Source organism: Orcinus orca, chromosome 10 (genome assembly GCF_937001465.1).
Source record: "Orcinus orca chromosome 10, mOrcOrc1.1, whole genome shotgun sequence".
In the NCBI taxonomy this organism is placed as follows: Eukaryota; Metazoa; Chordata; class Mammalia; order Artiodactyla; family Delphinidae; genus Orcinus; species Orcinus orca.
This window is the reverse complement of record NC_064568.1, coordinates 19,856,560-20,144,917: the sequence shown is the minus strand read 5'-3', so window position 1 is coordinate 20,144,917 and position 288,358 is coordinate 19,856,560.

Here is a 288,358-nt window from a genome sequence, read left to right as displayed (position 1 = left end):
AAAACAAATAAAATAAAATAATGTAAAATACCTGAATCATGAGAAACTATATAAAAAAAGACCTGTAAGTAGAAACCTAATTTTAAAAAGACTTATAAGTAGAAACTTCCATTGTTTTTCTCACTGGAAGTTGTCATATCTATTGGGTTGGCCAAAATGTTCCTTCAGTTTTTAAGTAAAAATAAAAGACGTATTTTTCATTTTCACCAAGAACTTTGGTGAAATTTGGAAATTTCACTTTGGAAAGCAGTTTAGAAGTTCCTCAAAATGCTAACATCGAGTTACCCGATAATCCAGCAATTCCACTCCTGGGTGTCTACCCAAGAGAAATGACAACAGCATATATGCCCACACAAAAACTTATGTTGATGTCCACCCGGAACTGCCACAGTCATCCTGATACTAGGCAAGAAATACTATACAGGATGACCGGGGGATAGATGGATGCCATCTGGGTCTTGACTTTTTTTTTTTTTTTTTTTTGGCAATACGCAGGCCTCTCACTGTTGTGGCCTCTCCCGTTGCGGAGCACAGGCTCCGGACGCGCAGGCTCAACAGCCATGGCTCACGGGTCCAGCCGCTCCACGGCATGTGGGATCTTTCCGGACCTGGGTACGAACCCGTGTCGCCTACATCGGCAGGCGGACTCTCAACCACTGTGCCACCAGGGAAGCCCTTGACTTTTTTTTTTTGACATCTTTGTTAGAGTATAATTGCTTTACACTGGTGTGTTAGTTTCTGCTTTAGAACAAAGTGAATCAGCTATACATATACATATATCCCCATATCCCCTTCCTCTTGCTTCTCCCTCCCACCCTCGCTATCCCACCCCTCTAGGTGGTCAAAAAGCACCGAGCTGATCTCCCTGTGCTATGCGGCTGCTTCCCACTAGCTATCTGTTTTACATATGGTAGTGTATATATGTCATGCCACTTTCTCACTTTGTCCTGGCTTACCCTTCCCCCTCCCTGTGTCCTCAAGTCCATTCTCTACGTCTGCATCTTTGTTCCTGTCCTGCCCCTAGGTTCTTCAGAACCATTTTTTTTGTTTAGATTCCACGTACATGTGTTAGCATACAGTATTTATTTTTCTCTTTCTGACTTACTTCACTCTGTATGACAGTCTCTAGGTCCATCCACCTCACTGCAAATAACTCAATTTCGTTCCTTTTTATGGCTGAGTAATATTCCATTGTATATGTGCCACATCTTCTTTATCCATTCATCTCTTGTTGGACACTTAAGTTGACTTTCTTTTATTTGTCAAACTTTTATATAGAGCCTGGAGTCTAAATTGGTTTTCTCACTGGTCTGCTTGTTTCTTCTTTCATCCTTCCAAACTACCCTGCACATTGCTGCTAAATAGTGCGCTTCACCCCCCGCCCCCCTGCTTTTTTATGTCTCAGTCCTTTTAAACATCTTTAACAGTTTTCAGTTTCCATAGTAGTGATATCCAAGTGGAAGGATGTGGGCAGGACAGCCCAGTGGAGCACATGAATAAACTATTAGAAATTGTATATCAATGAGAAATTAAACATAACTAATATTTTATATATCAACTGTCAATGGCTTTCTCACTGGATCATTTATCTGATGGTCACCTATCACTCAAGGTGGGAATTGTACACGGGGGGGTCTATAGACGAGGCACCCTCACTGGTTCACTTGCTTTCAGAATATTTTGAGCTACTGAAGGATATTGGAGTTTTGTTAAGTAGATTTATAGATTATATAATTTAGTTTTTTCTAAACTATAAAAAGCGACATCGAGAGATCTCTAAGCCACAGTACTTGACGGTAGTATCGTTATGTAAGCATCCTTCTGCTCTTTGGGGTACAAGCTCTTTGTCAGCCTCACTGTAAGACATGAATAATAATAAACAATAATACACATATTCAATATGAATTAGTCCAAAAAATTCAGAATTATCAAGTAGACAATTTAAAATGTGGATTTACATTCAGTATTATTAATGATGACATGACCTCTTGGGAAGAGAATGCCTTGAGATATTCGCCCATGACAGAAGCATATGTATGCAATATATAAATAACTTCATGTGCATTGGGGGTATAAGCTCGAATCTGTATTTCACTAATGCTGATTTCAATGAAAATAAATTGAATACCTGTGACCTATAGGATAATATATTCCTTTTGCTACTTAGCTAAATCCTGCTCCTACTTCAAAAATGATTATAAATAAGTGCTCCTATCTACTGCATCCTTAATTGTATGCCTGGCAGTGGGGTAAGCTCTATGCATGATACCGTTTATTTTGTTCAATATCCCTTGTAAACAACCTTGTAAATTATTTTTCTCTCATTTTTATAGATGAAGAAACAGATTTGAAAAGTCTCAGAGTTCTCCTGCTAATGAATTAAAGAACTGAGATTGAGGTTACATTTTAGCCTTAAATACTACTTTAAACTATCTCTTTTATCTTATCACGACTCTTGGGTCCCCCTGGGAGTGGCAACAAATGAACCAACAAACGTAAATAGATAAGGGAATTCCCTGGTGGTCCAGTGGTTGAGACTCCACCCTTCCAATGCAAGGGGCGTGGGTTCGATCCCTGGTTGGGGAACTCAGTTCCCACATGCTGCACAGTGTGGCCAAAAAAAAAAAAAAGTAAATAAAACTAAGTATCTAGTGTGTATTAGAGAGCATGCTAGGTATTTTTAACATTTTCTAATTTAACATTTTCAGTAACCCTGTCAGCCAGCTGGCACTCTTCCCTGTGTATTTCTGATGAAGAGACTGCAGTGCCTTCTATCCCACTGTAATCTTTCTTCCTTCTGAAATTTTTGCACGAACAGTATGTACCATTTCTTTGGAACTTAATAGTATCCTTCCTTGTGACATATTTTTAGTACCTGATTTTACTCATCAGAACCAGTGTGATATAATGGAGATAATTGGATTTGGTTCCAGGCTGACTTAGAATCTAATCTTGGTGCCTTACCCATAAATGAATCACTTTAGGTGAAAAAAACCACAGTTCCTTCATGTTTAGAATGGGCATAAAAGACATTCTTCAGATAAGTAAACATCTAACCCAGTGAACACACATGAACATTCCATTACAGTTATTTTCTTACCTGGTGGGTATATCTCACTTCCAGCTAGAGTGCAAATTCCTTGAGGGTGAAGTGTGGATGTTTCACTGTTTTGTTTCTTTCAGAATATTATGTATATGGTAAATACAGTACATGTTTTTTTTCTTTTTTTTGAGATATTTATTTATCGGAGTATAATTGCTTTACAGTGTTGTGTTAGTTTCTGCTGTACAATGAAATGAATCAGCTGTATGTATACCTATCTCCCCTCCCTCTTGGAACTCCCTCCAACCCCTGCCTCATCCCACCCATCCAGGTCTTCACAGACCATCAAGCTGAACTTCCTGTGCTATACAGCAGGTTCCTGCTAGCTATCTATTTTACACATGGTGGTGTATACATGTCAATCCTGATTTCTGAATTCATCCCACCCTCCCCTTTCCCTCCTGTGTACACATGTCCGTTGTCTACATCTACGTCTCTATTCCTGCCCTGCAGTAGGTTCATCTGTACCATTTTTCTAGATTCCACATATATGCATTAATGTATGATATTTGCTTTTCTTTTTCTGGCTTACTTCACTCTGTATGACAGACTCTAGGTCTATCCACATCTCTACAAATGACCCAGTTTAGTTTCTTTTTATGGCTGAGTAATATTCCATTGTATATATGTACCACATCTTTATCCATTCCTCTCTTGATGGACATTTAGGTTGCTTCCATGACCTGGCTATTGTAAATAGTGTTGCAGTGAACATTGTGGTACATGTCTCTTTTTGAAGTTTGGTTTTCTCAGGGTATATGCCCAGTAGTGGAATTGCTGGGTCATATGGTAGTTCTATTTTTAGTTTTTCAAGGAACCTCCATACTGTTCTCCATAGTGACTGTATCAATTTACACGTCCACCAACAGTGCAAAGAGGGTTCCCTTTTCTCCACACCCACTTCAGCATTTAATTGTAGGTCTTTTTTTTTTTTTTTTTTTTTGCGGTACGTGGGCCTCTCACTGCCACGACCTCTCCCAATGCGGAGCACAGGCTCCAGACGCGCAGGCTCAGTGGTCATGGCTCACGGGCCCAGCCGCTCCGCGGCATGTGGAATCCTCCCAGACCGGGGCACGAACTCGTGTCCCCTGCATCGGCAGGCGGACTCTCAACCACTGCACCACCAGGGAAGCCCCCTTTTTGTAGGTCTTTTGATGACGGCCAGGTGTGAGGTGATACCTCATTGCAGTTTTGATTTGCATTTCTCTAATAATTAGTGATGTTGAGCATCTTTTCACGTGCCTCTTGGTTACTGTTGCTAGCTCCTGGATTCCTCAAATCTCCAAACATTGTTTTGTTTTGTTTTGTTGTGTTGTGCTTGAGGATGGTTGTGGTAAGCAGAACAAAATATGTATGCTCAGCTTCTGTCCCTTTGACCAGTACGTGATCATATTTCTCAAGGTTTTCATCAAAATTTTATCTATGTATTTTTTTCTTAATACCACACAAAATATTTCTATGAGAGAAAGAGCTCAGTTAGAATTGACCATTCTGAGATTTAATAACTAAAGTAGCTGCTTTGAAATAAAGACTGTGGGACTGTCCAGTGTTATAATCCTGAGTGGCATTGACATACTGAAGGTATCTTGAACTTGTGCCCACTCCAGTCTGGGTAATTTTTCATCAATACCCTAGGCTTATACCATGCTTGTGAAGTACAGAAGTTAAATTCACTTTACCAATGAGAAAATAGCTTTACTATCACATCAGCCAAGAGTAAAGGGGCTTATTCTGATGTTTTAAAAATTAAGAGTATTAGTCTTCAAACCCCTCAAATAATAAATTTGAAATGTGCCGGTAGTCTCAAATTTATCTTCCCCGCTATGTTCTTATACCTATATCAAAACAGGGATTTCCACCTTGGAAAACCAAAGAGAATTACATGGCTAGAGGGTATCATAATCTAGGCACTCTTCTCATATAATTACAGTTTCAGGCTGTAGTGAGGAATTGGCATCACCAGCAAGACCAAAAGTTCTTCCTAAGAAGGGAGGCTTAAATTTTAAATAATTAGATCCCCAATCACTGTCTTTAATATTTAAACGAAGCACTGTGCAAAATAGCACTCAGCACTGAGAAAACATGTGAGCTTAGACATCTTCCAGGCTTACAATTTGATTCAGTTACATATTTTAACTTGAGAATTGTGATAATTTTTTTTAATATCTAAGAACTGCGTGGTAAGTTAGGTAAAAGAAGAAAAATAAGTAGAGCCTGAGTTTTTGAAGGCAAGGCCAATTTGATGCCTTTCTGAATATTATCCGAGTTTCTTGGGAAGCTGAGTGTTTCAAGTACACTTCCGACTAGCAATTGCAAGACAGGAGTTATCAGTGTAATGATGTGCTTTGTATTTCTAAAGTTATGCAGTAGTTTAGTTCCTTTCTGGAGTTTTCCATGTAATACAGAGTAACTCTGTATTACATCCTGCTCAAAGATGGATCTGTCAATCAGGGAGATTTGTGGGAAACTTTTGGGAGTCAAAGCTTCAGGAAACTAACATTTTCTGGCTCTCTTGATTGGTATGGACATCTCCTGCTTATGAACCACTTTTGTTCTTTATCAGTTTTGTAAAGTATAAAAAACCCACAGCAGTATAATGTCTGAGATAGAACTTGGAAGAAGAATTCAGTAGTTGAGTTTACTAGCAACGTTTTTTTTTTTTTCTGTGTTGTCCGTACCTAATGAATCCTTTCTTCAGAAAGAATCATCATCTTTCCTTTGGAATGTTTTGTTGCAGGAGTTGAACATGATGGACAGTTTTGTTGTTCTTGTTGTGTGTGTGTGTGTGTGTGTGTGTGTGTGTGTGTGTATTAGGGAGAGGGAGAGAGAGAGAAGTTCATTTCATTGAAGAGTAGATTCCTTACCAAAAGATAAAAGTTCATCTCTTTCTAGCTATTCCCAGACCACCATCAGTGAATCAAATATTCTTCCTTACGTTGCAGAAAATTAGAATGACTTAATAATATCTAAATTTAACAGGGAGTTTTATATCTCATGCTCTTAGGTATTTAATTTAAAAATAATTGCTCTGGTATTCCAGGATTTAGAACCATAAAGAGAGTAGCAGCTCCTCTTTGAGTCGTGGCTTCCTGCTCTAACTGTGGGCCAGCAGTGTTGGAATGCAGTTACCCTGTTAAGTGCTTGTTTTCCCTATTGTAGATTCTGCACCGTGGCTACATTTCAGCTGCTGGTTTTCCCCAAGGAAAATGCAGCAAGCTAAGAATATGAATAAATAAATGCTCACCATCTTGCATGTCCAAAGTTTATTATAATTTCTTGCAATGATGATAGACATCTTGTAAGCTTTATTTAGCGAGATTTTTTTCATCACTTGGCATAACCATATGCTATAACTGATATTTGAAGGTGCCTCTATTCCTGCTAGGATATGGACTGGCGTGCTAACTTAAATAATGATTGTGCATTTCATAAACTGATCTTAAAACTGTGATTCCCTGAATGGAATTCCGCTGGTCACACACTCAATGAAAACTTGAATAAATAAAATTCAAAACTGTAACATTTATCATGTTATCTTCTATTTAATAATTACTTCTGTTTTTATATTTTTTTTCTCCATAGGTTAATTTGTACATTGAATCTCTGCTTTTTCTTTAAAATTCAATTTCATTGCATTTCTCTAGTTCCTTTGAAATATATTAATTTGTAGATATCACAAAATTATAGTTAAAATATTAAACCCTTTTGATTGTGTATGTTCCAGTATGCCAAGATTAGAGTCATGTATTTTTATTATTCAGTGATCAACATTTATAATGTATTTGTTATATGATCAATTTTATAAAGCAGTGTGTTTTTTTAAATTTAATTTTTACTTTGTATTGGACTGTAGTTGATTTACAATGTTGTGTTCGTTTCAGGTGTACAGCAAAGTAGTTCAGTTATACATAGACATATATCCATTCTTTTTCAGATTCTTTGCCCATATAGGTTATTACAGAACATTGAGTAGAGTTCTCTGTTAAACCAGTGTGTTTTAATGGGGGGAAATTTGACTTTAACATTTGGACAAGCCTATGTTAGAATCCCAGTTCTGTAGCTCCCTCACAGTCATTACATTTTTATCTTGGCCAAGATATATGAACTCTCTGAGCCCCTCCTTTTTCAGTCATAACTGGATATAATATCCCAATATCTACTCCTTTTCTTTTTAATGTTAGAAATTCCCTTTTTTATATTCAAAAAGAAAAAAGGGGAATGATGGGATATAGAAACAGAAGACCCATGTTCTAGTCCGGGTTTTTGTCTAGTATTCTAGATCTGTGATTGTGCAGAAAAGAGTTAATAGCAAACCTGAGACTGCTACCCTTAAAAAGCTCTGCGTGAGATGTTGGCCTTTGGCTGTTGTGTGGGAACTTGGATTTGGGGAGGGTTCCCACCACCCTAACTGATAAAAGAGTGGCTGGCTTTGCCTAGATTGTTTGTATAAACACAATGTGGTTTATGCTGAGCGGCTGCTTTCCTTCAAGGACTCTGGAGTTTTGGTATGTGCTCAGCAGAGGATGCCTAGGTAACAAGCCCCCCGACAAAAACCCTGTGTACTGCGTCTCTAATGAACTTCCCCAGACGACCACATTTCACAGGTGTCGTCACAGTTGGGGGAATGAAACATACATTGTGCGATTTCACAGGAGAGAGCTCTTGGAAGCTTGGCTTCGTTTCCTCCGCATTTTACCCATGTGCCTTTTCCTTTGCCGATTTTGCTTTGGTTCTCCTCCCTGTATAAAACGTAGTCGTGCATATGACTGTATGCTCATGTATAGTCCTGTAAGTCCTCCTAGCAAATCACTGAACTTAGGGTGGTTTGTGGACCCCTGACACAGTGATCTGGAATGAGTGAATACACCTCACTGAGTCTGTTCCCTCTTCTGTAAAATTTTTATGATCCTGACATCTCCCTTGCAGGGTGGCTGCCAAGTTAACATGTGATTGTATGTGTTGATTGTATGTGTCTGCAAAGTGTCATACGTATGTGAGTTGTTGCCATTCCTGTTATTATTATTATTATTTTATTTGAATCATTGTCTTTTAAGTTAGACCTCTTTCAGGTGCTTTGGGATATGCTTCCTTGATGCAGTTGGGGCTGGGGGAGGCAAGGCATCCAAGTCACTTCCTTTTCTCAGCTTGGCCCTGCTATGATTCTGTAATTAGCCCATAAGAGACCAAGTAGAGCTGAAAGGACTTGCATATACTGAGACTGCTTTTACCCAGCTAGAATCTAGAACTGTGTAGCAACCCCTATTTTTTTTTTTTTTTTGGCCTGCTGAGCATGCAGCTAATACCATCTTCATTTCCATATATCACTATCCTGATACTTTTTATAAGGAGGGTAAGACTGCTTAATCTCAGAGAAGGTAGGTTCCTATCCCAGCCCAGAGGATAAATCCTGGTTAGTCAAAACAAATCATGATAAAACAATCTCATTCCCCTTGATCACTGATTGGTTTATGACTATGTTCTGATTTATGCGATGGAAGAATAAGACTACTAGGGAGTATTTCCCTTCTTCCATAAGAAGACAAAGCCTCATGAGGCAACAGCCCTTTCCCTCTTGCCTCTTTCTTGCCAAGAACATGAATGTGATGACTGGAAGCACAGTGGCCATTTTGAGTCCATGAGGACACAAGCTATTCAAGTAAGGATGTCAGAGCAGCAGATGGACAGAAAGACCTTTGCCTTTAATGGTGGCATGAAACATCGCAATGTTTCCTTATTGAGACACAGTGTCCAACATGAGATAAGGACTCCAATAAGAGAAAACTTTAAAAATATTGCTTTATTAGTATTGGATACATACAATATTTATAATATATCAGTAGTATATAAGGTCTGTTAATAGATACCCCTGTAAATCAATGAATGTGGCATATTCGAAGCAAACATTTGCATAAATGGTTATTAGAAACTTGCTGTAAAACTGCCCTTGTTCAAAATCCTCAAAACAGGATTCTTATTGGATTATTACAAAGAAACTAACGTTTTTATTTTTGTTTTGTTTTGTTTTTTTTTGCGGTACGTGGGCCTCTCACTGTTATGGCCTCTCCCGTTGCGGAGCACAGGCTCCAGACGCGCAGGCTCAGCGGCCATGGCTCACGGGCCCAGCCGCTCCGCGGCATGTGGGATCTTCCCGGACCGGGGCACGAACCCGTGTCCCCTGCATTGGCAGGCGGACTCTCAACCACTGCGCCACCAGGGAAGCCCAAAACTAACATTTTTAAAGCAATAGTAGCAAAGCATATTCTGAAATATAGCCTTTAATAGAAATGCTTTATTCTGTAAATACCATTTCGAGTTGTAAAATACTATTACTGTTACTATTACCATTGAGTGTTTGGGGATCAGTTGTTTGAGGCAGAAAGAGTGATGACAGAAAGCACTTTTTTTCTTTTACAAAAACTGGGAAGAAGATCACATGGTATCTATAACAGGAAACTTTAGGTGACTCACTTCAAACTCATCTCTTCAGTAGCTTCGGTAAACACCTGCTGTCATATTTGACACTGCTTGTTAATAAGTGGAAAATTTTTAAAGAATCTATATCTTAGCATAAACGCTTAGCTGGCTGAGAATTCGTGAATAATTGATGATAATTTTGAGTGAGGTGCATTGATGGTGTGCACTGGTGTAGTTGGCTTTACACCATCCATCCTCTCGCCAGAGGATTTATGTGAGTGTCCTGTTAACTTCCGAGGAACCAAATGGCACTTTTCTTTCACTAAATTGATTGATTAATGGATGAATGTAAGCTGCATTTTCTGAAGAAAGCCCAAATGTCCTGCGGGTGTTTAATAAACTCTGCCTTAGAATGTAAGAGGGAGTTTATGAGATACACACCCTTTCTTTCCAGAAACATCCTCTTTAGGCAGAGGTAAACGACCAGTGGCTGAGGTCAGCACTGCAGGAGGTCCCTGCTGGTGACCTCGGCGCTTCCAACATAAACGTGCTTGTGTTTCTTTTCTTCTCTGTCTGTTTCATTTTCAATTTTTCTCCCTTTCTCTTTATCTTTGGCCAGTGTTTTTGTACTGTGGCAGTTAGGAGTAAAGAGGTGGCTGATTTCCATTACGTGGTAGTTCAAGTCATTCAGCACGTGGCAAACAGGAGTAGTAGGTACTGAAAGTTAGCAGTGGGTGTAAAATGCTCTGAAGAGTTACAAGTGCCAGACAAGAGGGAACTGGAGATGTTACCTTTGTTTTTTATATGTATTTATTTATTTTATTTATTTTGGCTGCATTGGGTCTTCGTTGCTGCATGCAAGCTTTCTCTAGTTGCGGCAAGCGGGGGCTAATCTTCGTTGCGGTGCGCGGGCTTCTCATTGCAGTGGCTTCTTTGGTTGCTGAGCACAGGCTCTAGGTGTGCGGGCTCCAGTAGTTGTGGCACACAGGCTCAGTAGATGTGGCTCACAGGCTCTAGAGCGCAGAGTTTAGTATTTGAAGATAATTCCCCATTGCTTTTTTAAAATAAGCCTTTTATTCTAGGATAATGTTAGTTTTACAGAAAAATTGGTAAGATAGTAGGGAGTTCCCGAATATCCCACACTTAGTTTCCCTTTCTCTTAACATCTTATATTGTATGGTATATTTGCCACAATTAATGACCAGTATTGGTGCCTTATTATAACTGAAGTTCATACTTTATGTAGATTTCTTAGTTTTTACCCAGTGTCCTTTTCATGGTCTAGAATCCCATCCAGGACCCCACGTAACATTTGGTTGTCATGTCTCCTTAGGCTCCTCCTGTCTGAGACGCTTTCTCAAACTTTCTTTGGTTTGGATGACCTTGAGAACTTTATGGAGCCCCGGTTAGGTATTTTCTTAGAATGCCCCTCAACCGGAATTTCTCTTTTGTTTTTCTTTTCTATTTTTTTTTCTTTTTTTTTTTTTTTGTGGCACGCTGGCCCCTCACTGCCATGGCCTCTCCCGTTGCAGAGCACAGGCTCCGGACGCGCAGGCTCAGCGGCCATGGCTCACGGGCCCAGCCGCTCTGCGGCATGTGAGATCTTCCCAGACCGGGGCATGAACCCATGTCCCCTGCATCGGCAGGCAGACTCTCAACCACTGCGCCACCAGGGAAGCCCTCTCTTATGTTTTTGTTATGAATAGACTGACCTTATAGGTTTTGGGGAGGAAGGCCACAGAGGTAAAGTCTGGTGCTCATTGTATCATATCAAGGATATGCACTCTCAATATGGCTTACCACTGTTGAGGCTAAGTTTGCTTACCTGGGTGAGGTAATGTTTGTTAAGTTTCCACTATAAAGTTATTCTTTTTCTTTCCCCTTTCTTCACTGTACTCTTCGGAAGGAAGTCACAATGCCCAATCCACACTTAAAGGGTGGGGAATTATACTCCACCTCCTGGAAGGTAGAGTATCTGTATAAATTATTCAAAATTCTTATGCATATGGGATCTGTGTCTTCTCCCTCATGTATCTATTCATTCATTTATTTATATGGATGCATGGATATTTATTTTATACTTAACACAGAAGCCAATAATGGTTTACTTTGATGCTCATATTGCCCCACATTTGGCCTTTGGGAGCTTTTTCAGCTGGCTTCTGTGTGCCTTGGACATACCTCCATGATTGTGGGTGTTTTTGAGCACTTCCTTACTTTCTGTCACTATAAGGTGCTCCTGGCTCATCTGGTATATTTGCTGCCTCAGCCGTAGCATTAGCCATTTCTCCAAGGATTTCTGGTTCCTTTTACTAGAGAATGATACCAGAAACCAAGGTCTGGGTATGAGGTCCTCTTGTTGTTACTGGTGTATCTTTGCTTCTAGACCATCTCAGCTTAGAGAACAAGGAAATACGTGTGTACACTTACTCCTGTGTATACTGATAAGTATCTCTACATGTAATAATCTATATCTATATTAAATTAAACATGAGTTCACATGGATGTCTCCAACTCTAATCCATTATTACATGGATCATACTAACTTTCTTCCCTTGTTTATCTATAACTTCCCACTCCAACAGTGAGAAATCTTGTTCCCAAAGTTTGTCATCCATTTTCTTAATTGTTCAGTTCCAGCATACATGAAGAGTGGTTTCAGAAGTGATAACCTGTATTCCCATAGGAAACAACTTTATCAAGTATAGGTCAGTGCTTATGTACAGTTCCTTTTGCCTTTGGTCTTATAGAATTCAGTGATTTCAAATGTTACTTAGAGCATTACCTCTCTACCTGCCCCCTTTTGGTGAAGTTGTTTCATTTAATTGTAATGCAGTCAGATCGTTTTGTCACATTATGCATTTCATCCTTTGATTTTCCACCCTCCTAAATTAGTAGTTTTTTAAAATTCACACATTAAAGTTCATTCTTTGTTTTTGCTGTAAATTTCTATGGATTTTGACAAATGCATCATGTCATGTATCTACCATTACAGTATCATACAGAGTAGTTTCATGGCACTAAAAAAAAATTCCCTTTGCTTTATCTGCCCCCCTATCCCCATCTTCTCCAGAACCTCTGGCAACCACTGATCTGTTTTTACGATCTCTATTGTTTTTTTTCTATTTCAGAATGTGATATAATTGGAATCATACTGTGTGGCCCTTTCAGACTGGCTTTTTTAATAGCAATAGCATTTAATATTAATCTGCATATTTGCATGGTTTGATAGATCATTCTTTTTTTTTTTTTTTTTTTTGTGGTACGCGGGCCTCTTACTGTTGTGGCCTCTCCCGTTGCGGAGCACAGGCTCCAGACGCACAGGCTCAGCGGCCATGGCTCACGGGCCCAGCCGCTCCGCGGCATGTGGGATCTTCCTGGACCGGGGCACGAACCCGTGTCCCCTGCATCGGCAGGCAGACTCTCAACCACTGCACCACCAGGGAAGCCCGATCATTCTTTTTTATTGTAGAATAGTATTCTATTATATGGACGTAAGCACATTGATTATCCATTCACGTACTGAATCTTGGTTTTGGTGATTTTGAAGAAAGCTTCCATAAATATTGCAATTTTTTCTTGTGCAAGTTTTTATGTGGATATAAGTTTTCAAATCAGTTGGATAAATACCAAGGAACACAATTACTGCATCCTATGGTAAGACTGTTTAGCTTTGCTATAAAGTGCCAAACTGTCACTGAGAGTGGCTGTATCATTTTGCATCTCATCAGCAATGGAGTTCCTGTTGCTCTGCATCCTTACCAACAATTGTATTGTAAGTTTTTTTTTTTTAATTTAAGCCATTCTAATAGCTGTGTAGTTTCTTATTATTGTTTTAATTTGCATCTCCATAATGAAAAATGATGTCCATATTTTCATATGCTTATTTTCCATGTGTATATCTTCTGTGGTAAGGTAACTTTTCAGGTCTTTTGCTCATTTTTAAATAGGGCTTTTTGCTTTTGGTGTTGTATATTAAAAAAAAAAACCATCATCAAACCTAAAGTTACTTTGATTTTCTCTTATGTTCTCTTACAAAAGTTTAATAGTTTTCCATTTCGCATTGAGGCGTATGATACAATTTGAGAATTTTAATTAAGGTCTGTGTCTAGGTTTATTCATTTGTATATGGATGTACAATTTTTCAACACTATTTGCTGATAAGTCTACATTTCTCCATTGATTGCCTTTGCTGCTTTGTGAGATATCAATTGCTTATATTTGTGTGAGTCTATCTCTGGGCTCTAGATTCTATTCTGTTGACCTATGTGTCTGTTCTTTCACCAAACCCATCATATCTCGATTATTGTAGTTTTATAGTAAGTCTTGAAATCAAATAGTTTGAGTCTTCCAACTTTGTTCTTCTTCAATACTGTATTGACTACTCTAAAACTTTTGCTTTTCCATATACATTTTAGAATTAGTACAGATATCTACAAAGTATCTTGCTGTTGTTTTGAATGGAATTATGTTGAACCTGTAGATCAAGCTGGGAAGAATTGACATTGAGTCTTCTAATTCACGAACATCGAGCTTCTTCCCATTTATTTTCATCTTTGATTATTTCGTTGTAATTTTCCACATACAGAAGACTTGTACATATTTCAGATTGATACTTCATTATTTTATTTTTTAGTGCTATTATAAATGTAAATTATATTGTTATAATTCCTTATTCTCATTGTTTGGTAGACATTGCTTTTATCTAAGAAAGCAATTAAGTTTTGTATATTAATCTTATATTCTACAACCTTGCTCTACTTATATCATTCATTCCAGGAGTTTTTGGTAGAATCTTCGGGGATTTTCTAGATAAATAGTCATGTCATCTGTGAATAAAATCAGTTTTATTTCTTCTCTTCATGACTTTTTAACAAAACAGTATCAAGAAGTCCTAGAATATAATGGAAGGAAACAAAAGATTCTTTTTCAATTCTCTCTTAGGTTTCCTATGGAGTCTTTTTTTTTTAAAACTATCAGCACAACTACATTTAAACTTTCCTCTCTGTACTAGGTGCATTGAAAGAAGAGGAAAAAAATGTCTTATATATTTATTTAAGGGAAAAAATTTCTCAAACAGAAATTTCTAGGGAGGAAATGAAAACTTAGGGAAGATGTAACTCTCCCCGAGTTGATTGAATTTTCCAAGTCCTCCCTTTGATAGACTAATACCTATCTTTTTTATGATATGATATTTAATTCTAAAATTCTTGCAAAACATGTATTCCAGTCTTTCTTTGCAGGAACACAATTGGACATCATAAATGTACCATTAGTATGTTGTGTACTTGTAATCCAGTCATAGAATATCCCTTTTTCAAGGGCAAAGTAATAATGGTGTGTTACACTTAAGCTTTGAGCTGTTGATTTCTTTCAGGAATACACAAATAGATCTTGCAATGAAATTAATGCATAACCATTAGGCAAAGACATGTGCTGATTACACACTGATGATACATTGATTACGGACCTTAGCAGAAGAGAAATGGAGATCACCACCCAACACATGAATTGAGCCATTAGGTGGATTGCCCTATGTTAAAATAAGATGCACGAACACTGACCTGCCACGTAAGGAAATTAATTTACTAGCGAACCAGACTAAGGTAACTCAGGCAAGTAAATACATCATCAGTCTGAACTTCTGACTGTAAGCAGTGGCAATACAAGAATTCCTTACTGTGGTGCAAATACCTTAGCAAGTTAGATTTCATATAAGCAAGGTTGCATTTATTTGTTTAACATAAATATGTGCACTGTATGCAAGGCATTGTGACAGATCAAGGGAGGGCGGTCAAAAGATAGAAATAAATCAACTTGGCTTTGGCCTTCTTAATTGTATTAATTAGATTCTGAGTTCAAGCCATAGTGATTTTTTGGAACTGACTTATATAGAAGAGGATGGTTCTTTTGTAGGAGTGTCCTGCATAGTAAGAGGAAGGGTGGAGAATGACTTCAGGATGGCTGTGGAGCCTTGGGCTCTGAAGGACGCAGCAAGCTCTCTTCCTCTGCCTCTCATCTCTGTCTCTCTTTTTTAAAAATATGTTTCCTATTGAAGTATAGTTGCTTTACAATATTATATAGGTTACAGGTATATAATATAGTGATTCAGAATTTTTAAAGGTTATACTCCATTTATAGTTATTATAAAATACTAGCTGTATTCCCTATGTTGTACAGTATATCCTTGTAGCTTATTTTATACTTAATAGTTTATACCTCTTACTCCCTACCCCTACATTGCCCCTGCCCCTTTCTCTCTCCCCACTGGTGACCAGTAGTTTGTTCTCTAGGTCTGTAAGTCTGCTTCTTTTTGTTATATTCACTAGTTTGTTGTATTTTTCAGATTCCACATGTAAGTGATATCATACAGTATTTGTCTTATTCTGTCTGGTTTATTTCACTTAGTGTAAGGCCCTCCAAATCCATTCATGTTGCTGCAGGTGTCAGAATTTCATTCTTTTTATGGCTGAGTAATATTCCTATATATATTAGGTGTGTATATATGTGTATATATATATATACACACACACACACACCACATCTTCTTTAACCATCCATCTGTTAATGGACACTTAGGTTGCTTCCATATCTTGGCAATTATAAATAGTGCTGCTATGAACATTGAGGTGCATGTATCTTTTTGAATTAGTGTTTTCATTTTATTTGGATATATATCTCGGAGTAGAATTGCTGGGTCATTTGGTAACTCTATTTTTAGTTTTATGAGGAACCTCCGTACTGTTTTCCAAAGTGGCTGCACCAGTTTACACTCCCACCAACATCATACGAGGGTTCCCTTTTCTCCACACCCTCACCAACATTTGTCTGACTCTCTTCTTTACGTTTAGTTTATGCTTCTCTTTAGGATCTGACCTTTTCTACTCCCTGGGCACATATTAGAAAACAGTTTTCCATTTATTCCTCCAACAAATATTTACTGAGTGCTCGTCATTCCAAGCATTGTTCTAAGAACCTAAACACAGGTAGTAATGAAGAGATTAGAAACACCTGTCCTCCTAGAGTTTATACCCTAGTGTGTGGAGATAGACACTCAGCAATAAACATCAAAAATAAGAAAAATGTTAGGGAGAGATAAGTTCTAAAGGTAAAAATAATGAGAATAGCCTGAGGAGGACTCCCTGTACTGGGAATAAGGAAGAGAGGTTGCAGTTTTAGACAGAATGTCAGACGAGCCCTCCTTAATAGGATAGCATTGCGCAGAAAGACTGAAGGAAGTGCAACATTTGGCCATGCATGTATATAGGGGAAGAGTCATGGGCAGAGGGAATCGTTAGGGTAAAGGTCTCTAGGTGGAATGTGTCAAGGGTATTGCAGAACAGCACGGAAGCCAGCATGCCTGGAACAGAGACTGTGAGGATAAAGAGGTTAGAGGAAAGATGTAACAGGGCCACAGGTCATGTAGAACTTTGCAGACTATTATAAGAACTGGGGTTTTTCCCCCCCAGAAACATAAGGGTTTTGAGGAGATGAATAATCTGATTCATTTTCAAGGTTAGTTCTTACTTTCTGAGCTACGTGGAGACAGATGAGTGAAGCAATCAATCTTTCCCCTACTCCTTCTTTTTAGTCTCTGTTACGGAGGAGAGAGCTCACTTGCCTATCCCAGGCCAGTCATTGCTTTCTGAGGAGCTGTGGTTTTGGTCCATGAGCTTGGTTCCTGGAGTGTACTTCCTTTTTTTCTTCTTTCTTTTTTATAGGTTGTATGATGCAGTACCTTACATGAAGAACAGTGTGTTTGCAAATTTAAATGCTATCTGTATGTATAGTGGCATATACTCTTATCAAAGATAAATTAAAGTTTCTGTTTATCAGTTTCAAAATGCATCTATATAGATTGCTAAAACTGACAGAATGAGGCATAAAATAGTCAAATGTTCTACATTATCAGGGAGCCTCCTTTTAACAGTCTTTTCCCCCTTTGTAAAAAGTTTTGAAAACTGTCTGTTAAAAGGCAACATTTCAGGTTAACCACCAATTCTTTTTTTTTTAATTTTTTTTGCGATACGCGGGCCTCTCACTATTGTGGCCTCTCCCGTTGTGGAGCACAGGCTCCAGACGCGCAGGCTCAGTGGCCATGGCTCATGGGCCCAGCTGCTCCGCGGCGTGTGGGATCCTCCCGGACCGGGGCACAAACCCGTGTCCCCTGCCTGCATCGGCAGGCGGACTCTCAACCACTGTGCCACCAGGGAAGCCCATTTCTTATAGTCTATATTAATAAAAGTGAATATGTGTAGATTATGTAATGTGCACACTGAGTGTTTCAAACAAGCATACACAGGTTGCATTCCTGTGTATGCAGCATGGGTGGGATGGCATGGGAAAGGTGAGGGGCTGGCGTAGGAGAACGGTTTTCAGAAAGTGGGGAGCAGTTGGAGGGGAGAATGTAAGGAAGCTGGCAACCCGCTAGTTGTTCACGAAGTGTCAGTTACGATCTAACGGATTAAAATGTGTTCATAAATATTTTGTCACCCAGGTTATAGCTAAATGTAGTAAGAGGGGTATCGCTAAATTCTAAAGGGAGGTTGAGAGGAGGGGAAATCACTTTTTAAGTGGGTCATTAAGGCACTTGAGCTGAAAAGGCAGTTGGGATTTGGCCATGTGGAGATGGGAGTGAAGGTAGGGGTGGGAGAAGAGGTCACATAATGTGGAAGAATGTGCCCTCCCTCGGGCGGGCGGGGGTAGGGAAAGCATTGCAGACAGTATCTTCTGCACAAATTATGCATGAGTTTACTCAAGAGGCTGCCGAGCGGCTCAACAATAATGGGTAATTGCCTCTGCAAATGCATCCTCCTTTCACTTATGCACCCCAGCAAACACTTGCAGGGAAAGGGATTAGGAACAAATAATGCGAAACATTATTTTTATGAACATGATGGTTGCATGGAGCTGTTGCATAGCAATCTTCTATGAGAAAGTCTATAGACACGTGATCAAAGAAGTAGGAAAATTTCCACTTAACCTTCTTCTCTTTGGATACTTAATCCTGAGCACCAATACTGGGCATGCACTATGGTCCAAATTCCAAAAATGGTGGAGGCACTGGTGTCTTATAAGCCAGAGAGAAATCCACTGGATAATTAAAATTTCCAGAATGTTAAACTTGTTCCCCAGAGTTATTACTTTAAAATATAGTTCAGTTTATTTGTTCTCACTTTTTTTGACCTCCCAAAGATTCTGTTCTAAAGCTGCTCTTTTCTTTTTTTTTTTTTTGCCATACATACATACATATATAAATAAATAAATAACATTTTCTTCCATCGAATTGCATTGAAATTCTAAAGAACAACTACCTTTTTGGTCCTTCTCTTTTGAACAAAATATGCAAGAAGTTTGACCTCAGGATTTGCTACAAACATTATATAGCGAGTCCAGTGTTTCTCTTTTTTAAAACAGTAGTAACGGTTTATATGGTCTGAGTTTTTTCTTAATGTGTATTTAAATAAATTATGATATTGGAAATATCATGAGTCCATTATTAAATGATGAACTAAGGATTATATACGAAAGACAATCCCACATATAGTATTTTTTCATCCAAATTCAAAATTTCAAACCAATTATAAGACTGTTTTATCATGTGGCATACTAGGTATTCGTTCATTCATTAAAATGAAAAGTTTCTTCCTTATTAAATATATGCTCTAGAGAGAGAAGATAGAAAACAAATGTGAAATATGTAAATTAATTAACAAGGTAATTTTAAATATTGAGACATGCTGGAAAGAAAATAATGTGGGTTAATGAAATCAGGAATACTCTGCAATGGATAGACTAATTTAGGTTGGGAAGTTAGGAGCAGCATTTCTAAGGGGGTGACATTGGTTGGGTTGAACAGTGGTGAGGAGCCAGTTTTCCAAAAATATAGTTGAAGCACATTTCAGACAAAAGGAATAGTCAGGACAGCTCGTAAAGTTGGAATGAGTTTGGTGTGTTGAAGGGTCAGAAAGAAGACTTGAGTAGAATAGTCATAGAACTCATAGTGTATATCTAAAATATATCCTACTTCAGGTATTGTGATTACTTTGTGAGTGTAAAATCATACCCTGAGGGCAGATTTGAATTTCATGGCTAAAAAAAATATTACCTATATAAAAGGGGAAAATATGGGGAGATTGGCCAGGTGTAGTTCATATTATCTGTTCCCCTAACACAAAAACAAAGAGAAGGATTCTAAGAATAAGTAAGTTGACACTCGGGGGATAAAAGAGAACATAAAAAATTTCTGAACCTGGATAGAGCATGTCTTCTTATTTTTTTTTTTTTTTTTTTTTTTTTTGCAGTACGCAGGCCTCTCACTGTTGTGGCCTCTCCCGTTGCGGAGCACAGACTCCGGACGCGCAGGCCCAGCGGCCATGGCTCACGGGCCCAGCCGCTCCGCGGCACGTGGGATCTTCCCGGACCGGGGCACGAACCCGTGTCCCCTGCATCGGCAGGCAGACTCTCAACCACGGCACCACCAGGGAAGCCCAGAGCTTGTCTTCTTAAATGGTAAGTAATCGGGGGAAAAAAGTATAGCCTTGTTACAAGGTTCTATAGTAGAAAAGATGGAGACTGTGGTATTTGAGGCAGGGAATGGAAATATACTTCAAAAATGTTTTAAAAGTGAAAGAAATATTTCTTCCATTTCCAGGGAAATAGAGTAGGTATACTTTCTCTATTCCTTCTGCTAAGTTCAGCGAACACCCCTGGACATTATACATTTTTAAAACCCTAAGAAGAAAGGTGGGAAAAAGAGGAAAGACTGGCTAGAGATAGGGGGGTTGTGGAACAGCATGGTTGTGAGTTTCCAGGTTTTGTTTTTCCCTCATATATCCTACACTTGGAACTGAGGACCTGGCCTCTGGCAATGCTTCGTAGGCACAGATACACACATCCCAACAAAAGCCTGCTCTCTCTAGCCAAATGACCAGGGAAGGGGAAACACAGGAAGACAAAAACTGTTAGACAATAACCACTGTACTATAGATGACCATAGAAAATCTGTGGGTCCATCTCCCTGCCATGCCAGCAAAGGATCAGTAGGAAATTCTAGACTTTCTCACTCACCAGGCTGTGATAAGGCTCCCAAACTGCATTATAGGAGATTAGAAATTATTCCATCTGAACAACAGACAGGAAATAGACAAAAAAAAAAAAAAAAAAGAACAGAACCTCAAGGACCCTTGAGGCTATGACGAAAGATCTAGTATTCATGTCTTTGGAGTCCTGGAAGGAGAGTTGAAAGATGGCAGGAATGAAAAAGTAGTCAAAGAAATAGTGATGCCAATTTCAAAGATATGAATCTACAGATTCAGGAAGCGGAGAAAACCTCAGAAAAGAAACCCTAATAATAAATGCAGACAAAGAAATATCATAGCCAAGCTTCTAAAAACTAAAGGAAAAAAAATCTGAAAACAATGAGAGAAATGACATAATTCAAATGTAAGCAGATTTCTCTGGAGAAACCATAGAGGCCAAAAGGGAGCAGCACAACATTTTTCAAGTGCTGAAAGGAAAGAACTGTAAACCTACAATCCTAAATACAGTAAAAGTATTCTATAGGAATGAAGAAGTCAAAACATCCTCAGATAAAGGAAAATTGTCTTTATGTATTTTTTAAGTATTTATTTATTTTATTTTATTTATTTATTCTATTTTATTTTTGGCTGCTTTGGGTTTTAGTCATGGCACGTGGGATCTTTCATTGTGGCACATGGGCTTCTCTCTAGTTGTGGCGTGAGGGCTCCACAGCGCTCAGGCTCTGTAGTTTGCAGCATGCAGGCTCTCTAGTTGAGGCATGAGAGCATAGTTGCCCCATGGCATGTGGGTTCTTAGTTCCCCGACCAGGGATTGAACCCATGTCCCCTGAAAGAAGGCAGATTCTTTACCACTTGACCACCAGGGAAGTCCCAAGGAAAAGGGTCTTTAAAAAGAAATAAAACAATAGACAAAGCAACCTTGGAGTATTGAGAGGAACAGAAGAACAAGGTAAACAAAATTATGGATAAATAGAATAGATTTTCCACCTCCTTTTGAGTTTTTAAAATTGTGCTTGACAGTTGGGCAAAACTATTAACACTATCTGATGTGATTATAAATGTACATAAAGGAAATATTTACAAAAATTATGTTACTAACCATTTTTTAGATATAGATAAGAGTATTTTAAAATTTTTTTCAAAATTGAAAGAAAGGAGAATAGCTACAACAATTTTGAAGAAGAATGAGCCTACCCCATTTAAAGACATATTATATAAGCATAGAAATCAAAACTGTGTGGTATTGGTGGAAGAACAGATACACAAATCAATGGAACAGAATAGATTACACAGAAATAAACCCACACAAAGATACTCAATTGCTTTTTGACAAAGAGGCAAAAGCAATTCAATGGAAGACAGTCTTTTCAACAAATGGTACTAGAACCACTGGATATCCATAGGTTAAAAAACACCTACTACTTGAGTTTCACACATTATACTAAAATTATCTAAAAATGGATCATGAACTTAAATGTAAACATATATTTAAAGTTAGACAAAGAGTTCTTAGATTTAACACCAAAAATACGATCCGTAAATTGATAAATTGGACTTCATCAAAACAAAAACTTTTCTCTTTAAAGGCCCTGTTAAAAAATAAATATTAAGCTACCTACTGAGAGAACATATCTGACAAAGCACTAGTTTCTAAACTGTATAAAGATCTCACAAAACTCAGCATTAAATAAATAGTCCACTCAAAAATGTGCAAAAGGCATGAACAGACATTTCAATGAAGAGGATGTAAAGATGGCAAGTCATCACATGTAAAGGTGTTCATTAGTCACTCGGGAAATACTAGTCCACAATGAGATATCACCATACTATAGACCTGTCAGAAGGACTAAAATAAAACACAGTGACAGCACTAAATGTTGTGGCTGACCTGGGAAGTCAGGTCAGCCTCACATTGCTGAGGGGATGTAAAATTGTACAGCCACTTGCAGCTAACTCTGAAAGACAGTTTGGAACTTTCTTAACTAAGCATACAACTACAGTATTACTCAGCAGTCACATTCTTGGGCATTTATCACAGAGAAGTGAAGACTTATGTTCACCCAAATACATATACGTCAATATTTATAGCAGCTTTATTCATTATAACGAAAAACTGAATACAAGCCAGACGTTTTCAGTGGGTGAGTGGTTAAAGAAACCATGGTACATTTATACCATGGAATACAACTCAGCAATAAAAAAGACCAACCTGAGTGAATCTCCAGGGATTATGTTAAGTGGTAAAAGCCAATAGAAAAAGGTTACGTAAAAATTATAGAAATGGGGAACAGACTAGTAGTGGTTGCCAGTGGTTAGGGTGAGAGAGTGGGAGTAGGAGGTATGTGTGGCTGCAGAAGGGCAAAATGAAGGATCCTTTTGATGATGGAAGTGTTCTGTATCTTGACTATATCAATATACATATGCTGATTGTGACTATAGTTTTGCAAGATTCTAACAGTAGAGGAACCCAAGTTAAAGGTATACCTCTCTGTATTACATCTGATAATTGCAGGTGAATCTACAATTGTCTCAAAATAAAAAGTTTGATTAAAAAGTTAACAGAAGGGCTTCCCTGGTGGCGCAGTGGTTGAGAGTCCGCCTGCCAATGCAGGGGACGCGGGTTCGTGCCCCGGTCCGGGAGGGTCCCACGTGCCGCGGAGCGGCTGGGCCCGTGAGCCATGGCCGCTGAGCCTGCGCGTCCAGAGCCTGTGCTCTGCAGCAGGAGAGGCCACAGCGGTGAGAGGCCCGCGTACCGCAAAAAAAAAAAAAAAAAAAAAAAAAAAAAGTTAACAGAAGAAAAATTTATGGAGTATTGGCTTTATACTAAAAATTCAGGGGGGGAAAAAGACGTATTTAAAAAAAAAGGTTAAAGATGAGCTCAAATGAAGATAAAATTGGAAACCGTATGAAGAATGTCAGAAAGATAAGAAATAGCATAAAGACTAGAAAATGTAGCCATAGAATTAAAATCATCAACAGAAGCAGTAAGTAGCAGAATCAACACTTCATTTAGTAAAACCAGGAATGTGGAGAATCATGATGAAAATTGTGGGACTTCCCTGATGGCTCAGTGGTTAAGAATCCACCTGCCAGTGAGGGGAAACGGGTTCAATCCCTGGTCCGGGAAGATCCCATATGCCACGGAGCAGCTAAGCCTGTGCGCCACAACTATTGAGCCTGCCCTCTAGAGCCCGAGAGCCACAACTACTGAGCCCATGTGCCACAACTACTGAAGCCCATGCACCTAGAGCCCGTGCTCCGCAACAAAAGAAGCCACCGCAATGAGAAGCCCGCACACCACAACGAAGATTAGCTCCCGCTCACCACAGCTAGAGAAAGCCTGTGTGCAGCAACGAAGACACAACACAGCAAAAAAATAAAAATAAAATAAAATAAAAAATAAAAATTCTTCAAAAAAAAAGAAAATGGTGGTGGCCATGAGAATGTGCCTTTTGGATATCCAACTACAGCGGGGAGCATAACTGACGAAGAGCCCCAGCAGCTGGGTGGGCCTCCAGCCTTCTTTCCTTCTCCTTACTGGGGGGTCAACCTTGCTTTGTGGTCTGACTGCTTTCCCAGTCTTACCTAGCTCCCTCTCCATTTTCTTTTAACACAGGTGTTTTCCTTCATACAATCCTTGGATTTGTAACCAATCTTGGCTTCTGCTTTTTGGAGGACCTGAACTAACACAAAACTCTACCAAGAATTTGAGGCCTTAGATTCAGTATAGGGCTGAGGTACAATAAAGGGCTCAGTAAAGACAGAGACTAAACACAAGAGATGAATTGAAAATTTACAATTGGAAATAAGTCATCCATCCCTGGCTAATGCAAAGAATACCAGCAACCGGCTATCAGTCCCTCAAGCAGGAGACCTTTGGTTCTTTTCTGGATCTACTGAGCCACCAGGGAAGTCCCTAAACGTATCTTTAAAAGAGAGGAGAGAGAGAAATAGAGGGCAAGAAGTGATTAAATAAATAATTTTCCAGAACTGACAAATTAAAAGTGCCCACTGAGGGCTTCCCTGGTGGCGCAGTGGTTGAGAGTCCGCCTGCCGATATAGGGGACACGGGTTCCTGCCCCGGTCCGGGAAGATCCCACATGCCGCGGAGCGGCTGGGCCCGTGAGCCATGGCCGCTGAGCCTGTGCGTCCGGAGCCTGTGCTCCGCAACGGGAGAGGCCACGACAGTGAGAGGCCCGCGTACCGCCAAAAAAAAAAAAAAAAAAAGTGCCCACTGAGCGCTCAGTGTATGGAATGGCGGTGCGCTGGGGGGAGGGGAGTGGTAAACACCGCACATGTTGTGAAATTCCAGCAAACAAGTATTAGAATATCTTTAAATCTTTCCTATGAAACAGTAGAATCAGTATCAATTTATTAATGCTTAACATATCCAAACAGGAGATTATGTATAAAAAATGGAAAACTGCATGAAAACAGCAGAGATTGTTCAGATACATGGATGGTTTGTGAATCATTTGCCTTGTTTCATACAGTTTTGTATAAATGTGCATTGTTTTGGTGAGAGGCAGAGCTTTGCGAAATTTCCCTGATAAGTTCATGATATAAAGGAAGAGATGCATGAGTGAATAGATGATAGATAAGCAAATAGACATGGATGGGTGGGTGGATGGCTGGATGGATGGCTGGATGTCTGGACCGATGGATAGATAGATAGGCAGGCAGATAGAGTGAAGAAACCACAGTTAGAGAGGAAACTTGAGTATTCCTTACATCATGTCTATCTAAGACTTGCATTATTTGCTTTTTACTTTTTAACTCAATTATATGATTTGGGCTTTCCTGGACATTACTAAAGTGAGAAAAAATACTTTTAAGACCTCAATTATCTAAAGAGCCTTATCTGACAACATCTTCTATTCAGAACACATTCACAAATTCTAAAGCTAAAATTAGAGAGTTTTAGAGCTGAATGAAATATATGATAATACTAATATAAACTGGCATTGTTTTTATGATAGTGTTTTTGAATCACGTTCACAGCCACAATTTCATTTGTTCCTTCAACAGTCTTTTGAGTTCTGGAATCCATGTTTTCTTATTACATTTGATTTACAATTCTTCACATGTTCTAAGAAAAACTCAACAGAAAAGTACTCAGCAAACAATGACAAAAAAAAGATATAAATTTGTCATACTCATTACAAAGAAGTTTAAGTCAGCGTTAATCAATGGGAATAGACCTGAAATGATGTGTTCTTTATGTTTATGTGAATCTGAATTACTAACACTTGATTGAAGATCTAACAGTAATGATTCAGTCAACAACATTGATAGAAGCAGATTTAATTTTAACCAGTTTCTCAAGAAGTGAGATTGTTCCCTTAATTTTATTTTTTGTAATACACATTGTTTTTTTATGGATTAATAAGTAGCACATGTTCTTTTTGGAAACTTGGAAATTATCACACAAAAGGACATTAAAACCACCCATAATCCTAAATTCAGAAATAACAAATATTAAGATTTTAGCATATATTTTTCCAATCTTTTTCTATGCCTAGAAAACAAAATCATCAAATTGTGGATACATTAACCGACTTTAATAAATTTAAACAGGTTGATAAGAATTCCGAAATATGCTATACACTTACCCATTAAATAAACAGATAATCGAACATATTTTAAACTTTCCTTGATAACGCTGAGTCCTCGTCCCAATTGTTCTTTAATGACACTCTCCAGATCTATTGGGAGGTGTCAGCCCCTGGCTCTGGTGCTCCACAGTCCCTCACTACTCTTACTTTTAAAAAACCTGTCCATAATTCTGGTTTTGATGGGTTGTTTTCTCATGAATGGTCAGGAATTAACTGATATTTCTTTCTGCTTTAAGAATAGTAATCCTGGGTAGTGTGTGTCTGTTTCTAATTTAATGTGTCTAATTTGCTGTAGAGTGAGAAACCAAATAGCTAAGTTTATTAATAATCCTGACTCCACCCAGAGCAGTAAGTATAGCTAGTGTTTTTGTTTTTATTTTTTTTTACGAAGTACATTTTGGTTTGTTGAAGGTAATACACAGTCAGGCATAAAATTTGCCTGTGCTTAAATTTATACTCATAGCTAGCATTTTTTTGAGCACTTAGTTCATTCCAGGAAATTTCTGTGATAAATGCTTTTAATCTTCAAAATAACTGACTGGGAAACTCAGGATTAGCAGAGATTAATTCATTTGTACAAATTTATACAGACATTGACTTTTTAAAAAACTTTATTGAAGTATAGTTGATTTACAATGTTGTGTTAATTTCTATTGTACGATGAAGTGATTCAGTTATACATACATATATATATATTCTTTTTCATATTCTGTTCCATTATGGTTTATCACAGGGTATTGAATATAGTTCCCTGTGCTATACAGTAGGACTTTGTTCTTCATCCATTGTATATATAATAGTTTGCATCTGCTAATCTGAAACTCCCAATCCATTCTCCCCCCACCCTTGTCAACCACTAGTCTGTTTTCTATACCTGTGAGTCTGTTTCTGTTTCGTAGATAAGTTCATTTATGCAAAGACAGTGGCTTTTTAAATTTTTTTTAATTAAAATTTTTTTTTTTATTTTGGGTCTTCGTTGCTGCATGCGGGCTTTCTCTAGTTGCGGTGAGCGGGAGCTACTGGCGGTGTGCAGGCTTCTCATTGCGGTGGCTTCTCTTGTTGCAGAGCACGGGCTCCAGGCGCGTGGGCTTCAGTAGTTGTGGCACGCAGGCTCAGTAGGTGTGGCTCATGGGCTTAGTTGCTTCACGGCATGTGGGATCTTCCCGGACCAGGGCTCGAACCCGTGTCCCCTACATTGGCAGGTGGATTCTTAACCACTGCGCCACCAGGGAAGCCCAAGACAGTGGCTGTTGAAGCAGGATTAATAGCGCCTGAAATCTGGAGAAGGAAATTTTTATTCTGGGGATTTTAAGCCTACATGATTGGTAGGATGTTTGTGCTATAAAGAACTAGGAGTATGCACCTCTAGTGGAAGGCAGGGTGATTTTAGAGTGTGCACTAAGGCATTTTATGTACAAGGATATGGACGTAAAAATAAACAATGTTGAATTACATAGTGAGCCTAAATCAGCTGCAGTTTTTCTGATTCTGTCAAGGAGAAAGTCTCGATCAGTGGTAATATGTTTTTAACTCCTTATTAAAACTTGCTGTGATATATTTTTGACAAAAAGAGAGCAAGCCTCAGATATAAAGCTTTCAGTCAGTAGTAGTATCTAGCTAGAATTTACTGACAATTTGCTTTCATTATTTATTTGTTAGGTTTATGCCTATTTATAAAAAATGATAATGATTTTCCCTTTATGGGTGTGATGTTTTTCTCAGAAGTTGAGGGTTTTTGTTTTTGTTTTGAGTCAAGTAACAAAAGATGTTTACAGATATGGCAGAAAAAACTATGAAGGTGGCGTATAAATTATTAAATACAAAAATATGTCTCTAGGAGAAAAATTAATTTTAAAAATTAGAGTATAATCCATGAAGGCGATAGGGTTTTACATGCCTGGAGAACTTGGTTGTAAGAGATGATGAAATGCCCTAAATGGAAAGGACACTGATTCTCCTTCTTGACTGCCTTCTGTTTCCTTGCCTTGCTTCTCTTAGGTCTAAGAACTGGAAGGTCTGGCACATTCATGGTGTGCTAGAGTTAGTTCATACCAGCTCCCGAGAGCTGACTGTTAAATTTTCAATGATTTTGTGAGCCATTGTTAAACATAGCCATTATTAAAAATTAAATTATACCAACTTAACATTAAATAAATTATAAACAAAGGTAATAAATACTCAAAAGTCATCACTTCCTAATTATTTCACTACTTTCTTTGCTCTTGAGTTTTTTTTACATCTGCTGTATCTATACGTTGGAAATACGATCTCATGGTGTGCTACCCTACATCTCTTCCCAGTTCTGTGTTCAGTAACTTCACGTTGGCAATTCACAGTTAACCAGGTGGGAATATTTACACTGTGGAAATGGGCAAAATCAACAAGTTGGGGCCTTTTCCTTCTCTAGAGGTGGTTATTAAACAATTACCAGCACACCACTGGGTGTAAGAGTAAAAGGAACTGAACTTCCATATCCCTAGCCAAGTGACTCCTGGTGCAATGTTTCTAATTGGTAGTGAAGACCTCCTTGAAAAGGAATAGATGGTAAGGAATTGAGAACACAGCTACAAGGGATGGCAGGTAAGAGTTGTTAATCATATTATAACTGAGCATTTTGTGGGTGAGAAATCCCACCTCCTGCTAGAGAATATATCTTCTAATTTGTTTTTCTTGTGAAACTGAATCCAGCTTCCTTTTGTTTCGATTATTAGTTTTTAATTGAAATGTATTTATTTCAGTCATATCTTGGCAAGGAATCATATGCTTCAAAAGTTTGATTACTTTCTTCAGTGATGCGAACTTATTCTTAAAATCCTTAAAATGTAAAATACGCCAAAGTAGAGTGATGAAAATGTCAGTTGTCGTAACAGAATTTATGGCTTTGGTTTTAATACTAAGAGTGTTTTGAAAATATCTTGTCTCTTATCTTGTGCACATAGTGGCTCTTATTCAGCTGAGAAAGAGGTTAAGTGAGAAATGAGTTGGCTCGCAAAGGATACATTTTTTCCACCCACTCCCAACCCGAACACACATATACACTCATACTCTGATGTTAATTTGATTTGAAAAAATATCAGGAAACATCATCATCAATTTCTCCTCTTGCGAAAGTGATTATTCTTGCTTGACTGCCCTCTGCTGGAAATCCTGAAATATACACTTTGCCTCTACTTCCAGGGACTAGTTGCAGGCGGTATGCAACTTTAACATAATATGTGCAGTGTTTTCAAGGCATGTTAGGTGCAGGAGCCCAGGTACACAAGATTAGAAATTAAACTGAGTTAAGCATTAAATGCAGTGGTCCAGTGTTGATTTAATTAGCCATGAAAAATAGCCAGGTTTTGAATGGATCAAAGAAAACAATTATACATAATGGGTGAACTGAAAACAATTGACTACTACGGAGGGAGAGGAATGCTTTAATTAAACTAAAAGATATACCTAATGTTAAATGAGGTGGTTACAAAAGCTCCACAAATAAATCTGCTTAACTGCTGAGTATAATATGAAAGATCAGAAGGAGTGTTTAAATGTACTTAATAAAAAAAAATGCAACCTTATTAAAATTGTATTGCTATTATTTAAAACGATAGTGAGCCTTTTCTGTGTTCTGTAAGCTAAGCTACCACATTTAAGAATATTCCTTTACTTGTTTAAAATATTTAGGTTCCTCATTTATTATTAATTATGGTACAAAGATAGTGCTTGTGTGTACTTAAGAAGAGTATATTTCTTGTGATATTTAAAGAAAATTCTTTTAGAGAGAATAATGACTGTGGCATATCAGACCTTATAATGTACTAGTTTAGCATATACTTATCTCTATATGTGTCAGGCTTTCCGGAGTTAGAAGAGTAGAAATCCACTGTCAAATAGGTTGAGTTGGTGGTGAATTGGCACTTTGGGACTCACGCTTGAATGGTATTACTCTGGAATATTTTTACTATAAAGATCAAATCCTTCATCTGTGGAATTTGAGCTAGTAAATGAAACAGACTTCTATCAGTGTATTTGCTGTTCAGTGTCTGAGCCTTTATTTCCTGCCCCATATTCTTTTTATGTCATTAAGAAATGAACAAGGAGGTTAGAGAGGAAGGGACAGAGGAGAGGATGACCAAAAGTCAAAGAATTAATAGAAAGGAGAAGAGCAAAAATCCCTTCTCTCCCCACACTATTTTGTTTCCTTCTTGTCCCTCATGCGGATTAGACTGTAAAGTTATGCTTGTAAAGAGCCGAGTTTCCCAATTCAAGGTGGGCATTCTGCATCATTGAGCATTATCACTCACGTATACAATAAGGACAAGACCTTTTTGGTAACAATGCTAATCAAGTGGTTATAGATGTTAATTCTTTTGCAGTAAAAGCTGATACTGTACAAGTCAGTCATTTTTCCTATTGTGAAAATGACAGTTATGTACTTTACATTGAGGCTGCCGAGGGAAAGAAGGAGATTATAGAAACTCCTTCACTTCCCCAGACTAAATGCGCTCTATTCCGCCACCCCCATCAGCGGTGGCACACCCAGCACGTTTCCCATACTAATTTGAAAGGAATATCAGAAGGCAGAATAAGATGGTTGACCTGGAATTTGATTTAACTGTTTGAATGTCATAAGATGAACTCTTTAATCATGGATGTTCTGAATTGACTAAAACAGTCCCAGACTTTTCAGAGTAAGATGTGATAAAACAATAATATAAATGGAAAAAAATCCAGATTTGGGGAAAGCATGTACATTCTAAACTTTGTTGAAATTATACATTCACATTTCAGGGTGAGAATATTAAAATATTATTTAGTCTAATGTCATTCTAAATGAAGAAGTAAACCCTATTGTATGCAAAGGAGAAAGATTAGTAAAAGATAAATGTAATGAATAGCTACAATGTTTTGCATTTTAAAATGTTCTGTCACTGTGCTAATCATTTTACCACCATTATATCATTTAAATTTTAAAAACTCTGCTCTGAGTTTTTACTCTGAGGTGGGTACTTAATCATGTCCATATTACAGATAAGAAGAGTCAGGCTGGGAGGCCCAAGGTCACAGAGAGGCTTAGTGCTAAAACTGGGAGTCTAGTTCTGGTTTTTCTGACTCTAAGGGCAAAGTCCTTAAACACATAACGCATCAGCGATATGATTCTTTTTTTGAAAACCTTTGTCTCCTTACAAGTCCCTATCCTGGTTATAAGACAAGGAATAGGCAGAGCTCTCGTGTTTTCGTACTTGGGAAATGAGGATGCTTGGGTTCTCTTAACTAAAGGCAACTGCACATGACATTTCTAGATTGCCAGTTTTCAAAGAATTATAAGAAATTATACACAATGCTGAAACCCTGTGGAAGACAATTTTCATCCTCCTTGGATAAATTTCCATTGTCTACAGGCCATCATCTTTGTTCATGTTTCCAGAAACCTATTCTGGGGAAATGATCTGATAGACAGGCTGCTCCCAGAGCAGCACGCCCCTTTCCCCATTCCCGTCTCTCTGCAGCATCTGCATTGGGCATGAGCCCGGATCCATATTTACGAGACATATGTAGACACTTTTCCCTTTCTTGGCAAACGCATAAATAGAATCCTAATGTCTACATGTAGGTACTATATAAATACAAAGTTGTGCATACTCTGTGGATGTCATGCATCATTTATCCATGTATTTTTAGCATCACCAACACATTTACATATGCTGTCATGTTTCAAACTGCACCTCAATATAATGCCTTTTTCAACTTGAACTCGGCAGCAGGCAACATCATTCTTGTAACATTTTCACCACAAATGAAGATCAAAAAGCAAGAAAGTAAATCCAAAGATAGAAGACACATTTTAAATGGGTAACACTTTCCTAATATGTTCTGAAGGTACTACAGAATTATCTAGAGGAGAGGACTGAATCTTTTGCTCTGTAATTACATTCATGCAATCATCTTAATGTATCTATTATGCCAGGATTTCCTGAGATGAATGTTTACACCTTGGCCATTGTCTAAGGGGATATAGATAGGTAAACCATCATTTCCAGTTCTGTGTTAAAGGCCTGTGAAGTACAGCAGCAAAAAGGGAAGGATTCTTTAAATATGACTGAAGACGTTAAAGAATCTTCACTTGGGGATATAATATTTGAATTGACTCTTGGAGGATGAGTAGACCTTTGGATTTTCTTTTGTGTCAATCATTAGAGGAGGTAAAAATCAGTTGACCTAACAGATCAAGTCTAAGATCAAATGTAAGAAATTAATTGATCTGAGAAATAAAGTCCATGATGTTTGGATTTCTCAACAGGGTTCAATCTTACCTTTCAGAAAACTAGAAGGGAGCAGATGATTTACTTTTCTTTCTTTTATTAAAGCCCTGGACATGTCTATCTTTGACCTTATATTTCTGTGTACTGTGGATATGGCAAATCAGTTTAAGAGGTTTTTGGTAGAACCATACCAATAATTTTTCAAGCCTTTTACTTGACAAGCAGAACATTTTATTAAGTGAAAAATTTCATGGAATACTAAGTGTGAAACAGATAAAGGCAGACAGCTAGTCTGGTTGAAGTAAGGGACAGGAAGAAAAGACCACCTACATGGTGCTGTTTGAAATTTCCTGAATTGGTTAAAAAAAAAAAAAAAAAGTGTGTGTGTGTGTGTGTGTGTGTGTGTGTGTGTGTGTGTGTGTGTGTGTGTGATTTCCCTAAGTTCCTAAATTGCTCATAACTTGTATCTAAAGAACTCTGACTCTAACCCAGTGTGTTTATCGGTTCTGTGTAATTTTGGTGACCCAGGAAAGATCTGTGTTTGTCTGTCCTTCATCCTTTCCGTCCAATGGCTACATAAGGAGCAAGTGTTATGTGTTCGATTCAAGAGTGGTTTTCAAAGTGTCCTGTGAGCAGTAATCCCACAGGAAACATGTTAGATGCAGATTTCTGGACCATCTCCAATGATATTGATACCTATAGGCCTAGGGTAGAGCCCAGGTATCTCTGTAGATGTCAGTTGCTCTCCAGGCAATTCTGATGAAGTGACCTATCAGATGTATGGGCTACAGTGTAGACCACAGTGGAGAAAAAAGAGGAGTGAAAGAATAATAAATTGAAAGGAAAAGCAGAGCAGGAAAGAGAGAAAAGTAGAGCATATGTTAATTGCAGAATGCCAATAAAAATTGCCTAGTGGGCCACATGGTGAAACCGAAGACAGTTTGCTACCTCTGCTTTAGGACAATAATTAAAAGAAACCTGTAAGGGCTGTAAGGTATGTTTTTCCAAATTGCAAGCGTTTAGTCAAGCTGCATACATCTCTTTCTCTCTCCCTCTCTTTTAATCTTCCCCTCCTCCCACTTATTTCTCTAGCTGTCTTTTAAAAGAAATTACTGAGTTTTATAAAGAAAACTCTGCGAAGTTTTTGGTAAACATATTCCAGAGCTTTAGTACTACATGGGCCTTGCTAAATGTTTTCATGTGGCAGCAATCATAGAATATATCTGTATATGTTTGATAAATTCCTGTTTTGTCTCTTAATGTTATTTTGTAAGCATTTCTGTCTTGTTATCTATCTTTTTCTAGTATCTACCGTAGTACTATAAAGCTATGAGGATTAAAATATTTAGTGCATGTAAAATTCATTAAAAGGAATGGGACATACTTACTCTTCCATAAATTACAGCCTTGTTATATGCCCTTTTCTAAGCTCAGAATTATCTTTTTATAGAGACCCAGAAGAAATTACTGGGTATGAACATTTTTTTTGTATAAACATTTGAAGGTCTTAGTACAAGGTTTTTTTTTTTTTTTGATATTTGATACATTGCTTTTCAAAGAGTCATTTTCATTTTCAATGCCACTAGCATTGTTTGAGAGTGTCCTTTTCACTGACCCTCATTAGCATGTGTAATTTAGCAGTTTTTTAAAAGCTGGTATTTTTTAATTGCATTATATGTATGTGTATGTGTGAAAGAGAGGGGAGGGTTTACCTGTAACCTAATTTCCATATAGTTTTTGAGACTTTAATATTTTCTTATTGTTTTACCTGGGCCATTTCATGTAGTATGAGCTGCAAATATATGTCTAGCATTTCTTCTCTTTAGTTTGGCTCTGGGTTTTAAAAAACTTAGAAATGTTTTTCATTTTCTTGAGGTCTTATCTATTGCTATCTCAATCCTTCCTCCCCCTTTCCTTCCTAACACCTGTCATTTCTATCATTCCTATATTGCAAAGTATACAATGTTTATGACTAATTCCTGTGTTCATTTCTGTTTTATTTCTACAGTTAAACCTATTCAGTGCCCACTAGTGTCTCTGCCATAGTTCCTCAGTTATCTCTTTGTTAGAGGAAGTTTGTCCTCTGGTAGTTTCATCAAGAAAGGCTCATGGGAAACATCATCTCTGAGTTCTTCAATGGTCAAAACTGTGTGTATACATGTGTGTTTTAAGAGCCTTATTCCTGGAGGGATATAAAATCTTTGCATCACCCTTTACTTCCGTGAGTGTTTTGTAGATGTTGTTTGACCCTCTTCTGGTATCAACCAGAAAGTTGAAAGTTAAAAGTTCCAACGTGAAGAAGCCAACTGCATTTAATTTCCCATTATTCTGATCTTCTTTTTGGGACTCTAATAATACTCTAAGATGAAAGATGTTTCATCTTCTTTCCCTACATCCTATAGCTACTTTTTTTTAAACTAAGCTTCGTTTTGTCTTAGTTTTGTTTGTTTTCTCTTTCTGAATCTCCTACCGTGTTTTCCACAGTAGCTGTTTCTATTTGTTTTCCTTCCAATTTTATGCTCATTTCTCTGGTAATTTGCAGGGGGGTTGGTATTAAATTGAACTTTTCATTTTGAGATAATTGTGGATTCATAGGCAGCTGTAAGAAATAATGAAGAGAGAACCCATGGAACCTTTACCCAGAAATCCCCCTATGATAACATCTTGTAAATCTATGACACAATACAGTACCACACTATAATATGATACTATGCCCAGGACAATGACATGGATACAGTTAAGATACAGGAAGTTTCCATCAACACAAAGTTCCTTCATGTTGCCCTTTTATTGCCATAGCCACTTCATTCTTTATTCCATGCTCCCTAACAATCATGACGCTAGCATCCACTGATATCTATTTGCTCTCTATACTATTGTCATTTCTAGAATGTTATATAAATGAAAGCATACAGTATGTAACCTGTTAAGGTTGACTTTTTGGACTCAGCTTTATTCTCTGGCGATTCATCCAGGTTGCTGCTTTGTCAATCGTTTGTCCCTTTTTATTGCTGGGTAGTATTTCCTGGGATGTGGGTATCAGGATATTTCACCGTCCATCTGCTGAAGAACATCTGAGTTGTTTCCAGTTTTTGGCTGTTACAAATAAAGCTGCTAAAAGCTGTTTTTGTGTGAACATAAAATTTCATTTCTGTGGAATAAATGCCCAGGAGTACAATTGCTGGGTCTTATGGTAATTACATGTTTCATTTCTTAGGAAGCTGCCAAACCATTTTCCAGAGTGGCTGTACCAGTTTACATTCCAACTAACAATGTATGAGGGACCCGGTTTCTCTATATCTTCACGAGCATTGGGTGTTGTCAGTATTTTTTATTGTAACCTGTCTGATAGGTATATAGTTATACCTCATTGTGGTTTTATTTTGCATTTTCCCAATAGATGAGATTAAACATCCTTTCATGTGCTTATTTTCCATTTGTACATCCTTTTCACTGTTATTTCTGTTTATGTCCTTTATCCATTTAAAAAATTGTATCATCTGATAATTTTCCCTATCTGTATCTGTTTAGACTAAACATGAATTCATATTAATGAATATTTTTATGTGTAACTATTTGTATCTATATTAGACTAAACATGGGTTCATAGAAATGTGCCCACCTCTAATTCATTTCCACATATGTCAGTAGAGCCTCCTCCCTTTCCTTATCTCTAAAATCCCCTTCAAACAGTAAGAAACCTGACTCCTACCGTTTGTCATCCATTTACTTTATTATTAATTCCAGTAAACATTTATAAGGTATCAGAATTATTAACCAGTGCCCCTGTAGGAAATAACTTTATCAACTAAACTATAGTGCTTATTTATAGTTTCTCTTGTCTTTCATCTTAAAGAATCCACTCAGTTACAGTTACCTAGATCAGCACATTCTGCTCAACCCTTAAAGTTACCTAGATCAGCAGTACCTTCTGCTCAACCCCTTCAGTGAGTTGTTTTGTACATTTGTAATGCATTTGTTTTGTTACAGCCTTCATTGATTTGTAGATGTGCTTTATCAAGCTGAGGAAGTTCCCCTACATTGCTAGTTTGCTGAGTTTTTATCATGAATGGATGTTGGATTTTGTCATGTGGGTGTGGTTTTATTCTCCAAGTGTTTTGAGATTTTCCTCTTTCTATTATTTATTTCTATATGTTTTGATTCCATTTTAGTCAGAAAACATGCTATCTATGGTTTAAATTTTTAAAAATTTGTTGACATCTGTTTCATGAGAAAGAATGTGGCCTATTTTGGTAAATGTATATATTTCACAAGCTCTTGAAAAGACAGTGTATTCTGATATTAGTGGATTGAGTGTTCAACAAATGTGAACTAGATCTTGTTGATTGTTGGTGTTGTTGATTTCTCCTATATCCTTGCTGATTTTCTGTCTTGTTCTATCAATTGTTGAGAGAAAGAGAGAGATGTTGTAATTTCAGACTATAATTTTGGATATGTCTATTTTTCCTTTCAGTTTTATCAATTTTTGCCTTGTTGTTTGGTGCATATAACTTTTGTGTTTCCCCTTCATTCCTAAGGATATTTTCACTGGATATTTTTATACAATTCTCGGTTAACAGTTCTCGTCTTTCAGTTCTTAAAAATGTGGTACCACATCTTTATGGCCTTAGTTTCTGGTGATAAAGCCACTGTACATTCGAACTGTTTTTCTCCTATAGGTAAGGTATTGTTTTCTTTTTGCTGCTTTCAGTTCTTTTCTTTGTTTTTCATTTTTAGTTTGACTCTGGTATACCTTGGTGGGTACTTTTTGGGGGTTTGTCCTTTGGGCCTTTATTAAGCGTCTTTTTTTTTAAAGAGGTTTTTTTTTTTTTCCCCAAATTTTTATTTTTTGGCCACAGCATGTGGGACCTTAGTTCCCTGACCAGGGATCGAACCCATGCCCCCTGCAGTAGAAGTGTGGAGTTGTAACCACTGGACCGCCAGGGAAGTCCCCCAGCTGATCTTCTTTAAGGTTCATGTCTTTTGCCAGATTGGGAACTTGGTTCATTATTTCTTTGAATACCTCTTCAGCCCCACTCTCTTTCTCTTATGCTAATGAGATTCTGACGTCAAATATGTTAGGTCTTTTGTTATAGTCCCACAGGTCCTTTAGGCTCTGTTCTTTTTTTTTTCCCCAGTCAATTTTCAGATTGGTTAGCTTCTGTTGTTCTATTTTCAGGTTCACTAATTCTTTCCTCTTTTCCTTTCATTCTTCTGTTGAGCCTATCCACTGAGTTCTTTAATTTTAAATTATTTATTTCAGTTATTATACTTCTCAAGTTCAAAATTTTTCATTTGGTTCTTCTCTGTATATTTTATTTCTTTGCTGAGAGTTTTCTACTTTTTAAAATTGTTTCGTCTGTGTTAATAATTGCTTATTGAAACATTTTTATGATGATTGTTTAAGATCTTTGCCAGATAATTCTAACACTGCTGTCATCTCAGTGTTTGTGTTTATTGATTACCCTTCTTTAAAGAAGAGCTTTTTCTTGTTCTTGGTATCATGAGTGATTATTTTTTCATTGAAACCTGAACATTTGAATTATTAGGCGACTCTGGGTCTTTTTTAAACCTTTTATTTTAGGTAGTCTCTTCTGACACCATTCCAACAGGGGAAGGAGGGGTGCCTCCTTAGTGCTAGGGGGGTGGAAGTCCAAGTTCCTCTCATTGTGTCTGTTGACATTCAAGATGGGAAGAGCTTCTCATTGCTGCTAGGTGGTAGTAGGATTTCTAGTTTCTCACTAGACCTCTGATGGTAAAACCCTGGTTGGGAGGGTGCCTTGTTATTGATCTCTATATGTGGCCTCCACTGATACCACAAGGTAGGAGAAGCATTATTGATGCCCAAGAGGCATGAAACTCCTGACTCTGTTCTGTGATACTACCCCAGCAGGGACACTGAGTTGCTTCTAACTTGGCCTTTGCTGTCATGGCTGGGGCAAGGGCCACAGTTTTTTCGTATGTTATTTGGCTGGAGTATAGTGGCCGTTATTTAAATGTTTCTTGTCCCCTTTCCTGATCCTTTGGCTAGAGAGAGCAGGCTTTGGTTGGGTCCTAGTTTCGTCTGCACGCTTTCGCATTTCTGGATTGCTGGCTTTTCCAATATTCAGTCTGATATATATGAGGCAAAATTAAACGAACAAAAAATCAACCAGGGAACACAGCACTGTGTTATTCCTTGAGTCCCAAGATCCTTAATGAGCCTGCCATCTTAGCTTCAACTTTCAGAATCTTCCTATGATTGTTTTATAGATAGATAGATAGATAGATCTCCAGAGTTTTTAGCTGTACTTAGTGAGAGGAATATTGAAAAGTACATCTACTTCATCTTTCCATAAGTGAGGTCCCTCCTAAACTTTTGTTTTTGTATTCTACTTCTATTCTATGCTCTATTCATACACATCCCATTTTATATCCTCTTTTTTTATCCCTCATTGTTTTCCCTAAATTCTTGCATTTATTCAGTGTTCTTGCATTCTTCTTTGTGGTGTTCCTAGTGGTGGTTGCTACCTCACGTTTTCAGAATACTCCATGATATTTTTAGCTGTCATTTTTTTTCTGCTTTGTGACAATATTTTATGGTAAATGTGTTTTTTAAATCTATTAACAGTTTGCTGTTCTTTGCTGCAGGTTTCACGTTATATCTTTGTGCTGATGCATGTCTAGAACTTTCTTATTACTCATCTGAGTGAGTTGGCTATTTGCAGATTTGTGGTGGTGGAAGTGTTCAGAATGGGGAAGAGCAGGGGAAGTCCTCCAGGTTCACAGACTGAAAGCTGTCTCCTTCTTTACTACCACAGGGACAAATATGCAGATATGGCACTCCTAAAAATATGGTATTGATGTGATTATTTGTATAGGCCCACCTCGTCTGCTCCTGTAAATTGAACCAAGTCAAAGAGTTTTCTCAGTTGCCAACCCTGTCTACTACATTTTCTGACCTCTTATTGCCAATGCCGGATATAATTCTTTCACCACAGGGAGACGCTCTCACCTTCAGGAAGTGTATCATTCCTGACTCTTTCTGATACCCACTGTTGCTGGGCCCTCTCAATCATCTCATTTTTAAAAATTTTCCTCTCTTTTTCCCTATCTAAGCTGTTTCAGCAGATCATATACATGTCTCTGTGTTACATCTATACCTTAGCTTCATTGTAAATGGAGTTTGCACACTTTTTCCCACGACTTCTTGTTGCTGTTATATGATTTCCAAGGGGAGAACGTGAAAAAAATGCTGACTTCGGGAGGTTTTTTTTTTTTTGCGGTACGCAGGCCTCTCACTGCTGTGGCTTCTCCCGTTGCGGAGCACAGGCTCCGGACGCGCAGGCTCAGTGGCCATGGCTCACGGGCCCAGCCGCTCCGCGGCATGTGGGATCTTCCCGGACTGGGGCACGAACCCGTGTCCCCTGCGTCGGCAGGCGGACTCCCAACCACTGCGCCACCAGGGAAGCCCCGGGAGGTTTTCATAGTGGAAAATTTTAACCTGCGTTTATTGAGTACCTAATGTTTCAGCCTTTCATTTTCATACTTCAGAAGAATCAAAAGAAGACATGTTGGAAGGTGAGACAGCAAAGAACATGTTGATAGGGTTTGTTCGGGGGTAACAATTTTCAGTTGGCAATTTAGCCTTCATGAAAATACTTTCTAGAAAATCCACAGAAATGTCTTTTGAGTTACCTAAGCATTATCTCCGATTCATCCTTTGACTAGTTGGTGATTTCAGGTAAAGTGCTTTCAGAATTTCTGTGTGAAGCATTTATTATATGTCAGAATGAAGTTATAAATGCCCAATACACTAATTGCTATTACTTCTCATGAACTCCAACATAACGCTTATGTTGGAAGCTTGAACTGGTATGCTTATTTTAGAGTTTCTGTTTGATAAGGAAAGAAACGTTCTCCATATATAATGGTGCTATGTAGTTTGACTGAATCCATCAGACACCTTGTCACAGAAGGTTTTTTATAGGTTCTTCTCTGACAAAATGGGACTTTGGCACACAGCAGGAGGTGCTGCTTATTTTTCATTATTGATTCTAGGATTCCTAATTCACTACCTCTTTGGGTGGGCAAAATAGGAGAGTTTATATGCGTTTTATTCATCCAGAGCCATGCTCTGGATCCAGCCCACAATAAAAATTTGAAAGCTATAGAAAATTATACAGGGTAAATAAAGGTCATCTACAGATTTTCTACTCAGACATGTCACACTGTTAATGTTCTAGAATATTTCCTTTCAGTCTTTTTCCATGCATTTTTACTTAATTGGCATCATGCTGTCCATGTAATTTTACTTCTTTGCTTTTATTTGGTTTAATATTAAATGTTATTCTATGTCATTAAAAATCTTCACAAATGTCATTCTAGTCATTGAATATTCTTATTCACTCTTGCTTAAGTAAATAAAAGTAGACCACAAGAAAGCAAAGGCATACCATTCTTGGACAGCAAGATGTATCAAAAAATGTCAATCATCGAAAAATTAGTATATTAATATATAAGTAAAACATCATCTGAATTAGAAGTTCAAAACTTCTTTCAAACTGTTTTTGGAAAGAGTGGAAGGAAAAAGGTCAAACTATCTTAATATCCATGTGGAAGAGTACAAGTTCAGAATATCTAAAAATTGTGTTTAAAAAATTACATGAGGTGATTAACTTCTAGAAATTAAAATCTGTATTTTAGTATGATAATCAGAATCTTAAAATATTAGCAGAGGAAGATACAACTATGTGGAAAAATATATCTGAGTATACTTAGAAAACTAAAATATGAAGAATATGACATTTTGATTCAGTAGAGAAAGAGTGGTTTATTTATTTATTAAATGTGCTTTCAAAACTGGCTCTCCACTTGGATAAACAGCGGTCTTGGACCCCACCCCCAGCCCAAGCTCACACAATATACAGAAATAAATTCCAGGTAGATAAAAAGGTTAAATGCTTTTTAATAAAACTAAGAACCTGGTAAGAGAATTTAAGTGAATGTTTTTATAACTTTAGGGTGAAGGAAAGCAATTTGAGCAAGACAGATAACTCAGAGCCATAAAAGAAAAGAGACATTTAAATCCATAAAGTATTTTTGTATGTTAAACTATACTAAAACCAAATCAAAAGACAAATGAGAAGCTGGAAGAAAATGTTGCAACACATATGACAGGAAAAAAATTTTAGCTATAGTATTATAAAATACATACAATTACATAAGCAAAAGCATTGTGGCCCAATAGAAAAATGTGCATAATAAGCAATTGACAGAAGAGGAAATTCAAAAGGCCAGTAAACATGAAAGAATGAATTATTTCATTAATAACAATGTGATACTACTTATCACCCATCAGATTGGCAAAAATTTAATAAGGTGCTGGTGAGTACAAGGAGGCAAGTCACTCTCACACACTACTGGTGGGAACGTTTATAGGTATAGACCTTAAAAAAGTAATACGGAAATATGCATTTCAAATTAAAAAGTACATCCCCTTTGACCTAGCTACTCCACTCCTAAGAAACTTTTACATTAAAATAAAAATCGCTCATGTGTAGTTATATGTGTAAGGATGTTTATTTCAGCATGGAGTGGCAAAATAAAAACAAAAACCTGTTTACACTGAATGCCAATAAATAGGAGAATGGTTAAAATAAAGTATGTTTCACTCATATTAGGAATATCATTCAGCTAATAGAAAAGAATGATTTAGAATTGTAGCTGGTGACCCATGTCCATGATGTATGATGTTGACTGAGAAAAGCCAGTTATTGGGAAATGTCTATAGAATGCTCACATTTATATAAAAATAAGCAAAGACAAAAATGTTGCCTGCATGTGAATTGAATTTGTGCATTAACTTCTATGAGCCTGGAGAAAAGTGTAGAAAGGTACAAACACATTGGTAAATTGGCTAATCTTAATGGGGTCAGAATGAGGTAAGAAATACCAAGACAGTAGCAAAATAGAAACAGACTGATGGTATGTTTTCTAAAATTTAAAATATCAAGTTCTAACTTATTGTAACTTTGCCCAAGTTGCATATACACGCAGAAGTACTGAAGGGTTCTCTATAAAAATGGAAACATGGATTGGGTGATGAAATTCTGGAAAATTTTCCTTTGGGTTGTCATTGTTATTCTCATAGCAGGTTTGAATTAAAGTCTTTAAAAATACCATTCATTTTTATGACCACACTCTATTTTACTTGTATCCAAAATGTGGGCTGTGAACAACTTTGTATGTAAATCTTCCATATTTCATAGTATTTTCTTAGAAAACATTTCAAAAGCATAAATATAAGACTAAGATATACAACTACTTTGAAAGTTCTCAATATCTGTTGCCAAATGCTTTTAGAAATTATTCCTACCATATACTATTCAGGTTTTAAGAGAATAATACTTCCGAATTCTGCCTGCTTTTATTCCTCTATTAGTTTCTCAATTAATCATGCTATTTCTTACATTTTTTGTCTTACAATTTTTGGAGAGTGTTTTGTTTTTAAAATTCAAACTCTAGTGTGTACACACTTAAAAACAATTGTAGTAATTTTAAATATGCAATGCATTGAAAAAAAGGGGCAAGCTCTATTAAGACTAATCAATAACCCACTGTTACGGAGAAACGTATTGCTAGCATTTTTTTCTCTATCATTCCCATCATATCATGCTGTTAATCCTTGTCAAGGGGAATTGGCAATATCTAAAAAATTACATATGCATTTACTTTGTAAATATGGCAATCCCATTTCTAAGAATGTTCCTTAAAGTACACTGGTAAAAGTGTGAAATAGAGGACCTGTGCGGAAGGGGAGAGGGCCTCCGGAGTGTGGAGTTCTGGAGTTTGGAGCCGGGTGGCTGACAGGGTCTTGGTGCTCTGGCTGGGTGTTAGGCCTGAGCCTCTGAGGTGGGAGAGCTGATATCAGGACATTGGACCACCAGAGACCTCCCGGCCCCATGTAATATCAATCAGCGAGAGCTCTCCCAGAGATCTCCATCTCACTGCTAAGACCTAGCTCCACTCAAAGACCAGCAAGCTCCAGTGCTGGGCGCCCCATGCCAAACAACTAGTAAGTCAGGAGCACAACCCCACTCCTTAGCATAGAGGCTGCCTAAAATCATAATACATTCACAGACACCCCAAAACACACCACCAGACGTGGACCTGCCCACCAGAAAGACAAGATCCAGCCACATCCACCAGAACACAGACACCAGTCCCCTCCACCAGGAGGCCTACACAAGTGATTAAACCATCCTTGCCCACTGGGGGCAGACACCAAAAACAACGGGAACTATGAACCTGCAGCCTGTGAAAAGGAGACCCCCCAAACACAGTAAGTTAAGCGAAATGAGAAGTTAGAGAAATACACAGCAGATGAAGGAGCAAGGGAAGAACCCACCAGACCAAACAAGTGAAGAGGAAATAGGCAGTCTACCTGAAAAAGAATTCAGAGTAATGATAGTAAAGATGATCCAAAATCTTGGAAATAGAATGGAGAAAATACAAGAAATGTTTAACAAGGACCTAGAAGAACTAAAGAGCAAACAAACAGTGATGAACAAAACAATAAATGAAATTTAAAATTCTCTAGAAGGAATCAATAGCAGAATAACTGAAGCAGAAGAACGAATAAGTGACCTGGAAGATAAAATAGTGGAAATAATTACCACAGAGCGGAATAAAGAAAAAAGAATGAAAGGAATTGAGGATAGTCTCAGAGACCTCTGGGACAACATTAAATGCACCAACATTCAAATTATAGGGGTCACAGAAGAAGAAAAAAAAAGGGACTAGGAAAATATTTGAAGAGATTATAGTTGAAAACTTCCCTAATATGGGAAAGGAAATAGTCAATCAAGTCCAGGAAGCACAGAGAGATCCATATAGGATAAATCCAAGGAGAAACACACCAAGACACATATTAATCAAACTATCAAGAATTAAGTACAAAGAAAAAATATTAAAAGCAGCAAGGGAAAAGCAACAGATAACATACAAGGGAATCCCCATAAGGTTAAGAGCTGCTCTTGCAGCAGAAACTCTGCAAGCCAGAAGGGAGTGGTAGGACATATTTAAAGTGATGAAAGAGAAAAACCTACAACCAAGATTACTCTACCCAGCAAGGATCTCATTCAGGTTCGACGGAGAAATTAAAACCTTTACAGACAAGCAAAAGCTAAGAGAATTCAGCACCACCAAACCATCTTTACAACAAATGCTAAAGGAACTTCTCTAGGCAGGAAACACAAGAGAAAGAAAAGATGTACAATAACAAACCCAAAACAATTAAGAAAATGGTAATAGGAATATATATATTGATAATTACCTTAAATGTAAATGGATTAAATGCTCCAACCAACAGACATAGACTGGCTGAATGGGTACAAAAGCAAGACCCATATATATGCTGTCTACAAGAGACTCACTTCAGACCTAGGGACACATACAGACTGAAAGTGAGGGGATGGAAAAAGATATTCCATGCAAATGGAAATCATAAGAAAGCTGGAGTAGCAATTCTCATATCAGACAAAATAGAATTTAAATAAAGACTATTACAAGAGACAAAGAAGGACACTACATTATGATCAAGGGATCAATCCAAGAAGAAGATATAACAATTGTAAATATTTATGCACCCAACATAGGAGCACCTCAATACATAAGGCAAGTGCTAACAGCCATAAAAGCAGAAATTGACAGTAACACAATCATAGTAGGGGACTTTAAAACCCCACTTTCACCAATGGACAGATCATCCAAAATGAAAATAAATAAGGAAACACAAGCTTTAAATGATACATTAAACAAGATGGACTTAATTGATATTTACAGGACATTCCATCCAAAAACAACAGAATACACTTTCTTCTCAAGTGCTCATGGAACATTCTCCAGGATAGATCATATTTGGGTCACAAATCAAGCCTTGGTAAATTTAAGAAAATTGAAATTGTATCGAGTATCTTTTCCGACCACAACGCTATGAGAGTAGAAATCAATTACAGGAAAAAAATCTGTAAAAAATTCAAACACAGGGAGGCTAAAAAAGACACTATTAAATAACCAAGAGATCACTGAAGAAATCAAAGAGGAAGTCAAATAATACCTAGAAACAAATGACAATAAAAACATGACAAAAAAAAAAAAGACAAAAAAAAACCCACCTGACAACCTAAAACCTATGGGATGCAGCAAAAGCAGTTCTAAGAGGGAAGTTTATAGCAATACAATCCTACCTCAAGAAACAAGAAACATCTCAAATAAACAAGCTAACCCTACACCTAAAGCAGTTAGAGAAAGAAGAACAAAAACCCCTCAAAGTTAGCAGAACAAAAGAAATCAAGAAGGAAAGAAATCGTAAAGGTCAGATCAGAAATAAATAAAAAACAAATGAAGGAAACGATAGCAAAGATCAATAAAACTAAAAGCTGCTTCTTTGAGAAGACAAACAAAACATAAACCATTAGCCAGACTCATCAAGAAAAAAGGGAGAAGACTCAAATCAGTAGAATTAGAAATGAAAAAGGAGAAGTAACAACTGACACTGCAGAAATACAAAGGATCATGAGAGATTACTGCAAGCAACTATATGCCAATAAAATGGACAACCTGGAAGAAATGGACAAATTCTTAGAAAAGCACAACCTTCTGAGACTGAATCAGGAAGAAATAAAAAATATAAACAGACCAATCACAAGCACTGAAATTGAAACTGTGATTAAAAATCTTCCAACAAACAAAGGGCCAAGACCAGATGGCTTCACAGGTGAATTCTATCAAACATTTAGAGAAGAGCTAACACCTGTCCTTCTCAAACTCTTCCAAAATATAGCAGAGGGAGGAACACTACCAAACTCATTCTACGAGGCCACCATCACCCTGATACCAAAACCAGACAAAGATGTCACAAAAAGAGAAAACTACAGGCCAATATCACTGATGAACATAGATGCAAAAATCCTCAACAAAATACTAGCAAACAGAACGCAACAGCACATTAAGCAGATCACACGCCATGATCAAGTGGGGTTTATCCCAGGAATGCAAGGATTCTTCAATATACACAAATCAATCAATGTGATACAGCATATTAACAAGTTGAAGGATAAAAACCATATGATAATCTCAGTAGATGCAGAAAAAGCTTTTGACAAATTTCAGCCCCCATTTATGATAAAAACTCTCCAGAAAGTAGGCATAGAGGGAACTTACCTCAACATAATAAAGGCCGTATATGACAAACCCACAGCCAACATCGTTCTCAGTGGTGGAAAAACTGAAACCCTTTCCACTAAGATCAGGAACAAGGCAAGGTTGCCCAACATCACCACTAGTATTCAACATAGTTTTGGAAGTTTTAACCACAGCAATCAGAGAAGAAAAAGAAATAACAGGAATCCAAACTGGAAAAGAAGAAGTAAAACTGTCACTGTTTGCAGATGACATGATATTATACATAGAGAATCCTAAAGATGCTACCAGAAAACTACCAGAGCTAATCAATGAATTTGGTAAAGTAGCAGGATTCAAAATTAATGCACAGAAATCTCTTGCATTCCTATACACTGATGATGAAAAATGTGAAAGAGATATTAAGGAAACACTCCCATTTACCATTACAACAAAAAAGAATAAAATACCTAGGAATAAACCTACCTAAGGAGACAAAAGACCTGTATGCAGAAAATTATAAGACACTGATGAAAGAAATTAAAGATGATACAAACAGATGAGAGATATACCACGTTCTTGGATTGGAAGAATCAACATTGTGAAAATGACTCTACTACCCAAAGCAATCTACAGATTCAGTGCAATCCCTATCAAACTATCAATGGCATTTTTCACAGAACTAGAACAAAAAATTATACAGTTTGTATGGAAACACAAAAGACCCTGAATAGCCAAAGCAATGCTGAGAAAGAGAAACAGAGGTGGAAGAATCAGGCTCTGTGACTTTAAACTATCCTAGAAAGCTACAGTAATCAAGACAGTATGGTACTGGCACAGAAACAGAAATATAGATCACTGGAACAGGACAGAAAGCCCAGGGATAAACCCACGCACCTATGGTCACCTTATTTTTGATGAAGGAGGCAAGAATATACAATGGAGAAAAGACAGCCTCTTCAATAAGTGATGCTGGGAAAACTGGACAGCTACATGTAAAAGAATGAAATTAGAACACTCCCTAATACCATACACAAAAATAAACCCAAAATGGATTAAAGACCTAAATGTAAGGCCAGACACTATCAAACTCCTAGAGGAAAACATAGGCAGAACACTCTATGACATAAATCACAGCAAGATCCTTTTTGACCCACCTCCTAGAGACATGGAAATAAAAACAAAAATAAACAAATGGAACCTAATGAAACTTAAAATCTTTTTCACAGCAAAGGAAACTTTAAACAAAACCAGAAGACAACCGTCAGTATGGGAGAAAATATTTGCAAACGAAGCAACTGACAAAGGATTAATCTCCAAAACATACAAGCAGCCCATGCAGCTCAATATCAAAAAAAAAAAACAAAAAAAAACAGCCCAATCCAAAAATGGGCAGAAGACCTAAATAGACATTTCTCCAAAGAAGATATACAGATTGCCAACAAACACGTGAAAGGATGCTCAACATCACTAATCATTAGAGAAATGCAAATCTAAACTACAATGAAGTATCACCTCACACCAGTCAGAATGGCCATCATCAAAAAACCTACAAACAATAATTGCTGGAGAGGGTGTGGAGAAAAGGGAACCTTCTTGCACTCTTGGTGGGAATGTAAATTGATGCAGTCACTATGGAGAACAGTATGGAGATTCCTTAAAAAAACTACAAATAGAACTACCATATGACCCAGCAATCCCACTACTGGGCATATAGCCTGAGAAAACCATAATTTAAAAAGAGTCACGTACCACAGTGTTCATTGCAGCTCCATTTACAATAGCCAGGACATGGAAGCAACCTAAGTGTACATCAACAGATAAATGGATAAAGAACATGTGGCACATATACACAGTGGAATATTACTCAGCCATAAAAAGAAACGAAATTGAGTTATTTGTAGTGAGGTGGTTGGACCTAGAGTCTGTCGTACAGACTGAAGTAAGTCAGAAAGAGAAAAACAAATACCGTATGCTAACACATATATATGGAATCTAAGAAAAAAAAAGAAAGAAAAGGTCATGAAGAGCCTAGGGGTGAGACGGGAATAAATACACAGACCTACTAGAGAATGGACTTGAGGACACGGGGAGGGGGAAGGGTAAGCTGTGACAAAGTGAGAGAGTGGCATGGACATATATGCACTACCAAACGTAAAATAGATAGCTAGTGGGAAGCAGATGCATAGCACAGGGAGATCAGCTCGGTGCTTTGTGACCGCCTGGAGGGGTGGGATAGGGAGGGTGGGAGGGAGGGAGACGCAAGAGGGAAGAGATATGGGAACATATGTTTATGTATAACTGATTCACTTTGTTATAAAGCAGAAACTAACACACCATTGTAAAGCAATTATACTCCAATAAAGATGTTAAAAAAAAAGTATATAAAGGTTCACTTTCTTTTTTTATTTTTTATTGAAGTGCAGTTGATTTACACTGTTATGTTAACTATTGCTGTACAGCAAAATGATTCAGTTATACATATATATATAATATATATATACATACATTCTTTTTAAAAAATTCTTTTCCATTATGGTTTATCATAGGATATTAGTTCTCTGTGCTATATAATAGGACCTTGTTGTTTATCCATTCTATATATAGAAAATTTATATTTGCTAAGCCCAGCCTCCCACTCCAACTCCCCAACCCCCTTCCCCTGGGCAACCACCTCTGTCCTCTATGTGCATGATTCTGTTTCTGTTTCATAGACAAGTTCATTTGTGTCATATTTTAGATTCTACATATAAGTGATATCGTATGGCATTTTTCTTTCTCTTTCTGACTTACTTCACTTAGTATGATAATCTCTAGGTCCATCATGTTGCTGCAAATGGCATTATTTCATTCTTTTTTATGGTTGAGTAGTATTCCATTGTATATATGTACAACATCTTTATCCATTCATCTGTTGATGGACATTTAGGTTGTTTTCATGTCTTGGCTATTGTGAATAGTGCTGCTATGAGCATAGGGGTGCATGTATCTCTTTGCTGTGTAGTTTTGTCTGGGTATACTCCCAGGAGTGAGATTGCTGGATCTTACGGTAATTCTATTTTTAGTTTTCTGAGAAACCTCCATACTGTTTTCCATAGTGGCTACACCAACTTACATTCCCACTAACAGTGTAGGAGGGTTCCTAAAGGTTCACTTTTTTATTTTCTCTACTTTTGTATGTGTCTGAAAACTTAAATAATAAAAAGTAAAAAGGAAACCTTATCTGAGATTTCATTTTAATACAGATATTTCTTTTCACTTTCTTTTAAGTTTGATATATGACCTCTTCTTAGTTTTCTCTTTGCAGTGCTCTTTCATAATTCTACTCAAGCATATATTCCCTTAATAACTCAAAGAAATTAACTTCTTAAATACTCATAGGTTATATCAGTGGTTCTCAATTGGGAGCATTTTGGCAATAGCTGGAGATATTTGTAGATGATACAAGTGTGGGGTACTATGGGCATTTAGCGAATAATCATTTAATTAATTAATTGATGAATAAATGAAAACCAAAATAATCTGGCATGGTAAACCAGGAAACCTTTGACAGATCGTTGCTCTCCTCTGATAACCCTAAAACATTTTATCAGAATTTTTTCTCAAGGGGATGCAGTTTTGTTTGTTAGTCAGTAAATATTTGTACAGTAATTTGGAGTTTGAGAGGGTAAGGGTTTTGTGTTGTAATGACTATATCACAGATCAAAAATGGATTGAAATTCTGGGATTCTTCGCTCTGAAGTTTTATTCTTAATTCCTACTTGAGCCGATTTTTAAAATTTCCATCACAGGTACTCAAATATGGCTCAAATACACAGCTCTTGGTTTAAATTATATAAATCTCTGAGCCCTTTCCTTTGCAGGCCTTGAGAAGGATTAATTTGAGAGAAAAGTAATTTGAGAGAATATTAGAGAGAAAAGAGTATTTTAGTCATTCTCTGGTTTGGAAGGTGAAAGTTGTTGTTGTGTTTCATGTTGGTTTATTTTTTACTTCTGAATACGTGAAAATTGCTCCTTCCTCCCTTTTCCCACTCTTTTCAATCCCTGCCCCTCTTTTCCTTGCTTATTGTCTAATAGGTAACTTCCCTTGATAAATACTTTCTATAGGACATTAGATGTAGGAAAAATCACAAAGTGTAAATTTCTACATTTTCCAATAGTTTTCATTTGCATTGTTTACCTTTAAGTTTTATACTTCTCTGAAAATCATAAACCTACAAAATAATTAATTACATATGAAAAGATATACCGCTCTGCCAGTACCTACCAGGGCTTAAATACACGTTACCCTTGTTGACCATTCTGCATGATTAAAAGTGTAGGTGTGTTCTTATAATTGTTTTCCCTTACAAAAAGGAAAAAAAGAAAACCCACCTGTGGTCTTCTCAAGCTTAACAGGTAAAAGCAAGAAGTCATATTGGGAAATAGCTTTCATTTTCATAAATGGTATAATTAACCATTTGAGGAATAAAACTATTGGCGGTGACCGCTTGTGTTCTTTGAAGTTTCCACGCCCACTTTCTGTATGAATTGGGGTGTTAAGTCCTAGTGTAAGTGCCAATTCTAACTTAGAAATTACATTCTTCCCACTCAGAAATTCCTTCTGCAGTTTCAACAGGAGAAATTATTCTTCATTTTCCCTCCTGAAAACTGTTGTGTAATATTGCTGGCAGAGAGAAGATGTTTGATTCCACGGCAAAGGTAGCTGGATTTCAGTGGAAGTTCAAGTGGTATCTATATATAGAATGTAGAAAGCCTTAGGCTAATTGTAGATGAAAACGCTGTAAATAGGAAAGGCATTATTACTACAGAAGCATTATTTTAACTTTGCTACAAGTTACAACGAACCTTTAAATCTGCCCAACAGTATTGCAGCGAGGCATGCTTTCTGCCTTCCATTCTTCACCTCCAACAATTTCTTTCTCTTGTATCAACACTACCTGTCAATTTTTATTAAGCCAAGTAATTTGAGGCATTTTGAATTTTTTTACACTACATGTCCTTGTTGGGGAGTGAGATGACAAAAAAAACCCTTGGTTAGAGCTGCAACATTTGAGTACCAGTAAATAAAGGAGCAGAAAGCAAGCCTTGCCCAGGGATATTAAAAAAAAAAAAGGAAAAAATAATCTACTTCAGTCACACTGAATGTTAAACACGATTCAGTTGCTACCTGGTGACTTAACCAATCCTTTTCAGTTAAAAAATAGAAATTGGAGTGTAATATGCATGATGAAAAATTTTAATAAAACACATTGGGATTTCTTTTTCTTAATGGAAAGTGAAAGTGATCTGAAGGTGGCCTTTTAAAACCTCCTGAAAAAGGAAAACCAAGTAGTATGAATGCATCAAAGTCTATTTGCAGTTCTATATAGTCATTATAATATAGAACTCTTTGGTGTTTACATCCTTAGAATCAGAGAGATAAATATGGGTCACTGTGATGACCTGGGGCCAGCCCTTTGGTTGAGGTATTTGGACTTTGATCTCTGAGTAGATGAAATAGTTTTGTTCTCCTCTGGACACCTCACTCTCAAACTGGAAATAAGGGTCAAAGAGAAGAGCTTGAACACGTATTACTGTAAATCCCTTTCCATTGTCACCAGCAAGGAGGAGCACTTGTACCTCTGACATAGTAAGGGGACAATAACAGCTATAAACAAAAATACAACATTTTGATCAATAGGTTAAATGAGAAGCATCTTACTCCCTGTCAGAATAAAGAACAAGCTTACTCTAAATTAACTTTCCTCTCTCATCTAAAGGTGGTAGAATTCAGATTTGCTAGTTAAGAGTCCTAGAAAATCAAGAGCTTTTTTTCTAAGTAAGTGTTATCTGATAGAAGTCCCTGTGATGATGGAAATGGTCTATATCTGTGCTGTCCCAGGAAGGCGGGCACTAGCCACTGGTGGTTCCTGAGCACTTCTGAAATTATGTTTATGTAATTTCCATTCATTTTAATGGCCCCGTGTGCTAAGTGGTCAGCATAAGGGATTACACAATCTAGGCATCAGGGGAATGAGTTTGTCAAAATAATAGGCATCTCCAACCCAGAGTGTATCCATCCTTTCTAAGGAAAGACTGGACACATGCGCTATGATAGGCAAGATGATGTAGGAGAAGGAACAGGGATGATGGAGTCCAGTCACCACAGTTCCAGTCCTGGCATTCTGCCCTTTGGGCAAGTTTTCTTTAAGGCTGAAGTTCTATAAAATAAAAGTAATAATACTTTATTTGTTGTGAAGATTAACAGAGAAAATGTTCTTAGGACAACTAGCAAAAGTCCTGTCATATAAGAGGTGCTCATCAACTATTAATCCTCCCTCTTAATCATTAAAAATACATAGGTGATTAAAGACCTAGGCCTAAATTGGGCATAGCCATTAGCCAAAGAGTTTTAATTATTGTAGGTGTGGGTGGATTCCTGGGAAACCAGCCAGAATTTGTGTCTGTGAACTCATTCAGAGGTTAGATGTATTCCACTCACTCATTCAATATATATCTTCCTGCCACGTTGTACACAGCACTCTGCCAGGCACCGTGAGGCTGACGAGGAGACAGCAAGAGTACCGTCAGCTCTTGAGTTCTTAGGGCGTGTAGTTCAGGACAGCCTGTGCTTACGTGAGTTGGGAGGTTGCAGCCATGGTTTATAGTGAAAATTTTGACTAATGACCTATGCGGTGAAGGATGTCAAAACCAGAGCTACCTGATTAGTGGCGCTAATTCAGTATATCCCCTATTTCTTCACTCTTGTCCATTATTGATTTTATGCTCCTAAAGGACAGCTATGTTGCCCTCACTTGATTTACATAGTGGCAGAGTTCACATTCTGTTTCTCAAAAAATTCCTAAGGATGATGGTAAAGATGAACCAGTGTCAAACGATGCTTGAAGAGCACTATTAATAGTCTCTTTTCAGCTGTGCTTTTCCACCATGAGTTTTGAACTAGCGGTGTCATGCCCAGGACAAATGAGGTAAGCTTTTGAACAAACATCCAAACTCAGGGTCACAAATCTGCGAGAGTTAGAATATTACAAATCTGCAAGAGTTAGAATATTTATTCGCTGTGGGGAATCACACTGGCTGCTTGCCTCCGTGCTCAGAGAGTAGGACCGTACACTACCATTGGCAAGAGAGTTTTGGAGCAGCCTGGAAAATGTGAGTGAAAATCTCAGCCTTATGCTATCAGGTCAACAATTTCAATTCACAGCAGACATACAGTGACAGCAGCTCCACTGATGGTCAGGTTCCCTACTAGCACGGCCTCATCTCCCATCTCAGAGTCAACAGCTCTGCCTGACTCTGATTTCAAGAGGGGAGTTGGGTTATTGGCCACTATTCCTCCCAGCTGGTTTTCTTGAGGCCACTAGAGTCAGAAAACATGTGCTGTGGAGATTATATGCCATTCATGAAGGGATTTGACTTAGTTTTTAAGTATATAAAATGAAAAAACTAAATCCACTTGAACTTCAATGCTTGAAAGATTTGATAAGTAATGAACGAACCGATGAAATCAGGATTGTGTATTGCCCTCCAATATCAACTGCTTGAACTAGAGGTACTGTGGGAATTGGACTGTGATTCATCTCATGTTAAGTTTTTGGCAGATGGAGAATGAGGACGTATCCGTTCAGCCCAGTGTAATTAAAAAATGATTTCTGAAATTTGGCCTAGCAATGGCTATTAATTTATTCAAATGCTGAATTCTCAAAGACCTGGTGTAGATGCACGAGGGAAGTTTCAGATACTGGATCTTCTTCTCTACCATGTGACAGATACAAGAGGGTAAATGGCAGTAGCTCGGAAGAAGATGTCCAAAAGCATTTTATAGTTAATGAAAAAAATGACACACACAAAAATCCAGGCATGAGACAGTTGATTTCTCATTTGGGATGTATTTCAGGAAAAGATGGCATTGTGCCTTCCCCATCAGGACTTGGTAATCATTCCACTATTCATGAACAGATGCCTTGGTCAGATCCCCAAGTGTAAGTGAATTCATCAGAAGACCTAGGGAATTGGGGTATTAATTCTAAATCATTACGTATTATAGATTTTCTGGAAACAAGTAGGGGGACATGCTAAGGAAAGGAAATAGTAGAGACTGTATCTAACTCTTGGCCAGACGTTGGTCTCCTGAGATCACCACAAGAGCTCTTTTTAGCATAAGAATTAAACTCTTAAAAAAAAAATTCAAGCAGTTATTGTCACAGTGTAGAAGGTCGATGTAAGAGACAAAGTAGAATCATGAATGCCACATGCCATATATGGAAACCCCTGGAAATAATCTTCTGGACAGAGGAGAATGCACAAATCATTTTGTTCTTTGCATACTTTTGAAAAAAACTTTTCTGATCTAGTTTTTGTGAAGGAAGCTCTGTCCTGTAAAATGCTTTAAATAATGGTGTTTGTAGTAGTAAGGAGTGCTAAATATATTGTGGCATATTTTTGAATTGGGGCTTAGTTGCTCCCTTTCCAGATTTTCATTTTTTCACTCAGACAATTTGGCACTGGTTGATGTGTGGGTGAATGTATTTTCTCACCTGCACAATTAACTTGAAGTTATTTTTGGAATCATTTTCATTTTCAGCTATTATGCTGATACCATACTTGGGAAAAATGCTGTTGATTTTAAGTTAAGAGATACTGAATAGCTAAGGGTAAAGTGTAACCACTGGGGCACGTGAAGAATTTCGAAATAGCGATTGAAATTGTTTTATTGAGGATAAAGGTTTTGGGTACACAGGTCATATAGATACACTTCTTCTTCTCTTATGGCTGTATTTATATAAATCCCATCCTAGCAGTCATACAGGGGCTGTATTCAGTGCTTCTGGCTACCTCTCCAATGACTGAATATCATCAAGATAGAGGAGTTACTTGAAGTGCCTATATGAAATTTTATTGTAGAACAGGACTAAAATGTATTATAAAATATATCTTCTTTCTATAATGACATCCCAACTTAACATTTGCTACATTTGAGCCTGTTTCTGTTTGTTTGTTTTGTTACTGCTTTTTTGTTAGTTCCCACCCCCCAAGAACAATGAAGTGATGAATGCTTTTTTGGTCCAAACAGGAAGTGTAGCTCTTAGCAACCATGCAAATTAGTTGAGTAGAGGTATAGGACTCTGAGGATATACGTGGGTTAGACAAATGTTTGTTCAAATTATCATTCTAAAGCAGGGGTGAGCAGACTGTGACCCGCAGGGCTAACTCTGGCCCACCACTTGTTTTTTTAGATAAAGTTTTATTGGAACATAGTCAGGGCTCATTAGTTTATGTATTGTCTATGCCTGCTTTTGCACTATAATGGCCGAGTTGAGTAATTTTGACAGAGATATATGACTTTCAAAGCCTAAAATATTTACTGTATGGGCCCTTACAGAAGAAGTTATCCAACTCATGCTGTAAAAGATAGTTTTTGATGTGTTTCTTTTTATTTTGTCTTGGGTTTTTTTTCTTTTAAATGTAGTAATCACTAGAGGTTCATGAATACAAATGCTAGTCCAACCCACTTCTCTGCCACTATCTCTAAAATATAGACTGGGAAAATCTACACACTCAGTTTCCAATTTGCTTTATACTTAAAGGCAGCCATATGACTCAGTTCTAGTCCTTGATATAGGATTGAAAGGTGGCTGTGGGATTCTGAGAACAACCATGGCCAGCACCACGTTCTTGCTTTGAGTCTGAACATGAAACCTTGAGTTGGGGCAGCTATGTTGATCTGTGTGGGAAAGGTCAAGGAAAAAGCAAAAGTATTAGTCCTGATTCTCTTTGATTTTTGTTAATCACAATCATAAATTAGCCTATCTAATATGAAATGGTAATTTGAAATCTTACAAATCTCAAATTTTGGGGGGGCAGGAGAGTAAATGGGGAAGGAGAGTCACCACAAATTCAGTCTAAAGTAAAAATAGGTGGTCTGATGAAGTCTAAACGTACTGTACTAAATTATGACTGTACTCTCTAAATGGGACATAGTTCTCTTTCTCTCTTCCTAGCCCTTTTTTCCCCCCTTTCCTTCATCCACCTGTTTAACTTCAATTTACTTTTGAGGTCTATGCTATAGTCTCCAAAGAAGGCTACCAACAACTCCTTCCCTCGCTGGCCATCATACATGGGAGTCTGTGTTCAATCTAGAGTGGTCTTGTGACTTGCTTTGACCAATTAAATGCAGTGTAAGTAACATTCTGGGACTTCTGGGCTTTAAGAGGACTGGCAGAGTTTTCTGGAGGCCAAGAGAAGAGAGTGATTCAAAGAGGAAGGGGTAATCAACTGTGTCAAATGCGACTGACAGTTCAAGTAGGAAGAGGATCAGGAACTGGTGGTTGGATGTAATAGGTGGATGTCATTCATGACCCAGATTGTAGCAATCTCTGTGGAGTGCTTGGAGCAATGGCCTAACTGCATTGTTTTCAAGAATAATTTGGAAGAAAGAAATGAGTACTAGTAACTCTTTCATTTCTTCCTGAAAATCCAAGAGCAACTGAAGGAGGGATGATGATATAGGGCAAGAACACGTTTTGAAGGTGGCAGAAGTGGTGTCAACTTATCTAAATCCTGTAATAAGAATTCTTGGGTTTAACCTATAGTTTAAAGACGGTATGGACTCACTGTAAAAACAGGATTCCTAAAAGCAATGTTAATGCTTGGCACGTAACGTCTTGGCAAATTATCTTCCTTGTATTTCAGTTTCTGCATTTGTAACATGAATAAAAATGAGCATTTTATAGAGTAATTGCCCTTATAAAATTTCTTCACTTGTGGTTTTAAATTTGATAGTTCTCATTGTTCCAGATTATTCTGTTTGAACTTGGTATAAGATACAAAAACTGATGTCGAGAAACATTAATAAATAAGATATTTTTCTCTATTTAACAAAGCAAGGTACCAAATAAAAAATAATTCTTAATTCTTATGATTTCCCCCAAATTTTAGAGGAACATGGCAGTTAAAAAATGGGAGGAGTATATGTGGGAGATGAAAATACTATAAACTAAATTAGTAATTATTTTTTACTATATTCAGCAAGATAGTCCATTAATAAATTTATATTATGTTGACCCTACTGTGCCATTACAATCTTTAAAAAATATGTTACCATATTTTCTCATACTCAGGCCATGTCTCAGGTAGAGTGGTGATAATTTAGAAAGGCTAAGAGCCATTGCAAAAAAAGAATCCCCTCACCTTTGCAATTGAAACTATATATTTTAAATTCCTTGTATAGAGAGTGGCATGGACATACATACACTACCAAATGTAAGATAGCTAGTGGCAAGCAGCCACATAGCACAGGGAGATCAGCTCGTGGTTTGTGACCACCTAGAGAGGTGGGATAGGGAGGGTGGGAGGGAGACGCAAGAGGGAGGGGATATGGGGATATATGTACACATATAGCTGATTCACTTTGTTATACAGCGGAAAGTAACACACCAGTGTAAAGCAATTATACTCAAATAAAGATGTTTAAAAAAGATCAAGAAAAGAATAAGAAAAATAAATAAATAAATAAATAGGGAGAATGTGGGTAAATACTGCCAGTATATGGTAACTTTGCTGAGAATTCTTGTAGTGAAAAAAAAATGTTTAATAATAAACCTTCTTACATTTGTAAAAAAAAAAAAAAAAAGGTCTTCCCTGGTGGCGCAGTGGTTGAGAGTCCGCCTGCCGATGCAGGGAACGCGGGTTCGTGCCCCAGTCCGGGAAGATCCCACATGCCGCGTAGCGGCTGGGCCCGTGAGCCACGGCCGCTGAGCCTGCGCGTCCGGAGCCTGTGCTCCGCAACGGGAGAGGCCACAACAGTGAGAGGCCCGCGTACCGCAAAAAAAAAAAAAAAAGAATGGGACTTTTAATTATACCAATTAAAATTGCTCTTTACTTTTCTTACACAAAGGCAACCTTACTGACCTATCATGGCACATATCTATGGCAAGAATTTGATACATTTTGTATAAAATAATGAAGTATTTTCACCTTTGAAGAGGTCCCTAAAACAGTATTTACAAGGTTTATTGGTTAGTTCTTATTAGATGCCACATAGTCTCCTGTTGCATCAGGAGAGCCCTGCTATTTATCTCTGTGAATGATAAGCCCATCTGCCCACAAATACCAAGCTTCCTGGGTCCAGCAATAGAAAGAAGTGGGTGCATCACCACCTAGGCTGGCCTGAGACAGATTGGAAATTGATATAATTTTTTGTCTTTGGAACTTTTTTCTTCTGTTTGAAAATATAAATAGAGGACTGAAAAATATTGAAGATCTTTTTTTTTTAAGATTTTTTTCATGTGGACCATTTTTAAAGTCTTTTGAATTTGTTACAGTGTTGCTTCTGTTTTATGTTTTGGTTTTTTGGCCACGAGCCATGTGGATCTTAGCTCCCCAACCAGGGATTGAACCCGCACCCCCTGCATTGGAACGGGAAGTCTTAACCACTGGACCGCCAGGGAAGTCCCTGAAGATCTTAATCACAATAATCCTCTGATTTTTGTATACTTACTCTGTGACAAATAACATACAAAGTGTTTTTCATCCTTTATCCCATTCAAAGTCTCACCATCCCATAGAGGGTAGGTGCTATTTTATCGCCATGAATTTGCGGCTCAGAGCGGTTAGGTAACTTAGCCAGGGTCACGCAGGGAGTTGCAGCATATAGCTAGGGTTACCAGACTTCAAATCCCTTGTAAGTAAATAACGTGCATATGGCCTCCCCGGGGATAAAGGATTCACTAATTGCAGACATCTGGGGCTTTGCATCCTTATAAGACTCACTCTAGCCGGTGCTAGCTAGTAGACCATGGTTCTGCCCCCAGAGCAGTCCCACAGAGCTGCTCTGAAGAACGTTTGAAGGGAGACCAACAAGTTAAAATTGGAGGCTCTATCACAGTCACACCCGTGTTTGAATTCTGCCTCTTCCACCAGCTTCGTGATTCTGACTAAAAAATTTGATTCCTAGTATTTGATTCCTAGAGTGGAAATAATGACAGGATTTGCCTCATAGGGTTGGTAAGGGATGAAGTGAGATGAAAGCTGTGATCATTTTGACTCAGGCCAGGTGATGATGGACCATACCAGGTGAATACAATTTAACTCATTGAGGATTCAACTAGCAGAAGCCCCAGGGGAGCATGGGATAGTCGACAAACTCAGGCTTTGGAGCCGGGCGCACTTTGATTTGCTTCCCAGAGCGAATTTTGCGAGTTTGGGGACCTCCACTGAAGATTTTTGCTCAGAAAAGGTAATTCCTGTCTCTTCCAAAGAAATGTGATTCAAGCAGGAACAGAGTAGGGACTGACGGGAATGTTTCTGATAAAAAAAAAAAGGCTTGAATATCTGAATATGCTTTTGATGGATTCTCCCATACTATGTCCTTTTATGACTTGTACTGTCAAGCTTTGTGGTCAATTTTTATGTTCACTCTGCGCTGACGTTTTCTGGGTTCTCAGAGACTGGTATACCAGTTTTTAATTCACAGAGCTCAACTTGCCATATTTGGCTTCAGGCAAGTCCGTAGGACTCTCTGAGCCTCCATTTTCTCCCATTAAATTGGGACGTCAATATGAGATAGTATACGGAGAGTGCCTTGTGCGATGTTTAGCACTCACTTGATTGCAACCAATGGTGGCTGTTTTACTCTTTTTCATCAAAGCCCTATCACTTGTTTAGTCATTCAGCACGTTGTTTGAGCACCTACTGCATGCCATAAGCAAGGAGAGCGTGGTCCCTTAATTAGTAGCACTTGCTTTCTAGGGGTGGAGAAAAATAAATATATAAGCCCATAAATAGAATGATATAATTACACAAGGTTTATGATAAGAGCTTCTAAAAAAATAAGGTGTGAAAGAATAATTTAGTGCCCTTCTCTAAAGAGACGAGACAGGTGGAAGTTTGAGGAATGGGAAGGGGTCAGCCAGGCAAAGAGCAGAGGGACCACCAAGTGCAAAGGTCTGGAGGTGGGAGTGAGCTCCACTGTTCTGACTCTGAGCAAAGCAAAAAACGTGAGACAGGTAGGGGCTGAACTCAGAGAAGTGGCTGCAGTGTGAGGTTTGCTGAGGAGTTGGATTTATTCTACTCACATAGAATAAATAACTCAAAATTTAGGAGTTTTAAGCTGGGAAATGGTTCGATGCGATATTGTTTAAAGATGCCTTTGGTAGCTATGTGGAGGATGGATTAGCGGGAGACGTGTGCAAAAGTGCTGAGAGATGAGGAACTTGCAGGTGAGTGCAGATGAAGGATGTTGATGGTTTGGGTTCAAGCAGTAGCAACAGTCCTGGTCAGAAACCTTTGAGAGTCTTTGCAAGTTGAACCCACAGGACTCCCTGAGGGATTGGGCATGTGAATGTCAAGGAGCGGCAGCCACTTATATTCTGTTTATCATTGGTTTTCTGTATTAATTTTCTTTTTTAAAATTTTTATTAGAGTATACTTGAATTACAATGTTGCATTAGTTTCTGCCGTATTATTTTCTTTTTTAAATCATGCATTAAAATATTTATTTCGGCTGTTGGGGTTCTTTTTTTTTTTTGATCCTCCCTTAAGTATTACAGGGCAAGGCCAGGATCTCACTCACCTCTTTGTTTATGGTTTGAGAACCATCACCTAACTGCTTAGCAGTCTTGCAGAGGACCAAGAGTCTCTCAGAAACAGAGCTGTTCTCAGTGTCACCCTGGGAGAATGAGTTATATCATTCTCTGTTGCTGTTAAGCCTCCTTAATCCTGCCAAGGGTTATCTGTCTCTTCTCTCCATGCTACTCTTCTCCTCTCCCCAGGACGCAGCCAAGGTGGGAGAGGAGTAGGGAACCCATCGCCTGCACCAGTTCTCCTCTCCCCAGCTGTCTCTCTTTTTGTCACTGTCCCCTCCTGTACTTCCCACTTGCCCATAAAAGACTTTGATCTCGTCCCTGTGTGGCAAGAAAGTGACTTCGTGTCTTTAGCCCACAGTCTCTGGTTTGAATTCTCCCTCTAAAGTTGTGATACTGATATTGAAACCAAGCTTAAGAAATGCCAGCAAAACTCCTTTATTTTCTCCCTAAACTGCCTAGTTTTTGCATGTTAAAAGCACTTTGGTATTCAGGTTATTACCTCTGCTATAGTTATATAAAATCCACTCAGAAATGTATTTGATGTAGGCTTTATGTGACTCTCCCTGAAGCAGCTGAATGGTTAGGAAGTGTAATGGGTTCAAGGAGCCTGGAGTGGCAGAGACAGCCACGTCATAGCCCCAATATCATCATCCCACTAAGTATGATTAAATAAGCTTAAGATGAAGTATTAAGTGCCCCAGGCCAGGACTCAGCAGTCTGGTTTCTAGCATTGACCAGCCCAGAAGGAGCCAGGTTCTTCACTAAGAGTTTGCATTGCATTGTATTTAAAGGTGTGAGTTTGGGAATCACATGACCTGGGTCTAACCCTCACTTGGTTCATCCCACCCGTCCTATCGGACACTTGGTGTTACTTCATCTCTCTAAGCCTGTTTTCTCTTCTTTACACTTCCTAATAATTACAATCCCCAGTTTACAAGGCACCTACCTAGCTTACAAGGGTACTAGGCTCATCCAAGCCCATTTCCTTATCTTTAAAATGTGATATTTAACACTGAGGGTTAAACATGATCATGCTTGCAAAGCACTGGGCATTGGTATTTCCTACATAGTAAGTGTTCAGTAAATGATATTGTCTACATTTATAACAGGAAAAAAGAATATCATCCATGGCTGATACATAGTTTATTGAAAGACTGAAGTGGTATCATAAATAAAAAATGGCATTATGTATTATAAAGGGTTAGGCCAGTATAAGGGATTCCTTTACAATGATTTCCAAGTATCATTCAGTGACTAATAACTGTAATTGTAGAGTACTCAAGAAATCAGAGCCTTTAATTATCCTCAGCCGTGTTGAGTTCTGTGACTGTTGCAGGAGCCCACAGGCCCTATGGGCAATAATTCATGTATTTATCCATTCAGCAGATATTTAATGAGCAGCTACTATATACAAGACATGATTCTAGCATTGTTCTAGGGATATGGGGCAGTGAGTAAACCAAAGCCAGAATATCTTAGGCCTTGGATATTGTAACTGTGAAAAGCCTATAGATAGCCAAATTAAGATTTCAAGTGGACAGCTAAATGTAGGATTCTGGGGTTGCAGAAAGAGGGAGCCTGGCTTAGAAATATAAATTCAGGAATAATCAGAGTAGATAATATTTTGCAAAGTCAAACTGGGCATCATCTTAAAATTTAATTCTAATTTCCAAATCAAGAAAAAAAACAAAAAACGATTTTTTTTTTCTTAAAAGGAAAAAAAAAAGCAAGGGATCATCTGTTTTATCCTTAAATGTTGGGGGAGGGAGAGTTTGGGAAAGGAAGAAAAAGTCACTCAGGAGAACAAGTTAAAAGAAAATGATACTTGCTTATCTTGCTAATTTTTAATTTGGCTTGGAGTGGAAAAGAAAATTCCATAAACTTAGCTAATGCTTAATGAGTCCTTTATTTGGACTACGGTCTACTACATAAAATCATAGAACACTGAAAAAGTATTCCAAATTGTTTTATACACACACACACACACACACACACACACACACACACACTCTTTAGTACATAATGTGATAAAGAAAATAGCAATCACCCTAGATCTCACCACTAAAAAATTGTCACCATTACAACATAGATAGATTTTCTCACAGTTCCTTTTTCATAAGCAATATATATAATTTTAACCAAGATTTGAGTATTGCTGTATTTTGAGTTTAGTATTCAATTTTTAGCTTACTCTTATGTCAGAAGATTCTCTAACCTTTCAGTGTTTGTTCTCTAATAATCTTTAGAAAAATTATTCTTAATGTTGGGGAAATGTTTGATGGAGGGGATATGCAGTGATCCATTAGCAATTCCTCAGCTGTTGAAAACTAAATTTGTCTCCACTTTTCAATTAATAGTGTGCATGTATATGTGAATATGTATATATATATGTATGTGTTTATATACACATACATATATATATGACTTCATCTAATTTTCTTAGAAAAAATCCTAAAGTGAAGTTACTGTATCAAAAGGTATAAATATCTTAATATGCATGATCTAACTACCTTTGAGAAAGATGATATCAATTACACTTTCAACGTCGGAAAAAAGAGAGTTCATTTCCCAGTGCCCACATGAGAGTATTTGGTTATTACTTGATGATGTATTAGACAAAATATAATATCACAATCTTTTCTTTGCATTTTATATTATGAATAATGTTGAATGTGCTTTTGAATTCTGATTTTCTGAGCTTTTCTAGTATCTTAGCAAATATTCATAATTTTATATCCTGGTTTCTAATAGTTTCATATTTTTTCTTACTGAATTATTTATAATTTCCAAAACAACGTTAAGTGACAATGGTCATAGTGGCCAATGTCTAGGAGCACAATGTCTGGAAGCAAAGCCATGGTACACAACAATTACAACAGAGCAACTTGGGAACAAATTACATAAGTTACAGAGCAGTTGTTAAAAGAAAAATATAAAACTACACATGTCTGTGGGTGGTTTAAATTTGTTTGTTCCTTGAAAAGAGAGATGCTTACTCATGTTGGTTTTAACCTGCAATCATTTTTACTGATCTCAGTAGAGAATGAATGAGGTTTCTTGTATATTTTGGACTAAATAAAATCAAAGGCTTTTCATCCAAAATGAATTCAAAATCATCTTGCAGATGATATCTTACGATGTATTTCTCGCTCTTGCTGTAATTTATAAAACCTGGTTTCTTCCACAAATCAACAGAGAAATTTCTCAAGTAACATATTCTTTTTTAACAATCCAAATTAAACATAGCACAATCTTATTACTAGTTTTCTTCTCAGCAGCACATGTCCTTGTGATCCTTAACCAAACTATTCGTTTGACCAGTTTAAGTGGATAGAAGATGTTTCTGAAGCTTTTTTTTTTCACATTAAAAGAATGTATTATACAAGAGCATTTATATGACCTGAAGTTATTCTTCCTAATTTTGGGAATCCTAAAAATGTCCTGTAAATTTGATACCCATCCCTTCAAATTTGACTTTTCACTTCATCAACAACACAGGGAGTGTGTGTGGTAGAAAATGTAAATGCTCAGTGCTCTGCTGAAACGCACATAAATATAGATTTGTTGGAATTACTACAGCTGTCTGTCAGCCTCGTGGCTTTTGGAGCCAGAATTCCCTAATTCCAAAAGTATGAGCATGTGACAATATGATTTATATTGCTTTGTGAAACTAGGGCCTCCATATACACAAGGTAATAGGCTGAAAAAAAATGGACTTGAGCAAATGAGAAGTGTATTTTAATTCGTCTTTTAGAGATCATTTGAAAATGTGAGTCTTAGACTCATTCTGTTTTAGAGCTAGAAACATCTGAAGGACAATACATGAATCTTGCGGTTTTAGTCTCTGAGATATTTACAATGGAAATAGAGGCAGAAATATTTTTCCTTGGAGTCAGCAGCCAGCCCACTTTCACTCCCTCTCTGTCTTCTCCTTTTGCTGGTTGGCAAGCCACCCCCTCATATTCCACAACATTCCTGTTTTAGTTCTTAGAGGGAGACTTTGTAACAGGACACCCTAGCCGGCAAATTCCAGTTATATACTCCTAAGCGAATTGTTCAAATTCTCTGAACATAAGTTTTCCCATCTGTAATGCTGGTGGGGGGTGACAAAGGTACCAAGTTCATTGAGTTATCATGTGAATGAATTGTATGTAAGTCAAGAGCCTGATATAATGCCAGGAGATATGATAGCAGTTCATAAAAGAACTTGATTATTACTTACTCTTGGATTTCTCCCAGGCTATAGACAAATAGAGGTTCATGCAATTAAAAGAAAACCACAACAAATATACCTATTGATAGCATTTTACCAAAATGTTCACAATTATAAAAACACTTTAATGGATATCAGTTTTTTCTCATTAATGTGAAGTATACATTTCTAATATAGGGTAGTTTTTTTTTAGGGTAAGCAGAGTATATGATAATTTTATGTGATAATAGTTACAACATTTTTTTAATAATATGGTTTTTATTTTAATATGTATTCAAAATACAGCTGGAACATCAAACCCTTGATTTCATGGTGGTAGTAAGTTTTCTTTGTAAATGCATTTAATTAAGAAAAGATCAGGTCAATTAAAAACAGCAGAAACCAATACAACATTGTAAAGCAATTTTGCTCCAATAAAGATGTTAAAAACAAAAAGCAATTAGACGTTGCATACAAACAAGGCAAGAATTTCGAATTTGGTACTTGAGTCACTGTGATTTGGAAACCATTAAACTAGGGGAAAGTTAAAGGGAGTTAGAGATGATTGTCACTGAGAATTTCAAGAGAATATATAATCATTTATAATCAGAGAATTTATAATATATAATCATTTTTATTGCAGTTAAGGATTAATGTCAAAATATGGTCCACCAGGGTTTTAAACTATTAGTCTTATTCTTTTTCTTTAACTCTGTTGTTGCCTTCATTTCTATGGCCAGATTCTTTTCCACTTCATACTGACAACTTATAGAATAGATGTTTTCTTTCTCCCCACAGTGAAAAAATGTATCTCCCATTACACGTTAGTAGAGTCCAAAAGAGCACAGATTTTTCTGGATAGTCTTCATATTATTATATAATCCAAGGTAGGAAAGTAAAAATGAAGAGCTACAACTTATTTGCTAGATTAGGCAGTAACTTGGGTAAATAATGAAGTTGGCAATGCTGAAGAAATTCTAGGCGATGGCAGAATGCAGGTTTCAATGTAGGCTCTTGCCTTACTCTCACCTAAGGCAGTCTCCAGTACTTTGGGTTAAAGAATTCTCATTAATATTCTTTGGATGAAATATAATCCCTAGTAATTTGGATAAACTAATTCAGTCACATGGTTTACTGTTTTCTCAAAATAATATGAAAATGAAATGTAAGTACAAATCAGATTATGTTTTGAGAAAAAAAATTCTTCTTGCTAATGTCCAATTCTAATTTTTCAAAATTTCGTTCTAATTTGTTCTGGAATTTTTTTTCCAAGTGAAAATAATCACTTTTTACAATTCAAAAACATTATTGAAAATGTGTTTAAGATTTAGTGTGAGGATCTGTTTCTCGCTGAAATACAGCTTTTAGCTTAGGTTTCCTTTTTGAAAAAGCTCAAAAGCAAATTTATTGGCAAAAATCTCCCTTTTGCCTAAGGCAAAAACAAGTGAAATTATGCCATATGAAAGAGAGTATTAAATATTTTATTTTGCTTTTTTTGAAAAAAAGTCATGAGCAAACATTTACAAGGTTCTTCTTTATACTGAAGTTTATTTTTATAAACCTTGGCTAAAGTATTTCTTGTTCTTCTCTTCCTAATCATATTTCTTGAGCATGTCTTTAGTACTCACTAAAATTCAACAGATAATTAGCCAGCCCCGTTTCTCCAGGTTACATAAAAGTGTGACCCTGTACACTCTGCTAAAATCTCCTAGGTCCTTGTCTTCACGTATTATCCATTACCTCAAATCTGTTCTGCAGAGGTAATATGTATACTTACATAGAGTACCTTCTGGGGGAGTATGTGGCTATTGGCAAAATCTTGGTTCCTTTGTCATTTCACTTGTTATTCATTCTGGGGTAATAGAACTCAGCTTAAGGAATTTCCTACCGAAACACCATCTGAAAATATACATTGACTTTCATAAATTGAATTGGCCCTGTTGGTATTTTCTCCTACATTTCATATGTTAGGATAAAGGAATTCATGTTGGAGTGCCTACCACTTGCCATGTACTATCATGGGCACTTCTGTATGTTCTCTTAATTAAAATCTCACCAACAACTCACTGTTGTTTCAGGAGGCTCATCACACATGGGTTTAAGTTGGCATATTTTTCGGAAAACTTAAAAAAAATACTTTAACAAGACTGGTGGAGTATAGCATATAGTCTCTTAGGATACTTTATTTCAAAATTAGAAACTGTATGCCTGCTGGACATTTTTCCTTCATCATCTTGATATTGGGCAGGACTACTCATTTATAGTCACAGACATCCAGTTCATAAATCATTTCCATTTTGCTAGTAAACCTAGTTTAGGAAGGTGCAGAAAAAAGAGAGACGGTTTGGGTAACGTTATTCTGCAGAGAAAAAAGCTGGTTTGGGTAACGTTATTCTGCATAGTGATCTGTGAAATTCAAATGATGGTCTTAAGAGGTCAGATGCCCACCCCTCACCTTGCTCTGGGTAGACCCATCCAAGGTTTGGGACATAGAGAAAAAACCATGTTTGATGGTTTTGCCTGAAGCAACCAAAGCAGAAAAAGCTGGAGATGAGAGGCCTGGTCAAATTTTTTTTCTAGAGAGTTGCTGAAGAGACCAAATACCCAAAGCCAGGAGTGGAGCCAAAAATGAAGATGAAAACAAGCACAAAAATGGACTGGAACGGGAACAGATGGAAAAGTGTCTGAGTTGATTTCTAGCGCTTGAGTGTTACTGATACCCTCTTGTTGGCACTTAAACAAGACCTGGGCACCCACGTTTGACTGTCTGAATACTTGAAAGCTGACCCTAGTTAATGTCTGGAAAAGTATCAGTTTTAAAGTGGCTCTAGGACTAGTGCTAAACATCACGGATTGGCAAACTATGACTCCCAGGCCGAATCTGGCTCACCACCTTTTGTGTATGTAAGCTTTATTGGAACGCAATCCCATGCATTCGTTTAGTGATCTTTCATGGCTGCATTCACCCCGTGAAGGCACAATCAAGCACTTGTGACAGGCTCTGTGGCCACAAAGTCTGAAATATTCACAATAGAGTTCTTTACGTAAAATGTTTGCTGATTCCTGCTGTAAAGAAATCTCATAATAGAATACCAAATGTCTTCATTTTGGTCATCTGATCATAGATAAGATGTACACATGTATGTGTGTATGTATATAATATTGATGTGTGTGTATATATATGTATGTGTATATATATATGTATATGTGTGTGTGTGTGTGTGTGTGTATATATATATATTAGTAGAAACTTCCTTACATTTGCTAACCTTCTTGACATAGAACAGGTATGTTTTCTATCAAATTTCACTTTTAGGATCTACATAAAATTTCTAGATTCTGACGAATAGCTTATAGTTTTCAAAATACAAGGTCTATGTCTGGAAGCAGTCTCAAATGTTTTTTTCATCAACTTTCAAAATAATTATATTGAAACATTCAAATGAGCTGTGAATGAATTTTTGATTCTGTGTTAAGTATCTGAGTGATTAAAACTTTTACCGCTATTACGTTTAAGCTAATTTAGCATGCTAAATTATGTATTATATAATCATGGATGTTATATAGTTTCTTATCTTCCTCATATCATTACCATCACTACCACAATGTTTGCTTATATTCTTTTTGGAGGATTTGTTGATATTTAGGGTCATGCGATTGAGAAATAACTCATTATCTGTGAATTTGAGACCAAGGAATGCTGTACATCAAATTTAACCCATATAAGACATTCATGAACCTTGTATTGACCTGGACCCATGTAGATATCCTTCCATATGGCAGTTTTGATCTTGTCAAGATTCAGAGATACCTGGTAGACATAGAAGACCAGATGGGAAGGAGCTATGCTGACTTGATAAAATTAATCTTCTTGGGATTCAGGCATAAGAATAAAACCATAATAAGTATTGTACGTAGTTTGAATTAGCTTAGATGTTATCTTATTAAGTGAGTATGATTCTGTTTTGCTTTTGAATATGATGGAGGAATGGTACCAGATTTGCACTCCTATCATCAACAACCAGAATCTGAACAAAATTTAAGAAATGAAATCAGATAAGATGCAGTACAAGACTGCAATTTGTAAGAGAAGGGAAACAGAAAGCAAACCCTATGATTGCCCTTGATTTCTATATGAGGCCATTTCTAGACAACAGTGTAAGGTGGGAAACATAAGCAAAGCACAACAGTTTTCCTTAGCTGAGGATACAGAGTTCGGAGTTTGGTGAACCTGAAGCATCTGTAGTTTGATGGGCAGAGCATAGGCGAGAAGGAAACCATACTGAGAAAGAGACCCAGAAATCTGTAAAGGATTATTTTGAGTCTTTGCCATAATATGTAGCCGTTCACGTGTAGGGTGAGAATCCATGAGGCCAGCAAACGAAAAACACTGGTAAAAGAAGAACTGCCAGGTAGCTGTAAGTAGAACAATTCCCAGAGCTCTCACAAGCCTAGGAGACATTCAAGTTCCAACCAACTAAAGTGACACAACCTCATTAAACAATGGGATGTTTGGTAGACACCAAAGAAAAGATCACACCATAGTATTAGGCAGGCTACACAAGTCCTACATTAAAGGTTATTTTAGACTTGCCCTAGCAAACTATTAAAATAAGACCCAAAGGATAAAGCTTAACTGCTGGCCAGAAAAAAAAATTAAAATCCTTGACACTTTTTACAGAAATGAAAATCCAAACACTCAGCAATATTTAAAATTATCAGAATCTGATAAAAAAATATTACTACACATAGTCTGGTAGAGGGAGCAGGAAAATGCAACCCATGACCAGAAGAAAAATGATTCAATAAAAACTGACACAGAAATGACAGCGGTGGTAGCATTTGGAGATACTTATTATGAACATGTTAAATGATTTAAAACATAAAAGTAGAGGAGCTTCAAGATGGCGGAAGAGTAAGACGCGGAGATCACCTTCCTCCCCACAAATACATCAGAAATACTTCTACATGTGGAACAACCCCTACAGAACACATACTGAACGCTGGCAGAAGACCTCAGACCTCCCCAAAGGCAAGAAACTCCCCATGTACCTGGGTAGGGCAAAAGAAAAAAATAAAACATTGAAGTAGAGAAATGGAAATTATCAAAGGACAACCAAATGTAAATTCTAAAGATGAAAATACAACAACAAATATAAAAAATTCACTGGATATGTTTAATAACAGACTGGACACTGCAGAAAGAAAATCAATAAGTTTGAAGACATAGCAATAGAATAGAAGCTCTCCAAACTTAAGCACAAAGAAAAATAAATTGAAATAACGAATGGAGACCCAGTGATTTGTAGAACAAATCAAGCAGTGTAACATGCATGCAGTTGGAGTGCAGAAGGAAAGAGAGGAACAGGAGGCAGGAAAAATGTTTGAAGAAATAATGGCCAACATTTGTCCATTTTTTCTTAGAAGTTTAAACCCAGAGAGCCAAGAAGCTCAATGAACTACAAGTAGGATTAACCCACAGAGGACTATACCCTGGCACATCATAATCAAATTTTATAAACAAATGATAAAGAGAAAAATCTTAAAGAGGAAAAGTCATATTAAATACAGGGAAGTAAAAATAAGAATCGCTACTAACTTCTCATCAGAAGCAATTCTAATCAGAAGACAATGAAACAGCATCATCAAAGTGCTGAAAGAAAAAATGTACAGTTAACCTAGAATTCTGTATCCAATGAAGATATTCTTTAAAAAATAAAAGTAATTTTTAGACAGATGAAATCTGAGAGAATTTGTTGCCAACAGACTTGTATTTCAAAAAATGTTAGAGGAGTCCAGAAATGGTATATATGTGGAGCAAATTAAAGACTTTGCTTTCTTGGTTTTTAAAATTCCTTGAAGATAATTGACCACTTAAAATAGCAATAATGTATTGAGAGAATATGTAGAACATGAGAGAATATGTAGAAGTAAAATTCATGATAACAGGAGCACACAGGATGATAGAAGGGAAATGGAAGATTTTTACACTGTGCATGATATAATACAATATTATTTGAAGGTAGATGGTGACAAGGTAAAGATGCTATGGAACCCTAGACCAACCATTCAGAAACAAAGCCAATAAGTACAGCTAAGAAAGCTGATAGGCTGATAGGGAAGACTAATTGGAATCGAAAAAGAAAATCCAAAAGAAGGCAGGAAAGGAGTAAGAAGAGAACAAACAACAGAACTGGCAAGCAGAAAACAGTGAAATGACAAAGTGCAGCATTGTATCATTAAATGCTCATGTAATTGAGGATCTTGCTGTGAGCCTGTATTTTGATAATCCAACATAATGCTTGGTACCAACCATTATTTTCTTTTGTGACTGTTTCCTCAAAATATATTTTGTTGTAAATAAATTAATGGAAGGCACAATAATTGGATAATGAAGTTTTAATTTTCTTAGATTAATTTCATGAAATATGATTACCTTTTAAAAATATCACGAGAAACCAAATTTTACAAAACCAAAATCACTTAAGAGAAAGAATAAAAGTCTCAAAAAACTAAAACGCTTTTCCTATAGGAAAAGAATTGAAGAAAATTTTAAATATTTAGTTGCTGACTGTGAAAGGTAGAGACATGTATTCTGGTTGCAACATTGTCCCCAAGTAACCGTGTGACTTTATCCCTGTCATTTAAGCTTTCTGATACTTGGCATCCTCTTCTATAAAATCAGAGTAGGGTCTGTATTATTAAGGTGCTTTGGGACCAAAAATCAAATTAAGGTGCAGTTAATATATCAGTAATTATCTAATATTTTTTAAATGTACTCCTGCTTTCATTATCCTCTGTGGCTTCAGGAATTAGAAGAGGAGAGTCTCATAGAATGAGATATATTTAACCCTGGTGTCATTCAGAGACAGCTTTTGATACTCAAGACTCAGGCTTTTGAACTCAAACATCTTTTCTCCCTGAACTATTCTTCATCTGACCTTCCAGTACCTTTTTTACCTCTTCAATTGCCTTATGCTATTGGCATCCTGTTTTTCTTTCTTTTTTTTTTTGCGGTACACGGGCCTCTCACTGCCGTGGGAGCACAGGCTCCAGACGCGCAGGCTCAGCGGCCATGGCTCACGGGCCCAGCCGCTCCGCGGAATGTGGGATCTTCCCGGACCGGGGCACGAACCCGCGTCCCCTGAATCGGCAGGCGGACTCCCAACCACTGCGCCCCCAGGGAAGCCCTGGCATCCATATTTGACTTCCTCACTAGTCCCTGCTTGTGAATCCTTTCTACAACCTGTTTTCTACCAAGCTAAATGCAGTATTCTGGTAAACCAGGTAATCTGTTCCTTTTATAGCGGCAGAAATGAAGCTGACACAGCCCTTAGTCCTGACGCTTTGACTGTTATTCACCCCTACTCTCTAATCATTCCTCTGGGCTTATCCTCTGCTAGCATATTAAAGAAAAAAAAACACAACAGATACAAAACATTGACAGTCAACAACAGGAACATAGAACACAAATATAAGGTCTATTTTCCAAAATGTGTTTAGAAATGACCCCCAGGAGATCTAAATATAAGGTACCTGAGAAGGAAGAGAAGGAATCCCGAAGCAAACAAGTTAGAGATATTGATACATGGTGGTAATTAAGACAAAACGCATTTGTTGACTGCAGGCCTTTTTAGAACCTTCCACGTGGTAATGAAGATTGTACAAGGGCAATAAAATAGAAGCACCCCCATTTTATAATTTGCTATTATCACTTAAGTTTGGTGAGGCTATAGCCTCTTTGTATCATAATCATCCCTCGACTGTATAGTTCTTGAGGCCCAGAACGCTGTCTCTTTCACCATCATATCTAAGAAGCATCGGGGTGGAGCGTGGTTAACACTATGTACTGCCTTTGAATTTCCTCTATTCCACCTCCCCAGTAGGATTTCCATTCCTCTGAAGGCCGCCATTGATTTACCTAAAGTTGCACAAGTATGAACTGGAAAGCTGGTAGTACTGCCAAGCCAACAGAAGCGAGAATTCTGCAGAATTGTTTAGGCTAAAACGAAGACAGATTTATTGAGATTTAGGGTTTATATCCAAATGAGATTTTTGCATTTTGTTTGTCAGATTCAGTCTGTCTTAGGTGGCTTAGCTTTGAGTCTTTCTAGAGATTAAGATTTTAAATCAGTGAACTAGTTCTTGCTTTGTGGATATGAATTTCATTTTAGAGAAAAATCTTGAATATTTCAGTTCAAAGCTTTCCTCCACCTCTTAGTTTGATGAGAAACATTCGTGTCCATTCACGAACAGAATCTACAGCTATTTTCTTCACTGTTTATTTCTAGACATTGGAAGTTTTTGGTTCTGGTGCTAAGTGGATAGGACAGTATATGTATAATGATGAAAATGGTTTTGCTTATGCTTTGTAATGAAGGGAAATGTGTGTACCTGTGAAATATGTAACAGAAAGTCCTTGGATGTTTGCAAGCAAGAAGGACACTTGCAATAATAATTGGAATTATTATTTCCAATAATTTTAATGATCTCACGACCCATTCTATTCACTCTTCCTTTCAATTTCCTTTCACGTTAATGAGGGGAAGCTTTTAAAGGACTAATTCAACACTGATGAAATTAAAAGAAGCAGTTAAACTTCATGAATTGAATATGTAGAAACATATTAACCATTATGGACTTATCTTACCAAAGTGATCAGACAGACTTCTTTAAATGTGAAGTAGTTTGGGAGTCAAGTCCACATTATATCACACATCCATCCTAGTTTAAACATATCAGACTGTCAACTGTCCCGTAATTTTATGTTTAATATTTTCTCAATGCATGGTACATTTAACAACATATTTGATCTTTAAAATAGGTTTTGAAACAAGAGAGTGAAATGCCTAGATGCTCACTTTTTCTTTAAACTTTAAGAAAAGTTTTGGTGTATACAAAGGGGTAGCACCAAAAGCCCATTGAACATGTATCAAGAGTTGTCGGTTTACTGAGTGGTTTTTCTGTTCATATATTAACGAACATGCAGAAATGTTTGCAGTAAAGTAAGGTACAAGTAGGTATGCTTGCTGGGTTCTGACTAGGACTTGAATAGCACAGCTCAGTGACACCTTCACAGTGTTTAAACGCAGTGTCTCCTTTGCCTGCATTGACGTCAGAGTAATGTACCTGCTGTGAGATTAAACATAATATAGTTCGTAGGTCTGAATCGTCTTAGAAGCCCAAGGGAACTCATTTAAACACCTAGAATCAAGCAACTGGTGACATCCTGAATGAAGTAAGGGACTTAAATTACTATGCTGAATAAAGGTATTCTTAACATCTCGCCAATATTCCAGTGTCTTCTAGAAATTGCGGAAAAATATATATTCTTAACTTGTCCAATCATAAAATAAGACATTTCACCTCAAAATTGAGGCCTTTGGGAATGACGAACTTTGGGAATGACAGCATCTTCAGCTTGATAGTTTTTTTTTAAAAACATAGACTCTGCAGTTCTTAAGGAAATATCCTAAAGATGTCTTTTCAAACCCGTTTTTCCTAATTTAAGAAAACTGAGAAAAAGGAAATCAAAATATTAAACAAATGGATGAGATGTCAACTGTTGGGTGTGTTCTGAAGCTTCTCCCCTGAAAATTCTCTTTAAGCGCTGTAATTCTAGATACCCACACATGGAGGTTCTTTTTTCTTCTTCAGTAATCTGTTCTAGCCTTCCATTTTAATTCTTTCTATCTATCAAGCTGAGTTCTATTGCTTCAAAAGACATTTAGGCTACACTTCATTCAGGCTGGACAGATATCCTGTGTCGTTTGTTCTCTGTAAATTAGGCTTTCTAAAAACTCTCTTTCTGTGTGTAATAGCACCAGTGGGCTTCTGCAAAGTCACCCTGAAAAGGACCAGAAAAAGTCAGATCAGCACCCAACTGAAGTGCTTATTATAAGCCTGTCCTACGGAAGCCAAATTAATTGTTAGAAGCAGAAAATGTATGCAGAGTAATCAAAATACAACATCAAATATATTAAAATTACATAAAAAGCAGCTGAAAGCTGGAATACCCCCCAAGAAGGCACAACCAGAAATTTGTCCTCGAGACATTCCTGAGACAAAAGGGACCCAAATACTTCTTACAAAACATTTTGTGGAGATTCTGCTTGCCATGCATATCCTGTGTATTTTCAGAAATGGTATGTATAAATAGCATGTCAAAGGAGGGCACTATTTAGGGAAAATAATAGGCATTAATTAAAATATGGACAATAGAGAATGAAGGTTCTTCGGTTTCTAAAATTAGAGGAAGATGATTCAATAATAAATAGCTCTGCCATTATTAGTTTGCGGTCGCTTCTGTTAATTGTACCTTTTGTTACCTTTACAGTCTGTCTAAACATAGTGTGCTTGAAAGCTCGATATTGTTTTCCAGCTAGTCCTTTGTAGAAACTGTTCCGCAGCTTATCAGGCAAAGAAAAAGTGGGAGAAGGCAGAATCCAGTCTTTTGTAGGAAAGAGCTTAATAAATAGAATACTAGAGTAATTTTTGATATGTGTCCTACATTTGTCTTAGATAGTTTTGTTTTATTGAGAGCTCTCTGAAAATCTCTAGTCTCTGATCATTAGACAGTTTGTAAAGGCTCCTGTGAGGGGCACACATTTTGACAAGTAAAAAAACTGATTTGCTCTGGTCTAGAAGTAAAACTCCGTTATCATGGGGTCATTTCAGCTCATCCCAGGACCTAAGTATTGAGGCACAATCTCTCCGGGTCCATTTCTAACTGGATTCATAGGGCTGATAAGTACAATGAGATGAGAGTCTTTATCAAAGTGATTGATTTATGAATTTTGGAGGTGGGGGAAATGACTGAAAATGAAAGTAAACACACTAGTATGAAATATAAAAATGGGAATTTATATTTTTATAAATAACTTACCTATTATGGTATCATAATAAAGGGAAACCCTATGGGGAGGTGTCCATACTTGCAGTGAGCAAGGCTGTCACTGTGTGACCCTGGGTGAATGAATTATCTTCTCTGAGCCTGCATTTCTTTATCTGTAAAGTGGTGATAGCTAATACCTGGTTTTCCCGTGAGGTTTTGAGATCATCAAAATCGGAGAGCAAAATACAACTGAAAACAGTTCGCTAAACAATTTTTGAGACTATGCCAATATTAGGTATTTAATGTGACCTGGATCTTAGTTTTCTCATTTATAAAATGAGTTTGCACTAGATGAACCCTGACAGTTTTTTTTTTTTTTTTTTTTTTTGCGGTACGCGGGCCTCTCACTGTTGTGGCCTCTCCCGTTGCGGAGCACAGGCTCTGGACGCGCAGGCTCAGCGGCCATGGCTCACGGGCCCAGCTGCTCCGCGGCATGTGGGATCTTCCCGGACCGGGGCACGAACCCGTGTCCCCCGCATCGGCAGGCGGACCCCCAACCACTGTGCCACCAGGGAAGCCCCCTGACAGCTTTTAGTGTTAAAAAAAAAAAAAAAAAAAAGAAAAAAGAAATCATTTGAATGAAAAGTAACATTTTTCAAAGGAAGAAATTTTAAAATTAAACATGATTTTAGTTAAGAGTATTTCAAATCAGTTACAAATTTCATGGTCCCAGTGGCAGAAACTAGACAACTGCAACTTCGTAACAGAAAGGAGAGAAGAGGGAAAAAGATCCATGAATACAGAGAAACAAATGAAGAGAATGGGAGCGGAGGCGGAGGGAAAAACTATAACAATTACTGTCCGCTGTAAGTGCAGAGGATCACAAGGGGGAAATGGAGGAAATTACGTCTCTGTTGACTTCTGCCCACACAGCCCCCTTCCATTCTATAGAACAAAGGTGAATGAAGCATGGCTGATAATATTTAAGATATTATGAATTCATTTTGTAGACGAAATTTAGACTGAGAATGAGGCCTCATCTGTCATCATTGAATCTTCTGTCAGATTCATGTTGCCCTTGGCAGTGGGTCTGCTGTTACTAATTTCGTTTTTTGTTTAGACGCTTACCTCCCCTCTTCGGTGCTCTGAGTTGCTGTGAATTTAAAAAAAAAAAAAAACACCACCACAAAAGAAAAATGTCTTTGATTGATTTCTGATGGTGGCTCTGACACGATTGTACTTAATCTCGGTGCCAACCTGATTGTTTGATGTTTATTACATAGGTGAGTGGGAGGAGTTCCCCCTCCTTTTTGGTTGCTGCTATTGTTATAAGACTGGATCCCATTTTTAGTTAGATCTCAGGGAAAAAGCAGTAGCTGTTAGCCTGTGACAATTGGGAAGACCCAGTTTTCTGTTCAGCCTTTCACTATGGTAATACTTTCTAAAAACTGTCAGGAGAGGTCAATGTCCTAATCAAATTTCACTGTCTTTAGCCCTGAAAAAAATTTAGATGCTTCTTCTAAAGTCTGGGACACCATCCTCTAAAGACTAAATCACAGAACACCCCAGTTCTGCCTGAATTCCTTCTCACTAATTATGAAATATACTGAACAAGAGTCATATTGCTAAATGTTGCATACTGAGCTACCCTTTAATTATGTAAAGGGTCCTGTAAATGGCCTGTAAATGGCCTTTTAAAACAGTCTTCCGGTATATATTTCACATTTTGTTTTTGCTGTTTAGTTAGGATTCTTTGTACAGCAAAATGTCTATCTTGTTCTTCTATCTATCATGATTTTGCTGTAAAGACAGCAGATCTATTTTAAATTATTCATAAGCTTTAGATAGAAACCTAAGCAAATTAAAATGTAGGCCAATATAGAGGAAAATGATAATGGGCATATAAGTATTTGTAGCTACTGTAGCTTCCATTGGGACAATCATAAAATTAATTTCATACCTTGCACCGTAATTTCAATGGGAACAATTTCTTAGTTCGTGGTCAAACTTGTTTCCAACACTGATGGAGACGAACACTAGAGAAAGTATTGAATTTTCTTTCTAATTAGCTTTTTCTTATGAAATAGCTTCTTAATAATTTCCTTTCGTGTCCAGTACATAAAGGTATCTATTCCTTTTAAACTGTATGTGAATTTAATTTATATGCCAATGATGTTTAATGCATTGTCTTGTCTGCATCTCATTACTGTCATTAATAAGCACTGGAGTACATCTAGTTACAAGGTTAATTGGGACAAATCTGGACTCCTTCTCTCTACTGTAAATACGCTCTATCTTAGCAGTGTATTACTCACGGATGGGTGGTAAAATTTACGGTATCTTACATTACATTTCTCCTTCTGTTGTCTTCCAAATCCATCTAAATACAATGAGGTGATTTTACTGCATGTATTGTGCAGACCTTGGTCAGTTTCTTCTTTTTTTAACCAACCACATAATTTTATGGCTGATTTAAATGGAATCGCTACTCATCTGTGTGGTATAGAACCCCTCCTTCCCCTCCCCCGCTCCTCTCACCCTCATTTTAACTGTTGAAAGGGACACATATCACTGGGAAGCATCCCTTTGAATTTAGTGAAATTCATAAGAATTTTCTGTGAGAAAGTTTCAGGCCAAGGATTAAATCTTTTTTTACTTGTAATGTTAAATATTGCAAGTTTACATATCGGAAGCTAACAGAAGCTATTGAATTTCTTCACTGACCCAGGAAATTCCTGTTGGAGTAAAAGCCGTTGCTCAAAAGCTCCGCTTTTGAGAATAAGACTCTAGAGCCAGGCAGAAGTAGCAAAAACACCTGCCATAGATCACACCATTTCCCCCTCCAACTCCTGTGACAGACAGCAGTAACCAGCTGAGACCACTTTTCTACTGTGCCCAGACCCAGGCTCAGAATGCTGTTCTACACACTGTTCCAGGCAGCCACCTGGCACAAAGCTATCAAATAGCTTGCCCCAGGAGTAAAACCCAGCACCCTTTCCCGAATAGGGAGACTTACCCCCTCAGAATATTTCACCCCTTTGCCCGTGTCAGTCATCATGGGGCTTATTCAGCCTACTTCCTCTAACCAAAACATCAGGTGAAAATGATTTAGCACACGTTTAAAATGGATGTCATTTATTAAGTTAAGGAACCCTCAGCAGAACAAAGTGTAAAATCATTCTATTCAAGTGTCCTTTACACAGTCTTTCCCAGGGCAGTTGTCAGTTTGAGGCCACCTTATTTTTCTCTTTATAATAGTACCTTGAATCCTCCTTTAATTTGGGGTCATAGGAAGATGTATTCATCAGAACTTTTTGGTCCCAAATGACTGATAACAAACTCCAACGGACTCGACTAAAATATGGGAATTTTTTTTCTCCTTTAAAAAAAGGAAAAAGAATGAACTTGACTTCAGGCATGGCTGGATCCAGGGGCTCAACCAAGAGAATCATCTCTCCTCCTCTGTGTTCTTCTCGTTGACTTTCTCTTTTCCTTTCCAGGAAGCCAGTTTTCCCCATGGCAGTAAAGACCAGTAACTGAAGGTCTTTATGGTTATGAGGACTTTGAGTATCAAAGGGGAGACATCCTCTTTGTCCCACGTAAGGATTCTGATTGGTTCTGGTTGATCCCATTCCCACTCCCAGCTTAAATGACACTTGGTTTAAAGTCACACTGGGTCGTAGGCCCACACTTTGTATTGAAAGAACAGAAGGACATGTGATGAGCAGCTGTCCTCCTTCTACCTTATCCTGATGGGATAGGGCCAGACTGATAAGAGATAGATGGTTCTCTAAATAGAAGAAATAAAAGAGACACTAGGGAAACTTTGTCACCATTTGTCCATCCAGTCCTTCACCCTTCCAGGACCTTAGCACATTGTTGTGTCAAAGGTCTGAGTACTAACCTCAAGTACTTCTCAATCTTTGATAATACTCACTAATGCTGACTTCTGAAGGGGTCTTTATTTTTCCCTTTCAGAGAAAGCGGTGAGCAAACTCAGGTACAATGAACGTAACTTCCCTCAAAACTGAAAGCCTGTTCAAGCGTGTGATGTTGGACAACTTCACCTAGGAAAGTCCACTTTAGCCCTGTCACTTCTGTGTACTCACCGCTTCAGGTTTATACTTTGTCAATTGTGAGTCTCCCTTCTCCATCTTCCTTCTTCCTAGGGTGGTTAGGTGCTACTGTATTATTTTTAAGTGGGGATGGGTGTCAGGGCATCTGCCCCCTGGCCCAGCTCTCCTACTTTTGGCTCTGCTGAGATCCAGCCCTTCTCCTGAGGTCCTGGGCATTGATACCCTGCCATTCTAACATTGGCTGGGGCATGTGTACTTCCCAGTGGCTTTAATGGACAGTCTGCTCTTTTGTCTTCTCCCAACCCCATCCATTAGACCTCTTGAAATCTAATAGCCATTCCTCGGTCAACTTCTCAGTCTCCCTCAGTGGGTGGGGAAATTCAGATGCTTCTCCATCTACCTCCCTCCCTTCCCTCTGGGGTTTTTACCCCAGACACATGGCAGAGTACAAGCCCCATTTTAGGAACCTGGGAGAATATAACTCTATTCCTTTCCTTCCAGCTGTTCCTCTCTAATTTGGGCAAGATTTATCTGGAAAAGAGGTGGTCAGCTAATGTCCTTCTCTTTCCAGCATTTATAAAATAAACTTTATGCCCTGCAGTAGATACCTTGGTGTTCCACCTGGTCCACAATTCAGGGCCCAATGCACTCACCTTCCAGCTGCTGCAAATATCGGCTGCAGATGGCTTACAGCTGTGTCCCTCCGCAGCCGTGAACTGCCTTCCCAAGGTTATAGTTAGGGTTAGGTGTGGCTGTCAGCCTGCAACTGACAAATAAAGGGGGATGCAAAGGCACCGAATCCTTACCTTGGACTGGGACCCCACTGAAGGGCCTCCCCAGCTCAAGAGCTCCCCGTGGGAACGGGGAGGTCTCAGTCACAACCACACTGCAGGGCAGCTTCTCTGTCAGGCCAGTCCTGCTTTTCTCACTGCTTTACAAGTGTCTATCCCAGGAGTGCACCCCAGTTAACCTTCCTCAGGCAGCTTTCTGATGGGGAGCCTATTTCCAGGGAACCTAATACAAGACGTGTGGATTTTTCAGAACATGCTTTTGATGTTCACCATTGAGATTTTGTAATATAACAAATTTCTAGATTTTCCCATGGCCAACTCTTTTGTTGTTGTTGTTAAATGAAATTAATTTTTTTTTAAATTGAAGTACAGTTGATTTACAGTGTTGTATTAGGTTTCTGGTGTGCAGCAAAATACAGCAAAGTGACTCAGTTTTATATATATATTCTTTTTCATATTCTTTTCCATTATGGTTTATTTTACAGAATATCAAATACAGTTTCCTGAGCTATACAGTAGGACCTTGTTGTTTATGTATTTTATATACAGTAGTTTATATCTGCTAATCCCAAACTCCTAATTTATCCCTCCCCCCTGCTGTTTTCCCGTTGGTAACCATAAGTTTGTTTTCAATGTCTGTGAGTCTGTTTCTGTTTTGTAAATAAGTTCGTTCATATCATATTTTAGATTCCACATATAAGTGATATCATATGATACTTGTCTTTTTTACTTCACTTAGTATGATAATCTCTAGGTCCATCCACGTTGCTGCAAATGGCATTATTTCATTCTCTTTTATGGCTGAATAGTATTCCGTTGTATATTTATACCACATCTTCTTTATCCATTCATCTATCCATGGACATTGAGGTTGCTTCCATGTTTTGGCTATTGTATATAGTGCTGCTGTGAACATTGAGGTACATGTATCTTTTCAAAATAAAGTTTTCTCTGGATACATGCCCAGGAGTGGGATTCTGGATCATATGGCAACTCTATTTTTATTTTTTTAAGGAAGCTGTATACTGTTCTCCATAGTGGCTGCAGCAATTTACATTCCCACCAACAGTGTAGGAGGGTTCCCTTTTCTCCGCAGAAAGAGACTTTTGTAGACTTTTTAATGATGGCCATTCCAATCGGTGTGAGGTGATACCTCAGTGTAGTTTTAATTTGCATTTCTCTGATAATTAGTGATGTTGAGCATCCTTTCATGTGCCTATTGGCTGTCTGTATGTCTTCTCTGGAGAAATGTTTTTTAGGTGTCTGCCCATCTTTTGATTGGGTTGGTTTTTTTGTTTTGTTTTTGAGTTGTATGAGCCGCTTGTATATTTTAGAAATTAAGCCCTTGTCGGTTGCATCATTTGCAAATATTTTATCCCAGTCTGTAGGTTGTCTTTTTGTTTTGTTTATGGTTTGCTGTGCAAAAGTTCTTAAGTGTGATTAGGTACCATTTGTTTATACTTGCTTTTCGTTCTGTTGTCTTGGGAGACTGACCTAAGAAAACATTGCTACGATTTATGTCAGAGAATATTTTGCCTATGTTCTTTTCCAAGAGTTTTATGGTGTCCTGTCTTATATTTAAGTCTTTAAGCCATTTTGAGTTTATTTTTGTGTATGGTGTGAGGGAGTATTCTAACTTCATTGATTTCCATGCGCCATGGTCAACTGTTACAAGTAAAATGTATCCTCTTTCTTTTAAATATCAAAACATTATGGTAGAACTCAAAACTCAAAAGTTGAACTCTGTTTTCTTTGGTCTATTTACCTTCTTCATTGAGTCAATGAGGTAATGCATGGAAGTAACAAGTCTCACGTAAGATCTCCAAATTTCATTCTACTACATAGTTATTGCCCCCAGATGGTTCCCTTTCTGTTTGATCAGTTCTCAGGTTAGCGCTGTGACTAGATGTTTCCGTATTTGCCAATGTGGTGCTGATGGGAAGGGTTTGAGACAGTCAATTCCAGGATATAGGTTATGTAGGAAATAAAAACAGATTCCCCAACAGGTGAAAACCCAACCACAATTATACTCTGTGTAAAATGGTATTATACATATAGAACTTCTTCTTTTATCTTGGTTTATTGTCATATTCCTTGTTAAGAAAGGGACTAAGAGTTTTCCAGAAACTCTTTGAGAGAGAAGCAGAAGAGACTGAAGCGAGGCATATGCCCTGTATGAAGAGCCTTTCTGGTGAGAGGTCTCCAAATTTTATGACTCATTGGCTAGGCCCTAGGTAGTACAGGCTAACTGGCTTGTAGCAAAATGGTAATAGAATGATTAGTTGCCTCCCATGTCCTTTTATATACCTGGTGGTTTCTGGTGTACTTTCAGAGTCGTTTCCACTGTGTCAGAGAACTCATGAAGCCCAAACCAGGAAAGACACACATGTAGACATTTCCAAACTAACCACAAGGTCAAAGAAATTTCAAAGGAGTTCATTGCATGCTTTTAAGAAGAAAAAAACCATTTATTTTCAGAAGTGTGCTGGTAGCTAGTGGGTCCATGATTTGATTTTGCTTTGATTAAAGTAGAGAGAGCAACTGTCTCTTTGTGTAGATTTTCCAAAAATCAATGTACAATAAGAACCACTGTTTCCTAAGTTATCATTAATAGTAAATATAATTCAACGTAATATTCAGTTATTTCCATTGACAGATGATCGTGATTGATTAGGAATAACAGAGTTTTCCTAAAGGCTATTTGAACGTCTCTAATGTAGTAGTATTCTAGTCAAATTGCTTAAAGTTTTTATTTTTAAAAGCTTATTTTAAAAATATTAAATGAATAAAAATCAGATTTTAGCTGTGTAACAACTTCATCCTAAAATGTCAACCTCTATCTCCCAAGAGACTCATAGCATTATTATCTCTTCTTGCTTGCACTGAGGGCAGTTTAAGATGGTCTAGTTTCAGAAATAATGTATAGGAGGAGATTGTGGGAACTTAGACAGAGATTGTTGATTTATTTTCGTCATTGAGCAGGTGTAATAACATTTTTCCAAAAGTATTTAAGCTGGAACCCAACAAGACTAAGCGGATATGTATGCCAGTGTGGAGAACCCAGAGCAAGGATCATACACTCAAAGCCTAGAGTAGCCCTGCAGATCATTTAAAAACATGAACAGGGCCACATGTAAAATAACAATTTTAATTTAATTTTATTCTGTGCAAGCTAGTTCATTGTTGTCTGGAAAACTGAAAGTGTTTAAATATTTAGATAAATAATAATTACTTTTGTTTATATTTAAAAGTGTCCAGGTTTTTAAACTATATCTCATTTAATTCTTTCAATCTCCCTTCCCCCCAAAAAGGAAAGATTTTTACAAAGAAATGGGCAAAGTAACTTGCCCAATTTCGGTTAGCAAAGGCATTTTTACTGTAATGTGTCTTTTTTGCTAGCCATGGTAGCTGAGTCCAGGCGTAAAGAAAAACGATAAATAGATGAAATGCTGCCTATGCTGAAATGAAAAGGAAACGTATTCATCTGAGAAACAGCTTTAGATCTAGAAATACATCTTCTTGAGTAACTTATACATAGGCTATAATTATTTGGTAATTAATGCTCCCAAATTAATCCCTTTCCTAAAGAACCTCTAGTGGTTCTTATGCTCCAGTTGACATGGAAAGCTAGATCTTAGGAGGATTTCCCTCTAAACTCAGGGAATGTTCATCCATGCAAGTTTCCAAGGGCCTACAAATAAAATCTTGTCAGGTCTGAAAGTAATCAGGTCCAGCCAATCAGAAATCAAGCTGTGGGGCAGATAATCAGAATTTAAATAAAAGTTGCAATTAGAACCCCCAGAACGGGCGTGACACTCAGTTTGAGTTCTTAACGCTCAGAGACAGTACGGAAATTACCTCCACAGTAGAAATAAGAACGGCTGGTGAAGATTTTTGCCTCCTGATAGAATATTGAAAATTATCTTCATCAGTGGGTTAATTGGCTTAATTTTCCTTCAGATGGTAACTTTCAAATGCTTGGTCTTAATTAGCATGGGTAAATGAGAAATGTAGGTGATTCACACTTTTCAGTTTTCTTCTTCTCTAGAGATTTCCCTTCCCTTCCCTTAAGAACATGAAATGGCTGAGGGCTACATTGATTAAAATAAATTATGCCAGTATTTTACACCAGCAAAAAATGTAGATGGAATTGACTCATGCCTGGTCCGTTGAAAAAATACAACCCGCAAATATCATAAAAGAGAAAGTCAGTATGAGGTATTTAAGAACCTTGTATTTAGTATGTTAAAAATTTTAAAACTGTAATTTTAAAATATTGTGTTAGATAAGGTATGATATTCAATTGAGAAAGTTAAAAAAAATTAGAGGCACTTGTGTATTTAATAAAGTCTGTGTGAGGGAAAACCCATACTAAAAAGGAGGACAGAGGACTAAAATGAGAAATATATGGATTGTTATTCTTTGATTATCTTCTGTGGTTCCCATTTTCCTCACACCTAATCCCCACAACTTCACGTTTAGCTCTAACAAAGAGATACTCAATACCAAATATTGTTTTTAGAATCTGAGAATAGTTTTTATCTTCATTGACTATCCCACATTATATAACTGGCTTTCCTTTTTTCATATTAATCACTATTTTATTCTAAACAACATATTATTTAGTAATTTCTGATTTATAACAATCTCTGAGATTATGGAATTTGTACTAGAAGAACACAAAAGAACAGTTCGAGTTATTTGGCACAAATATATTGTATAATACTATCTGAATTTAGAAAATAAAACAGTAGCCACATTGTACTGTGAACCTTACATAACAATTTCTGTAAGTTATCTAACAAACTTAAGGCTTTCTCATTTCATTAATGTCAGATTCACCTATGAAAACTAATCAGGATGATAATAAAGCTGAGAATTCATTTCAGAATATTTAAAACAAAAATGATTTTAAAATTTGATTAATACAGTATGTACTTTTTCTTCTGTTAGTACCTATATAAATAATTAAAATAAAACTTTTTATTTTCTTTCCATATATCCTAAAATTTGACTCAAAAGCAAGCAATTATAAATTTTTATAATGTTAATATAATTTTAATGAAATTCATGTTTATAATAAAATTCACATACTTATAATGGAGTTGCAAAATTTTTTAGTGATATGGGAAGTATATATCATTACATGAAAAAGCAAGTTACTAAAAACGATGTATACAAGGGGTACTAAAAGTTAAGTTTATTTAAATAAACAGATATGTGTATATAAAAACGGCAGAAAAATAGAGAGAAAAACCGAGGTCAGTTGTCTGAGAGAGAGAAAGACAAGGAAAGATACATGTCATACTCATATTAGCAGTGTTTACCTGCGGGTCTGGAGATTACAGATATATTTTGTGTTTTTCTTTGTGATTTTCTGTATTTTACAAATTTTGTAGAACTAATGTGTTTCTCTTTTAATCAGATAAAATGTTATAAAAATAGTCCCTTTCCTTTCCTTTTCATGGAGAAATAGGACCAAGATGGTTTATGACCTGTAAGAATTTCAGTTCTAGAAATACTGCTGCATCCTTGCAGGTAGGCATGCAGAGCGCTCAACATGGAGATCACATTTTACCTTTCTATCTAATAGCATCTCCCGTTTCCAGATTGCTCCCCAAATAAAAACAAGCATTGAGCTTCCAATCAGTGATGATAATTTAATTTCCCTCTCAGCTGTAAGTACCAGAAAACAGTCAGGCAATCAGTGGAAAAAAAACGTGTTCTCCTGGTTTATTTTTACATTAAGTAATTAACATTTTCCTCTCTAACTCACATGAGGTCTAAAAAGTATAGGCTCAGTGGACCTAATTGTGTAGGACTTCTTAGAAACAGAAGGGTTAGGTGGGGGTAGAATGGAGGAATGAGATCTTTAAATAAAACTTGGAAATGACTCTGAGTTCTTCTAAGGGTTCTTCATAATACAGAAGCTTCTGGACTGACTTGTGCCAGGAAAAACTATCAGTGACTTGAAAATGGGCAAAAGAGATTACTGCGTGTCTTTGAGTGGAGTATTGGGCATTGTTTAGCAGACCTTCCTGGTCTGGGATTATGAGATCCTACAGGGGTATGCACCTTTGGTGGTCTGTGTCTATGTCACTGTACACCTCTATTGGAATAGAGGTTAAGTTGCAGTGATTTTTGTTCATAATGAAGTAAATGAATTTTCTTCCAGTAGATATACAATTAATTTCCATCCTGTAGAAAAGACCCCAAATGTTACATTTTATTACCCAATGGATTAGTAACTAGTTTTGCCATGTCAACATTTCTGACTGGACGTGTGTGTGTGTGTGCGTGTGTGTGTGCGTGTGTGTGTGTGTGTGTGTGTGCGTGTGTGTGTGTGTGTTGCTGTTATTCAAGTTCTCCTTTGAACCAGTTTTAGTAATTTTACTGGCTCCCTCATTAATTGATTAAATACCTTTTTGACTCGTTAATTTTATATTTGCATAAAAGTCATGTGTTATATTTTTTGAAAAATCAGGTCTTAGTACTTGGACTATATTATTTGCGGGTTATAGCAAACAGATCAGAGCAAGACGTGGTCCATTTAGGAATCTTAAAAATGTTTGATTTGGATCTCACTTTTAAACACATTTTTACATATTTTTTCAAATGATAATGAAAGACAGACTAAAATGTGTTAAATACCAAGTACCGCCGCCCCCCACCCCGCACTGGATGTCACTGACATAGTAACTGTGGGTTTTCACTGAATGACTCCGTAATATGTAAAAATTGTGGATCTGTGCTCATAAAATAAATCTATTCAAATCAAAACTGCTTTTATTTTCATACTGGAGTTATACGTAAGAGATCATTAAGAATATAGAAGATTCTACCCTAAAAAAAAACGAATCTAAATAATACCCACTTTTAATCACTGTAGAATGTAACTAGAGTAGGTTTTATCAATTTCAGTACTATTGACATTTTTGGTCTTCCAGATTGATTTTTTTTTTTTGCTGTTGGTGTGCAGGAAGGCTGTCCTGTACATTATAGGATGTTTAACAGCATTTCTTGGTTCTACCCACTGGATGCCAGTAGCACTCCCTTCCCAGACATTGCCCCCTGAGGGACAAAATTGCCCTCATTTGAGAACCACTGAACTAAAGGACTGAAGAAGAAAAAGGAGGAGAAAGAGGAGGGGAAGGTGGAGAAAGAGGAGAAGGAGAAGGAGAGGAGCCAGGAACATTTGTAGGAGGCAGATTGACCTAATAGGCACTAGACCATGTGTCAAGAGTGAGTGTTCTAAGCGCTGCCCTGTTAGGAATCAGCAAAGAGAATATGGTCACATCATTTAATTTCCTTGGTTCTCAGCTTCTTCATTTGTGAAATAACAATGTTGGACTTCTTGATCGCCAGCCTCACTTTTAGCACTATTACCTTTCTCTGTTACGAGCACCAAAGAAATTGAACCAAGAAGTTCCCTGTCACACCTTGAAATTTTGCTTGTATACTCTGTCAACCAGTGGACTAATGGCCTATTCAGAGTTGCCTATTTTCTATATTAATTGATGAAAATACCTAGGAACACTAATTTAGCAATTATTTTAAACCAGTAAGAATTACTTCTTATTTGAGGCCTGTGTGAGGACTCAGGATGAATAACCTCTAAAATTTAGTTGTATGTTATTTGAAAGAAAATAATTCTAATAATTCTCCTGCGGTCAAGTTCAACAGAGAAATATTTTTGAAGTTACTTTTTTACCATCCACATCCATGGCTCTTTAAATTCAGTGATATTGTCAAAAACTTACACTGACCTAAATTTATAGTTCTCATTGAAACATTAGCAGAAGCAATACTGATTGGAAGGAAAGGTTTAGAAATGTAGCATCTAGAATATTTTCTTGTTTGGTACCTGCTTGCTTAAGCCTTTATAAATCACTCAGTAATTCAGTAGCATTGGGTCCTTTTATTGAACATGGAACAACATGACAAATATTAAGAAACGTGGCAAGCCTGTTGTCCTCTGTCATCCAACAGGCTGTTTGTCAAGGCTGAGTCCTTTGATCCTAACCATTTGTCTGACAGTGAAGAGACCAGATGTGACAGCTTGGATGAGGTTCCTGCCCCCAAATTGCTTTAACTCAACAGAGCATATCTTTTATTAGAAACAATAGTATATTGCACACAACCACTATGATAGCTGAAGCAGAGATTTGAAGAGGAACTGCAAACACTAAATCATTTTGAGGAGGTGACATACCCTGATCACGAAAGTCTCCCTTCATAATCTGCAAGGATTCCTGGGTTGAGGATTCTGAGGCTGTTAAACTTAGATACTTAACGTGGAAAGGCAAGGATTTTGTTTGCATCCCCACCCTCTCCTCCCCCTCCTTCTCTTTCTTCTTCTAATAAGTGTGACAAAGGATAATGTCTAAATTCCTCTCCCACTAATAGTTTTTTAAACATCAGCATCACTTCCATGTCAGTAGACAGAGCTTTTGGCCATTCCCAGACTAAAGTTTTCGTAAGATAGTGGAGTTATTTGTATGCCCTGAAGAACATGGGTCTATTTTGGATTCTTGGCATCTTTTGAGACCTTAAATGCAGAAAGGATGAGTGTGAAACTATGTAGAGGAAAATTAAATCTGCCCTAACTAACTGGATCCCACAGAAGAATGCTCATGATTAGTTGAGCAACTGATCTCACATCCAGATCACCTTCACATTCCGAATTTCCCAGATAGATTATATTCAGCTTGTCCAAGGTAATGATGGAATAAAGCTTTAACTTTTGCTTAAAAGGTATCTATGATAAATATACTAATAGTTGATGAATAGTATAAATTCTTCAAAAAGTTACTCCACTGGCTTCTCAATCTCTATATCGTTTAAGACAAAGACAAATCATGTGACACATATTGCTAATCAGACTGAAGAGATGGGTGATCAGACTGAAGAGATGGGTAAGGAAAGCCTTCTAACATCCGAGTTTCCACTGAGATGGCATAGCATATTCTAAACCAGTGGTGGCAGACAATTCAGAATTTTCTGTATTCAGAGTTGATCTTCCAAGCATTCATTGTTGTACTCCTCATCTATTCATTCATTTGTTCAAATGTGATTTGTTAGTAGTGTGTACTAGATGGTATTTGTGTAGAGTTTTAAAGTTTACAATGTGTATTTCTTCCATATTTTCTCACGCAACAACACTGAACAGAAATGTTCTAGTGGTACAATTGGAGTAACACCTAGAAACTATCCTCATAAAAATGTGTCAACAATCTCCATTATTCACACAAATTGTAAAGTCCTGACATTTGTAGATGTCTTGATTTCACTGGTAACTTCAAGGGTATCTTTTTCAATCAATGTAGAATCCTTTTTTTCCAAGGTTGAAGGATATAGTATCAATATTTAAAATAAATGTGTTTCCATAGACTTGCAACCAACAATCAGGAAACAAAATTCAGAATAAGAATTTTATACTATTTAAAATAGTGTAAAAATGTATGAATTGCTGAGGGGTAAATCTGACAAAATATGTGAGAAACCATGACATTGAATGCTGTAAAATATTGCTGAGAGAAACTAATGAAAATCTAAAGGAATGGAGATATGTACTCTGCTTATGAGTCAGAAGACTCATTATAATCAAGGTTGCTTCTCCCCAGATTGATCTATAGATCGTATGCAATCTAATCAAAATGTCAGCAGGCTTGTGTGGAGATTGACAACCGATTCTAAACTTCAGATGGAAATGCAAAGGGCCTAGAATAGCCAAAAAATTTTAAAGAAGAAAAAGTTAGGGGACTAAAACTACCTGGTTTCAAGAATCAGTGATCAAAATGGTATAGAATTGTCTTCAACCCAGATAAATCAGTGGAAAGAATAGAATTCAGAAATAAACCCACATATAGATAAACCACTGACTTTTGACAAAGGTACAAAGGCAATACAGTAGAAAGTGCTTTTAACAAATGATACTGAAACAGTTGGGTATCTATGTGCAAAAAATTGAGCTTGAAATCTAATGGACATCACCAGTGAGGATGTTATAGTCTACATATGGTATTTCTCTCTTCTTTCTTTGATACCTGATATAGGTCACGAGTATAGGCTCTTGTGAAGGCTTTTATTTGGTATCCTCCCGTCTTATTGTGATGATTCATTCATTCAACAAAGATTGGAGCTACAGTGATGAACAAGATAAGCATGATCCCTATCCTGATGGATCTTTGAAGATAGTAAGTGGTGGAGACACAGTAAATGAATCATCACAACACTAGTTATATAAAAATCCTAATATGTTTGATTGCAAATTCCAAGTTGTTGTAAGAGCATGTGACTTGAGATTAACCTAGTAGAAAGAGTTGGGGGAGCAGTTAGGAAAGGTTTCTAAGAAAAAGAGATGTTGAGGTTGAGACCTGAATGGTTCTTAGCCATTACTTTTTGTCTTAGCCAGGCAAAGAGTGTGCAAGACATCATAACTGGAACCCTTGATTTGATGAAACCAAAGTAACGACCCAAGTCCTAAACTGTAAGCTTCTAACCTTGGACCCATTAAAGGACATTCTTTTTTATTGTTCATAGCAGCACCTGTGGCTATCTACTAGGCGCAAATTCAGACAAAGTCAGGTTTTAAAGTATCCTTCCCCTCGTCAGATTCATCAGGGATTTGGTTGATAAATACTTTGGCTATGGTTTTACATTTGTGCCTCATCACAATATAGTTATAATTTCTAGTCAATCTTTTTTTATCTTTCCATTTTAGTTTTGAGATAATTCTACCAGGGTTTTGAACAAAGAGGATACTTCGTTTAATTCAATACCTGGGCCCTCATTCCATTTTTTTTTTCACTTGAGAAATTAAATACATTTCCACTGTTTAGTGATTGGACGTGGATGGGTGATCACTGAATTTTTCTTTGAGTTCCTGGTTTCTTAGAGAATAGTTTGGACAACCTATTGAGATATTCATTGAAAAGAGCAGAAACTCACTGAAAAAGCTCAAATGAGAAGAACAAAGAAACAGTTAAAAAATAGATGCAGTCCTCAGAAAAGCTCAAAATGCTTTAAATTTTGAAGAAGTATCCCTCTGCAGTGAAAGAAAGCTCTCACTAAAGTGTTGATTCTTATGAGCTTTGAGTTTCAAATGTTAAGGTGGTGATGTTCTTCAGAAATACGGCATCGGTAGTTCCAAAGTTCATCAATTTGTCTCGGGTGAAACAAAATTCTGAGACACCTCATTAGGTAAAACATACCTTCGTGTCTGACACTTAGCAGCATTACGTGATTCTCTTGTGAGACATTCATTTTTGCTTGTTTAGTATAGAATGAAACTCTCTCAGGATAAGAATTGCTGAGAGTAATAAGAATATAATAAAATATTTCAATCTGTCTTCAAAATGATTAGCTTGGGAACAGGGTCTGCCCAAATTCTATAGTAGGAAACATTTTAATTCATGTGTGTATATTTTATTGTGCTGGCATCTGGGCATTTATATTTAGCTGTAATTAACATAATGTAAAGTACATAGGTCTTGAATGTTCAGTGAGTTCTGACAATTGTATACACCCATACAATGATCACCTCAAACAAGACAGAATATTTCCCAGAAACTTACCTAATGCCCCTTTCCAGGCAATTTCCCTTGCAACTATTTTATCCAATTTTTATCACAATGGATTAGTTTTACTTGTTTTTAGATTTCACATAAATGGATCACACAATATGTGTTCTTTAGGTTCTGGCTTCTTTTGCTTAACAGAATGTTTTTGATACTTTTTGCATATTTTTGCATATATAATTAGTTCATTCATCCTTTATTGCTGAGTGCTTATATATTGTATAGATATACCACAATGTATTCCACTTTTCCACTCTTATGAATAATGCTGCTAAGAAGATTCAGATGTAAGTCTTTGTGAACATAGGTTTTTACTTCTTTTGTATGAATACTAATGGATAGAATTACTTGGTCATGGTGGCCATGGGGTGAGACTATTTATAAGAAAAAGCCAAATACTGTGTCAGTGAGGTTGTATCGTTTTACATCCCTACCATTAATGTTTGAAGGTTCCATTTGTTCCATATTGTTAACAGGTGGTTTTGTCAGTCCTTTTTAATTTTAGTATTTCTAGTGGATATGAAGTGCTAGCTCATTGTGGAGTTTTTCATATACCTATTGTCCCTTAATATTTATATTTTAATGAGGTATCGAAGTTTTTTTTTTTACTATTTGTCTTTAGGATATTTTTCTTTTATTGTTGATCTTTAGGAGTTCTTTATACATCTGGATACAATTCCTTTGTCAAATCTAGGTACTATGAATATATATATGTTCACATATATTTTATATATATATGAATTCACATATACATGTATATATACTTACACATATATACATATATGAATTCACGTGTATGTGCATATATATATTATATCTGGATATAGAAAGAACTCCTAAACATCAACAATGAATGAAGAATAGCCTAATAAACAAAAAAATGTTAACAGATAACTCATAAAAGAAAATATATTGAGGCATATATGTACATGTATAATGTACTGTGAATATATATATTTACAAGAATTGTCAAATATTTAACAGAATTATGTGGGGTGTGTGTGTGTATATATAATATGTAGCTTGTTTACTCATTTTTCTTAAGCTTTCTCTTTTTTGATTAATAACCTTTATTTTTTTACAGCAGTTTTAATTTACAGAAGAACTGAGTACAAAGAACAAAGAGTTCCCATATAACCCCTCAGCCTCTCAAATACGGTTTCCTCTTTTATTACTATCTTGGATTAGTGTGGTACAATTGTTCCAATTGCTGACCCGATATTGATACATCATTGTAAACCAAAGTGTAGTAGTCTGCATCAGAGCTCATTCACTCTTTGTGTTGTACACTCTTGGGGTTTTGACAAATGAGTAATTACCTGTATCCATCATTGCAGTATAGAGAATACTTTCACTGCCTTAAAAATCCTCTGTGCTCCATCTACAGTAGTACTCCTTATCCATAGGGGGTATGTTTCAAGACCCCTAGTGGAGGCCTTAAACTGTGGCTAGTACCAAACCCCATATATATGTATACTATAATTTTAATGTACATAAATACCTATGATAAAGTTTAATTTATAAATTAAGCAATCCCACTACTGGGCATATACCCTGAGAAAACCGTAATTCAAAAAGAGTCATGTACCACAACGTTCATTGCGGCACTATTCACAATAGCCAGGACATGGATGCAACCTAAGTGTCCATCGACAGATGAATGGATAAAGAAGATGTGGCACATATATACAATGGAATATTACTCAGCCATAAAAAGAAACGAAATTGAGTTATTTGTAGTGAGGTGGATGGACCTAGAGTCTGTCATACAGAGTGAAGTAAGTCAGAAAGAGAAAAACAAATACCGTATGCTAACACATATATACAGAATCTAAAAAAAGAAAAAAATGGTTCTGAAGAACCTAGGGGCAGGACAGTAATAAAGACGGAGAGGTAGAGAATGGACTTGAGGACATGGGGAGGGGGAAGGGTAAGCTGGGACGAAGTGAGAAAGTGGAAAAAAAGATTAGGCACAGTCAGAGATAACAGTAATGAGTAATAAAATAGAACGTTCGTAATATTACACTGTAATAAAAGTTATGTGACTGTGGTCTTTCTCTCAAAATACCTTATTATACTGTACTCACCTTTCTTCTTGTGATGATGTGAGATGATAAAATCCCCACATGATGAGATGAAGACAAGTGAATGCTAAAGGCATTGTGACATAGTGTTAGGCTACCAGCCATGATGTTGTCAGTGGTTGGATGTCCGGAGCAGGTGATGTTATGGTTGGAGATCCCGGGCAGGAGAGAGTGCACAACCCAAGATTTCATCACACTGCTCAGAACGGTGTGCAATTTAAAACTTAAGAGTTTGTTGTTTCTGGAATTTTCCATTTTCAGACCACAACTGACTGCAGGTAACTGAAAGCACAAAAAACGGAACTGATGCTGAGGTGGGAGTAGTGAGCTCATCCCTCCCTGACCTCAAATCCCTGGCAACCACTGATCTTTTTACTGTCTCCATAGTTTCGTCTTGCTTAGAATGTACTACAGTTGGAATCATGCAGTGTGTAGCCTTTGCAGATAGGCTTCTTTACCTTAGCAATATGCATTTTATGTTCCTCTGTCTTTCTGTGACTTGGTAGCTCATTTCTTTTTATCACTGAGTAATATTCCATTGTATATATGTACCAGTTTATTCATTCATCTACTGAAGGACATTTTGATTGCTTTCGGTTGTGAGTAAAGCTGGTATGAACATCTATGTACAGGTTTGTGTGTGGACATAAGTTTTCAACTCCTTTGGGTAAATACAAAAGAGTGAAATTGCTGGAACATACGGTAAGAGTATGCTTAGTTTCATAAGAAACTGCTGAGCTGTCTTCCAAACTGGTTCTTCTATCTTTCTTTCCCACCAGCAATGAAAATTCCTCTCGCTCCACATCCTGCCAGCATTTGGTGTTGTCAGTGCTTTGGATTCCAGCCATTATAAAAGGTATGTAGTGGTATCTTGTTATTTTAATTTGCAAGTCTCTGATGACATATGATGTGGAGCATCTTGTGCTTCTTTGCCATCTGTATTTGCATCTTTGTTGAGGTGTGTGTTCACATCTTTTGCCCATTTTTTAATAGGGTTGCTTTTTTTCATATTGTTGAGTTTTAAGAGTTTTTAATCTATTTTTGATACCAATCTTCTGTCCGATGTATGCTTTCCAAAGATTTTTTTCATGTCTGTGGCTTGTCTTTTTATTCTCTTACCTGTGTCTTTTGCATAGAAGATGTTTTTAATTTTAACGAAGTCCAACTTATCAGTTTTTTTCTTCCGTGTATCATGCTTTTGGTATTATATCTAAAAGGTTATTACCAATTCCAAGGTCACCTGGACTTTTCTCCTGTGTTATCTTCTAGGAGTTTTATAGTTTTGCAGTTTAGTCTATGATCCATATCAGGTTAATCTTTGTGAAAGGTGTAAGATCTATATCTAGATTTTTTTTTTTTTGGCATGTTGTTGTCCAGTTCGTTGAAAATCACCGTTTGTTGAGAAGACTATCCTTTTTCCATTGAATTGCTTTTGCTTCTGTGCCAAGTATCAGCTGACTCCGTTTGTTGGGTCTACTGCTTGCCTCTTCAGTCTGTTCTCTTGACCTGTTCATCTATTCTTTCACCAGTACGACAATGTCTTGTTGACTGTAGCTTGATATTAAGTCTTAAAGTCTGGTAGTGTCAGTCCTCCAACTTTATTCTTCTCTTTCAATATCATGTTGGCTATTCTGGGTCTTTTCCTTTTCCTTTTGAACCAGTTTGTAGATAGCCACAAAATAATTTCCTAGGGTTTGGATTAAGATTGCATTGAATCTATAGATCAAGTTGAAAAGACTGGGATCTTGGTAATATTGGGTCTGCCTATCCATGACATGAAATATTCTTCATTTATTTATTTTTATTTCTTTCATCAAAGCTTTGCAGTTTTCCTCATGAAGATGTTGTACATATTATTGTTAGATTTATCCCTGAGTATGTCTTTTTTTGGGTTGCTAATGTAAGTGGTATTACGTTTTCAATTTCAAATTCCGATTGCTAGTATATAAAAGAACAATTGAGTTTCGCATGGTAACCTTGTATCCTGCAACCTTGCTTAGTTCCAGATTAAGATTTTCTACTTAGACAATAGACAACCATGTCATCTGTGAACAGAGACCGTTTTATTTTTTTCTTCTCTTTTTCTTATATTACTGCATTAGTTGGGACTTCCAGTATGCTGTTGAAAGAAGTGGTGAGAGGTGATATCTTTGTTCCTCATCTGAGCAGAAAAGTATTTAGGTTCTTACTGCTAAGTACTGTGTCAACTGTTGGTATTTTGCACATGATCTTTACCAAGTTGAGGAAGTTACCTGTATTCTTAGTTTACTGAGAGTTTTTATCATGAATGGATATTGGATCTTGTCACATGTTTTTCTGCATCTACTGATATCATATGATTATTCTTCTTGAGCCTGTTGATGTGATAGTTTGTACATTAATCAATTTTCAATTAATCTATCTTTTGATAAGCAGAACTTTTTGATAAAATCTCATTCATGTTTTTTTATGGTTTTTGCTTTTTGTGTCCTATCTGGACTTCTTTGTAATGGGATTCTCTTTCATCATTATCCGGTAAAACAGTAGGAAATAATTTAGGACGTTTTAACAACAGCATTTTGGAGTCGTTAAAAATTGCTGAGAATGAATTCTTTCATAAGCCACGCTAACAAACAACTGTAGCAAGGGAAAAGAAACAGAACATGGACCTTAAACCATAGAATTTCTGGCAAAGCAATCAGTGAATTTTTAGCTTATAAACCCCTCAGAGTTCACCTTAGTTTAGATAATATCAGCCTGCCTGAGAAAGCAAGTAGACGGGAAATCTAGCCAGCTGGCCCTGCACTCAGTGGGCAGCACCCCCAGAGGTAGGGCCACTATTTTCTAATCAATCAAAGGTACCGTCCCTCAAAAAAGCCTTCTAGGGAGACTGCATCAGCCCTGAAGGTGTTGATTCAAGCCCTTTGACAACCAGTTGTCTGAATAAGTCTTATTTAAATCTTAAGTGCAGAACCAATGCAAACTACGGAAGTTCTGCTAGTTTTGAAAATGTGATTTGTTACAACTCGAATAATATACTGGGGGACATTTGAGCACAACGTGAATTTTGCACTTGTATATGTGTGCTTTTGTCTGCAGGAAACGCTCGATAAATGCAGGAAATGCACCTAGCTAAACCCAGTCCCATAGGTATATACAGAAAGCACACGCAAACATACCTTAAACCATCTACTTCAGTTCAACATGTGTTATACACACCCATTCACATCTGGATAACCCCGTTTCAATTCCAGATAACCCTGTTTCTACTGCTCACAATAACTTACAAGCTGAACCCTTCTAACACCCACTTCTAAGAGCAAACTTTAGTTCGTATCTATTGTAAAGTGCTGTATTTATTGTCATATTTGTGTTTATTAAATGTGTAAAATTGTGCCACTGCTTTTATTAGGTTCCTTTTAAAATTTTTTATGTTTATGTGTCACTGTTTTTGAGTGCTGCACCCTGACCCCATTTTTCTCATAAGCCTTGGGGTCTTTATTGTGTGAATTTGCATAATGTGATAATTTCTATAATGCAGCACCTATGTTGCATTGTAGTGGAATTGATGTATTTAGTTCCAGTCATGAAGAAGCTATTGCCCAAAGAATCTAAACCTAAAATAGCAGAAATTGTCACAAGGTAGAAAAGGAGAGAAGAGAGGTGTGTATGATTCAGCACGTATCTCTCACCACTCCTACCTCATGGGAGAGGGAAAGAGAAAGTTATCCCTGTTTCATCTTGGCTTCCTGAGTCCTCCTCATTCTTTAAAACCTGCCGCGGTGCTGCTTCTGGATTATACTCATGGCTTCACCTTGGCATTTATCCCTCTACTTTGTGTGATGGTGAGACATGTGTGTCCTTCTTCCTTTCACCAAAGGCGAAGGGCCGGAACTCTATGTTTGCTGTTATAACCTGTTTCAAGGTGTGAATCCTAAGAAGTGCTTTGTGTGGGATTACAAGAGTTCTTGCTACAAATAAAGGTTCTAAGACATCATCTTAGGTGAACTAGGATGAAAGTTGTTGTTTAACACCTAACTGCCGAGCACAATGCTTGGGTGATAGTATGTACTCAAATATCTAATGAAGGAAATAGTGAATGGTTACGAAGGTAATTGGTAGCCCATAGATCTGTTGAGATAATCAGTTAATCTGGAAGTTCCGAGATAAGGCTATATTTAATCAATAATTCTCTATATTGTATCACTTACAAATAACAAAACAAGAGTAATATGGAAACAGTTATTTTGGCTAGGAGGGAGAGAAAGGAACCTATAAGAACCTTGCATAAATTATGCTTTTTAAGAAAGTCCTGTCTCTTGCATTTGACCTCAAGATCTGAAAATGGAAGTGTGACCCTAAGTAGTTTCTGATTTCTAACTAACTTTGCATAGGAAAGGCATTTAGATAGGTGTAAACAGTTAGGAATCGTATTAAATTAAGCATATGCTGTGTTTCCATCACACTGTTACTGCTCATACCTGGATTCGAGTCTCCCTTCCCTCTTCAGTGGATTCCTGCCGTCCTCTCCCCTCTGCATGCACATCTCCTGACAGCCTATTCTCAGGACAGACCCTTCCTTGAACAGTCCTCTTAAAATGTGAATTAGATAACTTCAGGCTCGTTCCTGCCGGGCAGCCTGCCATAGCCCGCCATCTTGCTCAGAGTAGAAAGCCAGTGACCTTCGCTTACGTGGCTCTGTGTCCTTCTTACCTCTCTGTCCTGGACCCACATCTCCCAGTCCTCTCTCTCTCCCCTACGCCCACCTCTCACCTCTGCTCCAGCCTCAGTGCTTTCGGACCCTTCTACCTATCAGAACGCTCCAATATTTTCTGTGCACCGCTTCCTCTGCTTGGACCATCACCGTGCAGATATTGAAGGGCTCCCTCCCTCCCCTCCTTGAGCGCTTCCTTCTGATGACACCTTCTTAATAATCCCTATCCAGACTACGGTATTTAAAATTTCACCTCCACACGCTCCCCCCGCCCCCCACCCCCGTTCGTTCCCTTTTCTTTGCTCGTATCACCTTCACTTCCTAGCCTACTCTGTAGTTTTCACTCTATGTTAACTGCCCATCTTTCCCATTCTAAAACATAAGCTTTAAAAGGGCAGAGATCTTTCTGTGTTTTGTTCACTGATGTGTTCCCAGGGCTTAGAATAGTGCCTAGAATACAGTGGGTGCCCGATAAATACTCTTGAATGAATAAGACTGTTAATCAGCATTTCACAAATCCTTCTACCACTGCTGCAGTGTGTTTCTAACGGTTTCAAAGTTCACTAACAGCAAGCACAGCAGGCTTAAAACTAGAAGGGTAATGATGAAACGGAAAACAAAGTTCCAAGTACAGCCAGGCCGAGCACTAAAACTGCAGTTTTGGTGATGAAAACGCTCAGATAGGGACTTTTCACATAAAAGCAAAAGGAAAAAAATCTATTAATGTTAAGGTGACATTTGGAAGGGACACATATAATTTGTCTTCTTAAATTTTAATTACTAGGAAATACTTATTGTTATTTGTGATGTTTTCCCCTCGCCATTCTATTAAAGATAAAGATATATTGACTATAATAATATTGATTCAGCTCTTTCAAAGAGGGAACAAAAACTCTTAGCCTGTGTTTTTCCATTGGGATTGTGCTATTTAAAACAGTGGGGCAGAAAAGCAAGTGAGCATGACTGTTTAATTACATTTAGAACATGCTACCAATTCAACTATTGATTTTACTTCATTTGCCATCTTATAATATATTATATACTTTTTCATCCATTCTACATAATGTTAGGTATAGAATTTCATATTTATAAATTATTTTAATATTTAATGCCTTCCCATTTAGGTTTTTAAATCACATGTTTTCTAATAAACTAAAATAATCAGCATCATGCTGAAAATTTAGGAAAAAGGTATAGATATAGATCAAACCTTATGACATATAACAATTTTGAGCATTTTTAGAAAATGCAAAACTGTATCTCAATATTAAATGTACCAAATTATATGTATTAATTAGAATTTATAGATTCATATAATAGAAACTCTGTGTAATGGTACAAATACTGGACAGCAGTATATAATGAAATGTAATTCATATATGTAGGTAATATGGAAACTGAAATGTAAATTTATGTGATTTAATAAGGTTGTTATTGAACAACATATAAAAATTGAACATAGAAAAGCTTGGCTTTATTAGCATGGGATACAAATTATTTTAAAAATTTTATTTGAAACATAAATTTTACTGCTATGTATAAGGGTTCTAATTCTCTTGTATAACAGAGCCATGATATTTTAGAAGAGTGATAAGATCATTAGCAATAAACTAAAGATCGATATAAATACTACATACATACTTGTTTGTGTGTGTGTGTTATAGGTATAGCTTATAACCACTGATGTATAACAGTAAATATTAAGTGAACAAAACTGCCATATATAGCGAGCAAGTTGGTAATGGCATTTCATCATTTGTTACAGCTAGCAAACGGGAAAAGAAATATCCGAAGTATATATGGCTGGTGTTATTCAACACCACTTTGGCCTTTGTCTGCAGGTTGTTTTCTTGATCTGTGAAAGCATTAGGGAATGACCACTAATTAGTGTTATAAGACCAAACGATGGTAATATCGGGTGCCACCCAGGCTATCTGAGTTGCTAATGTACAGTCCCATTCCAGGAGAGCTGTCACTATAAAATCAGGTCAGCATGGCAGCAGAAATCTATAAATGTAGTGCCTATGTCATACCCTATCATCTCTGGAAGGAGCACGCACCCTGTCTTTTTAAAAGAGGTTTCCATATGCTGTAGGAGACATCTGTGATAAATTAAGCACTTCTTTCTAGACACTGAAAACATAATAGTGATATAATTAATTACAGTCATATTCTTGTTAAAATTGTTCAGAAAAATTACACCTTTTTCGATTAGCATGAAATATAAGTGTCAAATCCGTAATAAAACCCTGATCAATAAAACAATAATAATTGTGTTGTTAAAAGCAGACATCGCAAGGTGTTCATGGCAACATATTTTAAAGGTTAGAAACCCTTTTAAAATAAACGGATTTCATCTTTACACTATGTCATCTAAATCATTACTGTGTTTGTGTATACAATTATAATCAGACGATAAATTGCAGCTATTGAATGGATTAAGTCTGCACTTCTTGACCTCATAAATCTGAGATTGTCATAGCTTTAGAAAATGCTTGTGTAACAATCAGTTGATTACATGGCATGAGCAGCTGCGTGCATGTTAAATATGAAAGGGAAAGGGTAATGCAGAGTTCAATGGTAGGACTTTGTAACATATTTGACACTTTCCTTTAACACTTTCAAACCCTTCCTTTGGAATGTGCCCTACATTTTAGTAGGTTTACACATGTCATAGAAGGATGTTAAGAAAGTTTGAACTAACCAAATGAGCTCTAACTGAAATGTCAGTATTCCTTAAGATTCCCTGGAAATATCCATTCATGTTAAATCATTGTATTTTTAACAGAGTATCCTGAGGAAGGATGTAGTGGTGAGAAATACTTCGCAGTACACTTGAGTTAGCGATGTAGGGGAAAAAAGAAAACTTCGCCAATCCAAAATGGCATTCTAAAAGTGTACCATTTGCACCGGGTATGTTAGGCCTCTGACACCCCCTCAGTTTATATATTAAAAAAAAAAAAAGTTCAAAATTATAAAAGTGGTTATCTCACCACTAATGAAAGTAAAATACTTAAAGTAGCAATACACTACTGGTTTCTGTAAGAGGCTATCCCTGAATCTGCTATTTTATGCTTAATTCACGGGGTATTATGTCCATATTAAATCTTCTTAGGAGAATTAGTTTTAACTCAAATTTATCTATTTGTATATAGCTTCCACCTTCAAAAATTTATAAGAATATGACCCAATTTTGAAAATCTCATATATTAAAATGGTATTAAAGATTCAAAGAGAATTAGATTATTAATAATGAAATATTTTCATTTACTTTAATTTTCTCAGATGAAGGGAACTAAAGTGTGCTTTAAGCGTTAGTTAGGAATTTACAGCCTGCTCGTAAAAGTGGCATTTTTCTCATTTTGTATAAAAAGAGAGTATAGAATAGCTAAATAACTAATCCCAAGGTCACAACCAAAAGGGGAATCGGGGAAAATCAAAAGAGAATTCTGAATTTCAAGGTTCTGAGAAACAATTGCCTTTTTATAACTCCAACTTAATAACATGTAATGATTAAATTACCATGAAAATAAAACATCTTGTTCGAAAAGCGGTCTAGTGTGGAAAAATACAAGACACTGATCTATGATACATGCTTAGTTTCATTAAAACAGTCTTATCATAGATTAGACCTGGAGTATCCCCACCTGCCTGGGGAGCCTGCCAGCTTTCAGAGGGCTGTGTAAGGGAGCGTCCACATCCTAGAAGAGATGGGATGTTTTGCCTCCATGGATTTTGACCCAGGTAGTTGATGATCACAAACAGTTGCACAGATGTCTCATTCTGACTTTTGAGGTCGTATCCACACAGATTGCAACCTCATTGGATGTTGAAATTGACAGTTTTGTTAGATATGCCAAGAAGACTGATGTTGTAGTCTTTGGTAACTATGAAAAGCTGCTTACTATTGCCTAGGAATAATGGTTAAGATTTGAGCGTCAGTCTTTGCATTGGATAACGTACTTATTGTCTTTCAAGCAACCCGCGATGAAATTATCATTATCCTCAATATCCAGATTAGAAAGTTAAGGGATTAAGTGTATTGACCAAGGTCACAGAGCTGGAGGATGGTGTAATCAGATGTAGGACCAGGTTTCTGAACTTCCAGAATTTAAATTCTTAACCCCTGAGCAATACTGCCCCCAGGCTTTGCTCTTCTCAGCTCACATTGATGTCCCAGACAGGGGCTTCTGAACCTCAACAAAAAGCCTTTCAACAGGCTGCTTTAAAAGTAAACATGTTAATCCCAAATTTTGGCCTAAATGTGACCCATTGACCAGTATGGCTGGTTTTCTTTTTTTCAACGTCATTGACTTGACTAGCTGTATGATAAAGTACAGCTCCTCCAGTTATCAGTGTTGATGGGTATTCCATTTAGGTGAAAAATACAGTCAGTTAAAGTTTACCGTTTCAGTCAGACCAGAATGTTTTTCAAATAAGTAGTTAAACCAATCAGACAACTGCTGAGAGGAATATTTCCTTTAAATAGAGTGCTTGTTTGCCACCGTATGAACTGAAAGGGACTTACTCAAAATTTGTCAAATCAGTTTGTTGTTTTCTTTAGCATCATTGATAGAAACATTCAATGAATTAATTCCATCATTTAATTACTTTAGGTAAATATGCCAAATGGAAATATTGGCATTTGGGGTTCTTTGATCTCGACGGTTCTGTGGCATCAACACAACCTTGCTTAACTTGATTTTTTCTTTTTTTTTTAAAGAAGTTTCTTTTTGTGTTTTTTAAAATTAATTTATTTAGTTTTGGCTGCATTGGGTCTTTGTTGCTGTGCGTGGACTTTCTCTAATTGTGGTGAGCGGGGGCTACTCTGCCTTGTGGTGCGCGGGCTTCTCATTGCGGTGGCTTCTCTTGTTGTGGAGCATGGGCTCTAGGGCACACGGGCTTCAGTAGTTGTGGCACGTGGGCTCAGTAGTTGTGGCTCACGGGCTCTAGAGCACAGGCTCAGTAGTTGTGCTGCATGGGCTTAGTTGCTCCGCAGCATGTGGGATCTTCCTGGACCAGGGCTCGAACCTGTGTCCCTTGCATTGGCAGGCAGATTCTTAACCACTGTGCCACCAGGGAAGTCCCAACTTGGTTTTTTCTTAACTGAGTTCAGGCAGTTTTTTCCACCATGTTCCCCCTTGCTCTCTGGGTTCCTCCTTCATTGTCTTTCTGACTTTTGAAAGTACCTGTTTCTACCAACATAGGGTCTTTAAACATGTTTTTCCCATGGACGTGTTTCCTCACTCCCTTGCCCCACCCTGTCCCAGTTTCAGTATGTCTTCAGATTTAAAGTTAGTGGTCCCTTCTCTAAAGAAGAGACCCTGACCTCTGTGACTAGGATGAAAGCCCCTACTGCATGGTACTGGGACACATGGTACCTTCCTTGGTAGCAGTTGTCTGCATACTTGAATTATGTATTTATTGGTGTCATTCTCTGATTAATGCCTGTTTCTCAACAGCCTGTAAGCTCCATGCAGACAGGCACCATGTCTGCTTTTGCTCATCATTTTCTCCCGGTACCTATGACAGTCCCTAGTATATATTAGATAATGTTGAATGAAGGGATAATGAATATCATGCTGAGTAACCCAGACATGGTACACCTGTGAGTAAAAAGGTGAATCCATTGACTTCTAACCAACTTTAATGAGATCTGATTTGCAGTAAATAAAATGCACCCATTTTTAAGTGCTTTTGAATTAAGTAGTTTTGAATATGTTGTTTTTCCATAGGCTGCCTTTTCCCAGTACTGAGCTGTAACACAATAGTTAAGTCTTCGGATGTCCCTGGACTTCAGACTTTGTCTGTGGATAAGGGATTAGGCTGTTCCTCAAGTCCCTGCCCACTCTAGGATTCTAGATCTGTGCTCAGGCCATGTGTACTTGAGAACACCTTTAAAGATATATTTTCTTGAAAGAGTAGCTGTAGCTTTAGAAACTTGTCAAAAGATCAGGTCAGCCTAGCCTGATGACGTTAGTAGTTATTTGCTTACACACTCCTTCTTAATGTATCAAATTTGAATTTTTAAGTTATCTCAACTTTGAAAAATGAGGATCTCGCCCCTTATGATAGCCTTTCTCTGAATATGTGGTTTGATATCTTAGTTAACATTTCCATATCCTAGAGAATTCTTTCACTATATATACGTATAGCAGACCATCATATTATATACCTTAAATATATTACAATTTTATTTGTCAGTTATACCCCAATAAAGCTGAGAAAAATTCCATTTCTTAGAATTGAAAACAGAATATTTAGACCACTTCAAGTAGAGTTGTGGTAGCTCTTTTCCATCAGGGCCACTGAAGCAGCAAAAGAAAAATTAAACCAGGCCTACTTTATTTATTTATCTATCTGTCTATTTTAATAGATCTTTATTGGAGTCTAATTCTTCACAATACTGTGTTAGTTTCTGTTGTACACCAAAAAGCATAAAGATAAAGATGTTTCTCTTCTTTCTGCCTATTTTTGTATCTTCTTCTTGCCCACATACTGTCTCCTTCCCTCCTCCTCTCTCTCTTTTTTTTCTTCCTCACTGCCTCCTTCCCTCCTTCCAGCCTTTCTTCCTTCCTGATCGCCCTCCTTTCTTATCTTAATAACAGGAATACAGAAACAGTCCATTGATCTACTTTTTGAATTGAGAGCAAGGAATAACAAATTGTTCACCAGATGTAACACATAATTGAAAACATATTCAGACACTGTTCTATGGATGGCAATTAGAGAAAGATGAATTGAATAAAAAAAGGAAATAAAAAGAGAACAAGAACAGATGAGCAGTGAGAGCAAAAACACCCAACAGGCTAGAACCCCCCATAGAGGAATGGAAAGAAAAGAGGAGACATAGAGGGAGCCTGACACAACCACTCCCTACAGCGGCATCTATTTTGATAAAATAGAGGCTCTCTATTTTTAGGTGAGATATACCCAGTGGTGAATATTTAGGACATTGATTCTCAGATGATGCCCTTGCACTGGACATTTGAAGCGGAATATTTTTAAATGATCTAATTCACGCAGAAAAAAATACTTTGTCAATAAAACAATCTCCCTTTGAAGATTGTTCTCCCATTATTTCTTAATTAAACCTTCATATCTGACTCTGCTTCTCTCTACTAGCATCTAGATTTAGCATGAAAATAGATGTTTAGTTATATTAAGAATAAAAAGATCTGTATTATAGGGTAGAGCCTTTCAACCAAAAGTGTATAAAAAGCATTCATTGAGGTAATTGATGTTAAAAATATTTTTTCCCAGTATGTTTTTCCTTTGTGAAATTTTAGTACATGAATCCGTTTACTTAGTTCGAGAAAACCAAATGGGACAAAGGGCTTATAATTAAAGTAGTAGTTGGCCACCTCCATCCTCAGTGTCTCTAGTCTTACTCACTGAGGAAATCACTTTCAAGGGTTTTCTGTGCAGTTCTTTGGAGTGTTTGCTTCCAGAAGTTAAATAATATGGTTAATTTATATATCTCAATTTATCAAATTTGAATGTAAAATATTGGACATAAACGATGAGAGGCTTATGCTACATTTATCCTACCTTGCCCCCACTTACTACCAATTTTTGATAAGTTTTTTGCCTCTCTAAAGAACTTTATACTTTTAAATAGTGTATTTAAACTGCCATTTCATGTTCACCTACTACCCTCAACACCCTACTATAGAAGATGAAAATATTAGGACCCCTGTTTTCTCTCCACCTATTTTCTCTACCATATGTCTCTTCCTAATTATAATACCACATCTCAACTTGAATCTTTATATAATTTTCATTCTGTTCTACAAAGATAATTTTGTCTTCTATTTTTATCTATAGAGAAGGGGGCTTAGACAGCCAATGGAAGGCATTTTATAAGAGGAATGGTAGTACACAGTGGGTGGTATAGTTCTCCAGGGTGGCATTTGATGTAAATCCTGTTTCCTGTCTTTCTTCAATTTCATTAGTAAAATATCGATTAATTTTTGGAGTTTGGAGTAGAATAGGCTGTTTAAAGGTGACTTCATGTGCTGAATCTTGGTCAAAGGTGAGCATGAATCAAAAAAGATTTTCAAAGGTGATGCAATCACACTTTGGTTACAAGAGTATATACATAAGTCTTGAATCACGTCTTTTTTTAAACTTTTATTTTATATTGGACTATAGTTGAGTTACAATGTTGTGTTAGTTTCACGTGTACAGCAGAGTGATTCAGTTATACATATACATATATCTATTCTTTTTCCAATTCTTTTCCTGTTTAGGTTATTACAGAATATTGAATGAAGTTCCCTGTGCTATACAGCAGGTCCTTGTTGGTTATCTATTTTAAATATAGTAGTGCGTATATGTCAATCCCAAACTCCCAGTTTATCCCCCCACTCCCTCCCCACCTTTCCCTTTTGGCATGTCTTGGAGTAAATCTTTCAGGGTTGTATACAATGGTAAATCCCTGATACTGACGGTGATAAAATCGCAAAGCAGTTCTCATTAGAGTATCTGGTCTGGGTCAAAGTAAGAAGAAACCTGGGATACTGCCATGTTGGGGATGTTAAGAAGAGAGCAAGTTTTGTTCTTTAAAAAGTTTTTTTTTTTTTTAAATCAAAGTCTCTAAGATGTGGGGTTTGAATATAAAAGTGTTATGGGTATTCTTTGAAGTGTCAATTTTGAGGATGGAGTATAAGTAGAAGGCAAATTAGCTAGGACGTGAAGGGGTGATGAGAAAAGGCATCTACAGAGCTTGCTTCAAGAATTTTGTAGTGAAACTGATGGAACAAATTGGAAGGGAAAGCAAATTTTATCCTCAAAGGTACGTCTCAAGTGCCATCTTTCCATGAGACCCTTTCTGCCCTCTCCATCCTCTACCTCATTAAATGTCATCTTTTCTTCTTTCTCATTGTCATGGTCATCTTTCTTTCTTTACCACGTCGTGCTTCCTCTCTTAGGGAACTTGTCCACCTTTTGCCTTGTGTTAGGTTATTTACAGCGATTTGATGTCTGCTCTATTAGATGATAAATTCATGTCTTATTTAACTTTACTCTCCCACCACGGAGCCCAAAGTCTTCCATGGGGCAGGCATTTAATTAAAAATTTTTTTTAACATAGTAATGTATTCATGCCTGACTAAAAGATATATGTATCCAGCTGTTTTCTTTATTTCCTCCTTTTGTTTATTCCTTCCTTCCTTCTTTCCCTTCCTTCCATTTTTTCCCACCTTCGTCTTTTGCTTTATTTTTCTTTCCTTTCTAACAAAGAAGAGGCCTGTGCATGCACGAATAAGGAAAAATGTGTGTGTAGATTAGTAGAATCTGAAGAACCTAGAAAGAGAAAAGAGAATAGAAATGATAAAGAAGAAATGTGATCCACATATTACAAAAGGCAGGAAGGGGAGGCAGGAAGGCGGGCAGGAAGGGGGAGAAGGAAGGGGGGCAGGTAGGGGGAGAAGGAAGGGGGGCAGGAAGGGGGGACAGAGGGGGGAAAGGAAGGAAAAGAGAATGCATAATCCTCTCTCTGAGGCCAGAGTGGCCAGGCCAGGATATCAATGTAAAATCTTAACTGAACTTGAACGGATATTATTTCAATGATGTTTGCCTAGATGTCAAAGTAGAGGAGTGTTTAAATTCCTGCCATTCCTCTACACTAAGAATAGATTGAAAAACAAACAAGAATCAAATTACTGTAAGCACATTTCAAGTATCAGTGAACAAGGGATTCTATCCAAAGAGGAAAAAAAGACAGGGGCTTTGTATAGTTTTTGTTTTGGAAATCAGCAGTCCATGAAACGACTGTCTGCATTCAAAGTAGCTGTCAGAACTGATGAACATTTTTTTATAGACTATTATTACTTTTTGAGTTCTATAGGCATCCTGCAGGTTTAATTAAAGGGAATCTCAAGAACCTAAAGAAAATTATGGCATTTAATACATTTAAAATGTACGAAAGCGAGCAGAAATTTCAAGGAAGAAGATGCTAGTTACTTGCCAAGCCAAGACCTAGGGTATCTTGGTGAATTGAAAAAGTTTCAGGGTCTGGTTATCCCTTTGAAGGCTCACAAACTTGACTTTATGCCCTAAGAGTAGAGTGACCTCTTAAGGCCAAACTCACATTAACCAAATTGGTAACACACAGACTTACTCACTGGAGTACCATCTTCTCAAAGTCCACTGAGAAATGTAATTGTCAAGGCCTCAAGGACATGCCTGTCCTCTGTTTGGCGCTATATCTGTTTCCAGGCAAGCTGTGTGGGAAGATAAATTGTAACTGGAATTTTACTTGATGTATTTTGAATTAGAGGCAGCAGGGTAATATGGGTGGTTCAAGGGTTTTATAGAATCCATTGACAATTGTCCAGTGCACCTATATCTTTAAGAGGAATCTATCTGCTGCTAGGACTCCACAGGTCCCATGGACTTGATATTTTTTTCAGTTGGAATTCCTGTGGGACTTTCTATTTACATCATATTTTTATGTGTTTCTCAATATCATTATATTTATATAATCTTCTGCATTCACAAAACGCATTTACATAAGTTATATCATGATCTCCCCTGCAGTTCGTACTGACATTATCATCTACATCTCACAGGAAGGGAAACTGAGGCTCAGAAATGTTAAGTGACTTGACCAAAGATCCTACAGATGCTAACAATATGAACTTTTGAAAACAGGAAGCATAACTTATATTTTTTATAGTCCCAAGAGTAGTGTTCTATAACTAAGAGGCACTTGTAACGTATCTGTTGATAATAGTAGGTTTATAGATATGTGTAATAACAAAACTGATATGCTTAAATATTTATAGAAATAGTCGTCACTTGACTCAATATTTCACAAGTTTTTCTTTCAATATTGAGTTTTCTTTAATGCATTTAAAATGTGACTTGCTTTATAAAATTTGGATTTTCCCACAATATTCTAGGAACTCATCTATGTTTGAAAAGGTGAATGACTTTGACCTCTTATTGTAAATTTAAAAAGGACAGATGATTTTATTCTCTTGGGTGGCATATCAGTTACTGTTCTTAGTTGCAAACAACAGACTCCACTCTAGGAAATTTGAGCAGAAAAGAAATTTACCGATGGGTATAGTAAATACAGCCTGTGCTTTGCCCAAATACCCCTAAATTCCTCTTACTCTGCTTGTGTATTTCATACCCAGATTCTCCAGTAATTTTCTTCGAAGGTTGTCACCTGCAGCTTTCTTCAGATACCCGCCCAGTGGCAGCTACTGCTGCTTTGCCAGTCCAGAGGGCCTGAAGTGCCAGGGAGATTAGGTCCAGTGGGGCAGAAAATGACTGACTGGCTCCCCTGACAGGAAGCATGAAATTAGCTCCTTTGCTTCCAGTGGGGACAAACTCTGGATGTAATTTAAACCCCAGAGCTCCTTAATAGGATGGGGCTGAGGCTGGGACTTTGCCTGAGATCTCAGGCATACTTGGTTCTGAAATCCTTCCCTGTTCTGCTTTCTCTACTTTCTTACTGGTTTCTCCTGGAAGCCCTATAAAAAGTCATTTATACTAAACCCTTGTCTCAGGGTCTCCTTCTGAGGAACCCCGCTGTAATAGGTTTTCAGGGTTGCCGTAACAAAATAGCACAACCTTGGGTCGCTTAACAGAAATTTATTCCCGTATAGTTTTGGAGGCTAGAAGTCCAACATCAAGGTGCCAGCAGGGTTATGCTCCCTCTGAGACTCTGGGTAGAATCTTTTCTTGCCTCTTCCCAGCTTTGGTGGCAGCCACAGTCCTTGGCATTTCCTGGCTTGAAGCTGTGTCACTCCAATCTCTGCCTCTGTCGTTACATGGCATTTTCCCCGTGTGTTTTTTATTTTTCTCTTGTGAGAACACTCATCATATTGGATTATGAGCCGGTGACTTTACCTTAACTTTGATTACATCTGCAAAGACCCTATTTCACAAATAAGGTCACATTCACAGGTGCCAGGAGTTAGGAGTTCCCCACATATCTTTTTGGAGAGACGTAAGTCAGTCCAGGACAGGAACCTAAGACAAATGAAGTTAGGGAGCTCACAGGAAGGGCCGGAGTCTGAGCCTTGGAGACTGCAAAGCCAGGAACACCACCCTACCACAAAGGAATGGTTCCCAAGAAGAGACACTTGTGCTTACTACGGACACCACAGCTTTGGTTACTGCTGCTGCTGTTGTGTGTGAGATTCTAGAACGTCTGCCTTCCTGCCGTTAAGAGGAAGGCCCCTCTGCTCTCATGAGAATGTGAGCTCTGTGCATGGTACCAGTTTCTCCATGTTGCTTCTTTCAAAGTGAAGTCTCATGTGGAAAAAGCCAAGGTCTGAAAGGGAGGTGAGAAAGCAAGTTTTTCACCTTCTATCATGGGGATGCAGGACTCCTAAGATGAGACATTCTTCCAGTACAGGAGGAATTTTCCAAATGTGCAACATAGGCAGAGAACACAGAGAGCACAAGCCACTACTGCAGTTCGACTCAGTGACAAATTAGAATGCCTCAGGTTGTATAGAACCTTCTCTGCCTTGTTAGACATGAGTTTCATTCTTTTTTGGAAAAAGAAGAAACAAAAAAGTTTTGACTTGGGAAGCTTGTTGTGACTCTTTATATTTTCTCACTTAAAATACAGTTTTCCTGGGGCTTCCCTGGTGGCGCAGTGGTTGAGAGTCCGCCTGCGACGCAGGGGACACGAGTTCGTGCCCCGGTCCGGGAAGATCCCACATGCCGCACAGTGGCTGGGCCCGTGAGCCATGGCCGCTGAGCCTGTGCGTCTGGAGCCTGTGCTCCGCAACGGGAGAGGCCACAGCAGTGAGAGGCCCGCGTACCGCAAAAAAAAAAAAAAAAAAAATACAGTTTTCCTTACTCTTCCTTGTCGTTGGTGGACATTGACTTTCCAGTTCATTATCAGACTAAAACCTGTGAGTATTCAGCTTTTGGCTGTGTAATTATTTATTACAAAGTCCTTAAAGGTATTTATATTTAAATTATTTGTGTAGGAAGAAAAACTTAGATTTGAAAAATGTAGAGAAACGATTTCATGTTTCATTCATGATTTTTCTGTGACTAGCTCTTTTAAACCTTTTATATATTCCTTTATGAGACTTATATCTATCTTTAGGTAAAGTAGGAAATTATCATCTATAAATGCTATCGTTTTTCAGTGGAAGGGGCTGGGGTCTAGTTAGGTGAATGGTACTGGTTTTGTTATCTGTTTCTTCATATTGCCCGGCACACAGCCTACAAATGACAATCGATGTTTGTTAATCGAAAGAGAAGGAATAGGATGCTTTGGGGTTCTCATTTTTTCCACTGGAAGATTTCAAAACTTGACACATGAAATTTCTTTGGTCAAAATGGAGGTGATTTTTGAACTGTGTCATCTGTCTTGTCACTCACACACAACAAATGCAAATTACTAAGCTGCGGGTTTTGATGGACGGCCAGACAACTGTGATCTTATTTTTGTTCAGTGGTCAGTACTCGAGAGCAGGCGTCACCAAACAATGGCCAAATCTGGCCCACCACCTGTTTTTGGATGGTTTGTCAGCCAAGTATGGTTTTTACATATTTAAATGTAGAATGTAAGAAAGATGGGGAGTATTTCAGGGAGGATAGATGTTAACAGAGTTGAGGACATTGCTTCTTGGCCGCCAAGCCTAAAATATTTACTTTCTGGCCCTTACAGCAAAAGTTTGCTGATCCCTGTACAAGAATACATCTAAATAAGACTTCTGTATTGAAAGCATTCGGTTTCCCAAGAAATGAGAGTTTACTGAATGGGTTACTACATTTTTCATGAAGAAAATTAGACCTAAAAGGAAAATAATTGTATCTTGGAAAAATACACTTAAAATGAAGAAAGTACGATCTGGGATTGTAAATTAAGACTACAGAGTGCTACTCTCCTATCTCTTTTCTAGAAATGTATAGATGGAATAACAATGTCCACCTTAAGGCCACAAAATACATACAGAAATGATTCGTTATGTTCGTATAACACCTGTAACTTTTCAGAGCTCTCTCGTGATAGTATTTAATGTCTTGCAGCTATATTTTAGCAGTAACTCACATTTTTTTTTATTGTTTAGCACTATGAAACTCAGTTGTGTGTACATTCTTTTTATCTTTCATGATGACAGGTATTCTGTTGCTCGACCAAGAGATTAAGTTGGAAAACAAGAAATTCCTGGGATACACTACTTGGCTAAAGCTTTTTCTGGCTGGAGTCAGTCCTTGACGCTCTAAGATACTAGGACAATCTTAAAGATATCTTTATTTCTTAATTTAGTAAAACAGTGATAATGGTTTTGAAAAAGAACTCTCTGTGCTCAAAAAATGTATTTTTTTTGGTGTAGATTCTATGTACAGTGTGAATATAAATATTACCCCAAAGACTTCAACACCCGATGGGGAGAGTAATTTAAAACATGGTTATTTTGGTTATCAAGAAGATGTTGCCAAATAGTGTGTTAAGGGATCCCTTTTGAGACCACTGTTTTCATCGTGTTGAACTGGCTTAAAGCTCCAAAGGCATGCTAATTTGATTTAAATGAGTTGAAGTTGGGAGATTATACATTACAATCTAACATATAAGGCATTCAAGGTATGGCTTAATAGCAACTGGTATGGAGAAGGCTTCAAGGTTTTAGTTGATTGTTAGCTGAATGCGTGTCAGTGGCATGATGGGGTTGAAAACTGTTTGTGATCGTATGGTACAACAATTTAGCTCAAGCAAGGTGATGGCTCCTCTCTATTCTGGGACCCCAAAGTGCTGGATCAAATTCTGGATAATACACTCTAAGAGGGTAGAAGATCAGGGATGGCAAATAGGTTTTGTGTCTTCTGTCAATTCTCATTGTTTGTGGCTGCCTCGAGAAATGGGTTGAGAAGGATTCTGAGGGCTTATCCAGGCCCAGTGGGAAATGGCGCTGGGTTTGTCTGTCAAGGAGGTCATGCATTATCATTATATGTGTTCAAGACTGGGTGACAAAGGTGATGTAAAAGTGCTGACAGAAGGGTTCAGCTCTCTCATCTCCTGTGCGTTTTTATTTTTTCTCATTGGAGGTTAGCACCTGTTAAAATTTTCATGTCTCTTAACAGCGCCATCTCTTAGAACAGGGGTAGGCAAACTATGGGTAAGCAGCTAAATCTGGTCTATTGCCTGTTTTTGTATTTTAAATGTAAAATGTGAAATGTCATGATTTGAATTTGTTACTCAGCTTATGTTTGGTGGAATCTCACAAAAGGTGGTAAGTCTCACTTTTATTATCTCCAAAAAAGTTTATAATAATATATTTGATTTTGTTTTAGGCCAGTCGTTTTGGGGGGTTAGGGAGAAGATTGCTTGCTTTTTAATATCTAGTTTTTATAATGTTAGTTTTTAATATTAATCTTACTTTGTTTATCATGCTCAGAGACTATATTGTGTCATTTATTGTTTATAGGGTGTATTCAATATTTTTCAGTCTGTTACATATTCCTTTGAATAGAGCTCATTCATGCTTAAAAAGGATAGTTTTATATAGCACATGAAAATTGGTATATGGTTTTTAACTCAACGTTATTAGATGTCGTTTAAATCCTTATTTATTTTTAAATAATTTTTCTATCCTAGACTGATAGTAATGTGTAGGAGTATCCCACAGGACTGTATATCTGTCCGTTTATCTCTGTAGATCTAATTTTTTTTCAGTGGCCTTATAATGAATTTATCGAGAGGAGCTATTGAAGGTAGAAAGATACCGATTCTAGACGACTCCAAAAAGAGTTTAGAGATGGGCTTCTATTTATCTGGCCAGCACAGCTTCTGTCTCTGATGTAAGATGCTGTTAGTGAGGACTTCGTTCTTACACCAAGTTAACAGAGCAAGAAGATGCTTAGCCACCCATCTCCCTAAAAGATGGAATTTCTGGAAATTCTATTTGGGCTTTGGATAGCTTTGTCTTCGTGTTTATCGGACATTTTTATGAGTGGATGGATGAAGCAGATTTGTTCACCTAGCTTGTCAAACCACATATTTCCATTATGTCTCATTACAGTTTAAACTAGTCCAGAAATAGAATACTCAGTTTAGTTAGACATAGACACCAGGTAGTTTGGTCTTCAAATATCACTAGTCATAAAACAGTTATTCAAATGCCATTCGAAGCAGGAGCCTTCATGTAGAACAAAGAGATGAAAAGCTGCTTGCTGGTCTAGAGGGAGGACAGAGAGTAGGACAAAGGATGGAGGGCTACAGAGGTAAGGGAGGTCTCTAGGACCAAGGAGGATTCAGGGGAATAGATGAGAAGACAAGTGCTTCAGAGATTTAAAAAATAAAGATGTGTAGATAAATATAGGTGGCTAATTGCACCCCAGTGTGCAAAGCAGCCCTATTTACAGTAGCCAAGACAGGGAAGCAACCTAAGTGTCCATCAACAGATGAATGGATGAAGAAAATCTGGTATATATGTACAATGGAATATTACTCAGCCATAAAATAGAATGAAATATTGCCATTTGCAGCAACGTGGATGGACAAAGAAATTATCATACTGAGTGACGTCAGTCAGACAGAGAAAGACAAATATCATATGATATCACTTACATGTGGAATCTAAAGAAATGGTACAAGTGAACTTATTTACAAAAGAGAAGGAGACTCACAGATATAGAAAACCAACTTATGGGTACCGAAGGGGAAAGCTGTGGGGAGGGTGTATGGGATTAACAGATACACACCACTATATAGAAAATAGATAAACGACGATGGTTTACTGTGTAGCAGAGGGAACTATATTCAGTATTCAGTATTTTGTAATAACCTACAATGGAAAAGAATCTGAAAAAGAATATATATATTTGGCGGGCACACATTCAGGAAGCTTCTCCACACTTTCCCGTTCTTAGCCTGCACAGGGCCTGCATGTGGCAGGATTGAGCCTGGTGAGGGTTTTGTTTTTGTTTTTGTTTTTAAGGAATGTGCTGAAAGACATTTATTAATATAAAAACTCCTGCAGAGCAACTTCATTTTATGAAATTAACAGTCAATTTCAAGTATGTGCTAAATACACAGGGGAAGAGAGGCATCATTCAGCATCAACAGTACTGCTTACTGCTCTCTTGTGCTCTCTGGCAGTTAGCAGGACCACATTCTCCTATTGGGTCTCCAACAGTATGATTAGTCCATATATGTGTGTGTGTGTGTGTGTGTGTGTATGTATATATGCATATATATATATGTGTGTATGTATATGCAAACTGAATCACTTAGCTGTACACCCGGATCTAACACAATATTATAAATCAACTATAGTTCAATAAAAAAGATAGGTGGATAATTAAAGATATGTGGATTATTATGAGAACTTAAATATTTTTATATAATAGTGAATGTTAGAATGTTGAAAACCATCAGAGTAGTCACCAAAGGTACACATAAACCCCGCTTTGTTTCACGTGATAACATCAGAGGGGGTAATTTTTTATGGGAGTATTGTAAACACAATTTACTGAGACTACCTACATTTAACTGCAGTCCTTGATGAAATTTTAAAATTTGGGAGAATTTCTATTATTTCAACTTTTCGCGTCAAGTGAGATTCATTAATACTTTTTTTGTTGTACTACTTCAATTTAGCTTTTTCAAGTTCTCATAAAAGTAGATCACACAGTACTAGATATTAAAACTGTACATTTGTTTTGCTCTGACACAGATATCAAATTAAGGGGAGCAAGGTGCTATTTGCTAGATATCATCCTGCTTCCTACTCTACAGAAGTTGACTGTTACCTTCACAAAATTCTAAGGGGGCATTTTAAAACCCATAAACCTAGTTCACAGTAAGGTTTAAGTTTGCTGGAAATGATGCATAAAATTCCATCGCTAGTGACTGCAGAAGAAAAGGTGACTCCAAGAATGGAATGCTCTTATAAATTAAATTCTTGCAGGATATCAGATAGAAGTAATGGGTCTGTAAAGAATGACCTGCAGTGAGTTAGTAACAGAAAAAAAAAAAAGAAAAAGGACTTGAACAAATGATGACATGAAACAGAAAAGCAGTGTATAAAAGGCCAGTGTCTAAAATGATCTGCAGCTTTCAAAATGCTCTAAAAATAATATTTGAAAAGAAGGTTTTTGTGGGTTGTTTGGAGGAAAAGAAAGCACTGGGAAGAGATGAGGCTGATGATGGTGTATTGATAACTAATGACAACGAGAAAGCAAACTGCTGGATGCCAGCTCGCCTGCTTCCTCCACCGGAAATAATCTTAGGACTGAGATGGAAGGAAGAAGCAGGTGGTCCAGAAGAGGGAGTAAACAGACTGTATGGGGCTCTTTAGAGTAGGTTGTCCTAAAGCTCATAAGGATTTTGTCCAGGGTACCATTTGGAGTTATAATACTAGAACGTATCTCAGTCATCTACAAGGAATTCTGGGGGAGGGAAGAAGTGTTAGAAAATTAGAAATGAGTAAATCCTGTTATAATTTTCCAAAGCGTAGAAAAAATTCAAAATCTAGAAGAGACAACCTAATGAGGCTGCATTGATTCCTACCCAAATTGGGCAACTCTTTCTTTAAGTGACAGATGGGGAGGCTCAGGAAGCAAAGCATTTTTTCTGTAATCCACAGTAGAGGTTATAATACCACGTCATACCAAACAAACCCCTTTTCTTTACCTGATAAAGGAGAAAAAGTGAATATAATAAAGGGTTTGGGGTTTTGTTGTTGTTATGTTCCTGTTTTTCAATCTCTAACAACCGTGATACTCTTCTGGGCAGTGGTGAAAGGGTATAGTAATCTCCATAGAGGCATATTAACTTTCTGAAGGACAATATCTAAATCATATTGATTATTGATCAGTGCTCAACAGGTGTGATGGCTAATTTTACATGCCAACTTAACTGGGCTAAGGGATACTCAGATAGCTGGTAAAACATTGTTTCTGCATATGTTTGTGAGGGTCTTTCTGGAAGAGGTTTAGCATTTGAATCAGCAGGTAAATTTGTAGACTGAGTTAAGAAGATTTGCCCACACCCATGGGGGTGGGCGTCAGCCAGTACTTTGAAAGCCTCAGTAGAAGAAAAAGGAGCAAGGATAAAGTCCCTGTCTTCTTGAACTGGGACGCCCATCTTCTCCTGCGTTCCAGCGTTAGAGTTCATGGTTCTTGGGACCTCGGGCTACGGAACTTCAGCCTCAGACTGGGAGTTACGCCACTAGCTTTCCTAGTTCTCCAGCTTATAGATGGCAGATTGTGGGACTTATCGGTCTCCATAACTGTGTGAGCCAATTCCTATAATAAATGTCCTCGTATACATTTGTATATATACATATAAAATGTTGTCAGAGAACTGTATATATATGTGTGTATGTGTATATATATATCCTATTGGTTCTGTTTCTCTGGAGAACTTTGACTAATGTAACAGGAAAGTGTTCTCTATAGATATCCATTCATGAGCCAATCCCTAGTCATAGACTAATTTGTAATTTTATCAGCGGCTTAACTGAAGACAGCGATAGTTCTTTCACTTGACAGAAAGCTGGGAAGGATAGTTTGTTCTTTGCCCAATAGGATTCAGACTGAAGCATAGCAATACTGAGCTTTTCCACTTGCTGGTTACATGACTCTGTCAAATGACTTACCTTCTCTGAGCATCCGTTTCCTCATCTGTAAATAGGGATAATAATTGACTCATAAGACAATTAATATATTGATAAATATTAAGTATGAAGTACAAGTGATGGGGTTTGGGACATATGTTCAGTCAGTGGCAGTTAATGATTGTGTTACGAATATGGACTAGGGCAAGGAGCTGAAGCAATGGGCATATAATACACACGAAGAAGGTAAAGTCCCAGACCTGTGCTCAAAAGAAATTGATTATATAAACACAGGATGAGGAATTGCATGTGAACAAGCCTTAAGAGCTTTACCTCTTTACAGACTCAATATCAGCCTACTGTGTAACAGTGTGAGCAAGCTGACCTAGGCTTTATTCTTGTCTCGGGCAAGAGGCATAGCATCCCACCTCTGTTGCGCTAGAGAGAATATGCTTTAAGGGAATTATTCAGTATGAGGTGTAATGTTTTCAGAATGACATCAGTAAATTGGTTTGTGGCTAGAGGTCACTGAATGATTGAAGTTTGTCATTCAATAAGTAATCAAATAAAACAGAGATACAGGGCTTTCCTGGTGGCGCAGTGGTTGAGAGTCCGCCTGCCGATGCAGGGGACACGGGTTCGTGCCGCGGTCCGGGAAGATCCCACATGCCGCGGAGCGGCTGGGCCCGTGAGCCACGGCCGCTGGGCCTGCGCGTCCGGAGCCTGTGCTCCGCAGCGGGAGAGGCTACAGCAGTGAGAGGCCCGCGTACCAAAAAAACAGAGCGAAACAAAACAAAAAAACAGAGGTACATAAGCTGGAGAAGAAATGGCAAAAGGGGTTTGGACCCGTGGGTTATTTACATACAGTGGAATACCACGCAGCCATACAGAGGAACGGGAAGGCTCTCTGTGCACTGCTGTTGAAAGATGTCCGAGATACGTTAAGTGAAAAAAAAGTACAGAATACTGTGGGTATATTTGGTATATTTTATTTTAAAAGAAAGGAATAAGCGTCTATATTTGCTTAGAGTTTCGTAGAATTAAAACTTGGAAACTAAGAACATATCTTACCTATTGGGGATGAGAACTGGGTGGAGGGAGGAAAAGGATGGGGACCCGAGAGGGACTTTCTACTTCAGGCCTGACTTGATTTGGTTCCCCCAGAAGCTGACCTTGAGTTGACGATTTTCATTGTAGCCTTCTAGGAAGAGATCCCAGGAAGCATAGGCAGGGGAGCAGAGAAGGGGAGGAAGCAATAGCTGATGAATGATTAAACAGGTTACCACCATGAGCAACAGCAGCTCCACCCCACTGGCATCCTCTGGCAGACAGTGTGAACTGCACATCAGAGTGGCCCCAGCAGTGGGCGGAAACCTCACTGATGGATTGACAGCTTGGAGGTGAGGAGCCCTTGGGCGGCAGAGCCACAGCTGCTTTTAGTCACAGGCATGGCGTAGTAAACCCAGAGCCCACAGCAGCTGTTTGAATACTTCCCAATCCTTTTTTTTTTTTTTTTTTCTTGGCGGTACGCAGGCCTCTCACTGTTGTGGCCTCTCCCGTTGAGGAGCATAGGCTCTGGACGCGCAGGCTCAGCGGCCATGGCTCACGGGCCCAGCCGCTCCGCGGCATGTGGGATCTTCCCGGACCGGGACACGAACCCGTGTCCCCTGCATCAGCAGGCGGACTCTCAACCACTGCGCCACCAGGGAAGCCCCCCTCCCAATACTTTTTTGATTTTTGAACCACCAATCAGCATCTTCTGGAAGCTGGTGAGAAATGCAAAATCTCAGGCCCTGTCCCAGCTTTCCTGCATTAGAATCTGTATGTGAACAGGATGCCCAGGGGATATTGTATGCATGGGCAAGCTTGAGAAGCAAGTTTTATAATGTTTAGATTTCATAACTACTTCGTATAATTTGTTTTATTCTGAATGGACATATATTGGCCTATATTTAAACCACGTTCATTTTAATTCAATTAAACAGTTTAATTTACAATTTGAATTCCCCACAATAGCCATAATAGTTGATGATTATATGCACCTTTAAAAATACCACCTTAAATACATTGCACTTATGTGATAGAACTAGATCATTCAGAGCTGAAATTTTTTATTTTCTCAAATTTGAGCCCAGTGCCAAGGACTGATACAGTTCTCATGCCCACATGTCCTCAGGGCCAACTAGGTGACCTATTAAAATACAACAGTTAAGTAGTTGTCTTCAGTTCATTATAAGCTTCACTCACAATTGTGAGATACTCTATTATGAGCTGAAACAATGGTACCTGAAAACATGAATAATACATAGTGCTAACAATACTTTTGGAACCATTATGGCGTAGAATATTGTATCAATCCATAATTTGAAGATGGGACTAAATGGATCTTTCATCTAAAAGAGCTGCTCGGATGTGTCAATTTACATGTGATGTTAATAAGAATATACTATCACCTAAAATCCATATTAAAATATTTTATATAAGATGTACTTGCATTAATAGATATCTGTCATTTGTTACTAAATACAGCCATTAAAAGAACCTCTTAAATGCTTTCAAAATTTGTTTTTAAGACCTTGACATTGGATGGAAAAAAAGTGTTATAGAACCCATCCTTCACTGTGAAAAGGGACATAATGGATGAAACACTGTATGTTGCTTACTTCATTTTTGCCAGGTCAAAGTGAAATTCTCATCAGCATTAGACACCCCTTACATGACCACATTATACATGATGGAGAACCTAAATATGGACATTAAATATTTCATCTTCATGAGACATTATTATCATATAGTTCAACTTTTGAGAATATTTTTCACATTTCTTCCTTGAACATTATCGTCTTTAATTGGGAACCTCTCCTGTAATAGGGGAGTAAAATAAGGTAGCTCACTCAATTATGAATCATTCTGGATTATAAATTCATGTATCGTTCACCATGAATTCAACAAGTACGCAGTGATCTGTTTGATCTGAAATTGCCTCAGAGTGTGAAGTAGTACTTTAGAAGGATTAAATTAATAAAATAAATTGAGTAAGTGTTCAATAGAAGTGAAATATGGCGCCTTCACCTAAGGGTAAATAAATAAATCCACTGTTTACATTGTTCGCCTTTGACTTCATTTTCTCCATCATCTTCTTGCTGACACTAACTGTTCCTCCATTTGATGGAATCAATATTTTAAATATGAATCAAAATGCAAAGTAGGGGGGCTTAGGCACACATAAGTTGGCAATAATTTTTTTCTAATGGCTTCGAGCCATTTATCTTAGTCTGAAAGGTTTTTGACTAGTGGTGAGAGAATCACAGTCATTTTCATTTTTATGAAAGTTGCTTTTCATCTTCAAAAATACACTCTTTATGATTGCGTTTAAATAAAAGTGCTAAGAGAAAACTGAACGGAAAGGCACCACCCTTTACCATTATTATTGTTATTTTACGGAATGAGTGTGGATCGTGATTACTATGCTGCTTTGGTATTGTATTTAGTAAAAAACAATTTCTTTTCCAAGAGGTTTTTAACGTTTGATTTCCTTCATGACTCTATTTTCTCTGTTGCTGGAAGGATTCACCTGTGAGAAGCATGCTAAATGTTATGGCAGCGTTACAGAGGGAATTTTATTTTACTTACTAAAAAAAAATTTTTTTAATATTTATTTATTTTGGCTGTGCCAGCTCTTAGTTGCGTCAGGTGGGATCTTCGTTGCAGCATGTGTGATCTTTAGTTGCTGCACGCAGGCTTCTTAGTTGCGGCATGCGGACTCTTAGTTGTGGCATGCATGCGGGATCTAGTTCCCTGACCAAGGATCGAACCCGGGCCCCCTGCATTGGAAGCTCAGAGTCTTACACGCTGGACCACCAGGGAAGTCCCCAGAGAGAATTTTAAGGAACCACTTTAAATGATTAGCTAGCACTTTGAGCAGCAAGTCAGACTTGAAAATGCATAATTAAAAAGTTTTATTTCTCAGTTTTCCCGCTGATTTCCACCCACTCCCATGTATGGTAACCTTTTTCCCGAAATGTAAGCAGACGATGAACATTGCCTTGGCATGCTCAAAAAAGTCTAGAAGTTCTGGAATAATTTGGCACTCAGAACTGTCTAGAACCTGAGTTGTGCTATTTAGAGAAATAGGTTAAAACTCATTTGTTAACAGGAAGTTACTTTCTGCCATCTGTGGAATTTAAATTCTTCATAATCTTGATATACCACGTGCTGGATTCTACCAGCGTAATCGAGGCGAATGACGTTCTTTCTCCCACTGACCACTTTCTTTCAGAGCTTTTGGAGCTGGGATGGGGTATGTTTGATAGCTTCACTTATAAAATGCACAGTTTAAATTAGACATGTGGATGTAAAACTTTATCTACTGAGGGAGGAAAAGAAATAGCGCCTTAGAGCCACAAAATCAACTGCATCTCAACAAACTTGAATATCTCCAAGAGAAGATAACACACAGAATGTCCAAATGAGCCAGATTTCACCTGTCTGTGCAAATCTCATTCGATCTTTTGGTTACTTCCTAGCTCAGTTTTCCATCACAGCCCTTGCCTTACCTGCTGGTCTTTCCCTTCTAGTTGGCAGCCATGCCATCTTTAAATGGATTCCTACTTTGTCATTCAGCAGACAGACCCCATGCTTTGTATCCCCTTCCTGCCCCTCCCACACCGTACCCCTCCATCACTAACACATTCTCCCATTACTTTCAGGCCACGCAGTGTCACCGTCTTCATGCTTTTCCTCACACTCTCCCAGCTGATGTCCGACATCCTTCATTTCGCAGCATCTGAGCAGAACCACAAGATGACAACTTTAGGATCATAATGCGAATTAGTTATGCTCTCACCATTTCCCATTCTCATTAAATCATTGTCAGGACAATGGATTCATGGGGTACCATTTCCTGTTCTCATTACAATTTTTGTCACAGGAATGAGGTATCAGAATTTCAATGCTTCGAGTAGTCTTTGAAAAATAATAGTTACCTCTGCTGCTTTGACCTTTTTTTTTTTTTCTATTCTGCATTTGGCTCAGCCCTGCCCTCTCTTCCCTGCCTATGTGTGGCCTTGGCAATTAGAAGATGAAGCATCTTCCGTATATACACTACCATGTGTAAAATAGATAGCTAGTGGGAAGCTGCTGTATAGCGCAAGGAGCTCAGCTCGGTGCTCTGTGATGACCTAGAGGGGTGGGATGGGGGGAGGTGGGTAGGGAGGCTCAAGAGGGAGGGGATACATGTATACATTATCGTTGATTCACTTTGTTGTACAGCAGAAACTAACAACACTGTAAAACAAATATACTCCAATTAAAAACTGTAAAAACATAAATTGATGCAATTAAAAAAAAACGATGAAGTGTCTTCAGTAGGGCAAAAGTTAAGAAATCACAGTGACGGGATGGCATTAAGACTTTGCCTTTCTCTTCAGTTACAAAACTAAACCTGAGATTGCCACATGCTTTACACAAGTTAGAGCGTGTACACATGGTCATTTCTTAGTTAAGTGGTTTATTAATATTCTTGCCCATTTTCATTTTCACTCTCCTTCAACTTAACAGATATACTCCTTGTCCTTAAAAGCAAGCGAAGACCTATCGTTCATATTTTTAAAGGATTCCAAATTTCAGTTACGTTTAGGAGAAAAAGAAGTTCTTAGTGTTCAAATATACAATTTGAATAAATTGCTTTATTTCCCCTCCCTACTGATCCTAGCTGCCTTTACCAAGGTTTGTTTTACAATTGATGGCTTTGTTCTTTCCAAGACACTTCCATGCTCTGTTTGGGTTCAGGTGGAAGTCTTACAAACACTATGTAATGATTTGTTAACTAAACGCTCCTGAAGCTGTCTGTCAGCTCTCCCTGCCACATAATAGCAGCTTCACCTGCCTGCAGTCACTTCAGGGTGCTCTCATTAAATGCACACTTTGTAAAATCCCAGAGAAGCACAGGGAACATGGAAATGCTATAGCAATGATCCTCTTCTCTTTGGTGATATGCTATTACTGGTATTGCTTTTGGTTTGGTTCAGAGTGTTATAATATATGAGAAAAATAGAAATCATTTAATTGTTAACACATCTTGAACCCTATTTGGAGAACACTTCTTAACTTGTGATAGGCTTAAAGTTAAATTGCAATTCTTATCCAATTCGGAAGAGGGAAATTGAGTTCAACTTGGCTAGTATTTTTTAACTTGCTCCCTCATCTGTCACCTTCTCTGTATGGTTTTCACTGGCTACTTGTTTTTCATATTTCTTTTTGGATTATATATTTAATTTCTTAGAATTGCAGCCCAGCACAGTACCTGAAATATACTAGGCACACAATAAATGTTTACTTGGGGAAGGGAGGAAGGAGTGGTGGAATACAGTGAGATGGGTTCGAAATGAAATAGTAAAACTTGAAGGTAAAATGGTTTTCAGATAATACTAGTATTGTTTCATGGTACATATGTATTGTTTAATTTAGTAGTAACTTTCTATTCCTACTTGACTTAGACTTTTCATTAGAAATTAACAAATATCTTTTCATGGGCTATGAATGTTATCATAAATTCCTTTTTTCTCCTTAAATTTATTGAGGGACTATTTAATAGTCTTTGCTGATACTAAGTCACTTGCTTGATCACATGCATTATTTTTAGATACACTGCTGGATTTTATTTTTAATTTTTATTTTTTTTTGCGGTACGCTGGCCTCTCACTGTTGTGACCTCTCCCGTTGCGGAGCACAGGCTCCGGACGTGCAGGCTCAGCAGTCATGGCTCATGGGTCCAGCAGCTCCACGGCATGTGGGGTCTTCCCGGCCCGGGGCACGAACCCATGTTCCCTGCATCGGCAGGCGGACTCTCAACCACTGCGCCATCAGGGAAGCCCGCCCACTTACTTTTTTTTTTTTTTTTAACATCTTTATTGGGGTATAATTGCTTCACAATGGTGTGTTAGTTTCTGCTTTATAACAAAGTGAATCAGTTATACATATACATATGTTCCCATATCTCTTCCCTCTTGCGTCTCCCTCCCTCCCACCCTCCCTATCCCACCCCTCCAGGCTGTCACAAAGCACCGAGCCAATATCCCTGTGCCATGCGGCTGCTTCCCACTAGCTATCTATCTTACTACGTTTGTTAGTGTGTATATGTCCATGACTCTCTCTCGCCCCGTCACTGCTCACCCTTCCCCCTCCCCATAACCTCAAGTCCGTTCTCTAGGAGGTCTGCGTCTTTATTCCTGCCTTACCCCTAGGTTCTTCATGATATTTTTTTTTCCTTAAATTCCATATATATGTGTTAGCATACGGTATTTGTCTTTTTCTTTCTGACTTACTTCACTGTGTATGACAGACTCTAGGTCTATCCACCTCATTACAAATAGCTCAATTTCGTTTCTTTTTATGGCTGAGTAATATTCCATTGTATATATGTGCCACATCTTCTTTATCCATTCATCCGATGATGGGCACTTAGGTTGTTTCCATCTCCGGGCTATTGTAAATAGAGCTGCAATGAACATTTTGGTACATGACTCTTTTTGAATTTCGGTTTTCTCAGGGTATATGCCCAGTAGTGGGATTGCTGGGTCATACGGTAGTTCTATTTGTAGTTTTTTAAGGAACCTCCATACTGTTCTCTATAGTGGCTGAACCAATTCACATTCCCACCAGCAGTGCAAGAGGGTTCCCTTTTCTCCACACCCTCTCCAGCATTTATTGTTTCTAGATTTTTTGATGATGGCCATTCTGACTGGTGTGAGATGATATCTCATTGTAGTTTTGATTTGCATTTCTCTAATGATTAATGATGTTGAGCATTCTTTCATGTGTTTGTTGGCAGTCTGTATATCTTCTTTGGAGAAATGTCTATTTAGGTCTTCTGCCCATTTTTGGATTGGGTTGTTCGTTTTTTTGTTATTGAGCTGCATGAGCTGCTTGTAAATTTTGGAGATTAATCCTTTGTCGGTTGCTTCATTTGCAAATATTTTCTCCCATTCTGAGGGTTGTCTTTTGGTCTTGTTTGTGGTTTCCTTTGCTGTGCAAAAGCTTTGAAGTTTCATTAGGTCCCATTTGTTTATTTTTGTTTTTATTTCCATTACTCTAGGAGGTGGGTCAGAAAGAATCTTGCTGTGATTTATGTCATAGAGTGTTCTGCCTATGTTTTCCTCTAAGAGTTTGATAGTTTCTGGCCTTATATTTAGGTCTTTAATCCATTTTGAGCTTATTTTTGTGTATGGTGTTAGGGAGTGATCTAATCTCATACTTTTACATGTACCTGTTCAGTTTTCCCAGCACCACTTATTGAAGAGGCTGTCCTTTCTCCACTGTACATTCCTGCCACCTTTATCAAAGATAAGGTGTCCATATGTGCATGGGTTTATCTCTGGGCTTTCTATCCTGTTCCATTGAGCTATCTTTCTGTTTTTGTGCCAGTACCATACCGTCTTGATAACTGTAGCTTTGTAGTATAGTCTGAAGTCAGGGAGCCTGATTCCTCCAGTTCCTTTTTTTGTTCTCAAGATTGCTTTGGCTATTCGGGGTCTTTTGTGTTTCCATACAAATTGTGAAATTTTTTGTTCTAGTTCTGTGAAAAATGCCAGTGGTAGTTTGATAGGGATTGCATTGAATCTATAGATTGCTTTGGGTAGTAGAGTCATTTTCACAATGTTGATTCTTCCAATCCAAGAACATGGTATATGTCTCCATCTATTTGTATCATCTTTAATTTCTTTCATCAGTGTCTTATAATTTTCTGCATACAGGTCTTTTGTCTCCTTAGGTAGGTTTATTCCTAGATATTTTATTCTTTTTGTTGCAGTGGTAAATGGGAGTGTTTTCTTGATTTCACTTTCAGATTTTTCATCATTAGTGTATTGGAATGCCAGAGATTTCTGTGCATTAATTTTGTATCCTGCCACTTTACCAAATTCATTGATTAGCTCTAGTAGTTTTCTGGTAGCATCTTTAGGATTCTCTATGTATAGTGTCATGTCATCTGCAAAGAGTGACAGCTTTACTTCTTCTTTTCCGATTTGGATTCCTTTTATTTCCTTCTCTTCTCTGATTGCTGTGGCTAAAACTTCCAAAACTATGTTGAATAAGAGTGGTGAGAGTGGGCACCCTTGTCTTGTTCCTGATCTTAGTGGAAATGCTTTCAGTTTTTCACCATTGAGGATGATGTTTGCTGTGGGCTTGTCATATATGGCCTTTATTATGTTGAGGAAAGTTCCCTCTATGCCTACTTTCTGCAGGGTTTTTATCATAAATGGGTGTTGAATTTTGTCAAAAGCTTTCTCTGCATCTATTGAGATGATCATATGGTTTTTCTCCTTCAATTTGTTAATATGGTTTATCACATTGATAGATTTGCATATATTGAAGAATCCTTGCATTTCTGGAATAAATCCCACTTGATCATGGTGTATGATCCTTTTAATGTGCTGTTGGATTCTGTTTGCTAGTATTTTGTTGAGGATTTTTGCATCTATGTTCATCAGTGATATTGGCCTGTAGTTTTCTTTCTTTGTGACATCCTTGTCTGGTTTTGGTATCAAGGTGATGGTGGCCTCGTAGAATGAGTTTGGGAGTGTTCCTCCCTCTGCTATATTTTGGAAGAATTTGAGAAGGATAGGTGTTAGCTCTTCCCTAAATGTTTGATAGAATTCGCCTGTGAAGCCATCTGGTCCTGGGCTTTTCTTTGTTGGAAGATTTTTAATCACAGTTTCAATTTCAGTGCTTGTGATTGGTCTGTTCATATTTTCTATTTCTTCCTGATTCAGTCTTGGCAGGTTGTGCATTTCTAAGAATTTGTCCATTTCTTCCAGATTGTCCATTTTATTGGCATAGAGTTGCTTGTAGTAATCTCTCATGATCTCTTTTATTTCTGCAGTGTCAGTTGTTATCTCTCCTTTTTCATTTCTAATTCTATTGATTTGAGTCTTCTCCCTTTTTTTCTTGACCACTTACTTTTTTATTTAGTAGATCTGTTTAATTCTTTCAAGTCTATTGAAAACTCTCGCTATAGTTTTATTTTTTTTAAGGTCTTGCATAGCTAATGGTTTTTCCTCTAAGTGTTAGTTGCTAGCTTGTTTGGAGATTCAGATGTGTTAGTTATATCTGTAAATTTTCCCTCTTTGCATGTCCTAATGACCTTCTTTATCCTGCTTACTGCTTTCCTTCCTTAATTCTGCTGTCTACTATGCATATTACTACTATTTTTACTTTCCCTTCATATGTATTCACTGGTACTCTTTGCACATCCTTTACTTTTTTTTTTTTTTTTTTTTGCGGTACGCAGGCCTCTCACTGTTGTGGCCTCTCCCATTGCAGAGCACAGGCTCTGGACGCGCAGGCTCAGCGGCCACGGCGCACGGGCCAAGCCGCTCTGCGGCATGTGAGATCTTCTCGGACCAGGGCACGAACCCGTGTCCCCTGCATTGGCAGGCAGACTCTCAACCACTGCGCCACCAGGGAAGCCCCATCCTTCACTTTTTAACATTTTTTATTTTAAATGAGAAATAGTGTATAGCTAGGGTTCTTTTAATCCAGTGATATAATCTCTGCCCTTTAATAGGAAAAGTCAATCACTCACATTTAATTTAATGGCTACTATATTTCATTTTGTTTCCTCCAGAACTAAGCATCCATTAAAGTGCATTTGTAAAGCAGAGGATTCAGATTAGTGTTGGGTTTAGCAGTAAGCCCACTTACTAAGGGCCCTTACTGGACTTCACTAACATTGTTCTTTACAGAACCGACTTGACACAGAGCTGGTTCTAGGGCGTTCTTCTTGCTATTAACCATTATTAAAATTGTTATTACTAGAATTTATTGAATTCTTGTTTCTGGCAACCCTCTTGTTTTTGGCAACCCTGGAAGTATACTGAGCACATAATATACTTACAGTACCCTGAGTTTAGGATGATTATTTTCCCAATTTTATAGGTAAAGAAATAGAGTGCTGAGAATTTCCATGATTTGCTGCAGAATACTTGATACCTGGAACCCAGGTATCAAGTCCAAAATCTGTGGTCCTAATTGCAATGGTGCCTTACATGAGTTTTCAGTTTTCACATTCCCACCATTGAGGTCATATATTGAAGGAAACACTGTCATTACATGGAAAGATTCCCTATGAACTGACCAACTAGCAAAATAACCTCCCTCTAAACATTTGTCCCCAGTGAACACTACCATCTCTTCTGGCCCTGGGAGCGTCCGAGTCAATATAACAATAAGTAATCTTTAATTGCTAACAACAGAAAACAGCCCTGGCTAACTTAAGTTTTAAAATTTAATGAAAGGATTTTATCAGGTAGCTCATAGGATGAATTAAAGCCTGCAGGATAAGTAGGGTCCAAGCAGAACTTTTCTTTGTCTGATTTGTTTTGCTTGTTTGTCTTTGTACCCCATTATAAGTCAGCTACGATAGGCGGCTACCAAGTTGTCATTCCTCTCCTTAAGGAAGGTAATTCTGTTTGGAAAATTTTGTTGGGGAGTTCCAAGTAATCAAATGACAGTAGTCAGTTACTGGAGTCTAAGCAAACAATAACAATAACAGCCTAACTTATGGAATATGTGGAATATATGTGGAATATATTCCATGGAATATTGCATCAGGCACTGTTGCAAGCCCTGTATTTCATTTGGTCTCACAACAACCTGTTAATCATACCCATCTTACAGAGGAGCACACTGAGGCTTAGGACTCAGAATTCAAACTCAGGCAGTCTGACTTCTATTTGTACTTTTACTGTCTCCTAAATATTAAAGGAAAGAATGCTTATTAGATAAATCTGTGGATAAGAAATAATATAAGTCATATTCCTTTTTAGATTCAGTAGCACATCTTACCCTTATCTCTGGAGTTTTGTCAATATCCAATGTGTGAATAATATATTTCTGGTTTTGCCCAGCATTCATTTCTTTAGATTGTAGTAAATCCAATATAACAAGATTTCTTCCCTTTAAAGTTTATGCCTTTTCAACATTTCCAGGCACTTTTTTGGTCTAGAAGAAAGGTGGTCCAGTATTAAGTGTAGAATTCGAATTCTTCTTGTTTGCCCTACAAATAGACATTAATTTTAGAAGAAAAAAATTATTGTCACTGAGGAGTATGTTCCCAACATATGCAGAAGGTAGATTACAAAATATTATGCATATTTCTGTTTCCATTCATGCTTTATATAAACATGTGAGCATACAAACATATACACACATGCACACAGCATTTCAGAGGGTGCCTGAAACTCTTAATACTAGTTATCTCTGAAGGTAGTTTTTAAAGCAGTTTTTATATTTTTTATTTCTTCTTATATGTATATTTCTACATTTCCTACTATGAAAAGGCTTTGCTTTATTCATGAAAGGAAATGATTATTTAAAATAGTGAATCATTTTTAAAAGTGTCGCCCATTTCAAAAGATGTCTTACTCTGCAGCAGAATACAACTTCCTAGACTCATCAGAAGACAAAACTATCCTCCTTCCTATGACTGTTTACTCCTTTGCCAGTTTTACAATTGGTATTGAGTGTCTGTCTGGGCCAAGCTATACAGCAGATGCTCAGAGAAAAATCCCTGTTATACCTCTCTCCTCTTCCTCAGCAACAAACACTTTCTGCATTTAGTTCCTGAATTTCTCCCTTCATCCCATGGCTGCCCTTTCTTCTGAGCCACATGTGTACCTACAGCACCGCTTCCTATACCTACCATAAATTCCCCGTACCTTACTAGATAAGTGGGGTCAATATGGTTAATCTTTAAAAACTTTCACGGAGAGTCCTACTCTTGAATATATGAGTTCACAAGGAAAGTTCAGTGTTAAATTCAATGCTGAAACAATTACAGAAGAGTTACCAGTGTCTTATTTTTTTTATTATTTTTTAACATCTTTATTGGAGTATAATTGCTTTACATTGGTGTGTTAGTTTCTGCTTTATAACAAAGTGAATCAGCTATACATATACATATACCCCAATATCCCCTCTTTCTTGCATCTCCCTCCCACCCTCCCTATCCCACCCCTCTAGGTGGTCACAAAGCACCGAGCTGATCTCCCTGTGCTATGCAGCTGCTTCCCACTAGCTATCTATTTTACATTTGGTAGTGTATATAAGTCCATGCCACTCTCTCACTTCGTCCCAGCTTACCCTTCCCCCTCCCTGTGTCCTCAGGTCCATTCTCTCTGTCTGCCTCTTTATTCCTGTCCTGCCCCTAGGTTCTTCAGAACCTTTTTTTTTTTTAAGATTCCAAATGTATGTGTTAGCATACAGTATTTGTTTTTTTCTTTCTGACTTACTTCACTCTGTATGACAGTCTCTAGGTCCATCCACCTCACTACAAATAACTCAATTTCATTTCTTTTTATGGCTGAGTAATATTCCATTGTATATATGTGCCACATCTTCTTTATCCATTCATCCGTCGATGGGCATCTAGGTTGCTTCCATGACCTGGCTATTGTAAATAACGCAGCAATGAACATTGGGGTACCTTTTTGAATTATGGTTTTCTCAGGGTTTATGCCCAGTAGTGGGTCTGCTAGGTCATATGGTAGTTCCATTTTTAGTTTTTTAAGGAACCTCCATACTGTTCTCCATAGTGGCTGTATCAATTTACATTCCCACCAACAGTGTAGGAGGGTTCCCTTTTCTCCACACCCTCTCCAGCATTTCTTGTTTCTAGATTTTTTGATGATGGCCATTCTGACTGGTGTGAGGTATACCAGTGTCTTTTAAATTAAGGATTTCCATACTTGCTCTTGCTAAAATAAAGCTATCATTTTCATTTTTCAGAAATAAATATAGCCCAAGAGAGGACGACAGTAATATTTGCAAGCATTTATATTAGAACCACATTTCTACTTTTGGAAGTTGTTATATTGTAGGGGCAACCTAAATTTCCACTGACATTCAAATAAGGTGCCTGAAATTACTGATACTATGGTAAGGGAATCTTTCTGTCGAAAGCATGTGCCCATTTTAAGAGTTCTAAATTCCGTGTAGTGTGATGACTTGGCAGCATGGAGCTGTTGCTTGAAATATTAATAACAAAGAAGAAAACCAGGAGAAAGATGCACACGTTAAATTTTCCATCTAGTCCGTATATTCTCGCTGTTAAAATGGACTGAATATTTTTGTCTGTTTTCCACACACAAACCTTGCGACTAACCACCTCAGCTAAGTTTAAATAACTTGAATTTTAACATGAAAATTGAATCCATTTCATTTCCCCTTTAGATATATCTAGCCTCTCAACTTGATCTTGAAAGCTGTTTAAGTCTTTCAGAGTTTTTACATCTGATTTGAGAATTTGGCATATAATTCAAATCTCAGTACTTGAAAGTTCTAACAAGGGAAAAAGATCGGAAGTCCTTGAAAATTGCTTCAAAAGTTCGTGCTCTTTTATGTCCGAAACAGGGTTGACATCTAAGGAATAAAATTAGAGTAACAATAAACCCAGTTCTCTGGAATTTAGGTTCCAGGTAGCGCAGAGATGTCCCCTGGAAATTCTTCAGGTGGAGGTACCTCTTGCCAGGAAAGCTGAATTCTCTACTGTCTGAGTAAGGTGAGAAAGGGCACCATGATAATTTCTACAGGAAGAGGAATCTGATCAAGCAAATAATTTACAAAAATTTGTGACTATGGAACAGGGCTTCAGAGCATGGACGCTTAAGTCAGAAGACTCTAATTTCAGATCTGGACTATGGCCACTTGATGAGTAACTTGAAATCTTCATGTCATAAGGTTTAATAGTTACTGCCCTACAGAGCTATATGAATTAAATGACATAATCCATACAGAGGGTTTATCACGATGCTACCATATCTTAAATAGCAGCCATTATTAAGTTATTACTGCAAATAAAAGAAGTCTTCACATTTGGTATGTTCATAAGGGAGTTTTCAGATTTGCACATGCAAATATGAGATCATTATTGACAAATTTGTTTAAATAATTTTCCAAGTCTTGTTTTAATTGGTTTTTTATAAAACTTCCAACTCTAGACTTGGCTTTAAAACAGCTCCGTTTTCCTTGACAGCTGCTAAACTGTGGGTGCTGCTGTTCTGTAAGGAACAAATTATGTCTTTGGGTCAGTGTATGAGAACTAGTCTCTGAGTTAAAATGACCATCTAACCTTTTCAGATAACTCATCTGCCAACTCAAGCTACGCCCTGCAGATTGTGATGTGTGCCTGCCTCTCCTCTCATGCTCTCCTCCTGTTGTGACTGAGAAAAGTTGGCAGAGTTTTGAAGATAAGATAAAATATGGGCCCTACCCTATTGTTACCCAAATAGGACACTTTGGAAGAGGAGGATTAGAAATAGAATGGTAAATAAATGGGAAGATTCTAAACAATTACGTCAAGTTGGAAATCTATCCATTTACCATAGTTTTGTCATCACCCAGATGTCTGTGATTGTTCTCTTTTTCTTTTTGCAATGTTTATTGGGTGTTTATTATGTTCATCTCTGTGCTTTTTATGATTAACTCACTTAATCCTCTTAACCATATAGGGTAGATATTAACTATTATTATTCCATTTTACTGATGAAAAAAACTGAGGCAAAGTTCAGTAACCTTGCCCAAGGTTGTATAGCTGATAATCACAGAAGTGGGATGTGAGCTGAGGCAGTCTGGCTTCAGAGTCTGTGTTCTTAACCACTGCACTGCGTATGTGGTGGGGGTAGTTAACAGTTACCGTTTTGCAAATAAGTGAGTTATAAGTAGAGAAATTTAATAAATTTATGGCTTATAGTAGATAGTTATGTTCCTTCCTTGTGATTTATAAAAATGAGAAAGAAAAAATTACTTGTCTTTTATGATATCGTTTGAAATCTGGCAATACTTTTAATTGGTGACTCTGCCCATGAAAGTGCTCTGGAGAAAAGCAAACCTTCTGTTACTCTGTAATTGCTATTTTTCCAGCAATATGAGATAAGGACAATGAGGATTGGAAAAGAAAATGCTGATTTGGGGAAATGAATGGTCTGTATTTTCCTTACGTTGACCTGCCCTCTAAAATGAGTCTCTATCCTAAAGTTTTTTTTTATTATTTTTATTAGTCTATACATAGGAGTTGATTCTGCTCAGAATCTAAAAGGAAGGGCACATTATTTTCTCAGATTTCTGTGATGCCAGATAAATTGCCTCTTATCCCATGCCTGAAATGTTTTGAAACCTGATGACAGTAAAAAAAAGAATTCATTTAGATTCAATTGGGTATTAAATGATAAATTTTCTATTTGCATAAGTTTGGCTTCTTTAACTTTATACATAACATGTCAGTTTTTAATGTAATTAATCCATCTGTTTGTGCTTGTAGAGTCCCTTTTAAAAGAGAGCCTTTCAGAATAGGAGATACTTAACTGAATTCATAGTATAAAATAAAGCTCGCGGGAATGAGTATTTTCAGTTTCACTTAAGGTTATATATGGTAATCTGTGTCTGTTCAGCCACATTAAATAGACCCCAGAATAATATTTTCAGATAAAAACAGCATTTTTTTTTTATTAATCATCGTAACTGTGTGCAAATGAAATTCCTTTCCTCCCTCCGTATTTTACAAAAACAGAATGGTATTTGGGAAAACAGAGAACAATTTAAAGAGCTCAGAGAGTTCCATATCTCACCCACATAGTGAGACTATTACATTTTGCTCCTTGGCGTATGCTTATATTTGTGCAAAATAGCTGTGTGGAATACAGGCAGTGCTGGATTTAGAGAGGACTCAGTGTGTGAGTTTCAGTTAACCCAATGCCATGCAAAGCGAGGACTGCCTGTGTTCAGATATTTTTGTTTAATTTCTGTTACGCATCTTCAGTTTTGAACGTAAAGTTTTGTATAGTTTTTGGTCACGTGAGATAAGAAATCGATATTTCTTTCTTTAAGTAGGCGGGAGTCGAATAGAACCAGTTTTGCCTAAGTGTATATCATATTATGGAATATCTTGCTATATTAATTTGATGATCAACATTATATTTTTTCCTTGCAATCTTTCATGCTTACCTCGTTTTCCATTGTGGGTGGATATATAACAGGATACAAGCTATGCTGACACGGATCATCTGGTTACGTAGCATTCTGGAGACAAGGCAATCTAGTGATGGGTTAAGTTTTCATTTTTTGTTCAATTGATTTGGCCTTGTGCATACCTCTTATCAGGAAGAGGTTAGGGATCACATTTGGAAAGAATTCTTAAAAATTTAGTCAAATAAAACACCTCAAGGTATTTGTCATACTTTTTAAAATACCCTGAATTTTATTATTTGCTTGCCTGTTAAATTTTATTCACCTGTTTTTGTGCCCATGTTTAATTTTACAAATAAAAGTAAGCTTTCATAGCTACCTGACTTCCTAGATTTTAATATTTTACACCTGCTTTTTGGCCCGACGTAGTGGATTTTACTCCATTTCCAAGTCCTTCCATGGATCTTAGAGCTTACAGAATGAACTATACAACAATGTCTGTCTTATATCCTAACACATTGCAGGAATATGTTTGAAATGCTGAATATCATAAAGTAGCTAATATTTTCACCTAAGAACAATGTTATAATTGGTCAGGAGCTCAATATCAAGCACAATATAATATTAAGGAGTAATAATATTTTGAGAAAGATCAGATGTAGGATCTCAGGGAATTAAAAATAATAAATATATTCTCCAAGACATAGAATGATTATTCAGGTACCTGATATTATCTAGTTTTTGGTGTGCCCAACTTTATGCATTTTCATACAGATTTCCTAATTTTTTCCTTATCTACTTTCCAACTATCTTATTATTTATTGAGTACTTTTTGTTAATCCAACTCGTTGCATAAAGTTTAAATTAAAAAAAAAATTTAATGCATTGTTTTTTGTGTTTTTGCGGTACGCAGGCCTCTCACTGTCGTGGCCCCTCCCGCCGCGGAGCACAGGCTCCGGACGCCCGGGCTCAACGGCCATGGCTCACGGGCCCAGCCGCTCCACGGCATGTGGGATCCTCCCAGACCGGGGCACGAACCCGTGTCCCCTGCATCGGCAGGCGGACTCTCAACCACTGCGCCACCAGGGGAGCCCCTAATGCATTGTTTTATAATCTGCCCTTGATAATTCCAGTATCTGAACTTTGCAATTCAATGAACGGGTATGGGGTTTCCATTTGGGGTGATGAAAATGTTTTGGAACTAGCGGTAATAGTTGCATAGTATTGTGAATGTACTTAATGCCATTAATTGTACACTTTAAAATGGTTATAGTAGTAAATTTTTATGTTCTATGTGTTTTGCAATAATAATAACAACAATAATAATACAGAACAGTTCAAGGCCTGAGGATTTGGGGGCAAGAAGATTTTTGGACCAGCCAGGTGTTCTCACTTGTTCTTGAATATCCCTGTAGCGACAGGCTCATGGTTGTCATTTCTCAGAGATGTTTTGCTGTCCCTGCTCTGCTCAGCAACAGGACAATTTCCTGTAAGGCCTTTGGGTTCGGAAGGGGTGTGGTGAGTCTCCCTTGGATTTGTGTTACCTAGAGGGTGAAGCCCTGCTGGGTAAGAAGGGAAGCTGTCTTCCTAGACTTTGTATTTTGGGGAGACCCAGCTTTGAATTCTCTGGATCCAGTGAAATCTCCAAAATCACAGCTCAGGTTCTCTTGGCTATACAAGTTCTCTGAGGGTCCACTGTCTACCTGATTCCCACTTCCATTCAGTTGCTGTTGTGATAATTCCTTACTACCTTATTAGCAAATTCAAGTGCCAAAGAAGGTGTTAAAATTGTTTTTTCAGTTGTTTTCTGCAGAAGGTTGGGTCTGAACAGTCTCACCCATCAATATTATTTGACATCAGGCTGTACAAGCACTTTGTTTTGGTGATCCTCTATTAGTGTAGTTTGCCTGTCTCCACATTCTCTTCTCCCTTTACTCTTTTGATTCCCACCAGGGAAAGTTTTTCAGTCCTTTCAGTTCAGTTTACTGAGAAGTGGGATTGAATCGTCTCCCTAGCAGCCTTTCCTTTCCAAAGAGAGTTGAGAAGGACAGGTGTCGTGATTGGATGTATCCAGTGGACACTACAAAGCACTTTCCTAGGCTTTCTTTTTTCTACTCTCCAGATGTAGATGGTGCAGATATGTTCTCAGTCTTAGAGTTGGGCTTAAGGAGGCTTAGAGAAGGTGAGTTAATTGTCCAACTTCACAACACCTGGAAAAAAACCATAAAGCCCGGGTACCTGTTTCCTGGAGCCCTTGTTCTCAATGCTGGGCTGTGCCACTGATACTTGAAAGAGGTCTGGAGGAATGAGTTCAAGTTGACTACCCACCAGGAAGAAAGAGGACAGCATTTATTCAGGAAACACTGAGAAGTCCTTTTTAGCTGCCGTATGTGTGTTAAGATTGTGAAAGAGGCAGGAGGAAAGAAAGCTGAGTGTGAAGAGTTACTGAAGTTTAGAATTGTTCTGTCACCTTCTCCAGTTTCCATTATACATTTGATTATATTTGTATTAGACTTAAAACGAAGAAATGGGCATTTTTGTAATTTTAAGGCTTTTCTTCTAGGCTGTCTCTAATTCAAGTACAATATATATACAGTACTTATAATATTAAGTACTGTATATATAAATATATATATTTACATACATATATGTATGTATGTATGTACTTATAATATTAAGTACTGTATATTTAAATATATTTACATACATATATGTATGTATGTAAATATATATTCAATCACTTTGTAGTATTCATATTTGATACATATAGCTCATTCAGATCCTTTATTTATTTATTTTTTTGCGGTACACGGGCCTCTCACGGCTGTGGCCTCTCCTGTTGTGGAGCACAGGCTCCGGACGTGCAGGCTCAGTGGCCGTGGCTCACGGGCCCAGCCACTCCGAGGCATGTGGGATCTTCCCGGACCAGGGCACGAACCCGCATCCCCTGCATCGGCAGGTGGACTCTCAACCACTGAGCCAATAGGGAAGCCCAGATCCTTTATATTCTTGTTAAATCGCTTCCAGTGTTTCATATGAAAAAATAAGATTTCCGTGAGTAACATGGCTCTTTTGAGCTGGCATAAATGATGTTCAGTTGAATGGCAACTGCATGATTTGGAGGGCACCGAATTAGCTCTCAGTTGATTCCAGGGCATTGCTTGTTCAGATGAAGGCTGGGTGGCTGGATATTAACTGTACTTCTGAATGAAGGGCCCTTTCACCATACCTTTCAATATGACCCTTATTCTGTCACCTCAGCATCTTTGTTCCCCATGCCCTACAACTGAGGAAATCTCTTGTATTCTCAGGGTTAGGTGAAAATTTTTGTTTTTACCCCCCTTCTTATGGGATGTTCTCTTGCGGTGCTCTGCAGAGACAGGGGAGCGGCTTAACTGGATAGGCAGAAAGGAAGTCATCAAACACACCCATTTCATGCCACTGCTTCTGCTTTTAGCAGCTGGGGGCTACAGTTTCGGATGCACCTGGCTGGCACAGCTATGCACTTAATAAGTTGCTTTCTCTTAGGAATCATTCTGCAGAGAAAGACACCAGAGATATCCTTAGGGTGGTAGTGTGTCAGCAATGCCATTCTAAATCTGATCTTCACATGCTCACTCTATGGTCTGTGATCAGGTCAAACAAGTTCTGTAAAGAGCTGGCAACACTCAGGACACAAGCAGACTTCTTAAAAAAGAATTTCCGGGGAGTAGGGTTTGGGATACGGGCTGTGGATAGTCCTAGAGTGAGAGAGAAATGAGCTAGTAAAGCCAGAATACATAGATAACAATAGAAATTCCCACCTATGGTCATCATGAGGGTTAACAAGACACACGCAAGAATCTCACAGTAGCTGGCACATAATATGCACTCAGTAAATGAGAACTATTGTCATCCTTTCATTTGAAGTTTGCTTGAAAAAAAGAACTGGAGAAAAGCCAAAAGTATAAGAATTTATGATTTTCCTATTTATAATTTCAATGTTTACAATATTTGAGATTTTAATATTCAAGACATACAAGTGTTACAACATATTTTGTTAGATGCCTCTTTTGGTATGGAATTACTTCTCAACTATAATTTCTGTTTATCTCCTCTATTCCACATCTCCTTCACTGTCTACCTTTATTCTTTTCAACCTCTAAAGCTCTTTCTCCCCAGGTCTTTTCTTTTGCCTCCTTCCCAACTATCGGCCAGCCCTTCCTAAGAATCCTTCTTTGTCTTTGTGCCTAACCCTTCCTTTCTCTTCCTGTTATTCTAACTCCTAATTTCAGGCAGGATTACTGAACATGGGGAAGCTAGCCCTTTCACTCAACCGTGTAGTCATTCATTTGTTTATTTTTTTCATTCAAAAATTGTTTCTGAATGCCTGCTGTCCTCCAGGTGCTGCAGTAAACTCTGTGCTCTAATGGTGAGGTTGCCCTACCAGGATTTCTGTTGTTTATATTCCTGTGGGAGAGAAAATTATGTCATGACACAGGTAAATAATTGCAAGTGGTGATACATACTGAAAAGGAAAAATTAAGAGAACTTTTCAACACATGTTTGGGAAATCTGAGGATGTTTCCTGGGGAAGTTTTGGTGAACTCTGAATGACCTTAGGGTACCCGTAGAGCCCACCAAAGGGATGAATACAGTGGAAAGCATTTTAGTCTTGTAGTTTTGACACTGTGCTTTCTAGACTTCTTCCTTAATTCTTCTGCAGCCCCCCAAATTTCCCCAAACACCTGTCTTTATGTAGCCGTAAATTACCTTAATTGAATTCTATTTCTATACCTTTCCGATGTTTCAGTGGCATCTATTTTCTTTTGCCCCACTTAAGATTAATATTCTGCAACCTTTTCTTCTCAACCGATAAACTCTGAGTTACTTTTCTTTATTTCTGTGTCTTGTCTTTAAGAATTGATTGTGTGTCCTGTTTTCCACTCAACCTCATTTCTCCTTATTATTAATTTCTAGCTCAGTGCATTTACCTGCCAACTGTTTCCCTTTGAATTTCTTTGGCTTCCTTTATACTTTGACTCCACCCATCAACCAATATACTAATATATCCTATTGCAGTAAATGTGTCAGATTATGCATAGCAGTTAATCCCTTAATTTCCATAAAGGTGGGGCTTTTAAATTATTCTCTGTGATTTTTCTATATTTGCCTTTGTGAAATTAAATCATTTCAATTTGCTAAATCGGCTCATAATGATTAATGCAAATATCAAATCACCAAATCTAGTGAACATGCCATTTTTCCGCAAAATCAAAGCTCACATGGAGTTGAAGAGCGTAAAGACTGACATTAGCGCTCATTGAAGGCACAAAAAGTTTTCAAGCATCTCATCGAAAGCATTAGTATTCATTTTTAGCATGCTGCCTTATGAATCCTTCTGTTTATAACACTTCCCTCCTGGAATAAATCTTATAGCTGATTATCACAGCTGTTGGCCTAGAGCCAAAAGCAATTCTGGGAACGGTATTCAATCGATGTGTAAACTAGTGAAATACCAGGAACTTTTGGAAGACCGAGAAGGGTGATTAGTTATTGAAAAATAAACAATAGTAAAACATCAAGCATACACTCTCAAACAGTGCAGAAAAGAATTTTCCATGAGTTCATAGGAGTATCGACTGGGTTATATTTTAGGATGTGGGTTCCACCAGGTGATTTATATTTTGTTATATTGTCAGAGAACATTTAACTAGTACCAAGTATGTCATTTAGAGTTGAAAGGAAATAAACACTCCTATTATTCAAAGTAATATGTTTAGAATACCACCATCAACATATACTTTTATTTATAATTGAATAAGAAACTTGATGTAGAAAAATAGAAACAGTAATAAATCGATGAAAGTAAAACCACGGAGCTGAAAACCTAGAATTGTGAGCATTAAGATTAGGTTACACAGAATGTGAAGATGGAGATTGGATCTTTAAATAGGTCAGGAGCCCTCAGTGTATGTAGTAGATACATGGACCATATTATCCAACCTTCTGGAATATATTCCATTTGGATTTTAGAATATTTTTTCCTATTTGCCATCCTGACAGTTACGTTATCAGGCATATCTTCACATGTAGATTTTCAGAAGGAAATTGTCACTTTTTTGCTCTATGTTTCTTTACCGCAACTCCACTTTAATGACACATACACGTGAAATGGGCCAGGACCAGTCTACTCATTTGTAATCATTAAAATGTATGGGCAATGACATCAAGCAATGACTTAGCTTATGACAATCAATTAGAACAAAAAGATGGCAAAAGTCAACCAGTCATCCCATTTTTCATTCTATTGTAATTTTAAAGCTTAATTTCAATAAGAGATATGTACTGCACACATGTGCATGTGCACACACACACGCAAAGAAAGAAACATTATTCATTACAGTCAAAGCAAATGTTTTACCTGTTTTTACTTAAGGCTCCAGTTAGCAAAATAAGATGTAGATCTTCTTTTAAAAAAAAAACACATGTCTAAAAAAACATGAACTATGCCAATACATGACAGAAATCAAGCTGAGATTATTTAAAACTGCATGTAAATGACCTTTGGTGGCCTACATTATGGGGAGGTTTATAGACCACCATACATAATTCTGGAAAAGGTGCAAAAGCAATATTTATGTACAGTAATATTTTAGGAACCAGAATATTGACTGAAAATTGCAAAATGGATTTATAGTTAAGAATATGCAAAATGTTTTCTGGCTTTCTAAGATTTTAGTATTGTCTTATTAGATGATTTATTAATTCCTAAAAATTCCCATCATTTGTCAGTTTTTCTGGAATTCGATTATATGTGTCAGGTGTGTATCAGGTGTTCTGAGGAAGAAGGGAATTCATTCAGCATATGTTCCCTCATTGACTCGTACATATACGAGAACATTTGCAGATGTTTTGATAAGGAAGGGTTCAAATCATTTGTCCTAAGGCAGTATTCATAGTCACACTGTGATCAGTTTTACAGTGGTTAGAGTATTTTCCCTGCACAAATTACCCCATGACCCCAAAGGACAAGAGAAATATTAGGTGAGCAAATTGGAAAACATTGGATTGGCATGTTTCAGCAAGTGGACCAGAATGAATTGTATTCAGTCTGATTTCAACTACTTAATGTAATACGTTTAATACCACAGTGTGTCGAGAGAAGCTGACAGATAAAACCCACATAAATCTTAAAAATTGCTTCATTGCCACAATATTTATAGACCTTTAATGGTAATATCTTTTCTTTCAAAAGTTGTAGTTGCTTACTTTCCTCACAGTTACTAGGCTTTGCAGGGTGTTTGATGGTTTCCATACAGAATCATATTTAATTCGCTGAAAACCCAGAGGCAAACATTCATATCCCCTTCTTACAGATAGGAAACCAAATGTTCACTTAGAAATCATGATATTTTTTAAATCACAAAGGTAGGACCTCACAAAGCTGTGGCACAGATTAAAATCATTCAAATAACTGCTCTTCTCCACGTTAAAAATATTCCATCTGTTGTTTTTAGAAAAGTATTTTAATGAGAATTTTGGGATTAATAATTAGAGGAGTAGTAGTAGTAATGATAATAAAAAGATAACATAGCAACTGAATTTATTGATCTTTTTTCATGAACTCTTATGTAGACTGTAAATTCCATTTTTACAGAGGTAGAGCTGTGCTCAGAGAACAAATACCTTGGCTGCGGTTAGCAAGCCAGTGAATAGTGGAGCTAAGGTTGGAACCCAGAGCCTCCAATGCCAGAATCTGTAGTCTGAGGCAAGCAAAAGTTAAATGTGAATAATACATGGGCACAGACAAAGAGTGCAGGGGGCACATTTTTATAAAAGTATAATTTGTAACGAGTTTTATGTTTTACCACATTTGACATTAAGTTTCTCTTTACGTGCAAAATATTCTTCTGTATTCTTTACCTGAATAATTTAGACAGTATTGGAAAATATAGGACTACATTACTTTTTTCGTACCCTGACAGCTTTCAGAATATTAATTTGTTGAGAAGATAATGTAATAATATTTTCCGTCTTCTTGGAGTGTGAAAACTTTGATCATAGATTTTCACATTAAAAAATTAAGATTAGTTGTCAGTGACTACATATTCTGTAATTTCAAAAAATTTCAAAAAACTTGGAGCCATTCAGAATTCTGAATATCGATGGTCCCTGTTGCCCCATCGTCACTGGTCAGTGTAAAGAGACAAGACCACAGCTTCTACATTCGGTCATCTCTCAGCTCCATATTTGGTCCTCAATTGATTTACCCTTTTGTCCCTTCAGATATACACAAAAAATTGTGTTTTCCCTAATGAATATTACTTTTACATGTTCTGTTATTTCTGATAGAAAATGGGTCCTTCTATTGGGAATATTTATTCAGTTACTGAATTGCTAGCACCGTTGTCCTGTGCAAGATTATTAACCTCTTTGTGTTCAACCAGTATAGACAAAACTTATAACATGCAAAGAAGCAAGTTTTGAAAAGTTTATTCAGACAGAATTTTCCCTTCTACTTGTCTGCTAAAGGCAACACTCTCAGCCTTTTCTCCCAAGAGGTATACATGTTATATTTTTTTGTTTGTTTGTTTGTTTGTTTTTAAAACAGTTTTGGAGAAAGAACATTATTATATTTGTAATCTCATATCATTGGAAATCAGGGAAAAATTTATGCCCTATCATTTCAAATATTTTGAAGTATTTCTTTAGTTGGAGTGCTTTCTTTTGGGAGCGCCTGAAATGTTTATTTCCAAGCATGAATGGAGCTCAGTTTTACAAATAAAGTCACAAACAAAGTGAGAACATGAGGTAAGAGATAATGAAAGCAGAGTGACTGTATATAAATGCCGGATTCAATTGAATCCATTTGAAGACAACTTTGTGGTGGCTCACAGTACTTTTACAGTACTGTAGAGCCATCTGATTTCTAAGATACAAAGCTTCAAACTGATGTGAGCAAACTCCCCTTTTTTTGCATCAGATTTCTTAGATATTTAGTTTGACTATGTAGGTTTCTTGCCCTAGATCTGTTACTTGGTTATAAACACCCACCACTGAGGCATGGATCTTGTAAAACTAAGCATTATCTTGCTGCTCTGAAGATGATTTTACAAGATAAACAATGACAGTCTTTATGCTGCTAGAGGATTTTAACTCTTTCTTAAAATGGGTGCTGTTACTGAATGGACAGCACCCATTTTAAGAAATGGGTGAGCCTTTACATGGGAGAGCCTTTTATTAAAATCACATTACTACCAGGATTTAAAATTTTTTCTGTTTTCCTGAAGTGTATTAGTTTCTCTCTGATTCGATGAACATACAAAGATCAAAATTATGTTGCCTGATCTTGTTTAAAAGTGTTCGTTTACATTGTCGTCAGCCTCCAAATGACAGTACTTAAGAGGTTCAGGCTGTCTTAAATATGTGAATTGTCTGATTTAAATCTTTGCAATCTTAGTAATTCTTCATATTTTCCTCTTGTTAAATTTTCTTATTAGGAAGGGGTTGTTTAATAAAGTACAAATGATAATAATTAAATTAACTGTGCATTTTAAAGATTTCTTATATATTGCCTCAGATAGCAGTATTGGAAAAATTGTATTTGAATAAGCTGGAGCATAGAGGAAACTGCAGATTTTTCTTTACATTGGAATTTACCTAAGTCCCAGCATAAAACTCTTTCTGTGAAAGATGAAACACTTTTTATATCACTGAGCATGAAATTACTTCATAGTTTTTTTGTTGTTCTTTTTTCCTTTTTTGCCTCTTCTTTAAATATTGCAAATGGTAGGAGTGGAGATTTGCAGGGTTCTAGAAGGAAGTGCAGATACTCGGATCTGAACCATGCAATGTAGCAAATCCCTCATGAAAGACGACACAATAATATGTTTGACATTATACTGGCTAAATGCTATTACACAAGCTCTTATCAAAACCCAGCATTCCCTTGCAGTCAGTAGGTGCTCATTTATATTTTTGTATGAATTATAAAAGAATTAACATGGTTTTAGGACAGGTGAGATTCTGAAATGACATAAGCATGCATTTAGTGAAATATGTATGAGGATTAGATAGGGCCCTATTCTTAATCTAGGTCTAGGGTTCAGAGTATAAAATGTGGTAGTATTATTTGTCATATCATCCAGGAATGACCATACTTACTTACCCCATAAATCTCAGGCAGAGTTGTTCCATAGGAGTCATGAAATTCAACCTTTTATTGAAGTTTCTTTTTCTACAGTAAGTATTGGTATGTAATTTGGACCAACCAGTCTCAGATTAGCACTTCAAGTAAACTATCCCCTTCCCCATATCATGGTCTTTAAAATGTCCATAAACAGCTCTTCTCCTGTTGCGTCTCGCTTAATTGGTTTAAAGGGAAAATCTGGTTCTTCTATTTTCATTCCTAATGGGGGATTTATTGACTTACCATATAGTTATTTCTTGTACGTATATGAGAATATTGACTTATCAAAAATAAAGGCAAACCCTTGGCTGTCTCCACTTTAACTCTGTTACAAAGGCAGGGATTAGAACAGGCGTTACCACATTGTGTCACTGGCACTAAGCCCAGTCATCAGCAGATGTGTGGACGCTGAAAAGAGTCAGCAACACATTTATAAGACTTAATAATACAAAGGGCGGAAGAAAAACAGATCAAACCAGAAAGCTGCATATTTAAAAGCATGACTATTTAAGTTTTCTGGTTGGATGAAAGGGGAGAGGAGAGTTACCCTGTTTTGCTCTCTGCAGTTCAGACGCTTTTTGTAGCATCCAGAGTTCATCAGAGACCTTCAAACTTGAGCACAGACAAAAGAGTGACCAAAGTGGTGAGGATCTTTGAAAGCCTCTGATCTGAGGGATGACCGAAGACGTTGGGATGTTTAGCTTGAAGAACTGTAGGCTTGAAAGCTGTCTTTAAATAACAACCTGCATTATGAAACTGGCATTATCGAAGTGTGCTCATTTGCTCTTATTAGCTTTACTTCACAGATGAGAAAGCTGTAGCAAAGAGAGGTTAAGTAACTTGCACAAGGTCACACAACTAGTACTAGAGTACCTTTCCCTTCCTTCTGCAGTAACACTTTAGAGGAATGTATACTCCAAATTGCTAGGATGCAATCTTCACACAATGAAGAAATGAAATTTACTGCGATCTGTGCCACACCTTGCTTTGCTCCGTTCACCTATCTCGTGGTCTTTCTCTAAAGCCTCCCCTACTGAACTTCACCTTGTTTTACTTTGTCTTTGAACTTGTGACTCACTCATAAGTTCTTCTCAATCAGTGTTTTTGAAAGCATTCATGTTTTTCTTGCCTTATATAGTCAGGATTTACTTTAAAGGTGTATTTTTCTGAATGAGAAAATAGTAAAGTAATTTTATGCATGTAAATAGCCTTTGCACATACAGCCTCAAAAACCTACACCCTGTTTTGAGGGGATGAATTAGGACATGAAATAGGACAGAGGAGAATTTAACGGTCTAATGAAAGCAGCTTTGCTCTGTTTAAAGAGAAATTAGGAAGCCAGAAACCTTGGCTCTGGGTAATTCATAGCTTCACCAAAAACAGTTCTTGAATCACCAAGTTACTGTTGCCCCAAGAAAAGAACACATTTAGTCACTCCAGGTAAATGCCTATTTATTATGTTGCCATGGCTGAGGGGAAAAAAAGAAAAAGAAAAAGGAAAGTAATAGCCGTTCTGCTCCAGAGAACGTTAATTATTTATCCTGCTACAAACATAATTACCTGGCATTTCATGGAAAACAAAATGAGGCATTAGAAAGAATGAAATAATTAAAATATATTGATAATGAGCACACTGCTATATTGACCCAATGATGGTTAAGATATCAAAGATGCATGCTTCAAAAGGGTATTATTTTGTAATTAAAAAGAACTGTAGAAGAAGAAACTGAAGACACGATAATTATACAGTGCATTCTGTGTAGTTGTCAGTGGAAATGCCATTTAAGGAAAATAATACCATGTAAAAAGAAGTTAACGTAAGAAAAAAACTGAAAAGGAACTTACTATTGATGTGAGTAGGATCAATTATACACGTCTGGAAGGCAATAGTTATATATGATGGATTTTTAAATACTAGGCACTAGAAATATTAGTTTCATGTTCAACATCTTGTTTTCATTGGAGGTGGAAGGTTTATCATTTCCCATATTTGTCATCACTGACCTTCTCTTACTCGATATTCTATGAAAAATATGTTATTGCTCATGATCACAAAGTACATATTTTCTTAGTTCTTGAATTTGATCTTATTTGAGAGTGATATTCCCTCATTAATAGTAGATAAATTATTGCCCTCCCCAAGACGAGGGACAGAACTGTTTATATTATTAGGGTGCAAATGCTTGATTTCACCAACCCAGTGGGGAACAGTCACTCTTGGCAACCATCAGAGCAAAAATTCTTTCGTTCTTTCAGCTTTTTTCCAGCTGTGTGGGCATCCTCTTTGTGGAAAGCAGTTTCTACAAATTCAAAAAGAATGAGTGGTTTGGGCCAACCTATGTCTAGTCTTTCTGACGATTTTGAGATTGAGCCCAAATATTTTTATTGAGGACAAACATTGAGAATTATAAGCAGCTAGTCACGTAGGCTGACACTACTAACTGATCATTTGACACTGCATTATAATGATTAGAAATTTGACTGGAGCATTCCAGGAATTCAGTAATGATTTTACAGCCTGATACTTATATGTATTACTGACTGTACGTCAAGACACAATATAGAGATAAACTTGCACTACATGTAGATGGAGGGTACATTTTAAACTATCCAAGTTCTCCGTAATTCTACAAGTAAAGTCTCTGTATTTAGGAACAGTGAGTCAGAGTATGTCTGGTTGTCAGGTGGGCCTCATGGAAGGCAGGCCTTTTTAGAGGTGGAAATCAGGTTACCTATAGAATGGTAGGACTTGATGCAGTCTGCCTAGGTCCTACTGTTTTGAAGACTTAAATGGCATATCTTCCAAATCAAGCCAATTCCATAAATATTTGAGTGTTTCCTATGGGTCAGACCCTATCGGGGTGCCTAGAGGGTATGCAACAGGAATGTCAAGTACTCAGCGTGGGACCAGCACGCACCCTCGAGCATCCTCCCACCTTTGGTACAACCAGTCAGTTCTTTCTGATGCTTTCTGTTCTCAGCACAAATGTTGCTGCCATATAGAGGACTTCCCCTCGTCTGCAAATGACAGGGCTGCTCACCCCTGCTTTCCTCAGGCGTACCGGCTCTCACGATTGTGACATTATTATTTGTCACAATTGTGACATTATTCATTGGATAGTTTGTTGCTTGTTCATTGACCATCTTCCTAGGCTACAAATTCCTGGGTTTCAACCCCTATTCTGAGTACCTGGCACAGAGTTAGTAATCAATAAAAAAATATTTATCGAGGAAGAGAAGGAAGGGAGGGAGGGAGGAGGGAGAGATTAATAAAGTCAGGAAGGTCACCTAGGATGCATTTCAGTATCTAGGCAGCAAATGATGATTATATCCTAAGGTACCTTATTAGGAAGAAAAAGACTTCCCTAAATCATCTCTTTCCAAATATCATAAATTTCTGTCCACAGTATAACTCAGTATACTCCATATCTTCTTATATTCTGGTCTAAATGTGCCAAAACTCCTCTTGTTAAGATAGCAAATGCATTTCTTAGGAGAAATATCTTTATTATGTTTTCACCACATTTTTTTGTTTATTAAAATAATATACGTTCAATGTAAAACATCTGGGAAATACCTAAATATAAGAAGCTGAAAATTTAAATAACCCATAAACCTACCACCCAGAAATAGTTATTTTTAATACATTAGCATATTTTTTCCAGGTTTTTTTCCCATACCTATCTATGTCATGTTCCTAGTTGAGATTGTAGAGTGTATATGTAATTACTTATCTTTATAATTTCCACTTAACATATGACATAATTTTCCCATGTCAATAGTTATTTAATGAGGCCTCTGTTATTTGATATTAGTATTCTTTCCATTTTTCTCACTATTATAAATAATGCCATAATGAACCCATTATATTATGGTAATGCAGAATATGATAAAAATATTTCCAACAAATTTAGGCTCCTATTATTATGTGCATACATCAGGTAGAAGAGAAGGTACATCCCTCAACTTTTAATTTTCCTGGGGAAAAAAAATGAAGTATCCATAAGAGAAGTTAATAACCAAAACCAGAAAAATTTGGCCTAACGTAACACGTGTTTTCTCAAGTGTAAAACATGATTTGCATTTGGTCTCTTCTAATACTCCTAACTGTATAATTTCATTTAAACCACAGTGCAATTCAATACTTACTGACAAGCAGTCTTGGTGTCTGATTTAAAGGTTCAACTTTATTTTCATTTTGATTATTTCTTCTGTTTTAGCTGGGGTTTCTTGTGAGGAGTAACTAGGGAAGGGCTAACAGGAAATGTCACTGAGGTTTTCCCATAATATAGAAACAGACTCCTATAGTTTTCCCCCTGGAAGAAGTTTTCCAGAGGTCCTCTAGTTCATCTGCCTTCCTCCAGTGAGATATGACACTTAAACATCATATACTCAAGAGGCAAAATTTTTTTCTCCTGCAAGTCTCTACCAGAGTTGATTCTGTAGACTAAACTGGTAAGCCAATCTGAAGATTACTGAATAACTTGGAGGTTCATACATGGTGTAAAAGCATCTTTGAAACGCACAAACCCAAAAACTTGTGTGTGCAATGGCGATTGAACCTAAGGCAAAAATCCTCCCAGCACTGCGTAACATTTTTGACCCCAGCTGGTCAAATATAACAAGAATTTGCCTGCGGTGTTCATGGAGAATAAAATATGAATAGTTTATATTATATTAAGGTACCGTAGATATGTCTCCCTGATCCTAGCTCTCATGTGCAATGCAGCTGTGTCACAGAGACAGGTACAAATAAACCCAGGTTACGCGTGTGCATAGCTCCCTTGTTCTGTTTATTTGGGTGATCTTTGGGGCCCCTAAACCCTCCGGAAGCTCCAGCATCCTGCTTTTACTTAGAGCCCATGTTTCTCCAGGTTGTGAGGAGCTGGCTATGCTTGTCCTTGGAATTTGTCTAGCTTCTAAGAGAGATTGCCAGAGAACCAACCTCCCCGTGATTAATAGGGAAACCAGATTGGAAAAGTAACCAAAGTTCACCTGGGTTGGCAAGCCTCTTGAGTATTTCCCCTCAAAAGCTCAGTAAAGGAAAGCCCGATCCTTGTACTCATCTCCATTTCACATTTCACAGGAGACGCGAAAGGAAGTTATGTGGGAAATCATTTCTTTCATTATAATGACATGTTTCCCCGTCGTGGTCATTCTTGAAAAGTTGCGAGTTAATTATTTACACGCTTAACCCCAAACTTTTTGCTTTTAGTGGTAATAATTAATTCCTGTTCAACATCACACATAAAGCATAGAGGCCAGAAACAAAGCACCCGAATCATCACAGCCCTACTTAGTTTCCCAAATACCTCTGTCCCCTAATTAGTTTTTCATTAACGTGTGGAATCTTTTTAAAAGATGAGAAATGTCCTTTCCTCTGTAGAGTTAGACATTGATTGCCGAAGGTCATTTTTCCAACGAATCCCACACATGAGTAGGAAACAATTTGTCTTTGTGTCAGAAGGAACCCCTCGGACAACTTGGGGTGAGGCCGGAGAACAGCCGCACGTGTTGGCCTGAAGTCTTACCTGGAGATACGGCTGGGCTTCTGTTGCCCAGGCTTCAGCTGTATAAATACATCGTGCCATCTGCACATGGCAGGGGAATTGAGCCTGTAGGAGCTCAAGGCCTGTGTCAGTGTGTTCACAGAAGGACTGTTTATGAACAGATGTTCAGTGGTGTTTTTCAGAGAAAATGGACTCTGGAGAGAGAAAATGTCTATCAATTACGGAGGTATTATGTATAACAGCAATTTTTAACCTTGAGAATGAGACTTTTCAAGTTCTCGGGAAACTGTTTTCAACTGTGACCGTTTTCTTTGTCCCAAGGCAGACTCAACCTGGTGTCCTAGGCAAACTCTACCCATGCTGATAGGCTTTGGAGATCTCTTAGTCCCGCGAGATCGCGTTCTCCCTGAAACAAGACAGACTGGACGTTAGGATGCTTTCCTGATTGGAAAACCTTTCCATTGATGCACAGACTACTGTCACCTTTGCATTTTTCTTTCCTGATAGAAAAAGACAAAAATAAAAATAAAGTGGGATGGAATGACCATTTAGGTTTTCTTTTTCTCAGATCTTCTCAGCGTCATCCTTGCTTTTGTAAGGAGACATTTAAATTGTTCTAAATGTTAATTATGCCCCAGACAGTCAAGCCTTCAGAGTTCTAAAAAGTGAATTCATTTTCTGTAGCGTGCTTCCTGGATTAAATCTAAGACCCATACCATGAGAGAAAGGTCCAGAATACTTCAGATGCAGCATGTCAGAGATGCAGTTATCTCCGACAGCAACACCAAAAGCATGGAGGCTCCTCTGTGACCTGTTGACAGACACCATGTTTTGCATAATATATATATTTTCATTTTCCCTTAGCTTTCTTATTATTTATTCAATAAATCCTTTTTTCTTGCTGACAGCAGTTGTATTTATAAAGCTAAATCCAACACAGCACAATGTTCATCACTTTATAAACTAAATGCTAATGTTTTATTTATGTGCAATGAAGAGAGAAAAAAAGAAGTGAATTGATGTTTACCTAACAAGCAGCACAGAAGTGCAGTACCATAATAGAGGAGTTCATAAGCATTCTGGCATGTAATTTTGGGTGTCAACATTGGAATTGCAGAAAGAGTTTATGCAGACGTAGCAAGTACACAAGTGCAGTTTAGATCCACATCTATAAAAATAACATCTGTTTAAGCATACATTACATTTAAAAATAACTGTACAGTGATCAGCTGGTTAAGTACAGTTAACCAGATGTCGTTTTAAAGGGCCAGATGGAACTATGAAACTAAGATTGAAAAATTAAAAAATACTGTGAAAGGTCAAACCAATTAAGCAACCTGTTTTGTTGGCATGTAACAGTTAAAAAGTAAGTTCAACTACTTAAGGAGGGAGCGCCACTAAGATGGACCCGTTCAAACAAGATACTCCTTCTCTGAAGACAAAGAAAAATAATCCAGACAGGAACTGCTCACTTAGTAGAATCCAAAGGAGCTCAGCTCAGCATCAGAAAGGGTGAATTTTCCGTGACGTGATGTAGAAGTGTCTCGGCTATCTTTGAAGTGTGTGTTTTCTAACAAAAATTCAACTTCTGTTTTAAAGTCCCAGGATCCAATTATGTTGTCTAAAGCACGAGCTGTAACCGGGTTAAACATTTCCATGGTCAGTGAGATACAGTAAACATGTTAGTAGGTGTCTTAACTAATAAATCCGAGCCTTACGAGTGGGCAACCTGATACCTTTCTAGAAAGATCAAATCAATTTTTTTTTCTCATGCTGGCTATCACACACAAGGAAAAAATGAGAAATCCTTTATGGTATGTCTGTAACGAGGCAGGTTCTGTTACAGACACGTTCGCATCTATCACGGTCACACGTGGAGGCTCCCTGGGCTTACGGGGCCTGCAGATGTGTTTTGTTTGGCTTGCACAGTACTTTACATTTGAATTAATTGCCAACAACTGAAAATTGGAAGGTTTCACTTAAAAGTCCGCATTTCCAGCTTCCCGGAAAAATCTGGCAATACCAGGTCTCCACTTTTTCCATTGCAGAAACTGGCTGGAGCCGAATAAAACAGCTGCCCTTTTAGAGGTTTAGAGGGACCGAAGGCCTCGAGATTATTGGGTGCGGCTCCCCCATTCCCTCGGAGTCAGAGACTTCGAGCTGCCATGTATTGTCTTATACCCAGCCTACTTGATTGACTCACTTTACCTGCCCAGCTCCTGTTTGAGTTTTCAATCCTAAGGTTCATCATCTCCTTCAATTCCCCCAATCTACCTTATGAAGTGAAAAGTATTGTTTTGTTACTACTGTTTTACAGGAAGCTGGAAACGAGTTAATCCTGGTGACTCCCTGGACTCATACAGTTAGTCACGGACAGAGGCAGGATTCAGATTTGTCTCTTGATTCTAATATTCTTGTTAAAACGTCAGCGGTCTTCATAACTTTTACCCTTCATCCTTCATGTGGCAGAAGGCACCATTCCTTTGAAATGAAATAAGTTGGTCTATTAGCATACAGTTTTTGAACCTTCACAGTAGCCAATTTAGACATGGTTCCCGTCCACAGATATTGACTGGTTGGCTGGGAGTCAAGATATCAAAAGCCATATCAAAGAGCATAGGAATGTCAAAGGGATTCCAGCACCCCAGTCCATGTGGTTCTGTTGCCTTTGCCCACCTGGGGAAATGGAGGTAAGAAGGAATCTGTGGATACGTTTGACCGGACTGGGGAAAAACTATATCAAGAAGGGAGAATATCGTGGCCTGTGTCATAATGTATTGTTTTTATCGGTAAATTGATCAGGACACTTTTTTTCTTCTTGGTAATATAAGCTTCCTCTTGGAAGAAATTTCCAACTGCACCTTCTCTTTCAGCATTGACTTTTCTTACATTTTTTTCTACAGTAGATTAAAAACAAAAGACCTAATATCTGCTCAGCGTTCTTTATTTTCTGTCTATTCATTTTCAAATTGCAAGCCTCTTTCTTTGTCTTTGGTTCTTGCTACTTCCTTAAATTTTAAAAGAAAGCTGCCAGATTAAAAAGAAAATTTTATTAAGGAAAAGGGGAAGGAGATCCTTGTACAGGTATGTCACTGAACCAGAAGAAAGTCAAATATTTCTTTGTATAAGGATTCAGTTGCACAGTCAAAAAGCAAGGCAACATTCAGAGCGGGTTGGAGTCACTGCGGTCTCATTTAAACACAATTTCCATTGTCCTGAAGGTGAAATGTCTTACGTGGGAGAGAGAGAGTGAGGATAAAGGACAAATTTTAAGGGAAAGACAAGTGATAAGGACTGAAAAATGGAAGTTTCCACCTAACCTTTCCTCCACCCAGAATATAAACTATGAAAAAAGTTCAACAGAAATAATGCTCCAGTGTCTTTTATTTATTTATTTTTTAACCTCTAGAAAACCTAAGTTAACAAGACACATTTGTGGTATCGACAATTTGGTAAGAACCAGTATTACTGGATGTAGTTCAAGTGCAACAAAAATACCCCGGAAGACACTGTGTACCCAGCATTTTAAATACCATGAGTCAGTGATAGTTGGTGGTGAGTGTCCTGGGGTCATTGCTGGGAAGAACTGACTCAGAAAGCATCCAGGAGTAGCAGTTTCTTGCCAAGAAAGAAAGGAAGAGAAAAATAGTGGATTAGAGAAAAGAGGAGGGATACGAAGGGGCCAATTAGAAAGAGGAGCAGAACATCTGCGAGGAAACTTCACCAATACCCGGGGCATCCTCTTCTGAATCCACTCCCTCCTCCTCAGTTAAATGAACTGTTAAAAGACCCAAACGAAAGCGGCCGCTACTGAGCCAACAATAAGTGGGGGAGTTCGGGCAGATGGCCCCACCTCTCCATCTGCTGACAGCGCGTCCGTATCCTCCCCTCAGCTCACTCCTGCAGCCACAGAGGACAGGCGGGTGCAAGACGGCCACTCCAAAGAGGAGGCAGGAAGAGCCACAGCTCAGGTTTCGGAGCTCAGGCTGCGTTTGGAAGCCCATTAATAATGTGTCTCTTGACCACTCAGTTTTCTGAGTTTCAGAAACGCACTGGAAGAAAGCTGCCTATTGCACACAGAGTCATCACTTGCTGATGCACCGTCCTCATGAATGTGTGACCCATGGAGAGTTCTGCTGCTTTAGTTGAAAACATATATCACACATTCTTTTTTTTTTTTTCTGGCTGCGCCACACGGCACTCCAGATCTTCGTTCCCTGACCAGGGATCGAACCCCTGCCCCCTGCAGTGGAAGCGCAGAGTCCTAACCACTGGACTGCCAGGGAAGTCCCACATCACACATCCTTTAGGCCATATAAAGTGAAATCTGGCAGAGGAGGAAACATCCATATTTCTTAAATGTCATGAACCCTTGAGCTATTGTTCCAGTTATTTTCTGTGTCTTTCCTTTGAAAAGATGCAGAATGAATCATATACGAAGGGGAAAGACCTTTTGACTGAAGACCGTTGGGTCACTAGTTAAAATGACCATTGCCTTCCCAGCCCCGTGCAATGTGAGTGACACACACCTGCTACGACGTTCGTGGGGGAGATAGCCAGCAGGCTGGCGAGGCTGGGTTTGGTCTAGCCAAAGGTTTTAATCAGGGTGACCCAAAGTACTGGGTGAGCCCTTGATTTCACCCGGTTCCAGTTATTTAGCTGAAGGTAATTTTCTGGTGACCAACTTAAAATACATCCCCTATTAGGGAGATAAAGAGAATTTTCAAACAGAAAAGAACCATTAGAGAAAGGTGGTTGAGCTCAAGGATTGAAAATAAAAGAAGTCCCAAAATGTAAATAAGTGAAGCAAGCCTGGTACAGAGTCAGCAACAACAATAAATGGTAACCTACTCTCACTTCATGTCAAGGCAGGGCTCTAAGGATTGATGGGCATTAGGGCTCAAGGGAGAGTGAAGGGGATGCCCTTGCTTTTCTTTTTTTTTTAATTAATTAACTAATTTATTTATTTTTGGCTGTGTTGGGTCTTCGTTGCTGCGCGCGGGCTTTCTCTAGTTGTGGCATGCAGGGGCTACTCTTTGTTGTGGTGCGCAGGGTTCTCATTGCAGTGGCTTCTCTTGTTGCGGAGCATGGGCTCTAGGCGCGCGGACTTCAGTAGTTGTGGCACATGGGCTCAGTAGTTGTGGCTCGCGGGCTCTAGAGCGCAGGCTCAGTAGTTGTGGCGCACGGGCTTTGTTGCTCCGCGGCCTGTGGGATCTTCCCGGACCAGGGCTCGAACCTGTGTCCCCTGCATTGGGTGGATTCTTCACTGCACCACCAGGGAAGTCCGGGATGCCCTTTCGAAGTTGAATGACCATAATAGCTCCAGCCAGTGGGTCTGCTATCACAAGACCCTCTGCTTTCTCAGAAGGTGGAATCTAGGTTATTGTTTGGAATCTCCTGCATTTTAACTGTTGCCAACTAAATCTGTCATTTTTACATTAAACACTGGGCAGACAAATATATCTGCATGTCGAATGCATCCAGGAGGCTACAAGTTTGGGACTTCTGGTTACATTTAGGATATTTACCTCTAGATGTATGCACAAAAATATAAGAGAACACAGACCTGAATTTGCCAATAAGAGGACAGGGTCAAGCCTCAGCTTTAGATGTTAGTGGCTACATGCCCAAGACCATTGTGCATGGGAGCTTCTGCCCTTTCCATCTATGAAAAGAGTAGAGACCTGTGTCACACTGTCAGGGAGACTTAAAAATCCCCCACCCCAAGCTCTGCAATGCCAGGTATTCTCTTATTTTTAAAGTCTTTTATTCTACAATTAGAACATGACATTGAAAAGTAAATATCCCTAGGAAGGACAATAAAGCAACTTAAATACTCCCTGAGTTGCAAATAGCTAACAAAACCCTTAAAAGTGGTTTCAGTAAGAAGAGATGGAATCTGTGGCTGAAGGTGAAAGAATGTGACACCAGAGGAATAAAAAAAGGGACTTTGGGGGCCCTGAAATCAAATCAAATTGAGCTTCCCAGGGGACCGTAAAGCCCTGTCTCCTTAAGTGTTATACAGAATACTAATTCCCTGTGAACGAACCACTGTTCTAGGAAAATAAACATTTGAGAGCTCGGTTAAGTGAATATTGTGATTGTGGGACTTTTCAGAACCTTTGATTTTGCTTATGTGCACTGCAAATAAGGAGCACTCCGTATGCTGTATTTTCAAACCTTTGACCAAAGGACATTTTTTCCTTCTTGTTAGGGGTCTAGCGGCCCACAGTACACATCTTCAGAAATGTTGATCTACAGTAAGGAGCTTGTAATGACTTTACTCATATTTAGCCTCAAAACCTGTTTTACCCTCCTTTTTTTTTTTTCTTTTTTGGCATTACTGCTTTTATGTTGGACAAAAAAAGACATGTGTTAAATATTTTGGTTTTGTTCTTTCCAAGTATCAATATCAGTATAAACTTCCCAAGTTCAAAATCTTCATATTCAGTCATGTATCTAAACTTTAGTCCAAGTAAGAACCGCCTTTATTTTTATGGTTTTTTAGGTCTGTTTTACCAAGTGTACACTTACTGGATTAAAGTTATTAATAATATTTCTCTCAACAATAATTTATACCTAAGCCTTGAGGTGGGCCTTTAAGCACATTGCTTTTTCCAGGCCTCCCACAAATTAAGACAGGATTTATGATTTGAGACTTAATATAAATTAGAATTACTTCGAAAAAGAAAGTACATCCCTACTATTTTTCACTGTTGGTTTTGCTACAAAGCCAGTTCCTGGTCACAAGATAGTGCAATAAATATTTTAAAATTTGGACGTCTCACATTGAGGCTAATGTGGTCTTCAGACCTCACTTTACACTTGGTCATCAACGAACATCTTAATGTGCTAGCAGTCTTAAATATTATAATCCTAATTTTGTTAAGGATTCACAAAACTACTATTATTGGCATCTGAGTCTTAATTTTTTCCCCATTGATTTAACTGATCGTCAAATAGTAAAAACCAAGAAAAACAATTTTGAGAAATATGGCCAGAATTTTTTGCCTCTAATCTTACAGTTTTAAAAAACAGCCTTTTGTTTCAGTGCCTCAGTTGTTTTTACTCTAATTGTTTAATTTTATTTTCTGTGTATGCACATAATTACATCATTCATTAATCCACGAGTTCATTCTTATATTTTCCCTTATTTATTTTGCAAATGGGAGGCTTTCCATTTATGCGGGCTTTTTATGAGGTCTAGTGTCATTGTAATCCTTTTCTTTCAATCATAATTTTTCCATAGACATGAAAGATTTCGGCAAAACATGCTGAACAGAGAGCTCCCTGTGAAACACGGGTAGCTTTTGCAAAACCTAACACAGTAAGAGTACCCTGAGAATAGAACAAAAGAAATTAAAGCACTAGATATGCCACAGTTGTCTCGTGCAGCAGTTAGAAATTTAATTATTTTATCTCGTAGAATAATGTGCCCTTCAGAAATCATTTTGGACTAGATGTTTCAAACCAATGATCTGTAGTTAATTATCTTTAATAACTGTTGCACATTATGGTTAGATCTATGTTTTTGCTAAACCAATTAATAATATCTTCATTAGTGTAAAGACAAGGTAGCAGGATCCTTTCATTTTTCACATTGAAAGAGTGGATATTTTAAACACTGTAATTTACTTTAGCCATACATTCCCGATGATATGACTAATTAATGAAACTTCAAAGACATAACTTCCCCAAAGCTACTTATTTTAAAGTCATTGTTGAACATTTCATGACATTAGGTTGGGGGCACTGCTGACACCCTAACTAGCCATGGCCTAGAAGTGACTAAACCCATTTAAACTACCAACCGTGTAATGTTAAAAAAAAAAAAAAAAAAGAAGAAAAAGAAACTTAATCGAATATTATCTCTTGAAAAGACCTGTTGACTACAGAAGAAAGGATAAAAAAGTGGATGGCCTCTCTTTTTCTTCAGTGGTTGTAATGACCACGGGACAAAAATATTTCCTTCTTAGTTAAAAACGCTGGTGGGCCCGTAGGATTTCTGCTGATTGTTGGGAAGGGGGGCTGCTGACAGTGCCGGTGGCTAAACCCCTCTCAGGCCGACCTTTCCCTTCCCTTTGAAGTCCTGTTTATACTCACAGAAGGGGCGGCCACAGCAGGGAAATGTTCTCCGGCCTAGTTCACTAAGGTCAGTTCCTTCCATCTGACCTTGCAGTTGCAAAGTCTGTTGAGCTGCATAGCCCATTTAGATCAATTATGGAGAAGCCTGGGGCCAGATTCTAGCATTCACCGTCTTGTTGGCTACATGCAGACAGAATTTGGGGTTGGGGGGGCGCAGTTTGTGCAGTTAATTTGTTTGGGTTGCCTTGGAGCATTTCAATCCCACAGCTATTTCAAAGTAGGGAACCTGATTTTGAAATATTATTTAACATGTATTTTAATACACTTAAAGGGGCATCTTTTGGGGGAGAATCTAAGACAGCCAAACCTTAATTTATTTATACCTCCACATTGTTAAAAAAGGTTCCTTTAGGTGACTTATAGAAATACATTCATGAGAAGTAAATGAAGAGAAAACTTGGGCAAAAGAATGAAAGGAAAAATCAGTGTTAGTGAATTGTAGGTTTATTAGGTGTTGGAAACATGTTAAGTGTCATTTACCAGAGCAGATATGTGCCTGAATCTAACCTTGTGATGCCTGGCGGCCAAAGCAAAGAGGGAATTGCACCTTGGAAAGCTAATTCACCTGAACACTGGGAAGTTCTATTTTTTTGTGTATAATCAGGTCCAATATATTTGATTTTCTGTTAATGACTTGAAGAAAAGAATTGCTGAATTAAGAGGAACACTTCTATCCTTCTGGGCCATATATTCTTCTTCTGTCTCTTGCTGGGGGCATGTAAGTTCTCTCATAATTACATAGACCAAGTGGCATAGACTTCCTAAAAGGTAAAATTAGAAAATCAGTCATTCAATAATTTTGTATGTCATATGACTAAAATCTTCTGGGGCTGTAATATGGGATGGGGGGGCATAATTAAAAGAAGATAATTTAGTGGAACTAATTCAAAGGCTGGAAGTTGGTTGGCTTTAGTTCTGGCTACCTCCAAGAGAACTTCCATGGTGAAATCCCTTACGTGTTGTAAACTTGGCAGTAACCAGACTACTTAGAGAGCCTCTAGGAAAAAAAGAAAACAAACACATAAATCACAAAACTGCTAACTCCATAAAGTTTTGGTTGAAATCAGTGGTCGGGGTGAATCTGCTGGTTGTCGATCTGGTGATGGAAGGCGTGAAGTCAGGAATCCTTATTGCCAACTTGAAGCAAATAAGGAGAAAGAAATAGAGTTTTACACCAAGAATGAAAATACTCCACTTGTAGTCTACATGTGTTGAAAGCCACTGCGTCTACAGCAGCCAGACAGACCATGTACAATTCAGATCTGCTCATGTCGCCCCCCAGATTAGAATCTAACATTGCCTTCCCATTGCCTGTAAGATTAAGTACTAACACTTGGCCTTAATTTCAAGGCCCTCCAGGTTCTGTCTTACCCTACCACATCAGGGTCGCTGCTGGCAGGAACATACTTGCAGGTGGTCTGCTTTGGTCTATGAATCCTGCCTTGAACCCTGCTCTCTCTCAAGTCAGAGACTTGACCCAGGTAATTCATACACATCTATCTTTTTTTAAATTACAGTATAGTTGATTTACAGTATTGTGTTAGTTTCAGGTGTACAGCATAGCAATTCAGTATTTTTGCAGATTATATTCCATTATAATTTATTACAAGATAATGGCTATAATTCCCTGTGCTATAAAGTATATCCTTCATGTGTGTGTATATATATACATAAAAATAGTAATCTGTTTTATACATAGTAGCTTGTACCTGTTAATCCCATACCCCTAAGTCATCCCTCCCCTACTTCCATCTCCCCTTTGATAAGCACAGTTTGTTTTCTATATCTGTGAGTCTGTTTCTGTGTTGCATATGCATTCATTTGCATTATTTTTTAGATTCCACATAAAAGTGATATCATACTGTATTTGTCTTTCTCTGTCTGACTTATGTCACTAAGCATTATAGTCTCTAGGTCCATCCATGTTGCTGCACATGGCAGAATTTCATTCCTTTTTATGGGTGCGTAATATTCCTGTGTGTGTGTGTGTGTGTGTGTGTGTGTGTGTGTGTGTGTGTGTGTGTGTGTGTGTCACATCTTCTTAATCCGGTTGTCTGCATCTGATCTCAACTTAAAAGTCACTTCCTTAGCAGCATCTCTGACCACTTGCCCCATAGACTAGTTTAGATCCATTTTTCATGTGTTCTCAGAGCTCTCGTTACTAATTCGTCTCTCCTTTCTTTTTAAAAACGTTCCTCAAACTCGGAATTAATTATTCCTTGACCTTCTCCCAACACAGTTTCTATGAGGATAGATCTTGTATTGATTTGCACATCTGCAGAGCCCTAAAACAATGCCCAGCATATAGTAGGAATCAATAAACATGCAGTAAATGAATGGATATCCCAACCAAAGTGTCAGAAATTTAGGCACTCTCTCTAGTAAGATACCCAGAAACACCATTGAATTGAGGGACCTCATGAAGTTATATTTCAGTGAACTTAATTTATGGACTAAGGATAAGGTAATATACACATTACTGTCTTAGGAATAAAAATGAACTAGGGCCTGACTTTCAGCACATTACTGTAATTCCAAGTAATCAAGGTGCATTGACCATCTGAACGTTCCAAGCCGATTCTCGCAAGCTAAAAGCTGCAAATGGAAAAATGCCCCTACAGTACTAAATGAGAAGCACAAATCATGATTTTCCTTGGTATTCTGGTCATTCAGGAATCATTTCAGAAAAAAAAAGGACGTCCTCAAGTCATGACGTTTTGGGCTTTCCCCCTGCTCTATTCTGAAACTGCTTTGTGAAAAATTACAATAAAAAAGTTGCTCTACATTTGCAAATAGCTTTTAAAACCAGAGCTCTCTCCTGGGACTGTGATCCTAATAGGATAGAGACAAGGCTAAGTTGCTGTATGCTGCTGGTCATTATTCTTTTGTTTCAACTCAAAGAAAACATGAACAAATCTCATAACTAGACTCCCGGGCATGTGTTTTTGCTTACTGACTAATGTGGTTCTAATAATGCAAACATTCCACCTAAGTAATGATGACACATCTACAGCTATAGATATTAGAAGCTTATGCAAGGGAAACATTTTGGGAAACACAAAGTAAAAATACAATAAATGTTTTATTTCAATTTTCTTGTTGCCGTCAGATTTAAACTCATTCTGGCCTCTGTTAACATGAAAAAACTGAAGACATTAACATGAAAAAACTAAAGAGGAATTCTAGGAGTACGTGCTTCTAAGAGCCTTGAAATGTACTTGATTCAGACTTAAGTCCTTCCTTTGTGGATACACGTTGATGAATTGGAGAGTAAATTTTTTTTGGAATTCTTTTTAGCTATATCATTCATTGCTGTGTCTCCAACATGTGTCAATGATATATTCCTTGTGTAAAAATAGGAAAATATACTTACTCTGTTTCTTCTTGGTTTTGTTTAATTTAATCATTTTAAGGAGACTTGGATGCCAGCCCTTGCAGGGATCAACTCCAACTGAGACGCCATCATATAAGGAGAGAGTATTAGATGTTGGTTGGTTGCATTTTTCCCTTTGGCTCACAGCTCCTATATTTTACCTCCCTCATTTGTGGCCACGTGTTTTGGGTGGGAGTCCTCGTGCCGTTGGAGCATGCTCATACCAATCAGCATATCTTCCTGCTAGGACAGAGTGTTTGGTAAGAGACTGAGCACGTGACGCTATTAGGCCCAGGAGACCTGACTTCACTGCTTGCAGATATTATCGCTGCCAAGGGTGGCACCTCGCCTGAAGATGACATCACCACATGGAAGCGAGAAGAGCTGAGAAAACAGCAGAACAGGGCAGGATGACATCTGGATCAAACCTCACCTGAAGCCAGTCTCACTTTTGAATTTCTAGTTATTTGAACCGAGAAATGCCTTATTTATTTAACCTCACCTGAATTTCATTTACTTATACCTGCAGTGAAAGATTCCTGAATGATACAGGAGGAATATGTTACAAAATTCTTTCCAGAGTACAATCCTTAAACTGTGAAGTTGAGGACTTTTGAAAACTGCCTGCAGTCTTTTCCCAGTGCTAACTTTCTGATCCCATAGAAATACTCACCTATCTATGTCTTTGTACATAAAAGTCCCTGTGCCCAGCAGGCTTCTTCTTATCCTTGGAGACCCAAGTCAAGTATCACTTCTGATGTGACATTTCTGTCAACCTTCTCTAGCACCTGGCCCTCTGGGTTACCAGAAAACGTTGTCAGTATCATTAGGATGGTACTTTTCACGTGATCACTGAGTTGTTTACTCATCTCCTTCTCCCCCCGACCTGTTGTAATAATTGTCACTATGTATGGAACACCTGCTTTTGCCCAGGGACATTACATGCTTTATGCTAAGCCTCTGGATACACCTGTTTGTACAGAAGAGGAAATGAAGATGGAAGACAGACGGCTTCTAACTTTCTCAGAAACAGAAGATAGCAGAGCCGCTTGAACTTCATATAATTCCAAAGCTACTGTTTTTTTCCCTCTATCGTGAAGGACTGGGTCCTGCTCATTCTCTGTTTCTCAAACTTAATGTCTAAATTGTAAGCTCCAAAAATGCAGTTACCATTCTGGATGTGGCATTATTGTAGCCCTGTTCCTAGCACTATACCCAGCACAAGACATGAAATAAATATTTATTAAATGAATTAACCAGTAAATAATAAACAGATTTAGCACTTGTTCAATTCTTGCTTAAACACTGTTGGATGGTCTTTGGTCTTAAGCCGGAGCAAAAAAAAAAAAAAAAAAAGACATTACCAACCCCTACTGAAAAAAACAGGTGAGGTTGATTCCCCAAAGATATGTGGAGAACGAAGAGAGGTACACAAAGTCATTGATGCTGCTAGAAGCAGCACTGAAAGGCTGTGTGACAATGGCTATTGTTCTTAACCTCTCTGAAGCTTCATTTTCTGATCTGTAAAAAAGAAGATAATAACCTATTTATAGGTTGTAATGAGGCTGTAATAAGAATGCAGCCAAAATATACAGCATATAATGAACACTCAGTGACCTTGAAAAATAAGTGATTACTATCCTACTGATGACAGGGAAGAACATGTTTGTAAAATAATTTAGATAGAACTGAACCCTTATGTTAACAATAGGAATCAGTATATTTATCAACAGTCTGAAAGCTTTCTCTACTACTGCAAAAATAGGACAGAAATTTTGAAAATGATATTTTCATAAGTTTTTCCATGCTCAATACCAAGAAAAAACTCAGGACTCTTACCACACTAGCTTTGTAGCTTATGAAGTGTTGACTGTTGTTTGGTAGAGAATATAGGTTTATATTTGTTTTATTTAAGTAATTTTCCTATATCCACTCCTTACACAAATCAAGATTGTTTAATAATAAAAAAATGAATAATTTAAATTTTGGATTATTTAGCAAAATTTAGATTACCTTGTTGTTTGATTTTCAGTTTGTTTCACTGAAGAAGCTTCTCCCCCCTCCTCTCCAGTGAAAAAAATATGATGACTCAATAGTGGCAACCAAAATCATTGCACATCATGTTCTAAAGTTTAAATCATTTATTGTATAACTTGACATGCTTAAAAACCTTTTTAATTAAAAGTGTATTAATTTGTTCTTTCAATTTAAAATTAGAGTCACTACTCAAAAGTGCTAAGATACCTTTTTCCTTAATGGATTAGTTAGACGTTTCAAATATTTATCTAACAGATGAACAAGGAGAGATTAGAAATTACAATATATTATTTGATGTTTTGTCAACAAGGATTTCTGTGGTGCTGTAATGCTAAAAGTTCCAAGATGCTGTTTCTGTGATATTGATAGCTAGATTTAAATTAAGCATCCACCTGGACATTTGTTTGTAATTTGAAATGTATGTAATGAAAAATTTTCATGTCAAAATTTAAGAAGAAGGTGGTTTACACAAGCATGTTCTTTGCAGGAAGTCGAGTTGAACTTTTTCAATCCAGCCAAAATCTGAAAGCACTATAAATCTCCCTAGAAAACAAGTTTATAAATTCATGTTATGTTTAAATAAACATTGTAAGCTAAATTGCTGGACTGAGCCCTAGAATATGTCCAGTTTTTCTTATCACTGCTTTTCTGGTGCTGCAGTTAATTCTATGGTGACTAACAGATTTTGTAAATTTTCTTGAAACAGAGTGGCAGAATTACTTCCAGTATCTATGGAACTCCTTTGATTTAAAAAAAAAGCAGGACAATGTTATTCTGATTAAACGCTATTAACCAATATTTAAGTCCGCCTCGCTTTCTCCCCATCTCCTGTTGGTGGATGTCAGGAATTCCTTGAAATACAGTGAGGTGATCACTTGAAGACTTTATGAATCTCCTTGGGCTTAAGGAAATATCTTTTGGACTAAAGTCAGTGAATTAATCTTTAATTCTGTCCCACCTCTCTCCTGTACTCATTTTTTGTCTGGTTCTGTTAGTGACCAAGATTCATAAATTAACTCACTGGTTTAAATAAATACTCAGTTCTTTTAAATTGTCCACAAGGCGGCAGTAAAACATCTTTCTTCCCCCCAATATCTTGAATTCCTAAGTCTTCATTTTCTAAATATTTAGATATTATACTTGCCTGAATAATCCCAAAACCTATTTTGCCTTTAAGTTTTCATTTCGTCATCCAAACAGAATGCACTAGTAAATATGACTTGGTCATGATGAGACAATTACTTTTCCTTACTAACGATGAGTAGAAATCCTTAAAGTTTTGATAACATGAACTGCCTATTTATATTGACAAGCAATACTCCTTTCCTGTTTTTCAGGGTGACAAAGAGTCGCTCTACATTTTCTGATACGAGAAGTTGCAATTTGAGCAGTGTTACCTTTGATACATTTTTTTTTCTCTCTCTCTCTCTTCCTAACATATTCTGTGAACGTGGCATTCACATGTGATTTTTCTGCTCAGAGTTTTTAAATAAAATGTAAAATTGGATGTACCCATTGTTTTAGTAAATGCCCCAACAAACCATTGCAGTACAAAAAAATTGCTCTTTTAATAGGTTTCCTTCACGAGTGAGAAGAAAGCATCTAATGACAGTGAGAATGGACGGCTATAGTAGGTTTTCCCACTGAGTCAGAACTGCTATAGTAGGTTTTCTACCGGCCCTGGGAACCACCAACTCTCTTGTTAGTGCTGTGGCTTACCTGTTAGGCGCCTGGGCTGGAGAGTGTCTTCCATGATCTCATTATGTCAAGCCAGTGAAGGGGTCCCTTAGAGCTCAAGCCCCATACAAGAGAACGGGGCGAAAGACTGTGGGACTGGGTGACCTTGCACTGTTCACTGACTTACTGCTGCCAGAACATTGGTTGCCCTGAGGATGAGAGGCTGCCAGAGGCACCTCTGGAATTATATGTCATGCTAGTAAATGCCTGCCGTTCTAGAGAAACAGATAGAGGTGCATGCCTCATAGAAAGAGAGAGGGGAAGAAAGAAAAAGAAGAGAAAGAGAGAACAGAGATGCTTTGACACAATAAATTCTAAATGTACTCCAGTGTAGGAGCTCAAAGCTGCAGTCTTCATGCTATCCGCATGCCTGTGAAAGCTGCAGGGAACTTGGCTGGGGCAAGATAGTGAGATGGAGTCCAGCATCCTGCCAGTGCAGGCATAGCGTGTTTGTGTGTGTGTCTGTGTATGTGTCTGTGTGTGCATCTGTTTCTCCGTGTGTGTGTGTCTGTCTGTCTGTGTGTTTGAAGTATCAAAGCAAATTATGTAAGAAGTGTATTCGTATTGCAAAATGCAAGGAAGTTGTAATATAGCATAAATACTCGGACACACACATACTCACCCTTTCCATTCTATCCATTGTCTCGTTTAACATACGTACTGCCTAATGCCTTGAGAATTGAACATTGTTTGGCCAGTAATAAAAGACATGAGGTTCATAGCCATTTGTGCCTTCAGAAGGATGGTTTTTTATTTAAACTACTCTAAATTAAAGCATACATCACCCACACAGCACTTGATTTTTGAAAATGCATATGCTTTTCTAACTTGCTACTCTAGGAAAATGTGCTGAATGATTTAATTTCATATTAAGGTGCAAATGTAGTACTGGATTTGTGTCGAGACACAAGTGTTTTGTGACTGAGAGCAAAGCCTTCTGAAAGATTTTTACCACCAGATTCAAAACTACCGAATTTCAGCGTTTGAGAGTAATGACATGATTCTCATCCTTGAAGAAAAGCACATTGATTGCAGACATATTGAAACTCAGAAGTTTTAGAAGTGTGTTTGGGTGAAGGTTAAGTCGTCCTTGACAGTATTAAAAGAAAGGTTTGAATTGTTGAATAACCACCTTTCACCCATCCCTAATTGTAATTTAAATGACAATATGCTCTCAATCAATAGCTCTTTGTCACACTATGACGATCAAGGGATGAGATTTCACCCCATGAGTTTACCAGGCAAAAGCTCCTTGTTCATAACACGAAAATGTTGCACGAGAATATCTCTGCTCCAACAATTCGTCCTGGATAAAGGCATTTAAGTCTTACCTTATAGATGTTAATATTAGAAAACGCCAGAAGTCTTTATTTTTGTAATTTGCTCCCAGATAGATACCGTGATAAAAACTGTTAGCCCTTTAAAAAAGCCAAGCTATCTATATACCAATTTCTCTAGTTTAACTTTAGTCATTTCATCCTAATAGCGAATCTTGTCAGCATTTACTATGTTCTGGGCATTGTACTAAGCACCTTTACATTAAATTTTTTTGTTCTTCAGAGTCAGCCTCTACATTAAATTTTTTTATTTTTCAGAGTCAGCCTCTGAGGTAGAACGTAATATTTCTTCCCATTTAACAGATGAGACTCAGAGAGATTGAGTCACTTGTCCTCTTGTCACACAGCTAAAGAAGGGAAGAGCTTTGACAAAATAAATTCTAAATGTACCTCTCAGCACTTAACAAGCCTCTTCAGCTTCTCATGGGATGAAAATTCATCCTGACTAAACACAACTGCTTCTTTTTCCCCAAATCCCTCTCTATGTGAATGTTTATAAATATATCATAAGCACTTTGCTTATGTACTATTATAATGTAAAACTGCGTTTAGCACTTATAGGGTAGGCTTTATACATAGAAACAGGCACTTTTCATTTTTTCTCCTGCTTTCCAAGTAGAATGCATTCTTGATACGCTGGCATGTGCGTTGCATTTTGTTATTATGTTCATGGGCTGATACTGAATTTCCACTTGGGCTTGGCACATTTCTTTAAGTTTAGATAACATGGAGCTTATTGACTGAAGGTACTAACTGATAAATTCATAGTTAGCTCTGAACAGAGAGGACCTTGGGCCATCAGTTAATTTCAAGGATTCCAACATGAACGTCACTATATGACCAGACAGTTGTTGTGCAAATGTTAAGAGATTTCCAATTTGGGCTGTTTTTCTACTAGTGGCAAGACTAATGATAATAGTAATGACTTATATATTGATTGTTTATGATTTTTAGGCTAGAGGTGGAAAGAGACAGACGAGGTCCAAATCATGTTCTAGAACAGGTTCTCTCTAGCCTAGGCAGGTGATCTGGTAGTGTCTCTAAAATATGTGTTACTGAGAAATTTCATATGAAAGTGTATGTTTTTCTGTCCCTTGGGAAAAAAATTGCCTTGAAAAATTAGAAAATCTAGAAATACTGAGATAGATTCCTGCCTGACAGATATTGGGTGGAGTGAATTATGGATGCCTCTCCTTTTGATGGCCTTGTTTTTTCCCCGTCACAACCATCCCCATAGCCCAATTTTATTCTTATACCAAAACAGCTTCTCTCATTGAAATGACTGGAGTGCACTCATTTTTGGAATCCATGTGCAAAAAGAAAAAGCACTTTACATCTACTATACCATGCGCCCTTGTGTCATTATCTATGGGGTAGGCACTATATACCCATTTTACAGATGAAGAAAGAACTCAGGGAAGTTAAACAGCCACATAATGCCATAGCTGGTAAGTAGTGGAGCTGGGATTCTACCTCATACCTGTCTTACTTCAAAGCTTGTGGGGTTTTTTTTTATTGAAGTATAGTTGATTTACAATATTTCAGGTGTACAGCAGAGTGATTCAGTTATATGTACATATCTATTCTTTTTCAGATTCTTTTCCAAAATAGGTTATTATAAGATATTGAATATAGTTCCCTGTGCTATACAGTCAGTCCTTGTTGTTTATCTATTTTATATATAGTAGTTTGTATCTGTTTATCCCTCCCCCCACCCCTTTCCCCTTTGGTAACCATAAGTTTGTTTTCTATTTCTGTGTTTCTGTTTTGTAGATAAGTTCATTTGTATCATTCTTCTAGATTCCACATATAAGGGATATCATATGGTATTTGTCTTTCTCTTTCTGACTTCACTTCGTATGTTAATCTCTGGGTCCATCCATCCATGTTGCTGCCAGTGGCATTATTTCATTCTTTTTTATGGTCAAATCTTGGGTTTTATCTCCTCTGTTGACTAAGGTATTCTCTACTACACGCAGACTTCTCCCTTTCTAATTAGCAAAGTGCATTTTTAGGAAAACTACCCAGGACTGGGGATGTGTTGGGGGACTCAAGGCCACTAGGACGTCTCAATGGCGTCCCATTCTTGTCTCTTAAAAGAACATGCCAGGGTTGCTCTCCCGGTATGGTTGTGGCTGGGAAAATAGTACACATTCACAGTAAGAATGTCTCGCTTAGATGACTTCAACTTTACGAGATTGGCGACAACCCCCCCAAAAGGCATGGGGGAATTAATTTCAGTAGTGCCAGTCTCCCCACCTGCCACTCCATGCTGGTGTGAGAGTGAGGTGGGAGCTGGCAATCGCTGTTCCCTCAGCCCTTCTTGGCTGACTTGCTATGTGAGTCTGTTGTTTAAAGCTAAGTATTTAGCCGTCCTCCTCATCATCATTAGTATCATCTTGATACAAAACATTTGCGATTTGCATGCCATCACAGAGCTACAAGTGTGAGATCGCTTGCAGTTCCGTAATAACTACTTTGGACTTTCCATGACCTCTTGACCTATCCAAAGGCTAGATCACATTTACAAAATTAGTTGTCTCTGGGAAGCTGACGTCTTGGGATGCTGTGCTGAGAGCATTCGCATGTCATCTCTGTTAACTCAGCCGCTTAACGAACAACAGACAAACTCTGATCAAGTAAGATTTAACAAAGTGAGTGGGAGAGAGAGTGAGGTGTGACTAGAGTGCCTGGGCACTGATTGGACAGTGTCACGACCATTTAAAGAAGCTTAGACAAGAGGAGGTAAGCAAGTGTCCTGTAGTCGCCCTGGGTCCGAGGCAGACATTGCTAATCAGTCTTTCCTGCTAAACAGGCAAGGCTGGTCAGACACTTCATAATCCACCTTTAGAGAATTATATGTGAGAGCCTACCTTTCCATGTGCGATTTCAGTCTGGTCCTGCCTGGTCTCAAGTTAGTTTCCTGTCTAGCGCTCAGCTGAGTGGATGAGCTTGAAGGAATTGATGACAGCATGCTCTGTGATGATACCCAAGTTGCTAGGAAGGGATTCAAACTGCTTATTTTGTTAGAAACAGAGGTTGGAACAATAAAATAATATGCAAGGATTATTTTAAGTCATTGAAGTATATATGTGTAAGAAAGCACCAAAAATGTTACAGAACAACATGCATATATGTCCATCTCATGGGCCAAAGGAATGGAATCAGATTGATTGTGTTGAAATTGTGGGAATCCGGAGAGTTATCAGTTCTCTATCACTTGTGTTGAGGGGGAAGGCAGAGAGACTTCAGGCTCTAGAGGAATCATTGCCAAGAGAACCCATTCCCCTACCCTATGTGACTCCCAAGATCACCCTTAAAGGGACATCAGACAGGAAATCTTCAATTCAGGAATACAAACCCAAACGTCTCCCTCCTTCCCTTCCTCCTTCCCTTTCTTCTTTCCATCCTTCCTACCTTCATTTCCTTCTTTCATCCTTCCATCCTTCGATTTCTCTGGTTTTCCCCAAAATGAAACATAAAAGGTACTCTGAGCTTTTCTTTCACACCTGAGAAAATAGACACGGGGTGGTCGTAAACCCTAGCCCCCATACCAGATCTCTCTTGTGTTCTGCTTGAAAATCTTTTCAGGAAAAAAAATGCTGGCAACTCCGCAGAAAAAAGAAAGGGGGTTTAAATGCAAATGAGAGCTCAAGGTAACACCTGAGTGTGACAGGTTTCATTCAGAGAGTGCCAGTCATTGAGCCTTGACACATGATTGACAAGAAATCAGAGGTTCCTGGGACCAGGAGAGTTGTCTTTGAGAGGTGGGGGGAGGGAGCAGAGAAAGGTTAGAGGTGAAGAGGACACATGTTGTGCCTTTCACGATTTTCCAAGGCTCATCCCTTCTGACTTTATTTGGAAAATGAGTTGAGGCCATTATATTTCTAGGATTTGGGAAGTTGTTTTTTTTTTAACTTTTGATGGTTCCAGAATTGGCTCCTAGAGTGTTTTTGAAATAGAAGATCTCTTCTTCATCTCATGATTCCTCAAACAAACCCTCAACCCACAGCTCATGGTCATTTAGCGAGATTGTGGCTGGACCTGCTGGGGAAAACATTCCGGGTAATTCTCATTTTTCTCCTGCAGAGCTACATATAGTGATGCTAAAAATGAGCAGACCCCCCTCACACTGTCAGGAATCAAATTGATCTATCTGTCAAGGCTGTCTTATCAGTGGCTCTGCCACCGCACTCAGATTTTACTTTATAAATGCTTGAGATATTGGACAACACTTGTGGATTACTCATGGAAAACTGCAGCCTTTGTGTTTGGTCCTCTCTTTAGGTCATCCTCTTTATGCGTTGGTTTGGGCGTAAGTAACACACAATGAAGCCAGAATATTTCAAGCACATCATAATTGGAAGGTGAAAACAATTAATATATTCCAGTGTTTTAAAAAGCAAGAATTTCAGACTATTATTTGAAATAAAAACACCTGCTTGTTTCTCTCAATTGCAGTTCCCTGTGTATTTACTGAATGTCTTCTATTTGCAAGGCATGTTAGAGACCCCAACATGAACTATATATTACCTCTCTTACGTATACTATACCTCTGTTATCCTATAGTTAGTAACTGGCTCAGAAAATGTTGACTGCCTCAGTGGTACTCAGACCAGGCTCCTTGGCTGAAGGAAGGTACTCTGACACTAAAATGGAATAATCATCTTTTCGCAGTTCACCAAATCAAATTAAGCAAATGGATCCAATTGTCTCAAGTGAAACCTTTTCTCTCCCGTGGTTTTCTTAAATGACTGGAACCTCCCTGAATGCTAATAAGGAATTTATAAAATGAACTGAGTTTGCAACCAATGCAAGACTGGGCATTGAGAAATGCACAGGAACTGCACAGAGTAGAGTTTCTCCAAGTGGGAGTAGCACAAGAATGGGGCCATTTATAATGGCCTTCCCCAATCAGGAACCTACTTCCATGTTGACCTCCAAGTAGGAACATGCCTGTTACTCAAAATAAGTTTGGAAAGTGCCTTCCTATTACAAAGAACACAGGTGGATGAGAAAAAATAAGATTTCCTTGGAGAGAATGCAAGCTTTATCTATTTAAGTGTCTTGACAATTGCAGGAGACTATTGTCATTCCCATTTTACAGATGAGGACAGTAAGTCACAGGAAGGTTGAGTACTGTCTTGGCCCAAATCACATCCTAAATGAGTGACAGGACCAGAATGTGCAGCCACTTACTGGGGAGTGAAATGAATGACGCTCCGATTGGAACAGTTTCTCACCTATGAATGTGACTTAGACTTGCCCAGGGAACTCTTCCAAAATGCTTTTGCCTGGCCTCTACCCCTAGGGATTCTGGTTTAACTGCGAAGGATCAGATAAAATCACATTTTAAGAAAGAATAAGAGAGACACAGAGCTACAGCTATCGAAAGAGGCAATTTTTTTTTTAATTTAAGGAAACAAAGCCGCCTGAAGAAATCAGCCAATTAAATACTCAGAACAGAAATATCGTATTTGGCACAAGTTTATAAGAAGGGGTAGAACCTTCTAATGAAGGCCTTGAGGTGAGAACAGGACTTTCCAGGACAGACCAAAGGACTACATGGCCCCAGCACAGCTTGGTCCATACAGAGGCAACTAGACCAGAGCAGCCAGTGACAATTTTCCTGGATAATGCTGGGTGCCTTTCCCAAGTTCCTGCGACTGTAAAACAGACCTCAGTCAAAGTCAACTGCGCATAACTTAGTCCTCAAAGTCCATAAATTGGAGGAGTAAACTCTATGCCAATTTCCTGAATGATTGTGGGTTCAGCTAAAAAATTGGAAGGAAACACATTTCTTGAAGTATCATTTTATAATATATGAGATCTAGATATGTATATATACATTATATATATGCTATAATATATAATGTATATGTATTAATATATTAATTTATATATAGTATATATTTGACAGGGTGGCCCCTACTTAGCTATGAGTCAAGATTTGGGTACCATATTGGGGAAAACCAGGTCAACAGCTCCTGTTAAAAATTCTATCCTGAGTCTTAGGACTGTTTCAGGGGGCTAAATTGTTACAAAGTACTTTAAGCGAACAAAGACAAAAACTGTTTATAGTTGGAAAGAAAACTTTAAGCCACCAGTCCTTTGAATTGAATTGATGAGAATACTTAAAATAAAGCGATCTTGTTGTCCTATGTTTGAAAATTCAAGGTACTATACTAGCTATTAACCTTATAGCAAAGGTAGGGAAGAGGCATTCAGAAAATATTTACATTTAGGTGAGGGCAGAAGCAAAATGAACAATGAACCGACAGCACCAGGCAAGAGGGATAAAGAATCTGTTTAAGTTTAAATTTATACAGGTTCTGTTTCTTGTCATCAGAAAATCACAGGTCTTCTTCCCAATGTTTACAGAAAATGTGCATAAGGCCCCCTAAGACCTTCAACTTCAGATTTGAAGTTTTGATTTAATTTCTCAGGAATATAAACTTTAACTTTAGAGCCTGTACCGACCACAAAATTAAAATTTGAAAAGCGTATTTGTTGCAGAAAGCCTAAGGAATAAAGGCAGCTCACCAGCTTCTTGGGTTAGTTAGAAAACTGTGAACTGTCTGGGTCTGTCCTTCTCCTAGCTGACTTTTAGGAAGTACTTCTAGAAAGTACTGTCCAGTAGAACTTTCTTTAGTGATGCAAACGTTCTGTGTCCACAGTTGTAGCCGCTAGCTCTGTGTGTCTATTGAGAGCTCGAAATGTGGCTAGTGCAACTGGGGAACTGCATTTTTAATTTTGTTTAATTTTAGTTAATTTAAATTTAAATAGCTACGTTAGTGCTTTATTGGACAGCAGCAGTACTAAGCAATCACTTGCAAGAGCAAACAGATTAATCCTGTGTGTTTTTATGGTTGTTGGTAGGTTTTTTTTCATGATTGGCAATTTATATTATGTATATATAACAAGTTGTATTTTCTTCTAGTAAAATTATTTGATGTTCGTAAAATCAGTTGAGATGTAAGAATAGTTTCTACTCTGTGATCGAAAAGACTGAGACTTTCAGGGAGTCCATGCCCAGAACAAATTTGAGAACCCTTGCACCAATGTGTAGGCACCCCCTTTCCATTCAAGACTGGTAGCAAACAGAACTTTGAGTCTCCAAGTTCACAAAGTAAGCAATTATTTTTTATTTGCTTTGAAAAATTATTGTTGGGATTCATCTTTTACATCAACATTAGCCTTTTTTGTTTTTTACCCACATAGAGATACACCAATATTTTTTACAGAAACTTAATTTATTCATTCATTTTTTGCTTTGCTTTGTAAATTTCATTGCAGTACGGCATACATAAGAAAAGGAGCACACATCATGCCTGTATGGTTCCATGACTTTTTATAGTATTGCTAATTAATTGTTTTGTTATAAGTTTAGGTAAGGTGGGTAAACTTCTAAGGATTGGTGAATGCAGTAAATCTTGCTTTTCTTAAAGCGATCTCCGAATAGCAGTTGTGGGGAAGGTCTTAGCCTATTCTAACCACTTCTTTCCTCCACATCCAAACCTTGCCATCCGTATCTCTGCATTTACAAATGGTAGCTTGCATCCCACTTATCCAGAGGTCAAAGACAGTTGTGTAGTTATGTGAATACATCTGGCCTCCAACCATGAAAGTCTATTTTCATACAAATCACTTCCGGGTTCCAGATGCTGAGTTCTCTAAAGAAATTCTGGCCTTTTAAAGAATTGATACATCCACCTAGTTGAACATCTAAATATTTCTCTCCTTAACTTGGTTTCTCTCTGTCTCTCTTTTTAAGGTCTTGCAGGCTATAATAATGTCTGTTACTGAATATATTTTAATTTTTTGAATGCTCTTCCAGTTTGAATTTTAGGCCTTCACATAGATTGGTCGACTAGGCTGTTTTGAAATATATGATTTTAAATGCATGGAGCTCATCCTTTAAAAATGATCTGTGGGGCTTCCCTGGTGGCGCAGTGGTTGAGAGTCCGCCTGCCGATGCAGGGGACAAGGGTTCGTGTCCCGGTCCGGGAAGATCCCACATGCCGCGGAGCGGCTGGGCCCGTGAGCCATGGCCGCTGAGCCTGCGCGTCCGGAGCCTGTGCTCCGCCATGGGAGAGGCCACAACAGTGAGAGGCCCGCGTACCGCAAAAAAAAAAAAAAAAAGATGATTTGTGAGTGTACATTTGAAAATGGTTAATGCTTATTTATTACAAATGGAATAATTACAGTTAATGGAACAGTGCCATTTAACGCCAGTACAGTGGTGTGGAGGACCTTTATAATTAGCAGCTGGATAAGTGCCTTTTTTTAGATTATGGAATGACAGCCCCGGAACACCTTTCCCTGAAATGTCTCGATGTGCTAAATTCTCTCTCATTTATCTTCATCGGCTGTAGACAGTGGAATCGGGGACACTGGGATTTAATTGATTTTTCACCACCTGAGTCTTCCTCTGACTTGGAAGGCTGCCATGTTTTAAAATGCTTGGGGTAGAAATCACTTACCATACGGAACAGGATTCTTCTGTGCAAAAACTGCATTTCGCAAAGTTCCCAACTACCAGAGGTAGCAGTGCTCCCTTTTCAATAGCCTGCTCCTCAAGATAGGGGGGATTATAAATTTATGTTTAAATGACTGTTTCTGGTTACACCGTCATCAACCTAGAAAAGACAAAAAAACACCTTTTTTAAACTGGTCGTTGCCTATGCTTCACAAATACCTTAAAGCGCTCCTCTAGAGTAAATAAAGTTTGCATTTTGGTTTTCAGCAGAAATCTGAGCCATTTGATGGTTCAAGTTGCCATTCTCAGCCTTTTCGTTAAGTGAAGGCCACTCGTTTATTCTTGTTTGAGACTCCAGTATGAATGATCCTGATAAAAGTAAAAATTCTGTCTCTATCAAAGATCTACCTCTCTGATTTCATTTTCTTCCACATTCTAAGTTTGACTTAAGTGTTAACTAGGAAACTCTCTTCAGTGACTTTCAGGAAGAATGGCCCAAGGAGCTGCATTTAAAATTAAACTTCTCCAATACGTAATGTTTATGTATTAAGGCTTCTGTAAAATACTGTGTGTTCTTTCTCCCTCTCTTTGAGAGCTACGAGATTGTGATATTGGACCTAATACTACCCTTAGAACTTCCACTGTCATCAGTAAGAGAGGAAATAACAAGTAATTTATTCCCAGTCAGGAAGACATTTTCTAAAATGCAGTGCAACCCTAATTTAGAATAGAGGGGAAAGGGTTTAAATTAGGTTTTTTATAGTGGTAAGTATTTGCAGACAATGTAGAGATTTATGGATTAATTTGTTTTAAATTAACTTTTATAGGGTGACTAATAGTCCACAGGGATAAACCAGACTTTCAATTGCCCATGATTTTCAGTCAGATCCTGGAGAGGAGATCATTTCTCTCAGGAAACGGTGACACACTTTTTAAAGTGCCCCGTACAATTTTTTTTTTGGTCCATGTCCAGAGAAGATAAATAAGTTCTGGGCTGTGGAGAAAGATATTCACAACTGGCCCAACATTTGATGTCACATTTCACTCAGAGAAAGACCTTGACCTCCACCCTGGCAGAGATCTTTCATCAGCTGATTTCACTGCAAAACATAACAGTGGCGCCCAAAGAGTGTTCACGGAGACAAATGCTCTCCATTATGGACACATAAAGCTGTTTCCCTGCATTTCCTTTAGGCCAAGAAACACGAATCAGATCCGGGAGCTGAAAATTCAGAAAATTAGCATTTGGGACTCTATATTCTATCAGACTCTGCCAAAGAGGTATTCAATGTCAGGGCCAGATACAGGTGATCAGATTAGTCCACAAAATATCTGTCTGTCTGTCTGTGTGTCTCTCTGGCTCTCTCTGGCTCTCTCTCTCTCCCCATCTATCCAACCATCTATCAATAAATATCCATTTATCCATCCCTCTGTTTGTGTATTTCCTGAGCATCTACATTCAGCCTAATGCTGGGACCCAGGAAAGTGAAAGAACTTTTAGATTAGACTGATCACGTCTATTTAGACCTTTGTAGGGGACCAAGCACATTTCATTAACAGAGTAATTTTATTAACTACATGTTTAAATCTCACAAACAACCAAAGAGTATGCCACGCTCTTTTTTTGCAGCAGATCATGGTGAAAAGAACAGTACCGTGATGTTGTATCTTTTTAGACAACACAAAATACTTACATGTTTTAATTCTCCATAATTCTCTCCCAAATTAAACTATTTTTAGATTGACAATGATTTTCTCTTTGGAAATCATCATTCTGTGATCTTCTGGCTTCCATTGTTGCTGCTAGCCTAAAAAGTAATTTTTTTTCCCCATAAAACCCTTTCTCTTCTTGCTGCCTTTAGAATCTCACTTTTATCTTTGCTGTTCTGCAATTTTTCAATGATGCATTTTGGTATGAATTTCCTTATATAGGGCAACCTTGGAAAGTATTTTCTTCCAGATTCTGAGGTTCAGGTCTTGCATCACTTCTGGGAAATTCTTAGCCTAACTTCAAATATTGTCCCTCATGCTCTCCATTAACCCCTTTTGGCATTTCGTGTGTGTGTGTGTGTGTGTGTGTGTGTGTGTGTATGTTATGAGATATACATATCTCATAACTTTCTTCATAACTTCCATCTCTTTGTCTCTTTGGACCATATCTTTCATTTCTTTAGATGGAACTTCTGATTAATTAATTTTTAAAAGATATCTAGTTTATTGTTTTTTTTTAATTAGAGTACAATTGTTTTACAATGTTGTGTTAGTTTCACTGAAGTGAATCAGCTATATGTATACATATATCTCCTCCCTCTTGGACCTCCCTCCCACCCCCCACGCCCAATCCCACCCCTCTTAAGTCATAGAGCACCGAGCTGAGTTCCCTGTGCTATACAGCAGGTTCCTACTAGCTATTTTACACATGGTAGTGTATTTATGTCAAACCTAATCTCCCAGTTCATCCCACCCTCCCCTTCCCCCTCTGTGTCCGCACGTCCGTTTTCTATGTCTGCGTTTCTATTCCTGCCCTGCAAATAGGTTCATCTGTACCATTTTTCTAGATTCCACATATATGTGTTAATATACGATACTTGTTTTTCTCTTTCTGACTTACTTCACTCTGTATGACAGACTCTAGGTCCATGCACATCTCTACAAATGACCTAATTCATTTCTTTTTATGGCTAAGTAATATTCCATTATATATATGTACCACATCTTCTTTATCCATTCATCTGTCGATGGACATTTAGGTTGCTTTCATGTCCTGACTATTGTAAATAGTGCTGCAGTGAACATTGGGGTACATGTGTCTTTTTGAATTATGGTTTTCTCCGGGTATATGCCCAGTAGTGGGATTGCTGGATCATATGGTAATTCTACTTTTAGTTTTTTTAGGGAACCTCTATACTGTTCTCCTCAGTGACTCTATGAGTTTACATTCCCACCAACAGTGCAAGAGGGTCCCTTTTCTCCGCACCCTCTCCAGCATTTATTGTTTGTAGATTTTTTGATGATGGCCATTCTCACTGGTGTGAGGTGATAGATACCTCATTGTAGTTTTGATTTGCATTTCTCTAATGATTAGTGATGTTGAGCATCTTTTCATGTGCCTCTTGGCCATCTGTATGTCTTCTTGGCAAAATGTCTATTTAAGTCCTCCACCCATTTTTGGCTTGGGTTGTTTGTTTTTGTGATATTGAGCTGCATGAGCTGTTTGTATATTTTGGAGATTAATCATTGTCTGTTGCTTCATTTGCAAATATTTTCTCCGATTCTGTGGGTTGTCTTTTCGTCTTGTTTATGGTTTCCTTTGCTGTGCAAAAGCTTTTAAGTTTAATTAGGTCCCATTTGCTTATTTTTGTTTTTATTTTCATTACTCTAGGAGGTGGGTCATAAAAGATCTTGCTGTGATTTATGTCAAAGAATGTTTTTCCTATGTTTTCCTCTAAGAGTTTTACAGTGTCTGGTCTTACATTTAGGTCTTTAATCCGTTTTGAGTTTATTTTTGTGTCTGGTGTTATGTAGTGTTCTCATTTCATTCTTTTACATTTAGCTGTCCACTTTTCACAGCACCATTTATCAAAGAGGCTGTCTTTTCTCCATTGTATATTCTTGCCTCCTTGTCATAGATTAGGTGACCATAGGTACGTGGGTTTATCTCTGGGCTTTCTATCCTCTACCATTTGATCTATATTTCTGTTTTTGTGCCAGTACCATAGTGTCTTGATTACTGTAGCCTTGTAGTATAGTCTGAAGTTGGGGAGCCTGATTCCTCCAGCTAGATAAAGTTATCTAGTTTACTTGGTTAGTTTGTTGACTTTTTTTTTCTATTTTGGGCAATAAATCCATGTAAGAGTGGCATTTGCTCTGATTTATCAGGGTTATCCTTTTCTTTGGACATTAGGGAACTTTTCTTATGTGAGCAGTATGTGTGTGTGTGTGTGTGTGTGTGTGTATGTGTGTAAATTTTTATTCATTCACAACATACATTCAGAAAAATACACAAATCCTAAATGCAGAGCTAGGTGAATTTTTATAAATAGACACACATTTATAACCATTAGGAATAGAGTTGCTATACAGTTTCCTGCATAGTTCTTTGGGTGAGAATACGTTGAGCATTTTTATTGAGTTTATACTTGGAAGAATCGATTTGTTGTGGAGTGTATGTCATTCAACTTCAGTGAATGCTGCCAAAAGGTTTTCCGAAGTGGTTTTACCCATTTACCCTCCTATCAGCAATATGTGAGAATTCCAGTTGATCTAAACCCTTGTTACTATTTAACTTCATATATCAATATTATAATTTCTCAAAGTCATTTGATTATTTTATTTAGAAATCCTATTTGATTCCTTTTCAGATTTGACTGGTCATTTGACATATTTTTAAACTTTTATTTTGATAGGCACATTAAACATTCTTATTTTATACTCTTTATGTATGTGGTCTTTGCCCATGTAACTCAGTGATTTGTTTCTTTGTCTTTTATGATTTTTGTTTTAAATTGTGAGCTTATTTTTTAGTGACACGTGTGTAGGAATTCTTTTGAAGCCCAGGTTAAAAGTGTGTTCCTCCAGATGTAATAATCTGTGCTTGTCAGATTATAAAATGATCTGTGCTTGCCAACAGCCTGGAAGCACCACTGACCTGGGACAACTTTATAATAAAAATGGGCTGAAAACCCATAAAAGGGCAAGCCTGTGGTTACAGATTTTCAAAGGTATTTTTTTCCTTCCAAGACCAATATTGAGAGAAAATTTCCTTGTGTTCCTTTCTAGGGGGGCAGGTCTTTTCCTTTATTCACCCTTTTGCTGAGATGTGGTAGCCCTTTGGGGTCTTAGCATAAAGCTGAGAGCTCATTGGAGTTGCCACCATTGAACTAACCACTTTGGGGCAATTCTAATCTGTTCTTTTGACTTCTCCACCCAACATATCTGTCAAAGTCAAATTTATTGGTCACAAAAGATGGACAGGTACCCCAGGGTCAATTTTCCCTTGCCTCTCTGGATTTGTGCTCTTGCTTCAGTTTTATTCTCTAAGGATAGCTTTTAATTTTTTGTCAGTTTAGGAGTGAAAATAAAGAGATGTTTAGTAACTTCATTATTGCACTATTTATTATTTTTCAAGGAGAGAATTGTTTGAAACAGCAGTTCATAAAATGTGGTTTGAGAGCCTGTGAGTGCCTCTGAGACCCTTTCAGAGTCAAAACTATTCCCATAATAATAAACAAGATAGAATTTGCTTTTTTCCTTCCCATTCCCTTCAGAGTGGAGTGTACAAAGGCAACATGACATGTGATGTCATCATTCTGACAACTAACAGAGTGTATGCTTTTATGTTCTCATGATTAAAGAAAATTCTCAATTTCTAACACAGTAACAATTGTATAACAAAAGCCCTTTGGGGTTCTTAATAATTTTTAGGAATTAAAGGGATTTTGAGACCAAGAAGGTGGAGAACTGCTGCTTTGGTGTGTCATTTGTGCTGGGTTGTAAGACATAGAACTCCTCAAGTGCTGTCAGATATAGCACCGTCAATCTGTGCTCTAAACATTCAGCAAGTAGAGAAGCTCCATGTTGATGTGTTCAAAGGTTTATGCAAATAATGTTCCCAAGAGACCATGAGTTCTTCCAGAGCAAGAACATTCTGGATTTGGAAGCCTGGCTTCCTCACGTGCCATGAGATCCTGAGCAAGTAGCTCACGTTCTGATTCTCAGTTTCCTCGACTATTCAGTATAGGAATTAATAATCCTAGTTCTTCCTCCCAGTGCTGGACCTATATACAGCAAGCTGATAGACAGTAAGATCATTCTTGGGTCTTTATAAGGTTTTAAGTTGTTGGAAAGGAAGGCATATGGAAAGTAGCAAAGATATGTTTGTCTCAAATTTCCTTCTTAGATAAAAATGACTGGAATTGAAACTGGAAGGTAAATTTAACTGGTAACCTCAAGATATGGGATATTAAAGTCAGCTCTACCCCGAGTTTAAAGACACAACCCCTGCAAAAAGGATGAATACTCGTAATATTACTACGGAAAAGTCAAATGTGACATTGGGGAGTCAGGCTGATGGGGAGAAACCACGTGAAGGAGGCCTGAGTTTCAATCTTTGCTCTGTAACGTACCAGCCGTGTTTTGGTAGAACGTTACATGGGTGACCCCAGAGGAATCACATTTTCTGGTATTCATGCCCTTCCAGAGTCTCTTCCCACCTTGTCTCTGGGCTTGCTTTGACAGTGGGACATTAGTAAGCGTGATGCGATCAGAGGCTCAGTTAATGCTTGTACATTGGGGGTGTCCTGTTGAAATGTTTCCCCTTGGAAATCAACCTCTTTGTTAGAAGCTCAGGTTAAACTACTAAATAATGAGTAGCTATACGGAGAGAAACCTTTGTGGAGAAGAGGTCACCTTGGATATTCCATTACCCAGTCAAGCTCCCAGCTAAATGCAACTTCATGAATGACCTCAGTCTATACCAAATGGAGCCAACGTACTGTCCAGCTCAGTCCATTCAACTCACAGAATTACGAGAAATAATAAATCATTGTTTGAAGTCACTATGTTTTGGGGGTGGTCTGTAATGCCGTTATAGATAACACATTCTAGCCACTTTGTCTAAAACTCTTCAGTTTAAAAATAGGAATGGAAACCTTTGTCCCACCCACCTCAGAGAGCTTGTATTGAGTATCAACTTAGTTGATAAATGTGAAGTATTGCAACTATTTTTTCCATTGAGCTAGATATGACTAAATACTGTGGTTATGTCTATATACACAAACTGGTTTGACTGTTTTGACTGACTTGACCAGTCAAATCAATCTCTTCAGGAAGAAACAAAAAAAAAAGGAAATTACAATTCAATTTTTGACTGACTTGATGATTGTTTTGACCTCTCTGACTTTTTTTGATTGAGGTCACCTTTTTTTAACTGGATAACTTGACTTAGCCAGTTGAGTCCCTCAAAATAATCAAAACAGGTTGGGTATATAGAAACAGTCTGTGCGTAATGTTTTCCTCTGATTTAACTTTAGTGGAAAATTATGTGACAGAGGCCCATATATGCATCGCAAATATGGGTATAAACTTCTACTTCTAACTACTCAGTTTCAAATTACTGTATAGATTCTAGCAGCGTTTGTTTGGTAACGGGAAAAAATATAGTTCGTTTTTATTTCCCAGTGGCATGCTACATTATAAGTCCATTAGCAGTTGCATACGTTATTGCTGTAATTCTAATAATGGCCATATATTATTATGGCAATAATAATGTAATTCTTACAGTATGCCGTAGGTTTTATTGAACAGGGCTGGAATTTATTTTTTAAATTGTAAATTTGGCTTGCTTTTCCGCAGTAGAACTCCCTCTGTCCTGCTTGGGGAGTTTAGTCATATTCCTTTTGTTTGAGCAAGCTGTCAGAAGAGCATGACAGAGATGAGTGCCTGCCAATGAATGTAGAAGCTTGGCAGTCATTAAAGTCCTGGGTTAGAAGTGAAGTGAATGATTGGAATGCAGGTTGAGCAGGTCCATTCATATATGTCATATTGATACTACCAGAGCTGCTGACTAGGTGATTCAAATATAAGCCACCGTTATTGGAGTACGCGTAGATATTCTACTGCGCTTAAGGTTATGACAGATGAAGCTTTCCTTATGAATTGTCAAAAGGATCACAGACCCCTCTCCTGCTTCTGTTTCTGTCACCAGGAGCTTGCATGCTTGCCGTTTTTTTTTTTTTTTTCTCCTAATGCCCTTTGAATATAGTTCTTCAGAATCCTCCATCACAAAAGACTGTAAAAAGCTCTTGAGTTGGCTTGCCTGATTCCAAACTAGAATGATTTTAGACTGTTCCAAGAAGATAGGTGTCTCTCTTTTTCTTTTAGAGGTCTAAATATAAATAAAATTGTCAGGGCTTCCCTGGTGGCGCAGTGGTTGAGAGTCCGCCTGCCGATGCAGGGGACACGGGTTCTTGCCCCGGTCCGGGAAGATCCCACGTGCCGCGGAGCTGCTGGGCCCGTGAGCCATGGCCACTGAGCCCGCACGTCCGGAGCCTGTGCTCCACAACGGGAGAGGCCACAACAGTGAGAGGCCCGCGTACCGCAAAAAAATAAATAAATAAAATAAAATTGTCATACTTGTTTCAATGTCTTTAACCCATTTCATGAAGTTCTTTTTTACTTAACTACTCAAATATATTCTATTTTCTGTATTCTATTGATCTAAATCTCAATAAACCAAATCCCTCCGACTGGGTTTAAACCAGTTTGCATCCATGTTGGGAGAGGCAGATGGCCATGGGCCCTGACTACCCCTGCATATTCTTGCTGAGTGTGTCAGACTGTAAGCCCTCCCTGTCTTCTGATGCTGTGTCCTTTCCATAGTTAGTCACATAGGCAATTAATAAGTGAAGGCCACCGCAACTACCTGTCATACAACTCCCTTCATTTGTTTCCTTCTTCACTCAAAAAAAAGAAAAAACAACTCAGCCTATTTAGATTTTCTTAATAGCAAACCTTCACTGTTTAGTTGCCTCTTCTCTAGGTCTTCTCTCAAATTTCATTGTCTCTCTTGAGTTAAGGAATTCCAAAGTTGACTCTAAATAGAGCCTGGCCAAAGTTCAACATAGACATAGGAACTAAAACCTGTCATTTGTCATTACCATTCATACCTTTTCAGATCAATACTTGTTCATGCTTTCATTCAATCTTTCTTTTCTCAGCCAGTTATTCGTTCTTGTATTTATTGTGTACTCATGCAGTCAGTAGCTAACCTATAGGTATACACAGTGACTTTTGCATGATGCTGAACTTGGACATCTTCTGTTTCTCAAAGCTAATCAGTATGTAATCTCATGTCCTTTAGGGACCATCTTCTGTAGGTAGAAAAGGCAGACCAGATCACAAGGGGCCTGAAAGCCAAAATGTCGAGGTGGAAGTATCTGCTAAAGAGTACAGTTTTGGAGTAAATATATTCAGGAAGCCTCCTTTGATAGAAATGTACAGAATTAAAGAAAGGGAAAATCATAAGTAGAGTCTTCTTCAAGAAGTTATTATGATAGCTAAAATCCACATTCTCTCCTTTGAATTCATTGAGGCCAGGTGTATTTTGGATTCAGAATTTTCCAGATTTTTGAAAGGTGCTACAAGGCATATACCATATATTAGATAACACTGGGGTGTAGAGAAGCTCCCTTTTTTTCCAGATGAATTTAAACTAAATATTATAAATGATGGCTATAAAAGCCTCATGTCAGTTCAGGTAATAGATTATTTAAAAACAAACAAACCAAAAAAAAAAAAAACCCACAAAAAATCTCTGGGCTACCAGAACTTTTTGGGCTTCAGAACAAACTGGCTGGTTTGAGATAAAGGGAGTAGGTCCATGAATTAGTGTGGTAAAGCAGTAAAGAGGAAGAGTAGGTGTAAGAAATGTTATCAAGGTAGCATTGCTGGTCCTTGTCATTTGGTTAAATATTAGGTAACAAAAGAAATGTGACAATCATGATTGTGAGCTTTTAAGTCTGGGTGGCTGGGAGGATGGCAGTGCCATTAATAGAAAAGAAAGGAACAGGAAAAGGGGACTGCTTGATAAGGGGTTGGGCGGAGGGGAGGTTATGATTAATTCAATTTGAAATATACAAATCTCCAGGACATTATGAACCTGCCTGAAATTAGCATGATTAAAGGTGCCTCTCACAGTGTTCTGGTGAGTATGTGATGGGGAGCTAAATTAAAAATCAGTAGCCTTTCGCATATAACGTATTTCATTAATCAAATTTGAAAGTTGAATCCATCCAACCTAAAAAGTCATCCTAGAATCTTCTTTAAGAAAATGGCACAAATGCAGAGGGTATTCTAAAATTGGAAACAGATTTTTAAAAGAGGATCCTTAAAGTTTCAAAGTTCTACCTGGATCCAAATGGAACTGTTTTCATCTATTTCTTCACAGGTCCTTGAGACAGTAAATATAAGCTTATGGCTCAGCTGCAAAAACTATCTGACCCATTTTGGATGATAACTGTACATTAGGTTAGTGATTTAAACATTATCATTGGTATGAAATATCCCGTGGCGGAACCTACAAGCACCACGTTCTTAAATAAGAGTGAAGTATGGCGTAAAAACATCAAAAAATATTTGTTTTCAACTCATGTATATTTCTAGGGATGCAGTAACTCTCTTATAATTATTTAGAGCCGCAAAGAAATTGACACAGTGTTGCTTAGCTTATATGACATAGTTGCCCAGAAACATTCACTTTGCTGGTCTGTCTCCATGTCAGTGCGCCCCACATGGTTTGCTTCCTTCACCACTGTCTGTTTCAGAGTTCTCATGATAGACGCAAACGGATATATCTCAGATTTGAGGGAACCGGTCTTACCCAATTATGTCACTGGTCGAGCTCTTCAACAGCTCTCTTGCTATGTAGAAGCCTTTATTTCCTTTTCTGCCTTTACATAGAGGTGCATATTCAACTGTGAATTCGTTGGGCAGTTCCTCTTGTCACCAAGTCTGATGACTGATGGCAATTAAGCTACAGAAACAACCTATCTGTGGTGAAGTTCTGATAGGGTGTGATTACAGGAAAAGGGGAGGCACAAGGAATGGCAGGTAAGCCCCCTAACACTGTATTTTAATTTAATCATTAAAATGAGAAGAAGAATCTCAAATAATGAATGTGTGCTTTCATGCCTGTTTTTTTTTTTTAAAAAAAAAAAAAACAGTTTTCTGGGAGGATAGAGAAAAACAGAAATACTGTTTTAATCATGCCTTCACTTACATTATTTTACTTTTAGCTACAGTGTTTTCATAGAAATCCATTTGAATATATTTGTAGTTAACCCGATCCTCTCAGAAAGTGTTTTCGGGAAAACAAACTTCTTTGATAGGACTGTTAAATCACCCTCTCTCATCCTGTAGCTGTTAATTTTCCTCAACATTTTAAGCATTTTACTGTCAGAACATCCTGGAGTTTCTCTCCCTATCAAGGGCATACGTTTAAGAGAATGCATTTCAAATGTTAAAAGAAAATATCACAGAACATCCCAAAGAGATGATTCGCTTTCAGTGTAGAAGGTGGTATTGTTTATAATACTATAACAATGATGACCTTCTGGCGTTATAGTTAGCAAAAAGGCAATGGCTCCTGTGTACAAGACAGAAGAAAAATAAGTTCTTTGTCCCGGAAGCCTCTCTGCCTCACCTCTCGAGGCTCCTGAAAGGTGGCTTTATTCTTCTTCGCCTGGCTTGGATGTGGCCCTGGCTGCAGAAGTGTGGACTTCAAGGTCCAGGGTATTATGAAGGTGGCGTAGCTGGTGTTCCCCTTCACATGGAGGAAAGGAGAGAAGCAGTCATTTCAGTGATTTATGCCACATACAAACTCAGGTGGAGCAGCTAGGGCCTTTGAGAACAGTAGGAAAAGACCTAGCAGCAGGAAGAATTTGGGCTCCATTTCGGGAAAATACCCCAATAGGAGAATTGTGAGGCCCTGGTGCATATTACCAAGGGATTCTGGAATCTCATTATCTGATGATATTAATGACTAACATGCAACGATTTTTGTAGGATAATTGATGTGAAATGCTACCCAGAAGCTGAGGGATGAATGAATCCACCTTCACACATCTTTTCAGGCCTTTAGTTCTATGATTTGTGCATTATATTATTTAGCAGAAACAATAAAGAACTAAATATGCTTTTTTTTTTTTTGTACGTGGCATTAACTACTTTTGTGTGTTAATGTGGTACCTCCCAATTACTTGCATTAAAGCAAATGGCTAGGGCTTCCCTGGTGGCGCAGTGGTTGAGAGTCCGCCTGCCGATGCAGGGGACACAGGTTCGTGCCCCGGTCCGGGAAGATCCCACATGCCGCGGAGCGGCTGGGCCCGTGAGCCATGGCCGCTGAGCCTGCACGTCCGGAGCCTGTGCTCCGCAATGGGAGAGGCCACAACAGTGAGAGGCCCGCGTACCGCAGAAGAAAAAAAAAAAAAAAAGCAAATGGCTAAAATATACAATAAGTTATGAACACACTGCTACATTTAACAGATTAACTGAAAACCTGTGAAGATTTCAAGAGTATATTAAATGCGTAAAAACCATTTCCTTGATCTTGATTTTGTAGGTTCCTTTTTTCCCCCACAAAGGTATGTGGTCTTAGAGCCCTGAACGTGTTCTGAGTGCAGCAAAAGGAATTTAATACACACTGAGAAAGTGTGTGCTCACTAGGCTCTGTACTTAGGGAGGCACTATCACAATTAATTTTCACAACAATCTAGGCCATGGTCAGCAAACTTTATCTGTAAAAGGATAGATTGTGTCTGCTTGGGTTGCCGTAACAAAATACCATAGACAGGGTGGCTTAAACAACAGACATTTATTTCTCATCGTTCTGGAGGCTGAAGCCCAAGATGAAGGTGCTTAGATGACTTGGATCATCAAGAGGGCTCTCTTTCTGGCTTGCATACGGCCACCTTCTTGCCGTCTGTTCACCTGATTTTTCCTTGGTGATTGCACATGGAGAGGGAGATCTCTTCTTATAAGGGCACTAATCTCATTATGAAAGTCCCACCCTCATCACCTTGGCTAACCCTAATTACCTCCCAAAGGTCCCACCTCTAAATACCACCCTGTGGGAGAGCTAGGGCTTCAATATTTGAATTTGGGAGGGACACAATTCAGTCCAGAGCAGATAGTAAGTATTTTAGGCTGTATGGGACATAAGGTCTCTGTCCCAACTACTCAGCTCTGCCATTGTTACCTTATAATATATAAACAAATGGGCATGACTATAGTCCAATAAAACTTTATTTACAAAAACAGGCAGCTGGCAGGAATTGCCCCACAGGTCCCAGTTTGCCAACCCTTGATCTGGTGATAAATATTATTTCTGCCACTTTGTGGAAGATAGAAGTGAGGCCCCAAAAGGTTATTTTACTTACTTAGATCTCATAGGTAAATGATGGATTGTGAATTCAAAGTAGTACTAGTTAAATTTGTTTTAAAGTATATCAATCAATAAATTACAGTGGTGTAGAAAATTATGTAACTTATTCCTTCACTTTCCAGTAGGCTATTCTGGAAGCCCTAGCTATGTGATTTACTGCTTACCTTACACATGCCCTCTTCTGTGGGGACCAGTCCTGCCCACAGCCCTATTGAGTGTGTGTGGTCTCTGTGACCCTGGCCCTTGCAACAGCTGATTGAACAAAAGATGGGAACTTGGCCTAACTGTATAGTTTCTAACAATTTATGACCTGTCTGGTCTAGTGTGAATTGGAGCGGTTCCAATGGATTCTTCTCTTGGGAACTTGGTGTTAGAGAAACAGGAAATTCTTGATTGGAAAGGGTTACTAGAACTGGAAGGTTATGAGTGAAGGTTATTTGAGGCACTAGAATAAGAGTCAGTAGAGGAGTGACTTCCCTCGTGGTGCAGTGGTTAAGAAACCGCCTGCCAGTGCAGGGGACACGGGTTCGAGCCCTGGTCCAGGAAGATCCTACATGCCGCGGAGCAACTAAGCCCGTGCACCACAACTACTGAGCCTGTGCTCTAGAGCCCACGAGCCACAACTACTGAAGCCCGCACGCCTAGAGCCCGTGCTCCACAACAAGGGAAGCCACTGCAATGAGAAGCCCACGCACTGCAACTATAGAGAAAGCCCACGCACAGCAACGAAGACCCAACGCAGCCAAAAATAAATAAATTAATTAATTAAAAAAAAAAAGAGGAAGTTGGGGGGCGGAGGTGGGGGATGGGAGAGAAGTGTGTGTGTGTGTGTGTGTGTGTGTGTGTGTGTGAGAGAGAGAGAGAGGGAGAGAGGGAGGGAGGGAGGGAGCGAGCGAGCGAGCGAGCGAGCGAGGGAGGGAGGGAGAGAAACAGAGCGAGAGAAAACCACAGCCCCTAATAAATAGAGAAAGATTTCATTGCTGAGCTTTCAGTTTCCGATTCTAGTCCTTGTGAAGCCCGGATGTGCTTTGTTTGAATCTCTCCATATCTGTGTTGTATCATTAAAATAAATCCCCCTTTTTTAATCTGAGCTTGAGGGGGAACCCTGATGGTTGAATCAAAAAGACCTCAATTAGCCAATGAAGTTATGAGCTATTCCTTTTATAGTCAACTGGATAAAATCTTCCCTCTGTCCTCTTCTGGAGGTTAGCAGGTTGGAATATCAAACTCCAAATCAAAGCTTCTTAAGTTTATTCTTCGGCAGGTAGGATTGCCCAATACTAAATAAAGGTGTACAAAGAATAGGACTTCTGGCTTTCTAAAGTCATTTACTGCCTCTCCCTCTTTTCATGTGTTTCAAATCCAGAGGGAAAAATATATGGACTAGAAGGAAGGGGTGAAGAGGTAAGCAATCAGCTGTTTGGTGCTGACTCATGCTTTTCTGGCTCTCAGTGCTGGTATAGTCATGACATAATAAGGAATACAGAAGCTTGGACTATTGAACTCAACTGTTGGCCACAGTGTTCAGTACAGGAACCCCCATCCACCCATGGGCACCTTCCACCCCTCTTCTCCAAGCCCACTTCCTTGAAAGATGTCTCTAACTTGGTATTAAAGGTAATTTTTTTCAAGTCCCCATCTTAACTATTACAATATGCTTAAAAATGTTTTAGCACATGCACCTCTTTCCCCTTAGCTGAAATGTGAAAATATACTATATCTGATTAAAATAAATGTGGCACTTGTGATGCCCCTTGTCATGTCTAGTTGACCCAGCTGATTTCAAGGCAGCTATGGCGGACAGTTCCCTCTACTCCCCAGTGTCCCACGAGCAATAGGGCTGAGGCTTCCTCCATTTTGCTTTCTCTGAAGCTGTGAGAGGGTAACAGAACAAGGCAGCAGATAGACAGAATCCAGGATTACCCTGTAGAACAGCCTTCAGCCCAAAGGAAATGGGGATGAGTGGATAAATGCCCATTGCTTCCTGTCCTTCTGGGTCAGTTATGAATATCATTCTTACACATTTCCTCAGAATAGCACCAGTGTGATTGAGCGCTAGTTTCCAACCTGCTTATTCATGCTCCCTCTTGGCTTTTCTCTCTTCCGTGTCTCACTTTTCCCACTCCCCCTCTTCTGCTTCCTGGCATCACCTCCTGAATAAACGACCTGCACCATAATCCTTATCCTAGGGTCTGCTTGGGGGAGCATCCTAATTAAGACAATGACCAATTTATCCTTTTAACATAGAACAGTTTATATTCATATATACTACTCCCTGCTCTCTGGATCTCAAATTGTGTCATTGTAGACAGTTCTGCATGGTAAATGGTGGAACATCTGATGACAGAGGATACCTCCCCTAAAAGCTTTCCCCTTCCCACGTACAGTCATGCCAGTCATTTTTCATAGACTTTAGTATATTTTACTGGCTTATAAAACCTGTTTATCTAACCTTTTTTTCACAAGGTATTCATTGATTCAGTCCCAAATCAACCCCATGTGTGCAAAATCATCTCTTCCATTATTTTTCTCTATCAGCAATGTTTTTGCCATTGATTGAGTGGTTGGAGAATAGGCTAACTAATTCTGTGCAAACAATATTTATGATGTGAAATCTGATTTGCCCATCTTTGCTAAGATATCATAGGATGCAGGAGCCAGGAGGCTCTTGGTCCCAGTCCTGCCCACTCCCTTATTTGACAGTGGAGGAAACTAAGGTCCAGTAGAATTAAATAACCCTTCCAAGGCTGTAATTCATAACAGAGGTAAAATTAGAATTCAAACCAATTGGTTTTCAGTACACAAGGGCCTCAGCTCAAAGTTTTCAAAGCTGAATGTAACGTTTGACCGTTTCCCTCCCATATCGTTTTTCAAACTGTATCTATAAAACTCCAGGTTCTGATATTCTTCTGTGCTATTCTCACGTTGGAATAGATTCAGGTGGTACAGAAGCTATTATTACAGCCCCAGAATAGAGTCGGGCTTTGGCAGTGGTACAATTGCAGCTTTAATCACGGACGTCTGGTCAACATATTACTTGGGACAAGAGGCTGAACTAACATCGATCCCAGCCCTGTGAATCTTCATGGGATCCCACTCTATAGAAGAACCCACTACCTACATAGAAGCTGTAGAATTAGGCACATTAATAATCAAAAGTCTCCAAGAATATCTCTCCATCAAATTAATCCAAACATTAGTGAAGCAGCCAGAAACGTTTTCTTGGAGTCTTCTCTTTGATTCTCACTTATTTTCTCACCAACTGCTAGCCCCACTTTTTTTGCCCTGGAACCAGCCCCATTATCAAAGACGCCAAGGCAAGCTCTGCAATTGGATTGTCTGAAAATGAACAACACACAGATAGAGAGGAACAGATATTGTAACGCCTCACCGGGCCTGTTAAAGTCACACTCCCAGAGAACTCAAACAGTCCAGATGACTGAAGAAAAGGGAATCTCCCAGGAAAAACAAGGAACTGGACAGATAACACCGAAAAGAGATTTTCTGGCAAGGCAGGCTGAGAGGGAGTGACCGTTCTTCCTGGAGAACATAAGGAAGTGTTGACAGGGTCAGTTCTTAATGTGGCCAAGAAAGAACTTAGTTCCAGTGAAGGAAACTGAGTGAACGCAGATGACAACCAGTCATGTTTTTCACAGAGCTAGAAACCCATTACGTGAGGCCCAGGGAATTCACGGGGGCAACCTTGGCAAGGGTGACCTTTTGAGGACGTTCCCAAAGCTCAGTAATGTTAAATAATTGGTCTTTTTGCTGAGATATGAATTTGAATTCCATGCTAGGTGAGGCTGGGACCGGGACACAAGTCACTTAGCACATTAGTATAGCACAGAAACACCCAGGAAGAATCTGTTCACCACCAACCAGCCATATCGCTAGGCCTTTCTTAAGTGCTGATTTCTGTGTGTGAGGATTGACCACAGAGGTCAATCCCGGTGGTTTTGTTCCCGTTTTGTGACACAGCCATTGCAAAGGGAAGAGGCACCCTCAGTTGGCGTTCTAAGCCTGGCCCTCTAATAGCCTTGTACCTCTCATCTGCAAGAATGTTGAGATTCTGTGTGTGGTGTGCAGATTTTTAATAATCCTGATCTAGTATTTCTTCCTAGTTCAGCAACATCCACCTTTCTCGTTTTAGTCCCTGCCTTAGTTTGGGTGTCCCCAGAAGGCAACTCTAAGTCAAGGTTGTTCAGCCTTGGCACTGTGGACGTTGGGGGCTGGCTACGTCTTTGTTGTCGGGAGCTACCCTGAGCGTTGTAGGATGTTGAGAAGCGTCCCCAGCCTCTGGGTGCACCCTCAGTTACGACAACCACAGATGTCTTCATATATGACCAAGAGTGTTCTGGGGCAGAAACCGCTTCTCCAAGTCAAGGGTTCAAGCAAACCCTTGACTAAGTAAGTACAAACATAGTTGAGTTGGAAATCGATCCCAGGAAGCACTGGTATAGGAGTGGAAAAGCATGTTAGTTAGGGTTCGCCAGAGAAACAGAACTAACAGAATGTGTGTGCGTGTGTGCGTGTGCGCGTGTGCGCGCGCGTGTGTGTAGACAGAGACAGGAAGACAGAGATTTATTTTAAGGACCTGGGTCACACAACTGTGGACTTATACATCCAAAATCTGTGAGGTAGGCTGGCAGACAGGAGACCCAGGGAAGAGCTGATGTTGAATTTCAAGTCTGAAGGCTGTCTGCTGGCAGAATTCCCTCTGCAGGGGGGAGGAGTCTTTTTCTATTAAAGGATATAACTGATCAGTTCAGGCCCACTCCCATTGTGGAGGGTAATCTTGACTCAATCTGCTGATCTACTAAAAAGTTACTCATTTAAACAATACTTTCACAGAAACATCTAGAATGTTTGACCAAATATCTGTGGCCTAATCACATTGACATTTAGAATTCACCATCAACAGAAAGTAAAGGGAGAAAGCCAATAAAGGTATGTTATTCAGCAAGTTCTCTTGGAAATAGGAGTGCAGTTCTGCTGGGGAAATTTGAGAAATGGTATAAAACACCTGTCGCACAGTTATCCAACCCATTCAAGGTGGGGTGAGGGAACTGGGGTATTTGTACACCAGTTCCCATCAGTCATGGATTGAGGTCTGTTCCCAAGGAGCTTTCATTCCCGGGTGCTTCTGGTTTGCTGCCTACCCAGGAAAAGTAGGCTCTGGCAGCTAAACCCAGAAGGCCGAGAGGTGCTAGTGCTGTTGGCAACCGGAATTCTGACCGACATGGAAGAAAGTGGTCAGTGAAGGCCTATGGGTAATGCACTGAGAGCATCTGCTGCACTTTGAGAGCAGTCCGTCGATAATTGATCCCGCACTCTGGCTGGTGTTAGGATCTTCTTCAGTGGCACTGCTGTCATCGTTTATTGGCCTCTTTTCTCCATGCCCCAAATATTTGAACGTTTAAAAATTGTAGTAAAAGACACGTAATGTAACAGTTTGCATCTTAAGCATTTTAAAGTACATAGTTCAGTGGCCTTAAATACATTCACATTGTTGTGTTACCATCACCACCATCCATCCACAGACGTTTTTGTCTCACAACACTGAAACTCTACCCGTTAAACACTAACTTTCCCCTCTTCCCTCTCCCCAGCCCCTGGCGACTTCTCTTCTGTCTCCGGGAACTTGACTCTTGTAGGAACCTCATTTGAGAGGAATCATACAGTCTTTGTCCCTTGGTGACTGGCTTATTTCACTTAGCATAATGTCCTCGGGGTTCATCCACGTTGTAGCATGTGTCAGGACTTCCTTCCTTCTTAAGGCTGAATAATATTCCGTTGTATGTAAACCCTGTTGTGCTTATCTATTCGTCCATCACCGGACACTTGGGTTGCCTCTGCTTTTTGGCTACTGCGAATAGTATTGCTGCAAACATGGGTATACAAATATTTCTGGCAGTCCCTGCTTTCAATCCTTTGGGGATATACCCAGACGTAGAGATGCTGGATTGATTGCCTTTTGAGTGCCCTACATAACAACTAAACGCAGTGTGTGGAAAACAACTGGTCAGAAAGATGAGCATTCTAGGGAAGGAAATAAATTGCCCATAAATTTCCAAAATCTGGATTCATCACTTGCCATGACCCTCAGTCAAACCAGAGCTGCTTTGAGTCCAAAACACATCTGTGGATTGTACATAGTCACTGTAGCTTCACGTTCTACAAACAGTTCTATCTGTCTCCTCCTTTGCCTTCTGATGAAGAGCTTTGTTTATGAAATGCCTGTCTTCCGAAGTTCTTGAAAGATTTCCAGTGAGTTGCTCTCATAAATGAAGGCAAAAGCATTGCCTGGCAAAGCCTGTGACTGACAACATCTTTTTTTCGTTACCTGATCTCTATGCCTTAATTCTCTAGCACTTTCCATGTTCCCTTTGTTTCCCAGAGTTCGGCAGCAAACTGCTGTTTAGCAGAGAGAAGCCAAATTCAGACTTAGGCCAAACCCTCGTTGCAGTCTGTTTCTTTTTGTTGTTGGTACCGGCAGCACATCCCACCTGGTCAGACCTGCCAAGTATTTTGGATTTCCTAGAGGAGGTTTTTATTCTGTCTGCTTGTCTGCACTTGTATACAAAACCTGTAATTATATAATAGGTGAACTTACTGGTGTGCTCTTGTGCTTTCTTTTCTTTGTTTAAACCAGCTGAATTGGCCCTTTTTATATTTTGAGCCTATTGTTACCTTTCTAACTGTTACAGTTTCCTTCCCCCTGGCTTCTGATACTTCAGCCTTTATGCCAGCAACTAAATATTTACGTAAAGAAAAAAAAAAAACATTTAAAGTCATTTTTTTTTAGTGAAATCTTAAAACTTTCCTATTTCCTACTACAATCTGAATGTTTTCATGTTATAACTGCAAATGACTGTTGGTGAAAGCATTTTGTTCTTAAAATATGTTATCCTGTTTTTGGATAAGAAAGATCATCTATGAAAGTCATCAGAAGTTGTGTGCATACTTAACTCTTTTGCTTAAAGGTCCAAGTCATCTAATTTGTGACGTTCCTAATCTGCCCTTAATTCAGAAAATGGTTTGTGGTTAACACGTCACACAGAGCTTTCTGAAAAGTTTTATAAAATATGGGAAAATTAAAGTGCAATAAATTCTTGATAAATTTGTTGATTGATCAAAATCCTGATACTTTAAAGAGAATAGAGGGAAGGGTACGTCATTGTCCGTTCTGTTCTTCAGTGTGGCAGACTTTCCTTCAAGCTTGTTAATTTCCTGGAGGCTAACTCAGTGCTCTTCAATTTCCATAGGTTGTGTTTTTCCTAAGATCTATGGAATCTTAGGTTGTAGAACTACCGTGTTGTCCTTTTTGTGTTCTTTGCCTAAAGGACAAGCTTGAAGAGAGCTGGATTGGATCTGATACTTTTCCTTTGACCCTCAGTAGATGTTGAACGTAAAGTGCTTAGAATAGTGCCTGGAACACAGTCAGCCTCTCAAATTATTGGTTGTTGATGCTGTTGCTGTTATAGTTGTGGGGGCCATTGCTCATTAACCCTAAAGAGATTACCAAGGGATTTTGGATTAGTGTTCTTGGTGAGCATAGCTGAAGACAGCTGTTAAATGAAACGGTAGATAAAATACGTAAGTAAGAACTGAACATTAAGGCTTTATCTCTGGTATGTATCTTAGGGGTAAGAACTTGTGGACAGCCAAATCTAATGTCTCGTCCCACTTCCAGTCTTTTTTTTTTTTTTTTTTTACCAATGCCATTCTTCTCTTACCCATCTTCTTCTTGAATGGCTCTTGCAGCATTTTTGTTGATGAGGTCAGGGATCTTGCTTTATTTCTCTCTAACAGGGAATAATGTGTTATCAGAGTAGTTTCCCAGAGAAATAAACAAGATCATTTCATTGAGTAGACATCTTTCACTTCCTCTGAGTCAGAGAATGTTACCCAAAAACATTCAGAGAGAATTTTTCAGGTGGAAATGATCAATGCACGGTAGTCCAGAGTTCACTGTAAGATGGAACAGTTTTATACAGTAAATGCAGAAGCAAATAGAAACACAAACACAAATTGATAAGAATCAATCTTGAATTGATTCTGCAAGCCAGAACGAAAATGTGGTAGGAGAGAAAAGCAAACCATACTGTGAAAGAGTAAAGTTATATATGGTCCCAGAGACTAACCAGATTGACTGGGAGCCATTTGTCCCAAAACTCAGCACTACAGTAAAGAAGGACAATCTGGTTCCCTTCTTAAAGGGAAAGCCTTCAGAGACCCTTTGCTGAAAAGGTAGAAGCAGTATTCAAGAGGCAAAGGTGATGTCCAGTTCCAAGGAGATGGATCCCAAAGGATGATGGAATTTGACATTTAATTTATCAGATAAGGAGGCACAGACATCGTCAATTTGATTCATTAAATATGTGTGTAGCCCTTTGGTCTAAGCAAAAAGGCAGGAAAGAGCACTTTGCCATAACAGGGATTCTAATATTAAACATAACAAGTGAGTCCAGAGCTGATCATTTGAACCCAGTTTAATTCCCTTTATGTCTTCAGGCAGCTCACCTTCTTATTTGAGAATACACATGAAAGAGCCATCCTGGGTAGTCAAAAGGGAACTAACTGTGAGATCTAGTCCCAGCTCTGACTCAACCTGTGTGACACCTCTGGTTTAACTTGACAGTGTTGAAGCATTTCTTTTTCTAGCCTTAGCCCTTTTCTTTTCAACTATCTTCCCTGAAACCCTAGTACATAAGACAGATTAAAACAAACCTATTAGCTCCGGTTCAACTGAGGGCTAGGGTCCCAGAATCCAACCTACAGAAACTCTTCCTTTTGTCTTCACCCACTTGCTCATGACCTGAGCCTCTTAAGCATGAGGATTCTGCAGAAAACAGTTTGAAAAAGGACCCGCTGCTTGTTCTTCCAAAGACACTTCTGACTCTGAACATCCAGTGTCATTTATATAGTTCACATCCATTTCATCTAGGCCTTCTCCCTCCCATCAAAATGCCCTCCGTCACATGTTCTCACTCAAAAGCAGCAGAAATCTGACTCCAAACATTCGGAAGCAATAGAGATGTTTTTTAGACTAATAATCTGTTCCCAATGGTCTTGTTCCAAATCTGGAACAGGAAATGGGAAGTTCCAGGGTGTACAGAGCAGACTAAAATGTTTACCACCTAAGAAAACTTTCCTTATGCATCTTCATGCCCTTTCTTTTGTCGAGCTGTATTGCCACCAGCCACTGACCTTCATCTTTAATTCTGCATTTTCACCATTAATTTCAGATCAACACACACACAAAATTCTCTCTTGCTGAGCAGGACAGAGGATCTACCTTTCAGGACAAGGAAAGAGAAAAGGGGTGCGATTATTATGTTTTTCTCTCCTTGTCACATAGCAACAAAGAATAACATGGGATTAAGTGTCGCTCTGAGTAAATAATATCTTTATGGGCCATTGGGGGGAAAATGCTCTCAATAGACTTAATCATAACCTCTGGGGTTTCATATAATTTTGTTTTATCTTTTAACACTTGATATTCGGTTTGAGTGATAATTTAGGGGTAAACTTGCCTTCTTTTCCTATGATGTTGCAAACTCCTTAAGGGTCAGAACTTTTCCATACACAGCTCTGAATCTTTTCTAGGGCCAAATATGTTGCGTAGTATAATGTAGCTGTTCCAGGAAATCACGGTGAAGTGAATTGAGAAGAGTCCAAAGTCGATCTTCTAAATAGAGGTTGGCAAACTACAGCTCTTGGGCCAAATCTAGCTCACCACTTGTATTTGTAAATAAAGTTTTATTGGAATACAGCCATGCTACTTTTTAACATATTGTCTATGGCTGTTTTCATGCTCTAATGGCAGATTTGATTCGTTGTGACAGAGGCTGTGTGACGTGCAAAGCCAAAAATACTTGCTATCAGGCCTATTAAGGAAAAAGTTTAGCAACCTGTCACCTAAACTCCAGGTGAATGAACACATGTAAATATTTTAGTGATATATATTTTTGTTATTGTTGAATTACTTTCCAGTCCGTATAGTTTCATTAAGCAAATTTGCTACTTATGTTTCAGTTATTGGTAAATAGTCATATGAGTCAAGTAGATACGAAATTAATTTACCCACTATCACTGATTATTTTTATTATCTTTGGGGTTTTTAGCTATGCAATTGGAAAAAAAAATAGTTTTGCCCTTCCATGTCTTATTAGTTAAAACTCTTCTAGTTTTATGTAAAAAAAGGCAATCTCAAACTAGCCATCTTAAAAAAACCTAAAGTAATTGGAGAAGAAATTGATTGCCTCATGCAACTGAGGAGTTAAATGTTGAGCTGGCTTCAGGAGGTGCTGGATTCAGAGGCTCAAAGATGGTGTCAGGGCCCTCTCACCAACTTTTGGCACAGTTAAATTCTTTTCGCATGTTTGCTTTCTTCTTTTTTGCTAGTAGATGGTCCACATCCTCTCACATGGAAGAAGGTTGCTGCTAGCTTCAACAAGTAGTTCTGTATAGCTTGTTATCCAGAAAGAAGAGGAACTTGTCTTTCCTAGTATTCATATATTAAATCTGTAAAGGAGCTCTATCTGCTTAAGTCTTGTGGCAGCCCTTAGATCAATCACTGTGGCCAAAAAGATGAGATGTCGTATAATTGATCGCTCTTGGGTCATGTGCTCAACTCCATGTGTACTGCGTTCTATAACTGACAGTCCCACGATAACAGAGCATTGTGGATAAGGGGCAGTGTCCCAGTGGAAAGGAGGCCACTTTACAAATAAAAACAGTGATGTCTATCTACTGTAGAAATATTTTATACCAGAATTTTAGTGGAGGACACCAGATTTTACAAACAACGAACAGATCTAGGAAAAATGATTTCACTCTCCCTCTCTTGTGTTATCTTTCATCATCATCACCCTCATCATCTTTCATCCTGTCGATTATGTGGCTCCAGGGAACTTCACATTACAGTTTTAGCTGCTTTAGAAGCAGATTCCATGTTCAGAACTCTACCCAAGCTCCCATTTGCATCAAAACTTATATCTTATACTCTTGGGTTCTGCTAGTTCTCTTCCATATAACTTGTTGGTTCTGGGTTTAATGCAGTTACATGGCTGAAGTTGGAATTTATTTGTGACATTGCCCTGAAAATGTTAAACTTCCACCATTAAATGGTTAAGCTGTAAGTGTTTACAAAGTGAGATTAAGGAGTGAAATGAACAGAAGAAATGCCAGGGTGCAAAAGGATGGGACAGATTTTGAGGGGTGGGGAGGGGTTAGGAGAATGTCTTATCCCCCGATGCGTCCCCACCACACTTCAACCCAAGAGCATCTATACTTTCAGATCCTGAAAAGTGGCCTCATAGAGGCTCTAAACTGTGTGAGTGAATCATTTAGAAGTCTTAGTATACGTTATATTCCTCCCTGCTTGTCTTATAGCTTCAAGACACTGTGATTGGGATCTAAAATAATTACTACTCTTCAGTGTCATCCACACATAATTAGCCTCAGATTATAATGAATTAACATGGTTTGCCCTGTTCATGAAGTGAAGTGATTCTATTACTGTTTTTTTCCCTCTCCCATATTTAAAATAAAAACACTTTGAAACTTCCATTCTATTAGGTGAAATTCCCTCTAAAATGTCAGCTCACAATGAAGGATATTTAAGGATGGCTAGGTAACCAGATCGTGTGAGTTACAGGGCACAGTTCAAATGATTCCTGGCTCCTTTGCTTTCTCTAAAGCATTGCACCTGTCTTTAGGTGTCTCTTAAGAAGGCTGTCTCCTTCTCCATGTCTCCTCCCTGTGAATACATAGAAAATCCCCAAGTGTGATAAAGGTTTTGAGTCATTTTGAAAGAATCTGAACCAGAGAGATTTATTTGTTTCCATAATCTATAGAACTTGGCGCAGACAGATGTTAGTAATAAAAGCATTACACAATAATTCTGAATTTGTTTCTAAACAGACTTCAAGGAATATGTTTCTGAGAGTGAGAGGGAGAAGGAAACGATTTCAGAGCGTGGACTTACCTTTTCATTCTCATTACATATACACAGAGCAGCTGCATGAAAATTCAAGACTTTGAAGCCAAAGTGCCCAAGAATTCCCACCACTCTCTGCTGTCCCTACGGTTTTACTTTGAGCACCTCAACGTGTAATCCAGTGTCCAGCTCATGGTAAGCAAAATATCCAAATATATGTATGTCTCAAATTGATTCCTCCTCAGTAACCTGGGGTTTTCTTTGGCATTTTTATTGCCAAGCCACAGGTTTGAAGCTGAAAACAGGCTATTTTCCGCGGAAGTTTCTCATGTATAAAAATCCATCTCAGATTCCAACCAATGCAATCAGAGAAATTAGTTTATTGATGAAACTCTTGTCCATGAATGGCTTTTTGAAAATAAAAATGCCGTTTTTCCTTCTTGAAAAGCATGAAACAATCCCCTTATTGTCCTACTTGCTTCGAATTTATTTTCCATTCCTTATTATGCATGCCTCCTTCATGTCATTGATACATAAGCCATTATGTGCCTCTTATTGTATTTGCTACAACTATTTTCTCAAGATGATGTCGAAGGACATTAGATACCAGAGACTAACTTTGCAGGAGTGAATTAATGTCAGTGTTGAAGGAGTCTATAATCATATGACTGAAGGGGCTTTCAGGAGGCCACACAGTACGCTGATGACAGAATCAAGAATGGAACTTAGGAATTCCAACCATTTGTCTTGTGCTCTGTCCACAAATGATGTTGCGTATTCTTAGTCTTTAGTAACGACTTGCTGAAAGCAGTCCATTGACTGGTAACAGAACATTCATGAAGGAGTTTTTAAAAAATAAGCCAATCGAAATTTCTTTGGTGATTATACAAAATTACTAAAAGAAAATGGTGTGCATGTATGACTCTACATGCAGTGTTTTTTGGTATAAGATAAGATTGTTACAACTTGAAGTGCATTGAAATTTTCCTTTGATAGTTTATTTTATTTAGAAGTCACAAGGCTCTAGTTTATCTGATATTAAGGAAATGTTTATGCTACCTATGAAATTATTGCTGTGTGGCATTGGGCAAAGAGTATGGACTCATGAGTCCGATAGACCTGAGTTCAAATGAATTTCCATCAGCAACTAGCTATTTGATCTTAGACAAGTATTTATCATTCTTGATACTTCTGTTTTTATTATTGTAAAATGGAGGCATTAAAACTGATTTCTTTTTTTAAAGAAAGACTGATTTCTAGGCTTGTGAAACTTACGTGAAATAATGCATCAAAAACATTTAGGGCAGAATTTTGGAAAGATGGCAACTGTCGTGTGGAACCTTTTAGATGCCCCTCAATCCCTGCATAGAATCAACAGAGCCACTCGAGAGCCACATGAGAACCCTGTAGACAGTGTTGGCAATAACGTAAAGTGACAAGATAGCACCACGAGTCCCAAAGTGCAATAGGATGAGGACAGAACAACAGAAGCCACCATATCTTCCTGTTGGTGGAATCTGTGCAGAGTTGAGGGAGTTTCTGACAACCGAAATGACCAGACATCAACTGAGGACTTTTGTGGATGTATATATAACTAAGCTTACATGCTCTTTCCATGTAGGCATAGTACAGTTCTAAAAGAAATGATGAACAGGAGAGCGATTACAAAAAAATTACATAACTGTTTTCAGGAATGCAATTTGTGATGGTAGTGAATAATTATTCTAAGATAGTTGTGTTTGTAATATAAGGTAAAGACAATGAGTAATTGTGAGATAGTTCTAATTCTGTCATTCCCTGTGTCCTTGAAAACCAGGATGCTCAGCATGTAAGATATAATATACCAGTGGTTCAGAAAAATCTGTGACCCTGAATTTGAATTGAAAATATCAGTATGAAATCATAAGGCATTCTATTTTAACCATTATCTCTATGTGTGTGCGTGTATATAAATATATATATAGTATTTCCTGGCTCTACTGGAAAGGTCTAGAAACAATGAGTAGCATTATGGTCCTGAAATACTATTTCCTATTAAAAGAAAGTAGGTCTTCTTAGGGAAATATGGCTGATTCAAGGCCCGAGGAAGGAAAGTAAAATACAATAGAAGTGATATTTTCTGAAAAAAATTTTTTTTCAATACGGTCTTATGATTTTTAATATTTCTATGAAATTACCTTTAATCTTCTTCAAAGTTGCATTTTAGGATTAACAGAATTGAAATTATTGACTCCACAAATTTTTTTTAAAGCTTAGAAAAATATTAAGTATTTAATTTTAACTTTTCATTTAAATTGGCCTTTGCTGATTCAGAGGAATGGGGACAGAAATTCAGCTTTTAAAATTATTGGAAATTCTGTCAAAACTAAATTATGACATATATCTACAATATATATTATGGCGGTCATAATTGTTTTTCCAAATGAAACCATCACGTCACTAAAATAGTGGTTTATGTGATATATCCTTGTGTATAGTATCTGAAGCTGAGAAGATGTGCAGAGGTATTTGTGACTTGGTAGTTTCATTTGGAATAAAACATGACCAACATAAGATAACTCTTAGAATTTGGTACCTTTTTTTTGAGGTAGTAATCAGTTTCTCAATGTGAAGAGGATACCAATTACAAAAGCTGTTTTAGCAGTTCACTTAGTTCTTACCATTTGAACATCATGTGTATATTCTTTTTGTTGCATTTTTTCAAGCAGACAAAAGTCAACATTCTAAGTCATAGGGGTATGTGATGTAGTTTCTTTCCAACAAAGATCTTCTTATTTAAATTGTGGTAAAATATACAGGTTCATTATCTATATATGAAACCCTTGAGGCAATATATGTTTTAGAATTCTTCAGATTTTACAAAAGTAATTTAGTGCAAAACTCTACATTATATAACACTCCCACCCCCAAGCAGGGCTGGGGGCAGCATCTCACCATCAAACACATTAATGATTCTGCAAAAAATATATATATGAATATTCTTTCACTAAGTGGAATAAATAAAACCTATAAATAGGCTTCTATTGACTTGGGTCACATTTTGCTGCCAAATGAGTTTATGCAAAACTTGCAGGAGAAAAAAAATTGATTTGCAAAGCTTTTTCAGTTTTAGAATGGTGGATGAAGGGATTGTAGATCTTTCTTAGTTGTCTCTATTTTAGAAAAGCAAAGCAGCAAAATGTACTGAGAGGACACCACCCCATTCTGTTGTCACGCCAAAAAATGCATACCTTGATTTTAAACATGAACAGATATCAGAAGAATTGAATAGCGACTGAGGTAGATGGAATAATGGTGCCCCAAAATGCCCCCATCCTTATCCCTGGAACCTGTGAATATGTCGCCTTACATGGCAAAGGGATGTCGCCCATATGCTTACGTTAAGAATCTTGATATGGGAAGAATGTTCTGGATCACCCAGGTGGGCTAACTTAATCACAGTCTTATAAGAGGTAGGCAGGAGGTCAGAGTCAGAGATGGAGACGTGATCCCAGAGGCAGAGTTAGAGTGATGCGCAGCCACGTGCCAAGCAACATGGGCAGCCTCTAGAGGCTGGAAAAGACGAGGAATAGATTCTCTTCTAGAGCCTCCAGTAGGAGCACAGCCCTGCTGACACCTCGATTTGGCCCTCTAGGACTCATCTGGGGCTTTTGACCCGTAGAACTGTAAGGTGATAAATTCATGTTGTTTTAAGCCACTAAATTTGTGGTAATTTGTCACAGCAGCAATCGGAAACTCGTGTAAAGAAATCCTAATCCCACGCACCTACAGTCAATTAATCTATGACAAAGGATGTAAGGATATACAATGGAGAAAAGACAGTCTCTTCAGCAAGTGGTGTTGGGAAAGCCGGACAGCTCCGTGTAAATCAACAAAATTAGGACACTCCCTCATACCATATACAGAAACAAACTCACCACGGTTTAAAGACCTAAATGTAAGACATGGCACCATAAAACTCAAAGAAGAGAACATAGGCAGAGCGTTCTCTGACATAAATTGTAGTGATATTTTCTTAGATCAGTCTCCCAAGGCAAAAGAAGCATTAATAAACAAATGGGACCTAATCAAACTTAAAAGCTTTTGCACAGCAAAGGAAGCCATCAACAAAATGAAAAGACAACCTGTGGAATGGGAGAAAATATTTGCAAACAATGTGACTGACAAAGGGTTAATATCCAAAATACACAAACAGCTTATACAACTCAATTTTGAAAAAACAACCCAATCAAAAAATGGGCGAAGACCTAAATAGATATTTTTCCAAAAAAGACATACAGATGGCCAACAGGCCCACAGAAAGGTACTGAACATTGCTACTTATTAGAGAAATGCAAATCAAAACCACAGTGAGGTATCACGTTGCACCCGTCAGGATGTCTATCATCAAAAAGTCTACATAATAAATGCTGGGGAGGGTGTGGAGGAAAGGGAACCATCGTACACTGCTGGTGGGAATGCGAATTGGTGCAGCCACTATGGAGAACAGTATGGAGGCTCCTTTAAAAACTAAAAATAGAGCTACCATATGACCCAGCAATCTCTCTCCTGGGTATATATCTGGAAAAAATGGAAATTCTAATTTGAAAAGATACATGTGCTGCAATATTTATAGCAGCATTATTTATAATAGTCAAGACATGGAAACTACCCAAGTACCCATCAGCAGATGATTGAGTTAAGAAGATGTGATATATATTGAATATATCACACACACACACACACACACACACACGCACACACGCACACACACACTGGAATATTACTCAGCCATAAAAAAGAATTATATATTACCATTTGCAGCAACATGGGTGGACCTAGAGAATATTATGCTTAATGAAGTAAGTCAAACAGAAAGACAAATACTGTATGTTATATTTATATGTGGAATCTAAAAAATAATAACAAGTGAATCTGTATACAAAACAGTAGCAGACTCACAGACATAGAAAACAAAGTTATGGTTACCAAAGGGGAGGAGAGGGGCAAATTAAGATTATGAGATCAGCAGATACAAACTACTATGCATAAAATAGATGAGCAGCAAAGATTTACTGTATAGCACAGGGAATTATATTCAATACCTTATAATAACCTATAATGGAATATAATCTAAAAAATAACTGAATCACTATGTTGTACGCTTGAAACTAACGCAATACTGTCACTCATCTATACTTCAAAAACAAGTAAACAAAAGAGAAAATCTCACTAGACTCTTCAAAATGTCTAAGTCATGAAAGATAGAGAAGACTAGAGAACTATCCCAGATTGGGAGAGATTAAGGAGACATGACAACTAAATACAGTGTGAGATCCTGGATGAGAAAAAAAAGCATCAGTGGGACAATTGGCAAGATTTGAATAAAATTTCTAGATTAGTGAATAGTATTGTGTTGTGTTAATTTCCTGATTTTGATCATTGTACTATGGTTATGTGAGCTGACACCACTAAGAGAAGCAGCATAAAGGAGAGGGGGAAGTTCTTGGGCTTTTTTTGCAGCTATTGTGTAAATCTGAAATTATTTCAAAATAAATTTTTTTGTAAACCAGTAAAGATAAACCAAAGGGAGTCCACTTCATTTCCTTCATCATGTAATAATAATAAATAATTAACATTTATTTAATGATTACTATGGACTAGACACTGCTCTAAAGCTCCACATATATTAATATAAACCTTAGGCTAGAAGGGGACTCTTATGATCTCGTTTTATAGACACGGAAGTGTGGAGAGGGTAGGAAACATATCCAAGGGCACATAGTTATGAGAACTGTTAAAGTCTAGAGTCTGTTCTCAACAGCTATTCAAGGTGATTGTCTTGCACATTAAAGTTTGAGAACATACGGCATGAATTTCACTACTCAGTTACAGTAGAGCATTTGATTACTCAGGAACCTTTGCTTACTTCCTTATTACTGGCTCTTTTCCATATTGGTGACGTTGACAAATAACCGAACACAGCTAGCGAAGTTGTTACACTAGTAATATTTTCAACTGATGTATATTACAACAAGGGAACACTGGTTCTACAGAACTAATGGAGTTTTTCTATAGAATTATCCCTTTGTTGTATTACTTTTCCTCATTTTTATCAATCTGTGTCTTGACATATTAATTTTCTGAAATGTTTTCAAAACTCCCTGGTCCTACTTGTTTCCCTCAAAACGTTCAGCCTTTCTGTCTGTCTTGGTGCATTAAGTACAATTTCCACACTTTCATTCTAGAGTGGAATGCATCTTATACTGACATAAGTATAAGTATATAGTCTAATTTTATTCACATGGCAATAAGACAGAAGGAGTGGCCAGAAAAACTGGGGGGAAGGAAAAGGTAGAAAGACTGGGAATGACATTCTTTTTTTTTGCGGTACACGGGCCTCTCACTGTTGTGACCTCTCCCGTTGCAGAGCACAGGCTCCGGACGCGCAGGCTCAGCGGCCATGGCTCACGGGCCCAGGCGCTCCGCGGCATGTGGGATCTTCCCGGACCGGGGCACGAACCCGTGTCCCCTGCATCAGCAGGCGGACTCTCAACCACTGCACCACCGGGGAAGCCCTAGGGAATGATGTTCTTGAACACTTGTATGATAGTGATCTGAGTTAAGAAGTAGGAGGAGGGAAAAGAGAGAAGAGGTAGAACTCATTGTCTGCTTTAGTTTGAAACCCCTTAGGGTTATTTTCTCTGCCTTATGCCGAGTCAAGCATGTTGTCGATACTCAACAATAAAGAATTGGCCATATTGGCTTTACATGCTTAATTCCCCATATGTAGAGATTAAAATGTGCCTCTGAAAATAAGACTCTAAAAGAGAGTCTTTGATATGTTCTGGTGGAGGCTGTAAATCCTAGCATTTTATGCCCAATCTTAGATAAGTTAAATATATACCATTTTACCCTTTCATTATATCATGTTTCTTTTTAATATTTTAAAATAGGTACCTGCAAACTGAAAGTCTTATTCTATTTAGAGGCTTTCGACACACATCTATCCCCACATAGATATGGATATGGTTATACCTAGCTATTTATCCATATGTAATATATAAAGCAATTATTCACTGGTAAATTTGTACATTTCATTTTCCAGTAGTGTATTCACTTTAACCACATACTTTCTAATCTTTCTGCCTCCTAGTCTCAGATTTTTGAATTCAGATTTCCTTCCCTTTGTCTGTATTTAAAAATAATAGTAATCATTTTACATCTATTACAAATAACAATACCTAGTCCCTGATTGAATGCTAACATTGTAATTCATTCTCAGGGTTCGGCTGCCATTCATTCATACCTCGAGCTGTGCTCTCATTATGTATGACATCAGCAGAAACTCTCAATTCAATTCCAGTCTTTTATTTAATTAGGGACTGTGTATTATTTGGTTTGTAGCCCCTTCCACTGTGTAATGGGAAAGGAAGAAAACTTTGAATATATATTCTAATTGATATTTTTAATACTTACTCTAAAAGCAATCAAAACTTATGTTAAATATTAATTATAATATTTTTCTGCTTTTGTGCACCTTGATTTATTGCTGCCCTTTTGGGCTCACTTTTAATTATATTACAGGAAAACAAAGGATATTTTTATTGGAAGAGTTATTTGGCACAGACAATACGTTCAATGGCGATGGTTATACTGAACTTTATATTAAACTTAATTTTCAAAAGCATATTTAACACAGTTTGCCAGGCTTTTTAAAAATTATTTTTCCTTCCTTTAGCAACATGCCTCTCGGGTCTCTGTATTAGAAATCAGGGACAAAGCTCATAAAGGAACAAAGACCCAAAATCAGGGATGGTCTTTTAAAAGAGGTGCAGTTTCAAAGACTCCTAAAGATATAAATCAAAGTGCTTTTGAATACAGAGAGCATTCTAAAAGAATATTGAACTGTTTGCTTAAAATCTCACATTATTTCCTGCTTTTTAAACCCTGTTCCTTTTTGAAGGCTAGCACCAGATGGGGACAAAAGGAATATTTTCATGCAAAAATCAGGGCCAGGTACAGAGGCACAGTCAGAGTCTATTTCAAGGGGGGACAGGAATTTAATTCAAGTTATTCTCCTCTTTATTCCACATTTAAGAGATTTGAAGGATTTCTCCACCTCTCTGACACTTGTGCAGACATCACTAGGTACTGGTTGCACCAGTGGCAGGTACCAGGAAATCTTGGTGTGGAGTTTTTAGTCCCCTTGGAATGGATTCTGAAAATACCGCAGAGTTTAAATATGTCTGCTCAAGAAGGGTGGGGCTTTATGTGTTTTACAGTTGCCCTTCTGATCCCTTGTAAGAATAAAAACAATCTATCAGTCTCTTTCCCTTTTAAAGAGAATCTTTTGTGACCCACAGGTGGGCCTTGCCCCAGAGACGGTGTTTAAAAGTGTGAAAAAAGAAAAATCTGCAGACTTTTGAGAAAGACAGAGATTCTACTTACCTTGTTGTAGATGTATGCTTTTTTATGTTTTATTTTTTATGGAATATTTCTAGCACTTTGGCTAAATCAGTACAAATACGAAAAATAACTAATTGATCATTCTATAACAAATTTCACTTTCCAAAAATTATGACCAAATACAAGGCTTAAGCCCCTATGATATGTGTGTTTCATTAAGCAAGTGTGAAGTCATACCTCTAAGTGGAGCAGGTATCTGTGATTTTTCATGTTACCATAGTAACGTGTAATTTTTATTGAACTGTGGAATAAATAGGCAAATAAAACATACATAAAATATTGATGGGTGTTGGGTCTGCTGTCTGGGGCTTTAGTAACTTATGGTCACTACCATTTCTTTTTTAACTCCTGTAGCCATTTTTCTAATTACAGCCTATTTTTTTTTACTACAATTTCTTTATTATTCATCTGACGCATAAAGTTTGCTTTTTAATGTGGTTTCCAAACCCCACCTTATAGTATACATATCAGAGAGAATACCGAGGATGTAACAAGAGCATGGAAATAAAACAAAAAATGTTTTCTACATTTTCTGAGAGAATTTATGTGATTTGCTTTGTCCTATATTGACTTTCCAGTTTTTGACTAATTTTTACAAGCTATTGACAGTGACTTACGTTCTGTGTTTAAAATATATAACACTGATGAGACAATAACAAATACAAATAGCAGTGCATTATTCACATTTGAGAAGGCAATTTGTATGTGAAAATAGGTATTCCAACAGTATAAGCTAGAAAGAAAAAAAGAAATTGAATCAATTAGATTATTCATTTGAGCTTAAAAAGAAATAAAAGATGAAATTGATCTAACATCCACATATTTTATTGAAGGTGATTATTATGGTACTGTGTATAATATGTATATTATTATTATAGTACTATGCAGCCTTTATCATTTCAGTTTTATAAGAATTTACTGGGAGATAAATTCATGCTCGGTATTGTGCCAGTTATTAAAAATAAGAAGAAAAGGTCTCTGACCTTAAGTTACATCCTGTTAGAAAAGTTATGGTAAAATAGAGAAAATCGCTTAAAATTCAGCATAGTGTCTGGAAAAAAATTAAGATGTATCCCTACCTCATAGCTTACAGCAAAATAAATTCTAGATTGATCAGATTAAAATTTGCAAAATGAGGGCTTCCCTGGTGGCGCAGTGGTTGAGAGTCCGCCTGCCGATGCAGGGGACGCGGGTTTGTGCCCCGGTCCGGGAGGATCCCATATGCCGTGGAGCCTGCGCGTCCGGAGCCTGTGCTCCGCAACGGGAGAAGACACAGCAGTGAGAGGCCCGCGTACCGCAGGAAAAAAAAAAAAAAAAAAATTGCAAAATGAAATCATTAACGTACTAAAGAAAACAAGGTCTTTTAAAAATATTTATAGCATCTTAGTATGAGTGAGAGGAAGGCCTTTCTATGTGTGATCAAAACCTCAGAATCCACATTTAAAAATGATAAAATCTGTTGCATAAACGTGAAAAAAATCCACACAGCAAAAGAATATCATAAAAATGTCAAAAGACAAATACTTTTCTTACTCATATCACAGTAAAGGACTAAATTTTAATAGGTATAATATTATTACAAATTAATTTAAAATGTACAACATAATAGGAAAATGGACAAAAGAAAAGGAAATACAGTTGACACTAAAATGTTTGAGAAATGCTCGTAGATGAGCTTTTATGAGATAAAGGCAAGTTAATGAGATACCATTTAGCATACTGGTAAAAATTTTTTAAAGTTTTATGACGAACTTGTTAGCAAAGGTTTAAGTATAACTTGTTATAAGCATTGTAAGAGTAGAAGATAATTTATGATCTGCTTGGAAAACAATTTAGCAATGTCTATCCCAAAAATGCACATTATTTCATTTCTAGGGCATTCTCACATATGGGCAAAATGCAGTTTACTTACTGCAGCACTGCTTGCTATATAAAAATCATGGAAAATCGTGGAAACAACCTAAGTGTAGAGGATGCAGTAAATGTATTTCAGTACATTCATATAGTGGAGTACTATGCAGCCATTAGAAAAACGAAGCATCTCTTTGAGTACAAATATGGAGTTACATCTAAGAATATTGTTAAATGAAAACAGCAAGGTGCAGATCAGTGTTGTAGTGTACTCCCATTTCTGTAAAAAGAAAACCAGTAAAATACATATATGCTTCCATATGCATAGACTATCACTACGGGTGCACACAAGAATACTTGTTATCCCTGAAGAGATGAATTTGTTGTGTAGAGAACAGAGATGGGATGACAACTTTTTTATCACTCTGTATCCTTCTGTAAATTTTGAATTTTGTCCAGTTATTTATTGTGCCTATGTAATTAGTTTTTGAAAATAGTTGTTATTTTTAAGACAATTATAAGGGCAAATACAAAAATAAATGTTTAATGCTGGGGAAATTTTAAGTGAGAAATGACCACCCTATGATGCTTTCAGAAAAGGTTTAGAATAAGTAGGTCTTGAGCTAGACTTGAAACTAAAAAGGAGATCAGGAAGTATAGTATTACCATGAATTAAGATGGCCATAACCATATCCATATGGTACAAGGTATGGCCACATCATTCAAGCAAGTATAAGATAACGTGGAGGATAAAAAGAGAAAGAGATTATGGAAATAGAGACAAAGAGTGGAAGGAACAATGAGATGAAATTGTCTGTTTTGCAATGAAAGCAAAATAATGGGTTTATAGCTCAGAACAAATATTCAAATAGCAAGGTAGAAAGTACGATGGTCTTCATGATTATTTTGCAAAAGTACCCTTTTTTGCATAAATTCTTGGATGAGGAGAAGAGGTGTGATGTATTAGAAAAGGCCATGAACACAGAATTCAGGAGACATTTCGTCTGGTCCCTGTTCTGCCATTAATTAGCAATGTAACCTTGAGAAGGTCACATTGTCTCTCCAGCCTTCAATTTTATTGTCTGTTATATAAAGGGGTGGGGGGCGTGCAATAGATTCATGATTCTACAATCATTTTTTATATGAAGAATTTTTTTTTCAAATGAAATGTGAGTGCAAACCAGTAAAACAGATAAAAGCAGGGAAACTTTGTATAAAGCAGGGATGGGTGGCTCAGAGCTCTTCTGTACAATATCTTTCTTTCCCATTATGGCCCTCTTTAATGGAGCTAAATCAAAGCCTTGGGAATCAGCAAAGTTCAATTTGAAACTATTTACTAGAGGATTCCTAAGGTCCCTTTTCATAAGAACATTCACAATTCTAGAAGGTAATTGATTCATAGCTTTAATCATGTTGTGAAGTTTCTACAGAAATATTTGAAAAAATAATGACAGTAGTGTGAAGCTGTGCGGGAAGTAATTACTTCAACAAAGGTTTTTTAAGCATCTTTTCTGTGCTTGGACCCCCCCATCTCACAAGATACAAGGCTGGCTGGAGTATGATCCTGCCCTCCCTGATTCTTGCAATCTTTTGGATTTTTAAAATGTGTTTAGGGTTCTCTAAGCTTCTTGCATACGTATGTTGAAGTCTTTTATTTGTTTGGGAACTTTTCCATTGTCTTTTTCCTCCCCTTCTGGGACCAGTTCCACATATGATAGTACTCTTGAGTGTCTTACATGTCTCTTTTGCTCTTTTTTCTTCTTTCCATCCTTTATTCTTGCTGAGTTTCAGATGGAATGTCTTTTACTGACCTGTCATTAGTTTACCGATCCTATCTTCTGCTTTGTTAAACCCCTCCTCCAAGTTACTAAATTCAGATGGTTTTTTTTTGGTTTTTTTTTGCGGTACGCGGGCCTCTCACTGTTGTGGCCTCTCCCGTTGCGGAGCACAGGCTCCGGACGCGCAGGCTCAGCGGCCATGGCTCACGGGCCTAGCCGCTCAGCGGCATGTGGGATCTTCCCGGACCGGGGCACGAACCCGCGTCCCCAGCATCGGCAGGCGGACTCTCAACCACTGCGCCACCAGGGAAGCCCGAGATGTTGTATTTTTAATGCTAAGCTGTTCGTTTGAGTCGGTTTTTATAAAATCAAATATGTGTTTTGTATTTCTCCATCCTTTATTTTGTTCGTCTTTTTCTCTATTTCTTTGAGCACATTAATCATAGCTATTTTAAAGACTTGGTTGGCTAATGTCAGCATCTGGATTATCCATGGGTTTGTTTCTGTTGTCTAGTTTTGCGCTTGGTTGTTGATTATGGCCGTTCCACTTCTTGTGTTGAAGCATTTTTGACTGTATGTAAGACATTGTGTATAAAATACTGTAGAGACTTCAAGCATTGTTAACTTCCACGAAGGAATTCTCCTCTTTCCTCTGCTTGAGCTGATAGTGTGAAGGGCTGATTGGCTAAATGAAATCAGGGATTGTGCTATATTGGGACTGAGCTGTAACTTTTCCAACCTCAGTTTCAGTTTAGCTCTTTGATCGTTTACCTCATGCAGCTTCAAAATTGAGTAAATGTATTAAGGCCACATAGTGGAGGCCTCTAAGTGTCCAACCCTAGGTGTCAGTCCCACACAAATATCAAAAAATCATAGTTTCTCATCCCCCTTGTCCCTCAGCTTCAGATGAATCTAGAATCAGTAAATGGACCCAAGTAACATTAACTGCAAATCTTTGGAGCTGATGCATCCCTCCTTTAAGGTTTCTCATGTGTTGCTCAATTTGTTTTCAGGCCTTCTCCCCCAGAAGGTCTTTGTTTCCTAAGTCTGCAGGATTGTGGAATTTTTCATTCTGCCTTCTGGAATCTTTTAGTCTATTTCTTTAGCCTTTCACACAACCTTAGATTGATCAGTTCATGTATTGATAGAATTGGACTGTCTGGTTGAAAGCCCTCAAGTCTCCAAACTGTATTATTCTGGCTTCACTATACCACTAAAAACTTTGCTCTTTCTTTCTGTAATGACCATCTGCTTGCACCAACATCTCATCCTGTGCCCAGTATGACAAATACCCCCAGGAAAAACACCAACACTCATCTCACTCATCAACTCACCACCTACTGGTTCTCCTCTCACTTACACTGTAGTCAATCTGGTCTTTGTTGCTTTCTGATGCCTGTGAAAACATGACTATTGCAATTTATGCAGCTTTGTCTCACTGTCAGTGCAAATACCCATCTGCAGTAACCTACTACATCCTACTCAGAAACATACTCTCACGATCCAGATTTTCAGGAACCTTAAAATCTAGGCAACATGAGACAAATGTTTTAAATTTTAGTATATGACATACTATTTATGTTATCATGTATGAACAGCTGTTTCAAGGCTTTCCTCTAAATGGTTTGTCAAAGTATAGGATAGTCTCTGGTCATTTAATGTAAGATGCAATTAATAAATATACTAATAACTGAGGCTAAAATTTCTTGTACATATACAACACTACCTAGTAACTTCACTCTGGCAAAGCAGAATTCTGTAAAACAAGTTTTTATAAGAATAATCGTGTAGGATAAAGTTAAATAAAATTTTAAATTAGATGCTAACTTTCTAGGCTGTCATGCAATAATCATAAGTAGTACCTTGGGTGAAAAGAATGGTATTTTCCACTGGTATATGTATAGAACATAGGAAGTATTGTCTTATAACATGCTTTGAAATTCTAAGCCACTTGTGTCACTATCATTTGTTTCAGCTCCCAGCATATATCAACATGCATTTTAAACTATTTCTTCAATTAACTCCAAGATATCCATCATGCTAAAATTTTTAGAAAGCCTGGAGGGCTTAAGAAATTGTGTGTATGTGTGTGTAAAAGTGTACTTAAGAAATGAATTTGGTTTGCATACCTTGGATTACCGGGGATTTATTTTATTCTTTCTTTTGTTCTTGATTTTCTCATGTTTAATCAATGTTATATTTGTAAAGCAATTCAAATCTAGATTAAAATTTAACCTGTAAGTGGGTTGCTTGAGAAATGAATGAACTGTCTCTGCCATTCCATTTTTTCTTTTGTTTTCTTTCTTTTTTAAAATTTTTATTGGAGTATAGTTGATTTCTAATGTTGTATTAGTTTCAGGTGTATAGTAAAGTGAATCAATTTTATATATACATATATCCACTCTTTCTTGGATTCTTTCCCATATAGGTCATTGCAGAATATTGAATAAAGTTCCCTGTGCTATACAGTAGGTCCTTGTTTATCTGTTTTATATAGAGTAGTGTGTATATGTTAATTCGAAACTCCTATTTATCCCTCCCTCCTGCACCTTTCCCCTTTGGTAACCATAAGTTTGTTTTCTAAGTATGTGAGTCTGTTTTTGTTTTGTAAATAAGTTCATTTGTATCATGTTCTTAGATTCCACATACAAGCGATACCATATGATGTTTGTCTGACTTACCGCACTTAGCATGATCATCTCTAGGTCCATCCATGTTGCTGCAAATGGCATTGTCTCATTCTTTTTGATGGCTGAGTAATATTCCATTGTATATATACACCACATCTTCTTTATCCATTCCTCTGTCGATGGACATTTAGGTTGCTTCCATGTCTTGGCTATTGTCAGTAGTGCTGCAGTGAACATTGGCATGCGTGTATCTTTTCAAATTATGGTTTTCCCCGGATTTCACTTTAGTAAATCTGCTAAACAACTTTCCACTGTGGTTATACCAAATGGTTCTCCCACTAACAGCATAGGAGACTTCTAGTCATTCACCATATCACCAATGATGGTTAGCATTGCCTTTTTAAAAAAAAGTTTTAGCCGTTCTGACAGGTTGGAGTGTCATCTTGTGGTTTTCATTTTCTTTTCTATAATGACTTGATGCAGTGGAGTGCCTTTCACATGATCTCAGATGGCTGTTGTGAGAATTGAAGGATACAATGCACGCCAAGCTCTTTGAGCAGTGTCTTACGCGTAGCAGGTGCTCAGGGAAGCCAGGCATTCTTTTTTTTTTTTTTCCCAGGCATTCTTGTTAGTATACCTTTACCTATTTGACTGTAGTGAAGGACCATGGTGTGACCTCAGTATGGCACATTTTCCTACCTTCTAATAATCACTGTTCTTTTCCTTTCTGGGTTGCTAAGGCAAAAACAAAACAAAACAACAAACAAACAAGCAAAACCCAGACAACTAGACAAATCATAAAAGAGAACGTTAGTAAAACAAGAAAGAGAAACATTTTTACAGCTGCATTTCTATTGTAACTAGTATAAGCAACAAGGTTTACTTTATTGAGCACCACTGAATTAACACAAATGAAATGTAACCTCATTAATCACCATTTATTGATTTACACCTCACTAATGCAATCAGTTAGGCAAGTAGCTGTTGGGTAATGGTGTCTCATTATAGTTCTTGTGTAATTTCCAGATAGGAATTATTATCAAGTATGTCAAATGGGAATCCTGTGCACTGGGTGTGCGATAATCTGGGTACTCAGGAGTTGTGTAAAATACCACAAGGGACCTTTCCAACTAGCCAATAATGAATAATGTACTTTTCCTTTGCCACACTTTAAAAGGAGTTTTTCCTTCTTGGCTTTTATCATTCGGCCTTAAGTTAAACAGGGATGTAGCAACCATTCCTGGCCACATTCTACTCCTTTGACTACGCAGAGTCAGAAGAGAAAGATGGCCATGAATTGTGGGCAGTAAGGGAAGTGGAGGTTTCTGAAGACAGACGGCACAACCATGTAAGTGAAATGGCGTCTGTTCAGGAATTTAGAACTAGGAATGACATGGCAGAGGCCACAGAATGGCCTTAAATTTTGAGCTGTCTAAACAGGGACAGCAGGTGGGCATCAATCAGTGCCATCCAGCATCTGGACAAGAAAATTTATCCTGAGAAAGTAGCTTTTATTTTTTATATTTTATATTTTATTTTTTGAATTATTGAATGGTTCATCATTTCTTCTGCATGAATGCTGAGTAGGGGAGCTCTACAGACACATTCTAATACAAATATTTAAAGTGTAACGATAAATAAATTCACTGGTGTGGGATATAGCACAAACTATACAAAGTAAGAAATTTAATTTTTTTTTCATTTCTGAGATTATCGTAGGCTGTAAATATCTTGTCTAATGTATATACCACAGGTTGTGCAATAAAGTAGTGATGTGAACCACTTGATAGAGAACTGACTACAAAACCACAGTGCCCTTTGAGTCAACAAATATTTACGTAGTCAGTGAGGGGACCAAGGCTGCATTTGGTGCTATGGTGGATGCAAGGATATATCTATAAGTAAACGTGTGTGTAATTTGTATACATAAGTTTAAATCAAAGCAAGGTATGGAAAGTGTGATCATAACCAAGCCTCCTTGAGCCTGTGTGGAGCTTGACCATATGGTTTAGAGCGGTGGTTCTTAGCAGGGATGATTTTGCTCCTGAGGGGACATTTGTAAATGTCTGGAGACATCGTTGATTCTCACAACAAAAGCAGAAGGGACTGCTGGCATCTAGCAGGTGGAAACCAGGGATGCAGCTCAATATCCTACAGTGCACAGTGCAGTCCTTACAACAAAGAACTCTCTGGCCCTAAATGCCAGTAGTGCTGGGGTTGATAATTCCTGATTTATAGCATTACGTCCTATCCCCAGGGCTCAGAACAAGACCTGGCACATGGTAGGCTATCAACAAATATGTATTAAGGGATGAGCATTACTATGAAGTTACTAACCTATTCAACAGGAAATTTTAAAACACAGTACTCAAATGCGTGAATTATGCAGTATGTGAATTATACCTCTGAAAAGTTCTTACAAAGCACAGTAATCATTTTACTTTTTTTTTTTTTTTTTTTTTTTTTTTTGCTGTACGCGGGCGTCTCACTGTTGTGGCCTCTCCCGTTGCGGAGCACAGCCTCCGGACGCGCAGGCTAAGTGGCCATGGCTCACGGGCCCAGCCGCTCCGCGGCATGTGGGATCTTCCCGGACCAGGGCACGAACCCCTGTCCCCTGCATCGGCAGGCGGACTCTCAACCACTGTGCCACCAGGGAAGCCCTCATTTTACTTTTTATAAATATAAAATTTGCACTCTTTTCACATTTTCCTGTAAGGTGTTCTTTTTTACAAGTTGATAACATAGAAAACAGGTTAGCATTTTAATTGAAAGCAGTGGCTTAGAAGTCAGACAAATATGATTTAAAAATTCTCATTGACCCTCAGTTTCCTGGACTGTAAATTAGGATAAAAGTAAATAAATAGGGGGAAATTATATATATAGTACTCATTGTGTATTAATAATGATTACAGTCTCCTAGCATGGGGTACTGTCCTCAAATTCACCTGGTGGTGTACTGTCCTTTGGTACAGGTGGTTGGCAGACAGGGTTAATTCCTACTTGGTGAAAAAATTACTTTTTTCTAAGGTATTGCTCTACTATGCTATTATCTGGTCCCCTAACAAGCCATTTTGTAGTAGAAGCTGCTTCTGCAATAGCAATCTCTTCAATAGAGAGAATTTCTATGTGCCAGGAACTGCAGTAAATGCTTCTCACGGGTCTCATTTTCTAATCCTCCCATAACGTGATGAGCTTTGGGGTACCAAGACTCAAGGAGGTTTGGCCAGCCAGGTAGTAAACTGCGCATCTGGGATTCAACCACACAGGTGTCTAACTCCAAAACCAAAGCTCTTATCCGCTATGAAAGACTGTGTCTTTGAGCAATCAGGAGAAAATTTCATCAAAGATGGATCGAATTTATATACTTAGGAGGGAAAGGAGGTCCTATGAAGATGGGACAGAAGTGGGGGTAAACTCATCTTCCAACAAAAGCTCAAGTATTTCGTAACGTACAAGTTGTTCATAGTTTACAATAGTGCATCACTGGAATCAATTGTTACGAACATCAGTAGGGGATCAGATGAGGAATGTAGAATAGTATATACAACCACTGCAGTTGATGAAGCAGACCTCTATACTTAGAAAGATGTCACCTTCGTTATGAAGATGAAAACGGGTTATAGAATGGTGCATATATTCATATGTATGTGTGTATACTGGACAGAATCACAACTGTACATATGACTGGAAGTAGTGCCTATAAAGGAGGAAGAGATTATGGGATGGAGTGACATTCAACAGGGTTACACTTCCTTCTTTTTCTATTTTTTTTAAATGAGCATGTATTATATTTACAATGTCTAAAAATCACTGATTTAACAGATATTTATTATATACCTGCTGTGGCCAGGAACCACTCTTCTACACATTTGTATCCCATTGCTCTGTAATTAATCTAGAAGCATTATATGAGTTTGCTCCATTGATACCTAAGCCACAGTTGAGGAGTGAGCTGATAATAGCCTAGACTAAGGTAGTCATGTTGAGAATGCAGGGGATGGGGAGGGTGAAGTTCATACAATCCGCCTCTTGTATAGTCTCCAGTACGTGTCCCTCCCATGAGCCTCTCCATGGCATCATTCATTAAAAGTCTAGGGGCCAAAATTCAGTCCATGCGTTCAGGACACAGGAGAATGAACCATTTCCTGAAAACAGGGAGGACTGAGGCATTTTTAAAGAGTCTCTTCAGACCATTGTTCCTGTTTGACTATAATATGACTATTTATTCATATAGTACTTTCCACAGATTCTGATCTTTATGGTTTCATAAAGTAAGATTTTCAGAAACTTGGTGGAGGGTAACATAATGCCATCAGTGACACAATTAATTAATGAAGAATTCTACTTAGTGAGGGTGAGTATCATATTTTTCTGAAAATGGAACTTGAGAGCTTCCTTGATTATACTGTGATTCTGCTTCCATTATCATTTAGAGATTGAGGCATGAGATGGGGCTGGTGATTATAATGATTTAAGAGGAGAAATAATATGTCAGAACTATGGGAGATTCTATAATTTCATGGTCTACAGCATAAAAAAAATATATCACATCACTAGATCTGGGTGTGTTGTACTTTCATATTGGCTGTTGTGATACCTTGCACAATGTACCTCATTGCGAATTTATGCTGAACTCCCCTGACATCAATGGCATATATATTGTAGTTCCTAATGAAGAAAAGAGAATGTAATACACTTTTATTAGAAATTTCTTTAGGGTCTAGGCTATAATGGCACATATGAGGGGGAAGAAATTATTCATTAAGCATTTCCTAGGAATTATTCATAATTTCTTCTCACAGTATGACAGACCCTAGACCCCGTGGATGCTTCGGCTGGCGCTGAGTGCAACTGCCCAGCTCCGTGATGCTGTTAGCCACGTGGAGCACATAATACCTCTGATCTTAAACCTGCAATAAAGATCTTTTTGCTTTCTGGGGTGATGAGAGGTTCTGACAATTAGAGTCTTTAACAGTTTGGGCCATAACTTCTTCAGAAGCAAGAATTTGTATATGTACCAAAATCTGTTCCTGAGATTGTGTGGGTCACTGGAAGAGTTTGGGTTTTGATTCTTGACACCTCAGCCATTAAAATTAAAAGTGAAATATGTCAGATATACATTCCAATATACAGAAATGTGGCATCATGTGTAGTCAACCAAGAGGGTAACTGACTTTCCAGTTTCTATCTGATTATTATTGTTTTTTCAATAATCAGTTAAATTCCGAGAAACATAAGTACCAGATTATTTTCCTCAGGCATCAGATGTCAAAAGAAATAGAGTTAAATGAATTATCTTTTTAAATTTTGTGCTTTTAACTTTTTCAGTCATGTTTTACTGAATCTAAGATGCATTGAAGGTAGAACACACCATTATTTTATGTACTGTTGAGAGCTGTAATTATAAGACTCATCTCAATTTTGAGAAATGTGAAAAAATATATTTTTGTGATATGTAAAAAATATATTTTAGAATCAGTGAAATTTGGTAATCACACGTGATGCATGTTGGGAAAAAGCGAACAGCATACATCTATGTAGGTATTCTCCATTCCCTAACCTGTGCTAATAGTTTGTTCTGCATCTCCCATAATTGCATACACAGTTTTTTACAAGGTGGAACCACTCGATATATTTTGAATTGCAACTGTTTTTGCATGAAACAATATATTATGGTCACTCTTCCATACCAGTTACCTCATTTTTTTAAATGACTAAAATGTTATTCAGAAATGTCTTTTCTATCTTTAAGCTGGAAGTTAAAAACTGTGGCCCACAGTCCACTGTTTTAAATAGCATTAAAATTCATGTATATTCCTGCTTTTCAGCTTCTCTTAAAAATCACGTCAGGGTGATGCTTTTGCATGGCGACAATTTCCAGCCAAGTAGGGACTGGCCCTGTAGTTGGAGGATGCATCCTTCTTCTGGTGCACCATGTTCCCCACGGTTCCTTATTCTCATACGTATAGCCTTTATCTCTTGTTTACATCCCCACCTTGCCCCCCCCCAACCCCGCCCTGGATTTTAGGTTTGCAACCTCAAGTTTAAACATTTGGAACAAAACTTACATGCCAGCACAGAAAGGCCTTTTTGTTGCATTCCAAATTCACTTAGAAAATTACAGAATTTCTCACTGTCTGCCACCTCCACCATTTTTTATTTTCTCCTGCCAACATTTAGGTATCTGACTGCAAAACTTTTCAATTCTCCCATGTCCTAAAAGCTACAATAAAGGAGTTACTGGCTCCATTTAATTGGCCCCAGTTATTTGCATTACTCTTTCCTATTATATGCATCTCATTTGATTATCATAGACCCAACAACTCTTTCACGTTGGAACGTCATCGTTAAACTTCTCTAATGATCTGCCATTGTCCACCCAAAATGAAAATGTTTCCTTTGTACCGTTAGTTATCCCAGCTTTGTCCCTGCCGTCCAACCTGATCACTTCTTTAATTGTTATTCCGCTAGAATTTGGGAGTTGAACCCACCTTTTTGTCTCCACCGTTTACTTAGTTGGCAAAGAACATTGTGGAAATGTCTCTGCAAGTGAGCCTTAAGAACAGGAAGAGATTGAGTGTTCCATTTGTTGATGTGGCCCACTTTCCACTGCCATGGTTTGATGGCCCTGGATATTGATTTGATATTGATTAGTAACCCTAAGCAGGAAATGCAAATTTTCTTAATAGATTTCTTCTTATAATAATTTTACCACTTAAACAGATTTCTTGGCGAGATTCTTGGTATGACTAATGTAGCGCTATTTTTTGAATGTGTATGTTCTACAAAATAGACAATAACATAATTTGAAAATAATCTCTGAATTTCTGGAAGACACACAGACATTACTATTCTGCTTCAAGCCAGAAATAGAAAAATAAACTACGCAGCATTGAATTCAGTGAAATTGTGTGACTACCAGACAATGAATATTATGAAGAATTTATTCTGGACTACTAGTTTACATATGTCACAAGTAGATAAAAGAGTCTTTTTTGTGCCATCTCTCTCTCTCTCTCTCTCTCTCTCTCTCTCTCTCTCTCTCTCTCCCCCCCCCTCTCTCTCCCCCCCTCCCTCTCCCTCTCCCTCTCTCCCTCCCTCCCTCCCTCCCTCCCTCCCTCCCTCCCTCCTTCCTTCCCTCCTTCCCTCCTTCCCTCCCTCTCCCCCTCTCCTCTGTTCCTGTGATGTCATGCCAGTTATGATAGCCAGTGAATGTTTTCCCCCTGAGGAATGATATGGTAGGACTGAATTGGACACCTTGCATCCAGGGGCTGAACTATAATGGTGTTATCTCTTCACAACACCCATGTCTCTTAGGTAGACCTCTTCCCATGGGGAGGCGTGAAAGCAGAGAGCCTCCTGGGTAGCTTGCAGTTAGATTGTCTCCTCTGAAATATAAATTAGATGCAAAGATGTATAAACTAGGAACTTTTCCAGACTTATTTTTAAAGAAGTACAGCAATTCCCAAGACTTCCATGAAAGCAGGAGTCTTTGGACTGTCAGAAAGCTCAGTGCCAATCATGGCAATTCTGAATGCTCTCTGGGTGTGTTGAGTAAGGGACAGTCAAGAAGAGAGCCGGCTGTGTGGAAGCTGAGTGGATACAGTTACATTTCAAAAAGTCCTTAAAGTATCATTGTTCTTTTTAAGTAAGCCAAAGATTTAAGACATGAAGCCATCTTGTCTTACCCTGATTATATGTCATGATCCTGATGACTAATTCTAAATTTCTGATTGCAAAAAAAAAAAAAAAGCTTAATATAGAAAATCTAAAAAATCAAGAGGAATAGAATAAAGCTCCCATAATGCCAACACTCAGAGACAAACTGTTAATATTTTTATGTGTTAGTTCTAGTTGAAGTGTGATTTTTTTTGACACATTTAAAGTTTTTGAAATTATACCATATATCAATATTACATCCTTCCCTTTTTATTTAATTTATAACATGCTCACACATACACAGGTATGTAATGTATAATACAGCCAATAGAATATTTCAGAGCTATTTCCCCTAGCTTATTGAAAATTTCTGAAAGCATAATTTAATGGCATCATTGTGTGGCTGTCCATTGTGTCAACGTAATAAAATTTGCTGAACTGTTCTTCTATTGTTGGTCATTTAGTTTGTTTTCACTTTTTGCTGTTATAAATAACCACATTGCAAAGCATTTGTAGTGATTCTGGGTGAACAAAATAAGTGAGTAAATGGTACGAAATGTTTAAGACTCAACAAACATACTACCAAATTGTTTGACAAAAGTATTGTTACCAACTTACGTGCATTGAATGAGTCCCAATTTCAGCCTAGTCTTACTGGCACTGGGTAAGCTTGTCTTGTAAACATTTCTCTTTATAAGTAAAAGTGGTAATCTCTTTGTTGTTTGAAAGTACATTCCTTTTATTCCCGGTAAAGGTAAATATTTTTTCATTTAAGCATTCTCTTTTGTGGGAATTGTTAAATTGCTCAGACAAGGGTGGCCTTACACAGTGTTGTCTATGCCTATTTGAACATCAGCCTTATTTATCTATCTATCTATTTATTTATTTATGCCTGTATTGGGTCTTCGTTTCTGTGTGAGGGCTTTCTCTAGTTGCAGCAAGCGGGGGCCACTCTTCATCGCGGTGCGCGGGCCTCTCACTATCGCGGCCTCTCTTGTTGCAGAGTACAGGCTGCAGACGCGCAGGCTCAGTAGCTGTGGCTCAAGGGCCTAGTTGCTCCGTGGCATGTGGGATCTTCCCAGACCAGGGCTCGAACCCTGGGCTCGTGTCGCCGGCATTGGCAGGCAGATTCTCAACCACTGCGTCATCAGGGAAGCTCCTTATTTTTTTAAATACTTTTTAATTTATAAAGTGCTATCACATACATAATTACCTCATCTGAGTCTTACAACAACTTTTTAATGTAGGAAAGGTCAGGTATTAATTCTCTATTTAAAACTGAGACAAGTGAGGCTCAGAGAAAGTCAGTGGCTAGCCCAAGTGAATCCCATTAGCAAGCAGAAGAGGTGTTTTTATTTTGTTCTCATTTTTTGCTATTGAATCAGTTTCACTCTATAAACTACTTTACATGAAGTAAGGTCCAGTTAAGGCAAAATACAAGAAAGTAAACAAGGATTACTGTTTAATGTCCTTCACTGGCTTCCTAAAACAAAGTACAGGACATCAAGAAAAAGACAGGTATCATTTTTTTACATGGTGTCTGAGACACTCCAGTTTTGAACCAGAATAAGTGTTTAGCAAGAGAAAAAAAGGATGAGCTGGAGGGCTATTTTTCCGACTGTTGACTCATAAAGTATTAACCTTAAACACTCGTGAGTTTAAACGTAAGATGACAAAAGGAAGTATCCGGAAGGTGTGCAGAGGATGGGCAATATTTTTGAGGCAGTATTTTTCAGGATACCACAAGCCAAGCAAGTTAGAGTGTCTCTACATTCAAAGTAAAGGTTTTGTTTCTCCTTCATTATTACATCAAAATATTTACCAATTGCAAAAAAGCTAACTCTGTCTTCTGAGTTGCTGATCTAAGGGGAAAATGTTATAAAAATGAACTTACAAGAAATTTAAGAATTGAAACCCTTTATATAGATCTTCCCATTGAAGAAAAATCACACAGCTTTCTGAAAAAGAAACCTCTGGGATTTTATTTTTAATTAATATCATCAATTTTATGCATTCTGAAATTTTTTTAGGCACAGTATAAATTTTAAACCAATGGTACATGTATTCTCGTGAAATCTGACCACATATAAGCCATATGGAACTTACAAGCATGTGGAACTTAGGTGTTCTATATGCTGTCATTTGGGCACCGTACAACTTGAGACGTAGCAGTTGTGTCAGTTAGGATTCTTAGCTGCAAGCAACAGAAACTGATTCTGGTAAATCTTGGGCAAAAATAGAATTTATTGGCAGGCTCTAAAGGGCTCACAAAAATTAATGGCAGCCAGGAGGACAATTCTTGAAATGCAGGCATAAATCTGCAACCCTCTAAGTGGTCCAACAGCAAAGAACATTCACACCAAAACCAATTAGAGCTCTCCAACACCATTCACAAATATAACTTCACGGATCGCCATATTCTGTGTCATTAGTTCAGAACTCGAAGTCCTGGAGGAGAACCTCTGGTTGGATAAAAGCATGCAGACTGATAGCAAATATGGGTGTTAATTTATACAACCTCATTAAAGGCTGAGCCATTCTTTTAAAAATAGCTTCATCCAGAGTCAAAGAATAAGGTGAAGTATTTTGTATTTCAGTATTTCTAAACTTGGCCCATTTAGACAGTCTTTTTTTCTTAAGGAATGGCTTGAATTCTTTTCTGAAAAATTGTTGTCCTGCTTCTAAGTGGTTTTGAAATTACATTTCTTCCTTTATTGCCTAAACAAATTCAATTTTGGTGGTTATTTTTTAAATGTATATTCAGATTATACATGGATCAAATAATTTAGTCTTTACACTTTACCAAAAATGATAGTATAAATATGGCAAATGTATATCTTTAAAAAGGTATACGATGATTCCTCTGAACTGCTATACAATCATTATCTGTATTCTTCATACAGTGTATTATAATTTTTCATACTTACACCTTGTTTCTCCATTAAATTGTTATGATCTTGAAGACAGACACTCTTCTTTGCATCTCCTTTAGTTCCTAACAGTGAGTGTTATACATAGAAGGTAAAAAGCAGATGTTTCATTTACTGATTTTTATTGATTATAGCATAATAACCCTTCTTAATAAAAGAATTAAATCATTCTCATTGTAAACCATACAAATAAGTAAAAAGAAGAAAATAAAAAATAATCCCGCTATCCAGGGATAATCAATGGCAGATAATTAGAGTACATTCTTACAGTCCTTTTTTCCATTTTACACACATATACACACACCACACACACACAGATGTGCATTGATATATATAGTGCATATATAATAAAATGAGATTATATTAAACAGTACTTTGGTGTCCTGATTTTTAATGATATCATGATCACTTTTTCAGTAATTTATTGGATTTTGTACTAAAGTTAAAAATTAAACCTCACTGTCATGAAATCAATTACTAAAAATATATATAAAGAAAAAATATTTCCCCACCATCCCCTAACCCACATCTCTGAATTATAAGCCTTATTAACAATTTGGTATCTAGCCTTCCACACCTTTCACTGTGTATTCTTTCAGACATAAATAAAGAGAAACACAAACCTTAAACACATGTATAAAAGGTTTTAATTCATTAACTGCATTTTCACACACCCATCGGATCACAGTATGAGGAAATGAATTTTGAAATGTCAGCATTTCCCTTCCAGGAGTTTGGTTGATAAGACTGGCGGAGATAAAATTAAGTAAAAGTTGATAAACACAATTTTCCCTTACATTAGACTCCTCATTAGGCTACTGTTATTAGAATTTAAATTCTGAATCTACATGGTCAGTCTGTCTTAGGACCCATCTCTGGTAAATATGGTTTCTGTGTAGACAAAGGATGAGGAAATTATTCCTTTTGCAGTTTTCATTCGAGTTCCTACAGATGGATATCTGTTAAATTCAATAATCACTCAACATTGAGTAAAATTATTTCCTCTCAAGTGCCAAAGAAATATTTGTTGTTATCTTATTTAGTATGTAGAAAATTGGAATCATATTCTTTCCAACCTCTTTTTTAAAAGGGCCCATAGGAAAATAACTTGAAGGTTAATTCAGTAGTCATTCAGTTTACAGAATGAGACACCTGCAATTATTAAAAAATATTAAATTATTAAAAAAACATTTAAATTCATCGAATTGCTTGTCAAACTTACTTTGGTCTAATTAAATGGCTGTTTTCATCACTTCTTATAATTTATTTTACCTTAGATAAGAGGCAAATATATCAGTCTCTGAATAGTATTAAATATTTCCCTCATAATGTATCGTCAACAAAGTCCTGCTGAATTAATGAATTGTGTGCATGTTTGAAAGTGGGATTGTACTTGTCTAATTGTGGCATCAGTTGTCATGGTGACTATCAGCCAATCAGTGAATAAACTCCCTTACTTGGCAGTGTTTGGGTGAAGAAAGCTTTGTGCAGTTGTCAGCCTGAGATTTATGATGGTAAAACTATATTTGGCAGGCAGATCAATGTGTTGTCCACTCTTTGTGTTTCTGGCCTCATTTTAAGTCAACCTTTTGATATTCAACTAGAATATTAAGAGACCCTGGGTCTTTGGAGCAGTTTTGTTATTAATAGATCACTTTTTATAAACTGTGTATGGGATGACTAGCTATTTGTATACATATCCAATGAAGGCAACCCCTGGTATTTCTTTGTTATTTCTAATTGCAAATGTCAGATCTTGAAAGCAAGTGGGTATTAGAGGATATCTTTTTATGTCTACTATTAAAACATGTCGAGTGATCTATAAATTACCCCACGTAGATAAACAGTGGATTAAAATTAGGCACTCTCATTCTGTCATCACTATAATATTAATCATTGGAGTTTAGGTCTTTAATGTTAATATATACCTTTTAGCAGTATATGTCACTACATATTAAATTACATGATAGCTGACAGATTTTTAAATCAAAACATTTTTTCTCTCCTTATGTCATAACATGATAAGAAATAAAGAGTGATTTTTGCTTACATAGGATATTGTTTAATCTTTGCACATGCTGTTTTTTACTGTTTATATTTGCAATGAACTAAGATGTTTTTATCAGTACCTCTTCTTGTTCACACACATACCAAAATAGGGGATCAACATTTTCATTTAATATGCAAAGAACTATACAAGGTAATGCCCATGAAATCTATACTATTTTAGCAATTTTTAGTACAACAAAATTAGGATAAAATGCCAAGTTATTTATTTTCTTTCCCCTAGAATGAATTTTGTTATCCCCAAACACATTTTGATGAGGAAACCCATGACTTTCATGCCCCAATCCATCCAATATAGAAAGCCTTACTATATGTCCTATGGTAAAGAATGATTCAATTACTTTAACTCCTTATAAATTCTGAGCATTTGGGGAAGTATGCATAAATTACATATGGTTTGTTGATGTAAAATGTATCTATTGATGAATGGATAGGTAAGGGTGCTTTCATCCTAATTACCACCCAAAACCAAATTCCTCCTAGAAGTCCACTGACATCCTAGATTTTCCATCTGCTACTCCACAAATGCACTGTAGAAGGTGAGGCTTTATGGAATAGGCACATAGTAAGATAGTGCTTTGTACAGAGTAAGCAGATAAATGAACCAGCCTTTCTTAACGTATCACCCACTAGACTAAATGTAAAGTAGATCTGTCTCCATTAGACTGTGTTTCTATTGTAATTTTTGTGGTTATTATGATTAAAAGTTAGTCTCCTCTAGGAGACCGTGAGATCCACAAGGGAGGGAGCCATATCATGTTCACCACTGTGTGTTGAACATTTTGAACAATGCTCAGCCCTCAAAAATATTTGAGTGAATATAAGTTAAGCTGCTTTTTAAAAATTTATTAATGGAAGTTAAAAATGTATGGCATTCTTAATTTTTTTCTCTCAAATTTTCTTTAACTCAAACATATTCAATTAATCAAATAAAAATGATCTCTGGTATCAAAAATAAATCCTTGAAAATAAGAAAAAGAAAGTATTGAGAGGTAACTAGAAAGTTTTAAAATGTTGTATATTATGACTTTTTAAGCATTAATTACTATTTTTTAAATAATGTATGAATACCAAGAGAGGCTTAACATAGTATATCAATGATAACTTTTGTTTGTATCAGTTTATAGTTCCTAAGATGTTTTTCACATATACTGACTCATATCCTTATTCTAATTTTACAAATAAGAAATCTAAGGGGCAGAAAGTTTAAAGAACTTGCTCAAAAACAGAAGAAAGTTATTCCGACTCCAAATCTAGTCCTCTTTCTTTTATCAACAGTGAATTTTTTTTTTATTTCCTATCTCTGTTTCTTTACAAACGACATGTCAGGACTGAAGAGAAGTAAGGCTTGCAGGTTTAGTAGCATACTTCTGTTTTATATTTTAAGTTTTTTTTTTTTTTTTTTGCTGTACGCGGGCCTCTCACTGTTGTGGCCTCTCCCGTTGCGGAGCACAGGCTCCGGACGCGCAGGCTCAGCGGCCATGGCTCACGGGCCCAGCCGCTCCGCGGCATGTGGGATCTTCCCAGACCGGGGCACGAACCCATGTCCCCTGCATCGGCAGGCGGACTCTCAACCACTGCGCCACCAGGGAAGCCCTATTTTAAGAATTTTTTAAAAAATCTCAAGTCTCAGTGTCTTTATTATAACATTGATAACAACTCACACAATTGTCCATCTTGGAAGAAAATAAAGTCCACAGACTGTGATAGGCTTTCAAGTAACATTTAGGGTATGATATCATCAAGAACATGTAGCTGGCAGAAATATCTCCACTTGAGCATAAAATACTTAGCCCTGAGGCTCTGACTGGTCATCATTGCCATGAGATACATTTACCGCTGTGTACACACACCTCTGCAATGCATGAACAGCTTGCAACTACAGTTTCCTCCACCTGATGACGTAGACAAAGAACGAGGAAGAGACCATCAGTAAGACACTTCCCTCCACCATAGTCACTATTTACACTTACTTATTTGCCTTGATATCTCACATTGTTTTCCTTGGTTTCTGTTCTGTTTTAAACACTTGGTTTACTTTCTATTTCATTCCCTCCCTGCCATTGTTACTCTTGACATAGAATTTAGGACGCAGATTATTATCCCTTCTCAAAGCTAACACTTGAACATTTAACATGGTTTACACTCACTATGTCAGCTGGTATTCTTCACAACCAAAATATTCTATCAGTGAAACTATTATTGGTGAATTTTAAACCAGTCTCCATACTGTATTCCCATATATAGTGAGTTCTTTAGATAGAATGGATTTATACAGTAGTAAAGGTCACTTGTATAAGTTGTTATCTTTCTAGGAGTTTCTTCATTCTGCAGAAACTTGGCAAATAAAAATCAATATGTATAGTAGAAACTTATTTGTCATAAAACTTATATATGAATAAAAAGAATAAGAAAAGTTATTACTTAGATCTACTTAGGGCATATTCACTTAATAACTAAGGCACAAATGAACAAAGACACTTGATAAATTCCTTTATTTTACTTCAAAATATGCACTGACTCTAAGACAATATTAATAGGACTTGTACAATGTGTAAAATATTCATATTTTACTATGTACATAATGGAAAAAGACATCCGTAGAATCGCAAATAAAAATATTGTCATCCCCGCCATAAAGTCAAGTATGTAGAAATTATAATGACTTACTGATTTAAGTATAAAATATTATATAATTCCTGTGCATAGAAGTTTGATTGTAATAATCTCCTTAGTAATTGGTGACATATGGCACTTATGGGGTTTAGACTTTTCTCCATAAGTTCAAAACTTGTTTACATTTTGTAGGTCATCCTGATAATTTTGCTTTCTTACTTTTCCTCCATTATTTATCCCCTTTCAATGTCTCAGAACTATTTTAAGGGAAGACTTTTTAAAGGAAGAAGTGAAAAAGGGAAATATGACTCAGTCTTCAGTGATTTGATTAAGAAAAGAGAAAATATCTATTTCTGAACTGATTGACAAAATTTCAACAGTTGTAGTTACAGTAGGAACAATTTACAGATTTGGGAATTTCTTTTGCTTTATTTGAGCTTAAAAAGTAAAATAGTATTTGTTATATTTCAAGTCTTGATCAGATTTTTTTTCCATATGGAAGTATAAACTCATTGGGTTTCCTGGTGAAAAGTTAAAAAGTTGTGAATTTAGGCATACTGACAAAATATCTTGATAGGAATTATCGATAATCAAGTACGGTTTAATAATGAAACAAGTAGTTTTTGGCCTGAATTACACAGTGGTCATAGGTGAATTACAGTTGTTTTGCTGTAGATTTGAATAGGATTTCAGGATTCCATATATAATTTTCTCTCACTGGTATCCTCTTGTCTGAAGTTCAAGTGACCAGAATGTTTCATCTTTATCTACTGGTATTGCTGTTCTGGCATATTTTCTTCTTCATGATGATTGAAAGTTAAATCTAGCAATGCATAATGTGCTGTTGGTTGTGGACATTTCTTTTGAAAACACAGCAATCTCCACACCAACTGTAAGTGAAGTTCAGTACTATATCTAATTTGCCTGCTTGCTTTTTTCTTTATATTTATGAATTTATATATTACTTCAGGAGCTAGTGAAACATGCAGAGAATAACATTGCAACTATTTGAAACCATCTGTTTGAGATAACGTTACTGGTGGCTTTTTTTTCTTTTGTTAGTGTTTAGTCAAAATTATTTTTTTAATAATTTGATGAAATAGCTTAAAATTTTGCTTCTTGAGTATTACCCTTAAGGAACGTAGTGCCTGATTGTAATGAGGAAGTTTCTTTTATGTAACTTGAAGTACAGCACAATGGTTAAGAACGTTTCTTTTCCATTGTTTAGGAGGAAGATCATTTGGTATGAGAAAGCAGGATTGGATTAAATTATGATTGTGAATTATGAATCTTCTCATGTAATATTAGAGTGATCAGCCATTCAACTTCAGTAGGAATTTTGTGTTGGGTGTGGTTTGTTTTTGCTTTGTTTTTGTTGTTGATGTTGGTGTGGTTTTCTTAGCCAAATTTAGTTCAGGATGTATTTCTGTAATAATTTTCTCTGATAGAAAAAGAACTATTTCATGTGCATGTACTGTTTTTAGCCTAGTTTTAATCTAATTGTCTACTTATACAGTAATTAACTGTTATGAACAATGTTCTGTTTTTAAATGCAAACTTACTAGAATACAGATTGCTGAGTCCTATCCATCAGGATTCTGATTTTAATAGATTTGTGGTTAGGCCCAAGAAATTGCATTTCTAACAAGTTCCTGGGTAATGTTAATGCTGCTGGTCCAAGGACTGATTTTGTAAAGTACCAAGTTAGATCATATATGTTAGAACATCATAAAGATGTGTCGTCCATTCTGAGTACCCATCTCAAGGAATGAGAAAAGTAATTACAACTTAAAACAAAAGAAAGTCAGAGAAAGAATAAAGCTAAGAGCAGAAATGAACTTAAAAAGAAAAAAAAATAAAATAGTCTCAACTGGCCCAAAGATTAAAAGTAAAAAAACATAGTTGATAAAGCCTCAACAAATCAGAACAACAAAAAAATGAGAAGGAACAAATAATCAATGTCAGAAATTAAAAGATAAATATCACTGTGTATCTCAAAAGACAATAACAGAATATTTTGAAAAATCATATGCTTATAAATTTGAAACTTTAGATTAAATTTTTAAATTCTCAGAAAAATACAACTATTGTGTTGTTATACAAGGAGAAATTCTATCTATTTTAAAGGTTGAATATGTAAATAAAACTTCCATCAAAGAAAATTGCAGGCTAAAATGAAGCCACCAGTTTTATTTAAAGAAGAAATACAATTTCAAATAAACTCCTCCATGGAATCAGTCTGCTCTCATTTCACTTTTTTTTTTCTTAAAAGATAGTTTTGCTGGGTTCACAATTCTAGTTTCACAGTGATTTTCTCTCAGAACTGAATATAATTCACCTTCTTGCTTCTGTTGTTCCTGCTGAGACCTCAGTCTAATTTGCATTCATTTGACCTGTTCTTTCTCTTGAGCTTCTTTTAAGATGTTTTCTTTTGACTTTGTGTTCTATAGTTTCACCACAGTTGTCTAGTATTTCTTTTTTAATCTCTGCACTTTATGTATTGTGCTTTTTGTATCTGTGAGCTCATATCTTTCATAAGTTGTAGTAAGGTCTCAGACATTTTCTCTTCTCCACCATTATCACTAGTCTGTACTGAAACTATACTCAACCTTCTAATTCTATTGTCCATATATCTTAACCTCTTACATTTTGCATCTGTGTCTCACTGTAATATGTTTGAGTAGTTTATTTGGATCTGTCTTTCATTTCCCTGGTTCTCACTTTGACAGTGTCTAATCTATTATATAATCCATCTATTGAATTTAATTTTCAACAGTTACCTTTCTCTTTTTCTTTTTTAAAAATGTTTATTTATTTGGTTGCGCAGGGTCTTAGTTATGGCAGGCAAGACCCTTAGTTGTGGCATGCGAACTCTTAGTTGTGGCATGCGTGTGGGATCTAGTTCCCCGACCAGGGATCGAACCCAAGCTCCCTGCATTGGGAGCACGGAGTCTTAACCACTGCGCCACCAGGGAAGTCCCGACAGTTACCTTTCTTATTTCTAAAATTCAGTTTGGTTGGTCATTATTGATAACCTTTTGTTGCTTGCTCATATTTTACTCTACTTCTTATTTATTTAAACTTATACTAGATCACTACTATATATTCTATGTTTGATAATTCCATTAGCTATACTCTCCAGCTGGGGACTTAAACCTCATTGTTTGTGCTGTCACTCATGCCATATTTCTTTTTTTGTTTGGTGATATTCCTTTCATTATGTGCTAAAATTTTGTTGAATTTGGCCTATAGAATTACTAATGGCTTACACTTGGGATTCATTATTCTAGAGGGAGTTTTCAGTTTTAACCTAGGACCACTTTAGCATTTTTCAGTTTTTTAGCTTAATGCAGGAATCAGAGGTTTAGCCTCATCGACAGTAGCAGCCCACAGTTAAGCCTCCTGGCCCCAGAATTGGTGTGACATTTACTTCCAGGACTTCTCTCGCCCTAATGAGATCAAATAGCTTAGTTAATTAGCTTATTTCCCTAACATTCCTGAGAGTCAAGCAATGCATTAAAAATATACTAGATGTACATTATCTTAGGCCCTTCTGGGTTTCTAGTCCACAATACTATCAGAAGCAGAAATCCCCAAAGTAACATTTTCCACTGTAGAACATTTAGAAAATCTCTAAAAGTCAAAATCAAAAATGGTATCATGTGTCATCCAGATAACCCTAGTTAATAATTTGATGACTCTCTTTCAAACATAAGCACATACTCACAGAATATAAATATAAATATATTTTTTGTAGTTCAATAGAATTTCTTATGCTATTTGGATCACGGTTGCCAGATATGCAATTTGAATGTTATCACCACTACCTCTTCACCCACCCATGACAGACAACATCAATCAATTACTGCTTTCCAATCCCTGGGATTTATAACTTTATGTCATATCATCAGAAAATTATGGGCAACAGTTATTAGTCGGTTGGAGTTAGTTGGTACATAAGTTGATGGTCTTTTGTTCCTCTTTTAAAGTTAATAAATAATGTTCATTTATATTTCAGTCTTTGGAAATTAAAATCATCAGAAGAAGCACTTTTATAAAACTCAAATAAAGAGAATTATATTATTTTTAACTAATGAAACATTCAGAAAATGTAGGAGGAGAACACATTTAGGAAGTAAAACTGTCACCCCCAAAATAGTAAATGTCAACACAAATATGGCAATGGAGGAAGACGTTCCAGGTATCAGAGTGGATTAACATACATAGATTATAAATGAGATGCGTTATGCCACAAATAATCTTCACCCTTAATGAATAATACATCTTTATTGAATGTATAAAATATATCAGAATTATACTGACAGAGGTGCAGAAGAGAGACACAGCCCTGCCCTCACGGGTCTATATTTTGTTTGTAAATATAGGGGTCAACAAACTGCAGCCCCAATCACGCCTGCCTCCTGTTATGTAAATAAAGTTTTATTGGAACATAGCCATGCCTATTTCTTTACATATCATCTATGGCTGCTTTTGTGCTAAAACTATAGAGTTGAGTAGTTACAACATAGAAGATATGGTTGAAAATATTTCCTTTCTGGGCCTTTACAGAAAATGTTTGCAGATCCCTCTGTCATTCTGGGGTTGATTACACAATAAACCAAGGGTAAGGGTTGGCAAGAGCCTAGGTTTGTCCTCATTTCCTCTTGCTTCTCTCCTGAAAATTCATCCTAATTTGCTGCTTCCTCCATCTTCCCCTGTATCCACCTCACTGTCACTCCAGGGTAGCTCTGCCTTAAGCCTTGACTCCTGCTATTACTGCCAAGACCTGCTTGGAGGCAACTAACTCCCAGGCACCTGCTAAACCGTGTTTAATCTGATCCTGTACAGTTCAAATCCATGTATTTTCTTTTATCCTAATTTAGGGCATCTATTTCTATCTCCACAATCTTCCCCCCCCCCATTTGCTTTCATTAACAGAAACTATAAAAAAGATAAATGACATAGAAGTGCGAAATTTACAGTTCCAAAATGAAGGCTCCTACATTCGAGAGAGGGAGTCTAAGAGAAAGGGTGTTATTTGAACCAGACCTTCAGGGACAAGAGGAATTCTGATAAGTATGAGGATTAGGAAAATTATTGTAGTCAAGGAGAATGGCAAAAGCAGAGGGATAAAGGAAGGACGGCACATAGGATAATCAGAAGCAAAACCAAAATAAAGCAAAACTCAGGGGGCCTGGAGTAAGTGGAAGAGAATTTAAAAGAGCAGTTTAGGATGTGGAAGACCTTAAGTAGAAAAATACCTGGATTCCATTTTGTGGGCACTGGTGGTGGAGGGGCTTTGACCTGGAAAATTTGAATACATGCAAGGTCATTTTCCTCAGCACGTTGAAATTGGCAGTAGCATATAGAATTTGCAGTGAGTATTATATTAATACCAGTGGCCAAGTATTATATAGATGGATAGAGATATGCATCTATGACTATATATTACCTATTTCCTTCTTTTGAACAACCCATTATCTTCTCCATATACATGAGGAAACTGAGATTTATTCAGAGAGGTTTAGCTGATTGCCCAAGGTCACACAGCAGATGATGGACACTCTTGGATTTAAATCCCAGCCAGTCTGACTCTGGGCCCCTTGTCTTAGTCTGTCCTGTACAGCCTAAGGTCAGTTTTTAAAAGTACATTGATTATGACCATTTCCATCACGTAGCAAATGCAGGGGAACCAGAAACACCACACCAAAAGGAAAAAAAAAATAGAGAATGAATGAAAGGAAAATGTTTGGCAATGAGAACTTACAAATATGGCTTAAATACCCTAACTTCAATAAAAGAGAAATGAACTATGAAATTATTGAGGGAGGCAGTATATGAAAATGAAGGCATTGATACTTCATGCCAACCTCTTAATACATAAAGTTAAATATTCACTCCAGTTTAAGTGAATGATTCTGTCAAAAGAATTAATTTTCTGAGCAATGAGGATATTCATTTAGCATGATTCCACCATCTGCAATTTATGAACCAAATTATACTCTTTCAGAGAAAAAGGAAGTTCATACAATGCATTTAAACGACATCCAGACCAAATCAAAAATGTTTCCCTAAAATTGAAGAAATCACCAAGTGAAAGTTAGTTGCCTGCACCCTTAGTAGACAGTGACCATTACAGCATAATAGATAACAAATGCTTTACTCAGATGGTTTTTAAAAAAAAAAACTTTAGCACTTTATTCATGATATGTGAAGGCAGAGATCCGTTCTTATCTGGGAAGGGAAACTCTCACAGCAGCACAGCCCTCAACAGTGCTGGTGTCCCAGGACAGCCTTTTTAAACACAGTTTAGTTTCCTAAAGAATCTACAGGGATCCTAGAGAAAAAAGCACACCAAAGCCTGTCAGGCATCTGGAATGGGAGAAGCAGGCTGCATGGACACTATTAAAAGTGGAAGAACTTTCTCTTTCTGTGGGAAGCTCCTCAGATCCAGCTAATCGTTTCCATAAGGAAGTAAGGAAGGCCTCATTGTTGTAAGCTGTTCCAATTTTTCAAAAGGAGCTAGAATTCCAGATACTTGGGTAAACTGTCCTGTATTTAAAAAATGGTAATTTAATCCAAATTTTTAAGATGCTAAGCATAGCACTCTCCAGGTCCATCCATGTTGTCACAAATGGCAAAATTTCTTTCTTTTTTATGGCCAAGTAACATTCCATTGTCTATACATACCACATCTTCTTTATCCATTAGTAAAATAAGTCAGACAGAGAAAGACAAATACTGTATTTTTAAAAAATCTTTATTGGACTATAGTTGATTTGCAATTTTGTGTTAGTTTCAGGTGTACAGCAAAGTGAATCAGTTATACATATACATATATCCACTCTTTTTTAGATTCTTTTCCCACATAGGACATTACAGAGTATTGAGCAGAGTTCCCTCTGCTATACAGTAGGTCCTTGTTAGTTACCTCTTTTACATATAGTAGTGTGTATCTGTTAATCCTAATCTCCCAATTTATCCTGACCCCCCCCTTTCCCCACTGGTAACCATGAGTTTGTTTTCTACATCCGTGACTCGATTTCTGTTTCGAAAATAAGTTCATTTGTAGCGTTTTTTTAGATTCCACATATACATGATATCATATGATATTTGTCTTTGTCTGACTTACCTCACTCAGTATGACAATCTCTAGGTCCAACCATCTTGCTGCAAATGGCATTATTTCATTCTTTTGATGGCTGAGTAACATTCCATTGTGTATATGTACCACATCTTTTTTATCTACTCTTCTGTCGATGGGCATGAAGGTTGCATCCGTGTCTTGGCTACTGTACATAGTGCTCCAGTGAACATTGGGATGCATTGTATCTTTTCGCATTATGGTTTTCCCTGGAAATATGCCCAGGAGTGGGATTGCTGGATCATATGGTAGTTCTATATTTAGCTTTTTTAAAGAACCTCCATACTGTTCTCCACAATGGTTGTACCAATTTACATTCCCAGCAACAGTGTAGGAGGGTTCCTTTTTCTCCACATCCTCTCCAGCATTTATTGTTTGTAGATTTTCTTGATGATGGCTATTCTGACTGCTGTGAGGTGATACCTCACTGTAGTTTTTTGATTTGCATTTCTCTAATAATTAGTGATGTTGAGCATTTTTTACTGTGGTTTTTGACCATCTGTATGTCTTCTTTGGAGAAATGTCTATTTAGGTCCTCTCCCCATTTTTTAATTTTTATTTTTTTTATATTGAGCTGCATGAGCTGTTTGTATATTTTGGAGATTAATCCCTTGTCAGTTGCTTCGTTTGCAAATATTTTCTCCCATTCTGAGGGTTGTCTTTTCGTTTTGTTTATGGTTTCCTGTGCTGTGCAAAAGCTTTTAAGTTTAATTAGGTTCCGTTTGTTTATTTTTGTTTTTATTTCCATTTCTCTAGGAGGTGGATCCAAAAGGATCTTGCTGCAATTTATGGCAGAGTGTTCTGCCTATGTTTTCCTCTAAGAGTTTTATAGTATCCGGCCTTACACTGAGGTCTTTAATCCATTTTGAGTTTATTTTTGTGTATGCTGTTAGAGAGTGTTCTCATTTCATTCTTTACATGTAGCTGTCCAGTTTTCCCAGCACCACTTATTGAAGAGACTGTCTTTTCTCCCTTATATATTCTTTCCTCCTCTGTCACAGATTAGGTGACCATAGGTGTGTGGGTTTATCTGTGGACTTTCTATCCTGTTCCATTGATCTATATTTCTGTTTTTGTGCCAGTATCATACTGTTTTTGATTTGAGTATGTTTTAACCTGTATGTGGAATGTAAAAAATAAAACAAGTGAACGAATTAACTAATACAGACTCAAAGATAGAACGAATGAGTGGTTACCAGAGAGGAGAGAGGGGTGGTGCTGGGAGTCCAAAATGCGTAAAGGGGATTAAGAGGTACAGACTACTAGGTATAAAATATATAAGTTACAAGGATGTAACGTACAGCACAGGGAATATAACCTATATTTTATAATAACTTTTTATGGAGCATAATCTACAGAAATATCAAGTCGCTATGTTTTATACCTGAAACTAATATAATATTGTTAAATATACTTCAATTTAAAAAATGATCTTTTAAAATGCTGAGCAGAAAAAAATCACATTTACAGGCTAGGTAGACCAGCAGGCTGCACCTTATCCATTGTGTACTGGAGTGTCTGTTATTTACCACAGATTGAATCACAACATGAATGTGCACAAAAGGAAAAACCATTAAGAGAAAACTGTGGTGCTCTGTGTAACAGAGATGACTAGCTGATTATCAGATTTGTCTTTCTTTCACTTCTTCCCTTTTCACTCAGTTATTCTTTTTTTTCATCTCTCCAATATTTGCTCATTCTCTCTTAGGTGTCAAGGTCAGCAGCTGGTGAAAGAAAAATATCATAAAATCAAAAAATTACAGCTACTTAACATGTGCTAGTTAAGGTATATACCAAAGTACTGCATGTTCTCATAGTAGGCAAGTGTTAACTCTCTCCAGAGAGGTCAGGAAGCCTCAGTGGATTGAGTGGGCACTTGCCGGTTTTGCTGGCTCATCTTCCATTCCTCTTTTTATTTATGACATTGCTTCAATTTTAGTTTGAGAAATATATTAGTCTGGATAAGTTAAAATAAAAGCAACCTCAAAAATTTACCTCTTGTTCATGCTACATGTTCTGTACCAGATAAAGAGGGCTTCACTGTCCCACAAGCACTCAGGAACCAAGGTTCCACCTCTTTCAGCTACACCATCAGGAACACATGGCAGATATAGCTAGAGGGCCTTGAAGCGGCCCTTCTTTGCCTTCCCTTAGGCATGATAGCTTAGACATGTCACTTCCTCTCATGTCTCATTGGCTCATAAGACATGAATGAACTACATGTTCTTATTTAACTTCAGGGAGGCTTAGAAATGTGAGAGGACACATGGAACCATCACCCCTTGTCATGCATGCAGTCTTGGTGGGACTGTCTATCCAGACGTCCCACCAGCCCCTGGTTGAGACTTGGGAAAGTTACCCAAGTTGGGAAATCATATAATTGCTTTCTCTGAGTCTTGAATCTCAAATGGAGTCTCACAGAGTCTGGAAACAGAAGATAATCTGTTTCATTTGGGATACACCAGTCATCCCAGCAATCCATTGGATATATTTCATGGTACTTATGATAGATATTGGAGAATCATAAACACAGTGGTGGTAACTGAACCCATAGACATAGATGAGGTGTGTAGGATGAATAAAGAATAAGACCTAAGAATGGACCCTTGGTGGAGCAGATGAAAGCAAACAACAAAAATTCAACAGAAGAGGATGGGAATGGGCCAGAAACCTAGAAACCAAAAATGAGAACGTTTTGAGCGGCTGTAAAGTCTAGGGGAGAGGAACCCGGAGAGGGGAGTGGTTGCAGAAGCAGTAGAAGATAATGGATTTGAGAAGTTCTGTGTAGGTTAGAAGCAAAAGGGATTCGGCCTAGAGTGGAGACATTTCTATAGAAAGATATTTTTGCATTCCTGGGTGGCGGAATGAGTTTATCTGGGAAAAAGGACTCAACTATGGAAGAGAAAGCCATTCTCCTTCCTTTGGGGCAGGAGGAATAATGGGGAAGATAGTTGTGAGTAAAAACGACTGTCAATGAGGAAGGATATTTGCTGAGGGTTCTGTTGTTTTCTCTTTGGTTTTCTTTTCCTCTCTAATGGCTGCCCTTTATACTGATAGGAGATAAGTAGACTGTCTTAGTAAACCATTGTGAGGCAGAAATTAATGTTGTAGATCTACATCCCCAAGACCATTCTTTCATAACTTCTCCCTTTTTCTTCCCAGTGTCATATCCAAGTCCTCACTGCAACTCTCTGACCGAGAGTTTATCTGCCACTCATCTCTATAAGATACACACTCTATACTATTGCAAATTAATCCCTTTAAAATATAATTTCAATTATATGACCATGACCACACATACACAGGCAAGCACACACACTCACACACATATACATACACACAGAGACTTAAGAAACTGATTGCATTCCCTACTAGATTGAATACTTTAAGATCTACCACCTTGTGTCCCCAAAATATCTATCTTCTTTCCTAGATACAACCTATGCCCCAACTAAAATAAACAATCCATATTCCCCAAACTCACCCTGTCTTCTTACTTCCTCACCTCTGCTCCTTTTATTTCTTCTACCAGAAATGCCTCCTGTCCATCCCTACCTTCTTATTTATGTTCATTTTTTCAATATCAGGGCCTTTGATGGGATGGGAGGAGGGCCTTTGATGGGATGGGAGGAGGGCCATTTGCCTTAGAGCTTTACATGCACAAAAGCCCCTCAAATTTACCTCCAATGATGGTCAAATAGAGAGAGATGTTCTATTTCTTGGTGGTGAAAGCCTTAATTTCTTATATGTGAATGTTTCAAATACACCTCCATTCTCTAACAACCCTATTTGTCATTTCTTTATTAATTTATTAGGTGCGACAAAAAAATGAAAGTACCTTGGGTCCCATTAGAATCCTGAGAGTACCTGTTCAAGCTTAATAACAGTAACTATAATAATTGTAAATTGTTAAGAGCTAACATTTATTATCGAGTGCTTACTATGTGCAGGCACTGTTCTGGGTACTTTATATCTTACCTAGTCCTTTTAAAACAGTCTCATGAAATAGGTGTTATTATTATGTAAATATTACAAGGAAGGAAACTGAGGTTTACCGAGCACGAGTAATTTGGTGAAGGTCACGCAATTTTCACGCCACCTATTTTACAAGTTGTGCTTTTAAAAAATTCTGGTAAATAAGAAGTGCTCTCTCTTCTTTGAAAGCTCCCAACAGCAAATGTTCATATTTTTATGATTCTCTTTACATTGCATGATAATTTTGTTGAAAATATAATTAATCTCTACAGTAGTGTGATTGCTTCTTCAAATTAAAACTTCAGGCTAAATGGGCTCTTTGTAACCCCAGTGCCAACACTGAGCCTTGCACACAGTAGGACTTCACTATGTCCACTGTGTCATATTTTGGCATTACAGTTACCTGATCACACCAGCTTTTAAACAAATTCAGCATTTATACAGGGAAGGAAAATGCAGGTCGATCTTAGTATAATTACCAGTATAGTAAATCAATAAGTACTGAAAGCATTAGCGCCATAAAGAATATGGGGCCAGTAATGATAAGTCATAGAGAAAAATCTTATGTTTGTTCTTGCAGACATTTTCTCCCATTCTTTCTTCTTCTTTTCCACTTACATTTAATTAGCCTGTCTTTTGTTCTTTTTCCTTTAACATTAAACCTTTAAGCCCTTGCTGGGTGATGAAAATAACATGTAAAAACGCCCTTGCCATCTGTGTTTTTGGTTCTAAAGGGAGAGAAATAAACCCTCAAATATGTGAATCAAATGGTAATGTTAGAAATAACGAAACTAGTTACATATTCTTGTGTAGAATATATGCCATATGATTCTTTATTCTCTGCTCACTTTTTGTAATTTCATTCATTTTATGTCTTCTTAGAAATCCTACATTCTTTTCTTTCTTTTCCTCTTGCTACCTGGGTCTCTTTCTTCCCTTTCTTATTTTCCTCTGCCTGTCTTATTTTCTAATATAATTCAGGATTTCCTGTGAAAATCCAAAGAGCTTAATGAAGAAAATTTTAAAATAGAATTACCTGTACGATTTGCAAATACATTTTACATCTTGCCAAGATAAAACAAGGTACTGAGATGTATTTTATTCTCTCTTTGGCAGTTAGACCCTGATGTAGACATTATACAGTACATCTTTTAGTTACATATTTCCAAATTTAAATCTAAATATTCAGAAGCATCTCAGTGAATGAGTCCTTGATAATTTGGTCACAGTAATTGTCATTTTGACATGAGTTACTTATTTGTTTTCTTCTTGGTGATACCTGGCTATTGCTTTTTTTTTTTTTAAGTCTTTATTGAATTTTATTACAATATTGCTTCTGTTTTATGTTTTTGGTTTTTTTGGTCATGAGGCACGTGGGATCTTAGCTTCCCAACTGGGGCTGAAACCCACAACCCCTGCATTGGAAGATGAAGTCTTAGGCACTGGACCGCTATAGGGAAGTCCCAGGCCATTGCTTTTCTATTCATGACCTAACATTGGATAGCCACATGTTCATAGATTCCAGCACTCACTCCCTGTGTATATATTTTTCCTATTTATAGGCTTTGAGGTAGCCAAAATTTTGTTTGTATTATTGTTTGATACATTAAAAATAATAACTAAACTCCATTGAACTTGCTCATTTTGTAGATTAATAAGATATCTCTCTTGTAGAGCCCTGGGTCACACAGACCATAAATAAGCAAAATCATAAATTAATAGGAATAAAAGATTTCTGGTTCCCGTTAGAGCCTGAATATAATTTGACTTAGAATTCTTTTGCCTTTTGACACAACTTTTCATGAGGTACTAATGAGAAATTTGTCCCCAAACCTGTACATCTAACTCACTACCCTCTAGGATCTGGTTATACTTTGGGATGCAGTCAGATGTTCTAAAACTTCAGTGTGTGAGGATGGGACTTATAAGTAACAGTCCAGAAACTCCGTGTAACACTGCATAATTTATCAGTAATTTCACGTGCATTATCTCATATCTCATTTCAAAGAAAGTATCAGGAATGGTCCACCTTTTTATAAAAGTGTGGTGAAAGGAAACTGTTGGGAAGAAACCCAAATTAGAACATAAAGCAGTTAGGCACTGTTACCAAAATTTTACCTAGATCTTAAGGAAGGAGGGCACTATTTTCATATATACATATATATTTAATATGTGCTAATTTTTAAGTCAAAATATAGAGATAATTAGTAACTATCAGGTAAGATTAGTGTCAGGCTGCTTATAACAAGCAAAAACAAAATCTAGAATAATCATGACATAAACAAGATGTAAGTTTATTTCCCTCAGCAGCCTTAGACTAAAACAGCAACTCCTCCAAATCATTTAGAAGCCCTGATTCACTATCCTTATGCACAGCCTTCATCCTCATTGCAAAATGTGGCTGCTTGATCCCCAGTCATCATATCAGAGCTCCAAGCGGTAGAAGGAAGGAAGAGAAGACAAGCAAGCCCTCTCGTGTCTGAAGAGATTTCGAGAATACCTCATACAACATTTCTACATGCATTTCAGCGACCAAATCCTAAATACATGGCCGCCCTGGTTGCAAGAGAGGCATGGAAATGTGGTATTTTAGCTGGATGGAAGTGAACCTACAAAGGTGAAAGGGAGGAGCAGAGGTGGGTTAGGCAACCAGCGGTCTCTAGCAGGGAGGGAGAGAAGCATGGAGGCAGGCAAGAAGCAGAGCAGAAAAGACAGCTGCCAGCTCAAATTCCTCACTACCCCAGGGGTTAATTTCTACCAGCCGTTAAGTCTTCCGTGAATAAGAGTTGAAAATTCAACTCACTGGTCACTTATAAAACTATCTGAGAACAATGTAGCACAACTGAACATTGATGATTGGCTTTTGGAAGTAGTAGTAGCAGTAGTAGGAGTAGTATTAATAGCAGTAGTTGTAATAATGCTACTTCTTCAGGTACTCAATATATATTCCCGGATATATAAATATATATCCATTAGAAAGGATAATGAAACTAAGCTTCTATTTGAATAAACATATACTTTTATTCTATATGCTTTTCTGACTTTTCCAATAGGTATTTATAATTCACTATACTTCAGATAAACTGATCTATATTTGTACTCTGAGTAACTCGGTTGAAGCAGCTTCCCAAAGGCCAAAGGAGTCAGTATAGCTTGTGGCTAAGAAGATGAAATTTGACGTTAGGGTTAAACCTAGGCTGTACCACCGAAGAACTAATGTGACCTTCCCCTTCAAAGATTTATTGTCTAAGCCTTAGTTTCCTAAATTACAACACAGAGATAACAGAAAGCAAAAATATTTAACTTGAAGGGCTGTGATGAGGATTAAATAATACATAAAATACATAGGGTTCAAAAAATGTTCATAACAAAAAACTTTTTTCAAGATCTTCTCAACCAAGTACTAAGGAGTAATCAGAGATTATTTTTTTAAACAGAATAATTCCAAGGGCAAGATGTCCCTGAGCACTTTGGCAGTATACATAGGGTGTACAAAGAAACATAAAGATACATACGTGTAGTTTGGCAAAAGATGCCTCGTCGGATACCACTGAGCAAAAAATAAGAGTATTTGTTCCCTATAGCTGGTAATAATGAATGGTTTTTAAAACACCAGAAAATTAATTATCTAAACTAAGAATGGTTCCAAAATATCAAGGAGTTCCTTTTAATTTCTGAATATGGTATAATTAAATAATGCTAGCAAGTTTTATTACTCAGAAACCCAATTTCTCTATTAGTAGCATCAGAACTAAGTAGCAGAGAAACTTAGAGTCTGGGCTTTCATGGTACATTTTCTTTGATCATTTCCCAGATACAGTATAAGAGAAAATCCTTTTTTCTATTGAGATGTAATTGACATATAAGATTGTGTAGGTTTAAGGTGTACAATGTCTTGATTCGATACATTTGTGTATTACAATACAACTACCATCATAGTGTTAGCTCTATAGTGTTTAGCACCTCTATCTTGTCATATTATTTCTGTTTAGCCATGAGAACAAGTAAGATCTGTTCTCCTCGCAACTTTGAAGTCTGTAATGCAGTCCTGTTGCCTGTAGTCACCGTGCTGTATCTCAGATCTCCAGGAGTTATTTATGTACTAATTGCAAGTTTGTACCCTTGAATAACATCTCCCCAGTTCCCTGCCTGCCACCTACCCCCACCAGCCCCTGGTAACCACCATTCTACCCTCTGTCCTTACTAGTTCTGTTTTTCCGACCACGTTAGTGATATTATATAGTATTTGTCTTTTTCTGCGAATACTTTTAATGAATTAGCTCTTATAATTCTGAGCTCAGAGATCTTCATTTTTTTTTTATTAGCCTGGCTTGAAGAATGATACTCTCTTTATTGCCACTCATTATATCACATATTTGGGCATTTACTTTTTCCAAAGAAGTGTTTTCAATCCCTTGGTAATAGGGTAAACGTCTCTTTCACAATCAAAGTTGTGAGCAGGTATTTCAAGCTGTGTAACACTAGTTCTGTGTCTCTGAGGGGAATGTGTGCCCCTCGACCTTCCTCAGCAATTGTCTAGGTTTCTCCACTTCTTCCTGTGCCTTATAGGCAAGGTGTCCCCTTTTCTTTTCTTCAGCGTCTTCTTTTCTTTCTGCCATAGACAGCTTCAATTACTGCCTGCTACAGATAGCATCCAGAAACACAAAGTGATTGAATAGCTAATGAGTATATTTATATATCCATTCATTTAAACACACACACTTACTTAAAACTTACTGTGACATGCTAGATATTCAGAAATAAAAGTCACTGGCCTCAAGGATTTCACAGTTTTGCAGTCAGCAGACACATGAAGTATTTTTAAGGGCTCTGATAAACACAGGCTAGCATGCAAGACTGATCCTGTAGAAGGAGTTTGTGAGCTACCCGTGGGGCAAAAAGCCTTTCAAAGAAAGATGACACATCTAATCTCATTTATTTGTGTGTTTCATTAGTCTGACTAGATTGTAAGTTCGTTGAAGTCTGGAGAAATGTCTTGTTCATCTTTTTTTTTTTTTTATCTTCTGCTCTGCTAAGAATGTTAGGCTCATACGTTTGCTTTTGAATAAAGGACTTTACTCTGACTTGCTGATGCTGGAACATCCCTAACTACCAGCAAGTTCTTTGGTTAGTCCAAAGGGCAAATGGTGACTTTTTAATATGAGCCATTTACACCTCGGTATGAATGAGTTCGTTAAATACCTTCCTTGGAGTAGGCAGATACACATAGCAAACCACGTGTGGAGTAGAAAGCAATCAACGTGTGGAGTAGAAAGCAATCTTGAAGACTCTCAGAACCCGGGGATGTTATTTATTCTCAAGAAGGGAAGGAAGTGCAGAAAGTGAAGGCTGGGGGTTCTGGAAGATTAACTTTGCCCAAAGAATTCCTACTCTGTCCAAAACAAAGCTTCTACCTCAGAAGGTCCTTACCCTAAGTTTCAGCACTGAGTACAGACTACCAGCATATGGAACAATCTGCACTGAAATTTTTCTTTTGAGACATGAAGGGTTTAACACTGACTTAACCCTGAGAAGGGGCCTCAAATTCTGAAGACTCAGGCATAAATGATAGCATAATAAATGTTGTAGTAATCACGTTGTAAACGATTAGGGACTACTCTTTAATCAGAAAGATATGAGGTGGTTATGAAAATATCAAATAATTAACTGAATTTTCCTAATGATGATCACCTCTCAAATTAATAAGAAGAAGGATATCAGTGTCCCTTTCTATTTTTTAAAACATGAGGTTATTTAGGAGTGATGATAAAATACTGATTAATTGTTTTGTTTTAAAACAATTAGATTAAAATCTTGTTTGAAGTTTCTCATTTTTACCCAGTTGATATTTTAATGTACAAATATAATTACAGACTCTTTAAGAATGCTTAATTTTTGCCTTGATATATATGTTAGCAATTGTGTGTTTGAAAGAGAATCATAAAATGTAAAACTTTATGTTTAATCACCAGTGTCAAAAATTATTAGGTAATAACCCCTGAAGAAGAGGATGTGTGAAAGATACAAAGGCCCATATTTAAGACATAATTTTCTAATAGTTTCTCTGATTTTAAGATGTCATGGCGTCATGTGAAGGTTAACAGGTCAGATACCAAATGGACTTTTTAAAAAATGTTAAGCTATCAATTTGCACTCATAAAAGGTTTAAGATTACTGGAAGTTACTGTCCTCATTGTCGGTTATCTAGGTACATTGCTGGCTAGAGAGACAATAAACTCTGGCTCTCCTGACTGTCCAACTGGTGAAACAAAAGTGGATCAAAATAGTTCCTCAAAGGAAGACTGCCCCCCCAAAGTGGGAACAGAATACAATCCCATCACATATTGTCAAACTAGAATTTTAACACCAGAAAATATTGTTTGAAGATGTGCTTCATTAATCCTCGTGCCCCGTCTCCTCCTCTCTGTAACCTAAATCTCAGACCTCCTTTTCCTACTACAAGACTAAGCAGGAGGCCAGGGTACCACCCTTGCTGAGGTTGCGTCAGGGAAAGAGAACAGTTTTTTGACAAGACTGATTCTTTTTTATTTTTTTTATTATTTTTATTTTATTTATTTATTTTTTTTGCGGTATGCAGGCCTCTCACTGTTGCGGCCTCTCCGGTTGCGGAGCACAGGCTCCGGACGCGCAGGCTCAGCGGCCATGGCTCACGGGCCCAGCCGCTCCGCGGCATGTGGGATCCTCCCGGACCAGGGCACGAACCCGCGTCCCCTGCATCAGCAGGCGGACTCACAACCACTGCACCACCAGGGAAGCCCTGATTCTTTTTTAAATTGTACTTTTTACTGTTGAAAACTCTGGCGAAGAGTGTGTTTAAAATCCATTATGATTGTAAATATGATTTACTTCATTCAGCCTGTGTCTAAATGCTGAGAAATAAAACTTGGAGTAGAAATAAATAAGAATAAAGGAATTTTTTCTGTTTCCTAACAGTCTAACTGGATTCTCCCAACAAAATATGACACCTAATTTTTTTTTTAAGGCAAGATGGGTGTTAGGAAAAGTTTTGAGAGACATGCTCCTTGCAAGAGCATCCTAGAGTGAATGATTTTATTAAGTTAAAATTTTGTTTCGAGGATGTGAGCCCTCTGAAATTTTTTTTAACGTGGTATAAAATTTCTAAGAATTTAGGATGAGCAGCGTTAAGGCCTCACAGTAAATGAGAGTAATTTTACACATCCTGCTCACCTCCAATCACTGGACCCAGACCTCACATTCATCTTGGGGCATGTTATGATAAAGATTATGTCTGGAGAGTGTCAAAATAGCCCGATGCAAATGAGCAAAGTCAGTCAGCCAGGCGGCTTTGTTTATCAGCTACCAAACTCCTCCTGTTGTGAGGCGCCCAGCTGCTTGTCTGAAATGATGACACTGCATCTGGATGTTTAGCATTGTGTAGCCACAAGGAAAGACAAAGTGCTAAGTTTTACAGCTGTTAGGGTGACACCCTTTTTTTTCTTCTTTACGCGTCATAGAAATAGTCTTCTTTTACAGGATGATTTTTTTCTCAAATTATACAATTGATGCTGCAGGCCCAGAAAGTCAGAATCCTGTTACACACAAGAGGGCAGGGCACTGTGGAAGTGAGGATTCCATTGGAGGACAGGGGAGGATGATGGAAAGCAAAGTTTATTAGGAATTCTCATATTTAAGAGAATCTGATAGACATGACAGATCTGATGAGAAATTGAAAAATAAATCAAGAATAACTTTCTAGAAAACAGTGTAAGTGAAAATAATGCTTATTTATTTATGCTGGAGGCGGGGCACAAGAAATCAGAGTATATTACTTGGAGCTGCAGCAACAATAAGCAATATGATTTAACTAGAAAACTACAATAAAATTTAAAATATCTATCATATATGTGTATGGAGGTCCATTCATTGACATTGATCTAGACTGTTGCATCTTTGAAAATATTAATGACTTCCTATGAAAGCTAATGGTTATTTTAAAAGACATTTAAAATAACGGGAGTACCTCTTTTCTCTGAAAATACGTGTATTTCTGTGGCAGCTTTACAGTTTGGGCATTTAGTGGAAAAGCGTGGCACAGTTTCTTCAGAGCTTTGCCTTGTGATTTTCTCCATGTACGTGAGTCATTGTCTGCCTCACTTTCTCCGACTGTAAGGTAGAAACAAGTCCTCTTCTTTTCCCAGCCCAAAGTTCTCTTATTCCTTCCACTCTGGCAGACACTGTGAAATGTATTAAAATCTGAGAAATGTTCTGAGTTACAGTAAATTGAAATTATGAGACTTTTACTGTAAAACATCACACAGGAAATAAAATTATCTTTGTTTAGAATGAAATTATCAGATTTAAGACAAATAACTTCTACTGTAGTATCTTATTCACAGTGTAGCAGATTTGATCATCAACAAACTTTTCTAATTAATGTGAATTCATGAAGGATTCTTAGGATTTGGAGCATATCCATTGAAAGGGCATTATAAAGGAAAACACCTGGGCTTCCCTGGTGGCGCAGTGGTTGAGAGTCCGCCTGCCGATGCAGGCGACACGGGTTCGTGCCCCGGTCTGGGAAGATCCCACATGCCGTGGAGCGGCTGGGCCCGTGAGCCATGGCCCGCTGAGCCTGCGTGTCTGGAGCCTGAGCTCCGCAATGGGAGAGGCCACAGCAGTGAGAGACCTGCGTACCGAAGAAAAAAAAAAAGGAAAACACCTTAAAAAACACAGAAAACATTAAAGCTGTTTAAAAAAGTGCTAAGTATATGAAAATAAAATTCTACTGACACAAATAACTTTTTAAGTAAAGGATGTCTTGTCCTTAGGAAAATATATTAATTATTTGCCCTTCTTCAATATAGTCTCTTTAGAATAAGGATGAGAATTTCATTTATTTAATAGATGTAAGTTAAATAATCAAAGGCTCAGCATTAAATTCACATCTGTGGGTGAGGAGTAAAAGAATAAAAGTATTCTCCCTACCGTCGATAATTTATATATTTATGAGGGCAGGATTACTACATTTTAATGCGTGAGACTTGGCTTGAATTAAGGACCCAGTTCCAATGTGTTTGTTATGTGGTGGGGGGAAGGGGAAGGAGGGAGAGGGTTCCCACAGCAGCAAGCAATTCTCAGACACCAGCTGGGTGTCCTGTAATTCAACTCAATTAGACACTATCTACTGAAAGATAGCATCAGATCCACAGGTTAAGGGCTCAGTCCTACAAGACTGCCCCCACCCCATACAACTGTCAACACCAGTCCCAAGTCCAGGTTGTCACCTATGATTCTGACCAGCTGACCAGCTATAGATTGAAGGTTCCCACAGCCCCTTTCTTGGGTTCAGTTGATATGCTAGAGTGGCTCACAGACCTCAGAGAAACATTTTACGTACTAGATTCCTTTTTTATTATAAAAGGGTATAACTCAGGAACAGCCAGGTGAAAGAAATGCATAAGGCAGTGTATGGGGCAAGAATATGGAGCGTGCATGCTCTCTCTGGGTGCGCCAGTCTCCTAGCACCTCCACGTGTTCCTGAGCCCATAAGCTCTCCAAATCCTGTCCTCTCAGGTTTTTATGGAGGCGTGAAAACAGAGGCATGATTGATTAACTCATTGGCCATTGGAAATCCGACCATCAGCCCCTCTCCCTTCCCAGAAGAGGTGGGGGGAGGGTGGGGTGAAAGTGTCTAATCACCTGGTTGGTTCTTCTGGTTACTAGCTCCCATCCTTAGGGGTGGTCCAAAAGTCACCTCATTAACACAACAAAAGATACCTTAATAGCTCTCATCACTTGGGAAATTACAAGGGTTTTAGGAGCTCTGTGCCAGGAATGGGGTTGAAGACCAAATACATATTTCTTATTATAAATCACAATACTATACCACCCACCTATTCAACAATTAAGGGCACTTTATCCATGTTAGCGGTGTGTCTTCCATGTTTCCAAGGCAGCCTAGAGAGTGTTATTATCGCCATAATTTCTATTAATGTGTAGCAAATTTGCGTTCATAGATAGTTACGTCATAGTCATGCTAATTCGGTTATGTACTCTTCCTGGGATTGTGACTCACTTTATACCACTTGGAACAAAGAAACTGAATATATAAAATACCATTAAAACTAAATTTAAAAAGAAATACTTTTATCAAGGCGTGTTTTCTCCATCTATCTAATGCCAAAAGAGTTTCCACTAGCGCTTCCCACTGTGTCATGGACTTTGGGGCCAAATTTCTGTCATTGTTTTCCACTTACATCCTACTTCCTGTTAGTAACAAAGCTATTTGATACCTACTTCTAGGACATTGTATTGAGCACCAACCACAGCTACCATCTGTATATATTCATGATCAAAATTACAAGAAGAAAAAAATTAACTGCAGGTCTGGTAGAAGTAAAATATTGACCTAATATTCAAGCAAAGAGTTAAAGCACTTTGCAACTAAGAGGAGAAGCCTTGCAAAATACAGTGAGAGAAATATTTAGGGTACAGGGAAGATACACGAATGAAAATTTTTAAGTTTGTTGTTTTAACTTAAATCATGTCAAAGACTTTTTACTCCAACAAGATTATTTTGGTGAGAGGTTTTGCAAGGTGCTTAAATCAGAGAGAATAATCAGTATGCTCAGCATATTGTTGTACTAGTTAGGTAAACCTAGGTATTTTTTAAAATTTTATTGAAGTATAGTTGATTTACAATGTTGTGTTAATTTCTGCTGTACAGCAAAGTGACTCAGTTACATATATATATATATATATATATATATATACACATACATACACACATATATATTCTTCTCCATCATGGTTTGTTACAGGATATTGAACATAGTTCCCTGTGCTCTACAGTAGGACCTTGTTTATCCACCCTGTATATAAAAGTTTGCCTCTGCTAATCCCAAACTTGCAATCCTTTCCTCCCCTACCCCCTCCCCCTCTTAGCAACCACAAGTCTGTTCTCTATATCTGTGAGTCTGTTTCTGTTTTGTAGATGTGTTCATTTGTGTCATATTTTAGATCCCACACATAAGTGATATCATATGGTATCTGTCTTTCTCTTTCTGACTTACTTCGCTTAGTAGGATAATCTCTAGGTCTGTCCATGTTGCTGCAAATGGCATTATTTTATTCTTTTTGATGGCTGAGTAGTATTCCATTGTATATATGTACCACATCTTCTTTATCCATTCATCTGTCAGTAGACATTTAGGCTGTTTCCATGTCTTGGCTATTGTAAATAGTGCTGTTATGAACATAGGGATGCATGTGTCTTTTTGAATTATAGTTTTCTCTGGGAGGTAACCCTAGGTATTATAGCAAAAAAAGTAAGGAATGAATGGGCTTGAAGACAATAGAAGTCTATTTCACCCTCAGATAAAGTCTAAAACAAGTGTCTCAAATTGACAAGTGACTTTCTTCCAAGCAGCAATTCAAGGACCCAAGGCTCCTTCCAACTTGTGGTTCTGTCATCTTCAAGATGTGGCTGCCAACGTTGCCATCTCAGGTTGATCATGTCGCAGAAGGGTATCGATCATGAAGCCTTGGGCATGAGAGGAGTTTTATGGGCCAGTCCTGGGAGTGATACATATTATTTCCAATGCCATTTCATTGGATAGCTCTCTGATGTATGACCACACCTAACCTCAGAAGAGACTGGAAAATTTAGTCTAAGAAAAAGAGAAAACTAGTTGAATGTCCACCTAGCCAATCTTTACCATAAATATAATCATAACTTTTAGATTAACTTTCTCTAAAAACTTTCAAACTAAAGCTTAATATGTATATCATATAGAGCTTTGTAGCTATAATAATACTTACTATAATAAAAATTATAACAGTGATAGCAATACTTATGGTGACCTTTGTTGAGTCATAGTTCTAAGTGCTCTATGGAAATATATTACTTAAACTTCATAGTTTCCCCCATGAGGTAGATACTATTATTATTTTCACTGTTACTTAGATGGGGAAATTGAGGTAAGAGAGAACTCAGCTAACTTGCCCAAAGTGGTGGATGATGCAGACAGTAAATAAAATGGTGGGACTTAAATGCATGGAAAGTTGTCGTTGCAATTCAACCAAAAAAAAGCTTCATCTAAAACTTTGTGATTATTAGCCTCAAATGTTATTCATATCAATATTTTTTCTTGTATTCAACAATCTTCCTAAATAAATTCTTACATAGGCATCATATATTAGAAGTAATATGTTGCCATTCCAGTTACCTTACTTATTGGAGAAACTAATGTGATGGGGACAAAACTGTTTAATGAATCAAAACTTCCTATCTTTCCTCTCTATCCAATACTACCACTCTCTTCCTCACCTAGACATTTAAAACACAGCACAGCACTTTACATTACTGTGTTCACCCTATTGTGTACCTAGATGTAGTCAATGGAAGGAAAAATCAAGAAGAAGATATAGAGAATTACCTCTTAGTACAGAGGGAAAGAACAAAAGTACAGAAGTTGGGTGGGTGAGTAAGAAGACAATGCCTTAGTAGATGTGGTAACTAGGAGAATATTGATGGAAAGATTTTTTTTTTTAGTAAGTTTATTTATTTATTTATTTTTGGCTGCGTTGGGTCTTTGTTGCTGTGCGCGGTCTTTCTCTAGTTGCGGCAAGCAGGGGCTACTCTTCATTGCGGTGCGCGGGCCTCTTTTGCAGTAGCTTCTCGTTGTGGAGCATGGGCTCTAGGCACACGGGCTTCAGTAGTTGTGGCTCACGGGCTCTAGAGCACAGGCTCAGTAGTTGCTCCGTGGCATGTGGGATCTTCCCGGACCAGGGCTCGAACCCTTGTCCCCTGCATTGGCAGGCGGATTCTTAACCGCTGCGCCACCAGGGAAGCCCTGATGGAAAGATTTGACAATAGAAAATAAGAGAGTTGATAGAAGCAGCTTTCAGAGAGAAGGAAGAAATGAAAACTTAAGAAGTCTTTATTGTAAAAAATTGATTGAATCCCTTTTAATGGTGTCCAAGCAATTCAAAAAAAGGTTGTAGTTACTTTTAATGTGCCTTGCAATTTATCGTCTCTTTCTTTCGTTGTGGCCATAAAATGAATCAGAAGAGGCCCTGTGTTTTATTTGGGTTACAATGAGACCATGGCAACACCAGATCTTAGAGTTGGAAGGAATCTTAAAGATATGCAGTCCAGTGCCTCTCCCAATACAAGAATGTATCTTTTCATCTCAAAAAAAAAAAAAAAAAATCTCCCTACCACCATTTCAATGGGTTTTATAGTAAAATATTTGTTTCCTGATGAGGCAGATCATTTCAATTCTAAACAAAAGTAAATGGTTTATTATATTCAATCAAAATCTACCTCTCTTACTTCCACAAATATGCTACAAATCCTCTTCTCTACAAAGGCAGCTTGATCTAATCCATTCTTCATATAATAGCTCCTCAGACATTTAAACAAATTCATTATCTTTTCTGCAAATTCTGTTTTCTTTGATCGAATGATAGAATTGTACTTGGACCTTATTCTTCACCCCATCTAGTAGTCACCTTTTGGATGAGGTTCACTTCCAAATACATTATTCCTGATTTTTCAGGTTATATTTAACATCTTTCCAATTTTCTACTGCCCCACGTATCTGCAAAAATGTAAAATTAGGAAACTGATGGGACACTCAGGATGATTTAAGGAAGGTTTGTTGACAAAGGGAATTTTCAAAGGTGTGTGTGTCAAATAACTGTAACTGAGGCTGGTAGTATCCTAGCTAGTACCACCCTAGGCCTGAGGAAACAGGCAGAGACACTGGTTATCAGAATGGGGAAGGAGAGAATTGTATAGAATGAACTACCTTTAAAGAAGCAATTATCTTCTGCAAAGGTACACTGCCCAGTCAAGGCAACTCACAGGGAAGGAACCGAGAAATCGCAAACTAATACATGACCTTGCTCTTTTCACTTACACCAAGCTTCTGAAGGGGGTCCACCGTTGACTGAACCCAACGAGAAGCCAAAAGACCAGTCTGTCAGAGCAAAGAGCAGATGGCGAAGGGTGGAAAGAAGGACCTAAAGGAAGAAATGGAAGATATTTGACATATTCCATAACATTATTATAGGTATCCACCAAAGAGAAATCTTCTGCTGTGCTCTGAGGTGATGAGAATCATTCAACCAGTTGCAGCACTCAAAGAGTGATACGCTGTTTGCTTCCCGCTAAGCAACAGACACTAGATTTCTTCCCCCACCTATTAGAAGTCTAGTCATATAGAAAAACTTGCCAAAAGTAATCATAATTCAGAGCTCACATGTACATTGTTATGATGTCTCTGACATTTCACATACTTAAGCTTCTTGGGTGTCCCATAATGAAATGTAGCCTTCTGGTGAAAAGTGGCATTTTAGAGTCTGAGCATGGTAGACTACCACAGGCATTGATACTGCCTATTATAACAAACAGTCCTAAAAGATGAAAACTCCTAACAGAGGCAGGTTGCTTTGTTTTTATACAAATGAAAGGGGAGATGTGGTTGGGTTCCAAGGGAGGAACAGAGAAACAAGGTGGGGAATTGACAGTAGAACTGGCGCCGTGCCATCTCTCTTTTAGCTTTGCTTTAGTAAGTTTTTTGCCAATATGGGGTACAATAGACCTCGTTGCATACCTGATGCTCTGCTGGATAACAGCCCAAGGCTTAAGAAACCTAGGCTGAACATGTAAAAAAACTAGAAATATTTGCATTTATTAAAACACATCCTTCTGAATAGAGGAGGTTTTTTTACACAACCAAGATCCTTATTTATAAGTTCACTCATTTACAGGAAAAGGTACTCTTTTCTTGCCCATCCATTTGCCTTAAAAGAGCATAAGTAAAGCAAACTGAAATAATCCAATGAACCTCATGTACCCATTACAGTACTTTAAAAAGAAGAAGAAACATTCCATCAAGAAAGCTGAGATTACTTGGCCTTTCTCATCCAACTTACTTTTACAGAGTTTCTGAGATTTGGCTGGAATACTTGTCGTCATCATTCCTGAGGTGCCTTGATGCCATTGTTGCCTAGTCAGTTGTAAGCACTTGTAGGCCTAAAATGAATACTGCAATTCTAGGTGCACTTTGGTCAAGCTCAATGCTCGGTAGTTCCTGATGTTCCTTCAGATCAAGTATATCCTTCTTTTTTTCTTGTGCTTCTTTCCTGAGACTCATTTCAGACTGGTCGTCATCATTTATTTTAATAAAGTCAAAGGGCCTCAGAACTGGTAGGTTTGATGCTAAAAAAGAAATCTGGAAACTATTTCCATGATTGGCTTGGGAGCAGTATTCGAAGTCACCCTTCATAAGACTTTGCTCTAGTTCTGTTCAGATTCAAGTCACAGTACTAAATGGGGAAAAGTGTCATCCAGCACAAAAAGAAAGTCAGATAGGTTGATATCCAAAAATGAACTCCACTAGAAAGTACAGCAAGTATGGGATGCCAGTCGCCAATTTTTATTCGAATCTGAAAATAAGTAATTTTTATGTTACGCATTGTTGGAAAGCCATGGGAGAAAGATGTGGACGTGTCAATGTAAAATCATGGTTGAAAGACACCGACGAATGGGAGCATAAACTTCAGTTAGCTCCTGTCGGCAGAAGAGCCCAGCAGAGCCTCCAAGGACCTTAAAGGTTAACAATAAAATCTCAAATTGAATCCTCATTTTCAATGTGAGCCAATCTGTTATAAAACAATGAATTGGCATGAACATACCAAGGCCAATGAGTACAGTTAAGGAAGAGCCTGTCAGCGTCCCCATACTTTATCACCCATGCAGAGAGTAACTCTCCATGACATTAAGGATGCTCTATTTGATAGAATGTCACAGTTAGTTGACACTGGCCTTATCCCGGGTCGTAGATTGTCTGTCACATCCTGCCAGTTTAGAGGCAGGACCTAATGATTACGGTGTTTTACCTTATAAGCCCTGATGGGAAACCAAAGCTGAGTTTAGCTGTGTAAATTACTGCATAGTGTCAGAGTTGCCAATGGCAAGTGATTGATAGAGGAGACGACCAGCCATAAGGAGGAAAAGAAAGTGAAGAGGATTGTGCCCTGATCTTGAATAGAAAAGCTTAGAATCCAATCAAACCAAAGGAAAATGCTTAATAAGAGTTTCAAAGAATTTTGAGGCCACAGACCATTCCGTCCTTTGGTGACTTGCATGAAACAGAAAATTCATCTCTTTTTGGACGGATGGCAGAGAATGCCCGTGAATATACAGAAGTTTGGACAGGTTCGTTTTAAAGCATATAATTACGTGAATATGTGTTGTCTGTTATGTGCCAGGCATGGGGAACCTAGAGGTGAATACAGTCAAACAAGCACAACTTACGGGATTTATTCATAAACGAAATTTATTTTTGTGTCCTACTGTCTCCTTCAGTTTAATCAGTGGGCAGAAGCTTTCCTAGATGAAAGCTCAGATACTCTCAAGCCTTTTCTGATGATTATTAGGCCATGCAAACAAACTAATAATTTAAATGTCCATTCTCATGTGTTAGTCACCTAACAGTTGCTTTACATCTGAAGCTGCTTCTTCTCCGGTTTGTTCTTGCTGCAGAAAGGAAGCCTGCAGGTGGGGAAGACATTGTGGCCTGCTTTCTTTCCCTGTCTTGAACTTTATCTCTCCTAACTGTGTTTGTTAACCTCAGATTCAGCACAGCAGACTTGGAGCAGGGCATAGAAGGGGAGGAAAAGGATGCAGGAATGTTCTCACCTGTCATGGTGATCCAGCATGAATGTTCTCTGGGCAGGGGTTTCAAGTTGACCCTTTCTCTTTCGGATGTTTCTGTGAGTTCTTAACAGATACCCAATCCGCAGGCACCTCTCTCCTAAAGCTCATTTGACATGGTGAATCCACTTCAATTCCAGTTGGTTGCTTTTGACACCTTCTGTAGCTCCTAGACATTTAGAGGTCCCCCTTCTACTGAGTCGCCTTTGCCCTTTTGGGGGCCCAAGGAAGCTCCTTTATGCATCCGGCCTCTGTCAGGTCCCCAGGAAACAATCATTCCTCCTTTGCTCTAATGACATTTAGGAGAATAGTTACTTCTCAAGCCATGGGCTCTGTGGCTCTGTTCTAATACCATGGGATCTTTCTCCCAGACTCTTAATTTTTAGGTTTCTCAAGTTGTTTCATACATCAGTCTTCCTTGCCATCCAGGGAATCAGAAGATCTGCAGGACGGAAGTTTCCCTTCATTGTTCTGATATCGTGGTTCATGACCAGAGTTAATTTTGCCCTGCGGGAGGCATTTTTAGTTGTCACAGCTGGAGAGGAGATGCTCCTAGCATCTCGTGAGTAGAGGCCAGGGAGGCTGCTCAGCCTCTCATAATGCACACAGTAGCCCCTCACAGCCCACAACCAAGCATCGTCCAGCCCAAAGGGTCGGTACTGTTGAGGTTGAAAAATCCGTTTTCTCACTAAGTGTCAGGCACCGTTATCAGGGCTGAGATACAGCACTTCTGGAGTTTACACAGTAGAGGGGGAGGGATACAGATAATAAACAAGTAAACAAACCATCAGCAAGTATTTTCTGAAATAATAGTGCTCAAAAGACAGGTAAAACAAAGGAATGTGATAAAAAGAAAGGGTGTCGTTGCTTTGTGTTAGGATGGTCAAGGAAGGCCTCTCGGAAGAAGTGGTGAGTGTGCTGACATCCAAAGGATAATATGGAGCCATTCTGGGGAAAGGGCATTCTAGGAAGTAAGAAGAGCTAATGCAGAGGCTGTGGGCAGGAACAAACATGGAACACTGCAGGAACATTAAGAGGTATTGTGAGTGGTGGGAGCATGGCACAAAGTGAGGACAGAGATGAATGCCACAGGAATGCAATAGGTCTTACGGGTATTCCAGTAAACAGTTCTTTTTAACCAAGAAACCTTTGGAGGGACTTTGATCCTGGGTGGTGGAAATATCTGTGAATCCTTTAAAAAATTTCACGAACTTTTATGCATATGTCTATGTGTGTACCTTTTTCATCCGATCCTCAAAAATGACCCTTGTTTAGAAAAAACACACTCCTCCCATGTATCCTTTTTACTTACTCACAATACTTCTTAGTTTATTTTAATTTTTAACATCTTTATTGGAGTATAATTGTTTTCAAATGGTGTGTTAGTTTCTGCTTTATAACAAAGTGAATCAGCTATACATATACGTATATCCCCGTACCTCCTCCCTCTTGCGTCTCCCTCCCACCCTCGCTATCCCACCCCTCTAGGTGATCACAAAGCACTGAGCTGATCTCCCTGTGCTATGTGGCTGCTTCCCACTAGGTATTTTACATTTGTTAGTATATATAAGTCCATGCCACTCTCTCACTTCATCCCAGCTTACCCTTCCCCCTCCCCATGTCTTCAAGTCCATTCACCATGTCTGTGTCTTTATTCCTGTCTTGCCCCTAGGTTCTTCAAAACCTTTTTTTTTTAGATTCCATATATATGTGTTAGCATACGGTATTTTTCTCTTTCTGACTTCATTCTGTATGACAGACTCTAGGTCCATCCACCTCACTACAAATAACTCAATTTCATTTCTTTTTATGGCTGAGTAATATTCCATTGTATATATGTGCCACATCTTCTTTATCCATTCATCTGTCAACGGACACTTAGGTTGCTTCCATGTCTTGGCTATTGTAAATAGAGGTACAATGAACATTGTGGTACATGACTCTTTTTGAATTATGGTTTTTTCAAGGTATATGCCCAGTAGTGGGACTGCTGGGTTGTATGGTAGTTCTATTTTTAGTTTTTTAAGCAACCTCCATACTGTTCTCCATAGTGGCTGTATCAGTTTACATTCCCACCAACAGTGCAAGAGGGTTCCCTTTTCTCCACACCCTCTCCAGCATTTATTGTTTGTAGATTTTTTGATGATGGCCATTCTGACTGGTGTGAGGTGATATCTCACTGCAATGTTGATTTGCATTTCTCTAATGATTAGTGATGTTGAGCATCCTTCCATGTGTTTGTTGGCAATCTGTATATCTTCTTTGGAGAAATATCTGTTTAGGTCTTCTGCCTGTTTTTGGATTGAGTTGTTTGTTTTTTTGATATTGGGTTGCATGAGCTGCTTATAAATTCTGGAGATTAATCATTTGTCAGTTGCTTCATTTGCAAATATTTTCTCCCATTCTGAGGGTTGCCTTTTGGTCTTGTTTATGGTTTCCTTTGCTGTGCAAAAGCTTTGAAGTTTCATTAGGTCCCATGTGTTTATTTTTGCTTTTATTTCCATTTCTCTAGGAGGTGGGTCAAAAAGGATCTTGCTGTGATTTATGTCATAGAGTGTTTTGCCTATGTTTTCCTCTAAGAGTTTTATAGTGTCTGGCCTTACATTGAGGTCTTTAATCCATTTTGAGTTTATTTTTGTGTGTGGTGTTAGGGAGAGTTCTAATTTCATTCTTTTACATGTAGCTATCCAGTTTTCCCAGCACCACTTATTGAAGAGGCTGTCTTTTCTCCATTGTATATTCTTGCCTCACTCACAATACTTCTGACATGAGATGTGTGGTTTTTCCATACATCAAGCAGTTCTCTGTGACACCAGCTGGGTATCCTATAATTCAACTCAATTCTGACACTAACTGGAATTAAAGCAGATCCCCCTGGTTAAGGGTTCAGTCCCACAAGACTGCCCCCCACATCAGATGCCCATCACAAACACTAGGTCCCCAGGTTACCTACAACTGCTGTCTGACTTGGCTACAAGTCGGAGTTTGCCATGACCACCTCCTTGGATTCAGTCATTTGCTAGAATAGCTCACAGAACTCAGGGAAGCAGTTACATTTACAATTTTTTATATAATAAAGGATCTGATAAAGGATACAGATGAACAGCCAGATGAAGAGATACATAGGGCAGCGTCTAGAAGGGTTCTGAGCATAGGAGCGTTCTGTGCCTATAGGGTTGGGATGTACCACCCTCCTGGCAAGTGGATGTGCTCACCAATGCAGAAGCCATCTGAAGCCTGTAATTTTGAGATATTCATGGACGCTTCATCACCTCGGCATGTTCAGTCATTAACTTGATCTACAGTCCCTCTTCCCTCCCCAAAGGATGGGGGACGGGGCTGAAAGTTCCAAGCTTTTAATCATGGCTTGGTTTTTCTAGTGACCATCCCTCTTCCTGAACCTATCAAAGAGGCCCGAGAGTGGCCTTATTTGAACAAAAGACATTCCTATCACCCAGAAAATTCCAAGAGATTTGGGAGCTCAGTGTCAGACACTCCTATCCCTGAGGAAGTTACAGAAGTCTTAGGAGCTCTGTGTCAGCAATGGGGTCGAAGTCTAACTGCTAGAACAAAAGATTCCTCTACACCCCTATTTACAAGGGGTTTTAGGAGCTCTGTGTGAGGAACTGAGGGCAGAGACCAGTATACATTTCTTATTATTTCACAATAAGAAAGTAAAGAATGATAACTAATCATCAGAAGTCTGTATTTGCAGAGTAGAAATCTGTGTACAGTTCAGGCCCAGTTCTTCTCAGAGTACACCCCATGTCCATGCAGAAGCAAAGCCTAATTTAAGATTTTTCTGACATTTGGGTAAATTCCAAGTTCTGGAAGCAGTAACTTATTGAGTATCAACCCCCCTGTCTTTTTGTGACTCTGAAAGAGATGTCAGACAGCAATTTACTTACAAATTAGGGACCACCATTCTGCCCCCAGGGGATGCCCCAGGAGGTTAATCAGATGCCCCTTTTTTTGTCTCTGAGAAGTAGGGACAGGTGTCAAACTGGAGGGCCTTAGAACCCTCCAGAGTGAAGAGGAAACTGCTCCCTTCTCTGTAAGCAGCAGAAGTCCCGCCACACCACCCGTCTCCTGCTGAACAGTGAGACATTGTGGATCGCTTAAGGAACAGTACCTAACTGCAAAGGGAATAAATTAAATTAAAGAAAATAAATACCAGTAGGCCAAAGCCTGGGGAGCTCAGAGGCATTCCATAGAACAGCTAGGGAGGAGAGTGGCCGGGTGACGGAGAAGGGACAATGCCTAAAGAAATGACAATATTCAGGGAGCAGGGCCAGTTTCGTTATGGCAGCTAAGTAATTTCAAACTACAAAAGGAATTTTAGGCTTCAAAACTCCAGCTCCCAAATAGTGTTATAATTAGTATTATTTTCAGATTAAAGAAAACACCACTTTTGTGTAACCAATTACCTCCATTTTAAAAGCAAAAATAATATATTTCACTTCATAAAAAAAAATGCCCAAATGGAAGCATTCTTCCATTAATTATTTCACTCTATTCAAAAAGCATATCCCTGCTTGCTTTTTATTATGCCTTCCAGCTCCTACTTTGAAAAACATGTTAAGAAGCTGGAAGGTATTTTTTTTTTAATGAAAGGAAAAAAGAAAAATAAATAATCTTTGAAGCAATTAGAGCCAAAATACAGAATGCATAAATACACATGTACATACTTCATTATTTGCCCCCTAGATTTAACTCCCATTTTCTCCCACTTTCCTTCTTGGCACCAAAACATGAAGCATCTTTCTTTTCTTGAGCTTCAACAGCAGGCAAATGTTTGCCCCAGAATTGAGTCAGATTCTGTTCTGTGGATTGATTGGCAAGAGTTTTCCTAAAGGGGGTGGGGTCCCCAGAGGGCAAATACATAATTTTCATAATGCATTTCTTTTTTTTCCCCCAGCCTAGGAACCTCAGTCTATTTCTGAACCATTTTGTCTGAGAGTAATAATTAGCAGCACATTGTAAAAGACAAAACAGCGTCGTCATGGCTTCATGGGGTCTGTAGTCGCTCTTGTAAAATTACCAAGAATATAATTTTACTCTGGGAACAAAGAACATATGTAAAGTAAATATTGTTACAGCTTTTAGAGTTTCAGGAAGAGATTTTTAAAAATTTGAATATTATATAAAACCACGGGAAATAGAGTTCAAAATGGATTCTCTTGGTGATTCCCTTTACTCCGTTGACTGTGGGTGAGGTAAATGCTGTCACTTTGTGGGAAGAAAGCTTGAGCGCAGGCCTTTCTAAAGGTAGGAAATTGAAACACTGGAATTTAAAACACCTGAAAAATTAAGATACCCTCCCCTGCCCCGCCTCATCAGTGTAGCCGCAATATCTGGAAATCAGCCCCCAAATGAAAAACAAATATGCTTCCATCATTAGCAGACTTTCATATTTCAAATTATATTAATATTAAAAATGATCTTTAAATTTTATTTGTCTTTAACAGAAACCATAATAAGAAGGTAAACATAGATGTGTGATAATATTATGTATTCGTACTGGGATTGAAATGTTGACAGTGCCCTGTATGTATATCTCAAGAAAGGCTTGGTTCTTTCTACCAGATTTGGAAGAGTGTGCTGATCTGATGGTGGTGCCTAGCCTGGCCCAAAGGCAAAATCAGTGTGTGTTTTGGAGACCAGTCTTCCAATAACATCACCTTTCCGAAAACCTAGCTCTGAACCAGAAAGCCTCGGCCCTGTGCTTTCGCTAGTGGGTTCCAGAGACTCTCATCAGGCATGAGGCAAAGCTTCCTGATTCAGATTTTCCCCCCATGCTGACAGTGCCGGCGATCTGATTAATCATCCCATAGCACATTAGTCAGAGCAAATTAGAAGTGGGGGGTTGGGGTGGGGGCCCCGAGGCAAGGACAAAGCTGCAGATGTGAGAGACAGCAACAAGACAAAGCAATAAAACGACGGTACGGTACTTGATGGTCATTAAGATGAGCCTGAGTCATTCAGGGAAAACTAAATCATGCTCTTATGCTCTGCCTAAGAGAGAAGGATAGTGTACCAGGAGTCCCCAGACCTGGCTGAATATCACACTGGCCTATGATATTCTGGTTCAGTCGGTCTGGGGTGGGTGTGCCCAAGAACATGCTTTTTAACGTGAGTGTTGGGGAATTCAAGTTCTGGTCTCCAGAATGATATTTAGGTGCTTCTAATGTCATAGGTAAGGAAACTATGGCACATAAAGAACTTCCCAAAGTCCCCTAACTAGCAGTAAGTAAAAGAACCAGCATTCCAACCCAGGCCAACTCTAGCCAGATTGTTCCAGGGTTCTTCTGCATCTTTTAGCTCATTGGAGCCTTAGGTTGCCTTGACTCTGGGCTTCTGAATCCACTAACCCAGTGGTTCTCAAAGTATATCACCTGGAAACTTGTTAGAAATGCACATTCTCAGGCACCTCCGTAACCTTGTGAATCCAAAACTCTGAGGGGGGTGAGCGCAGCAAGCTTTTTAAACAAACTCTCAGAGAGATTCTGGTACACCTAAGAGATTCTGCAAACCACTGTACTGAGTCATTTCAGATGTAATTTAAATAAACTTCAAATACCAGGAGGCATGAAGTATTTCATTTGGCAACTCTCAAGTATACCCCATCTTCTTGGTTTCTAGAAGGGGCATCTGTGTCCCCAGAACTGTCTTTTTGTGCCTTTCAACCTCCAGGTAGGGGTCCTTTTCTCCAAGTCTGTACACCCTTGTCCTTAGGTCCTTTTCTTCAGTCGGCCTCTTAAAAACTCTTTCACAGGAAACAGTCTCTCGAGGACACCTTATCAGTCAGAGTTCTTGATTACAAAGAAACCCCCAGAAACCAACTCTGGAGTGACCTGATCAGAAAAAAAAAGTCATTGGAAGGATAGCAAATAGCTCATAGAGTCAATCCGAGGGAGCAAAGAGGCCAATAAATTGTCAAGGGACTAAGAAGGTCTACTCAGGATACATCTGAAGTCACACCCCATGATGCTCCCACTGGTACTGGATATTTGTCGCTGCCCCTGGAGGACTCACAGCTCTGCCAGATCCCATGAATAATTTCTAAGCATCCATCCCTTTTGGCATCACTCACCCAAGATTCAGTGTTCCAGGAGAAAGCATCCGGTTGGCCAGATCTAGATGGAATCCCCAAGTTCCAGCAGCTGAAGAGCAGGGAGCCAGACTCTCTCTGTATACAGTAGAGTTGTCTACTATGGACTGCTAGTACCTGACCCAGCAGCCCAGAATACACAGTCCCAAGAGACCATGTACAGCCGGAATTTTTAGAATCACACATAGCTTGGGTTCGTAGTATTTCATTCATATTTTTCCTAGTGGAAGTGAATTCATAGATAAAGTTTTCCAAAATCTTTGGGATGCGGAACTGATATGCTATGGGTTTTTTTCTGTTATTTACTAAGCTGCTAACTCCATAATCTTTCTAACCATGGAAAGGCAAACTGCTTCTCAGCTCTGAGAATCTATGCGTGCTTTTGAATAAATTAAAGCCTATCTCAGTCATCAGTGTTTCTGAAAACCAAGATCATTCCCGCCACGATGGATAATTCTGCTTAATTTTAAATCTTCTGTACGTGAATAATTTGAGTATAACATCTCTGCACCTTTCCTATTTATTTATTTATTTATTGAGCAAATGTTTTGGAGAGCCTGTTGGGGGCTAGAAATAGTACCAGGTAGTAAGAATATAACAATGCTGACGTATACATACTCTACCCTGAAGATGTTTCTAGTCTATTTTAAGTGTTTGTTTAGTAGTATATATTTTTCCCTATCTTTCTTTCAATCAGTATACATTGTAGCCTTAGGTTGGCTTTACTCTTGGTATGGGAGGGGTGGGTAGAGATCTCACACGTTTTATTAGTTACTCGAATTGGTCTTGGTTCCCCCCTCCTTTCCACCCCTTAAGATCTTGCCTCTCCGACCTTGCACAGGGCAGGCAGGAAGTGAGAATTCATGCCCTTCCCCCAAGCAGCCATTAATCAATAACGGATGGGCGCAGCTCTATAATCTACGTCGCTTTCCACCTGGTGAGACAGCTCTGAGGCTTCATTTCTGTAGTGAGTCCGAGAGTTCCCCAGTGAGATTAAGCTCCAGTAACCCATAGTGGTTACTGCTAGATAAGGACCACTTTGCTGCCTGTCTCCTCTTCCCGTCTTTCTTCCCCCTCCTTCCCGTCATGTTTCCTGGGACCCCCTCCCAAATAAACCACGCCCACCGGAATCCTTGTCTCTGGGTCTGTTTCTGGGGGAACTCAAACTAAGACAGAACTCATGAGCCCAGGAGATGAGAAAATCACTAGTCTAGAGGCAGACAATCAAGTGAGAAATTTCAGTTCTCTCCCAATGTGGTCAGTGTTCTTAAAGAGATGGTCCTAGGAAGGCACCTGGGGAAGGGATTTGTAAGGAAAGTGGAAATGACATCCAATCAGTACCATTAAAAAAAACTAAAATTCCTCTCCAGGTTAAGAAAGAAAAACGAAAAAGGAAAAACACTGAACCCAAATCTTTTAAACGTTTTCCATCTCTTCTCTTCACCTAATGTCTTTCCTAAAGTCAAACCCTCAGCAGAGGACAGAGGAAATCTACAAGCATTATTTATGTCTGATGAGGGAGAAAGTGACATCGGTCCTATACCATATTGAAAGGCAGTGCCTCACCCAAGGCTGAGCTTTGTGAGACACTGGGGAGCCACCCCGCCACGTGGGTGACAAACCAGCCAGCAGAGCAGGGATCTGAACATTACATTGCCTGCCTGCTCGATGCTGAGTGGAGTCTAACATGGCAGGAACTGTTTGTTATATTATTTACTATGTGTCTCTAATCTAACCTTTTTATGTGGATTGGCTTCCTACAGCGTGAGGAGACAAACCTACTCCCAGAAGAGACGTTACAAGCATGTTAGCTGAAATGTTGAATAACGGTAAATTCCTTTGAGTTCCTTGCGACGTTCCAATCCACCACGATGAAACTTTCATGTTTTGTCAGCTATTGTAATTTTGCTTTCACAAATGCAATACAAATTCTTCCCGTATAAGTGACTTTCAGGTGTAGCGGTAACTTTCAGGAAAATTCTAGTATTGTGATTTTAGGTGGCATGTGTTTTAGGAGCTCTATAAAACACACACACCTAAAAGGTTTATATTTTAATTCCTTTCATTTTAGTCAGCCGTAGACAAGTTTCAGTCTAGATTTTTAAATAATTGACTCCATTATATTTGATAAAATATAGGTTAGTTCTGAAAGCAATAGGTAGCACTTACAGAAAGAGCTTTTTTTAAAAAAGAATCTTGTAAAAAGCTTGTAAACCTGAAATAATTTTCTTGTCTCTGTGAGGCAAGTGAGAAGCTCCAGAACCCGCAGCTTTCATGTAAGGAAACTGAGGCAGGAAAATGGGAATGAACTGTAAACGCTGAACACAGAGGAATTTAAGGGGCAAGGGATCTCTATGCAGCCGAGCAAAAGTTGCTCTGTGCTACACACGTCTCATCAGCATCTGTTGACATTAGGGGAAACATCCAGGCTTGTAATAATTGCAAAGGTTACAAGTTGTAATTAAAATGACATAAAATTAATGGATGAACTTAGAAAAATTTATGTGCCCTGAAATAAAAGTATTTTCAACTAGTTGAGGGTTATACCTGGGACTTGTCAATTTTGTGTGTGGGTGTGTCATTTTAAAAATTAGGTAAGTATGCAATTATTCAAGTGGGCAAATATTCCCAATTTCTCTGAGCTACTGGTTTGCATCAAAGCAGGACAAAAGAGGATAATTTGGGCCACTCTCTTGTAGGTCTCTACTCTGAGGCATGATTATCTTTTGAAAAATGGTTCTATCTTACCCATGACAAACCACTGGAATTTGGTCAAACCAGTACCTTGGAGGAGTACAGATTGCTCTGCCATTTCCCAATACATGAATGAGTGTGCCTACTTTTCTTCAACTTAATTCTCTTCATTTTAGAGGCTTGCCCAGAAAAAGAAGATACAGAAGTGACCAGCTGGGTAGTATAAGGAAAATAAAAGAAGGTTTTCTCCTCAAGACAAACATTTTATGAAGAGGGGAGGATGTGGTTACAGGATAGGAAGGTGGGAAGTGTGTGTGCTGGACACAGAGAGCGAAGCGGAGGGTAACAATTCACATTTCTAGCAATAATAACTATTGCCCAATGGTTTTCTAACCAGATTTCATTTCTCCAGTTATTCTCGAACTCTGATCTCATTATGTTCTGATGAACCACACATTTTCCCAGCCCAGGTAAATTACTCTTTAGCATTTTAAACATTTTCTATATAGTGGTTCCTTAAAAGGGTTTTTAAAAGATTATCTTAAAGGAGGAACCTGTCATATGATCCCAGCTTTCAGGTGTCTGAGATGATGAATAAGTGTTAAGATTGTTAAACTTTTTAAACATATTCATTATCTTCTATAGTTTTTAGTGCAAAATCAAAACACACATATGTAAATGTCTTTCCTTGGACCACTTAATGGCAAACACTTTATGATGTTAAATGTATATGAATAGTAATGCTGTAGGAAAAAAAAAAATCCTTCCCCCCTCCCCCAGTTAAGAAAACACATTTTCCAGATGGAAACAGGTTGTTCAGGTGGTTCAGAATCCGACTGGAATTTCCGGTGAGGCTGCACTGGAATTTCGAGTGCAGGGGTAATCACGCCTTGCTAAAAGAGGGAGCTATCTTCACATCTCAATTTGCATAATTGATCCAGTATGAAATAGGTCCTGTAGCAGATGAGCACTCTGGGGATCCCTTGTCTATCTCAGCATGCTCCATGTCTGGGAGGCGTTAGCCATCAAATAGATGAGTACGTGCATCGCCCTTCCTCCTGGCTTTCCTGGGAGCTCAAGGAAACTGCTTAAACTAATGATAAAATAATCAGAGACATAAAAATGTTTCTTTGGGACAGATTTGACATGTTACAGTGGTGGAGTGTTTACGACTCAGAGTCACCCCCACCACGGCCACTGTTTTATTTAGAGGAAGCAGGCAGCGTAGGGACGCAGGCAGCTGCGAAAGTTTCCTACCAAGATGAAAGTCATGAAATTCCTACTAAACGTGGCTTGGCTATCAATGATGAAATGGGTCCGGATTCTTGGGGCTGTGGCTCACAGAAGCACCATTGTCCCCGTCTCTCATCAGAATATTTTAAGGTCAGGTTGCAATTCAGACACAAGCAGGTGGAAGTCTCAATAATGAGATGTGGTTATGTTAGCCTGACTCTGCTGTTGGGAAAACTCCATGGTGGTGGTTGGTTTTCATTTTCTACAAGCTATTTATGGTACATGTTTAGAAACCAGAATCTTGTAGGGCAGTGAGACCAATCAGATATACACAAATGTGAAAAGAAAAGAAAAAAATACTTTGGGGGAGCGTCCAGACCATGAATGTTTGTCCACAGACTTTGAAAAAGTTATCCCGGTGTACAAATATAAAATCGCCTACCAGTAAACAAAGCAATTAAATTAGTTAAAGTGTAATTGTGACACACTCATAAAGTGTAATGAAAATGACTTTGATGTGCACAAAATTAAGGCACTTATCTGGGGCCTGAGAAAATGATGAGGTGAGACAAGGGTGGAAGATGAGTGCCTGAAGGGCACTGCTCTCCACCCCAAACAAGAGAACAACAGTGATGAGATGGTCATTCAGGGGTAGAGAGACCAGAGGCTGGCATGGTGTGTGCAAAGGGCAGACAATGGAGGACGTTACTAGCATATGAGAAAGCTTAGAATTTATCCCATAGGTAATAAAAATAAACTACAGGAGTAAAATAAACAAGGAAACAAAAGGTCTGATCAGATTAGCCTTTTAGAAAGAGTTCTGCATACGCAGGATACCTTTCTCAGGGTGTGATTAGAGGAAAAGAGTGAGGGAGATGTTTCTAACTGGAGTGGCTGGGTGGAGAGTGATGTCATCCAAGGTCTTGGGTAGGAAGAGGAGAGGATTTGAGAGGGGAGGTACTGGTTCACTTTGGATCTGATGAGTTTGAAGTATCCTTGGAATATCCACGTAGCGACATCTAGCAACGGTTGACTGTACATGTGAAAAAAACTCAAAGGAAAATATCGGAAATGTTGACTGAGAACTTCTCCAGAACTGAAATGATAGTGATTAATGTGAAGGGGAAATTTAAACGATTAATATCTGTTGAATACTTAAAACAGTTTCTGGCTCATAATATGCTCTAAATAAATGTTTTCTCTTCATGATTACTCTAATGATACTCTCCCATGAAGTTGCTTTCCTTGAAAACACCTCAGTCGGTAAATACGTATTCAGTTGTGTGTTTGATTGATTGAATATCTTCCCCATTAGAGGGCAAACTCGAGGGCAGGGGCTACGTCTCTTTTAATTTTGGAATTAAAATTTTTTTTCTTTATTTTGACATAATTTTAGACTACCAGAAAAGTTGTAAAAATTATACAGAGACTTCTCGTATGTCTTCCCCCATTTTCCCCTGAAGTTCACATCTTATATAACTGTAGTACAATTATTAAAATCAAGAAATTAAGCCTGATAAACAGTACTCTTAACCATAAACCTTACTTGGATTTCCAGTTCTCCTACGTGTGTCCTCTTTCTGGATCAGGATCCAGTCCAGGTTCCCCCATTGCTTTTGGTTGACCTGTCTCCTTAGTTTTCTTCAGAGTCTGACAGTTCTTCAGTCATCCTGTATCTTCCATGAGCTTGACACTTTTGAAGGGTACTGGTCTTCAATGTACTCTCCATTTGGATGTGCCTGGAGTCCTCTCATGATTATAGGTACACTTTTGGCAAGAGTGCCACAGAAGTGATGTCATACCTTATCAGTGCATCCCATCAGGGGTACGTAATGTCCAGGTTTCTAATTACTGGTGATGTTCACTGTGATCTCTTGGTTAAGGTGATCTGCTAGGTTTCTCCACTGTAAAATTACTCTTCTATCTTTGGTCATCCTGATGTTTTCAAGTCTTAGCACAATGCCTGGCCTGTAGTGGATGCCTAGTAAATATTTGTTCATGAATGAATGAATGAGTGCTGATAGACTAAATTTCTTTCCTCCAAGTCAGGCAGCTGAGCAATGCACTGCCTCTCTGTTTGCCCAAGCCCACACAGCCCCTGCTGAAAGAGATGCCTTTGTTAATTTCCCAGATTTTTCCCTGAAAAGAGCAAGTTGGTGCCTCGATTCTCCCCCCTGGATACATCTAGCCTGTACTTGCTAAATGTGCAGATTTATCATTATCCTTTTGTGGGAATGGGACCCCCAATTCACTTTGGTCAAGGATACCAAACGGGGGTAGCTGGGATGAGATCCCATGGTCCGGGCAGTCAGAATCAGAAGAAGCCAAAGGCCAACTTTTCATTTCTTTCCTCTGAAACATTTTTCTTTCCATAATGGTAAGGGCAGAGTCTACATTGCAGGAATTCTCCAATGACAAAAAGTTCACAGGCAGGAACTCCGGTAAGCTCTGTCAGGCTTTTGCATAAATACGCGTGCCTTCAAAGATAGTTAGTATAAATGTTACACATTTCTCCATTTCCATAGTTGAAGGGGAAAAAAATCTACAAAGTTCTTGCCCCAAATCCTAATTTACTCAGTAATTAATCTGAAATGAAAGCTAATTTCTTTGCTTACTCCGACAAATATTTTAGAGCAAAGGAGTTACTTAATTTTTTTTTTAACTGACTCGCTAATCTATTTTTGATGACACTAATCTTTTTTGGCTGGAGGCAGTGGCTGAGTGGCCTCCCCATCACCGTAGTTCAACCTAGACTCCCTGGAGCCAGAGGTTCAAATCCGAGCCGGGTCACCCCAGCGGAAGGCTGATAAATTGAGTGCCTGTGATGTAGTCCTGACAGGGCAGTGATCTTTCAGCAGAACCCTTGAAAGCTTAAGTTCTTCTGGACATTAATGATCCCCAAATAAAATAGACCACAGTATCCAAAGCATATTTCTCATTAGTCTTCTAACCCCAAATGCATGAGAGAATGTTTATGATAGAGGAGGAGGTTAAATGTGTTGAAAAAGACAAACTGTGCCAAACACTAGAAGATCCCAAACAGGTGTAATGGGAGGCAAGTCTGCTGGGAGCCATGACAGCATCCAGACCTCCAACCTTCTCACCAGCGTTAGGGAAATCCTGAGCCTTTTTACGTTACATATCCTGAAGCAGTCAGTAAAATATGTTTGGAAAGCATAAGAAACTCATGTGTTATGGAAATGTAGCCCTCGTGGAAATGGTGAAAGTGAAAATCGTGGAGCAGCCTCTATACCCTGTCTTAATTCTGCGTCCCTTTATGATCTCCACTTTCACCACCACTCACAGGTGCGCCCGGGCAAGGAAGGTGAATTAATGCGTGAGAAAGAGGCGTAGAAATGTCAACGTGGTACATCTTTTCTTCACGTGTTATTCAGTAAGCATGCGATCACAGTAAGGAAAAAAATCCAACCTGCTTCCGGGAGACCAGGGGTGAGGAAATAAACACATCGGTTTCACTCCACCAGTTCCACCAGTGAAAGTGGTGCAATTTGCATTGCTCTTTCTTTAATTGATTACTTACTTACAGACACACGCAACATATGCACACACGTTTCTAAATATTAAGTAAGTGATATATAAAGACATGTACAAACAAATCTAGTATATGCACATTCACACACATACCCTCTGATCTTTCTGGGTTTGTGTTTTCTACCTGAAACGATCCACAAAGTAATTGCTCCTAATCAAAAGTCTAACTAATACAGCCATGTTATTTACGGGCTTTGAAAGTAGTTATTCAATTATTAACTGAATTTAACTGTTCTCCGTTCAACTCATTCATTTATTTTTTATTCAAGAAATGCTGATAAACTTTTATTATGTTCAGTGTAGTACTCTATTCATTTTGCCTTTGTTTATGCTTTGCCATTTGTACATGTATGTGTATGGGTGTGTGTGCACGGACGGATGACAATTCATCACACGTTCTCCTTCTAAAGGGCAAGGATAATGACTAGAGAAGAATAAAAAAAATGTTGGCAGATTAGTGAGTTCAGCTCCAAGAAAAACAGTAAAGGAATTAGACTTTAATATTCCAGTAATGACCAGAGACATTAAAGAAGGTACCAGTGATCTCTCTGGACTACCTTTGTCCTAGAGTCAGTCCAAAATGGAGTAAGTTGAGCTTCTCTGGTGGCACACTGGTTGAGAGTCCACCTGCCGATGCAGGGGACATGGGTTCGTGCCCCGGTCCGGGAAGATCCCACATGCCGCGGAGCAGCTGGGCGCGTGAGCCGTGGCCACTGAGCCTGTGCGTCCGGAGCCTGTGCTCCGCAACGGGAGAGGCCACAACAGTGAGAGGCCCGCGTACCGCAAAAAACCCAAAACAAAACAAAAACAAAATGGAGTAAATTGTATTTACAATGGAAAGCGTTTATTAAAGGCCTTAGGGAGAATTTCCTGGCTGTGAGTGTAACAGAAGCATAGAACATTGTCCTCTCTTTTCACAGAGTAGGTTCTTCCATTTTATGATCTGAGGAGAAGTAGAGAGATTATCTCATTCATTGCCTCTTCATCTTTTGAGGGGTCATCTAACCCTTTTAGAATCTAATTAACACTGTAGACTTTCCTCCTTAGAAAAAGTGGTATGGTATTTCCACATTTCCAAAATGTGGTATGGTATTTCCCCAGGGTTTATGGATACCCTCCTTAACCCCACCTAAAACTCAAGGTGATGAATTCTTGATCTCATTCATTATTCCCATTGTATGGATAAATAAACTGAATCCCAGAGGTTTAGTAATGTTAAGTGTTTCCTCTCACCAGCCCCAAATTCATATGTTGAAGTCCTAACTCCCAGTGCCTCAGAATGTGACTCTATTTGGGGGTAGGGTCTTTAAAGAGTTAATTAAGTTAAAATGAGATCAGTAGGTTGGCCCTTAATCCAATATGGCTGTTGTCCTTAGAAGAAATGGAAATTTGGACACAGACCTGTACGGAGGAAGATAGTATGAATGAAGATACAGGGAGAAAGCAGCCATCTAGAAGTCGAGTGAGGCCTCAGAAGAAACCAGCCTTGCAAACACCTTGATCTTTGACTTCTAGCCTCCAGAACTATGAGAAAATTAATTTCTGTTGTTTAAGCCACCCCGTCTCAGTACATCGTTATGGCAGCCCTAGAAAGTAATCCAAGTTACTTAACTAATGGTAGAACCAGATATGGGATCTCTTTCCTCAAACTTTCTTCTCAACCACTTCTCTTTCAAGTGTTTTATGTCTTTGAATGGAAACAGACCTGCTGATCTTCCAGGATTACTATTCTTCTGCCAACTCTATGGTACTATTCACTTAAGAAGTTTAAAATGCCTTTGGTCAAATTATCTAAACACTTGTAAAAATAGGGGAAAATGCTATACCTCTGGTTTATTAGGAGTAGTCTAAATATAGTTGTTTTCTAGGCTAAAATTATTTTTACTATTCTTTATAATTGGTGAGTCCCCCATCTCAACTCCTGAATAAATACTTATAATACTGAGATGTTTTAGTATGAATCCTTCTCCATAATAGCTCAGAGTAAGTCATTGTAATTACTAAAAGCACAACTGAGTATAGAAGCCCATCTAGAAGGGCCTCATCTTATCACGGATGTGGTTACGCTGTAGGTAGAGTTTAGTGGGTGAAAGCCAAACTCCACAATAAAAATATCTGGATTTGAATTCCTGGTCCTCAAATAGATTAATGACCTTGGGTAAGTTTCCTAGCCTCTCAAAGCCTCAATGTCTGTATCAATTAGATGGAGATAATAGTAGTACCTATCATATAGGTTTCTATGAGGATTAAATAAAATAAGGTATATTATCTGCCTAACATAGCATGCACCCAAAGTAAACATCTACTACAGAAAAATACAGAAAATATATAAATATATAATAATAAACTCAAAATTAATCATAGACATAGAAAAACCCAAAACAACAAAATGTTTTTCAAAAAAACATGAATTTGTGTTTTAAAAAATCATAAATAGGGGCTTCCCTGGTGGCGCAGTGGTTGAGAGTCCGCCTGCCGATGCAGGGGACACGGGTTCGTGCCCCGGTCCGGGAAGATCCCACATGCTGCGGAGCGGCTGGGCCCGTGAGCCATAGCTGCTGAGCCTGCGCGTCTGGAGCCTGTGCTCCGCAACGGGAGAGGCCACAACAGTGAGAGGCCCGCGTAGCACAAAAAAAAAAAAAAAAAAAAAAATCATAAATAGGGTTATACAAAGCTTTTTAGGTTGTGCAGAAAAAGTCCAAACCAAAAAGAAAAAAAAAAAAGATAAATTGGACTTCCTCAAAATTAAAAACTTCTGCTCTTAAAAAGACACTCTTAAGAAAATGAAAAGCGAATTACAGACTGGAAAAGTATACTTGCAAAATGCATATCTGATAAGAGACTTGTATCAAGAGTACATAAGGAATTCTTAGAACTCAATAAACAGATGACAGTTGAGTTTTTCAAAGGGCAAAAGATTTGAAAACCTATGAATGGCAAATAAACAGATGAGAAATTATTTAACCTCATTAGTCATCAGGGAAATGAAAACTAAAACCACAGTAAGGATCTACCAGATGGTGAAAGTGAAAGAGACTGACAGTAGTACACGTTGGAGAGACTGTAGAGCCACTAGAACTCTCGTTCACCACTGATGGGAAAGTAAAATAGTACAACTTTGAAAAACTATTTTTCAGTTTCTTAGAAAGTCAAGTATAACACCCACCATGTTATCAATCTATTCCACTCGTAGGTATTTACCCAAGAGAAATAAAACCAAACATCCACACAAAAACTTGCAACACAAATACTTATATAATAATATCCTTGTCGTGATACTGAATGCTCAAGTTGGAAGGAATGAGGGACTCCAGAGAGGCCAAAAAAAATCTTTTGTGGTGATAGAAATATTCTGTATCTTGAGTATGACTGTGTTTCCTGAATACACACATCTTTCAAAAGTCAACAAATTGTGTATTTTAAGTAGCTGCAGTTTTTGCATGAAAGTTATACCTCGATCAAGTTTAAACAAGCAAATAACACCAGCTCAGGAGTCAACGCACCCAAGCATGAGTCCCTGTTCTGTTCTTTTAAACTATTTGCAAGTTACTAAAGTTTTGGGGCTCTGAGTAGCCATGAAACAGATGATCTCTAAACTACTGTGCTTATGTGAAATATCATCACATTTTGAATCAATCTATTAATAGTGCATAGCACAGACACTGAATTCAGACTGCTGGGGTTTACAGCCTGGCTTCACTAGTGCCTAGCTGTGTGATCTTAGACACGTGACTTTACCTCTCTGTGTAGTGTTTCTTGATCTGTAAGATGAGACTATCAGAAAGAAGAGTATATCAGTAAGAAATCAATGTGTTGCTATGTGAATAGTACTTAGAAAATTGCCTTCGGTTTCACTCTCAGGAAAAAGACTCAAGCTGTACATAACTTATAAGGTGCTGCATCATTTTGGCCCTTACTTTCTTCTCTTGTCTCCTCTTATTCCCTCCATGTGCACTCTGGTCACTGTGGTCTCCGTTTTCACTTCTCTAATGTATCATAATCCCTTCCATGGCCATGATTTTAAATGTCATCTATACACTAATGACTCCCCAATTTTTCTCATCAGCTATGAACTCTCTTCTGAGTTCTAAACTCATATGATCAACTATCTACTTGACATCTTCACTTTGATAGCATATAAGCATCTTAGATCTAAACTGTCTCTCCTGAGTTCCATTCCCTGAAGTAGACTCTGAGACAAAAACATGAATGTGGTTTTTTAAAATGGCTTTCTCTTCCTCATAGGACAAACTCAGAATTGTATATATATCCTGCATCCTCCCTCTCTGCGCACTAGCCTTACCGACACAACCTCCTCACTGCCAGTATTCTCCTATTTTATGCCTCCATGACTCTCTTCTTCCTGTTCTCCCAATTGGACTTTCTTCTCCTAGCTCCACCCCACACTTTTCCCATTTGAAATTCAGCTTAAACATTACCTTTTTTTGAATCTTTCTGAACTGCTTGCCCTATCCCCTCCCTCACAGGCAGAATTTCTCTGTTCAAACTAGTGATAGGTTGTAGCTCTCATTCCATTGTTCATTGCATATATCCTAATATCAATTTGTGGTTAACGACTGCTTTTATACAACTCTCAACATGATGCCTGACACAGAGTATTACTAAAAATTCTATATGTGCAACTTTGCAAAATCCAACACTTTGTAACCTTTGACAAAATTAGTCAAAATGAATTTGTTTTCTGCCTTTTTTTTTCTTTTTTTTACAAAAAAGAAGCTCCGGAGTTTCTTCGGTATTAACCAAATCATCAACATATGACTGGAACAATTTAAAATGCATGAAATTAAGTAGTTTCTGTCTCATGTGAATATGCTTTGCCCTCATAGTTACAATATGGGTTCCACCAAACTGTGTCCTCTATAACGAGGTATTCTTGAAATATTTGGCGCTTGAAAAGTTTAACATAAATAGCACAGACTGTACACCAGTCAAGGCAGTTTAAATTGCTCAGTATGCCACTGCTATTTGGGCCACTCTTTAAGATTATGGAATCCCCAGTGAGGGCACTCGGGAATCTTCATGGACCTTCGGGATTATTTATCTCCCATCCTCAAGGTTAATTCACATGAAACAATTTCTCTTGTTAAATGCCAATTTTGCCCTAAGGTATGAATGTTTAATCCTCATGAAGGTAGTGGGAGTTACATGTGTGCAGTGGCTACAGTCCCTTAACTAATTAGTGGTGAGAGGATGTTAATAAGAGAGTGATTTATATAATACTAAAGATCGGCCAAATACAGTAAAATCTAATTTAGACCAACTGGTGGAAAGCCAGACTTAACTGGTAGAAAAGTAAGAATTATAGAATATTTTTAAAGAAAGGATATATCCTAACTTCCCACCATATTTGGTAATTCAAAGTACCTCTCAAGCTTTAGCGGACCAGAGGGCATCAAGTGTTGCCAAGGAGAGATGCTTTTGAAACCTCCTTTAAATGAATAGATAAGAGTGATTGGGATTATCATTTGGTAACACTTTTGAACGTTAATTAATATTTTCAAGTTTGAGACTTTATTTCCCTGAACCTGCTGTAGTCCTGCATAATTTTACTTACGTTACTGCATTGCTGAAAAAGCCATTCACTGACTTGGCTTGAACATTCACTTGAGCAGTTCTACTTTCTGGGGACCTGAAAAGGCAGGCAAGTAGCTCTTAGCTTTTCCGGGGCTTACAAATTAGCTTGTGAAATCAGACAAATAAATACAGTAAAAACCCAACGATCATTGTGGTTCCGTCATTATTTGTATACAACAAATATTTATAGAGTGCTTACTATAATTCCATTCACTGTTCCAGGCTTTCAGGTACAGAAAGTGAGCTTTGTAGTCCAGGTTAGTGCCTGGGTTTGGTTTGAAGAATCACGGGAAGTCTAGACAGTTATAATTAACAAAATAAGATTTGTATTTCTGCGCAGGAGGTGAGGGGAATACGGGTAGGCTGGAGGAGAGGTGCAGAGGGTTGTATTTATATTTCCTGGATCATCACACCCTGCCGTCTCGGACTATGTGAGTCTCCTTTTTCTTCATTTATATTTGCATTCTCTTTTATTCAAAGGACTCACTCCCATCCTTCTCTCCACCACAGATAATCATTCTAATCCATTTGACACCTCTTTTTTATTAGTATGTGCTCTCTTAAAGCATGCATTGTTGTTCATTCCCTTTACATGTATTTTTATGCATACAGTACCACGTTACATAACTTCTTCAGGCTTTCTTTTAAAATGAATATTATTTTATTTATTTATTTTGACTGAGCCAGGTCTTAGTTGTGGCCTGTGGGATCTTCCTTGCAGCACATGGGATCTTCCTTGCAGCACACGTTATCGTTTCAGTTGCAGCATGAGGACTCTTAGTTGCGGCATGCAGGCTTCTTAGTTGCAACATGCATGTGGGACCTAGTTCCCCGACCAGGGATTGAACCCAGGCCCCCTGCATTGGGAGCGCAGAGTCTTACCCGCTGGGCCACCAGGGAAGTCCCCTAGGCTTTCTTTTTACTCAGCACCGTTTTATTAATATTTGCCAGTTTGTTTGTGCCTCTGGCTGGTTGCTTTTGATGGTTGCACAGTATTCCAAAGCGTTAACCCATTGTAAATTTTATATCCTTTAATCGAGCAATGAACAAGTAGATTGCTTCCAACTCTTCACTACCATAAAACTAAGAGGCACATCCTCATATATGTTCCCTTATCAACCTGCGTTGAGACTCTCTCTGGTATACATATACCTAGAAGTGCAGTTGTCTCCTTACAGAGTATAAATATACTTAACTAACAACTCCAGAATGCCCCCCAAGAAAGGTTCCTCCTGTTTACACTCTCAAGAGAAGTGTCTGGGAAGTGTCCTATATTCCCAGACTCCTGCCAATAATTTCATTATTTAGCTGTCTAATTCTTGTCAATATTTGAATATGGGTATCTTGATATATGTTTGTCAACATTTCAAGTTTTTAATTTTCTGTAGTGCCTGTTCATATCCTTTACCTATCTTTTCATTGGTATTTCTATTTCTTGATTTGCAGAAATTCTACTTGTATATCTCAGTATGAGTCTCCTCTCAGTTTTGGACATTGAAGACATATTTTTCCTATCTTCCACCTCTCTGTTAACTTTGCCCATTACATCTTGCATTTGAACAGATGTTTAGATTTTGTTATAATCAAATTTATGATTTTTTTTTACTTATGGCTTATACTTTGGGGGCACTTATTTTAGAAATCCTTCCCTAATTTAGGTCCTAAAATTGTTCTCGTACGTTGATTTCTACTTACTTTACATGTTTACCTTTCGCACTTACGTCTTTCATCCATGTGAAGTCCACATTTTCATATAGTATCACAAAGGGATCTAGCTGTATTTTGCTCCATGTACCTGAGCTAAATTTCCTAACATCCAATAAACAGTCTGTGTGATTTAAGGTGCTAGCAATAAAATGGTAAGTTTACGGGGCTTCCCTCGTGGCGCAGTGGTTGGGAATCTGCCTGCCAATGCAGGGACACGGGTTCGGGCCCTGGTGTGGGAAGATCCCACATGCCGCGGAGCAACTAAGCCCGTGAGCCACAACTACTGAGCCTGCGCGTCTGGAGCTTGTGCTCCGCAACAAGGGAGGCCGCGACAGTGAGAGGCCCGTGCACCACGATGAAGAGTGGCCCCCGCTCGCCGCAACTAGAGAAAGCCCTCACACAGAAACGAGGACCCAACACAGCCAAAAATAAAATGAATAAATAATTAATTAATTTTTTAAAAAACTGGTGAGTTTACTGAGCTCCCAATACATACAATTATATGTACAATATATATAATTGGGGTGGGCAATCCTTAGGGGCAGGAAACTACATAGACAGCAATCCTCACTCCTAGCCAGCTCCTTGATTGTAGCCACATTCTGCAGGCATAGGGGAACAGACTAAAAAAAGGAACAAGGAAGTCATTATACTATATATAATATCCATATATAATATTAATTATATATATATGTGTGGGGCTACATAATGTGGAGATATATATACACACAGATACATACACACATATACATATACATCACATATAATATATGTAAGACCACATTATACAGTCCTATATATATCTCTAAGGTTCTGTTAATTTTTTTTCTGTATCCTTTTTACTTCCTTTCTTCAAACAGTAATTTCTATTGCTCTGTCTTAAGTTTGTATAATATTTCTTCTGCTGCTGTTGAGATCACCTTACAAATTTTTATTGCATTTATTGTGCTTTTCCACTTTAGAATTTCTATTTATTTTATTGATTCCTTGTTTCTATTTAGATTCCCTCTCTGTTCATTCACTAGCGTCATATTTTTCTTTAATCATTAAAAGTGTTTCCATTCTTGCAAGACAATTATAATAGCTGATTTGAAGTATTCTCTAGTAAATTCAACATTTGGGCCTATTCAGAGTCAGTATTTTTTTCAACTGCTTTTTTCTCCTGAGTATGGACTACACTTTGTTGTTTGTTTTCTCATCTGGTAAATTTTGGTTGAAAACTGAACATTGTTTGCACTGTTTACATTGTTTACAATACAATAGCAACTGACATCTTCTTTTGAAGATTATTGAAAATTGGTTTTTTTGTTGTTGTTGAAGGAGACAGTAAACTTGTCTGGATTAAAAGTGACCACATTGACTCTTAGTAAATATGCAATTGCTGATATCCATTTTATGACTTCCTTGTTGCTTTTTAAAAATCTCTTCCCAGTACCTGCAAAATGTGACTAAAACCAAGGAGTTGAAATCCTTAGAAATAAGAATTGCTGTCTTTGTAGTCTGCTTCGAGGAATCAGTCCCTAATTCCCAGCTGCTCAGTCAGCTTCAGTCTCTGTATTCTAACATCTCAAGCCCATGCATTTCACCTTTCTGTCACTAGGGTTTCAAAGGGTTATAGCACACAGCCAGTTAAGTATCAAACTCCCAGATCAGGTTTCATGTATTTCTGTCTTTTAAGACTGTATTTCTCTGTGGTCTCTGCCTGCTTTCTTAAGCATCTCCCACCCTCACACTTCCCCCTAGTTTAGCTACAAGTGATTTGGTTTGTTTATGCTCTGTTTTGGGGAGTGAGTCTCATATTTTCTTAGGTTCTCACAATTCTCATATTTTCCCTTTAGATTTCCAGCTTCTTCCCTACACCTGTAGTCTGATCTCTGATACCTTTAGCCAGTATGCTACAGTTTTTCCCCCTGCCTTGTTCTCAGCCATAGCCATGAGAGTTAAGCAATGTTATTAAACTGGAGACTCTCAAATTCAAATTCTTATCTCTTACAGTTGCAATACTTGAGATTAAACTCTCCTCTAGTTTCTGTCTGCTCTTAGATGTTTTTAGCGCCTTTAAGTAGTTTTTTAAATATAATATATTTTAGTTCTTACCTGAAAGGGTGAACATAAACATTTCACTTTTCCACCATTAAGAGAAGTTGACTTGCAGTTATTTTTATGGAAATTTGTTTCCTAGCCATCTGGTTTGCATTGTTTCCAATAAGAAGTCAACAGAAATTCTTATCATTGTTCTCCTATAGATATTTTTTCCTGTGACATCTCTTAAGATTTTTTTCTTTACTGTTTGATTTCAGTAATTTGATTATAATGTGCTGAGGTGTGGTTTTCTTTTTTTCTCCTGCTTGTATTTACTGAATGTTTTGAAGATGTGAGCTGATATTCTTCATCAGATTTGGAAAGTTGGGGCCATTATTTCTTTTAAAAAAATTTCTGCCCCAACCTCTTTCTGGGACTCCAATTATGTGTGTGTTAGTCAACTTGATATTGTTCCACAGTTCCCTTAGGCTCTGGTGTGGTGTTTAGTTTTGTTTTGCTTCTTTTTGCCTGCCATGTGCTTCAGTTTATATTGCTTCTATTACTGTATCTTCACATCCTTTGATCTTTTCTTCTCTAGTATCCAATCTGCTGTTATGCTTGTCAGTTAATTTTTTATTTCAGATATTGTAATTTCATTTCCAAAAGTCCTGTTTGGTTCTTTTCATAGTTTCTGTTTGTCCACTGAGAGTCTTTATTGTCCACTCATTATGTTCATAATTTTTTTTTTTACATCTTTATTGGAGTATAATTGCTTTATAATGGTGTGTTACTTTCTGCTTTATAACAAAGTGAATCAGTTATACATATACATATGTTCCAATATCTTTTCCCTCTTGCGTCTCCCTCCCTCCCCCCCTCCCTATCCCCCCCCTCCAGGCGGTCACAAAGCACCGAGCCAATATCCCTGTGCTATGCGGCTGCTTCCCACTAGCTATCTACCTTACGTTTGGTAGTGTATATATGGCCATGCCTCTCTCTCGCCCCGTCACAGCTTACCCTTCCCCCTCCCCATATCCTCAAGTCCATTCTCTAGTAGGTCTGTGTCTTTATTCCTGTCTTACCCCTAGGTTCTTCATGACATTTTTTTCCCTTAAATTCCATATATATGTGTTAGCATACGGTATTTGTCTTTCTCTTTCTGACTTACTTCACTCTGTATGACAGACTCCAGGTCCATCCACCTCATTACAAATAGCTCAATTTCGTTTCTTTTTATGGCTGAGTAATATTCCATTGTATATATGTGCCACATCTTCTTTATCCATTCATCCGATGATGGGCACTTAGGTTGTTTCCATCTCCGGGCTATTGTAAATAGAGCTGCAGTGAACATTTTGGTACGTGACTCTTTTTGAATTATGGTTTTCTCAGGGTATATGCCCAATAGTGGGATTGCTGGGTCATATGGTAGTTCTATTTGTAGTTTTTTAAGGAACCTCCATACTGTTCTCCATAATGGCTGTACCAATTCACATTCCCACCAGCAGTGCGAGAGTGTTCCCTTTTCTCCACACCCTCTCCAGCATTTATTGTTTCTAGATTTTTTGATGATAGCCATTCTGACTGGTGTGAGATGATATCTCATTGTAGTTTTGATTTGCATTTCTCTAATGATTAATGATGTTGAGCATCCTTTCATATGTTTGTTGGCAATCTGTATATATTCTTTGGAGAAATGTCTATTTAGGTCTTCTGCCCATGTTTGGATTGGGTTGTTTGTTTTTTTGTTATTGAGCTGCTTATAAATTTTGGAGATTAATCCTTTGTCAGTTGCTTCATTTGCAAATATTTTCTCCCATTCTGAGGGCTGTCTTTTGGTCTTGTTTATGGTTTCTTTTGCTGTGCAAAAGCTTTGAAGTTTCATTAGGTCCCATTTGTTTATTTTTGTTTTTATTTCCATTTCTCTAGGAGGTGGGTCAAAAAGGATCTTGCATAATTTCTTTTAAATACTCGAAATATTCATAATTGCTCTTTTAAAATCCTTCTCTGGACAATTCCATCATTTCTGTAATTTCTCAGTTTTCAGTTTAATTATTTTTCTCCTCATTATGAGTAACATTTTCCTATCCATTCCTGTGTCTATTAATTAGTTACTTTGCGGTGGACGTTGTGAATGCTGTTTTATTATGTAGATGTTTAGTATTTGGCCAGTGGCTCAAGGAGATCCCTACACAGATTTTTTAAGAGCTTGTGCTTTGCCCAACTCTTTTGTCAGGAACCCATATATTCCAGTCATCTCAGAGCCCCAAGCTCAGTTCTCTGTCTCCTCAGTTCAGCAGAATTGCCCAGCTCTGTATGGGTTTCCTCACCCTGCACCACAATCTGCAAGTGTCTTTAAGCAGAAAGGATGACTATGGGTCTCACCTTGTTTGCTTACCTTCTCTCAGAGATCATAGTTTAGTTCTGTGCTGGCTTTATTCCAACATCTTAAAACAGTTATTACATAGATTTTGTCCCATTTCATAGTTGTATACAGAGGGATGGGTGGTGATCCAGTACAGTTACTCTGTCATGACCAGAAACAGAAAAACTTTTAAAGTCTCATATCTCATCAATATGTAGATAAGCCTGGTCCCAGAGCCTGTCATGGGGCTAAAGCTTATAGGAGAATTAAATTACTCCAGTTAAAGGGAGAAGAGTACTCTGTGGGTATAAAATCAGGCTGGCCCTGGAAAGAAGAAACTTGGATTAGATAAACTCTCAGGGCCTTCTCAAATTCTAGATGCCATATTTCTACACTTACTATATAAGGTAGGATACTTTAGGTTACAAATAATAGAAACCAGAGATCAAATTGAATTAAACTATGAGTAAACTAATTAGTGGCATCATAGGCTTCAGGACTGAATTGATCCAGGGATTCTGTGAGATTCATCTTCCCATCTCTTTAGTCAGTTTTCATCTAAGTCTAATTCTCCTCCTAGTCACATGATGACTGTCAGTGCCTCCTGGTCACATCTTTATTCCTTTATGTCTAGAGGGAAGTCTTTTTGCTCTCAAGCAGAAGTCCATAGCTTCCCTCTGACTGGGCCAACTCGAATCATATGTTCATTCTTGAGCCAAATTTGAATTAGTATACTTTTTTTTAATAAATTTATTTTATTTATTTATTGTTTTTGGCTGCGTCGTGTCTTCATTGCTGTGGACGAGCTTTTCTCTAATTGTGGTGAGTGGGGGCTACTCTTCACTGCAGTGTGCGGGCTTCTCACTGTGGTGACTTCTCTTGCTGCGGATCACAGGCTCTAGGCGCATGGGCTCAGTAGTTGTGGCTTGTGGGCTCTAGAGCGCAGGCTCAGTAGCTGTGGCTTGAAGGCTCTAGAGCGCAGGCTCAGTAGCTGTGGCTTGAAGGCTCTAGAGCGCAGGCTCAGTAATTGTGGCACACGGGCTTAGGTGCTCTGTGGCATGTGGGATCCTCCCGGACCAGGGCTTAAGCCCGTGTCCTCTGCATTGGCAGGCGGATTCACAACCACTCAGCCCCCAGGGAAGCCCCTGAGTTAGTATACTTCTGATTCAAAGGAAATAGAAAAGCTTTGATTAGTGCACTTTTCTAAGCTAATTATGTGCCTAGAGAAATGTGATAATTTTTACTGGTTTAAACAAATTAGGGTTCATTCCTAGTGTTGGGCCTGGTGTTGGCAGCATTCAAGTCACTGGGCAGCAACATAATGGAGGAAGAGACAGTGGATATTGGGATGACGGCTCTAGTGCCCATTCTGATTACACTCAAAATTTTGAAAATACACTACTTTTTGTTGATGGCATATATGCTAACATGTTTCACATAGCACAAATTGCTTTCAAAATCGTAGGTGCATTTATCAAGATGACAGAGGGGCTCTTAATTATTAACATTTTGAGTGGAATAAAACAGCCTTTAAGACATTTTATAACAAAAAATTGGTTTGTAGTCCATATCCTGAAATTTGTAGTGGATATCTCTGAGTCAAAATTATAATGACTTTTTCTCGGAGTCCATATTTTGTGTTTTTCTATCTTCTCCTACGTTAGGCATTGTTTCTTATGTAATTGGAGAGAATAAAAAAATCCATTAAGATGATGCTTATGGAGTTGGAGGAGGAAACAGTATTTTAGCGATAGGAGAAGCAGTCGGTGTTGTAGCTGAGCAGCATGGTTCATGGGCTCAGCTGACCTAGGCTTATGGCCTAGATTTACCATATACAACTTCTGTAAAATGGAGCTCATCATATGGTACCATTAATTGAGTGGATCAGGCACTTTGACAAGCCCTATCATAAGCAATACAGTTTAATTCTTACATTAGTGTGAGATAGGAATCTTTTTTTCACCTTTCACAGATAAGGAAATGTAAGTTCTGAAAGATGATACAAATGTCCAAAATCAACCAACCAGTAAGAAGAAAAGCTGATTTGAACCCACATCTGCCCAACTGCAAAGCCCTTCCTCTTCACCTCTGTTCAAATGAGTCTGATACTTTGATGCACATCAGAATCACCCAGAGAGCTTGTTAAAACATAATTCAGAATTATCAGTTCAGTAAGCCTGGGTATGGCCTGAGAATCTGCGTTTCTAACAAGTTCCCTGGTGCTGTGCCTGCTGCTGGTCTGAGGACCACATGCTGAGATCCGCTGTCCTCCACTGCGTTTTCCGTTACTGTGTGTGCTCAGTGATACAAGAATTTTAGCATAATCCTCATACATGCAAGTGTTAACTGTTCTTTACTGGGGTGTTTGTTTCCTAATCCCTTGTCTTTGTGGTTTTTGTATTCTAGTAAGGTCCTCAGGTGTGTAAAGAGGCTTAGAAATCCTCCCTCAAGTCATTATCCCTAGTACTTTCCCCAGTCCAGTGCCCTAAATGGTTTTCTAGTGGTCTAAAAGCGTTAACGCCCTTTCCACTTCATAATTTAATTTTAGGGAGTAAATAAGCCACAAAACAAAATCTGTGATCGTATCAATCCATTTGCCAGGGTTTGGAAAACACTGAAGTAATGTATCACAAAGTCGTGTCACGTGAATGAAAAGCTCTCTGCAAGCTCCTCGTTTC